We start from the raw sequence: 288,358 nt of genomic DNA, 5'->3' as shown, positions 1-288,358 counted from the left end.
AAAAGGCAAGCGATTATGGACGCATTAAAAAGATATCTTCCAGCAATTATCTGTATAGTAGAAACTCACCTAACTAGGGAAACCTTGTCCCGCCTGACAACGGGATGGCAGTCCCAATCGTATCATTCTACCTTTAGTGGCTCCTCCAGGGGTATTTCGGTTCTTATTCATAACTCCATAGACTTCACCCTTATAAAATCTCATATAGATGCCCAGGGCAGATTTATTTTCTTGCATGGCAAGCTTAATGGTGATAGTTATATCCTAGCCTTTTTCTATATACCTCCGCCATTTTCAATGTACCCACTGCTTCAGTTAATGCTCTTTTCTGAAAAGAGACCAGAATGCCGCTTAATCCTGATAGGGGATTTTAATGCGGTCATTGATCCTAATAAAGACAGATTTTCACTTGATGTGGAAAAGGGGAGGTATCCTTGTAACTCCCCGCTGCCTCAATTCTGCTCTGAGGTGGCAGTGGTGGATATATGGGAACATCTTGGTGGAGGAAAGAGAGTATACTCCTGGGTCAGTAGGGGGGGCAGAGCAATGTCTAGGATCGATCTAGCATTTACTAATGAGAGCAATCTGAGTAATATCTGTAAGATGCGATACGGAGTAAGAACAGTTTCGGACCATTCACCCCTACTGGTTGAGGTTCGCAGCGGGAAGAATAAGGATACTAGGGGGCTAGGATTTAAGCTAAATCCATATTGGCTCACTATTCTGGACAATCTGCAGACGATTAAACTACTGATATCCTCCTTTTGGGAGGTTAACCTTCCCTCTGCTAATATCAACATAGTATGGGATGCCTTGAAAGCATATTTGAGGGGGGTCTTTATAAGTGAGATTGCCGCAGTAAAGAGAACATTTAGGAAGAAAGAGGAGGAACTGGGTAAGATCGCTGCACTCACAGCTGAGCGATACGCTAGCCATCCCACTGAGCACAATAGGCAAGAGATGCAGAAGGCTAGTTGCTCCTTGGAGAAATATGTAACAGAGAAAGCAAATCACAGGGTATTCTTCAAGGGGCTCAATTATTTCATCGAGTCTGGACGTCCGGGCAAGCTTCTAGCTAGAATAATTTCGCAACAAGATAAGAAAAAACAATCTATCATCTCAATTCGTAATGTAGAGGGCGAAACCATAACAGACCCAGAGGGAATTGGGAATATTTTTCTACAATATTTTGCTCAGATATATAGATCTTCCCCTGGACTGTCGTCTGAACTGGTGATGCGGTTCCTGGAGAAAATTCCACTTTCTACGTTAAATGAAACTCAAAAAGAATATCTGGAGGAGGAGCTCTCTCTTGCTGAGTTGCAGGAGGCCCTTGGGTCCGTCTCGGGGAACTCATCGCCAGGAATAGACGGCCTTCCATATGAGGTCTATCGCAAGCATAGTGAGGTGATCCTCCCCCAGCTGCTGGAGGTTTTTTCCCAAGCAGCACAGGGAGGGAGATTACCACACTCTATGATGGAGGCCCTTATTGTTCTAATTCTAAAAAAGGATAAAGATCCTGCCGAATTGAGCTCCTATAGACCAATCTCCCTATTAAACACAGACGCTAAGTTACTATCAAAAGTCCTTGCTAGGAGGCTCTCGCGGGTTATTCCTACGATTATTCATCCGGATCAAAACGGCTTTATGCCAAACAGGGGCACCCATCACAATTTGCATAGGCTATTTATGAATATTCAATCCCCGGGGCGCGGCGCCCGCTCCATCCTGTCGTTGGATGCTACTAAAGCTTTCGACAGGGTGGAGTGGATTTTTCTTTGGGAGGTAATGAAAAAAATGGGCTTCGGCCCAAAATTTATGGCAATGGTCCAGCTACTCTATAACTCCCCAGTCGCCAGGATTAGGATCAATGATTTGATGACAGAGAGCTTTATTCTGGGAAGAGGCACCCGCCAAGGCTGTCCCCTTTCTCCCCTTTTATTTAATATTTATATCGAACCCTTAGCGGCCATGATACGACATGATCCGGAGGTGGCCGGTTTTGGCATAATGGGGAAGCATGACCGTGTGTCCCTCTACGCAGATGACATTCTGGTTTTTATTTATCAAACAAATACCACCCTCCCTCGCATAATGGATCTGGTCGGTCACTTTTCCGACATATCCGGACTTGAGATCAATTGGGAGAAGACCGTACTTCTCCCGATAGACGAGCTGCGAGGCGAATTAAATAATCAGATAACGATCTCTGATTCAATAAAGTACCTGGGGATAATAATTTCCGCCAAACCTCAGGAATATCTACAGCTTAACCTGTTCCCCTTGCTGATGAAGTTGAGAGCAAAAATTAAGATATGGCAGAAAATTCTGCAAGCAAGAGCGGATAGAATTTCATTAATAAAAATGGTAGTGCTGCCCCAGGTTCTTTATGTCCTGCGCAACTCGCCTATATGGATTACAGACAAGCATTTCAGATTGATAGAGCGGATGCTTAATGACTTACTATGGGGGAGGAAGCGTGTGAGACTGAAGGCACTTTATTTCTCCATGCCTTATAGGCGGGGAGGTCTTAATCTCCCATATTTTAGGGGTTATTTTGTGGCCTCCCAACTCTGCCTTTTTAGTGACTGGGAAAATAGTCCTTTCTGCAGTAAAGTGGTGAAGGAGGCAGGTTTTTCTGATTTCTTCACTGTACTGGAATCCGATTACCTATTAAATATACTGAGCGGGTACACACTTTTCTGCAGAATGGCTATAAAGACCTGGTCGGTTATAAGGGCTTGGTGCGCAGTTAAGGCAACGCTTATCTGCACCCCATTATGGCACAATCCGAAACTTCTTAATCTAAACGATTTAAGTTGCAGTCAGTACTGGAGGACTAAAAATGTGCAGTACTTACATCAAGTAGTCAGCGGTGGACAAATTCTGCCCCTTATGGAACTAAGGGCAAAATTAGGTGAGGTGGCCTGGTTCGCATATTTTCAATTGAGGTCAGCACTCTTTAGCACTTTGAACAGTCACCTTTTTATTATAGACACTCCTTTATTTTTACAGGATTTAATTTGTAAGAAAACTGCCACGAGAATTAAACCATCTTACTGTTATAGACACTTAATGGATAATTTTTTTCGGGATGTTCTTTCTCCAGGACAGAGAGCCTGGTCTTCTCTTCTTTCAGAGGAGGGTCCCCCAAACTGGGAGAATATAGGGGAAAGCTTAAAATTGGTTTCACACAATTCTAATCACATTGTTGTTCAATTTAATATTCTGCACAAAATTTATGCGACACCTATATGGCTATACAGAAGAGGACTCCGGACCTCCTCTAACTGCCCCCGCTGCGGCGATCCCGGGGCAGATCATCTACATCTGTTCTGGGACTGCCCAATGGTGAGGAGGTACTGGAGCCTGGTCCAAAAAAATCTGACGCGTAAACTTAAAATTGTTGTTCCTCTGTCTCCTAGGATATGGGTCCTGGGAGATTTATCTGAGGTCAATCATCAACCCATAAAAAGTCACTTGTTGATCAAGGTGATGTTCTTGGCGAGGCTTCTGATTTCTAGATCCTGGTTTTGCTCCTCTGCCCCAGATTGTAAGAACTGGCTGGGTTTGGTGGAGAAAGTGAAAAGCTATGAGAGGATCCTGTACAAACAAAGAGGATCCTACTCAAAGTGGAATAGTCTATGGAAAGATTGGGACACGGCTAATTAATTAGGATCCCCTTCTTTTTTTTTTTCTTTTTTTTTTCTCCCTGCAGAGGAGGGGGGGGGGGGGTGGCGGGTTGGTGGGAAGAGACGGGGAAAATGCTATCTGTCCGGCTTTTCAGCATTTATTCTATAGATGTAGAATGTGAAGGTTCAAATGTCGACACTATTATGTATATTCGTATGAAATTATTGTCAACCACGTTCACAGATTAGAATTGGCGGACTTATGGATCTTATAATGTTAATTATGTAATATGTATTTAAGTTTTTGTATCACAATAAATAAAATTTAATTTAAAAAAAAGATAGAAAACAAGTTCTGTGCTGTGTAAGACGTGTGTGGGGATACTAAAGGACTTTCCTGTGCAGCCAAGCTGTGTGAACTTCAGTCTAGAGACGGATGGAGTATAAAGGAACCGTGCATTTAGTGAAGCCAAGTTAAAAAGGACTGTGCAGCCACTAACCTGTGGAGCCGACATTGGGCTGAGTGGATTGCCCCAAACAGTAAAGAGACTCACAGTGCTGTCGAGGTACCGGACAGTAACTGTAATAATCCTGGATTATATTCAACTGGTTTTCCGGCCTGCTGAGGAGGACTTCTTTGTTGCGGATCCTGCGCTGGTTAAAGGAAAAGGACGACATCGGGCCCCGCCGTGCACTTCCACAAACTGTAAGAGGTCCACTTGGACCACTGGGATAAGGGGGGTGCGCACCCGCTTGAAAGTTAGGGTCAGTTAGGGATAGTTCCTGGGACTGTTATTTCTTAGTGTCCGCACTGCGAATACGGACACAGTAAAGGTGAAAATTGTTGCAGTATTTGACTTGTATTGTTTATACTGTTTTGAATATTTTGCTTGTCTTTATCTCTGTAACTTCACTGTTAACCTGCCTTTATTAATTTATAGTAAATGCAGTTTTCTTAATCTTGACTTCTGCGTAAGCACTCTTTTCTGGTTGCAGAGTCAAACCACCTGCCTTGCTCTCGGTTCACAATTTTGGACAACTGTATGCTTCCATCCAACTTTATGGGAGCAGTTTGAAGAAGGCCATTTTCTGTTTGCTCATGACTGTGCCCCAGTGTACAAAGCAAGACCTATAAAGGCATGGCTTGGGTGAGTTTGGTATGGAAGAAGTTGACTGGCCGGCAAAGAGGCTGACCTCAACTCCTTTGAATACCTTTGGGATGAACTAGAACAAAGATTGTGAGCCAGACCCATTTCATTCAACATAAGTATCTAACCCCACAAATGCTATTCTGAATGAATGAGCAAAAGTTACCTAAGACACACTCCAACATCCGTCCCAAAAATTGAAAATGTTTTAGCTGCAAAGGGAGGACCAACTCCATATCAATGCCTATGGATTCAGAATGGGATGTCATAAAAGCTTGTTGTCACGCTTCGGTGTGGGAGGGAAACACCACACCGAGGATAGGAGGGAAGGGGGGAACAGGGAATCAGGTCTGAGAACTAGGGAAGGAAAATAGACACCTCCTAGTGAAAACCTGAACCAAAATCCTGACTGACTACCAGCATGAACAGACCCCAAAGGCAAGTGAGTTCATAAACAGTAATACCTAGAGTCCTATCTAGCCCTATAGGACCCTGGTACTAATGGCAGGGACGAGACTACCTGTTCCGCCAAAAGGAAGGATGAACAGGAGTCTCCTTCAGGCCTAATAACAATAGGGAAATGCAACACACAGAACCCAAACAAAATACAAAAGGAAAGGAAAGACTTAACTTCAAAGGAGCAATGGAAGCACCAGGAACTCAGCCGAGATCCAACCACAATCTATCCAAAGGTCCAAACAGAAGCTATAAACCGCAGAGCATTGTGGGAGAAGCAACTATAAATAGAGAAGGTTTAATGACCCTAATAGCTACACCTGGGGAAAGAAGGTGTGACTAGCACTAGAAACAACACAGACATCATTTGATCCAAACGGAAAACATGTCAGATCAAACCACGTGTTGCCAGTCTCACTGATCTCCTGCCACCTATCGCAGGAACATCCATGACACTCGTGTTGTACCCTTGTGGTCATAGATAGACTTGGCATTCCAGAGGAAACAAACTTCTTCTCATATGCAAAGTGCCTCAAGGGCAGTCACAAGCCCTGCAAGCAGTGGCATAGTGGTCTCAGCAGTCACTGGCCCCTAAGCCAGATTAATGGTGAATGGACAGAGTGCTCCTGAATCACCCTGTCTGACTATAGATAGAACTACAGTTACGGCTGCACAGTCCTCTCTATCCCCTGCTTTCACTCATTTCTATGATCAGTTGTTTATGGAGGATACAGGGTGATAACACTGAAACCTGCACAGTTCAGTTGAGTAACTCTTTAACTGACCTAGACCACCAGGGATCTTTACAGTATGTTACCCAATTTAACACCTTAAGGACCAGGCCATTTTTTGCAAATCTGACCAGTGTCACTTTATGTGGTAATAACTTTAAAACGCTTTGACCTATCCAGGCCATTCTGAGATAGTTTTTTCGGCACATATTGTACACCCCTCAAGGTATTCAAAACTGATTTTACAAACTTTGTTAACCCTTTAGGTGTTCCACAAGAATTAATGGAAAATAGAGATACAATTTCAAAATTTCACTTTTTTGGCAGATTTTCCATTTTAATAATTTTTTTTCAGTTACAAAGCAAGGGTTAACAGCCAAACAAAACTCAATATTTATGGCTCTGATTCTGTAGTTTACATAAACACCCCATATGTGGTCGTAAACTGCTGTACGGGCACATGGCAGGGCGCAGAAGGAAAGGAATGCCATACGGTTTTTGGAAGGCAGATTTTGCTAGACAGTTTTTTTGGACACCATGTCCCATTTGAAGCCCCCCTGATGCACCCCTAGAGTAGAAACTCCATAAAAGTGACCCCATCTAAGAAACTACACCCCTCAAGGTACTCAAAACTGATTTTACAAACATCGTTAACCCTTTAGGTGTTCCACAATAGTTATTGGCAAATAGAGATGAAATTTCAGAATTTCAATTTTTGGGCAAATTTTCCATTTTACAATTTTTTTTCCAGTTCCAGTTACAAAGCAAGGGTTAACAGCCAAACAAAACTCATTATTTATGGCCCTGATTCTGCAGTTTACAGAAACACCCCATATGTGGTCATAAACTGCTGTATGGGCACATGGCAGGGCGCAGAAGGAAAGGAATGCCATACGGTTTTTGGAAGGCAGATTTTGCTAGACAGTTTTTTTGGACACCATGTCCCATTTGAAGCCCCCCTGATTCACCCGTAGAGTAGAAACTCCATAAAAGTGACCCTATCTAGGAAACTACACCCCTCAAGGTATTCAAAACTGATTTTACAAATGTCATTAACCCTTTAGGTGTTCCACAAGAGTTATTGGCAAATAGAGATGAAATTTCAGAATTTCAATTTTTGGGCAAATTTTCCATTTTACTATTTTTTTTCCAGTTACAAAGCAAGTATTAACAGCCAAACAAAACTCATTATTTATGGCCCTGATTCTGTAGTTTACAGAAACACCCCATATGTGGTCGTAAACTGCTGTATGGGCACATGGCAGGGCGCAGAAGGAAAGGAATGCCATACGGTTTCTGGAAGGCAGATTTTGCTAGACAGTTTTTTGGGACACCATGTCCAATTTGAAACCCCCCTGATGCACCCCTAGAGTAGAAACTCCATAAAAATGACCCCATCTAAGAAACTACACCCGTCAAGGTATTCAAAACTGATTTTACAAACGTCGTTAACCCTTTAGGTGTTCCACAAGAGTTATTGGCAAATAGAGATGAAATTTCATCTCAGATTTTGCAGATTTTGCTAGACAGTTTTTTTGGACACCATGTCCCATTTGAAGCCCCCCTGATGCACCCCTAGAGTAGAAACTCGAAAATAGTGACCCCATTTTAGAAACTACGGGATAGGGTGGAAGTTTTGTTGGTACTAGTTTAGGGTACATATGATTTTTGGTTGCTCTATATTACACTTTTTGTGAGGCAAGAAATAGCTTTTTTGGCACCGTTTTATTTTTTTGTTATTTACAACATTCATCTGACACGTTAGATCATATGGTATTTTTATAGAGCAGGTTGTCACGGACGCGGCGATACCTAATATGTATACAATTTTTTTATTTATGTAAGTTTTACACAATGATTTCATTTTTGAAACAAAAAAAAATATATTTTAGTGTTTCCATAGTCTGAGAGCCATAGTTTTTTCAGTTTTTGGGTGATTATCTTAGGTAGGGTCTCATGCTTTGTGGGATGAGATGACGGTTTTATTGGCACTATTTTGGGGTGCATAAGATTTTTTTGATCGCTTGCTATTACACTTTTTGTGACATAAGATGACAAAAAATGTCTTTGTTTACACAGTTTTTATTTTTATTTTTTTACGGTGTTCACCTGAGGGGTTAGGTCATGTGATATTTTTATAGAGCCGGTCGATACGGACGCAGCGATACCTAATATGTATACTTTTTTTTATTTATGTAAGTTTTACACAATGATTTCCTTTTTCAAACAAAAAAAATCATATTTTAATGTTTCCATAGTCTAAGAGCCATAGTTTTTTCAGATTTTGGGCGATTATCTTGGGTAGGGTATGATTTTTACGGGATGAGATGACGGTTTGATTGGCGCTATTTTGGGATGCATATGACTTTTTGATTGCTTGCTATTACACATGACGGTGACGGTTTGATTGGTACTATTTCGGCGTACATGCGGCTTTTTTGATCACTTTTATTACCTTTTTTGTGAAGTAAGGTGGGCAAAATTTCAGTTTCCTGATAGTTTTTATTTTTATGGCGCTCACCGTGTGGGGAAAGTAACATGACCGTTTTATAGATTAGGCCGTTACGGACGCGTCGATACCTAATATGTGTAGTGTATTAAAAAATAAAAAATTTTATTCAGTGATAAAATTTTTTTTTTTTTTTTTACTTTCTTTCACTTTTTTTTACTTTTTTTTTTACCCAGACCCACTTGGTTCTTGAAGATCCAGTGGGTCTGATGTCTGTATAATACAGTACAATACACTATAGAGTGTATTGTCATGTATTTTACTTTAGCATAGATCTGTTCAGCACCATGGACAGCAGGATGCCTGAGAAGGCGTCCTCTTGCCATGGGAACCTTCACTGTCTGCTACAACTGAGCAGACGGGGAAGGGGAAGGAGGTGAGCTCCCTCCCTCTGTCACCCCATCCATCTGGGGGCTGCAAAGGCACAGCAGCCCCCCGATGGCAGAGGGAGGGAGCTCCCTGACTTAACCCTTTCCATAAAGCGGTCCGTACGGTCCAACATCGCAGCGATGTCAGCCGTTTATACCAGAGTGTCAGGAATGTGCTGACACTCTGGTATAAACCACTGACCACCAATGAAAATTCAAGAGGAGGCGGGCGGGTGATCGCGATCCCGCCTGCCGCACCGCCCACCTCCCGCTACTCCCGCACCGCCCACAACCCGCCCCCCCCTGCACCCCGCTGACATAAAATCATTCAGGGGTGCAGGGGGGTTAAAAATATTTTACTTTGGCCATTTTAAAGTTTCTGATCCCCGCGGTCAGGGACCGCAGGGATCAGAAACTACAGAAGGCGCTGCAAACCGCAGGTCTGAATTGACCTGGGGTTTGCAGTTATCGCTGATACGGGGGGGTCACAGGACCCCCCTCGGCATTGACCCTGGGTGCCTGGCTGTGTGTAACAGACATGGTGACAGTTTAATGCCATGACGAGTATACTCGTTATGGAGCGCTAAGTAGCAGTGCTCCAGGACGAGTATACTCGTCATAGGTCCTGAACGCGTTAATGCACGACACCACCAGGGATACTGGAATGCATTATTTCACTGCCTTAAACAATCAGTTTTACAAACATTAAGTTTTGCACTGCCATAGACCACCAGGTATACTGACATTAACCCCTTTACAACCCTAAGCCATTTTGTATACTGGCAATAACCACTTTATTGCCTAAGACCACTATGGATACTAGAATTATTTCCATCACTAGAACATCACATATAATGACAGTAACCTCTTCACTTCCCTAGAACAGCAGGAATCCTTATAGCAACCCCTTCATTGCCCAACACCTAGGGATCCTGGAGTTCCACCCACACTGTCCTAGTTCACCAAGTATACCAATTGTGGGGATTCGCTCTGTTATTTAGGATTAACAGGTGCAGCACTGAGGCAAAGTACAAGTTCTTGGTTCAAAATATCAGTGTTTATTCACACATGAAAGCAAAAACGCAAGTTGCTTGGTGATTGTTCACACACATGAAAAGTTCATATACAAAAAAGTCACCTTTTCTCCTGGGTGTTACTTCATACCCTGTTGGAAGTTCTGCTTTGTCAAGTCCACAGGCAGGCTTTAGGTGGCCTGTTCACCCTCACAGGTGTCTGAGCCCTCCAACCCGGCTTAAGCCGTGGATCCCAGCACAGCCCTCAGATCACAGCACACAGACCTCCTGAGCTCCACTGTCAGACGGAGGTAATCCTCTCCACCTGGCAGTGCTGGCTGGTTTTTATGGCTGGCAAAACCCGGCCTGGAACATGGGGAGTAGTCACCCACCCAGCACTTTGACTACTCCCAGTCAGAGCTGTCCCAGAGCAGCTACTACAGCCATGCTAAGTATAAAGGTGTCAAACAGCAACTGCTGCTGACACATAAAAAACGGTTCTTACTCCACTGAGGCCAGGAACCTCGGTGACACGTACCTAGATCCTAATAATTCCTTGTACCTTCTTACACAATATTAACCTCTTTATTGCCCTAGACCACCAGGTATACTGACATTAACACCTTCACTGCCCTACACCACCAGGCATACAGACATTTACCCCTTTATTCCCCTGGGATGCAGGCACTAGACATGGATCCTAATTAATATTATTTGCCTGGATGCTATATGGCCCTGTTTCATAGTTAATTATCAGGGTGCTGTACATTAATATTTATTTCTTTTTGGTTCTGGATTGTTCATCCAAAATTCAGCACAGAATCTGCGCGCAGTTTTTTTTCCAGTGTTTTTTTTCCCCTCTTTTTTGTGCATTTTTCAATACAGTATTTGACTCATTTTTTTTAATAACCAATTGGTGGTTGCTTCGATAAACAATAATGCATTTTCAGCTTGTGGTTTTTGGTGTGGATCTGCATCCGTGCTATTTTTTGATGCTTCCCATTCATTTCAGTGGGAGATTCAGTGCAGATTCCGTCCAAGATAGAGCATCCAATTCTGTCCGTTACCCCTGATGAAGCCAGGCTAGCTGGCGAAACATGTTGGGGGGACAGTATTTAGTGTTTTTGTCACCGCCAGATCTCTGAGAATGTTCTGACAGACGTTCTTCAGTACCTTCTGCATGATGTTCTTTTGTTCTGGTTTCGCTTTGACATCTCTTCTCCCTCTCCCAGCTGTCATCTATTAGCAGTGATTGCCTCCCTTTATATCCCCTCCCATACTGCCTCACTTTGCGGTTTATACTACTTCCTGGATTGTGCTCACTGCTAGAAGTTTGCTACTGCTGGTTTTTTAGATAAGTCTTTCCCTTTATTTGTGTTTTCCTGTTGGCTTGATTCTAGGTGACCCTGACTCCCTCCGTATTAAGTGCAGGGAGCCGGTGGTCGTGTCCCCTCACTATTATAGGGTTTTCAGGTGTCACTCAGTCTAGGTATGTGGACATGCAACTTTCTATCACAGAGATCTTTACATGGGCTGAGCAGTCTGGGAGAGCTATAGGGCTTTAATAGGGCTCACCCTTTGTTTCTTAGTTTAGGATCAAGTCAGTCGGATCTTTATTTGTTACTTCTTGTTTTCTGCAACACCATCCGTGACAGTATTAGATTCTGATGTCCATGATAGCTCTGGCAAGCAGTGCAGCAAAATAATAGAGGACCATATCCAAGAGTAAACATTGTTTTCCACATAGAATCTTCTCTAATCATACATATAAAGGACGGTGTTGCACTGGTCTGCTAATACAGAGTTCCAGTGTGTAACGGTATGGGGAGTGCACCCCCAACCGACATTGCATTTATAGCAAGTTTGCCTTAGAACTAACAGTACATTAGATAGTTTTAACTTCTTTTCTTTTGCTCACATTCACTTATAACTAGAAGGTTTTATATTAATGATAGTAAAAGTTTTAATATCTGGGACAAGTGAGGTTATTAGCCTTAAGAGGCTTTATTTTGGTGATTTATATAAACCCTTCCCAGATACGGTCGTGGTTGTTTAGTGTGTGCAAGACAGGGCATGCTGCTGGAAAAATGAACAAGTGCTGCTTTCCTATTGAAATGAATGGGAGGCCGTTTTGAGATGTTTTGGGGGCTGATTTTGAGTCGGAAACCCTCCAAAATCAGCACCAAAAAACTCAGTTTTAACTAGCCCTTTAAAAGGAGAAGCAGCCAGGCCCCAAACTACACTGCTCACAAAGTGTGTGTAGGAGGAGGGGGATGGGTTGAAGTCTAAAGAAAGGAAGAAGTCAGTAGGTTTCTTCAGGATTGTGCCTCTAGTGTTAGCATTTAGGAATAGTATCCTTGTAATAGTCCAAGGGACTGTGAGTAGCTAGAAAGAAGATTCTATCACTATGCTCAAAGATCTAGTCAGCAGTTGTGATCTCACATGTTTTTTTGTGTCATCATTGGTTAAAACTGACCTTTCCTCATGGTTGGATGCTTTTAGCTTCACTCTAGTTGGACAGGACTATCTGCAATATCTATTGGGATGTAGTAGTCTAAAAAGACACCAAATTTCTCTTTATGTCAGGCTTGTGGGTATTGCATCAGTATGACATTATGCATCAGATATAATAATACAAGGAATTGTGACATCACAGTTTCATCTTACAACTGCACTCAGGACAGGTGACATTTTGAAATGCATTGTGAGAGAGGCAAGAAGACTTCTCAGGCTTGTCCAGTTTATCAAGAAAAATAATACTAGCATCCTAGAGTTTGATGAGGAAACCTAATAAAGATCCAGGTGAAAGAGTATAAGCATGGAGAAAGCTCCAGAGTCTGAAGCACATATATTATAATGGCAAAGAGACATCAAGCATGACCAGAAGGAAAATGTAAGGAGGAGCTTGTTTACTCCAAGAGTTCCTATGTCCATCTCCTGATGACTGTACATTCCTTATTCATATGGAAGCTCCCCTGAGGGCCCACAACTTGCACCTCTTCCACGCTTCAAATCTAATTTTATTACTTTTGAGAAACCAGCCTCCATTGCCATAGAATGGGATACTGACCCTCCAGACCCAGTGCTACATGTAGATACAACTTTGGAGGGGGCCACAGATCACTACTGAGATCTTAAAGGGAGTCTGTCACCTCCATATGGCCATATACAGTGCTTATATTGCCCTATAGCACACCTATACATGAATGCCAGAACAAATTCCACCTGCTGGAAAACCAGGCACATCACATGTAAAAATAGTTTTATAACAATATTAAGGCACTAAATTAGAAGACCTTTCAATAAATATACTGAAGGGGTACATTGCTAGACATGGGAACCCATAGCCAGGTGACAAAATGGTAGTGCCCCACTTCAGGGTACTATAAATGCCCTCTCATTTTTCATTTCAGGACTCTATTATTTCCTTCCAGTTGCTTCTATACTTTCTCTATATCCCCTCTTAGATCCTAATATCTCGAACAAGTTCTAACAAAACTCTGCAAGCAACTTGCTGAGTCCTAACAATAATAATTTGGTTGACTAACTTTCTCTTCCTTACTATGTTTACCCTACATCTTGTGCTATTTGTCATAACCTTAGTTATAAAATGATGGACTCCATGATGGGCACTTTGAATGGTGCATTCCTGGACAATCTGAAATAAAAATATTCATACATTTTCTTCCCATAAGGGCTCATGATATAACAAAACAATAGCAAAGACAGGTGCACTCTGCAGTCTCACTAAACCCTCAAACTGATTTTAAAATTGAGAGATTAGTCAACATGTCCTACGGTGTAGAACATGTCTAAGCCCGGGCACCACGCCAAGGTTTCTCAAGTGTGCCCCGGACCTAACACTCTCCTACCTGAGCCGTATGGGCAATACCAGGAGCCAGTGGGCAAATTACAGGAGCATGAGGCGGACTCACAAACAGCTCACCAGTTACCTCCAGCATGTAGTCATGCTTGCAATGGGAGGAGGGAGGAGTCTGCGAGTCCCACTAAAGACTGGCTGATATGGCCCAGGCCTCACAGGTACACCTAAATGTGGCCTGTAGATGGAAAACAGGCACATTTAAATTGGAGTTTATACACCTCCAGGAATTTATATATACAAACTAAAAAGACAGGGTGGCATTAGCAGGAGGTGCTCAAACCCACATGCAGTTGTGCATATATACAGGGGAGCAAATCCTGCACTTGTGGCCCGTTGCTAATGGCGATCCCAGCAAAATGCATACGGTGGAGGATGCCCGCGGCGAACCACAAGTACCACAATAGACATCTCACACAAGGTAACAAGTGCGGATGTCATAATCAATATAACAATATAACAAGACAATAGCAAAGACAGGTGCACTCTGCAGTCTCACTAAACCCTCAAACTGATTTTAAAATTGAGAGATTAGTCAACATGTCCTACGGTGTAGAACATGTCTAAGCCCGGGCACCACGCCAAGGTTTCTCAAGTAGCCCGGGACCTAACACTCTCCTACCTGAGCCGTATGGGCAATACCAGGAGCCAGTGGGCAAATTACAGGAGCATGAGGCCGACTCACAAACAGCTGACCAGTTACCTCCAGCATGTAGCCATGCTTGCAATGGGAGGAGGGAGGAGTCTGCGAGTACCACTAAAGACTGGCTGATATGGCCCAGGCCTCACAGGTGCACCTAAATGTGGCCTGTAGATGGAAAACAGGCACATTTAAATTGGAGTTTATACACCTCCAGGAATCTATATATACAAACTAAAAATACAGGGTGGCATTAGCAGGAGGTGCTCAAACCCACATGCAGTCGTGCATATATACAGGGGAGCAAATCCTGCACTTGTGGCCCGTTGCTAATGGCGATCCCCAGCAAAATGCATACGGTGGAGGATGCCCGCGGCGAACCACAATAGACATCTCACACAAGGTAACAAGTGCGGATGTCATAATCAATATAACAAAACAATCGCAAAGACAGGTGCACTCTGCAGTCTCACTAAACCCTCAAACTGATTTTAAAATTAAGAGATTAGTCATGAACATGTCTAAGCCCGGGCACCATTTGTACATAAGGGCTCATGCACACAAACGTATTTTCTTTCCGTGTCTGTACCGGGTTTTTTTGGGGACCATATGCGGAACCATTCATTTCAATGGGTCGGCAAAAAAACTGAAGATATTCTGTGTGCATTCCGTTTCCTTATGTCTGCTCTGCAAAAAATTAGAACATGTCCTATTATTGTCCGTATTACAGACAAGGATAGTACTGTTCTATTAGGGGCCAGCTGTTCCATTCCGTAAAATACGGAATGCACACGGACGTCATCCGTATTTTTTGCAGATCCTTTTTTTGCAGATCGCAAAATACATACAGTCGTGTGCAAGAGCCCTAAGACTGAGGCCCACACATCATTAGTATCCTATACTGTCACCATCATCTCAGATGTATGCTACTTTTAGAAGGGTCACGGCACTCAGTGAAAGACTCTACATAATGTCTGAAAGACTAGAGAAAATCCATTGCTTTGTTTGTCTGGGAAAAAATTATTTGGTGGCCACAGTGTATCACCCTTGTCAGGCTAAAGCATTCAGTGCGAGGAGCCTGCAAACAACATCACAGGTTGGAGCTTCCTGGACCCAGGGTCCATAGACCTTAAGGGAAAATTCCCAGTAGGTTGGTGCCCCGGGCGGCCACCTGAGCCCTCCTCAAAACAGCCAGCCAGGTAAGTAGTGTTTTGCCGCTCCCCTCGAATTCAACTGTATTACCATCCTGAGGCAACTGAAGTAGGAGGACAGAACATGGCAGTTGGCGCTACCCACCACATTGGGGCTGTTACTGGGAAGGTATTTTGTGCTAGTGAGGCATTACTTTGTGATGCACTGTGGTATTTGATTCTATCGGAGTAGTATTATTTGCCGCAATATGGTGGCTGGCCTGCCTACAACATGGGACCACTTTTAGCTATTTTTCCATAGTCACTTAAAGTTTCCGGTCCGCCCCTAATTTCAGTAGTTCAATGCTAGGTAAAATAGTTGACAATAACATTTTGCAACGCTAGAGGGCAAAGAGGTGGCAATTTCTTTTCTTGTATAAGAGTTTTCTGCCATCTAGTGTTTACTCACAACAATTACACCCATGACTCTCCTAATGTACTCTATGTGGTGTAATAACTGATGTATATAATCTGACACCTAGTGGTGATCTGTAGGCATTGTAACCATGCTGACCTTTGTGGTGATGAGGTGTATGGTACTACAGTTATTAGGCATGAGCGAATCGACTTCCGAAGTCGATTTGCATAAAACTTTGTTCTAATACTGTATGGAGCAGGGGATCCATACAGTATTAGAATGTATTAGCTCCGATGAGCCGAAGTTTTGCTTTGTGGAGTCTCGCAAGACTTGGACTTCGCGAAGCAATAACTTTGGCTCATCGGAGCCAATACATTCTAATACTGTACAGAGCTCCTGCTCCGTACAGTATTAGAATGAAGTTTTATGCTAATTGACTTCAGATGTTTCATCCGAAGTCAATTTGCTCATCCCTAAAATGGACCCTAGAGAGGGGGAAGCCTGAGAGGCTTGTGTGGTCACAGCCAGGAGGGCTGTTAGACTGTACAGCTGAGTGAAGCTGGATATCTCCCCTGGTGTGGGATTTAAGCCTGGTGAAGCTGAACTGCTGTGTGTCGGAGCTGGATACCCTGTCTGCGAACGGTGCTTTAAAGGTGAGATAGGAAGACCCATGTATTAGGTAGAGCCCAGACAGGCAGGTGTTTATTTTGCTTTGTTTTGGGGTGTTGGAACCTCACCTCACTCAGTGACAATATAACTGGGTGATCACCTGTATTACTGAAGTGCCAAAATAAAGCACCATTTAGACTTTAACCCTGTTGTCTGAGCAGGAATCTGTCATTGCCGCCCAGCTTGAGAGAGCGATCTCTTACAGCAGTGTGCTTGATATTTATTTGTTGGTGTTTATCATATTTTATCTATTACCAAATATTTTCTCTTCCCCACGACAGCACTACAGAGAGAGAGAGGATCTGCCCCCAGGGACAGGAAACCAGCAGAATAAAGTGGTTTCCTGTCCCAGGAGTGGGAGACCTGCAGTTTTTCTTTCAGGTTCTTACCCATAGCATGGAAGTCCCGGAGATGCTCTGGAGGGCTATGAGGTACATACCTGCTGGGGTCTATCGCCCATATGTTGGGCTGGCAGGACCCTAGGAGCCGGTGGTAGTCTGGGGCTTTCACCTGGCTCTTGCAGCAGGTGCGTGTGCGCTCCTTAATGAGAGTGAGACCATGCTGCAACATAAAGGAAATGGAAACAGTGGGGTGTTGTATTCCTCCGCATGCTACCAGGACTAAGCAGGGATTCAGGTCTTCTGCAGTGCCGGTTTCCTATGCATGCGGTCCAGAGGAGCAGATAACGCGATAAGTGGATGTCACTTCCAAAAAAGCGTAGGTTTTATAGCAAATATTTGTGTTATGTGGTTTCAGGGCCTGGTTGGCGGACTCATGGCTTCAGGGCCTGGTTGGCTGACTCGTGGCTTCAGGGCCTGGTTGTCTGCCTCTTGGCTACAGAGCCTGGTTGTGTACCTCTTGGCCGCAGGGCCTTCCTGGCTGTATGCCTTTGGTGTTATGTTGGTTTGGCTAGATTTTGATGCCTGCATGGCTGAACGCCTTTGCATCTATGCCTGCTTGGTTGCATGTCTTGCTTTTTACCTGCTTTGTTGAACAATGCCTGGCCGGCTGGCTGCCTTTGAGTCTGTGCCTAGGGGGCTGGCTGCCTTGAGTCTCTGCCTGGCTGCCTTTAGTATATGGCTGAATGGCCTCATGGTTCTCTCTATACAGGAAAGACAGAGAAGGCAAGAAGGGGTGGCCCTGTATATGTGAAAGATAGCATGAAATCTAATTTGATACAAGTTAGCGAGACCAATTTAGAGTCAGTTTGGGTTACCTTGCAGCTTGATAATCATAAGGTAACTCGTGTAGGTGTGATATATAGACCACCTAGCCAAGTGAAAGAATTAGATAATCTACTAGTTGAGGAAATAGCTAAAATGACATTGAAGGGGGAAGTTATCATTATGGGAGACTTTAATCTTCCTGATGTAAACTGGAAAACCAAAATAGCTAGTTCTGCCAGGAGTACAGATATTCTAAATTCCCTACTGGGACTATCTCTACAGCAAGTAGTTGAGGAGCCAACCCGGAAGTAGGCCATTTTAGATTTAGTATTCACAAATGGGAATTTGGTATCTGATATTACTGTAGGGGAAAGCTTGGGATCTAGTGATCACCAGTCAGTGTGGTTTACTATAAGTACAGTGACTGAGTCACACCACACAAAAACAAAAGTTTTAGATTTTAGAAAAACTGACTTTTCTAAAATTAGATTAGTGGTATACGAGTCCCTATCAGATTGGAACAGTTTCAATGGAGTCCAGGAGAAATGGGACTACTTAAAAGTGGCACTATTGAAGGCAACAGAAAATTACATTAGGCTTGTCAGTAAAAGCCAAAAAAAAAAAGAGACCACTGTGGTCAAAATCATTAAAAACAAAAAGATAGCATTTAGTAATTATAAAAATTAAAAAAACGAGGATGACAGGCAAATTTATAAGATAAGACAGAGAGAGGCCAAACAAGTTATAAGAGCTTCTAAAGCACAGGCAGAAGAGAAATTAGCTCAGTCAGTGAAAAAAGGCGATAAGACATTCTTCAGATACATAAATCAAAAAAGGAAACTAAAACAAGGAATTACCAAATTAGAAGGAAGGTATATGGAAGATAAAGAACTAGCTGACTGCCTCAATGAATACTTCTATTCAGTTTTTACAAAGGAAAATGAAGGAAAAGGACCTCAGTAAGGAAAGAAGACTAATGAATATTTTGATGCATGTGTCTTTACAGGGGAAGAGGTTCTAAGTCAGTTGTCTAAAATTTATACAAATAAGTCACAGGGGCCTGATGGGATACACCCAAAGCTATTAAAAGAGCTCAGCGGCGAACTAGCAAAACCATTAACAGATTTATTTAACCAATCACTGGCAACAGGAGTCATCCCAGAAGATTGGAAATTGGCAAATGTGCCCATTCACAAGAAAGGTAGTAGGGAGGAATCGGGCAACTATAGGCCAGTAGCCTGACATCAATAGTGGGGAAATTTATGGAAACCATACTTAAAGGGAACCTGTCATGTGGATATTTGATTATAATCTAACTAATTATATACAATCATTAACTAATAAAAAGTACCTTAGATGTATTCACTTATTGGTGTGACAGATGGTTACCTCATAATATACACACAAAAATGCCGCATGCTAATGAGCTGATTTGAGTCCAGCGTGGTGTCATTGAGTCCAGCGTATATTTAATTCAGAGCTATAGCCACTCCCCTGCCCACCTGCTGCTGATTCATATGGAAAATAACTGTCATTCAGCAGCAGGTGGGCAGGGAGAGTCAGGAGCTCATGAATATTCAGGACTCATCATTATCAGCTGGAGCTTTTCAATACAATATGTTGGCAGATTGACTGGGTCAATTAAAGAAAGTGACCCAACATTTTGCTAAGAGAATCAGTCACTTATTTATGTTGCCCTTAGTTAGGAAACCATAAAACTGGTGACAGGATCCCTTTAAGGAGAGGATTGTGGAACATCTAAAATCCCATGGATTGAAAGATGAAAAACAGCATGGGTTTACTTCAGGGAGATCATGTCAAACTAATCTTATAGATTTTTTTGATTGGGTGACTAAAATAATAGATGGCGGAGGTGCAGTAGACATAGCTTATCTGGACTTTAGTAAGGCTTTTGATACTGTCCCACATAGAAGGCTTATCAATAAATTGCAGTGGACTCCCATATTGTTGAATGGATTAGGCAGTGGCTGAGGGACAGACAACAGAGGGTTGTAGTCAATGGAGTATATTCAGACCATGGTCTTGTTAACCAGTGGGGTACCTCAGGGATCTGTTCTGGGACCCATATTGTTTAATATCTTTATCAGCGAAATTGCAGAAGGCCTCGATGGTAAGGTGTGTCTTTTTGCTGATGACACAAAGATTTGTAACAGGGTTGATGTTCCTGGAGGGATACACCAAATGGAAAAGGATTTAGGAAAACTAGAGGAATGGTCAAAAATCTGGCAACTAAAATTTAATGTTGATAAGTGCAATATAATGCACCTGGGGCGTAAAAACCCAAGAGCAGAATATAAAATCAGTGATACAGTCCTAACCTCAGTATCTGAGGAAAGGGATTTAGGGGTCATTATTTCAGAAGACTTAAAGGTATGCAGACAATGTCATAGAGCAGCAGGAAATGCTAGCAGAATGCTTGGGTGTATAGGGAGAGGAATTACCAGTAGAAAGAGGGAGGTGCTCATGCCGCTCTACAGAGCACTAGTGAGACCTCATTTGGAGTATTGTGCGCAGTACTGGAGACCATATCTCCAGAAGGAGATTGATACTTTGGAGAGAGTTCAGAGAAGAGCTACTAAACTAGTACATGGATTGCAGGATAAAGCTTACCAGGAAAGATTAAAGGACCTTAACATGTATAGCTTGGGAGAAAGACGAGACAGAGGGGATATGATAGAAACTTTTAAATACATACAAGGGAATCAACAAGGTAAAAGAGTTGAGAATATTTAAAAGAAGAAAAACTGCTACAAGAGGACATCGTTTTAAATTAGAGGGGCAAAGGTTTAAAAGTAATATCAGGAAGTATTACTTTACTGAGAGAGTAGTGGATGTATGGAATAGCCTTCCTGCAGAAGTGGTAGCTGCAAATACAGTGGAGGAGTTTAAGCATGCATGGGATAGGCATAAGGCCATCCTTCATATAACATAGGGCCAAGGGCTATTCATAGTATTCAGTATATTGGGCAGACTAGATGGGCCAAATGGTTCTTATCTGCCGACACATTCTATGTTTCTATGTGCCTATAGAGTTCATTGCTTCTGTGTTTATGATTGCTGGGATGAGTGCTCCTGCAGCCTCGCATTGTAGCTGTCTGTTTTCTGCTGCTGGGCTTATCTAGTGCAGTTGTGTTTGATCGTCTGTCAGCTTCTACCGCAGTGTCTGCATGGCTGATGGCTTCTGCGGCTGTGTCTGTGGATGGCTTCTGCGGCTCAAGGGGATGGATGCTACAGTAGAGCTCCATCATGGATTCCAGATTGCGAGGAAATTTGTACGTCTAAAGTTCTTTCGGTGATGTAACAAAGGGCCTCCAGGGGATCTTGGATCAAAGTATCTGTCTTGCAATATATTCTGCACCACAGGAATCGGTGTTCAGCAATCACCTTCAGTTTTCATTCTTGTCAAGATAAGTACGTCTCTAAAATCTTTTGTTAAATCTATTATGTTTACTTTGTTAAACACTTGATGAAAAACCCATGAGATTTATTTTATAAGATTATGCTGGGTATAGTGTCTAGTATTAAAATTTCCAAAATTTGGGGGTTCCCTATACTTCCATCTGGGTATTCTTAGCTTAAGATTAGCTTTTAAGCACTTTTGATAAGCCTGGGGGTTAGAAGGAAAGAGTTTTGCCGCTGCCTGGATGTCAGGGGATGCCGTCGTTCCGGCATGCGCAGATCGGTAAAAATATGAAAAAATTTACAAGACGGATCCGTCTGTTCGCATGACAAGCGGAGAGACAGATCATTCCTTGCAATGCATTTGTGAAACGGATCCGCATCAGATGACGGAACTGCCCGCCGGATCACACTGCCGCAAGTGTTAAAGTACCCTAATATATCTCCCTTAATAAAATTGCATGAAAGGTCCTCTTTAAGGAAGGGGTTTTCTCTGTAAATCTCTCTCTGTGGTGCTGTCATAGGGGAAGGGAAAAATGATGATTACACTCACCGGTAATCGGATTTTCCAGACCCCACCCTTCCTTATTCCGTCCCTGGTGTTCATTGTTTTTGGTAAAGTTGCACAGGGTGTGGCAGCAAAAAAATAAAAATTACATAATTTGATAAACTAACCCAGTTTGGAGTCCCTCTCATGCTCTGCGCTTTTTGTTCTCTTTCTGGCATAAATAAAGGTAAGGTGGCCTCAAAGAGTTCACTAGCCAGACAGATTAGGACAGTTATTTCCCTGGCTTACACCTCTTCTGGAAGTTCTCGTGAGAGCACATTCTACTCGCGCAGCCTCTACCTCTTGGGTATATATCTCCCTTAGGCCTCTTTCACACGAGCGTGACGGATAAGGTCCGGATGCTGTCAGGGTGCGTTCAGTGGAACCTCGCACTATTTTGCAAGCAAGTTCAGTCAATTTTGTCGCCGATTGGGTTCAGTTGTTTCCGCGCGGGTGCAATGCGCTTTGATGCGTTTTTTCTCGCGTGTGATAAAAAACTGAAGGTTTACAAACCATATCTCCTAGCAACCATCAGTTAAAAAATGCATCGCACTCGCTTGCGGATGTAATGCGTTTTTCACGCAGCCCCATTCACTTCTATAGAGCCAGGGCTGCGTGAAAAACGCAGAATATAGAACATGCTGCGATTTTCACGCAATGCAGAACTGATACGTGAAAAACAACGCCCATGTACACAGACCCATTGAAATGAATGGGTCAGGATTCAGTGCGGGTGCTATGCGTTCATGTCACGCATTGCACCCGCGCGGAAAACTAGCTCGTGTGAAAGGGGCCTTAATAAAATTGCATGAAAGGTCCTCTTTAAGGAAGAGGTTTTCTCTGTAAATTTCTCTCTGTGGTGCTGTCATAGGGGAAGGGAAAAATGATGATTACACTCACCGGTAATCGGATTTTCCAGATCCCACGACAGCACCCTTCCTTATTCCGTCCCTGGTATTCACTGTTTTTGGTAAAGTTGCACAGGGTGTAGCAGCAAAAAAAAAATATATATATATATATTATTACATAATTGGATAAACTAACCCAGGTTGGAGTCCCTCTCATGCTCTGTAAACCTCTGAAGTAGAAGAGAGGCTCCACCTTTATTCTGCAGGTTTACTGGCAATGGGGGCGGAACCTCTCTCTTTGTGGTGCTGTCATGGGGTCTGGAAAATCTGATTACCAGTGAGTGCGAGTTTTTTTTAGGGCATGTGGATTTTATTACAAGGATTTTGTTGTATTTTCCGCACTGAAATACACATAAAAAATGACTTAAAGCATACCTAACCTTTGCATTAATGGATAATGCAGTGTGTGTACATGAGGAATAACAATATTTCAGATCATTCTATTACTTGTATCTGGCATTTTTAACAGTTTTTTCAGACATGGTGGGTGGAGACTAGCTGCCATCCACTGCACACAGAAAGAAGAGGAATCTGCTTCCAAACTTTTTACTCAGAAGCAGCCCTGGCATCATGGAGGACATTACACAGAGGTACTGACCTGTAGTATTGTGAATAAAGTACTTGTGCTGAGATATAAACTTCCTATTTAGGCTATACCCACATCTGTATTACAGTATTTTAGTAGGTGAGCTTTTTTTTCTCCCTGGCTGTGGTGCTCTCCACTGCAAAACATGACCATCTAACTGTAGTTCACCTGTCACATATTTCTCCGTAAGCAAATTTGAAATAAATCTTGCAGAAAAAAAATGAATGAGCACGTTCATTCTTGAAAGTGTCTGCTTGGAGACATGATTTGCACGTGGGTTTGTTGTGGATATAAAGGGAACCTGTCATGTTGTCTATGAGCTGCATAAAGCATGTTTTACTGAATCTTTTCCCACAAAACTGTCAATCTGCTCAGCTCCTCCTGCTGTATACTTTTATTCTATTCATTTAAATTCCTGCTCATTCTAGCCTTTGAAGTCCAGGAGGTGGCCCTATCAGTGATTGACAGCCTTCCCTCTAATTGTGTATACACAGATAGCTGTCAATAACTGATAGGACAGCCTCCTGGCCTTCAGACACTGCACATTGCTATGTTAACGGTTTTATATGGTCAAAATAGGTGACAGATTCCCTTTAAGTTTTTGTTTACAGGGAACAACTTCTTTTTCTTTGCTTTTAACCTGCCGAACATTTCATCCTGAACGGAGCGAGTCTGCTCTTCCTTCTCAATATCCATAGTCTGTCTTACCCCCGACAGAAGGGGGTCTAAGTCTTCTTGTGAAAAAAGATATCTTTTTTTGATCATCCGCAAAATATGACGAGCCCTGATCTTCTTCCATCTTTGAAAGATACAATCCCTCTTCTTCAGACTCTGACTCCATTAGTACTCTGGGTCTTTTTGCGGGAGGGGAACCAGCGCACGGTTTCTGAACCATACTGGAACGCCGCCTGGATCTCCTCTTTCACAACACTCTTAAGTCCGACAGGAGAGACGATTGCTCCTCTCTGAGAATCTTCGCCAGACAGTCACTACATAAAGCTTTCTTATATGACTCTGGCAATTTTTTTGAACATAAAACACACATCTTCTGGCTTTATTTTTTGGTTCTCCCAGATTTTTAACTGTAGAGTCTCTCTCTCTCCCTACATAGTAAGAGAGAGAGCCCGTTAGCTGCAATACACTGCATAAAAGGGGATATATGAGCCACCTTACAGGCACTTACATGACCCTGGACAGCTGATATATGGACATCCATGCCTTACCCAGACACATATGACCTCTCAATTTATGTCCTACCTGGTCCATCCTGTCGCCGCGCAGCTCCGCCTCCTCTCTTCATGGGGGGACTCATTCAAACGAAGAGTCAACCCCCTCTGCATGCCACCGCCGCACCAGCTCTAGTGTTACCTGGGCGCCGTCATCTTCTTCCACCCATGTGACCACGACTTCCGGTCACATGATCTGCATGCCGCACAGGAGGAGCGCAGGAGCTGCAGCCGATCCCAGGGCTCCCAACCGGAAGAAGCGGCCTCTGCTTCCCACGATACCGCAGGACCTCTACCCCGAGAGGTGCTAGCGTTAGGCCTACTTTATCTGAAGAGGAGAGGCAGAACACCCCGACCAGATTCGGCCCAAATCCTTTCCATTCCCAGAGCAGGGAACGACTTCTCTCTGCTCCTATCCCTGTAGGGACAGGAAGAACACTGGAGAGTGGGGTGCCTTTTAATCTCCCTCGCTTCCTGTCCCTACAGAGACCAATAGGACAACCTCCATGGCTGCTGTCATGGAGGGACGTCCTGGAAATGTAATATAGATAAACCAAAATTAACATGTACCCTAAAAATAGTCCCAACAAAACTGCCACCTTATCCTGTAGTTTCCAAAATGGGGTCACTTTTATTGAGTTTCTACTCTCGGGGTGCATCAGGGGGGCTTCAAATGGGACGTTATAAATTAACCAGCGCAGCAAAATCTGCCTTCCAAAAACCATATGGCGCACCTTTCCCTCTACGCCCCACTGTGTGCCCGTACAGTAGTTTACGGCCACATATGGATGTTTCTGCAAACTACAGAATCGGGGCAATAAATAAAGCATTTCGTTTGGCCGTTAACCCTTGCTTTGCTACTAGATTAAAATGGAAAATTTGCCAAAATATTGAAATTCTCAAAATTCATTCCTTTTCGCCAATAACTCTTGTGCAACACCTAAAGGGTTAACAACGTTTGTTAAATCAGTTTAGAATACCTTGAGGGGTGTAGTTTCTAGAATGGGGTCATTTTGGGGTGGTTTCTGAAAGGAATCCATGTTTTTATATGTTAAAACTAACTCTGTTTTCTGCTGTTTCTGTAACCATGAATCTTATCTCTTTGGCCCTACTCCCGGACAATATCCGAAATATGGAAGTTCCGTTTTTGTTGCCCTTTTTGCCTGTAGAATAGAACGTGTTAATATGATAGGTTGAATAAATACCTTACATTGATATGCTAATAAAGGGGGTAAAACCCCCTCTATATAACCTGTGTGCATTAAAAATAAACTTCAGAGCGTTCATTCAGCACATCATTGTTGTGTCTGTTATTCCCTACTGAGTGAAGCGCTCTCCTGACATCAGAACAAGACTCAAACCAAGCTGATACTAGAAGTTTGGTACCAGAGGGACGTTGAGATTTCCGAACAGTTTGGGGGCCCGTGTCCGGGATCGAGGTGGTCATCCTCGGGTCCGGTAAAAAAGACATCTGTTACTGCCCTCTGGCTGAACCGAGGACCACATCTCGAAGTGGTAAGTAGAACCTACAACTTCTAGTATAATTACTGTATCAGGGATACAGGGAATAGACTCCGGGAGTCTGGGGGAGTGACCCAGGGACTTCGGTAGTCCGCCGTGAGGATCACTCAGAAAATATAGTGCGCACTAGAAAATATTGTCTCAGGGAGACAAGGATGGAGCTTGTTTGACTCAAGTTGTTTAGAGTATAAGAATACAGTTGATATAAGGATACTGATGTCTGGGTGGTAAGTGTACGAACTGAAGTTCACCATTTGCATAGACTTTTAAGGACATTGCATTGTTGTTTTACTGTGTTGCGGAGGTCTGTACCAGAGGGACGTTGAGATTTCCTAACAGTTTTATTTATGTAAGCCTCAAAGTGACTTCAGACCTGAAATGGTCGCTAAAAATTGGGTTTTTGAAAACTTCAAGATTTGCTTCTAAGCCTTGTAACATCCCCAAAAATTTCTAAAATGATCCAAACATGAAGTAGACATATGGGGAATGAAATGTAATAACTATTTTTGGAGGTATTACTATTATAGAAGTAGAGGAATTGAAACTTGCAATTTGGTAAATTTTGTATTTATACAAAATTTTTACTTCATTTTAACATTGTCATGAAGTACAATATGTGGGGGAAAAAAACTCAGAATGGCCTGGATAAGTCAGCTTTTTAAAGTTACCACCGCTTAAAGTGACACTGGTCAGATTTGTAAAAAGTGGCCTGGTCCTTAAGGTGAAATAAGGCCATGTCCTTAAGGAGGTAAAGGGAACCTGTCACCAGGATTGTGTATAGAGCTGAGGACATGGGTTGCTAGATGGCCGCTAGCACATCCGCAATCCCCAAAGCTCTGTGCCATTGTGTATAAAAAAAAAAAAATTGCTACACATGCAAATTAACCGCCTCCCGACCATGTAACGCACGGATGCGTCTGGGAGGCGGTTGATTTATTCCTCCTGGACGCATCCGTGCGTCATCTCGCGAGACGCGAGATTTCGGACTGAGCCGGCCCGCGCATGCGCATCGCGGGCCGGCAAAATTACAAGCACCATTTCGTCACCAGCCTGCCAGCCAATGATCGTGGCTGGCAATTAAAAAAAAAATCCAATCAGAAGCCATATAACAGATCATATTAGTAAATATGATCTGTTATATGGCTTTCCTGCTCCTCTGCTGGTCCTTTTTGTCGGTTGGTCTCAGCAGAGGAGCAGGCTTCACAGTGAGTACACCAAAACACTACACTTTAGCCCCAGATCACCCCCTGCACCCCAATTAACCCTTTGATCACCCCTGTCAATCACTAGTGAAAGGAAAAAAGTGATCAGTGTAAACTGTCACTTTTTTTTCTTTCACTGGTATTGACCGTTAGGTTTTAGGATAGTTTAGGCCCCTTGGTTAGGTAGTTTAGGGATCAGTTAGCGCCCAGCCCACCGCACCGCAGTCCCTTATTCGCTGATTAGCGTATCGCTAATCAGCATTTGTACTTTTATAGTATCTGTAAGTGATCAAAACTGATCACAGTCAGATCTATAATAGTATTAGTGTCACTTTAGTTCGCCCTCCACCCAAAACGCAGTGTTGGCCTGATCGGTTGCCCACACGTGCATTCACCCACACCCGCCCCACCGCAGTGACAAAATGTTTATTTTTTTTATCACTGCATTTTTTTCTTGGGTAGTCTCAGGGAATACCCCTAAATTTAGTTGCCCAAATGTCAAACGGGGTATTCTTCTGAAGAGGCCTACAGGCTTCTGACCCAGTCGGATGAGGAATGGGAACCCTCATCTGATAAATCTAGCCAGTCAGAATATGAACCTGTAGAAAGCAGTGGCAGTCTGACTCAAAGTTCGGACGAGGTCCCTGATAGCACCAGGCGTACCCGGCCCCGTGTCGCTAGACCGCAGGATCCGCTTCAAGGGCAGCAGAGTGGGGCTGGCGCTGTCTGATTATGTGGTGAGGCATACACCAGCAGCGCAGCCCATCCTGGACCTAGTACCAGCACTGCCGTACAACATGGTGAAGTGGCGAGCACCAGAAGGGCAGTTGAAGCTGGTACGGTGGCACGTGCAGTAGTTACCCCGTCGCAGCCACCGAACAGACAGGCCCGTAGAGCCCCTAGAATCCCTGAGGTGCTGGCAAACCCTGATTGGCAGTCCCCAACTTCAGCCGCACATGTAGTTCCCCCTTTCACCACCCAGTCTGGAGTTCGGGTTAAGACAGCTCACATCGGTTCAGCCCTGGGATCTTTTGAGCTGTTCTTGACTGCGGAACTCTTAGACTTAGTTGTGGCAGAAACAAATCGGTATGCCACACAATTTATAACCGCCAACCCGGGAAGCTTTTATGCCCAGCCTTTCCAGTGAAAACCAGTCCAAGTTTCCGAAATTAAAATTCTTCTGGGCCTTCTCCTCAACATGGGTCTAACTAAAAAGCATGAATTGCGCTCATATTGGTCCACGAACCCAATTAATCACATGCCAATGTTCTCTGCTGCTATGTCCAGGACACGATTTGAGACCATCCTGCGTTTCCTGCACTTTAGCAACACCACCTCCCGTCCCAGAGGCCACCCAGCTTTTGACCGGCTCCACAAAATTCAGCCCCTCATAGACCATTTCAACCAGAAATTTGCAGATTTGTATACCCCAGAGCAAAACATCTGCGTAGATGAGTCCCTAATACATTTTACCGGGCGCCTTGGCTTCAAACAATACATCCCAAGCAAGCGCGCCCGGTATGGGGTCAAATTGTATAAGCTCTGTGAAAGGGCCACAGGCTATACCTACAAATTTCGTGCCTATGAGGGAAAAGATCAGACCCTGGAGCCGGTCGGTTGCCCCGACTACCTGGGGAGCAGTGGGAAGACAGTCTGGGACTTGGTGTCACCCTTATTCGGCAAGGGGTACCATCTTTATGTGGACAATTTCTACACAAGTGTGGCCCTCTTCAGGCATTCTTTTCTAGAACAGATTGGCTGCCCCCCCCCCCCCCCCCCCCCATTGTCCCATGGGGATTGAGAGGTTTGTCCTATAAAGGTAAAAAAAAAAAAACAATCACCAGTAAGCAAAAAGGTTAATGTTCAGTTCAAAAAGTTAAAGTTTATATGTTCTGTTTGAAAGTTAAAAAAATTATTGCGTTGCGGCCTGGTTTTTTCTTTTACCTTCCAGGTGGACCAACCGATCGACTAGCTGCAGCACTGATGTGCATTCTGACAGAAGCATTACGCTGCTGTCAGATTACACACAAGTCGGTGTATGCGGCACTGCAAGACCAGATTTCTCCTCTGCAGTAAAAGATACGTTTGCCGAGGCATATAAGCTGAGGTGTTCCTATGCTTTGGCAAACACTTTGTATATAAAAAAAAAAAAATCCCGGCAATGATTTATTCATCCACATCGATTGATGTGAATGGAGAAATCTGGTTTGCCAGGGCATACGAGCTAAGTGGGTATGGATGTTGGGCGGAGCTCCTATGTCCTGGCAGACTCCTTTCCCCTCTTTTTTGGCAGAGATTTTTTCATCCACATTGATCGATGCGAAAGAAATCTGTGCCGTTCATTTTTTTCTTTCAGCCCAGAGGCTGAACGGAAAAAAAAAAAAATCTCATTACCTGTATGCTCAATATAAGGAGAATAGCAGAAACTCCTAATGCTGGCCATACATGTAATGTTTGTACTGCCCTGGCATTTGAGGGTCTCCGCAAACACCCCACAAATGACCCCATTTTAGAAAGAAGACACCCCAAGGTATTCGCTGAGGGGCATATTGAGTCCATGAAAGATTTAAATTTTTGTCTTAAGTTAGCGGAAAGTGACTGAGGAAAAAACCTAATAAAAACACCAATTTCCGCTCTTATGCCCCCCAAAAAAAAAATTCTATGAACTCGCCAGCCCCCTCATTGAATACCTTGGGGTGTCCTTTCCAAAGTGGGGTCACATGTGGGGTATTTATACTGCCCTGGCTTTTTAGGGGCCCTAAAGCATGAGAAGTCTGGGATCCAAATTTCTAAAAATGCCCTCCTAAATGGAATTTGGGCACCTTTGCGCATCTAGGTATCGCCATACTCAGAAGTTGTGGAATGTGTTTTGGGGTGTCATTTTACATATACCCATGCTGGGTGAGATAAATATCTTGGTCAAAAGCCAACTTTGTATTAAAAAAAAAGGGAAAGTTGTCTTTTGCCAAGATATTTCTCACCCAGCATGGGTATATGTAAAATGACACCCCAAAACACATTCCCCAACTTCTCCTGAGTACGGCGATACCAGATGTGACACTTTTTTCAGCCTAGGTGGGCAAAGGGGCACACATTCCAAAGTGCACCTTACGGATTTCACTGGTCATTTTTTACAGATTGATTGCAAACTACTTCACATATGGGCCCCTAAAATGCCAGGGCAGTATAACTACCCCACAAGTGACCCCATTTTGGAAAGAAGACACCCCAAGGTATTTTGTGATGGGCATAGTGAGTTCATGGAAGTTTTTATTTTTTGTCACAAGTTAGTGGAATGAGACTTTGTAAGAAAAAAAAAATTTCCACTAACTTGTAACAAAAATAAAAAAGTTCTATGAACTCACTATGCCCATCAGCGAATACCTTAGGGTGTCTACTTTCCGAAATGGGTCATTTGTGGGGGTTTTCTACTGTCTGGGCATTGTAGAACCTCAGGAAACATGACAGGTGCTCAGAACGTCAGAGCTGCTTCAAAAAGCGGAAATTCACATTTTTGTACCATAGTTTGTAAACGCTATAACTTACCCAAACCATGTTTTTTTTTGCCCATTTTTTTTTATCAAAGACATGTAGAACAAAAAAATTTAGTGAATATATGGAGGTGGTTTTTTTTTTTTGCAAAATTTTACAACTGAAAGTAGTCATTTTTTGCAAAAAAAACATTAATTTTTGATTAACAAAAGTAAAAATGTCAGCAGCAATGAAATACCACCAAATGAAAGCTCTATTAGTGAGAAGAAAAGGAGGTAAAATTCATTTGGGTGGTAAGTTGCATGACCGAGCAATAAACGGTGAAAGTAGTGTAGTGCAGAAGTGTAAAAAGTGGCCTGGTCATTAAAGGGGTTGTCCGGGTTCAGAGCTGAACCCGGACAATACCCTTTATTTTCACCCCGGCAGCCCTCCGGAGCATCTCATGCTCCGATACGCTCCGGTGCCCTGCGCTAGATCGCGCAGGGCACGGGCTCTTGTGTTTTCAATAACACACTGCCGGGCGGTAACTTCCACCCAGCAGTGTGTTCGGTGATGTCACCGGCTCTGAGGGGCGGGCTTTAGCTCTGCCCTAGCCGTTTTACTGGCTAGGGCAGAGCCAAATCTCGCCCATCAGTGCCGGTGACATCACCGGGCTGCCTGTCAGCCCCATAGAGAGCCCGGTATGTCACCGGAACTCAGAAAAATGACTTTGCACTGTGCGATTTAGCGGAGAGCATTGGAGCATGAACTGCTCCGATGCTCATGTCAGGGGTGCTGCCAGGGTGAAAATGGAGGGATGTCCAGGTTCAGCTCTGAACCTGGACAACCCCTTTAAGGGGGTTTTAGCTAGGGGGGGGGGGGGGGGTATTACAAAACTGCTGACAGACCAAGTAGGTATGAGGACAGGTGATTAATACCTGTCCCTGGTTGAGTGTTGCTCTAGACGAGCATTGGGTACAGGCATCAATGTATGGGCACAAGGTTTAATATATGCAGATGAACCTTGAGGTGCAATATTACACCTAAAGGCTCAGCCCTCCCCACTGACACAGCCAGGCAGTGTAAACATGTTCAGGGACACTACATTGCTATGACCAGTGAATGGTTACAGCCATGGAACAGTGGTTTTCTAGAGGCATGCGAGCTTCAGGATACCTCCAAGTACATGTGCTCAAGCACGGAGAAGCTGTGGTTCCATGTACATGCCCCCGCTTGCAATTTGGGTCCAAGTATTGTATTACAAGGACTTTGGCAACAACTCCTCAGTACAAACGGGGGGGGGGGGGGGGGGGGTGTCACAGAATAACTAGATCCAGACATCCACCGAGCAGCACATTATAGGGACGTGTCCCCACTGCACACCATTGATGCCTAGGTGCTGGAACAGTGCAGGTAAACCAACAGGAATAAAGAGTGTACTTAAGTCTGCAGAACACTGCACACCCTTTTGACATTGTAAGTTACTAACCATCACCAAGCAGCAGTGATTCTGGAACATTCATGTCTGTTCTGTCCCTCCATTAATGTAGGATATACATATGGGTGTTCCAGCAACATGGGCAGGAGGGGGAGGGGGGATTTTTCATGTAGAACACATCCCATCTCAGGAGTTTCTCTTAACAGATAAGACATGTTCTGAGTTGCCTTGTTAATCCAACAAAACACAAGAAGCAGAAGCCAGTTAAATAACTTTATTTCTCTGGACCAGTTTGTTACAGTACAGGTAAAGTGCAATGACGTTCCATGTCTGATGGAGTGAATTCAAGTATTAATGCCCCAAAGTAAACTTAATGGGAATTAATTGGAACAGCCATTAAAACAATTGCGTCCTAGGAGTTTAGAGGAATGCATCTCTAGACAATGTTTAGTCGACCTCCTCAATTGTGGGTCCAGATGAAGCACCACCAGATGGAGCACCACCTGCTCCTGGGAAGCCACCAGGCATTCCTCCTGGCATGCCACCAGCACTCTGGTACAGCTTAGTGATGATGGGGTTACAGACCTTCTCAAGTTCCTTCTGTTGATGTTCAAATTCATCCTTCTCTGCAGTCTGAAAGGAGAATAAAAAAGTTAAACCAGGCATTGCACACCATTCACATTAATCAGAGGCATTTGTCGCTCAGACATCCAAGGAAGGTACTCAAACCATCATGAGCCTCACAGCTCTGGTCTGGTGGAAACTACGAATGGCTTTGGAAACATTCATCACAGCGACTGCATAACCTGGGACCCAGTTTTAGGCATACCTGGTTCTTGTCCAGCCAAGCAATAATCTCATTGCATTTATCCAGGATCTTCTGCTTGTCCTCATCTGAGATCTTTCCTTGGAGTTTCTCATCCTCAACGGTTGCTTTCATGTTGAAGGCATAGGATTCCAGAGAGTTCTTGGAGGAAACCTTGTCTCTCTGCTTTTCATCTTCAGCCTTATACCTCTCAGCCTCTTGAACCATGCGCTCAATGTCTTCCTTGCTGAGACGACCTGAAGGAGGAAAAAAGCTTGATGTAATCTATACACATCTAATGCACCTGCTACTAACATGAGGAGCTTACAGATTAAACCGCTCAGACATCCAAGGAAGGTACTAGAACCATCATGAGCCTCACAGCTCTGGTCTGGTGGAAACTACGAATGGCTTTGGAAACGTTCATCACAGCGGAAAAGAGGAAAGAATAAAGACATTTACCTTTGTCGTTGGTAATGGTGATCTTGTTTTCTTTGCCAGTGCTCTTATCCACAGCAGACACGTTTAGGATACCATTGGCATCAATGTCAAATGTCACCTCAATCTGAGGAACGCCACGAGGAGCTGGAGGAATGCCAGTTAGCTCAAACTTGCCCAGTAGGTTATTGTCCTTGGTCATGGCCCTCTCACCTTCATATACCTGAACATAAGCATACAGAGCATATATAAATGTCAAGAGCCAGTGAGGTCCTTCACAGGTTCACAACCTATGAATGTTTGGATGTCACATTACCAGAACCCAGCATGGCCTGTCAGACAGCTGCCAGGGCATGCAGGAAATAGTTCTCAATGGCTGGGGTTCACAGGTTGAACACCTATGCTGCTATAAAGTCAGACAATACTCCGAGGATATACTGGATGCTCACCTGAATCAAGACACCTGGCTGGTTGTCAGAATATGTAGTGAAGGTCTGTGTCTGCTTTGTGGGAATGGTCGTGTTACGCTTGATCAGGACAGTCATGACTCCACCAGCAGTCTCAATTCCCAGAGACAGAGGAGTGACATCAAGCAGAAGGAGGTCCTGCACGTTCTCAGATTTGTCTCCAGACAAGATGGCGGCCTGAACAGCTGGAAACGAACAGTCCATTAGATATTTCATTACCAGTACACAACTTATACATTTAGGGTGGGAGACACTCAGACATCCAAGGAAGGTACTGAAGCCATCATGAGCCTCACAGCTCTGGTCTGGTGGAAACTACGAATGGCTTTGGAAACATTCATCATTGTGAATCCCCACAGTTTCATGGAGGCTAAATTAACAACACTTGTATATAGAATACCCTGCTTTAAAGACCTACCTGCACCATAGGCTACAGCTTCATCAGGGTTGATACTCTTGTTCAGTTCCTTTCCATTGAAGAAGTCCTGAAGGAGCTTCTGAATCTTGGGGATACGCGTGGACCCACCAACCAACACAATGTCATGGATTTGTGACTTGTCAAGCTTAGCGTCACGAAGAGACTTCTCTACTGGATCCAGGGTTCCTCTGAAGAGATCAGCATTCAATTCTTCAAAGCGAGCTCTGGTGATTGAAGTGTAGAAGTCGATGCCTTCATACAGAGAGTCAATTTCTATGCTAGCCTGGGTACTGGATGACAGAGTGCGCTTTGCACGCTCGCAGGCAGTGCGGAGACGGCGAACAGCTCTTTTGTTATCAATGATGTCCTTCTTGTGCTTTCTCTTGAATTCGGCTACAAAGTGATTCACCATTCTGTTATCAAAGTCTTCACCACCCAGATGGGTGTCACCAGCTGTTGACTTTACTTCAAAGATTCCATCTTCAATGGTCAGGATGGACACATCAAAAGTGCCACCACCGAGATCAAAGATCAACACATTCCTTTCTGCTCCAACCTGTGAATCAGACAGATTGTCAGAACACCAGAAATCATTGGGCAAGAGATTTTTTTTGCTGCCGTTTGTTCATAGAATGTTTAAGGGGTTCTCACTTCAGCAAGTGGCATTCATGTGGAGAAAGTCAGGCACTCACTAATGTATTATTCATGTTGCCTCCTAGTCATTTCTTATCACCTTATACAGTTTCCATGGTTACAGACCACCCAGCAATCCAGTGGTGGTTGTGCTTGCACAATATAGAAAAATAAAAAAGCATCAGCCTCTCTGGTGATATATTGTGCATGCATGACCACCACTGATGGATTGCAGGGTAACCATGGACACAAGCCGTGTATAATGTGATCAGTGAATCCAGCCAGCAAAGGGGGTAATAGATAATAAATTAGTAAGTGGCTTATATTAACGCTACATGATAAATGCCACATACTGAAGTTATACAACCCCTTTAAACTCCACTGCTTATAAGTCAGTGCTTGACTATAGTTACAGGGAACAAAATGCCACACCATACATTTGTGTTTAGCACTAGTTTATGCAAGGATAGTAAAGTACCAAGAGGATCGCTCAGACATCCAAGGAAGGTACTAGAACCATCATGAGCCTCACAGCTCTGGTCTGGTGGAAACTACGAATGGCGTTGGAAACGTTCATCACAGCGATCCACATGGTAATTCAACATAGCATGTAAGGTTACCTTTTTGTCCAATCCATAGGCAATGGCTGCAGCAGTTGGCTCATTAATGATACGCAGTACGTTGAGCCCAGAAATGGTACCAGCATCCTTGGTAGCCTGGCGCTGGGAATCATTGAAGTAGGCTGGGACAGTGATCACAGCACTTGACACAGTCTGCAAAATAAAGTAAATTACATTTCACAAAGAAGCTTTATTTACACACTGTTAGTCTAGAGCAGCTCTGAAGGAGCAACACCATTCTAATTAGTTTATGAAGAAATCTTAGGCCTTCAGTATCTGATCAGATGTCCGAAGTTTGCACCCCACATTCCTGCTATAAGCCTCCTGCACCAGAGCTACACATGCACTGGAGTGGGTAGAGCTCGTAACTGCAGCACTGCTATTCCTGTCCGAAGAGCTGCAGTTACCAGCTCCATGCATTAGATAGTTTGGTAGTTTCAGCCCCATTCTGAAACAGCCAGTTACATATGGCCTGTTCTGAGGATTGACAGAAACAGTGGTATGAATAGTCCCCCAATTATACAAGACAGTAAACTGCCAGGTTGCAATCAAGTTCAATGGGAAGGGCAGTAGCCATACTGGAATAAGGCCACCACATTTCAGATCATGGGGGCCCACCAAAATATCAGAAGGTAGTTTCATTAACCACCATAATTTACTAGCCAACTCACCTTGCCAAGATAAGCTTCTGCAATCTCCTTCATCTTTGTTAAGACCATAGAGGAAACCTCTTCAGGGAAGAAAGACTTGGTCTCTCCTTTGTATTCAACTTGGAGCTTTGGTTTTCCACCATCACTGATAACATCAAATGGCCAGTGCTTCATGTCAGACTGTACAACAGAGTCCTCAAATCTACGCCCAATCAGTCGTTTGGCATCTAAAAACAAACCCAAACACCAATCAGCAACTTTACCCAGAGACAGTGTCACTGAAGAACGACTGCTTTCATCTTCAACTTACCAAACACTGTATTGGTTGGATTCATGGCCACTTGATTTTTGGCAGCATCACCAATCAACCTCTCGGTGTCTGTGAAAGCAACATAGCTGGGCGTGGTCCTGTTGCCCTGGTCATTGGCAATAATCTCCACCTTGCCATGCTGAAACACACCCACACAGGAGTAGGTGGTGCCAAGGTCAATGCCAACTGCTGGTCCCTTAGACATTTCTGAAAGAACCACAAGTGAATATTATACACAGAGCAGCACTAATAGTCTTGTAGATTTTGCAGTATTGGATGAGGTTAGGGCTGAAGGCTTATGTAGTAATACAACGGTCATAGCTTCTAAATGATTAAAGGGGTTGTCCGGGTTAAGCTAAATTGCTCAGGGCACAGGCTCTTGTTTTCAACACACTACCAGTCACCGGGTCTGAGGGATGGGCTTTAGCTCTGCCCTAGCCGTTTTAGTGGCTAGGGCAGAGCTAAATCCCACCCATCAGTGTCGGTGACATCACCGGGGTTCCTGGCAGCCTCATGGAGAGCCCCGGTACGTCACCGGATCTCCAAAAAAGGCCTTTGACCTGCACAATTTGTCACAGAGCAAAGGAGAGCATCAGAGCTGCAGGGGTGAAAATGGAGGGATGTCCGGGTTCAGCTCTGAACCAGGACAATCCCGTTAAATGGGCTCTCATATGAAACAATGGGGCATATTGATAGGATATATGCCCCCATTGTATGAGATGTAGATCCCAGTAGTGGGAGCTGCACCTCTCAGACATGTGGTGGATGGCATACTGCACCCTCCATTTATTTCTATGGGCAGCTGAAAATAGCAAAGCACTGGCCTGGCCATTTCAATCAGGCCCATAAAACGGAATGGGAGCAGCGACTGGTCATGGGTGGTGCACTCGCATTCATAGGGGGGGGGGGGGGGGGCCCAGACCAGAGTCCTCCAGCCACCACTTTGCCTGATCTGTACTCAATATAGATGCAGGTCCCACACTTGACAACGTGCCCCCCAATTGTCTCAGATGAGAATACCCATTTAAAGATGAAGCAGGTAGAACCATGTCAGTGTAGATCAGTATAGTGGATCATTTTAGTCTGCCCCCTCATGTTGCCAGAAATGCAAAGAGCAGCTGCTCCCCACCAAGAGTTTAGCCTCCCCCACTGTCTAGTTAACATCCAGTTTGGCCAGGGTCGAGTGTTCAGCAGCAGCCTATAACATGCATCCCATGAACCATTGTGACAGGGGGACATGCCACCATTACAGCCAGGCGTTGCATGGCAGCAGCAGCCCAGGTACACACCAAGGTGCACAGGACTAGCAACAAGGTGGTGGGGGCAGTAAGCAGGGGTTTGACCCAATACTGCACCCTAAGGGTTGATAAGCCCATTAGATCATCATGACAATGCAGTGTACAGCAGGTTAGAGAACAGAAGGAGCTGAGCAGATTAAGAACACATGCTGAGCCTAGTCCTGGGCAGCCCTACGTGACTGCCACCTACACGCATACTCAGGGCAGGCTATAGCTCACACAATAGGGCAGGAGAGGACAGACAGCAAGCAACATGCGAGCCTTCAACCCAAAATGGCCGAGCAGCCGCCATTTTACCATCGACAGACCACGTGACACCACGCCAGTTAACCCATTAATAACCCACAAATTAACGACTAAACCACTACAGTTTCATTCACACTACTAGTTCTAGAATAAACAGGCAATGGACGCCAGTAATGCGAGAATGAACGGTAAAGCTCCACATTATGCAGAAAATACCGCCCCACAAGTGAAGAAACGATAAGGACATATATCCCGAGCCGAACCCCCACAATGTCTCAATGTCCTCCACATTACCTGCGCTGCTGTACACGTTCCTCTGTCTTGTCTGAGCTGCTCGCCGTCTCCGAGCTGCTTGCTGGTAAAATGAGGAGGAGTGATAGTGCCGGCGCCCTTTTATCGGGCTCGAGAAGCTTCCAGAACTCTGCGTGACGTCACCGCCCTTCCACCAATCACTGCGCTGCATTTAGTCATCTGACCCAAACCGTCGTCATCTTCTGGAACATTCTAATGTCCGCATTGAGCCGGTTTAACTCGTTGTGAGCCGTGGGTGACCGCCGCCATCTTTAAGTCATTCAGAGACTCTTAGGTTATTGTTTTATTTGGGGCCTGACCGCTGTAAACGGAGAGCTGAAATAAACAGCGGCACGGACATTTTAGTAGTTTTATAAATATCAGAAAAACTGGGCAATCCCGTGTTGTGAGGAAAGGTGTACTTCTGAAATAGGGATCGTAATAAAACCTTAGAGATAGCACCACCTGATAATGGTTCGTGGTTCGTTGTAACTGATGTTACTATGGTTAGAGATGTGTAATAAAGTTGGTTTTGCCCTAAAGAAAAATGGCGAGTTTTCCTTCTTACTGGGATGGACTTCACTTTGGCCGTTGTGTGAAAGGTTGGTAAAGTCACGTGGTATTTCTTCCTGCTTCAATCGTCAGCCAATCACAGGCGTTCGTTCAGCTAGAGGTTTAGTTGCTAGGTAAACGTTCTCCATGTGGCGGGTCTGAGGAGACGGTTGTGTAATGAGGCGATTCAAGCTCTCTGCATTTGTACAGGCACGGAGGTCGTTTTCTTGTGTTGACCTATATACCGTGCAATAGGTGACATTTAGGATGAAGCTATATTATGTTGAGGGGAAATGGGTTCTGTTTCAGAAGGCTGTACATAAGGCCAGGGAGGCGCATGGTGGCAGCAGCTGCAACCAAAACCCAAGCTGATGTGGCTGTTTACCGGATACAGCAGTAACATGTGGTATAGTGGCAGGCAGTGTCCTTCGCCATACCCTCCGACTGCTGAAAAACCCAAGGAGGGTCTACAGCAGTGTCTTACAAATGCTGCCCGCTAGTGCCCTTTGTGCCCCCCCACAGTAGTTATTCGGACATACTGTCCCCTTCTCAATGATCCCAGCTAAAAAAGGTTATGGTATCGTATGCCAGCACCTTCTACATTGCTCTCTGTGCCTTTCCAGCCCGTGTGTATAACGTCCAAAAGAAAGAGATGTCCAGTACAGGAAATAAAATCTTCATGCTTTGTTGTAGAAATAATTAAAATTCCATCTCCACGGTGCAAATGTATCTTATACCAACGCGTTTCGATCAGGAAGATCTTAGTCATGGCATGGCACGTTTCCAGGCCTGTGCACTCCCCCACTTAGCAACTGTTCTATTTTTTTGCGGAACGGACATACGGAAACGGAATGCATGCGTAGTAACTTGTGTGCTTGAGGCCTTAAAACATCTCTGTTCCTCTGCCACTGGTCTCCACGGCTCCTAGGCAAAACATTATGGCACGTAGTGTGTCCACCAATAGCAGCCAAGGACATCAGGTCATCACCTCCTGCTACTGGAGAACAGGGCGGCATAATGTGACATCACATAGAAGAAATATCTCGCCAACGACAGCTGCCTCACAAAAGGGTTACTACTAATGTAAATGGACACCAAAATTACTGGATGTGGAACAGTATAGCATAATGGTCTGTCTGGTCACACCATGCAATTTATACCCTCAACCAAGCACCATATGGGAATTTCTCAGCCCTGTCTATCTCCACAGTCCAAATGTATCTTATAGTCAACACGTTTCGATCAGGAAAATCTTAGTCATGGCATGAGCTCAGGCCTGTGCACTCCCCCGCTCAGCAGGCATGATGGCATCACTGCACTGCGCTTGCTGGGGAGCGCAAAGGCTGGATGCTGACAGCTCCCTGCTTCACCATCACGTTCCTCCTTATGGTGCAGATACAGTATCAGGACATGCACTGATATTCGGGACTGACCTGTCTGACCCCGGAGGGTTGTCAGTAGGCTTAAGTCTCGTTCTTTAATGCGTCTTGCGAACTCGCAAAAAAGTTGATAACGTCATGGGGTATATTATCCAATCAAGTTAATCCTTTCATTTTCCAAATTAGCTCTGAAAAATAAAAGATGGAATCCAATTGGTTGCAATGGGCAGCTAAGCCAGTTTTTCTTTGCATCAGTTTGATAAATCTCCCCCCTTGTTGGTGTAATTTGTGTCAGAGTTATCGACTGTCGCGCACTGGCCCAGAATTATGGATGGTGAAGAAGCGAAATTGTCAGGGTCGGGTTAGATGTCTGGCGGTAGGTAGGCGCTTCTTCACCTGCAGGGACAGCCCCTCACAGGTATAGAACTCTTGTTGAGAAAAATCGATTTGCTTCTCCTTAGACAACCCCTTTAAAGGGGTTATCCACCAGTTAATATTGATGAGCTGTCGTCAAGATAGGTCATCAATATCAGATTGGTGGTGGTACGATACCCAGCACCGCTGCTGATCAGCTGTTTGACGAGGAGGCGACACTATGCCTCTTCTCCTGTGGAGCAGCGACGTAATGTAATAACAAGTGAATGACGCAAGTACTCGTCATTAAGCTACATGCACACGAACGTTGTGTGTTTTGCGGATCCGCAAATTGCGGAACGGCACGGACAGCCATTAATATAACTGCCTATTCTTGTCCGCAAAATGGACAAGAAAAGGACAGGTTAAAAAAAAATTGCGGACCACGGACACAGAGTGCTGTCCGCAGCTTTTGCGGCACCATTGAAGTTAATGGGTCCGCATCCAAGCCGCAAAAACTGTGGCTCGGATGTGGACCAAAACAACGTTCGTGTGCATGAGGCCATACACCGTACTTCCGAGATAAAGTGCAGTGTAATGAACAGGAAGTGGTGCTCGCATGGAGAGCCGCCTCCTCTTCAAACAACTGATCTGCAGGGGTGCCAGGAGTCGGACCTTCGCCAATCAGATATTGATGACCTATCTTGACGATAGGTCATCCATATTAATGGCTAGACAACCCCTAGTTTGTGCTTGAATCCTCTAAAGAGGACAATAGTAAAAAATCTTTTGACAAGTGAAGTTGAGTTCATATCTACACGGGAGGCTCCATTCACCGTCAAAAAGACCTGGTGAAAAAGTCCTGCATGTAAAAGAACACCATCAGTAAGGTGCCTGTTCCTCCACTTCTGGTATTTCCGTTGTTCTGCTCCACTAACGGAAATATATAGCGGTGGTGTGAACTCTGCCTTTCCAGCGTCTGCTTCTCACTTAACATTCCTAAAGCTGGCAAAGGTTTATGGTTCTGAGACTTTCACCATTTTCCCCTTTGAAAAAACAGCCACTCATGGTCTATAGCTTGTAAACCCAGCCTTAGGGCTTATGCACACGACCGTTGTTTTGCGATCTGCAAGTTGCAGATCCGCAAAACACAGATACCGGCCATGTGCATTCCGTATTTTGCGGAACAGAATGGCCGGCCCCTAATAGAACAGTCCTATACTTGTCCGTAAGGGTATCGTCACAGGGGCTCTATACCGGAAAAGAACTGATCAGGCATATCCCCATGCATTCTGAATGGAGAGCAATCCGTTCAGGATGCATCAGGATGTCTTCAGTGCAGTCATTTTGACTGATCAAGCAAAAGATAAAATCGCAGCATGCTACGGTTTTATCTCCGGCGAAAAAAACTGAAGACTTGTCTGAATGCCGGATCCGGCATTTTTCCCTATAGGAATGTATTAGTGCCGGATCCAGCATTAAAAATACTGGAATGCCGGATCCGGCCTTCCGGTCTGCGCATGCGAAGACCAGTAAAAATGTTAAAAAAGATACAAGACGGATCCGTCTGTCCGCATGACAAGCGGAGAGACGGATCCGTTCCTGCAATGCATTTGTGAGACGAATCCGCATCCGGATGCGTCTCACAATTGCTTTCAGTCACATCCAGATCGGCGGATCTAGCAGGCAGTTCCGACGAAGGAACTGCTTGCCGGATAACACTGCGCGCAAGTGTGAAAGTAGCCTAATGTGGACAATAAAATAGGACATGTTGTATTTTTTTGCAGAACAGGCATACGGACACGGAATGCACACAGAGTAATTTCCTTTTTTTTTTTTTCATGGCCCCTTATAGGATAGGTACTTCTGGAAACCAGGGTAATTTGGTAGTAAAAATACACATGTAGATGCATCTTAGGTTTCCAGTACGCTCGTCAGCAATGCTTTTTTCCCCTTTTTTATTGCATATAATGATCACTGGTAAACACAGCTGACATTTGCTGTGCACTACATTTAATAATGATAAGATTTGTTTTATTTAAGGATTTTTCTATTTCCTGTAAAATCGCTTTTCTAGTATGTTCTTTGCACAGAAGGGCTGGAAGATGTTCCTGCCGAGAACATTCTCCCCCTCCCACTTAACTATCCTGTTTCCTTTGTGAATTCCCTGCCCCCCTCTTCTTTTATCTTACTGCTGCAGACACACAGCCTGCTACAGTACCTGATTACCAGATCTAATGATGATGTCAATTTGCCATCTGTAAATTAAAAAAAAATCTAAAATTATTGCTGTATATGATGAATATGGTAGAAATTATTTGCTTTGTCTTCATATTTTATTTATAGCAGTAACCAAGTGTCTCTGCTCTAATAATCAGTATCTGGTTGTTTTATTGTATTTAATTTAGGGCTGCAGTAAATGATTATTTTAGTAATTGAGTATTCTATCAATTATTTTTTACGATTAATCGAGTAATCTAATTAGAAAAAATGAATTAATAGAGTGTTTTCCTTTATAAAAACTGATCAGACCCCTGCCATTAGTCCCCAACACCCTTCGTTCCCCACTGTGCGATCAGCCCAAGTGCATCAGTTCTCCCCAGTGCCATCAAAGCTCCGTTCCCTCCAGTGCCATCAGCTCCACTATCCCCCAGTGCCATCAGCTTTAACCCGTGCCATCAGGTCCTTTCCCCAGTGCAATCAGCTCTCTCCCACCAAGTGCCATCAGCTCTCCCTCACCCTAGTGCCTTTAACTCTCCGCACCCAGTGCCTTTAGCTCTCCCCCACCCCAGAGCCATCAGCTCTCCCCCACCCCAGTGCCATCAGCTCTCCCCTACCCCAGTTCCATCAGCTCCACTCCCCCAGTGCCATCAGCTCTCCCCAACCAGTGCCATCAGCTCTCCCCCCACTGTGCCATCAGCTCTACCCCCCAGTGCCATCAGCTCTCCCCCCCTTGTACCATCATCTCTCCCCCATTGTGCCATCATCTCTCCCCCATTGTGCCATCATCTCTCCCCCTTGTGCCATTAGCTCTCCCCCCACTGTGCCATCAGCTCTCCCCCCATTGTGCCATCATCTCTACCCCTTGTGCCATCAGCTCTCCCCCTTGTGCCATCAGCTCTCCCCCCACTGTGCCATCAGCTCTCCCCCCATTGTGCCATCAGCTCTTCCCCTTGTGCCATCAGCTCTCCCCCCTTGTGCCATAGTCTCTTCTGCCCTGCTCCTCCTGACACCCGCATTGCACAGCGTCATTGGTTGCTATGACGCTTTGCAGTGCAAGCGCCCGGCCTTAGTTGTGCCCCCACCCCCTCGGTTTCACCAACTTACCTTTCCAGTAGGGGGGCCGCCGACACTCCATCGTTCCGCCTGACGTCACACAGCGCGTCAGGTCACGGCATGCATACGTCAGGAGGTCAGTGCAGCACAGGACCATGGACGTGCTGTGAAGTGTCCGGAGGACCCCTGGTGGAAAGGTGAGTATTCCAAGCGCAGCGGGAGACCACGGAGCGGGAGTAATAGCAAGCACTTCACTCCTGCTCCGTGGTCACATGACACAAACGAACCTTCGAAAATTTGCATTGAGGATTTTCTTGTGTCAAATTACTCAATTTAATCGATTAATCATTTCAGCCCCAATTTAATTCAACAGAAATTAGAAACTGGCCATACACACACATCAAAACACGCATAGCGTGTCTTTTTTTTATCTGGATTGTATCTGGATTGCATACATTTTTCATGAAGAAAACCAAGAATAAGGCCACATTGCGGAATACAAGTGGATTCCCGAGCGGAATACCCGCAGTGTAGTAACGCATCAGCAAAGGGTATGAGATTACACAAATCCCATGTACGGATTGTTTCCGTGCGGAAATTGACCCGCATTGCGGATTTCCAAATCTGCAGCGAGTTAATTATGTTTGCAGTTTTGGCCTCATGCACACGACCGTTGTTTCATTCCGTGTCCGTTGTTCCGTTTTTCGTGATTTTCTGCGGACCAATTGAAAACTCGGCTAGTGCACCGTTTGTCGTCCCCGCGTCCGTGATCCGTGGTTTCAGTCCGTCAAAAAAATATAACCTGTCCTATTTTTTTCACGGAAAGCGGTTCGCGGACCCATTCAAGCCAATGGGTCCGTGAAAAAACGCGGAGGCACACAAGATTGTCATCCGCGTCTGTTTTTTCCTATCATTTGCATGGCAAACTTGACTTAGATATTTTTTTTACTTTCCTTCATGTCTGGAGATCCTCCAAAAATAAAGGAAGAGACACAGAAACGGACACGGATCACGGAACAACGGAACCCCTTTTTGCAGACAGAAAAAAAATACTGTCGTGTGCATGAGGCCTTTAGCTGTGGATTTCAATCTTGGAAAAGTAAGATCTGCGGCAAACCATATCTAATGTGCACGAAAATCCGCAATTACAAATTGCAGATTTTGGTGCGGATATGCTGCAGAAATGCACATAAATCCACAAGGAAATTTGTGCAGAAATGATTATGTGCGTTCACCTGCACTCATGCGCAAGCGGCCTAACACACAACATCTCCAGAAACCATCAGTGAGAAACACATTGCATCCGGATGCCTTCTGTTTTTCACACAAGTCCTATTAAGGCCTCTTGCACACGAACGTATGGATTTTTCAATGTTTTGCGGTCCGTTTTAAACGGATCAGTTTTTCCGTTCTTTGTTTCAGTAGTGTTTCCGTTCCGTTTTTCTGTTTGGTTTCCCGTTTTTTTGCAGATCGGAAACAGAAGCATGGCATATACAGTATACAGTAATTACCTAGAAAAATTGGGCTGGGCATAACATTTTCAATAGATGGTTCCGCAAAAACGGAACGGATACGGAAGACATACGGATGCATTCTGTAGCCGTTAGTTTTTTTTTACAGCCCCATTGACTTGAATAGAGCCACATGATTTGCGGGCAATAATAGGACATGTTCTATCTTTGAACAGAACGGAAATAGAAGGCATACAGAGTACCTTCCGTTTTTTTTTATGAATGGTTCTGTATACAGTCCTAATACGGAACGACAATATAGAACATGCTGCGATTTTTCATGATGCATGAAAAACGTGCACAGAGCATTGAAATGAATGGGTCAGGATTCAGTCTGGGTGCTATGTGTTCGCTACACGCATCACATCCAGATGGAAAACTTGCTTGTGTGAAAGAGTCCTAAACTGTCTGACAACCAGGGGTTAGTTTTTGGGGAGAAAAAAATGAACTTCCTGGTTCTTGCGCACACTGGCAAATGATTGTTCAGATTTGGCTGGTTGACAATGGACGAAATTGTCAGTCTTCACAAACGATAATTTCCGTTAGCTTTTTGCAGCATAATGAAGGTGTAACCTCGGGATAGGCCATTAAAGGTGTTGTCTCATCACACATGATGGGGGCATATTGCTAGGATATGCCCACATTGTCTTTTAGGTGTGGGTCCCACCGCTGGGACCTGCACTTTTGTCGAGAACGGAGCCCCGAAAGTGCAGCTCTCCTCCATTAATTTTCTATGGAGCCTCAGAAAATAGCTGAGCACTTGCTCAGCTATTTCTGTCGGGCCCATAGAAGTGAATGGGAGCGGTGGCTGGTCATGTGCAGTGTGCTCCCATTCACTTCTATGGGGACAGTGATTGGTGGTGGCCGGACCGGAGTCCTCCAGCCACCACCTTGCAGGGCTCCGTTCCCGATATAGGTGCGGGTCCTAGTGTTGGGACCCGCATCTATAAGAGAACGGGGGCATATCCTAACGATATGCCCCCATTGTCTGAGATGAAACAACCCCTTTGGTTCCGACTCCCTCTACCCCTGCTGATTAAGGGTTCATTCAGACCGCCATATGTGTTTTGCAGTCCGCAAATTGCAGATCCGCAAAACAAAGACACCAGCCCGTGTATGCTCCACAATTGCGGACAAGAATAGGACATGCTCTATTTTTTTTGCGGGGCCGCGGAATGGAAGACGGATGCAGACAGCACACAGTGTGCTGTCCGAATCTTTTGTGGCCCCATTGAAATGAACGGGTGCGAAACAAAACATACGGTCCATTCAGACGGCCGTATTTATTTTTGCGGTCCGCAAAACTGCGGATCTCAAGTCTTCCGTTCCTCTGTCTTCTGTCTTCCGTATTTTTGTGAATCCGTTTTTTTTTTTTAAATATATATAAAGATTTGATAGGTGACTTTATTAAGAAAAAAGGTGACAGGTATAAATTCTGGTCACATGATCGCATTGGCGCCATTTTCTCTTGCTTTGACTACGCAGAGAGCTTTGTGGGAAACTTGTGCTTGGTCGGCATCTGTTTCTTCTTTGTGTTTATCATGGCATATGTATGAGAGGTTCTTCAGTATTGGCTAATTTCTCGGAGATTTGGACGGCAGTCAGCTATGCTGTCTGAAGAACCGAGAAGGAGGAGGCAGTGGGTTCATCCCATTGTCTCCCAGCGCCTACAGTAGTGCCACTTTCATACATTATACTTTGACTTACGGCAGCACCCTGATAAATTTCAGGGTTACTGCCGTATGTCAGTTGGTACTTTTGATATGTTGCTTACTTTCCAGGACACAAACATGAGGCGCAGCATTTCACCTGAAGAAAGACTTCTAGTCACGTTGAGGTACGTTTTTTTTGTCTATCCTTAATTTAAACTTTAATGTGATGTTTTAGCATCCATGAACTGATAATTGTATTTTTTCTCTTCACAGGTTCCTTGCCACTGGTAACTCTTTTGCCTTATTGTATCATGAGTATATGCTCGGAATCTCAACCATATTTGGGATCGTCTGTCACACATGTCAACTTATCTGTCAGCGACTCAGAGATGTGATGATGCCCCAACCCAAGGCAGAAGATTGGCTTAGATGTGCTGACGGGTTTTATCAATCTGTGCAGTTTCCTAACTGCATAGGGGCATTGGATAGCAAGCACATTCGTGTAAAGAAGCCGCCTCACTAAGGGTCACAATATTTTAATTTCAAACAATATTTTTCTGTTGTGCTGTTGGCCTTGGTGGATTACAGATTTATTATTGTTGATATTGGGGCCTATGGAAGCACAGCTGACACCCGCATCTTCTGTTCTAGAATGGGCGAACGGCTTCGCGCCAACCAACTTGCCTGCCAGAGCCGAGACCACTACCCGGTTCTTCTGCTTCAGCCACTCCATTTGTAATCATGGCAGATGAAGGGTCTGCATTATCTCCACATGTAATGCAAGCTTTTCCCCGACGTGATTTGGATGACCGGAAGCGCATATTCAATTTTATAACAAGACACGGAGGCTCCTATTGCATTAACTCTCTTTACTGTTACCATAGCAGCAAAGAATGAACAGATCAATCAAAAGAAAAAACCATAGCAACTGACTCCTCCCCACTATCCCAGTATATAATGTCTCTACACCCTGGGACCATCCTCTTTCTTTGCTGCTACCTTAGCAGATAAGTACCCTTTATCTCAGTGTTCATTTTATAGGATGTTTTTAGCTTATTGTGATTGTTTTTTCTGAATTGTGCTTATCTTATTTGCGCGCTCAATCCCTTAGTTGCCTTGACAACGTTACTCCTTTAGAGTTTGCCTTTTTCTTCCTGCGGGACAACATTTACCACTTGGTTGTCCGCGCCTTTTCTCTTGCGCTTTACCCCCAACACCTTTGTCGCCGCCCCCTCCCTTGTCCTCCTACCTCTCGGCGTCCCGGTGTGTGTCCTCCGCATCGCTCTCCGGTTCGGCCGAAGTCTCGCGTTCGGCGAGATTTCGGTCGCCATCTTGGTTTTTCCCTCTGCTGCGCTCGGCCGAAGTCTCGCGATAGCCGAGACTTCGGCCGCCATCTTTTGGGAGTTTATCTATCGGCGGCAGCTGCACCTCGCGTCCCGCCCTCGCCTGCGCCCGTCCGAGATCCCGCGATATCTCGGCATCCACAGCAGAGCTGCGCGCCTTTCCCCACGAGTCTCCCAGCTCCCCCTAACACTCGTTACTCCGGTAAGTGTCTTCTCCATAGACGCCCCTTCTACCTTATCTAGGCGCAGGCCCTCATTGGTTTTCCTTTTCCTTTTCCTTTAGGTGTGCCAGTTCCTGTGGTCTGGGGTGACTAACTCCCACCACTTGCAGAGATGTCTCGCCGTAGTTCCTCCTCTAGGCAGGATGCCCCTATTACCCCCCCTACCCCCTCCGGTGCCCCCAGCCGCAATGACGACCCTCATGGGCTGCAAAATGCTGCGCTGCAGCAGTCTATATCGGATGCGATCACGGCTGCCATGGGCTCTATGTCCTCAGCACTCTCGCAATCCATTTCTCAGGCCTTATGCGCACATCCCACTAGGTCCGTTCCGGACCCAGCGTTGGACATTGCCAGGCCATCTGCCTCCAGAACTACGAGAACCGATGGTAATCCATCACGTGACCACGCGGTTGTCCCGCGGAAAAGAGCCTGCACGCGACAGGCAGAACGACCTCGCGCATGGAAAACGGCCAGGACTATGCCTGAGCCACGGTCTGATTCCGAAAGGGAATCGAACGAGGAGGCTCAGAACGAGTCGCTGTATGACTCTCTAGAGGAGCTTGAGGACGTTGAGGTTGATCCTCTTGACCTATTCCCTGACCCCAGACCGCCCACCCCAGCGATACCCACACACGAAAACCAGGTACTACCGGGCGACCTCCTGGTCGACTCCCTGGGCGCTCCTCTTTTCAACCCGGATGAACTCCATCATCCCCGCTCTGCGGAATGGCTCCCAGCCACTCAGGTGGCACAATACTTGGAAGCAAAAATACGTACTCCTCTAAGTAAGGAGTCCCGCAACAAATTGCGCGCGGAATGCCCCCGCCCTTTAATACCCAATAAGGTGTGTGAGACGCCTACAGTGGACCCGAAGATGGTCCAATTCCTCACCAAGACCAAATTTAACCCAAAGAAAGGGTTGGATTCCGCTCTGCGGGCCGTTCAAGATAAGCTCCTGGACATCACAGGTCCCCTCGCCAGGATCTTCGACATGGCGGAGTCCGCCAAAGCGGAGGGCAGACCTGTTGACCCGGTCGAATTAGCGGGATGGGTCCAGAGGGCCATCTGCATCGCGGGCAACGTAAACACGTCCCTAGCCATAGAACGGCGTAAGGCCATCCTGATGAAGGTGGAGCCAAAGCTCTCCAATCTAGCATTGTCCGAGTCGGGCAAGAATGCCCAGGGTCTTTTGTTTGGAGACTCGTTTATCAAAGAGCTGGGCAGATACGTCGGGGCCTTTACGGCTTTGGATAAAGCCCAAACATCTATGAAACGTGTTTTTAACAACCGTTTTTCCAGTAGGGCCGGCAGCTCTAGGGGCCGTCTGTCCGGCCGATCTGATTTCCACTCCCGCGGGACGGGACGAGGCTCCTTCAGTTATCGATCCTCCCTCCAGGATCCCAGGCACCAGCCCTCCTTCTTCCCGTCCAGGGGCGCTTCAGGACGGTCCAGAAGTTACCGCGGAGCTCCCTCCTATCGCCGACCAGTTGGTGAGTGCCCAAACCATTCCACCTTTGCTTTCTTCAACAGGTTGTGTCGGGGGCAGACTCCGTTTCTTTTTCCATGCCTGGTCCGAGATCACCTCAGACCAATGGGTGCTCCAAACCGTCAGGGGTTTCACTATAGACTTAGTGGCTCCACCAAACCAGCTGCCTGCCCCCCACCCCATACACCTACCCGGCCCGTTGCTACGACTGTTGCACAGGGAGCTGGTGGAGTTGGTCCACAAAGAGGCAATAGAACCCGCCCCCCATCACTCCGCCGAGGTGATCAGCGGCATGTTCCTGGTCCAGAAAAAGGGCGGCCAGATGCGCCCAGTTATCAACTTGAAAGCCCTCAATTCACTGGTTCAATATCGGCATTTCAAGATGGAAGGCATCCATCTTTTGAGAGACATGCTACTGCCGGGCGACTGGATGGTCAAACTGGATCTCAAAGATGCGTATCTTACGGTTCCAGTGGCTCCGTCTTCCAGGGACCTGCTGTGCTTTCCTTGGGGAGACCAGCTTTGGCGTTTCACGTGCCTGCCGTTCGGTCTCTCGTCGGCTCCTTGGTGCTTCACCAAGGTGATGAAACCGGTTGTGTCTTGGCTCCGCAGCAGAGGGGTGCGCATGATAATTTACCTCGACGATATCCTTATCATGGCGCAGAACCCATCCCTTCTCAGGTCTCATCTTTCCATGACCACCGACCTCCTTTCCCGGTTGGGATTTATCATCAACCACGAGAAATCTTGCCTCATTCCGGCGACTTCTATGGAATTCCTGGGTTTCCGGGTAGATTCTTTGTCCCTGTCCCTTCACCTCCCGGTATCCAAGGTCCGCTCCATCCGCAAGGAGCTGCGCCATGCGCTTCTTCGGCCACAGTTGTCACTGCGCCACTTGGCACGCCTGATTGGTCTCCTGGCGTCCTCTATCCAGGCCATCTTCCCGGCACCCTTGCACTATCGGGCTCTCCAGAGACTCAAGATTGCCCATCTTCAGTCGGGGTCCACGTACTCAGACTTGGTCACTCTGGACTCGGAGACGAGGGACGAGTTGCACTGGTGGATCCAGAATCTGTCCGTCTGGAATGGCAAAGCTTTACTGGGCCCTTTGCCAGACCTGGTTATCGAATCCGACGCCAGCTTACACGGTTGGGGGGCACACTGCAACGGGATTTCCACCGGAGGCCCGTGGTCACCGGAGGAGTCTCGTCTCCATATCAATGGCCTGGAGCTATTGGCAGGGTCATTGGCGATTCGCAGCTTCGCCAATGGCACAGTCACGACCTGTATCAGACTGCGGATGGACAACGTGTCCGCAGTTCGATATGTCAACGGGATGGGCGGCACGCGCTCTTCGGTTCTTACGTACCTGGCACAGGACTTTTGGGAGTTCTGCCTCTCCAGGGGTATCGTGGTGATTGCGGAACATCTTCCTGGACTCCGCAATGTGGTGGCAGATTGGAATTCACGCTACTTTTCGGATTCCAGCGACTGGAAGCTAGACGAGGAGGTGTTCCTAGCTTTGTCATCCCGTTGGGGTCCCCCTTCGGTGGACTTATTCGCGAACCGCTTGAACGCCCAGACCTCCAGGTTCTTCAGTTGGCGACCGGATCCGTTGGCGGAGGCGGTAGACGCATTTCTTCAGCAATGGGGGAATACGCTGATGTATGCGTTCCCTCCTTTTGCTCTGATTCCCAGGGTTCTCCTTCAGGTCCAACGCCAGCGGGCCGAGTTGATCCTAGTCATCCCTCTCTGGCGATCTCAGCCATGGTTCCCGATAGTTCTAGACCTGTTAGTGGACCCTCCACTACTCCTCCCGGACCTCCCATGTCTCTTGAGAGACCCCTTGGGGGAACCCCACCCCCTCATTCAAGCGCGTTTACTCCGTCTTCTCGCTTGCAGGATCTCGGGTGTCCCAACGAGTTGTCTGGAGTTTCGGAAACGACTGTTTTCCTATTGGAAAACGCTTGGGCTCCGGGTACCAGACGGGCTTACCGAGCCGCCTGGGACTCTTGGGCTCGCTGGTGCGGAGAGCGGGATCTGGATCCCATTCGAGCACCTGTGATGTCGATTCTGTCCTTTTTGTCCTCCTTATACGATTCCGGTAAGGCCTATCGTACGATTAATTTGTATAGGTCGGCCATATCGTCACGCCACGGGGGTTTTGAGGGTTGTCCTGCGGGACAACATCCTCTTGTTTGTCGTTTGTTAAAGGGCTCTCGTCTGTCTCGCCCCCCCAGGCCTCGTTTTTCAGCTACTTGGGATGTTAGTTTAGTGTTAACCTTTCTGCTTTCTTGGTCTTCTAATGATCAGTTGTCTTTACGACACTTATCGGCTAAGTTGGTTACGCTCTTATGCCTCATTTCTTGTAAACGGGTGTCCGACGTTCGGGCCCTGGATTTTGATGCGCGATCCTTTACTCCGGATGGAGTTCTGTTTAACATTTCGAGACGCACTAAGACTAACATTCGCTCGGTTGCCTATCCAGCTTTCCGACAGTCGCCTCTATTATGTCCGGTTGCATGTCTTCAGGAATATGAATCTCGGACCGCTTCCTTACGTGCCTCTACATCTCCTAATTTGTTTATTTCCTTTCGGAGACCCTATGCCCCCGTTTCTAGCGTTACCCTTTCTCGCTGGGTCAAAGAGATTTTGGGTCTGGCAGGGGTTGACACCGCTATTTTTACGGCTCATTCGGTGCGCAGTGCTTCTGCTACGTCCATGTCGGTCTCGGGGGCCCGTCTGGAGGATGTTATGCGCCTAGCGGATTGGTCCAGAGTATCCACCTTCCGTGAATTTTACTTTCGTCCCGAATCGCATGCTTTTCATTCGGTCATTTCTCAGCTTTAAACTTGCAATAGGAGCCTCCGTGTCTTGTTATAAAATTTCATGATTTTCCTATTCCATGACGTAAAGTCATGATTTTATTAAAGACACGGAGGCGAGTATTGCCCTCCCTTCCCACCCTTTTGTTGGTGATTTTAGACGCTATTGAATTTTGTTTAGTTTACACATTCCTGTATGTCAAGCTAGGATTGTATTCCTGTATGTGAATGTTATTATTTCGTGCCATGATCATGTGCTTTTACCTCCTTGTTTGTGTCATCCTGCAGGTTGAGCGGTCACTCTGCTGGTGTTCCTGGTTCAGTTGGCGCTGTTGCCGCGTGCGTGTTCGGTGAAGTCCGTTGTTCCCGGATGGTTTCGGTTCCGGGATGTTGTTTTTGGTTCAGGAAGGGCCGGTTTCCGGTGAAGTCTGCGGTCGGTGTAGCCGCTTAAAGAAAGAGGATGGTCCCAGGGTGTAGAGACATTATATACTGGGATAGTGGGGAGGAGTCAGTTGCTATGGTTTTTTCTTTTGATTGATCTGTTCATTCTTTGCTGCTATGGTAACAGTAAAGAGAGTTAATGCAATACTCGCCTCCGTGTCTTTAATAAAATCATGAATTTACGTCATGGAATAGGAAAATCATGAAATTATCGTCTGTCTCGTGCATGTCGATATGTTGAATGTGCTTTCAGAATATTTTCTAATAAATGGAGAGTGTTCATGTCATCCTTGCAAATGAGTCTGCAAAATGCCACCCTGGTGATACAGGCATGTGTGATTTTACACAACTTCACCAGGATTCATGATGCACCCTCTGAACCTGAAGTGGCTCCTTTTCTGACACCCGCATCTGTTGGATTAGACCATAATCAGCATTGAAGACCTGAATTTGCTGGACTAGCAGTTCGGGAACTCTTTGTTGATTACTTCATTAGTACAGAGGGTGCATTATCATGGCAGCTGGACAAAATTCGTGGTACTCGTTTATTATTCATGGGTTTTGGTTATATAAATTTCTTTAAATTTAAAATTTTAGATAGTTAGTTCCCATATTGTTAGATTAGATTAGGGACTCGCAAGATAATAAGGACCCTTGACGTGGGCTTGTGAGCTAAGAGTTTTTTGAAAAACAGTAAATAATTTACTATTTAAAAAAAAAAAACGGACTAATACCTCATTTTAAAATAACATTGTATGTAGCTTTTTTCTTTCCAATCCTTTCCAATAGCTACTCTAAAACCCAGTGTAGTAAAGTGTACTTTTTTTTTAATAACCCAAAAAATATTTAACAGAAAGGAAAAAGCCAAATTATAAATCATACAGGTCCCTAGTAAATGAATAAGGGTCAGTAGATGAGGTAGAGGCCTGTGGGAAGAACCGTGTAGCCCTTGGACCCTGATGAATAGGAGGCTAAAAAAGGGATGATGCATAGGAGGAAATGTAGAAGGCTGATGCAATTGTTTCCTAGCATCATTTAATACATTATATATATGCATCAGCATAGTTGGGCCAGCAAATAGCTCCAGGACAGCAGTGGCTACAACTACACACATATGCTGTCTGGATCTGGGTACCCTTTGCAAAAAAGGCCCCATTCCCAGCATAATACTGTCTGCCTGACACTCAGGCTTGTTTTGGGATAAATACTTGAGAACCTGACTGTCTATCAGGTTTCGAGTAGTTGAACCCGAAACAGGCTGAGCAGGAGCACGTTTTTGCTTAGTAGCATGTCTGGTTATGACGGTAGGTGGATGCGGAACCGCAGGTGTAGGGATCTCCGTCTGTGGTGTTGCTGGCATTGGCGGAGTGGGTGCCGGAGAGGAGGGCTCCTGCGGTGACATTACTAGAGTGCTTTCTACAGACTGGCTTGCTTCAGGTTCTTCTTCAAGACTGTCGATCATTCTTTGGAAGAAAAAAACAAGACATAGAAATAAATTATTTGACGATTGCAAATTCTTATTGCATAATTAAAAAAATCTACAAAATAAAAACTTACGGTATTAGCTCGAAGATTGGCCTAAAAAATTGTAGCTGCTGGGTATACAGGTAGGGTTTTTTCTTTTTACCACCACTATCTCCGCTTCGCCCTTTACGGGCGGTTTCTTCTCTCCGGAACTCTGATCCCAGCATGAGTGCCAGCGTGTTTTAAAATTTTTTACTGTCCAAAACATAAAATTACAAAAAAATAAATCACTTTAATCAATTTACATATATATAATTATATTTAGGCTACTTTCACACTTGCGCTTGATCGGATCCGTTCTGAACGGATCCGATCATATTAATGCAGACGGAGGCTCCGTTCAGTACAGATCCGTCTGCATTAATAACTTAGAAAAATTTCTAAGTGCGAAAGTAGCCTGAGCGGATCCGTTCAGACTTTCAATGTAAAGTCAATGGGGGACGGATCCGCTTGAAGATTGAGCCATATGGTGTCATCTTCAAGCGGATCCGTTCCCATTGACTTACATTGTAAGTCTGGACGGATCCGCACGCCTCCGCACGGCCAGGCGGACAGCTGAACGCTGCAAGCAGCGTTCAGCTGTCCACCTGGCCGTGCGGAGGCGAGCGGAGCGGAGGCTGAACGCCGCCAGACTGATGCAGTCTGAGCGGATCCGCTCCATTCAGACTGCATCAGGGCTGGACGGAAGCGTTCTGCTCCGCTCGTGAGCTCCTTCAAACGGAGCTCACGAGCGGACAGCAGAACGCTAGTGTGAAAGTAGCCTAACTTTGTCCAAAAAATTTGATTAAAAAAAATGTAGATGTTGCTTGTTCACTTAGAAAATGAGATCAGGGTGCACACAAATGAGAAGTTTGCAAACTACATGCTAGGCATCCTGCACATGCAAGACAACATACACCCAATTTTATGGAAAAAAGATCACAAGGAAATATAAAATAAAATTTACTTACCAAGTACTTTATGTACTTTGGAATCCCCCTTTTCCCACTCATCAGGCATCAGTATCTGTGCCACTTCTGCCCATGACCTATCCTTACGGACACAGTTGTGATACAGTTCAGACCGGGTGTCCTATAAGGCTGGGTTCACAAGGGTGTGTCCGGATTAGGTCCGGATGCGTCCCGGTGTATTGCGGCAAACCCGTGCGATTAGGTACGCAATTGCAGTCAGTTTTGACTGCGATTGCGTTCCGATGTTCAGTTTTTATCGCGCAGGTGCAATGTGTTTTGCACGCGCGTGATAAAAAACCAACTGTGGTACCCAGACCCGAACTTCTTCACAGAAGTTCAGGTTTGGGTTCAGTGTTGTGTAGATATTATTATATTCCCTTATAACATGGTTATAAGGGAAAATAATACCATTCTGAATACAAAATGCTTAGTATGATGGACCATGTGATTGGAGCATGTGATCTGACGTCACCACAGGTCCTTTAGCCGGTAGTTCATCATTAAAGAAGTAAAGAAGAGACCGGGAACTACGCAATCAAGAGGAGAAGGTGAGTTCATTTTTTTTATTTTTTTTTAACCCTCAATTGATCACCTACTAAGCATTTTGTATTCAGAATGCTATTATTTTCCCTTATACCCATGTTATAAGGGAAAATAATACAGTGAATAGACTGTCACCTAGCAACCATGCGTGAAAATCGCACCGCATCCGGAAATCTCGCCCGTGTGAACTCAGCCTAACTACACTCTCTCCTGGATTAGGACAATCAGACAGTCCACTGAGAAAGCTATGTCTTCCAACTGATAATATGGATGTACTCTGTCTGATTTTGTCTAGACTTGATAGTCTGATAATGTATCAATAAAATTGCAGACATATATACGTAAAAAATGCGGATTATATACGGAAAGACGCCAGGACTACACAGCTCTGTTCATTGTGTAGTGGTGGAAGCTGGTAACTGCAGAGCTTCTCCTATATGTTTATAATTAAAGGTGGATTTTACTTCTTGAAATAATCGGACAGATTATTGGGAATGAACTTTCCTGGGAATGCTCGATCCTTACAATCTGCCCGTGTAAATGTGCTACTGATCACCCGATGAAGGAGCAGTATACTAGTTCTTCCGATGATCCTGTAGTTCATTCAGGCACCAAATTTTTTTTTTCTGGCCAGTATATTGTACTGTCTAAACAGCACAAAAGAAGGAATGATTCTGTATGGGGACGAGCAATCACAATAGCGATCCCTCGTCCTCCTACAGTTAAGGAGATCGCTGTATGTAAATGCAGAGCTTCATCTCCACTGAGCGAGCAGCGGACTGTCGGGAAGGAACACTGTCTTCCCGATAATATGCTGCTAATTGCAGGGTGTAAATGCCCCTAAGTGGACTAAGGCCTATTGCACACGACCGTATGGCTTTTTCAGTGTTTTGCGGTCCGTTTTTCATGGATCCGTTGTTCCGTTTTTTGTTTCCGTTGTGTTTCCGTTTCTGTTCCGTTTTTCCGTTCCGTTTTTCCGTATGGCATATACAGTATACAGTAATTACATAGATAAAATTGGGCTGGGCATAACATTTTCAATAGATGGTTCAGGGAAAAACGGAACGGAAACGGAAGACATACGGATGCATTTCCGTATGTGTTCCGTTTTTTTTGCGGATCCATTGACTTGAATGGAGCCACGGACTGTGATTTGCAGGCAATAATAGGACATGTTCTATGTTAAAACGGAACGGAAAAACGGAAATACGGAAACGGAATGCATACGGAGTACATTCCGTTTTTTTTGCGGAACCATTGAAATGAATGGTTCCGTATACGGACCGTATACGGAACGCAAAAAACGGCCAGTAAACGGGAAAAAAAAACGGCCGTGTGCAATAGGCTTAAGGGCGAGCCCAAGCCCTTTCTGCATCCTCTGCCAGCGTGCACTGTGTGGCTTGGACCCACCCTCGGCGTACATAACTGCTAATTTGCATATAGATTAAAAGTACATTTTTATTCCAGAATGAAGCAATGGATTGCTAAGTGAAAGCTATCATTACATTCAGCTGAGCTAGGCCTACGAGGCATTGTGCCTGATTTATCAGTGAATATCCTGGTGACAGATTATTTTTTTTTTTGTTCTTGTAAGTGTTCTGTTTGTTCCCCAGTTATTGTGAAATTTCTTGAACTGAAGGATCATTTTAAAGGGCATCTGTCAGCAGATTTGTACCTATGAAACTGACTGACCTGTTGCACATGCACTTGGCAGCTGAAGGCATCTGTCCCATGTTCATATGTGCCCACATTGCTGAGAAAATGATGTTGCAAATGAGCCTTTAGGAGCAATGGGGGCGTTGCCATTACACCTGGAGGCTTAACTCTCTCTGCAACTGCCACATCCTCTCCACTTTCATTGACAGGGCCAGGCAGGCGTGATGTTTACACTGCCTGGCCCTGTCAAAGTGCAGAGGGCGTGACTGTTGCTCCTAGAGGCTAATTTGCATATATTAAAAAATAATTTTTCTCAGCAATGCGGGCACATATGAACATGGGACCAACACAGATGCCTTCAACTGCGCACATGTAACAGGTCAGCCAGTGTCATAGGTACAAATCTGCTGACAGATTCCCTTTAAATATCCTGAGACATGTAACCTCTCCTTTAAACTGGTTATCCGACTTTAAAGAGGTTGTCACAAGTTATTTTTTTGTTCTTTGTATGTTTCTAACTAAGCAAATGTAAGGGGTCTTCAAATCACATACTTCATCTTCAGCGGCCCTGATCTCCTTGTTAGCTGAGGTCACAGGACCTGTGATGTCAGCATTTTTCCCTGCTCTGATGACGTCATATGCACAAGCCTGAGTGAACAGGAAGAGCAGATCTGCCTGTGGGCACAGAGCGTCACCGTGAAGGCTGTGCTGGTTGGAGAGATAAGCCATACCCCCTGCACTGCCGATCTGCTGGCTGAACTGTCTGCCCTGTCTCTTCCCTCCCACTGGATTCTTCAGCAAAGTTTAACCCCTTAGACCTGTGATGGCAAACCTCCGGCACTCCACCTGTGTTAAAACTACGACTCACAAGATGTACACTTGCTTGGCTGTTCTCAGAACTCCATAGAAATGACTGGAGCATGCTCGGAGTGGTAGTTTCACCACAGCTGAAGTGCCGGAGGTTAGCCATCACTGCCTTAGACCATAGGCAGCACAGACTCAGGGTTGGAGACTATGCCTCAGGTAATGAGCGGCTGCAGGGTTTCCTTTTCTCCAGGCTCTGAAGAGACAAATGCTGTGCACATGATATTCCCTCCCTCCTCACCCTGCAAACACAGAGCTGACAAAGACTCTTCTGCTGGCTGTCAGGAAGTGTCTGCAGAGCACTGCACAAGGACAGGTAGGGGGCGATCCTATGTGTTGTTACACGCTCCCACAGTTCTGCAAATGCATGTCAACAAAGGGCCAGAACAGAACTAGGTAATTGAGGGAATATCTTTTTTTTTTTTGCCTAAAACTTGCTTAGCTTATGTATATATTGCAGACCATCAGCTTTACAGTGTTTTCTTTTCTTTTTTTTTTTACATAAGTCGGACAATCCCTTTAAACTTTTATGGTTCAATAAGATTTTATTATTATTATCTCTTACACTCATAAAAGAACATCACACATTGCAGTATACATACCGCGCACAAGGTTACATTGCGACATGCAATCGTAAATGGCAGTACAGTATCCAGGACAAGGTATACGCATGTATCTGTATCTGTATAACAAACAATCAGCTGACAAAAGTCAGCGGAAACAGAGGCCCTGAAGGGCTCAACAAGGCCTCAAACAAATGATGTAAAGGCCAATAATTCCAAACAAACTTGACATAGAAGGGGGGGAGACAGGAATCCCTTTAAAACTTTTAAAACTTTTTTAGTCATCATCCTGCTGACAGGGCTGCACTTGACCGCTGCATCCAGTGTTTGGCTGCAGTGTTTGGTGCCATGTCACATATGTGGTATGTCACAGGGTCATGCACCACACGAGTGGCAGGTCACCGCTGCGGCCAGTGACTGGCAGCAGTGGTCACATGCAACCAGCTAAGTATGAACCCCACTATGGGTACTTACTCTGGTAGATGTCCTTACTTTGGTGATTGCACTTATTTTGTAGTGAATTTTGTTGTGTGTGTATATACGGTATGTATGTATATGTGTGTGTTGTGTATACTTGTGTAAGCCTGTCTCTGACTGTCCCTATGAGTTAGTGGCTGTCCAGGCTGTGTCCTATCCCTGCACTCAGTGAAGCCAGCCTAGTTGCAAGCCAATGATTGAAGCTGCAGACTACACTGGAGCCTGAGGAGGTGAGCAAACCTCTGGATGCTAGATACTTGACTTATTCACTTCCATAGGCCATTAATTCCTTCACAAACAATAACCACAAATTATATTATTATATGTAGCAGACATTTTCTGATGAGGACAAACCCCAAAATACAGCCAAATCCTAATGTACTATCTGCACATTTTGCTGTGGAGTTTTCCCAGAATTTGAACACAACATTAAAGGGGTTATCCCATGATTAATGTAAAAAATGAAAATCAGACATCATATAGGACATGATAATGTTGTTCTAACAAAGCTAGAACCAGCCCTGTACCTCACATGGATCCAGAGATCTCCACATTCATTACTCTGCTAGATTTATATCAAGCTGACAGCTCAAGGGGAGTGTCTATTCTGCTGCAGCTAAGGGGGCGTGTCCATGCTCTCCCTATCACAGCTCAGGAGGCGTGTCCATGCTCTCCCTATCACCGCTCAGGAGGCAGTTGGAGGATAAAACTGAGCATGTGCGGCCTTCTCAGTGATCGGCCAAAGAAATAAGAAAAAAAAAAATACATGAGGTAGCTCTATACAAATAATTTTTATTCAATAACTCGCTGGCTATGCTAAATTTTTAAATGCATACAATTACAAAATTATTCAGATGTAGGTGCTGGTTTGAAAACTGTTGAATATTTTTAGTGGGACAAACCCTTTAAGCCCTTGCATTGCAAAGTGTGAAATGTAAAGCTAGATGTATAGCAAAATTCTCTGACATATAGGGCATTTTTCTCCAGAAAATGAGTTTCTGACTCACATTGTCTCCATTGGAAATCTGGACTGTGGCTGGAGAGGGTGTTATTTTTCCGTGTCATACTACATCAAGGCTGTAGGTGCACCTTCGTATATAACTAAAAACTCATGACAGCTGCTGTTTACAGTGGAGTTGTACTCTGGAGCAAGGCTCTTCAATAAATGATGACAACTTGTTTATAGCAATTTCCCAGTACACGTACTTTAGCAGATATATTGAGAATCAATTATTTTGTCTAGTTATGTGTCTGGAAGCTGCATGAATTTACCAATTCTTTTGGACGCCCGTCCCCGCTGACTACAGCCTACTAGCTGATGAATAGCCATCCAGCCGCCATAAAATAATAAGTTGCTGGAAAATACAGGAGACCTCTCTCACTGAGTGCATAATTAGGTCTAGAAATGTAGCAGGGAATTGCTATAAAGCCAGTTTCCCAATAACCTGATAGGGTAGGCTAATTTCACATTAGCGGCAACCTTCTCCGGCAGACTGTTCCATGCTGCACGCGTGCCGTCTGAAGTCCGCTCCGGCCCCATTAACTATAATGAGTTCCTCTGACATGTTGTAGTTTTATTCCGGCCTCCTCTAGGCATGTTTCATTATAGTGAATGGGGCCGGAGCGGACTTCCAGCGGCACTTGTGCACTAGCGGCAGCACCGATCCGGCAGGCTGTTCAGCAGGCGCAAGAAGGCTGACGCTAGTGTGAAAGTAGCCTTAGCGATGATATACATCCCACATACTGTATGTTAGTCAGAATAGAGGTGTATGTCAGCTGTTAGAACCTGTCTACTGTCCATTATGAGTTATACAGTATAACATTCAGGCCCAAGTTAGAAGAATTCAGATAGGCTGCAATTTGAATCAGTTCTTTGACATAAAACTGCAGATGGTGTAGCTGAAGATGAAATGTCTTGGGTGACAGACCCTCTTTGCAGGGGTTTTATGTAAATAATATCTAAATAAAAGTTAAAGGATAACTGTTGTATATTTTTTTGGGGGGGAGTATTGGATTGTGGTGATTAATATCACCTTGGTGGCCCTATTTCAACTTTTCACTGTGTATTCAATTACCCCTTAATTCCACAGTTTTGTTCCCTGTACTGCCTGCTTTTACCTGTGCTTAAAATAGGGTTGCTAGGCATGGTCCGTCTATGTGTTGAAAGACGGAGCACGCAGCGTGCAAGGTCAGATTACAGACAGCCAGGGACTAAATGATTAAAGCCAGGTCCTCCCCAGTGTCTGGGCTGTGTGCACTTCTCCCTGTCCCTGCGCTTGGCAGACGCTCCCTCACTCAGCAGAGCTGGAGGATGCAGAGTGGAAGCAGCGCAGACCAGGGAAGGGAGATCTGCCATCTGCTCAGTGTATAAATGAAAGCAGCATGTGGTAAGAGGACCCCTTTGTGCTGCAGGAGATTAACCCTTTAGGGGGGGAGGGCTCTGGTTACTTACACATTTGGGGGCTATTGTTATTGGCTAGTGAGGGCAGGCGGGATTATCCTCAGGGTGAGGGCAGTGGCGGCCATCTTAACTGAATAGTGAAATTGCAGTTGTATGCAGACTGGTTGCTAAGGGCTGAATCTTATTAACCTCCTCAGGACCGCCGTACGCGGGATTGCGTCCTGGCGGTGGCCCTGTTATTCCGGGTGGACGTGCCGGCGCGTCATCTCGCGAGACGCAAGATTTCGGGCAAAGCCGTCCCGAGCATGCGCATCGCGGGCCAGCAAAAGTTACAGGAGTATTTCGTCACCAGCCTGCCAGCCAATGATTGTGGCTGGCAGGCTGGCGATTTTCAAAAAATCAAATCAGAAGCCAGTTAACACTTTATATTTGTAAATATAAGGTGTTAAATGGCTTCTCTGCTCCTCTGCTGGTCCTTTTGGTCGGTTGGTCTCAGCAGAGGAGCAGGCATCACAGTGAGTAGCCACCAAACACTACACTTAGCCCCAGATCACCCCCCAGCACCCCAATTAACCCCTTGATCACCCCTTGATCGCCCTTGTCAATCACCTAGTGAAAGGGAAAAAAGTGATCAGTGTAAACTGTCACTTTTTTTTTCCACTGGTATTGACTGTTAGGTTTTAGGGATAGTTTAGGCCCCTTGGTTAGGTAGTTTAGCGATCGTTTAGCGCCCTAGCGTATTGCTAATCAGCATTTGTACTTTTATAATATCTGTAAGTGATCAGAACTGATCACAGTCAGATCTATAATAGTATTAGTGTCACCTTAGCTCACCCTCCACCCAAAAAGCAGTGTTTGCCCGATCAGGCCTGATCGGTTGCCCACACGTGCGTTCACCCACGCCCGCCCCGCCGCAGTGACAAAATTATTTATATATATTTTTTTTTTTCACAATTCTTTATTGATTTTTAATAATGTTTCATCCATGTGTATGACATCATTGATGTTTCAAGAATCATATCAATTTTACATCAATATTTGACAATCGTGTCAGGTCAATCAATGAACATATAACAAGCATATTTATGCTCTAAATACAATTGTCATTTCAACAATATTGAAACATCCAGTTACATAACCTCTCCCGCCTTCCAACTCCCACCCTCTAACCCACCCTACCGAACATCTCCCCCCCTCCCGATCTTCCCCAATCCCAGCCTAAACTGAAAAATTCTGTCATGAAAAAAGAAAAAGAAAACAAACCTAAACTGCCCTATATACTCAGCCTAGATTAGTCTACCTTTAGGTGACCTAAACCCCCCTTTAAATCTTCCGTCAGATACCAGGTGGTTAATTTGAATGGAGACATGATACGAGGATATTCTGACACAGAGATGTAGGCAATCAGGAATTTCCTCCACCCCTGATAAAGTTTTCTACCTAGAAGTTCCTTATTTTTTAGCGCTTCAAGCCATTCTAGATGAAATACATGCTTTAATTGAGAGACGACCATGTCCCATGATGGGACTTTTGATTCTAACCATAGCTTCAATATGCAACGCTTTGCTACCATCAGAAGTTTATGGCCCAACAAAGTTAGATGAGAAATTCCACCCTCTCTGCCATCACCTGTTATTAGATTAGGTTGGACAATTGTGTGTGTGATGACCAACATTGGAGAAATTTTCCCTTTAAATCCGCTGATGTCACTTAAAATCTTACTCATCTGTGTCAAAAAATCAACCAGTAACGGACATGCCCAGAGCCCATGAAAGAAATCTGACCCCACTAATTTACACTTGGGGCAGGCCAACAACCTGCCCGTATCACCTTGCTTAGCTGGGATATTGAAGCCATAGGTTGCATGGTGTAGTATTTTGAACTGCGTCTCACGCCATTGCTCATTAGTAACAGCTCGGTACAAGTCAGCTAAACCCGAACATACGTGAGGATATATATCTTCCTCACCTAACCAAGCTTTCCATTTGTCAAATATCTTTTTCCTATCCTTAGCTCTCCATTTGTCCCTAAGCAAATGATATAATGAGGTGATTGTGAGCCTGCCCGAAGTTTTAAGGAATATGTCAAACTCATTCCTATTCCACTCCCTGGACAAATCCTTCACAAGACTTTCGCTATATCTCCTAATCTGCATATAAGGTAAAAAGTTTAACTTCTGTAGACCCCACTTCTCTTCTAGTTCCTGTAAGGTGGCCCAACGATTCTCCCCTTCTTTGAACAGGTCACCTGCCTTAGTTATCCCTTTCTGAATCCACATGTCTAATAACCTGCTGCTATCACTCGCTTGAAATCCTGGGTTATGAGATAGCGGGAAATGCTTGGAAAATTGATAACACAGTTGGAACTGTTTCCTCAGAATTTTCCATGTAAGGATCGTGTCCCTCAACAGTAGTGACCTCTTAATGAATACGGGAAGCTTGGGTATACTTGTGTGTACTAACGCCATGAGATCCCAAGGTGAAGCCAGTTGTATTTCCAATTTCAGATTGGAGTAATAGGATGTTTTGTTAGCCCAATCAAGCAGATGACGACTCAAGAATGTTAGGTTATAGCCCCTAACGTCAGGGAAATTCAGTCCCCCATGCTCCCTTCTCAACTTTAACTTGTCTAGGGAAATACGTGGCCTTCTTCCTCTCCACAGAAATCTTGTGAAGCCCCTTTCTAAGCATTGTATATCAGCATGCCTAAGTAAAAGAGGAATGGTCTGCAGCGGGTATAATAATCTGGACATCACCATCATTTTTATAAGATGACAGCGCCCTATCAAAGAAAGCGGGAGGTTGATCCACCTATCCAAGTCTGCTAATATCTTAGCTATCAATGTTGGAAAGTTCAGCTGATACAGAGAGTGAGGCTGTTTTCCGACCTTGATGCCCAAGTATGTAATATGTGACTTGGCCTTGATGACCGGAAGTGTTTCTACCCAGAGCCGAGTATTTTGGGAATCAGGAAATAACGTTAACAGCTCACATTTTGCCATGTTAACTCGATATCCTGAATATGTGCCAAACTCTTTGAGTTCCTCAAAAATTTTCATTACCTGCTCCTTAGGTTTATTTAAAAAAAGAATAATGTCGTCTGCAAATAAAGCTGCCTTTAGACATTTTTTCCCCACACTAATCCCCTCAAAAAGGTCAGACTGGCTCAATCTCCTGGCTAACGGCTCTAAAGCCAAATTAAAAAGGAGAGGGGATAGGGGGCACCCCTGGCGTGTGCCTTTCTGTAAAGAAAAAGGATCTGAAAGAAAACCCTGTGTGTATACTCTAGCTTTGGGATTTACATATAGTTTGGATACAAATTTTTTATCAGGAAGCTCTTTTCCCTCTAACACCTTGTTATAAAGATTTAGTATAACTGGAGACACCTGAGTGAGCAACGCTTTATAGTACTCCCCTGTATACCCATCAGGGCCTGGAGCTTTGGAATTACCCAGACTACGAATAACTGCCTGAAGTTCTTCTATGGATATTTCCGCATTCAACTGTGCTACCTGCTCTTGTGTGACTGATGGTAATGGTACCTTATCTAAAAGGGTATCAACCAAACTAGGACTGGTCTGGTCCACATATAAAGTTTTATAATATTCTCCCACTATTTTACTATTCCTTCCGGGTTAGTAATCACCTTATTGTCAGAGTTTTTAAGGGCCGAGATGAATTGTGGGCGCCTCTTACCCTTTGCCAGGTTTGCTAATAGTCGACCCGACTTGTTGCCAAACTTGTGCAAGATGGCTTCAAAAGCCAAGAATCGCAGTGATTCCCTCTCTTTAGTGATCATGTCGAAATCACGTCGCGCTTCCACCCAATTATTCTTATTTGCTTCAGTGGGGTTCCCTATAAAAGACGTATATGAGGACCTAACTCTTACGCTAGCCTTCTCCTGTTGACTCGTTACCTTCTTTTTCATCCTAAACATATAATTCATTATTCTTCCTCTCATCACTGCCTTAGAGGCGCGCCAAAATAACCCTGGATCCTCCATATGCTCCTGGTTAGCCTCCCGATACTCCTCCCACCACCCTACTAACTTATTTTGGAAGTCCTCTCGGGATAATAACTGAGAAGGGAATCTCCACAAGTAATCCAGGCCCCTAGGATAATCCTCACTTAAGATTAGTTCTACAGGCGCATGATCCGCTATCACCAGATCTCCTACCTTCGCCTGCTCTACCTTCCCTCTCAGTGTATTGTGCACTAGAATATAAGCTATTTGTGACCACGAATCTCTCGCATGTGAATAGAAGGAATAGCATCTTTCATCAGGGTGGAGTTGCCGCCTTTCATCAGGGTGAAACCCAGCCCCCCACTGACATTGCTCTTCCTGTCCTCCAGTGTATTGAGGACCGTGTTGAAATCCCCTCCTACAATCTTATTGGGGCAGTCATCTCGCAAAATTCGTTCCTCGAGCTCCCTGTAGAATCGTGTATTGCCATGATTCGGTCCATATATATTATATAAGCTATACTGGGTCTCCTGAACCTTCAACATTACATGAGCCCATCTGCCCTGGTTATCGGACTCAGAACTCAGAACTTGACAATTAAACTGCCCATTGATAAGGATCAACACCCCTGCTTTCTTGCCAATCGCTGGTGAACCCAGCACCTCCATGACCCACAGTTTTTTCATCCTGAAAAAATCCTCCTGGCCTAGATGTGACTCCTGTATTAAGACTATATCGGGTTTCATCTTCTTGAGATGCCTAAGTATTCTCCAACGTTTCTGCGGTGAACGTAAGCCATTAACGTTCCAAGAGACCACCTTCATTTTAACTAGCTGTAGTAACTAAGGTAGTAAATCTAGACTGAGCACCACTTAGGCTGTTCTATTAAACTAAAAATGCGTTCCCCCTAAACTCTGAATATCAAAATACCACAAGCATAGAATTGTGTCACAACTATATTCGATACTTCTCCCCCCCTTACAACACTAACTTATAACTCCCTTTTTTCTGTGCTGCAGGAACATAACCGCCACTTCTCAACAGCGTCTCGACCCTAGGCTATACCTCAACACCAATCTTCAGTATTCTCTGCAAGAGCTGTTAACTTTCAACTCCCATAGCAAACAACAGTCACAATGATATACTTTGAACTTTGAACTGTCAAGTCTCTCCATCTTATCATATCTCTCTGAACATCACGACGGCATGTCATATCACATTCCATAGCTTCTCATGCGTAACACTTGTAGACATGATTAGCTCTTACTCGCCGCCATTTTGCGACCTCCCAGGGGTTTCTGATCCCTTGGTAGGCTTGCCCCCTCTTGTGTTTCCCAATTGTGGTCAGGAGATGAGTCGTCTTCCTGCTTGCCCGAGGAATCTTTTGGAGATCCAGATCTAATGAACTCCATACCCCGCTGATAAGCCCGACTTTCCTTGGAACGCAATAACATCTGTTCTGCTTCCTGGGGATCCCTGAAGAAACGTACTGAGCCATCACGCATAACTACCTTCAAGCGAGCAGGATATTGCAGTTGAAAACGTATCTCCCGCTTGTATAGTTCCGAACATATTCGGCTGAAGTCTCTGCGTTGGCGGGCAACTGCCGCTGAGTAGTCAGCAAACAAGAGGATCGTCTGACCCCAAATTTTAAGTGGCCTTTTGCGGGTACGGAAAGCACGTAAAATCGCCTCTTTGTCACAGTAGTCTAAGTACCGCATTATCACTTGACGCGGCCTGCCACCCGCAACTGCCTTATTGCTTTCCCTGCGGTTATTATTATCCGGCATCGGGCCAATTTGGTGCGCTCTCTCCACTTTATGCTTGCCCACAAGACCAAGAGCTTCAGGTAACTCCCGCTCACATATTTCCATCACGTCTTGGGGTTTAACACTCTCAGGGAGGCCCAGGAGTCTCAAGTTATTTCGCCTAGACCTATTTTCAAGGTCCTCTAGGCGGTCTTTTAGAATAATGTTCTGCCTAAACAGTTCTTGGGCCTCACCATCAGTTCTCTCAAGCGCTTTCACCACCTGCACTAACCTCTTTTCTACCTCCTCTATGCGTGAATCATGCTGGGACAATGCCTCCCGGATCTCATGCAGGGATTGCGTTAAAGTCTTTGCCAGAGTCTCTCTGATATCTGGCGCCAAGTGTCTCGCCACCTCGATTGCCAGCGTCTGGTAGTTAATTGTCGAAATGTCCGGCTGAGATGATACGGGTACTTGTTCCCCCACTTGTGAGCTCAGCAGGGTCCCTGGTGCGGCTGAGCGGGAATCCTCCATCTTGTCCAGGTTAGTCGCCTCACATGCGCCTTTGCCACCGGTCATTATTCTGCTCCCACTCCTTAGAAGATAACGGTCCATGGACCACTTTGTGCCAGTGTGCAGCAGACTGGACCTCTCACGTTCCAGACTCTGTAATATGCCTTGGTGTTGGAGCAGGGGCTCGATTTCAGTGAGCGGTGTCCGGAGCTCTAGCCCTCCGATAAAAAAAAAAATCTGTTTTGATATTTTTTATCAATCGCAGTGGCCTCCGGTACTTCGCTAGCCTCCCATTTGTAAGACAGTCTTGCTTTTTTTCTTGGGTAGTCTCAGGGAATACCCCCTAAATTTAGTTGACCAAATGGCAAACAAGGGGTATTCTTCTGAAGAGGCCTACAGGCTTCTGACCCAGTCGGATGAGGAATGGGAACCCTCATCTGACGAATCTAGCGGGTCAGAAAATGAACCTGTAGAAAGCAGTGGCAATCTGACCCAAAGTTCGGACAAGGAGGTTGAGGTCCCTGATAGCACCAGGGGTACCCGGCCCTGTGTTGCTAGACCACAGGTTGCGCAGGATCCGCTTCAAGGGCAGCAGAGTGGGGCTGGCGCTGTTGGATTACGTGGTGAGGCATACACCAGCAGCGCAGCCCATCCTGGACCTAGTACCAGCACTGCCGTACAACATGGTGAAGTGGCGAGCACGTGCAATAGTTACCCCGTCGCAGCCACCGCACAGACAGGCCCGTAGACCCCCTAGAGTCCCTGAGGTGCTGGCAAACCCTGATTGGCAGTCCCCAACTTCAGCCGCACCATTAGTTCCCCCTTTCACCGCCCAGTCTGGAGTTCAGGTTGAGACAGCTCAGATCGGTTCGGCCCTGGGATTTTTTGAGCTGTTCTTGACTGTGGAGCTCTTGGACTTAATTGTGGCAGAAACAAACCAATATGCCACTGAATTTATAGCCGCCAACCCAGGAAGCTATTATGCCCAGTCTTTCCGGTGGAAACCCATCCAAGTTTCCGAATTTAAAATTTTTCTGGGCCTTCTCCTCAACATGGGTCTAACCAAATAGCATGAATTGCGGTCATATTGGTCCACGAACCCAATTCATCACATGCCCATGTTCTCTGCTGCCATGTCCAGGACACGATTTGAGACCATCCTGCGTTTCCTGCACTTTAGTGACAACAGCACCTCTCGTCCCAGAGGCCACCCAGCTTTTGACCGGCTCCACAAAATTCGGCCCCTCATAGACCACTTCAACCAGAAATTTGCAGATTTGTATACCCCTGAGCAAAACATCTGCGTAGACGAGTCCCTTATACATTTTACCGGGCGCCTTGGCTTCAAACAATACATCCCAAGCAAGTGTGCCCGGTATGGGGTCAAATTGTATAAGCTCTGTGAAAGGGCCACAGGCTATACCCACAAATTTCAGATCTATGAGGGTAAAGATCAGACCCTGGAGCCGGTCGGTTGCCCTGACTACCTGGGGAGCAGTGGGAAGACAGTCTGGGACTTGGTGTCACCCTTATTTGGCAAGGGGTACCATCTTTATGTGGACAATTTCTACACAAGTGTGCCCCTCTTGAGGCATTTGTTCCTAGAACAGATTGGCTGCTGTGGCACCGCGCGAACTAGTCGCAGGGGCTTCCCCCAACAGCTCGTTACCACCCGTATTGCAAGGGGGAGAGGGCTGCCTTGTGTAATGAAGAACTGCTCGCGGTGAAATGGAGAGACAAGCGTGACGTTTACATGCTCTCCTCCATTCACGCAGACACGACAATCCAAATTGAACGAGCAACCAGTGTCATTGAAAAGCCCCTCTGTGTCCACGACTATAATTCGCTCATGGGAGCGGTGGACTTCAATGACCAGATGTTGGCTCCTTATCTCCTTTCCCGCAGGACCAGATGCTGGTATAAGAAGGTGTCTGTATATTTAATTCAATTGGCTGTATATAATAGTTTTGTTCTCTACAGTAAGGCTGGGAGAACAGGATCCTTCCTCAAATTTCAGGAAGAGATCATAGAGAACCTCCTGTATCCAGGAGGTTCCGTGGCCCCATCCACCAGTGTAGTGAGCCGTCTACACGAGCGACATTTCCCCAGTGTCGTTGCTGGTACCTCAAACCGACCGCCACCCCGAAAAAAATGTCGTGTCTGTAGCAGGAGTGGAATAAGGTGTGACACCTGCTATTTCTGTCCTGACTGCCCTGACCACCCTGCCCTATGCTTAGGGGAGTGTTTCTGGAAGTACCACACACAGGTACACTTAGCATAGGGATTGCATCTCACAGGACAGGCACACAGGGCTATTAGGGCCCATTCACACAGAGCTGCTGCAAACCTCTCCTTTCACTTGGGACAAAGTGCATAATGCACTTCGCCACATCTTTGGGCGATTTGCGCTTTGCACATTGTCCCATGGGGAAGGAGAGGTTTGTCCTATAAAGGTAAAAAAATAAAAAATAAATCACCAGTAAGCAAAAAAGTTAACGTTCAGTTCAAAAAGTTAAATAAAGTTTATATGTTCTGTTCAAATGTTATTATAAAGTTAATCAAATTTATTGCGTTGCGGCCTGGTTTTTTCTTTTTTTCTTTTTTTTTTACCTTCCAGGTGGACCAACCGATCGACTAGCTGCAGCACTGATGTGCATTCTGACAGAAGCATTGCGCTGCTGTCAGATTACACAAAAGTCGGTGTATGCGGCGCTGCAAGACGAGATTTCTCCTCTGCAGTAAAAGATAAGTTTGCCTAGGCATATGAGCCAAGGAGGCGGCGGTGTTCATATGCTTTGGCAAACACTTTGTATATAAAAAAATTAAATAAAATTCCCGGCAATGATTTATTCATCCACATCGATTGATGTGAATGGAGAAATCGGGTTTGCCAGGGCATACGAGCTAAGTGGGTATGGATGTTGGGCGGAGCTCCTATGTCCTGGCAGACGCCTTTCCCCTCTTTTTTTTTTTTTTGGGCAGAATTTTTTTATCATCCACATTGATCGATGTGAATGAAGAAATCTGTGCCGTTCATTTTTTCTTTCAGCCCAGAGGCTGAACGGAAAAAAAATATATCATTACCTGTATGCTCAATATAAGGAGAATAGCAGAAACTCCTAATGCTGGCCATACATGTAATGATTGCGGAGACCCTCAAATGCCAGGGCAGTACAAACACCCCACAAATGACACCATTTTGGAAAGAAGACACCCCAAGGTATTCGCTGAGGGGCATATTGAGTCCATGAAAGATTGACATTTTTGTCCCAAGTTAGCAGAAAGTGAGACTTTGTGAGAAAAAAATAAATTAATCAATTTCCGCTAATTTGTGCAAAAAAAATAAAAAATTCTATGAACTCGCCATGCCCCTCATTGAATACCTTGGGGTGTCTTCTTTCCAAAATGGGGTCACATGTGGGGTATTTATACTGCCATGGCTTTTTAGGGGCCCTAAAGCGTGAGAAGAAGTCTGGGATCCAAATGTCTAAAAATGCTCTCCTAAAAGGAATTTGGGCACCTTTGCGCATCTTGGCTGCAAAAAAGTGTCACACATGTGGTATCGCCGTACTCAGGAGAAGTTGGGGAATGTGTTTTGGGGTGTCATTTTACATATACCCATGCTGGGTGAGATAAATATCTTGGTCAAATGCCAACTTTGTATAACAAAATGGGAAAAGTTGTCCTTTGCCGAGATATTTCTCTCATCAAGCATGGGTATATGTAAAATGACACCCCAAAACATATTCCCCAACTTCTCCTGAATACGGCAAAACCACATGTGTGACACTTTTTTGCAGCCTAGGTGGGCAAATAGGCCCACATTCCAAAGAGCACCTTTCGGATTTCACAGGGCATTTTTTACAGATTTTGATTTCAAACTACTTCTCACGCATCTGGGCCCCTAAAATGCCAGAGCAGTATAACTACCCCACAAGTAACCCCATTTTGGAAAGAAGACACCCCAAGGTATGCCGTGAGGGGCATGGCGAGTTCCTAGAATTTTTAATTTTTTGTCACAAGTTAGCGGAAAATGATGATTTTTTTTTCTTACAAAGTCTCATATTCCACTAACTTGTGACAAAAAATTAAAACTTCCATGAACTCACTATGCCCATTATGAAATACCTTGGGGTGTCTTCTTTCCAAAATGGGGTCACTTGTGGGGTAGTTATACTGCCCTGGCATTTTAGGGGCCCAAATGGGTGCAAAGTAGTTTGAAATCAAAATCTGTAAAAAATGGCCTGTGAAATCCAAAAGGTGCTCTTTGGAATGTGGGCCCCTTTGCCCACCTAGGCTGCAATAAAGTGTCACACATGTGGTATTGCCGTACTCAGGAGAAGTTGTGGAATGTGTTTTGGGGTGTCATTTTACATATACCCATGCTGGGTGAGATAAATATCTTGGTCAAATTCCAAAATTGGAAAAGTTGTCTTTTGCCGAGATATTTCTCTAGTAGTAGTGTAGTGCAGAATTGTAAAAAGTGGTCTGGTCATTAAGGGTGTTTAAGCTAGGGGGGCTGAGGTGGTTAAATATGGGGTAAGTCAGTCTAATAGTAACTGATTCTGGAATATCATGTTATTAGTAACTACATATATGAAAATTGAAATTAGGGTCTAAATGTGACAGTTATCCTTTAAGTTAGGTTCACATTACGTTTTAGACCCCCTCTGGGCTTTCCATCAGGGTTAAATGTTTGAACATCCGAAAGTGGTATTCAAGCGTACAATATGACAGGTACATTCACTGGAACAAGGCTTTTACAGACCAACTATTGGTCTAATTGGACAGAAATTGGTCAGATAATCTGTTGGGGTAATACAGCTTGTAGAAGAACATAAGTCCATGAGTCACATTCATTCCTCATCTGAGTGTGACCAAAGGTTCTCATCAGTGGCGTAGTTAGAAATGACTGGGCCCCACAGCAAATTTTTTAATGGGGCCCCCCTCCCCCAGTAAATTTTTCGCAACCCTTTCCTTTCATGCTGCCCCCATTCCTGTGGCTAGTAAAGATCGCTCTCTCAGACCAGGCCCCTGCAGCTGTTCCATCCGTTTTCTACACTGTCTATACTGTCACTGTACAGTACAGACCAAAATTTTGGACACACCTTCTCATTCAAAGAGTTTTCTTTATTTTCATGACTTTTAAAATTGTAGATTCACACTGAATGCATCAAAACTATGAATTAACACACGTAGAATTATATACATAACAAAAAAGTGTGAAACAACTGAAAATATGTCATATTCTAGGTTCTTCAAAGTAGCCACCTTTTGCTTTGATTACTGCTTTGCACACTCTTGGCATTCTCTTGATGAGCTTCAAGAGGTAGTCACCTGAAATGGTCTTCCAACAGTTTTTAAGGAGTTCCCAGAGATGCTTTGCACTTGTTGGCCCTTTTGCCTTCACTCTGCAGTCCAGCTCACCCCAAACCATCTCGATTGGGTTCAGGTCCGGTGACTGTGGAGGCCAGGTCATCTGGCGCAGCACCCCATCACTCTCCTTCATGGTCAAATAGCCCTTACACAGCCTGGAGGTGTGTTTGGGGTCATTGTCCTGTTGAAAAATAAATGATGGTCCAACTAAACGCAAACCGGATAGAATAGCATGCCACTGCAAGATGTTGTGGTAGCCATGCTGGTTCAGTATGCCTTCAATTTTGAATAAATCCCCAACAGTGTCACCAGCAAAGCACCCCCACACCATCACACCTCCTCCTCCATGCTTCACGGTGGGAACCAGGCATGTAGAGTCCATCCGTTCACCTTTTCTGCGTCGCACAAAGACACGGTGGTTGGAACCAAAGATCTCAAATTTGGACTCATCAGACCAAAGCACAGATTTCCACTGGTCTAATGTCCATTCCTTGTGTTCTTTAGCCCAAACAAGTCTCTTCTGCTTGTTGCCTGTCCTTAGCAGTGGTTTCCTAGCAGATATTCTACCATAAAGGCCTGATTCACACAGTCTCCTCTTAACAGTTGTTGTAGAGATGTGTCTGCTGCTAGAGCTCTGTGTGGCATTGACCTGGTCTCTAATCTGAGCTGCTGTTAACCTGCGATTTCTGAGGCTGGTGACTCGGATGAACTTATCCTCCGCAGCAGAGGTGATTTTTGGTCTTCCTTTCCTGGGGCATGTCCGCATGGGGACACTTTCAAAGTTTTTCCAATTTTTTGGACTGACTGACCTTCATTTCTTAAAGTAATGATGGCCACTCGTTTTTCTTTACTTAGCTGCTTTTTTCTTGCCATAATACAAATTCTAATAGTCTATTCAGCAGGACTATCAGCTGTGTATCCACCTGACTTCTCTACAATGCAACTGATGGTCCCAACCCCATTTATAAGGCAAGAAATCCCACTTATTAAACCTGACAGGGCACACCTGTGAAGTAAAAACCATTTCAGGTGACTACCTCTTGAAGCTCATCAAGAGAATACCAAGAGTGTGCAAAGCAGTAATCAAAGCAAAAGGTGGCTACTTTGAAGAACCTAGAATGTGACATATTTTCAGTTGGTTCACACTTTTTTGTTATGTATATAATTGCACATGTGTTAATTCATAGTTTTGATGCCTTCAGTGTGAATCTACAATTTCCATAGTCATGAAAATAAAGGAAACTCTTTGAATGAGAAGGTGTGTCCAAACTTTTGGTCTGTACTGTATATCATTTCATTGTGTAATACTGCTGAGGGGGCCCCGACAAAATCCTTTATTCCTCCTCCTCCTGGATGGGCCCCAAAGCAGCCGCTTCCTCTGCTTCCCCTATAGCTACGCCCCTGGTTCTCATGAACTTGTATTCTCAGACTGTCTGGTCTATATCAGTACTTTCATATCTGTGATGCTGTGGTAATGGCTGCAAAAGTGTTTATGTACAGGCAAATATTTTCTTTCTTGTATTGTACGGTGATAAGAGTTCATTCTTGTTTTATGTTTTTGACCAGTTTTACCGACATAGAGACCCCCCAGTAGGACATTTGATATGTACAATCAAAAATACCACATTGGACATGGTGCAGTTGAACATGTTCTGGTACAAATATATATATATTTTTTTACTTTTACAACATGATATAAAACTAGCCTTATGTATATTTCTAAAATACTTTGGGGGGAATTTATCATTCACCCCCTGCCAAAAATGTTTTTTTGCGCAAGTGGTGATTCTCCGCTGCAATTGCCATTTTTCACAAATAGGACGCATGCCGAGGGAGGATGCGGGGCCAGTAGGCCCAGCACATTTGTCTTCTTTTGCGCCAATTTTGTGATGGACATTTCAGGCTAGACACAAGGACTGCTGGACAGTGATGGCCAGTTCGCATTGTTCGCCCGCGAACACATGCGGGCTGCCATCTTAAATCACAAGTCCGGTGAGGCACAGGTAAGCCACCGGGGGTCTTCATCGGGCTGTCCTTGGAACTGCCTGCTCCCGGTGACCGCATTTGTTTCAGACCGGCTCGCGGCGCAGCCATAGGTAAGGACTTACCTGTGCCTCGCCGAACTTGTGATTTAAGACGGCAGCCCGCATGTGTTCGTGGGCGAACACTGCGAACTGGCCATCACTGCTGCTTGAGTCTGCACCTACTGTAATTTATGATGAGGCAGCGCATGGGGATATCATGGGCAGAAGTACAATGCCAGTCTATGATTAATTCTCCCCTTTGTTTATCAATTCAAATAATTTGAAGGTTCTAAAAAATTATACATCTCTAATAATTATATTTTGTGAGCCAAATACATCAGCCGCACAGCTCTCTCCCGTCCTGCTAGTTTACTACAATCTTATCAGTAAGTAAGATGCATCATAATCAAATACAAGCTCTTTAACGTCGAGATGTACAGCTTTGCCGTGCTCCTTGCTGGTTATATTTCATGAGTATCATTAAAGAGGTTGTCTGCGGTAGTGATTGGCTGCAGCTGTCACGTACGGTATACGGTCGCATCACCTCTGCAATCATGAAGACAAAGCCCGAAAAAGGAGTATTATATTAATATTTTCCCTGCATTCTACAAAAAAAAGGATAGGTGATAAGTGTCTGATGGGCAGCAGACTGACTGCAGTGACTCCCGCAGATCATGAGACCAGGGGCCCGTGCTCCCTTGTTTGAATGAAGCGGCAGTCATGCATGCGCAGTGCTTCTCCATTCTGATCTTTTGTTCTAGATAGCCGAGTTCTTGCACTCTGCTATTTTCAGCAGTCCCATGGAGTTGAATAGAGCAATGTGCACGCATGTGTGTCTGCAATTCTTTTCAAATAGACAGTACAGGCCTCTGTGCTCGTGATCGGTGGGAGCAGGGGTGCACCACCAATGAGGCCAGATGAGGCATCCCTAGGTAGGGGCAAGAGAGGGGCAGCAGAAGGGCCATGGGCAATGAGCGCTTCCATTGTGGCAAAGGGGTTATGTTAAGAAATTACCATGGGGGGGGGCACCGTTTCTGTTTTTCGCCTCAGGCAGCAGAAAGGCTAGGTACACCCCTGGGTGGGAGCCTCTGCAATTGGATCCCCGATGATCAGACACATCCCCTATCCAATCGATATGGGATAAGGCTACTTTCACACTAGCGTTAATGTTTTCCGGTATTGAGATCTGTCATAGGGTCTCAATACCGGAAAAAAATGCTTCCGTTTTGTCCCCATTCATTGTCAATGGGGACAAAACGTAACTGAACAGAACAGAATGCTCCAAAATGTATTTCGTTGCGTTCTCATACCGGAGAGCAAACCGCAGCATGACACAATAGAAAACTGATCCGTCCCCCATTGACTTTCAATGGAGTTCATGACGGATCCGTCTTGGCCATGTTAAAGATCCAGCCTGCCGCATCCACCAAAAACGCTAGTGTGAAAGTAGCCTAAGTTCTCTTAACAGGACACCTCCTTTAATTCAGTGTTCTAGGGATTACATTAAATATCTTCATTATATTCCATAATTCATTTGTTAGAACTTTAGCCAGCACACTGATAGAACTTCATTGTCATTTTTAGGCATCTGCTACACTCTTATAAGACAAATGAAGACAATGTACAAACTTATGACAGCATTTTTTTTATTAAATTATATTTAGAAATTACTTTATATTCCATAAGCAATTATTTAATTAAAGTTATATTCAGTTCTATGGGAGTAGAATGTAGCATTTATCAACGTGAAACCTGTTTTAAACTAAAGTGCAATAACATAAAAACACAACAGTATACTTTTATAGACTACAAGGACAAAAACAAAAGCATTATGTTTTCACCAGTGGTCCCCCCTCTAGGAAATGAAACTTTTATCATCTGGAAACGGGGGAGGGGTTGCTGTTTTAAGATGGCCACACACCATAAGGCTGTATTACAGACAATCGCCTACTTGCTAGTGGGGAGACTGCTGCTGTTACATGCAGCGATCTCCTCCACAGCATGGGGAGAAGTGATCGTTATGCCATCGCTTGTCCCCATACTGTGTAGTTACTTGCTGGCACCAGATCGTGATTAGACAGCATGATCTGCGCCGGCAAATCGTGATCTTTTGGCACCCTGAAAGATCACAATTGTCCGATGAACGAACGTTTGCTTGTTCATTGGGTAATCAGCGGCAGTATTACACTGCCAGATGATCACTAACATTACTATGAACACTTGTTAGTGATCAACTGGCAGAAAATCTGCCAGTGTAATGCAGGCTTCAGATGGCTGTACGCAGATTGCTGATTGGTCACATCCAAATTTCCCAACTTTCATCTAATGTATATGACCAGCTTCACACTGATCAGATATGCCTGTAAGGCCTCATGCACACGACCATTGCTTTGGTCCGCATCCAAGCCGCATTTTTGGCGGCTCGGATGCGGACCCATTAACTTCAATGGGGCCGCAAAAGATGCGGACAGCACTCCGTGTGCTGTCCGCATCCGTTGCTCTGTTCCGTGGCCCCGCAAAAAATATATAACATGTCCTATTCTTGTCCGTGCTTTGCAGACAGGACTAGGCAGTTATATTAAAGGCTGTCCATGCAGTTCCGCAAATTGCGGAACGTGCACAGACGCCATCCGTGTTTTGCGGACCACAAAACACACCATGGTCGTGTGCATGAGGCCTAACACTGATGTGACTGTGATTTAATAATCAGTAATTACAGGTCTGTATCAACCAGATCTGTGGGATGAGAATTCTTCCCCATGTACAGCAATAACTGGATTTTTTTTAGCACAATCACAGTTTTGCACATCACTCTCTTTATGTATACCTGCTTGCCTCTTTCTAGCATGTGCCCTGCTGCTCCATTCATTCCCTATGGAACTGGCGTAAATAGCCGACCCGGTGATCTCTGACAGTCCCATAGAGAATTAATGGAGTGGCAGGACGCATGCCTGACCTGCTGCTCCATTAGATTTGGGAATGGGACCCCTGTTCTTGGCATCTGTGGGGATCTCAGTGGTCAGACCCCCACTGATCAGTTACTTATCTTGTCACAACTCCTTTAACCCTAGATAAATTTCAAAAATATTAATTAACACAAGTGTAAAATTCAACAGCGTCAGCGCCTGAATAATAAAGTCACTTTTAAAGGGCATCTGTCAGCAGATTTGTACCTATGAACCTGGCTGACCTGTCACATGTGCACTTGGAAGCTGAAGGCATCTGTGTTGGTCCCATGTTCATATGTGCCCCCATTGCTGAGAAAGATTGTTTTATTATATGCAAATGAGCCTCTAGGAGCAATTGGGGCATCGCCATTACACCTAGATGCTCTGCTCTCTCTGTAACTACGACACCTTCTGCACGTTGATTGACTTTAGGAGAAGTCAGGGCTAGGCACTATCAATCAAAGTGCAGAGGACGTGGCAGTTCCAGAGAGAGCAGAGCCTCTAGGTGTAATGACAACGCCCCCGTTGCTCCTAGAGGCTAATTTGCATATATTAAAACATCATTTGTCTCAGCAATGCGGGCACATATGGACATGGCACCAACACGGATGCCTTCAGCTGCCAACCGCACATGTAACAGGTCAGCCAGTGTCATAGGTACAAATCTGCTGATAGATGCCCTTTAATTGCATTACACTAAGGATATTGAAGTATGCTGGTCATATAGACAGCTAGGGAGTGATGGTAAGTAGGGGTGTAACTCTAGCACCTTAGACCTTGAAGGAGATCCACAGAACCCTCTGCCACAGAATGCTATAAATGGCAAGTGGTGGTTGAAGGAGCCTTGCTACTTGGCACCTTCTGATGGTGAGTTTTGTTTCTCCTGAGAACTGCTTCAATCATTGGTAAATGTTGGTTAGCTTCATATTGTCGATGGTCCATGTGGCAGACAAGGATGTAAGTGGTCATGTCCCATGGGATGTATTGCTCTATAGTTGCTCTGTAATGCAGCTAAGGCTGGTGTAATAATCAAGAGAAGGAAGTCCCTCCATTGGAGATGGCTTTTCTGGAAATGTGTCACCAAAAATGTTTTCTGCCAGTTAAAACCAGATAGTGACAAAATCTTTTTTTTTCTATTCTGTTTTTCTTTTCTGATTGCAGATTTATTTATTCTTTTTTCTGAACATGATTTTGGGGGTGGCCATCTAGACTGAGCTGTTTTTAACAGCATTCACACAGCATTGAGAAAATTGCTTTACGGCAGCCACATGGGCCAAAGACACAATGGTCTGTAACTGCCGTAAAGTGATCTGTACAGATAAAGAAGTGGCCACTGCAAAAACTGCAGGACTTTATGGTTTTATGGTTTTTGTTTAAATATAGATAGTGACATGGAAAATTAGAAATAACATCATCAAAAATCCTTAAAAAATATGTTAAACATAAAAATGCGATTTAAACAATAGGTCATTTTCAGACAAATTCCCTTTAATTAAAAGCCGCTTTACTGAGTTAACTTTGAATGTTAATGTTATATCCAAAGTAAAGAGAATACATATTACCATAGAGGGGGCGCCATCTGCTGTGCAATCACTGAAATGGCAACAGGGAATTGGGACCCCATTAACCCCTTAGTGACAACCCATAGGTGTTTTTACGTGGGTCACAAAGGGGCCTTAGGCTGGGCTGCGGCTTTTTTAATGCAGCCCAGTCTAAGCGCTGCACGGGTCCCCTGTGCAGCGGGGAGTGCGGACCCGGCTATCACATGCTCCAACAGCCTGGATCGGCAGGAGTGCCGATCCAGGCTGTTTAACACTTTACATGCCGCGAGCAATGGCGCCCGCCGCATGTAAACTGCTGACAGAGGGAGCGGACTCCCATTGGCACCCCACAAATGCAATCGTGGGGTGCCGATGTGTTTGAAGGCTACCTGGCATGTGTTGTAGACCCTGCTAGGTAGCCTTCTGTATTACTGTATTATCTGTGGTGTTACATAGGACTGCTACATAATCTGTAAAAAGGGGCATGTCAACAGGTTGGGGGGGTCGCAATACATGGCTTGCCCCGGGTGCTGGCAACCCACGCTACACCACTGAACACTTGTCCCGGCTTTAGTCATTTCCAGCAAGCTGCGCCTCTCTGGCGCAGCCTGCTGGTCAATGTTAGAATATCATTGCCATTAAAATGCAATGCACTGTAGGGATAATGCACTGCATTTTAAAAGCATTCAAAATACTGTCCGTTATAGTCCCTTTATAGGACTATTAAGTGGTAAAAAAGAAACATTTATTAAATAAAAAAATCCATTAAAAAAACTTTTTTTTTCCATTGAAAATACACTTTTCAATGAAAAAATTTGCAAAAAAAAAATCTCCCCAATATGTTTGGTATTGCCGCGTCCATAAAGACCCGGACTACATAAATATCACATAAATTATCCCCTACGGTGAACACCGAAAAAAAAAAAAAAGACAGCATTGCTAATTTGTTCTTAGTTGCCACTGAAAAAACGTATTAACAAGTGATCAAAAAGCACCATTAATTAAAAAATTATACAAATGAAAAATACAAGTCGTCCCGCAAAAATCAAGCCCTCACACAACCCCATCGAATTTTTTTTTTTTAAAGTTATGGGTCTTGGGAAGCAGCAATGCAAAAACATTTTTTTTTCAAGAAAAAAGGGGTTTTATTGCAAAAAAAAAGTAGTAAAACTTAAAAAAAAAAAATTATATGCATTTGGTATCACTGTAATTATACTGACCCAGAGAATAAAGATATTATGTTATTTATATGAAAAATGAATGCCATTTAAATTTATAACCTAAAAACGCAGTGGCAGTATTGCTTTTTCCCCCATCTCCCTCCCAGAAAGAGTTAATAAAAGTTAATCAGTTAATTCCTCAGTAGTAGGGATGAGCGAACTCGAACTGTATAGTTCGGGTTCGTACCGAATTTTGGGGTGTCCGTGACACGGACCCGAACCCGGACATTTTCGTAAAAGTCCGGGTTCGGGTTCGGTGTTCGTCGCTTTCTTGGCGCTTTTGTGACGCTTTCTTGGCGCTTTTTGAAAGGCTGCAAAGCAGCCAATCAACAAGCGTCATACTACTTGCCCCAAGAGGCCATCACAGCCATGCCTACTATTGGCATGGCTGTGATTGGCCAGAGCACCATGTGACCCAGCCTCTATTTAAGCTGGAGTCACATAGCGCCGCCCGTCACTCTGCTCTGATTAGCGTAGGGAGAGGTTGCGGCTGCGACAGTAGGGCGAGATTAGGCAGATTAACTCCTCCAAAGGACTTGATTAACTGATCGATCTGCAGCTGTGGATCATTGAGCTGCTGATCCTCAATTGCTCACTGTTTTTAGGCTGCCCAGACCGTTTGTCAGTCACATTTTTCTGGGGTGATCGGCGGCCATTTTGTGTCTTGTGGTGCGCCAGCACAAGCTGCGACCAAGTGCATTTAACCCTCAATGGTGTGGTTGTTTTTTGGCTAAAGCCTACATCAGGGTGAAGCTGTCACACCAAGTGCATTTAACCAGCAATAGTCTGTTCATTTTTTGGCCATATACAAAATCAGGGGCAAGCTGCGCCTGTCACCAAGTGCATTTAACCCTCAATGGTGTGGTTGTTTTTTGGCTAAAGCCTACATCAGGGTGAAGCTGTCACACCAAGTGCATTTAACCAGCAATAGTCTGTTCATTTTTTGGCCATATACAAAATCAGGGGCAAGCTGCGCCTGTCACCAAGTGCATTTAACCCTCAATGGTGTGGTTGTTTTCTGGCTAAAGCCTACATCAGGGTGAAGCTGTCACACCAAGTGCATTTAACCAGCAATAGTCTGTTTATTTTTTGGCCATATACTACATCAGGGGCAAGCTGCGCCCGTCACCAAGTGCATTTAACCCTCAGTAGTGTGGTTGGTCAAGCTGTGACACCAAGTGCATTTAACCAGCAATAGTCTGTTCATTTTTTGGCCATATACTACATCAGGGGCAAGCTGCGCCCGTCACCAAGTGCATTTAACCAGCAATAGTGTGGTTATTTTTTGGCCATATCCCAGTCTAATTCTGTCACTAAATCCATACCGGTCACCCAGCGCCTAAATACTAGGCCTCAAATTTATATCCCGCTAAATCTCTCGTTACCGCTGTCCTGTTGTAGCTGGGAAAGTTATTTAGTGTCCGTCAAAGCACATTTTTTGTTCTGGGTTGAAGTACAATTCCCAATTTAGCAATTTCATAATTTAGTGGTTTCTGCTATATCAGAGCTATTTGAAATCTATCCCTAAAAGGGTATATAATATTCAAGGTGCACATTGGGTCATTCAGAATAACTTCACACACACCCGCTACTGTGTATTTCCAAGTCTAATTCTGTCACTAAACCCATACCTGTCACCCAGCGCCTAAATACTAGGCCTCAAATTTATATCCTGCTAAATCTCTCGTTACCGCTGTCCTGTTGTAGCTGGGAAAGTTATTTAGTGTCCGTCAAAGCACATTTTTTGTTCTGGGTTGAAGTACAATTCCCAATTTAGCAATTTCATAATTTAGTGGTTTCTGCTATATCAGAGCTATTTGAAATCTATCCCTAAAAGGGTATATAATATTCAAGGTGCACATTGGGTCATTCAGAATAACTTCACACACACCCGCTACTGTGTATTTCCAAGTCTAATTCTGTCACTAAACCCATACCTGTCACCCAGCGCCTAAATACTAGGCCTCAAATTTATATCCTGCTAAATCTCTCGTTACCGCTGTCCTGTTGTAGCTGGGAAAGTTATTTAGTGTCCGTCAAAGCACATTTTTTGTTCTGGGTTGAAATACAATTCCCAATTTAGCAATTTCATAATTTAGTGGTTTCTGCTATATCAGAGCTATTTGAAATCTATCCCTAAAAGGGTAGATCATATTGAAGGTGCACATAGGGTCATTCAGAATAACTTCACACACACCCGCTACTGTGTATTTCCAAGTCTAATTCTGTCACTAAACCCATACCTGTCACCCAGCGCCTAAATACTAGGCCTCAAATTTATATCCCGCTAAATCTCTCGTTACCGCTGTCCTGTTGTAGCTGGGAAAGTTATTTAGTGTCCGTCAAAGCACATTTTTTGTTCTGGGTTGAAGTACAATTCCCAATTTAGCAATTTCATAATTTAGTGGTTTCTGCTATATCAGAGCTATTTGAAATCTATCCCTAAAAGGGTATATAATATTCAAGGTGCACATTGGGTCATTCAGAATAACTTCACACACACCCGCTACTGTGTATTTCCAAGTCTAATTCTGTCACTAAACCCATACCTGTCACCCAGCGCCTAAATACTAGGCCTCAAATTTATATCCTGCTAAATCTCTCGTTACCGCTGTCCTGTTGTAGCTGGGAAAGTTATTTAGTGTCCGTCAAAGCACATTTTTTGTTCTGGGTTGAAATACAATTCCCAATTTAGCAATTTCATAATTTAGTGGTTTCTGCTATATCAGAGCTATTTGAAATCTATCCCTAAAAGGGTATATAATATTCAAGGTGCACATTGGGTCATTCAGAATAACTTCACACACACCCGCTACTGTGTATTTCCAAGTCTAATTCTGTCACTAAACCCATACCTGTCACCCAGCGCCTAAATACTAGGCCTCAAATTTATATCCTGCTAAATCTCTCGTTACCGCTGTACTGTTGTTGCTTGGAAAGATATTTAGTGTCCGTCAAAGCACATTTTTTGTTCTGGGTTGAAATACAATTCCCAATTTAGCAATTTCATAATTTAGTGGTTCCTGCTATATCAGAGCTATTTGAAATCTATCCCAAAAAGGGTATATAATATTCAAGGTGCACATAGGGTCATTCAGAATAACTTCACACACACCCTCTACTGTGTATTTCCAAGTCTAATTCTGTCACTAAACCCATACCTGTCACCCAGCGCCTAAATACTAGGCCTCAAATTTATATCCTGCTAAATCTCTCGTTACCGCTGTACTGTTGTTGCTGGGCAAGATATTTAGTGTCCGTCAAAGCACATTTTTTGTTCTGGGTTGAAATACAATTCCCAATTTAGCAATTTCATAATTTAGTGGTTCCTGCTATATCAGAGCTATTTGAAATCTATCCCAAAAAGGGTATATAATATTCAAGGTGCACATAGGGTCATTCAGAATAACTTCACACACACGCTTCTGTGCATTTCCAAGTCTAATTCTGTCACTAAATCCATACCGGTCACCCAGCGCCTAAATACTAGGCCTCAAATTTATATCCCGCTGAATTTGAATACAATACATTGGGCCAAATAATATATTTGTTGTTGTGGTGAACCATAACAATGAGAAAAACATCTAGTAAGGGACGCGGACGTGGACATGGTCGTGGTGGTGTTAGTGGACCCTCTGGTGCTGGGAGAGGACGTGGCCGTTCTGCCACATCCACACGTCCTAGTGTACCAACTACCTCAGGTCCCAGTAGCCGCCAGAATTTACAGCGATATATGGTGGGGCCCAATGCCGTTCTAAGGATGGTAAGGCCTGAGCAGGTACAGGCATTAGTCAATTGGGTGGCCGACAGTGGATCCAGCACGTTCACATTATCTCCCACCCAGTCTTCTGCAGAAAGCGCACAGATGGCGCCTGAAAACCAACCCCATCAGTCTGTCACATCACCCCCATGCATACCAGGGAAACTGTCTCAGCCTCAAGTTATGCAGCAGTCTCTTATGCTGTTTGAAGACTCCGCTGGCAGGGTTTCCCAAGGGCATCCACCTAGCCCTTCCCCAGCGGTGAAAGACATAGAATGCACTGACGCACAACCACTTATGTTTCCTGATGATGAGGACATGGGAATACCACCTCAGCATGTCTCTGATGATGACGAAACACAGGTGCCAACTGCTGCGTCTTTCTGCAGTGTGCAGACTGAACAGGAGGTCAGGGATCAAGACTGGGTGGAAGACGATGCAGGGGACGATGAGGTCCTAGACCCCACATGGAATGAAGGTCGTGCCACTGACTTTCACAGTTCGGAGGAAGAGGCAGTGGTGAGACCGAGCCAACAGCGTAGCAAAAGAGGGAGCAGTGGGCAAAAGCAGAACACCCGCCGCCAAGAGACTCCGCCTGCTACTGACCGCCGCCATCTGGGACCGAGCACCCCAAAGGCAGCTTCAAGGAGTTCCCTGGCATGGCACTTCTTCAAACAATGTGCTGACGACAAGACCCGAGTGGTTTGCACGCTGTGCCATCAGAGCCTGAAGCGAGGCATTAACGTTCTGAACCTGAGCACAACCTGCATGACCAGGCACCTGCATGCAAAGCATGAACTGCAGTGGAGTAAACACCTTAAAACCAAGGAAGTCACTCAGGCTCCCCCTGCTACCTCTTCTGCTGCTGCCGCCTCGGCCTATTCTGCTGCTGCCGCCTCGGCCTCTTCCTCCGCCTCTGGAGGAACGTTGGCACCTGCCGCCCAGCAAACAGGGGATGTACCACCAACACCACCACCACCACCTCCGTCACCAAGCGTCTCAACCATGTCACACGCCAGCGTTCAGCTCTCCATCTCACAAACATTTGATAGAAAGCGTAAATTCCCACCTAGCCACCCTCGATCCCTGGCCCTGAATGCCAGCATTTCTAAACTACTGGCCTATGAAATGCTGTCATTTAGGCAGGTGGACACAGACAGCTTCAAACAGCTCATGTCGCTTGCTGTCCCACAGTATGTTGTTCCCAGCCGGCACTACTTCTCCAAGAGAGCCGTGCCTTCCCTGCACAACCAAGTATCCGATAAAATCAAGTGTGCACTGCGCAACGCCATCTGTAGCAAGGTCCACCTAACCACAGATACGTGGACCAGTAAGCACGGCCAGGGACGCTATATCTCCCTAACTGCACACTGGGTAAATGTAGTGGCAGCTGGGCCCCAGGCGGAGAGCTGTTTGGCGCACGTCCTTCCGCCGCCAAGGATCGCAGGGCAACATTCTTTGCCTCCTGTTGCCACCTCCTCCTTCTCGGCTTCCTCCTCCTCTTCTTCCACCTGCTCATCCAGTCAGCCACACACCTTCACCACCAACTTCAGCACAGCCCGGGGTAAACGTCAGCAGGCCATTCTGAAACTCATATGTTTGGGGGACAGGCCCCACACCGCACAGGAGTTGTGGCGGGGTATTGAACAACAGACCGACGAGTGGTTGCTGCCGGTGAGCCTCAAGCCCGGCCTGGTGGTGTGTGATAATGGGCGAAATCTCGTTGCAGCTCTGGGACTAGCCAATTTGACGCACATCCCTTGCTTGGCGCATGTGCTGAATTTGGTGGTGCAGAAGTTCATTCACAACTACCCCGACATGTCAGAGCTGCTGCATAAAGTGCGGGCCGTCTGTTCGCGCTTCCGGCGTTCACATCCTGCCGCTGCTCGCCTGTCTGCGCTACAGCGTAACTTCGGCCTTCCCGCTCACCGCCTCATATGCGACGTGCCCACCAGGTGGAACTCCACCTTGCACATGCTGGACAGACTGTGCGAGCAGCAGCAGGCCATAGTGGAGTTTCAGCTGCAGCACGCACGGGTCAGTCGCACTACAGAACAGCACCACTTCACCACCAATGACTGGGCCTCCATGCGAGACCTGTGTGCCCTGTTGCGCTGTTTCGAGTACTCCACCAACATGGCCAGTGGCGATGACACCGTTATCAGCGTTACAATACCACTTCTATGTCTCCTTGAGAAAACACTTAGGGCGATGATGGAAGAGGAGGTGGCCCAGGAGGAGGAGGAGGAGGAGGAGGAAGAGGGGTCATTTTTAGCACTTTCAGGCCAGTCTCTTCGAAGTGACTCAGAGGGAGGTTTTTGGCAACAGCAGAGGCCAGGTACAAATGTGGCCAGCCAGGGCCCACTACTGGAGGACGAGGAGGACGAGGATGAGGAGGAGGTGGAGGAGGATGAGGATGAAGCATGGTCACAGCGGGGTGGCACCCAACGCAGCTCGGGTCCATCACTGGTGCGTGGCTGGGGGGAAAGGCAGGACGATGACGATACGCCTCCCACAGAGGACAGCTTGTCCTTACCCCTGGGCAGCCTGGCACACATGAGCGACTACATGCTGCAGTGCCTGCGCAACGACAGCAGAGTTGCCCACATTTTAACCTGTGCGGACTACTGGGTTGCCACCCTGCTGGATCCACGCTACAAAGACAATGTGCCCACCTTACTTCCTGCACTGGAGCGTGATAGGAAGATGCGCGAGTACAAGCGCACGTTGGTAGACGCGCTACTGAGAGCATTCCCAAATGTCACAGGGGAACAAGTGGAAGCCCAAGGCCAAGGCAGAGGAGGAGCAAGAGGTCGCCAAGGCAGCTGTGTCACGGCCAGCTCCTCTGAGGGCAGGGTTAGCATGGCAGAGATGTGGAAAACTTTTGTCAACACGCCACAGCTAACTGCACCACCACCTGATACGCAACGTGTTAGCAGGAGGCAACATTTCACTAACATGGTGGAACAGTACGTGTGCACACCCCTCCACGTACTGACTGATGGTTCGGCCCCATTCAACTTCTGGGTCTCTAAATTGTCCACGTGGCCAGAGCTAGCCTTTTATGCCTTGGAGGTGCTGGCCTGCCCGGCAGCCAGCGTTTTGTCTGAACGTGTATTCAGCACGGCAGGGGGCGTCATTACAGACAAACGCAGCCGCCTGTCTACAGCCAATGTGGACAAGCTGACGTTCATAAAAATGAACCAGGCATGGATCCCACAGGACCTGTCCGTCCCTTGTCCAGATTAGACATTAACTACCTCCCCATAACCATATATTATTGGACTCCAGGGCACTTCCTCATTCAATCCTATTTTTATTTTCATTTTACCATTATATTGCAAGGCTACCCAAAGTTGAATGAACCTCTCCTCTGCCTGTGTGCTAGGCCTAAATATATGCCAATGGATTGTTGCAGTGGTGGCTGACGTGAAGCCTCATTCTCTGCTATGACATGCAGACTGATTCTCTGGTGACATGAAGCCAGATTGTCTGTTACGGGACCTCTCTCCTCTGCCTGGGTGCTGGGCCTGAATTTATGACAATGGACTGTTGCAGTGGTGGCTGACGTGAAGCCTGATTCTCTGCTATGACATGCAGACTGATTCTCTGCTGACATGAAGCCAGATCCTCTGTTACGGGACCTCTCTCCTCTGCCTGGGTGCTGGGCCTAAATTTATGAAAATGGACTGTTGCAGTGGTGGGTGACGTGAAGCCTCATTCTCTGCTATGACATGCAGACTGATTCTCTGCTGACATGAAGCCAGATTGTCTGTTACGGGACCTCTCTCCTCTGCCTGGGTGCTGGGCCTAAATATCTGACAATGGACTGTTGCATTGGTGGCTGACGTGAAGCCTGATTCTCTGCTATGATATGAAGACTGATTCTCTGCTGACATGAAGCCAGATTGTCTGTTACGGGACCTCTCTCCTCTGCCTGTGTGCTAGGCCTAAATATATGCCAATGGATTGTTGCAGTGGTGGCTGACGTGAAGCCTGATTCTCTGCTATGACATGCAGACTGATTCTCTGGTGACATGAAGCCAGATCCTCTGTTACGGGACCTCTCTCCTCTGCCTGGGTGCTGGGCCTAAATTTATGAAAATGGACTGTTGCAGTGGTGGGTGACGTGAAGCCTGATTCTCTGCTATGACATGCAGACTGATTCTCTGGTGACATGAAGCCAGATCCTCTGTTACGGGACCTCTCTCCTCTGCCTGGGTGCTGGGCCTAAATTTATGAAAATGGACTGTTGCAGTGGTGGGTGACGTGAAGCCTCATTCTCTGCTATGACATGCAGACTGATTCTCTGCTGACATGAAGCCAGATCGTCTGTTACGGGACCTCTCTCCTCTGCCTGGGTGCTGGGCCTAAATTTATGAAAATGGACTCTTACAGTGGTGGGTGACGTGAAGCCTGATTCTCTGCTATGACATGAAGACTGATTCTCTGCTGACATGAAGCCAGATCCTCTGTTACGGGACCTCTCTCCTCTGCCTGGGTGCTGGGCCTAAATATCTGACAATGGACTGTTGCATTGGTGGCTGACGTGAAGCCTGATTCTCTGCTATGATATGAAGACTGATTCTCTGCTGACATGAAGCCAGATTGTCTGTTACGGGACCTCTCTCCTCTGCCTGTGTGCTAGGCCTAAATATATGCCAATGGATTGTTGCAGTGGTGGCTGACGTGAAGCCTGATTCTCTGCTATGACATGCAGACTGATTCTCTGGTGACATGAAGCCAGATCCTCTGTTACGGGACCTCTCTCCTCTGCCTGGGTGCTGGGCCTAAATTTATGAAAATGGACTGTTGCAGTGGTGGGTGACGTGAAGCCTGATTCTCTGCTATGACATGCAGACTGATTCTCTGGTGACATGAAGCCAGATCCTCTGTTACGGGACCTCTCTCCTCTGCCTGGGTGCTGGGCCTAAATTTATGAAAATGGACTGTTGCAGTGGTGGGTGACGTGAAGCCTCATTCTCTGCTATGACATGCAGACTGATTCTCTGCTGACATGAAGCCAGATTGTCTGTTACGGGACCTCTCTCCTCTGCCTGGGTGCTGGGCCTGAATTTATGACAATGGACTGTTGCAGTGGTGGCTGACGTGAAGCCTGATTCTCTGCTATGATATGAAGACTGATTCTCTGCTGACATGAAGCCAGATTGTCTGTTACGGGACCTCTCTCCTCTGCCTGGGTGCCGGGGCCTAAATATCTGAGAATGGACTGTTCCAGTGGTGGGTGACGGGAAGCCAGATTCTCTGCTATGGAACCTCTCTCCAATTGATTTTGGTTAATTTTTATTTATTTAATTTTTATTTTAATTAATTTCCCTATCCACATTTGTTTGCAGGGGATTTACCTACATGTTGCTGCCTTTTGCAGCCCTCTAGCCCTTTCCTGGGCTGTTTTACAGCCGTTTTAGTGCCGAAAAGTTCGGGTCCCCATTGACTTCAATGGGGTTCGGGTTCGGGACGAAGTTCGGATCGGGTTCGGATCCCGAACCCGAACATTTCCGGGATGTTCGGCCGAACTTCTCGAACCCGAACATCCAGGTGTTCGCTCAACTCTACTCAGTAGCGGTGAGAGGAGACAACCCCTATTATGTGTTATCGGTTACCAATGCCAGTGTTTTACATAGTGTTCCACTCAGGCCTCATGCACACAACAGTATTTTTTCACGGTCCGCAAAACGGGGTTCCGTTGTTCCGTGATCCGTGTCCGTTTTTTCTTCTGTGTGTCTTCCTTGATTTTTGGAGGATCACCAGACCAGAAAAGTGAAAAAAAAAATCTAAGTCAAGTTTGCCTTGAAAATGATAGGAAAAAAACGGACACGGATCACGGATGCTGATGACAATCTTGTGTGCCTCCGTGTTTTTTCACAGACCCATTTACTTGAATGGGTCCGCGAACCGTTGTCCGTCAAAAAAATAGGACAGGGCCTATTTTTTTGACGAACAGGAAACACGGATCACGGACGCGGATGACAAACGGTGCATTTTCCGAGTTTTCAACTGACCCATTGAAAGTCAACGAGTCCGCAGAAAATCACGGAAAACGGAACAACTGACACGGATGCACACAACGGTCGTGTGCATGAGGCCTTACACATTTTATAAAAATGCCAAATGCAATCCCTTCACATGTAAACAGAGTCACTGATGCCTTATTCGATTTTGATATTGTCTGTGGAACATTTGGAAGGAAAAGAAGTTTCATATAACAGAGGCAGGGTCTACCTGCTCCATTGCAAAGGTAGAGTTGACTCCACTTCTGCTTTAGATCGCACTGCAAATGAAGGGGGAGATTTAATAGAAATAGACTTTTCTGTTTTGCCAACATGATAACTAGGGATGAGGGAATTTCATATTTTGAAGCTCGTGTGCGGGTTCGTATTGTGGTATTTACTGAATTGCGTTATGGATTTTGTTACCACGGACCATAACGCAATTCCATGACGGAATGCATAACGGAATGCCTTTAGAGGCATTCTGTTATTCATTCCGTCATAATAGAAGTCTATGGCCTGCATAACGGATCTGTCCGGTTTACGTTGTGCTGGAGTCCTTACGCTGGAGTCCTCTGTCTTGGAGAATTTCGTTATGGTCTGTGGTAATGAAATCCATAACGCAATTCAGTAAATACCACAACACAAACCCGCACACGAACTTCAAAATATGAAATTCGCTCATCCCTAATGATAACACCCACCACATATATCTATCTTGTACCATTGTAATCTTCATGACACATGAGGTTTCCTTTTACACTTCACCATTTATACCAGCATTGCTGCATTACATAACACCTATCAGCAGTGTGGCTGTATCATATAGAAGTCATGATGGGTACATCAGAGGATCCTGGGAAACTATGTAAAGTATGCTCTGTAATTAACCCAACTTCCTTATCGTTATTCTGTCTTATTTCTTCTTTATTAAGAAGTTTAATTAGGTTTTGAGAAGAAAAATGTTCCATCAAAATTAGTTATTTTAATCTGTTGATTTTCCCTGAGGTCACTCCGATAAAGGCAGCTGTGTCTTTCTGCTGACATGCATCATTGACTAGTGCTCAGCTCGTTTGGCTCGCACTTTTCTTGTCTTTCTGTAAATGCATAAAACCCTAGATATCGAAAGGTGCCACATACAGTTTTCTTGGTGGTTTTGTATCATCACACAAATCATACACATTTTAGCAAACAGTAATGAAGTAGATTATTGGGCAGCAATGAAAATAAGGTGACACCAAACAAGCCTTTAATTTGACTTTATCCACTGATAGTGGTAACAATACCAGTGGATTGGCCAAAGTAAGCTTGGAGACAAACTGTAGCTGGTCACTTTGGATACACTAATGAACACGGCCTGCAGATTATCATTTGCTTTTTGCATAGTTACATAAATTCTGTCCAGCAACTAGAACCTCTGGAGACCAACCGGTATGGATGTCTACTGCTGTGGCATTCAATATAGGAAAACGTATTACACAGTGGCCGTTTGTTTTATGGAACAGTGGGAGGAAGCAGCCGCAGTTGGGACAGTGGGAGGAGACGGCTGTAGGGGGGGGGGGGGGGGCGGCCGCAGTTAGAGTAGTGGGAGAAGGCAGCTGCAATTGGAGCAGTAGGAGAAGGCTGCCACAGTTGGAGCAGTGGAAGGAAGCAGCTGCAGTTGGAGCAGTGGGAGAAGGCGGCCGCAGTTGGAGCAGTGGGAGAAGGCGGCCGCAGTTGGAGCAGTGGAAGGAAGCGGCCGCAGTTGGAACAGTGGGAGAAGGCGGCTGCAGTTGGAGCAGTGGAAGGAAGTGGCCCCAGTTGGAGCAGTGGGAGGAAGCGGCCGCAGTTGGAACAGTGGGAGGAGGTGGCCGCAGTTGGAGCAGTGGAAGGAAGCGGCCCCAGTTGGAGCAGTGGGAGGAAGCGGCCGCAGTTGGAACAGTGGGAGAAGGCGGCTGCAGTTGGAGCAGTGGAAGGAAGCGGCTGCAGCTGGAGCAGTGGGAGGAGGCGGCCGCAGTTGGAGCAGTGGAAGGAAGCGGCCGCAGTTGGAACAGTGGGAGAAGGCGGCTGCAGTTGGAGCAGTGGAAGGAAGTGGCCCCAGTTGGAGCAGTGGGAGGAAGCGGCCGCAGTTGGAACAGTGGGAGGAGGTGGCCGTAGTTGGAGCAGTGGAAGGAAGCGGCCCCAGTTGGAGCAGTGGGAGGAAGCGGCCGCAGTTGGAACAGTGGGAGAAGGCGGCCGCAGTTAGAGCAGTGGAAGGAAGAGGCCCCAGTTGGAGCAGGGGAAGGAAGCGGCCGCAGTTGGAGCAGTGGGAGGAGGCGGCCACAGTTGGAGCAGTGGAAGGAAGCGGCTGCAGCTGGAGCAGTGGGAGGAGGCGGCCGCAGTTGGAACAGTGGGAGGAGGCGGCCGCAGTTGGAGCAGTGGAAGGAAGCGGCCCCAGTTGGAGCAGTGGGAGGAAGCGGCCGCAGTTGGAGCAGTGGAAGGAAGCGGCTGCAGTTGGAGCAGTGGGTGGAAGCGGCCGCAGTTGGAGCAGTGGAAGGAAGCGGCTGCAGTTGGAGCAGTGGGAGGAAGTGGCCGCAGTTGGAGCAGTGGAAGGAAGCGGCCCCGGTTGGAGCAGTGGGAGGAAGCGGCCGCAGTTGGAGCAGTGGAAGGAAGCGGCTGCAGTTGGAGTAGTGGGTGGAAGCGGCCGCAGTTGGAGCAGTGGGAGGAAGCAGCCACAGTTGGAGCAGTGGAAGGAAGCGGCTGCAGCTGGATCAGTGGGAGAAGGCGGCCGCAGTTGGAGCAGTGGGAGGAAGTGGCTGCAGTTGGAGCAGTGGGAGGAAGCGGCCGCAGTTGGAGCAGTGGGAGAAAGCGGCCACAGTTGGAGCAGTGGAAGGAAGCGGCCGCAGTTGGAGCAGTGGGAGGAAGCGGCCGCAGTTGGAGAAGTGGAAGGAAGCGGCTGCAGTTGGAGCAGTGGGAGGAAGCGGCCGCAGTTGGAGCAGTGGGAGGAAGCGGCCACAGTTGGAGCAGTGGGAGAAAGCGGCCACAGTTGGAGCAGTGGAAGGAAGTGGCTGCAGCTGGATCAGTGGGAGGAAGTGGCCGCAGTTGGAGCAGTGGGAGGAAGTGGCTACCGTTGTAGAATTATGTAGGCCAGAAACATTTCTTGGTCCTGACTTTTACTACAAGTAAGCTAATGTTCATTAGTGTTAGATATGAGAACTTGTACAGATCTCCTTTGATTCTTATTTGGGTAAAACGAAAAGATTTAAATCTATAGTAAAATAAAATTCTAAGCTATTTCTGATAGGCTTTACATGGAAAAGGTTAGTTTATTGTTCACTGTGGGTTGTGAAGTTTTTTTATTTATTTAGTAGCAAAAATGTTAAAAACCATCCACAATATCTATTCATTGTAATGACCTAAAAGGTTCATCTCTGACTGATACTTATGGCTTATTTTACAGCAGCGGAGCAGCCTGTTCTTTTGATTGAGCTACTGGATAGAAAACCTTGTCTAAAATAATGGTAGTTCTATATAAAAGAGCATCAAATCGGCATAAATATACTGTAAATGTAAACATTTCCACAAAGTACCTGTTCAGAATCCCTATCTGCAACATACTGTAAATGAGGCCCATTGAAATGTAACAGTTATTGATACAAAAAAAAGAATGGTAATACTTTACATTAGGGTTTTTGATGGGATTTTCAGAGCTTGTGGCAAAGATCCTAGTAAGGCCTCATGCACACGGCCGTTGTTTGGGTCCGCATCCGAGCCGAGCACTCCGTGTGCTGTCTGCATCCGTTGCTCCGCTCCGTGGCCCGCCAAAAAAATAGAACATGTCCTAGTCTCGTCCGTTTCGCGGATAAGAATAGGCATTTCTACAATGGGCCGCCAGTTCTGCAAATTGCGGAAGGCACGCAGGTGGCTTCCGTTTTTTTTGCGGATTGCAAAAAACGGCACGGTCGTGTGCATGAGGCCTAAGACTGCAATGTGTGAATTAAACCCCAAATAAACAGAACAGTCTGTAAATGACAATATGATTGTATCTAGTTTGGGAAATTACTCATTAGTGTACAAAGGCTACATTCACACAAACGTATTTTGTTTCCGTGTCCGTTCCGTTTTTTTGGGGGGGACGAGGACCTATTAATTTCAATTGGTCCGCAAAAAATGTGAACAGCACACCATGTGTGTCTGCATCCATATGTCTGTTCCGTAGCCCTGCAAAAAATATAGAGCGTGTCCTATTCTTGTCCGTTTTGCGGACTAGCATAGGCATTGTTACAATGGATCCTCAAAAAAAAGGATGCAACACGGATGTCACATGGACATCATCCGTCATACGGTCATGTGAATGCAGCTTAAGGGCTCATGCAAACGACCGTATGTATTTTGTAGTCTGCAAAAAACGGATCTGCAAAAAATACTGATGACGTCCGTGTGCACTGCGTAGTTTGCTAAATAGAACAGCAGTCCCCTAATAGAAAAGTTCTATCCTTGTCCGTGATGTGGACAATAATAGAACATGTTCTATATTTTTGTGGAATGGACATATGGAATGCACATGAAGTGACTTCCGTTTTTTTTTTGCGGACACGTTGAAATGAATGGTTCTGCAAATGGTCTGCAAAAAAGATCGGAACGGACACGGAAACAAAATACGTTCGTGGGCATGAGCCTTAAAACTGATCAGCGTTGTTTCTGAGATATAATTTAGTTCTCCGTGTAAATGGCAGTCATGCGATGATAAGATATATACTCATCTGTAACAAGTATAAATATTGCTACATGTAAATGGGCCTTTTATGGATTTGCTCCACGTACAAAACTTGAGGCCTTTTGGCGGGGAATACTTAAGTAGTACCTGTTTCAGACCTGATGAGAGAATAAGCCCTTTAGCTTATGCAGAAGAATACACTGTTATACTGTAATAATTATTGCAGTGCCTTGGCTAAAAATGTTTTTCACCCCCCCCCCCCCCCTGCAGCCTCTTGGATCGTGTCTGGTATAGTAGGTTTCCATGATCAGAAGATTTTTTTTCTGCCATCATAACTGTATTTAGAATGAGAGCTCCAGCAAAGTTAATATCTGCACATGGCAGAGCCAGCCCCTTTGTAAACTGAATTCATTACTACCTTGGGAACAGGCCACATTTTCCATGGCATGAGAATGCTTATTAATTCCCAGGGATCCAGTGACATTGCTGAGGCACAAGGAAAATAATGTCACTGGCACGTAGCAAGTTGAGTAGTGATGCTGTAATGAATATTTGTTTGGCTACTGCTAATGATTGCGAGTGAGAGAAGCACTATGCACTAGAACACATAATGGACCAATACTGAGACTATAGGAAATGTCCGCTCTGCTGCCTATAAGCACCCCCCAGGATTTCTTTAATCCCCCCCCCCCCCCCATTCAGTGGTAGCTGTGAAGAAATCTATACTTTCCTCCTCCTTGCACAGACAGAGTCAGGAGGTGCACCACTGAAGCCAATGACAGGCCATCACTGCTGAGGCCAGTTATTGGCTGCAGTAGCGCACGTGACCCCATCTTTGTGGAAGTTGAAAGACGGGGACCAGAAGTCCATTAAAGACTTGAGCTATGGAGTAGGTGTATAGTTTTTTTTTTTTCACTCGTACTGGATGGGGGGAGCAAAATGAAAATCCTGGCTAATCCATTCAAAGATTATGTCCACCTTCACAACCACATATTTTTATAAAAAATTGTCCCAGTGCATCTAAAGTGAAAAGGAAGTAACTGTACGTTAATTCTTGATTAATTATCCCCTATTGCCTTTAGCCTCAGCAAACAATTATGTATATTGATTTATTTATTTTTGTATGCTTTGGGTTTATATTTTTTATGCAATCGTGTGTATCTCCCTGCATTTATACTTTCTCCCACCTGTTCCCAGCTTTATGCTAACATACATTCAATAGGTTACCAAGGAGAAGGAATCAGAGCAGGCATGTCCAAACTGCGGCCCTCCAGCCGTTGCAAAACTAGCATGCCCTAATAGCTGTAAGCTATTCAGGCATGCTGGGAGTTGTAGTTTTGCAACAGCTGGAGGGCCGCAGTTTGGACATGCCTGAATCAGAGGGAAGAACTTATGACTGCAGGATCAGACTATACGGGAATTGTATGGGATTTGCCTAGGAGCCATATGAAGACAACGATTGGACATTTTAAATCAAGACCTATTGCAAAGCTGTTTCTTTTTGCATTTCACATGCATTTGCACAATTAAAAAGAAGGTTGCGAAGGTGTACATAAATCCGTATTACACGAGTTTATGCTTTACAGAACATTGAATTTCACACTGTCAAAACAATAACGATATCAAAAAATATCTCCCTCATAGAACAACTGTTTTGTCAAACATTATTTCGTACCTTCAACGTATTTGGAAGTGTTCCCTTACAAAAACAATTCACATTGCTACATAGTCCATAGTAATAAATGTAACATCTTCATTCCTGGAAGTGTCTATGTCATGAAGCCTTTACACTTTGTAGAACCGGTATACACATTCTCTTTTCATATATGTAGTTCAGTTTCTTCATATAATTTATTTTACCTCTTTGATTAAAAATCTTAAGTGTCTTCAGATCACTTTCCTGTTTTGATGGCGTTTAGGTGCAAATCCTCTACTGGTGAATAAACCAAATACGTCTGTCAAGATTTTTACGTGAACGTCACCACTTGGCAAAGCTTGTCCTGGAATGGGGCCAGTGTTTTTAACCTGGTGGCACAAAGGACTCATACATTCTTTAAGATCTTAAATAACTTGGCTCTGCTTCTATTTCCCTTATATCTGCTCCAGGCAGTGATGCCTTGAGTTCCCATGAGAAGCTTCCTGTGTTGAGAGTGTTCGTTGGCTACGAGAGGCACTGTTGGTTGTAGATCGAGTAGAGGAAGAACCTGAGCGAGAGCTTCTGGAGCCTGAGGAAGATGATCCAGGTTTCATTAGACGAGCTTTAGGTGCTTCCGCATCCTCCCTGTAATATGCCCAAAAAAAGCCAGTTACTGGATAGCATGGTCTGGAACAGAGTTTTGGCTCAATCTGCTTCAAACAAACTGATGTACCCGACTTGCACCGCATTTATTATGTGCTGTCCACACTTTTATGTCTTGCTTGACATAGGGGCATGGTTTAAAACTAATAAGATGCCTTGAGGGATTGTGTCAAAATTTGGCACAAAGTAAGCCAATCAATAAGTGACGTACTGTAAGGGTGCCTGCACACAATATGGAATATGTGCGTTTTTTCAGTGCAGAAAAACCACAGCGTAAGGCCTCATGCACACGACAGTTTTTTTTCACGGCCCGCAAAAACGGGGTCCGTGGGTCCGTGATCCGTGACCGTTTTTCCGTCCGTGGGTCTTCCTTGATTTTTGGAGGATCCACGGACATGAAAAAAAAGTCATTTTGGTGTCCGCCTGGCCGTGCGGAGCCAAACGGATCCGTCCTGAATTACAATGCAAGTCAATGGGGACGGATCCGTTTGATGTTGACACAATATGGTGCCATTTCAAACGGATCCGTCCCCATTGACTTTCAATGTAAAGTCTGGAGTTCTGTTATACCATCGGATTGGAGTTTTCTCCAATCCGATGGTATATTTTAACTTGTAGCGTCCCCATCACCATGGGAACGCCTCTATGTTAGAATATACTGTCGGATATGAGCTACATCGTGAAACTCATTTCCGACAGTATATTCTAACACAGAGGCGTTCCCATGGTGATGGAGACGCTTCAGGTTAGAATATACAAAAAAACTGTGTACATGACTGTCCCCTGCTGCCTGGCAGGTGCTGCCAGGCAGCAGGGGGCAGACCCCCCCCCCCCTGTTTTTAACTCATTGGTGGCCAGTGGGCCCCCCCTCCCCTGTTGTTAACTCGTTGGTGGCCAGTGTGCGCACCCCCCTCCCTCCCTCCCTCTATTGTAATAATAGCATTGGGGCCAGTGTGCGCGCCCCCCCAACCCCCCCCCTCCCTCCCTCTATTGTAATAATAGCATTGGGGCCAGTGTGCGCGCCCCCCCAACCCCCCCCTCCCTCCCTCTATTGTAATAATAGCATTGGGGCCAGTGTGCCCCCCCCCCCCCGATCATCGGTGCCAGCGGAGTAGAAGATTCATACTTACCTGGCTGCTGGCTGCTGCGATCTCTGTGTCCGGCCGGGAGCTCCTCCTACTGGTAAGTGACAGGTCTGTGCGGCGCATTGCTGTCACTTACCAGTAGGAGGAGCTCCCGGCCGGACGCAGACATCGCAGCAGCCAGGTAAGTATGAAAATCTTGCCGCACCTGATGGGGTTAATTGTACTATCATATCCCCCTGTAAGAGATCGGGTGCTGCCAGGCAGCAGGGGGCAGTCTTGTACACAGTTTGTAGTGTATTCTAACTAGAAGCGTCCCATCACCATGGGAACGCCTCTGTGTTAGAATATACTGTCGGATCTGAGTTTTCACGAAGTGAAAACTCAGCTCTGAAAAAGCTTTTATGCAGACGGATCTTCGGATCCGTCTGTATGAAACTAAAACCTACGGCCACGGATCACGGACATGGATGCCAATCTTGTGTGCATCCGTGTTCTTTCACGGACCCATTGACTTGAATGGGCCCGTGAACCGTTGGCCGTGAAAAAAATAGGACAGGTCATATTTTTTTCACGGCCAGGAAACACGGCTCACGGATGCGGCTGCCAAACGGTGCATTTTCCGATTTTTCCACGGACCCATTGAAAGTCAATGGGTCCGTGAAAAAAAACGGCACAACGGCCACGGGTGCACACAACGGTCGTGTGCAGGAGGCCTAATACAGTAGCAAAAAAGTGTATGAGATTAGACAATTCTCATGTATACTTTGTATTTTTAATTTTAAAAAAAATAATTCAATATCTTTTTATTGAAAAAAAGAGGACATGTTACAAACATATATGCTGGAACATGATAACATGTTGACATAAGAGTATAAGATAGTACATCTACATGTCTCCATTTTCATTTTAAACTAATAAAGTGTGAACCGTAACCCCCCCTTCGCCAACAAAAGAGAGATTTTTTTCTTTTTTTTCCCATTTGTCCAATTTAGGCTACTTTCACACTAGCGTTCGGGGCTCCGCTTGTGAGTTCCGTTTAAAGGCTCTCACAAGCGGCCCCGAACGGATCCGTCCAGCCCTAATGCATTCTGAGTGGATGCGGATCCGCTCAGAATGCATCAGTCTGGCAGCGTTTGGCCTCCGCTCCGCTCAGCAGGCGGACACCCGAACGCTGCTTGCAGCGTTCGGGTGTCCGCCTGGCCGTGCGGAGGCAAACGGATCCGTCCAGACTTACAATGTAAGTCAATGGGGACGGATCCGTTTGAATTTGACACTATGTGGCTCAATTTTCAAACGGATCCGTCCCCCATTGACTTTCAATGTAAAGTCTGGACGGATCCGTCTGAAGCTACTTTCACACTTAGAATTTTTTCTACAATATAATGCAGACGGATCCGTTCTGAACAGATCCACCGTCTGCATTATATGAGCGGATCCGTCTGTGCAGACCCCAGACGGATCCGCTCTGAACGCAAGTGTGAAAGTAGCCTTAGTACTTCACCTTTGTTCCTTAGTTTTTAGAATTCAAAATGAGACCACAGAATCATAATTTCGCCAGGTGCTCCCCAAGTATTTAAACCTCCAATTTGCCCAATTTTACCAGCCTGTTGCGCTCCCAAATACCATGCGGTTTGAGTGAAGGGAGAAATTAATTCCTTAATTTCTCCCGGTACTTTGCTTTTTTCTTAGGTGCGGAAATTGACCTGCCGTAGGGATTTTAAAATCTGCAGCATGTCAATTGTTCCATTTTTCTTGTGCAGATTTCACCCTTTTCAATGGAAGGGTGAGAGGTGTAGAAAATTTGCATCAAAACCACTCCAAAAACCGCAATTATGTGTAGCAGTTTTGGTGCGGAAACGCCCAGAAATCCGCCCAGAAATTTCGGCATGTTGTTTACATTGTCTGTAAGACAGGATTAGCAAACCTGCCGGCATGTGTCAGAACTCAGGTACGGTGATATCCTTCCTTTATTTAAACCTGTTCTAAATGTGCTGAAAATACTTTTTCTAATACGCTTGAGTTATTTTTCCTGATGAAAAAGGAAACCTGAAGTTCAGGTGCCGATTAGGCTTCAGAATCTGTACTCCCCTTAGGGTACGTTCACACTTGCGTCGTCGGATTCCGGCAGGCAGTTCTGTATGCAAACGGATACTATTTGTATGCGGCTCCTTCTCACAAATGCATTGCAATACCGGATCCGTCTCTCCGGTTGTCATCCGGGAAAACGGATCCGGTATTTATCTTTTTCACATTTTAACCACTTCAGCCCCGCTAGGTGAAACCCCCTTCATGACCAGGCCACTTTTTACACTTCGGCACTACACTACTTTCACCGTTTATCGCTCGGTCATGCAACTTACCACCCAAATGAATTTTACCTCCTTTTCTTCTCACTAATGGAGCTTTCATTTGGTGGTATTTTATTGCTGCTGACATTTTTACTTTTTTTGTTATTAAACAAAATGTAACGATTTTTTTGCAAAAAAATGACATTTTTCACTTTCAGCTGTGAAATTTTGCAAAAAAAACGACATCCATATATAAATTTTTCGCTAAATTTATAGTTCTACATGTCTTTGATAAAAAAAAAATGTTTGGGCAAAAAAAAAAATGGTTTGGGTAAAAGTTATAGCATTTACAAACTATGGTACAAAAATGTGAATTTCCGCTTTTTGAAACGGCTCTGATTTTCTGAGCACCTGTCATGTTTCCTGAGGTTCTACAATGCCCAAACAGTAGAAAAACCCCACAAATGACCCCATTTCGGAAAGTAGACACCCTAAGGTATTCGCTGATGGGCATAGTGAGTTCATAGAACTTTTTATTTTTTGTCACAAGTTAGCGGAAAATGATGATGATTTTATTTTTTTTATTTTTTTCTTACAAAGTCTCATATTCCACTAACTTGCGACAAAAAATAAAAAATTCTAGGAACTCACCATGCCCCTCACAGAATACCTTGGGGTGTCTTCTTTCCAAAATGGGGTCACTTGTGGGGTAGTTATACTGCCCTGGCAATTTAGGGGCCCAAATGTGTGAGAAGAACTTTGCAATCAAAATGACCGGTGACCGGTGTAAGAAATGACCGGTGAAATCCGAAAGGTGCACTTTGGAATATGCGCCCCTTTGCCCACCTTGGCAGCAAAAAAGTGTCACACATGTGGTATCGCCGTACTCAGGAGAAGTTGGGGAATGTGTTTTGGGGTGTCATTTTACATATACCCATGCTGGGTGAGAGAAATATCTTGGCAAAAGACAACTTTTCCCATTTTTTTATACAAAGTTGGCATTTGACCAAGATATTTTTCTCACCCAGCATGGGTATATGTAAAATGACACCCCAAAACACATTGCCCAACTTCTCCTGAGTACGGCGATACCAGATGTGTCACACTTTTTTGCTGCCAAGGTGGGCAAAGGGGCACATATTCCAAAGTGCACCTTTCGGATTTTGCAGGGCATTTTTTACACATTTTGATTGCAAAGTTCTTCTCACACATTTGGGCCCCTAAATTGCCAGGGCAGTATAACTACACCACAAGTGACCCCATTTTGGAAAGAAGACACCCTAAGGTATTCCGTGAGGGGCATGGCGAGTTCCTAGAATTTTTTATTTTTTGTCACAAGTTAGCGGAAAATGATGATTTTTTTTTTTTCTCTTTTTTCCTTACAAAGTCTCATATTCCACTAACTTGCGACAAAAAATAAAAAATTCTAGGAACTCGCCGTGCCCCTCACGGAATACCATGGGGTGTCTTCTTTCCAAAATGGGGTCACTTGTGGCGTAGTTATACTGCCCTGGCAATTTAGGGGCCCAAATGTGTGAGAAGTACCTTGCAATCAAAATCTGTAAAAAATGACCGGTGAAATCCGAAAGGTGCACTTTGGAATATGTGCCCCTTTGCCCACCTTGGCATCAAAAAAGTGTCACACATCTGGTATCGCCGTACTCAGAAGAAGTTGGGGAATGTGTTTTGGGCTATCATTTTACATATACCCATGCTGGGTGAGAGAAATATCTTGGCAAAAGACAACTTTTCCAATTTTTTTATACAAAGTTGGCATTTGACCAAGATATTTTTCTCACCCAGCATGGGTATATGTAAAATGACACCCCAAAACACATTGCCCAACTTCTCCTAAGTACGGCGATACCAGATGTGTCACACTTTTTTGCTGCCAAGGTGGGCAAAGGGGCACATATTCCAAAGTGCACCTTTCGGATTTTGCAGGGCATTTTTTACACATTTTGATTGCAAAGTTCTTCTCACACATTTGGGCCCCTAAATTGCCAGGGCAGTATAACTACGCCACAAGTGACCCCATTTTGGAAAGAAGACACCCCAAGGTATTCCGTGAGGGGCACGGCGAGTTCCTAGAATTTTTTATTTTTTGTCGCAAGTTAGTGGAATATGAGACTTTGTAAGGAAAAAAGAAAAAAAAAAGAAAAATCATCATTTTCCGCTAAATTGTGACAAAAAATAAAAAATTCTAGGAACTCGCCGTGCCCCCCACGGAATACCTTGGGGTGTCTTCTTTCCAAAATGGGGTCACTTGTGGCGTAGTTATACTGCCCTGGCAATTTAGGGGCCCAAATGTGTAAGAAGTACCTTGAAATCAAAATGTGTAAAAAATGGCCTGCGAAATCTGAAAGGTGCCCCTTTGCCCACCTTGGCTGCAAAAAAGTGTCACACATCTGGTATCGCCGTACTCAGGAGAAGTTGGGGAATGTGTTTTGGGGTGTCATTTTACATATACCCATGCTGGGTGAGAGAAATATCTTGGCAAAAGACAACTTTTCCCATTTTTTTTATACAAAGTTGGCATTTGACCAAGATATTTCTCTCACCCAGCATGGGTATATGTAAAATGACACCCCAAAACACATTGCCCAACTTCTCCTGAGTACGGCGATACCAGATGTGTCACACTTTTTTGCAGCCTAGATGCGCAAAGGGGCCCAAATTCCTTTTAGGAGGGCATTTTTAGACATTTGGATCCCAGACTTCTTCTCACACTTTCGGGCCCCTAAAAAGCCAGGGCAGTATAAATACCCCACATGTGACCCCACTTTGGAAAGAAGACACCCCAAGGTATCCAATGAGGGGCCTGGCGAGTTCCTAGAATTTTTTTTTTTTTTGCATAAGTTAGCGGATATTGATTTTTTTTGTTTTTTTTCTCACAAAGTCTCACTTTCCGCTAACTTAGGACAAAAATTTCAATCTTTCATGGACTCAATATGCCCCTCACGGAATACCTTGGGGTGTCTTCTTTCCGAAATGGGGTCACATGTGGGGTATTTATACTGCCCTGGCTTTTTAGGGGCCCTAAAGCGTGAGAAGTCTGGAATATAAATGTCTAAAAATGTTTACGCATTTGGATTCCGTGAGGGGTATGGCGAGTTCATGGGAGATTTTATTTTTTGACACAAGTTAGTGGAATATGAGACTTTGTAAGAAAAAACAAAAACAAAAACAAACAAAAAATTTCCGCTAACTTGTGCCAAAAAAAATGGCTGAATGGAGCCTTACCAGGGGGGGAGTGATCAATGACAGGGGGGTGATCACCCATATAGACTCCCTGATCACCCCCCTGTCATTGATCACCCCCCCTGTAAGGCTCCATTCAGACGTCCGCATGATTTTTTACGGATCCATGGATACATGGATCGGATCCACAGAACGCATGCGGACGTCTGAATGGAGCCTTACAGGGGGGTAATCAATGACAGGGGGTGATCAGGGTAATCACCCCCTGTCACTGATCACCCCCCCTGTAAGGCTCCATTCAGACGTCCGCATGATTTTTACGGATCCATGGATACATGGATCTGATCCACAGAACGCATGCAGACGTCTGAATGGAGCCTTACAGGGGGGTTATCAATGACAGGGGGTGATCAGGGTAATCAGGGTGATCACCCCCCTGTCACTGATCACCCCCCCTGTAAGGCTCCATTCAGACATCCGCATGATTTTTTACGGATCCATGGATACATGGATCGGATCCACAAAACGCATGCGGACGTCTGAATGGAGCCTTACAGGGGGGTTATCAATGACAGGGGGTGATCAGGGTAATCAGGGTGATCACCCCCCTGTCACTGATCACCCCCCCTGTAAGGCTCCATTCAGACGTCCGCATGATTTTTACGGATCCATGGATACATGGATCGGATCCACAGAACGCATGCGGACGTCTGAATGGAGCCTTACAGGGGGGTTATCAATGACAGGGGGTGATCAGGGTAATCAGGGTGATCACCCCCCTGTCACTGATCACCCCCCCTGTAAGGCTCCATTCAGACGTCCGCATGATTTTTACGGATCCATGGATACATGGATCGGATCCACAGAACGCATGCGGACGTCTGAATGGAGCCTTACAGGGGGGTTATCAATGACAGGGGGTGATCAGGGTAATCAGGGTGATCACCCCCCTGTCACTGATCACCCCCCCTGTAAGGCTCCATTCAGACGTCCGCATGATTTTTACGGATCCATGGATACATGGATCGGATCCACAGAACGCATGCGGACGTCTGAATGGAGCCTTACAGGGGGGTTATCAATGACAGGGGGTGATCAGGGTAATCAGGGTGATCACCCCCCTGTCACTGATCACCCCCCCTGTAAGGCTCCATTCAGACATCCGCATGATTTTTTACGGATCCATGGATACATGGATCGGATCCACAAAACGCATGCGGACGTCTGAATGGAGCCTTACAGGGGGGTTATCAATGACAGGGGGTGATCAGGGTAATCAGGGTGATCACCCCCCTGTCACTGATCACCCCCCCTGTAAGGCTCCATTCAGACGTCCGCATGATTTTTACGGATCCATGGATACATGGATCGGATCCACAGAACGCATGCGGACGTCTGAATGGAGCCTTACAGGGGGGTTATCAATGACAGGGGGTGATCAGGGTAATCAGGGTGATCACCCCCCTGTCACTGATCACCCCCCCTGTAAGGCTCCATTCAGACGTCCGCATGATTTTTACGGATCCATGGATACATGGATCGGATCCACAGAACGCATGCGGACGTCTGAATGGAGCCTTACAGGGGGGTTATCAATGACAGGGGGTGATCAGGGTAATCAGGGTGATCACCCCCCTGTCACTGATCACCCCCCCTGTAAGGCTCCATTCAGACGTCCGCATGATTTTTACGGATCCATGGATACATGGATCGGATCCGTAAAAATCATGCGGACGTCTGAATGGAGCCTGACAGGGCGGTGATCAATGACAGGGGGTGATCAGGGAGTGTATATGGGTAATCACCCGCCTGTCATTGATCACCCCCCTGTAAGGCTCCATTCAGACGTCCGCATGATTTTTACGGATCCATGGATACATGGATCGGATCCGTAAAAATCATGCGGACGTCTGAACGGAGCCTGACAGGGGGGTGATCAATGACAGGGCGGTGATCAATGACAGGGGGGTGATCAGGGAGTTTATATGGGGTGATCAGGGGTTTATAAGGGGTTAATAAGTGACCGGGGGGGGGGGTGTAGTGTAGTGTAGTGTGGTGTGGTGTTTGGTGGGACTGTACTGACCTACCTGAGTCCTCTGGTGGTCGATCCTAACAAAAGGGACCACCAGAGGACCAGGTAGGAGGTATATTAGACGCTGTTATGAAAACAGCGTCTAATATACCTGTTAGGGGTTAAAAAATTCGGATCTCCAGCCTGCCAGCGAGCGATCGCCGCTGGCAGGCTGGAGATCCACTCGCTTACCTTCCGTTCCTGTGAGCGCGCGCGCCTGTGTGCGCGCGTTCACAGGAAATCTCGCGTCTCGCGAGATGACGCGCCGATGCGTCCAGGAGGAGAAAAGCAACCACCTTCCGGACGCGTTAGGCGGTCCGGAGGTGGTTAAAAGGTCTGCGCATGTGCAGACCACAAAACCGGATCCGTTTTTCTGGAACACTTGGGGCCGGATCCGGCATTAATGCATTTCAATGGAAAATGCCGGATCCAGCATTCCGGCAAGTGATCCGGAATTTTGGACGGAGAAAATACCGCAGCATCTACAGTGACTAAACTGAAGATTAATACTGAACAGATTGCTCTCCATTCAGAATGCATTAGGATAAAACTGATTAATTTTTATCCGGAATTGAGCCCCTAGGACGGAACTCAATACCGGAAAAGTTTAACGCAAGTGTAAAAGTACCCTTACACTGCTGTGTATTGAATATGGATTCACATGCGGTCGCACTGAGTGCTGTACAGGCAGGAGCTCCACAGCACATTGCTCTCCTGCTTATATCAGCGCTGTTCCGCTGAAGCCTGGCTTAGATGTTCTATGTCAGGCACAAGCAGGAGAGCAATGTCTTATGTGCCCTGCACTCGCTCCTCTCTGCTAATAGTGTAGTGTCCCACTAGGTAGGAGTGGGCACTACACAAGGGTCAATTGGGTAACGTGTTACTTCTGCTCACAAGGGACAGTGATATTATATTTATCCATGCATTGTAATGTATTTACTGTGTGTATTACATATGTTGGTTCCCCCTGTTAATGCTTATCAGGCCTAGTTGGGTGTAATTAAACATTCCAGACACTAGAGGGAGATAGGGAGCCCCTAGTATAAATGTCCAGGCCCAGACAGGGAGGGGTTAGGTCATAGTCAGGAGTCTGTGGAGACAGAAGTGAGAAGGCACCAGCCCAGGATATGCTGAGGGCCTCCTCCTGACATGCAGCTGGATAGTCCTGGTTTCTAGCTGCACCAAGAGGCTAGATGAAGTACAGCCTGCTTGGAGACTGAGTTCATTCCAGGGGACTAGAGGAGTTACCTCGTCAGCCTGAAGCTCCTGAGGCTAAGCATAGCTCAGTTGAGACACCCCAGTAGTAGGAGAGGATCTCCTGGGAGCAACCTGCAGTTTCCCTACCAAGCGAGGATAATACAACCAAGTACAGATAAGTAACCTGATGGGCAGAAGTACTGTTAAGTGAAGACCAAGGGTTTATACTGGAGGAAGGATTTATATACCAAGGATTAAAGCCAACAATTAGGCATCCGGGCCTTGGGATCCAGCCAGCTAGAATAGCTGAGGGGATAGAGCAGCATTGTACTGCCAAGCATTAACTGTTTGCCCTCCAAGTATCTTGCATGATTAATACCTGCCATTATTGAAAGGAAACCTGCTTGTGAAGTATTGTTCAAGGGACTGCATCATCATTAACAACTGTAATTGATTGTACAAAGTTGGACTGTTTTCCAAGTAAAGCAACGTTTGGTTCACCATACAATCTGTGTACCTCAATTACTATTCCTAGAAACCGGTGTGCCACCGTTACAGGCACTGGCGTCACGATCCTTAAAGGGACCTTACCTAAGGCACTCAAAACACCTACAACATCCAGGGCACCTCACATACCATCAGGTCTGGTCCCTATCTACAGAGTGTGCCCCAGAGGAACTAGTGTCTGCCTCTCCTTCACTGTCGCATGCCTGCCCAGGGTCCTCCAAAAAGTGAGTAACCCTCGATTGCCCATACCGTGACCTCACTGTCGCTCATACCCTGCAGGTCTGGCGTGCTGCATAAATTGGCGTCACGAACAGGATACGATCATTCCTGCGCCATTGCGGATATAAAAACTGTGTGCTGTTAATTGCCTTAAAGTGACAAGCCCTAATTGCTTTATTGAAAATTGCTGGGCCAAAGTGAACTGTGATAATTTGCGGTGTGAAGATAGTATTGTATGGACTGTTTGCTGCTTATTTAAGCCACCGCTTGCTGTCAGTGAATAGACAGCGATTTAGCTTAAAGATGGCCGCTTAAACTGACTGGATTTAATTGCTGCGTCATCTTCATACTAAATTGGCGGTAAAAATTGGCGCCTTCTGCTGAAAAGTGCGGGAAAGGCTATATGTCCGCGCCACCGCCCTGTCTGGACATTTGCATGTCTGCAGAAATGTACTCCGCCTCCCCCATACTGGAGTACCTGGGGGGCGGCCTCCCAGTGCAATGGGAGGATCTGTCTGAAATTGTTGGCGCCACCCTGTCGCTCTCCAGAGAAGGATCGAGCATGTTGAAGAGTGAAGACTGCTCTGCTGGGATGTCCGCGCCTGATCTGTTACAAATGGATGTTATTGGTGTAGAGCAAAAGGACGCTCCACCGGCCTACTCTCCGGGACTGGAGAGACCCACCTGCCCGCCACCGAGGACGCAACCAGAGACCTATTATGGCTCCTGGAGAGACTTTTTCCAGCCCTCATTCAAGTGGTCAGCATTGATGGCAGAGATCCGGGAGGCCGCAATAAAGAAAACGACTAAGACTAAGATCTACTATGAAGAACTGGCAAAGACCGTTCATGAGCGCCACACTGACACCCAACCCCGCCTGGAGAGGAGAATGGGGTTGGTTGTGGCATTTGACAAGGACCGAGGCTTCGGTTTCATAAAAGACTATACTACCGGCAGAGACTTATATGTGAATCGGAGGTCCGTCAAGCGGAGTTACCTCCCAGAGCATCTGCATAACCTCCGTGAGGGGGAGGAAGTCGAGTTCACCCCTGCCGAGGGCCTGCGAGGCCCCTACGCCACTGCCGTGTCCCGTCCTAAAAAGAAATCGGAGGACTGGGAAATCGATGAGGACCATACTGGCTGCGAGCGCGAACCTGTGCGCTCTCCAGAACCGGCCCATCATGCCTTCCAAGAACGGGGCTCCTTCATTGGCCCGAACGTCTTTTGGCAACCTACAGTGGTGGAGAAGAGGGTAAGCCCATGGCCCTCACCTGAGCTGCCTCGCAGGGAGAAGACCATCCGCGAACTAGAAGATGCGGAGAGATTCGATGCTACCCTGGAAAACATCCGAAGAGGGAAGAAAGCGGACGCCTCATCTGAACCTGCAGCGGCTGCGCAGGACGCGCCATCTACTTCACAAGTGCCGGCGGCGACAGCGGAGGACAGCGATCCCGACTCCGAAAGCCTGGACGACCAGATTGTGCGGCTGGAGAAGAAATTGCGTGAGCTGCGCCAGATTGCCTCCACCAGGATCCGGACTCCACCTGACCAGAAAGAAAGTGGACTTAAGGACTCGGACGTTGTCATGGTCTTACCTTCTTGCTGTTCTCCTTCGTTTGACATGTGCTGGCGGCCATCTTGGTTTCTGGGTTTCTTGTAGCCTCCCACCCTGCGGCTTCTCCTTCCCACTGGGAGGAGCTGGATGCCTAGCTCATATATATAAGAGGTCTGTGGCTTCAGTTCCTTGCTTGGTCCTCCTGTGTTCACATGCTTCTAAGACTGCTGCTGCTTCTGGTTCCTGATCCTGGCCTCGTCTGACTACCCCGCTGGTTCCTGATCCTGGCTTCGTCTGACTACCCTTCTGGTTCCTGACCTCTGGCTACGCAAGACCCTGCTTCGGTTTAGCCATCCGTTTGGACTTTTGCTTACAGCTTGATTTTCAATAAAGCCTTCTTATTTCCACTTATCTCTTGTTGTACGTCTGGTTCATGGTTCCATGACATTAGGACCAAGCCATGAATTCTGACGGTACAGGGCCATCCTCGCTACCTACGCTGATTGCCAGACTTGATCAGCAGGATCACCTGTTGGGTCGGTTCGCTGTGGCGTTGCAAACCCTGCTTGAACGCACGGCTCATTTCGCTTCCGTTGCCGATGGGTCGGTTGTCGCTCCTGGGCCCGCTCCTACTGCCGCTCCGGTTGTTGCGCCAGAGTCTACCCCGACACCTGTTGCTGCGCCTGCGGTGTCTCGGGGTATGACCGGTTCTGCCCCCCTTCCACAGCGCTTTGGGGGAGAGCCAACTCAGTGCCGAGGTTTCCTTAACCAGGTGGGCATTTATTTCGAGTTGCTGCCACATGCCTTTCCTACTGAGAGATCAAAGGTGGGCTTCTTGATCTCGCTGCTCTCGGACAAGGCCTTGGCCTGGGCCAGCCCTTTATGGGAGAACAACAATCCGGTGGTTGCCGAGTTTTCCGGTTTTGTTGCTTCTCTTCGGAAGGTATTCGATGTGCCGGCTCGTGCTGCCTCTGCTGCGAAGCTCCTTATGTCCATCAGACAGGATTCACGATCCGTAGCTGAATACGCCATTGAGTTTCGTACCCTGGCAGCAGAGGTGGGCTGGAATAATGAGGCTCTGGTCGCTGCTTTCTCTCATGGTCTCTCGGATGCCTTGAAGGATGAGGTTGCAGCTAAGGACCTACCAGTGGAGCTCGAGTCTCTTATTTCTTTCCTGATTTTGATTGACACCAGACTCAGGGAGAGACCTTCCTTTAAGGAGAGCCTGCGGAGGCCTTCTAACAGATTGGCGCCTACGTTTGCTGTCCCACCCGTGCCTCCCTCTCCTCCCACGCCTCCTGGGGATGACTTGTCTGGGGGTGAACCCATGCAGCTGGGGTTTGCTCGCCTGTCCGAGGGGGAGAGGGTACTCCGGAGACGCGAGGGCCGATGCATGTACTGTGGTCTCGGTGGGCATTTTCGGTTGGCATGTCCGAACCATCCGGGAAACGCTCGCACCTGAGATCCTGTCGGGGGCAGATCTTGGGTGGAGTCTCCTCGTCCCCGGTTTCCCGTGTTGACAAACCACTGATCACTGTTGTTCTCTCCTGGGTCGGGGGCTCGGTGACGACCCAGGCGTTGGTGGACTCTGGTGCTGGTGGTTTGTTCATTGATAGTGTGTTCGCTGCCGCCAATTCCATTCCTCTGCAGCCTCGAGGTTCCCCACTGGCTCTTGAGGTGATAGACGGCAGACCCCTTCTGCCGCCACACGTGACTCATGAGACCCTTCCAGTGGGGATAGCCATTGGTGCCGTTCACAGAGAGTCGGTCTGTCTCCAGGTGATTTCGTCTCCACACTACTCGGTGGTCTTGGGGTACCCCTGGCTCCAGAAGCATAATCCGACTTTCGATTGGAGATCGGCCGAGATCCTCTCGTGGTCACCGCAGTGTGGGGCTAGTTGCATCCATGGGCCTGTCAAGTTGCTGTGTACTTCCTCGGACTCTCTGTTGCCTCCTGAATACGAAGAGTACCGGGATGTATTCGATAAGGTGCGCGCGGTTGCCCTACCTCCGCACCGCCCATACGATTGTGCCATAGAGTTACAATCTGGTGCCGTTCCTCCTCGTGGCAAAGTCTATCCACTGTCGGTAGCGGAGAATGAGGCCATGGAGGAGTACGTGAGGGAGGCGCTTTCACGCGGACACATTCGCAAATCCTCGTCCCCGGCAGGGGCTGGATTTTTCTTTGTGAAAAAGAAGGGAGGTGAGTTGAGGCCTTGCATCGATTACAGGGGTCTCAATCGCATCACGATCAAGAACACTTACCCGATACCCTTGATTTCCGAGCTGTTCGATCGCCTCAAAGGGGCCACGGTCTTTACCAAACTCGACCTGAGGGCGGCATATAACCTGGTAAGGATCAAGGCGGGCGATGAGTGGAAGACCGCGTTTAACACCAGGACCGGTCATTATGAATCCTTGGTTATGCCCTTTGGGTTGTGCAATGCGCCTGCAGTCTTCCAGGAATTCATCAACGATGTTTTCCGTGACCTGTTGCAGCAGTGTGTGGTGGTCTATTTGGATGACATCTTGGTATATTCTGAATCCATGGAGGCCCACATTATGGATGTCAGACGAGTGTTGCAACGGTTACGAGAGAACAGGCTGTTCGGTAAGCTTGAGAAATGCGAATTTCACCGATCCCAGGTAACCTTCTTAGGTTACATCATTTCCGCTGAGGGGTTCTCCATGGATCCTGAGAAGGTTTCGGCTGTCTTACAGTGGCCCCAGCCCAGTGGTCTCCGTGCCCTGCAGCGCTTTTTGGGCTTCGCCAATTTTTATCGGAAGTTCATCAGGGACTTTTCTATGCTAGCCAAGCCTCTCACGGATCTGACCAGGAAGGGCAGTAATTTCCAGGTCTGGCCGCTCGAGGCCATCCGAGCTTTTGAGGCTCTAAAGTCCGCCTTTGTGTCGGCTCCGATTCTGTCGCATCCCAACCCTGGGTTGCCCTTTGTCCTCGAGGTGGACGCGTCTGAGACGGGAGTAGGCGCCCTTCTGTCTCAGCGTAGAACACCAGAGGGTCCTCTGCTTCCTTGTGGGTTTTACTCCCGGAAACTGTCTTCCGCGGAGTGCAACTATCAGATTGGTGACAGGGAGTTATTGGCCATCGTGCAGGCCCTTAAAGAATGGAGGCACTTGCCCGAGGGTTCGGTGGTTCCGGTTCTCATCCTGACGGACCACAAGAATCTGACCTACCTTTCTGAGGCCAAGAGATTGACACCACGTCAGGCCAGATGGGCTCTGTTCTTGTCACGTTTTAATTACGTGGTCTCCTACCTACCCGGTTCCAAGAACATCAGAGCGGATGCCTTATCACGGCAGTACTCCGAGCTGTCCGGGGAGGAGTCGATTCCGACTTCGGTCATACCTCCGAATCAGATCCTGGCCGCCATTCGCACCAGCCTGACCTCTCCCCTGGGTGAGCAGATTTTGGCGGCTCAATCTGGTGCTCCCTCTGGGAGACCCAACGGCAGATGTTTTGTGCCTGAGGAGTTGCGCACTCGGTTGTTGCGAACCTACCATAACTCCAAGGCCGCGGGGCATCCTGGAAAGAATCAGCTGTCCTGGGCTGTTTCAAGTCTGTTCTGGTGGCCTTCTCTACGTTCCGACATCGCCGCATATGTAGCGGCATGCTCCGTTTGTGCCCAGAGTAAATCCCCTCGGCACCTTCCGTTGGGCCTTTTGCAACCCATAGCCACCGGGGAGCGCCCATGGTCACACCTGGGGATGGATTTCATTGTGGACCTCCCTGCATCCCGAGGCCATACGGTCATTCTCATGATTGTTGATCGGTTTTCCAAAATGTGCCACTGTGTTCCTCTCAAGAAGTTACCCTCTGCACAAGAGTTGGCCACGATTTTCGCCAGGGAGGTCTTCCGGTTGCACGGTTTGCCCAAGGAGATTGTGTCGGATCGGGGGAGTCAGTTTGTGTCCAGGTTCTGGCGCGCCTTTTGCTCCCAGTTGGGGATTCATCTCTCTTTCTCCTCGGCCTACCACCCTCAGTCCAATGGGGCCGCAGAACGATCCAATCAGGCCTTGGAGCAATTCCTTCGTTGCTATGTCTCCGATCACCAAGACAATTGGGTTGACCTCCTGCCTTGGGCTGAGTTTGCCAGGAACACGGCGGTGAACTCTTCCTCTGGGACGTCTCCCTTAATGGCCAATTATGGGTTCCAACCTGCCGTGTTACCGGAGGTATTCTCTCCCCAGGATATTCCGGCTGTGGAGGATCACCTTTCCGTCCTACGTGCTTCTTGGGTACAGATCCAGAGGTCCCTTGAGGTCTCTGCGCAGCGCCAGAGACTCCAGGCTGATCGCAGACGAGCGCCCGCTCCTTCCTACCAGGTCGGAGACCGTGTATGGTTGTCCACCCGCAACCTCAACCTTCGAGTGCCCACTCCCAAGCTGGCGCCTCGCTTTGTTGGTCCCTTCCGAGTGCTTCGCAGGGTAAACCCGGTAGCCTATGCCCTTGCGCTTCCTCCTGGCATGCGGATCTCCAACGTGTTTCATGTCTCCCTGTTGAAGCCATTGGTGTGTAATCGTTTCACTTCCTCGGTTCCTCGGCCCCGTCCGGTCCAAGTGGGCAATCGTGAGGAATATGAGGTGAGCAATATCCTGGACTCACGCCTGGTCCGCGGTCGGTTGCAGTTTTTGGTCCATTGGCGTGGTTTGGAGCGTTCCTGGGTTCCCTCCGCAGATGTCCATGCTCCTGCTTTGCTCCGAGCCTTCCACGCACGCTTCCCTCAGAAACCGTTCCTTACTCCGCGGAGGAGGGGCCCTTGAGGGGGAGGTACTGTCATGGTCTTACCTTCTTGCTGTTCTCCTTCGTTTGACATGTGCTGGCGGCCATCTTGGTTTCTGGGTTTCTTGTAGCCTCCCACCCTGCGGCTTCTCCTTCCCACTGGGAGGAGCTGGATGCCTAGCTCATATATATAAGAGGTCTGTGGCTTCAGTTCCTTGCTTGGTCCTCCTGTGTTCACATGCTTCTAAGACTGCTGCTGCTTCTGGTTCCTGATCCTGGCCTCGTCTGACTACCCCGCTGGTTCCTGATCCTGGCTTCGTCTGACTACCCTTCTGGTTCCTGACCTCTGGCTACGCAAGACCCTGCTTCGGTTTAGCCATCCGTTTGGACTTTTGCTTACAGCTTGATTTTCAATAAAGCCTTCTTATTTCCACTTATCTCTTGTTGTACGTCTGGTTCATGGTTCCATGACAGACGTCTCCGGGTCTGAGGTGAGAGTACCTGCCCCTGTCAGCCGGCCGTCTTTAGTGTCAGCACCTGCGGTGAGGTCCTCCTATGCTGTGCACCGACGCGCAGAGAAAGTTGTCCAGGAACCCACCGGACCACTTGCGGCAGCGGTACCCAGGCCAGTGCAGCAACCTCCAATTGTCATGCCTGCACCGGTGCGGTCAGCAACCATGATCACCCCTAGGCCTATGGGGCCAATACCTATTAGGGGTCCTTTCATGCTGCAGTTGCCCCCCAATACTGTGTTGTGGGCACATCCGCCTGTTGACTCTCCTTACAGGCCCAATCTACAAATGGAGCCAGGGAGCACCACTGTGATGCCAAGTGGGTATGACATGCCCCTGTGAATTGGCCTGCTAGGCCATTATTCGATTTCTTTTGCCAAGGGACCCTAATAAAGTGGATTAACCCTTTCCAGGACAGGAGTCCTTTGTTGTTTTGGCCCTCTGATGCTGCTGCCAGTTACCCACGGCTCAGTGGAGGCGGTAAACCACTGAAATACCAAATGTAGCAAGGCCATCTTGTTTACAGGACCTCCTGCCTGCTTTCTCAGAGTGAAAAACCCAGTTGTGCCTATTTGTGTGTGTTGCACCTTTAACCCTTCAACCCCCTTTTCAAGTTGATTAAGGGTATTGCAGCACCTATTTCTATATGTCATTTGAATAATGTGGACTATTTTTATGTGCTGTCACTTTTATTATGCAACGTAAATATTAAAAGGAATGCACCCAGGGATAGACTCTAATGCACATGAGCCTCTGAGATTTTGCTACTATTTTTAAAGGAATGCGCCCAGGGATAGACTCTAATGCACATGAGCCTCTGAGATCTTGCAACTATTTTAAGGAAATGTGCCCAGAGATGGACTCCACCGTATGTGAGCCTCTGTGATCTTATACCTCCGGCCTTGCTTTATACGAAATTATACTTGTCATTTTCACTGAATGTGTTACAAGATGAAACCTGGGTACGGACTCATTTATCTGCTTTGAGCCTCCAAGAATTGTTATTTAATGTTTTACATTTTCTATGGACAATTTGCTTATTATGGACTAATCCTGGTATCCCTGGTACGCTGCACCAGGTCAGCGCCCCTGTTCCCTTACATTATCCTGAGAGAAGAGAACGACGCCCCTTTTCACCAAACTTGCTCCTTAGCCTGTGGAACTGCCTGATGTATACATATTATGTATTTCGCAAATGTAGAGGTATTTTCCTGCTTTGCATTATTTTTCTATTTCAGGTGCAGTATCCAGCTGGGCAGGGCCCCTTTCAGGTTGCGCCGAGGACGGGCAACGTCATAGCGTGGGGGTATGTAGTGTCCCACTAGGTAGGAGTGGGCACTACACAAGGGTCAATTGGGTAACGTGTTACTTCTGCTCACAAGGGACAGTGATATCATATTTATCCATGCATTGTAATGTATTTACTGTGTGTATTACATATGTTGGTTCCCCCTGTTAATGCTTATCAGGCCTAGTTGGGTGTAATTAAACATTCCAGACACTAGAGGGAGATAGGTAGCCCCTAGTATAAATGTCCAGGCCCAGACAGGGAGGGGTTAGGTCATAGTCAGGAGTCTGTGGAGACAGAAGTGAGAAGGCACCAGCCAGGATATGCTGAGGGCCTCCTCCTGACATGCAGCTGGATAGTCCTGGTTTCTAGCTGCACCAAGAGGCTAGAAGGAGTACAGCCTGCTTGGAGACCGAGTGTATTCCAGGGGACTAGAGGAGTCAACTCGTCAGCCTGAAGCTCCTGAGGCTAAGCATAGCTCAGTTGAGACACCCCAGTAGTAGGAGAGGACCTCCTGGGAGCAACCTGCAGTTTCCCTACCAAGCGAGGATAATACACTACGTGCAGAATTATTAGGCAAATGAGTATTTTGACCACATCATCCTCTTTATGCATGTTGTCTTACTCCAAGCTGTATAGGCTCGAAAGTCTACTACCAATTAAGCATATTAGGTGATGTGCATCTCTGTAATGAGAAGGGGTGTGGTCTAATGACATCAACACCCTATATCAGGTGTGCATAATTATTAGGCAACTTCCTTTCCTTTGGCAAAATGGGTCAAAAGAAGGACTTGACAGGCTCAGAAAAGTCAAAAATAGTGAGATATCTTGCAGAGGGATGCAGCAATCTTACAATTGCAAAGCTTCTGAAGCGTGATCATCGAACAATCAAGCGTTTCATTCAAAATAGTCAACAGGGTCGCAAGAAGCGTGTGGAAAAACCAAGGCGCAAAATAACTGCCCATGAACTGAGAAAAGTCAAGCGTGCAGCTGCCAAGATGCCACTTGCCACCAGTTTGGCCATATTTCAGAGCTGCAACATCACTGGAGTGCCCAAAAGCACAAGGTGTGCAATACTCAGAGACATGGCCAAGGTAAGAAAGGCTGAAAGACGACCACCACTGAACAAGACACACAAGCTGAAACTTCAAGACTGGGCCAAGAAATATCTCAAGAGGTTTTTCTAAGGTTTTATGGACTGATGAAATGAGAGTGAGTCTTGATGGGCCAGATGGCTGGATTGGTAAAGGGCAGAGAGCTCCAGTCTGACTCAGACGCCAGCAAGGTGGAGGTGGAGTACTGGTTTGGGCTGGTATCATCAAAGATGAGCATGTGGGGCCTTTTTGGGTTGAGGATGGAGTCAAGCTCAACTCCCAGTCCTACTGCCAGTTTCTGGAAGACACCTTCTTCAAGCAGTGGTACAGGAAGAAGTCTGCAAGGTAAGAAAAACATGATTTTCATGCAGGACAATGCTCCATCACACGCGTCCAAGTACTCCACAACGTGGCTGGCAAGAAAGGGTATAAAAGAAGAAAATCTAATGACATGGCCTCCTTGTTCACCTGATCTGAACCCCATTTAGAACCTGTGTTCCATCATCAAATGTGAGATTTACAAGGAATGAAAACAGTACACCTCTCTGAACAGTGTCTGGGAGGCTGTGGTTGCTGCTGCACGCAATGTCGATGGTGAACAGATCAAAACACTGACAGAATCCATGGATGGCAGGCTTTTGAGTGTCCTTGCAAAGAAAGGTGGCTATATTGGTCACTGATTTGTTTTTGTTTTGTTTTTGAATGTCAGAAATGTATATTTGTGAATGTTGAGATGTTATATTGGTTTCACTGGTAAAAATAAATAATTGAAATGGGTATATATTAGTTTTTTGTTAAGTTGCCTAATAATTATGTATAGTAATAGTCACCTGCACACACAGATATCCCCCTAAAATAGCTAAAACTAAAAACAAACTAAAAACTACTTCCAAAAATATTCAGCTTTGATATTAATGAGTTTTTTGGGTTCATTGAGAACATGGTTGTTGTTCAATAATAAAATTAATCCTCAAAAATACAACTTGCCTAATAATTCTGCACTCCCTGTACAACCAAGTACAGATAAGTAACCCAATGGGCAGAAGTACTGTAAAGTGAAGAGCAAGGGTTTATACTGGAGGAAGGATTTATATACCAAGGATTAAAGCCAACAATTAGGCATCCGGGCCTTGGGATCCAGCCAGCTAGAATAGCTGAGGGGATAGAGCAGCATTGTACTGCCAAGCATTAACTGTTTGCCCTCCAAGTATCTTGCATGATTAATACCTGCCATTATTGAAAGGAAACCTGCTTGTGAAGTATTGTTCAAGGGACTGCTTCATCATTAACAACTGTAATTGATTGTACAAAGTTGGACTGTTTTCCAAGTAAAGCAACGTTTGGTTCACCATACAATCTGTGTACCTCAATTACTATTCCTACAAACCGGTGTGCCACCATTACAGGCACTGGCGTCACGATCCTTTAAGGGACCTTACCTAAGGCACTCAAAACACCTACAACATCCAGGGCACCTCACATACCATCAGGTCTGGTCCCTATCTACAGAGTGTGCCCCAGAGGAACTAGTGTCTGCCTCTCCTTCACTTCCGCATGCCTGCCCAGGGTCCTCCAAAAAGTGAGTAACCCTCGATTGCCCATACCGTGACCTCACTGTCGCTCATACCCTGCAGGTCTGGCGTGCTGCAATAACCTGTACCGATGAACACATTTATGCCATGCTTTTAGAGGAGCAGCGCTGGTACAAGCAGGAGAGCAATGTGCTATGGAGCCCTTGCCTGTACAACGCACAGTGCGGATTCAGTGAATCTGTACCCCCATACACAGTAGTGAACCTCAGGCACCTATTTAGCTAGGAAAACCAAAATAATTAAAGCATATTGGAAAAATAATTTTCAGCAGATTTAGAACAGGTTTCATTAAAGTTATCATGAACATTCAGGTACACTTTAACAGTATTTGTAGTAGAGCAACTTTCAACCCTATGCAGTCAGAATATAGGAGATTGCATTTCTCTCTCCCCCATTATTACTTAATTTCGTTTAGGAACTCATCTTCTTCCCGTTTCTTGAGCTCTCTCTTTCGAAACAAGTACCAGCAGATAAGAAGTAGAAGTAACACCCCACCTACAGAGCCACAAGTGACCCCTGCCAGGAATGCCACATTGCTTGGAGCTGCAAAACAAAATTTTTAGAGTGATCAGAAATATAGTTTTATTATAATTTAATATTGTTCCTCATTTATAAAATGTGTCTGATGATAATCTTGCTGTTTCTAATTGAACTGTGGTTGGAATTTAACACAGTCTGTATATAACCCATGATGAGAACAATGGGTAATATCAGGCCTCTGAACTGTCCTGGATCCAGCAGGAAAGTCTGGGATTTTTTTTCGCTGTCCTGATTGTGTACTGAGGATGCACATACAGTTGAATACAAAGATAAAGCAGGTAGCCGTCCTGCTCCACCATTTGCAGGCTTGTGCTCTCCCCTGCAGGCAGCCATGATGCAGTGACTTCATTGCACCAGTTGTGTTGAGCAGGAGAGAGCACACGCCAGGGACTAATGTGCTCCGTTTACCAGAGAAATAGAGTTAGATGAATATTACTTTTTTGTTTTATTAAAACTAAAGTGGATTCATTATTGTGAGATGCCACTAAGACGTGTTAAAGTCTATAGATGCTTGGTGAGCCAATAAAAATACTCCGGAGGTTCTTGTGTACTTTCCAGTTTTTTATTATTTATATATCCAGATAGCATAGGCTTGAAGGCCACATTTCTTATGAGAACGCTATGTACACCTTTGGGAGCAATTTTGTTATTAGTGCATTATACTCATTTTGAGCTAAAAATCAGTTTTCAATTGGTCTTTATTAGTGTTGAGCGAACGTGTGTTTCAAGTTCGGTGTACAAGGTCCAGGTTATCTAAGAATTCAGTTATGGATTCCTCTACCACCATTTTTAGATAACCCGAACCTTGTACGTCAAACTTGAAACACAAGTTTGCTCCATCCAATAAAAATATGGAGTCCTTTATTCTGTACAGAGCTGAGATGCTCTAGAAGCAGCCTCTGGATTTTCTCTCTTTTCCGTCAGTTGGGGAGCTGACGGGCTCCTTATCTCTGCTCTCTGACATTATGAACACTCATTATAGCTCAGTTCTTATCTTACTGATAAGAATATGGCTTATGTAAGTGTTTATGACATCTTAGTAATTTAGAGATAAGGTTTATAAGATGACCGGCACAAAGTGAAAGTACCAGTCACACAGTTAGAAAAACTGTTAACCCTTTGTGACATAATGGCTCAATATTTTTAATAATGGCCAATTGAAAATATGATTCTTAGCTAAAAAGTAGTAAAATGCAAACATAAAAATTGCCACCAAAGGTATACATAGCCTTTAAATGTGCATAGATCATTGTGTCATTTCACTAAAAACAAGAAACAGACAGGCAGACTTTTTTAGCCACGGGAATAAGAGAGACATACCCTTGTCTTTCTTGTATGCATTGTAGTTCTATCAGGGATTTGAAATCCCTATGCACTATTTTGCTACCTTTGTCATTTGATTAGGTGCCCATGTACTTATGGTACATTGGACAAACAAATTGAGAAGTCAGGATTCGACTAAATAAACACAAATCTAATATTAAATGATGTTGTGACGTACAATCCAACGGAAACGAAAAAGAAAACCAACAGAATGAAGTAACATTATTGCAACACTGTTTTGAAATGGGACATAAGAGGAATGAATTGAGGTGAACCATTTTAGAATATGTCACGCCACATAAAATAGAAGAATATAATAAACGAAAATTGTTGCAACATGAGACTAGGTGGATTCCAAAAATGGAAACATTAAAGCCAAAGGGGTTAAATGAGATGTAATTTTAGAGTATTTTTATAGGTCTGCTTCTATGTTTTGTTGTTTCTATGCTGTTATATTACATTTTGTATATCGTAACATGTGAAGGTTAATGAGATGATACAGTGAGCTCTGCCTATTTAAGAAACATGTTTAAATCCCACTGGTCCGCATGAGTAAGGGGATGTGACCCCCGAAACGTCATGCAGTACTGGGTGGAAACTAGCACTGCATTCTCCTAAGAAATGTGGCCTGAGAGTCTATGCTATATGGATATATATATATATATATATATATATATATATAATAAAAAAATTGGAAAGTACACAGGTACCTGTGGAATTGTGAGTATTTTGATTGGCTCATCAAGCATCTTTAACACGTCTTGCAGTTTGTACTGTGATTGTGAATTGGAGCCGAGTGAGGCTCTGAAAGCAGATTGTGATTACCACTCCACGTGGGAGATATATACAGTACAGACCAAAAGTTTGGACACACCTTCTCATTCAAAGAGTTTTCTTTATTTTCATGACTATGAAAATTGAAGATTCACACTGAAGGCATTAAAACTATGAATTAACACATGTGGAAATATATACATAACAAAAAAGTGTGAAACAACTGAAAATATGTCATATTCTAGGTTCTTCAAAGTAGCCACCTTTTGCTTTGATTGCTGCTTTGCACACTCTTGGCATTCTCTTGATGAGCTTCAAGAGGTAGTCACCTGAAATGGTTTTCACTTCACAGGTGTGCCCTGTCAGGTTTAATAAGTGGGATTTCTTGCCTTATAAATGTGGTTGGGACCATCAGTTACATTGTGGAGAAGTCAGGTGGATACACAGCTGATAGTCCTACTGAGAAGACTGTTAGAATTTATATTATGGCAAGAAAAAAGCAGCTAAGTAAAGAAAAACGAGTGGCCATCATTACTTTAAGAAATGAAGGTCAGTCAGTCTGAAAAATTGGGAAAACTTTGAAAGTGTCCCCAAGTGCAGTCACAAAAACCATCAAGCGCTACAAAGAAACTGGCTCACATGCGGACCGCCCCAAGAAAGGAAGACCAAGAGTCACCTCTGCTGCGGAGGATAAGTTCATCCGAGTCACCAGCCTCAGAAATCGCAGGTTAACAGCAGCTCAGATTAGAGACCAGGTCAATGCCACACAGAGTTCTAGCAGCAGACACATCTCTAGAACAACTGTTAAGAGGAGACTGTGTGAATCAGGCCTTCATGGTAGAATATCTGCTAGGAAACCACTGCTAAGGACAGGCAACAAGCAGAAGAGACTTGTTTGGGCTAAAGAACACAAGGAATGGACATTAGACCAGTGGAAATCTGTGCTTTGGTCTGATGAGTCCAAATTTGAGATCTTTGGTTCCAACCACCGTGTCTTTGTGCGACGCAGAAAAGGTGAACGGATGGACTCTACATGCCTGGTTCCCACCGTGAAGCATGGAGAAGGAGGTGTGATGGTATGGGGGTGCTTTGCTGGTGACACTGTTGGGGGTTTATTTATTTATTTATCCGGTTTGCATTTAGTTGGACCATCATTTATTTTTCAACAGGACAATGACCCCAAACACACCTCCAGGCTGTGTAAGGGCTATTTGACCATGAAGGAGAGTAATGGGGTGCTGCGCCAGATGACCTGGCCTCCACAGTCACCGGACCTGAACCCAATCGAGATGGTTTGGGGTGAGCTGGACCGCAGAGTGAAGGCAAAAGGGCCAACAAGTGCGAAGCATCTCTGGGAACTCCTTCAAGACTGTTGGAAGACCATTTCAGGTGACTACCTCTTGAAGCTCATCAAGAGAATGCCAAGAGTGTGCAAAGCAGTAATCAAAGCAAAAGGTGGCTACTTTGAAGAACCTAGAATATGACATATTTCACATATGACATTTTTTCAGTTGTTTCACACTTTTTAGTTATGTATATAATTCCACATGTGTTAATTCATAGTTTTGATGCCTTCAGTGTGAAGCTACAATTTTCATAGTCATGAAAATAAAGAAAACTCTTTGAATGAGAAGGTGTGTTCAAACTTTTGGTCTGTACTGTATATATATTGCAATGGCACTAAGAGGGCAACACTATTGTAAGGGGAGCACTAAGGGGTCATTCTTACTGTGCTGGCATAACTAATGTGAGGAAGCACTAAGGTGAATAACTACTGTATGTGGGCACGAGTGAGTATTCTACTGTGTGGGGACATTAAGGTGGCATAACTACTGTGTGGGAGAATTAAAGGGGCTAACTGTGGAGGCACTAACAGGTCATTCCTACTATGAGGGGGCACTATGGGGAAATTATATGGTGAAAGGGGAACTACTGCCTGGGACCACTAAGGGGGCGTAATTACTTTGAGGGGACACTACTGGAAAATAACTACTGTACGGGGGCACTAAGGGGAGGATAACTACTGTGTAGGAGGACTAAGGGGGAATAACTGTATGTGGGCACTAAAGGGAATTATATTCTGAAGGGGGTACTACTTGGACATAACTACTGTGTTAGGGTACTAATGGATAACTCTATTGTGAAGGGGAACTAAGGGGGATAACTACTTTGTGGGGGCACTAAGGGGAGGATAACTACTGTGTGGGGGCACTAAGGGGATAATAACTACTGTGTGGGGGCACTAAGGGGATGATAACTACTGTGTGGGGGCAATTACTGGATGTGGGCACTAAGGCTCATTCTATTCTGAAGGGGGTACTACTGGGACATAACTACGGTGTTGGGGGTGCTAAGGGGGATAACAACTATGTGGGGGCACAAAACAGACAGGGCAATATTGGGCATGTATAGATATTTGGTGGAGCTAGAAACGTGGCTTAGTATAAAAATCTGCCGCGGTTATATTGTCCCTCCTTGGGCTTTTCAAAAGTTGGGGTGTATGAGTAATATAATGGGTTTAAGAAGTTGTACAACTCTAAGTAAGGAAGGGCTGGGGGTGGCCAGAGTTATGGAAACATGTGAGCCAGCTGTGCTCTGCTCTGGTTTCTGGTACCTCTGAAGTTGTAGTAACAGCTTAGTTCGCTGTGCTGTCCTGATTGTGTGACTTCCATTAACTCCTATGGGAATTACAGAAACAGCAGAGAGAAGCCTGCTTGGCCGCTCCCATAACTCCTCCTTCTTGGCAATTGTAACTACGCCTACGCCGGGTTACTTCCATCTCAGCCATCTGGGATGGGGATGATCTTTTAAGGAATAAAACTAAAACAAGTACAATCTGCTTAATATTAACCGGTGGTTACTAACATAGCTGACAATGTAAACATTGTTCCTGTGAGCTACTGCACTTTTCTGAAACTTTTACTTACTCTCTACTGCCAGGTGTAAGTCACATATCCGTTTCCCAGCGTCATTTGATACAGTACAGCGGTACGAGCCATTGTCTGCTTTACTGACGTTTTGCATTAACAGTTTCTGAGCGTATACTAAGGCATAAGGAAAGAAAAATGTATATGAGACTTGATGCTGTAATTATACTTGGAAATGTATTTATAGTATTTGTGACAGACATTATCTATTAAAAGGGATGTGCAGTGCCAGTATATTAATGTGCCGTATACTGCTGAGGCCAGTGAATGGCTGCACGTGACCTGTGTGCAGAAAACATCACCATGAAGATGGCAATGCTAGAAACGGCAGGGGAGAAAAGTGGTAAGTATTGCTGCATTTGTTGTGTTAGACCAGGGGTCAGCAACCTCCGGCACTCCAGCTGTTGTAAAACTACAACTCTCAGCATGCTCCATTCACTTCTGTGGGAGTTCTTAGAAGAGCCAAGCAAGTGTGCATGCTGGGAGTCGTAGTTTCACCACACCTGGAGTGCCGAAGGTTGCTGATCCCTGTTTTAGAACATTAACAGCTGCTGCCTGAGTTTTTATTTAACTTTAACTTGGACAACCCATTTAAAGAAGAACTCCTGCAAAAATGTTTTTCTCTGACCTGCTAGAAAGGTACATGATGTAAATGTAATCTTCTTACCAGTGTCTGAATTTGTGAGTTATAACAACCCTTCTGATCCTCAGCTGTGTCATGTGACCAACAATCAGACTTTCCAAATAACACAGCATCTTATGTTTGGACAGGAAGTCAGTTTCTCTCTGTTGGGAGCCTTAAAGGGGTTATCCCATGACTAATGTAAAAAAGGAAAATCAGACATCATACAGTACATGACGACCTCTTTCTAACAAAGATAGAACCAGTCCTGTACCTCACATGGATCCAGAGATCTCCACATTCATTGCTCCAACTGCTCTGCTAGATTTATAACAAACTGGCAGCTCAGGGGGCGTGTCTCAGCTCTCCCTATCACAGCTCAGGAGGCGTGTCCATGCTCTCCCTATCACAGCTCAGGAGGCAGTTGAAGGATGAAACTGAGCATGTGGGGCCTTCTCAGTGAGCAGGTCAAAGAAATAAGAAAAATAACAAACAGCAGGTGGCGCTATACAGATAAATTTCAGTGAATAACTCAGTGGCTATACAATTTTTTTTATGACATGCAATTACAAAAGTATTCAGATGCAGGTTGCTGGTTTGAAAACTGTAGAATATTTTTCATGAGACAACGCTCTTAATGTCAGTCTCCAAGGAATGAATAGAGACGTAACTGACTTCCGGTCCTGTATTAGTTGGAGATCAGAGAGTTTTGGTCACATGACACAACAGAGGATCAGAAGGGAGGGGATAGCTCACAAATACAGTCACTGGTAAGAAGATTACATTCACTACAGATTACATCATGCATCGGGTCAGAGAATAAACATTTTTAATGGGAGTTCTACTTTAACAAATTCAGGATTCAGGCTAGGGCTACACTGCGCCAGCTCTCGCTACCAGGATCACAGGATTTTAGCCCCTTTATTACTGAGCCTGTTTTGTTGGAATTATTCAGCATGAGAACTTGGGGAGAGAAGTTGCAGATTGCGGAGCAAAGGACCTTTGCACCACAATCTGTGCCATAAATACGCCTAATTTAGCCACATTTCTGTTTAACCGCTTGCGTCATCGCGGCGGCTCTCCCAGGTCACACTAACGCCAATAGGCGTCATCTCGCGTGAGCCGAGATTTCCTGTGAACGCGCCCACGCAGGCGCGCGCGTTCACAGGAACGGAAGGTAAGCGAGTGGATCTCCAGCCTGCCAGCGGCGATCGCTCGCTGGCAGGCTGGAGATGTGATTTTTTTAACCCCTAACAGGTATATTAGACGCTGTTTTGATAACAGCGTCTAATATACCTGCTACCTGGTCCTCTGGTGGTCCCTTTTGTTAGGATCGACCACCAGAGGACTCAGGTAGCTCACTAAAGTAGCACCAAACACCACTACACTACACTACACCCCCCCCCCTGTCACTTATTAACCCTTTATAAACCACTGATCAGCCCATATAGACTCCCTGATCACCCCCCTGTCATTGATCACCCCCCTGTCATTGATCACCCCCCTGTAAGGCTCCATTCAGAGGTCCGTATGATTTTTACGAATCCACGGATACATGGATCGGATCCGCAAAACGCATACGGACGTCTGAATGGAGCCTTACAGGGGGGTGATCAATGACAAGGGGGTGATCACGCATATAGACTTCCTGATCACTTCCCTGTCATTGATCACCCCCCTGTCATTGATCACTCCCCTGTAAGGCTCCATTCAGACGTCCGTATGATTTTTACGGATCCACTGATACATGGATCGGATCCGCAAAACACATGCGGATGTCTGAATGGAGCCTTACAGGGGGGTGATGAATGACAGAGGAGTGATCACCCATATAGACTCCCTGATCACCTCCGTCATTGATCACCCCCCTGTAAGGCTCCATTCAGACGTCCGTATGATTTTTACGGATCCACGGATACATGGATCGGATCCGCAAAACGCATACGGACGTCTGAATGGAGCCTTACAGGGGGGTGATCAATGACAAGGGGGTGATCACGCATATAGACTTCCTGATCACTTCCCTGTCATTGATCACCCCCCTGTCATTGATCACCCCCCTGTAATGCTCCATTCAGACGTCCGTATGATTTTTACGGATCCACTGATACATGGATCGGATCCGCAAAACACATGCGGACGTCTGAATGGAGCCTTACAGGGGGGTGATGAATGACAGAGGGGTGATCACCCATATAGACTCCCTGATCACCCCCTGTCATTGATCACCCCCCTGTCATTGATCACCCCCCTGTAAGGCTCCATTCAGACGTCCGTATGATTTTTACGGATCCACGGATACATGGATCGGATCCGCAAAACACATGCGGACGTCTGAATAGAGCCTTACAGGGGGGTGATCAATGACAGAGGGGTGATCACCCATATAGACTTCCTGATCACCCCCTGTCATTGATCACCCCCCTGTCATTGATCACCCCCCTGTAAGGCTCCATTCAGACGTCCGTATGATTTTTACGGATCCACGGATACATGGATCGGATCCGCAAAACACATACGGACGTCTGAATGGAGCCTTACAGGGGGGTGATCAGTGACAGGGGGGGTGATCACCCCATATACACTCCCTGATCACCCCCTGTCATTGATCACCCCCCTGTCATTGATCACCCCCCTGTAAGGCTCCATTCAGACGTCCGGATGATTTTTTACGGATCCACGGATCGGATCCGCAAAACACATGCGGACGTCTGAATGGAGCCTCACAGGGGGGTGATCAATGACAGGGGGTGATCAGGAAGTCTATATGGGTGATCACCCCTCTGTCATTGATCACCCCCCTGGAAGGCTCCATTCAGACGTCCGCATGTGTTTTGCGGATCCGATCCATGTATCCGTGGATCCGTAAAAAATCATACGGACGTCTGAATGGAGCCTGACAGGGGGGTGATCAATGACAGGGGGTGATCACCCCATATAGATTCCCTGATCACCCCCCTGTCATTGATCACCCCCTGTAAGGCTCCATTTAGACATTTTTTTGGGCACAAGTTAGCGGAAATTTTTTGTTTGTTTTGTTTTTTTCTTACAAAGTCTCATATTTCCACTAACTTGTGTCAAAAAATAAAATCTCACATGAACTCACCATACCCCTCACGGAATCCAAATGCGTAAATATTTTTAGACATTTATATTCCAGACTTCTTCTGACGCTGTAGGGCCCCTAAAATGCCAGGGCAGTATAAGTACCCCACATGTGACCCCATTCCGGAACGAAGACACCCCAAGGTATTCCATGAGGGGCATATTGAGTCCATGAAAGATTGAAATTTTTGTCCAAAGTTAGCGGAAAGGGAGACTTTGTGACAAAATACAAAAAAAATCAATTTCCGCTAACTTGTGCCAAAAAAAAAAAAATTCTAGGAACTCGCCATGCCCCTCACGGAATACCTTAGGGTGTCTTCTTTCCAAAATGGGGTCACATGTGGGGTATTTATACTGCCCTGGCATGTTAGGGGCCCGAAAGCGTGAGAAGAAGTCTGGGATCCAAATGTCTAAAAATGCCCTCCTAAAAGGAATTTGGGCCGCTTTGCGCATCTAGGCTGCAAAAAAGTGTCACACATGTGGTATCGCCGTACTCAGGAGAAGTTGGGGAATGTGTTTTGGGGTGTCATTTTACATATACCCATGCTGGGTGAGAAAAATATCTTGGTCAGATGCCAACTTTGTATAAAAAAATGGGAAAAGTTGTCTTTTGCCGAGATATTTCTCTCACCCAGCATGGGTATATGTAAAATGACACCCCAAAACACATTCCCCAACTTCTCCTGAGTACGGCGATACCAGATGTGTGTCACTTTTTTGCCGCCTAGGTGGGCAAAGGGGCACACATTCCAAAGAGCACCTTTCAGATTTCACAGGTCCTTTTTTACACATTTTGATTTCAAACTACTTACCACACATTAGGGCCCCTAGAATGCCAGGGCAGTATAACTACCCCACAAGTGACCCCATTTTGGAAAGAAGACACCCCAAGGTATTCCGTGAGGGGCATGGCGAGTTCCTAGAATTTTTTATTTTTTGTCACAAGCTAGCGGAAAATGATGATTTTTTATTTATTTATTTTCCTTACAAAGTCTCATATTCCACTAACTTGTGACAAAAAATAAAAAATTCCAGGAACTCGCCATGCCCCTCACGGAATACCTTGGGGTGTCTTCTTTCCAAAATGGGGTCACTTGTGGGGTAGTTATACTGCCCTGGCATTCTAGGGGCCCTAATGTGTGCGAAGTAGTTTGAAATCAAAATCTGTAAAAAATGGCCGGTGAAATCCTAAAGGTGCTCTTTGGAATGTGGGCCCCTTTGCCCACCTAGGCTGCAAAAAAGTGTCACACATCTGGTATCGCCGTACTCAGGAGAAGTTGGGCAATGTGTTTTGGGGTGTCATTTTACATATACCCATGCTGGGTGATATAAATATCTTGGTCAAATGCCAACTGTGTATAAAAAAATGGGAAAAGTTGTCTTTTGCCAAGATATTTCTCTCACCCAGCATGGGTATATGTAAAATGACACCCCAAAACACATTCCCCAACTTCTCCTAAGTACGGCGATACCAGATGTGTGTCACTTTTTTGCCGCCTAGGTGGGCAAAGGGGCACATATTCCAAAGTGCACCTTTCGAATTTCACAGGCCATTTTTTACACATTTTGATTTCAAACTACTAACCACACATTAGGGCCCCTAGAATGCCAGGGCAATATAACTACCCCACAAGTGACCCCATTTTGGAAAGAAGACACCCCAAGGTATTTCGTGATGGGCATAATGAGTTCATGGAAGTTTTTATTTTTTGTCACAAGTTAGTGGAATATGAGACTTTGTAAGAAAAAAAAAAATAATAATAATAAATCATAATTTTCCGCTAACTTGTGACAAAAAATTTAAAGTTCTATGAACTCACTATGCCCATCAGCGAATACCTTAGGGTGTCTACTTTCCGAAATGGGGTCATTTGTGGGGTGTTTGTACTGTCTGGGCATTGTAGAACCTCAGGAAACATGACAGGTGCTCAGAAAGTCAGAGCTGCTTCAAAAAGCGGAAATTCACATTTTTGTACCATAGTTTGTAAACGCTATAACTTTTACCCAAACCATTTTTTTTTACCCAAACATTTTTTTTAATCAAAGACATGTAGAACAATACATTTAGCGAAAAATTTATATATGGATGTCGTTTTTTTTGCAAAATTTTACAACTGAAAGTGAAAAATGTCATTTTTTTGCAAAAAAATTGTTAAATTTCGATTAATAACAAAAAAAGTAAAAATGTCAGCAGCAATGAAATACCACCAAATGAAAGCTCTATTAGTGAGAAGAAAAGGAGGTAAAATTAATTTGGGTGGTAAGTTGCATGACCGAGCAATAAACCGCTAAAGTTGTGGAGTGCCGATTTGTAAAAAAGGGCCTGGTCACTAGGGGGGTATAAACCTGTGGTCCTTAAGTGGTTAATAAATGACCCCCCCTTATTTATTTTTGTTAAATTTGGCAAACTTTCATTTTCTTAAGTCCCACCAGTAAACTCCACAATGTGATCCACTGTTCACTGATGTAATGCTTTGACATACTCAAATCATTATTGCCTTTGACACAGGCTAATAGGTATATTTGCTAGACCCCTGGCTGCCATGACAACTGTTGGCTCCCCGTGATTGGGTTGTGGGGTGCAGATGGCTGTCAGAGGTTGCCCTCCCCCGTCTAAGCTTCTAGATTCCTCGGTTGCTATTGACTGCAGCATCCAAAGGGTTAATCCAGCAGAGCAGTGCAGTGCAGTCCTGCTATGTCTTCCAAGTTAGTACAGCAACATTCACAGGGCTCAGCAGCACCACCTGGTGCTGGCATGCTAAAACTGCAGAGATAAGAGACCACTCTGATGTTAAAAGACGTTCCGTCATCCAGAAGTGGTTAAACAGCTCAATGTTGCCAGATGTGCCGTAGTTGCTGTTGTTTGGTAACGGTACAGCTTTATATAAATATGGAAACCATTCCAGCCACTAGGTGGTGCTGTTATGTGTAGGTTACTAAGCTTTATTATTTGGAACAGCTGTAACAGCAGAAACAAAGTTTTTAATGTTACTAGTCAGCACCGTAATGGCCACTAGAAGATGAATCAGCCGATCGTTTCCATCCTTGCAGAGAAGACCACTAGTCTAAGGCTGGGTACATATTACGTTTTTGTCTTATGTATAATGTATTCAAAAAACATGTATGTTAAAGGAATGCCTAAGACGGATGCCATAAAGTGGCATCTGTCACCATAAAGTTCCATTGTAATAAAAAAATAGTAATAATGTATACGTTAACAAATACTTTTTTTTTTTTTTTACTGGACTCTGCGGGATGGAAAAGCATAGTGCGTACTGCGCTTTTGCATCCTGTATTTCCCAATGTATATGTTAAACATAGGGCAAAACAAGATGTGAGCCCAGCCTAAACTCTCCATGAGCAAAGACCTCTTTACCCGTGTTTCTAAAAGAAAACATGTATCCAAATTAGGCATATAACATGAAGCTAATGGTTAGATTCTTGTCAATGAGCATATTCATTCATACATTTTGTGCTGATAAAATAATTCTTCAAACAAGATTCAAATATTAGTAATGTTACCGCGGTGACACACAAAGATGTGATATTCTCACCGTGCAATGTAGGTGAGTATTCCTGGCGCTTTAGACGCTGCCAATGGTATTTCATGGGCTCTGAACCAGCTGTTGACCTGCAGTGCAGCGTGACATTCCTGCCCACTATTTTTTCTCCTTCTATCCAACAACTAGGCTCCGATGGCTTCACTGTAAAGAAAGTAAATGTAATATATCTATGTACAGACGAATCCTGTATCATATATAATATGATAAGAGCAGCACTAACAGAGAGAAAAGTGTCTGCTGTAAAAAGGGGAGGGGGGTGTCACACACCTATCAGTATCTGCACAAATGAGATGAGATTATAAGGGGCTGTATCAGTATCTACAGAAGGAGAAAACCACTAGTACATGAGAGCTAGTAAAGGCAGCATAATTCTGGATTAACATTGCCCACATCCAGCATGTATTACTGGGAAGGAATCTCCCACAGATGCCAAGTTTGAGGTTGTATATGTAAGAATATTTTGATATTCTTAGATGTGTTAGATGTGTCCATGGCCTTCAGGAATAAATATGCCATTTTCTACAATTAATGGGTGGTGGTGGTGGGGGGTATTTCTCATTCAAAACTGTTACCAATCAGTGTGGAGAGCAGCTACAAAGAGGACCTAGTCCACTAATGCATTACACAATGGACCGCCTATTGATGTTTTTTTGTACAGCTAAAAAAGTCAGCCTAAGGCCTCATGTACACGACCGTTGTGTGCATCCGTGGCCGTTGTGCCTTTTTCTGTTTTTTTTCGCGGACCCATTGACTTTCAATGGGTCCGTGGAAAAATCGGAAAATGCACCATTTGGCAGCCGCATCCGTGATCCGTGTTTCCTGGCCGTGAAAAAAATAGGACCTGTCCTATTTTTTTCACGCCCAACAGTTCACGGACCCATTCAAGTCAATGGGTCCGTGAAAAAACACGGATGCACACAAGATTGTCATCCGTGTCCGTGAATCATGTCCGTGATCCGTGTCCGTTTTTCCTATCATTTCAATGGCAAACTTGACTTTGATTTTTTTTTCATTTTTCATGTCCGTGGATCCTCCAAAAATCAAGGAAGACTCACGGACGAAAAAACGGCCACGGATCACGGACCTACGGACCCCGTTTTTGCGGACCTTAAAAAAAAACGGTCGTGTGCATGAGGCCTAACTTCGATGATAACTGTAAAACTTCATTTCCCTGCGGTGGTGCTGCAGGAAAACCGAGCACTTGCTCCCAGATTCTCTTAGTTTACATGGGTTTTACAGGTACAGAAAGTTATCAATGAAGGAGTTGGGAATTTCATCTCTTAAATGGAGGCTGAAAATCACCAAAATTAAACACCTGGAACCCCCACCGTTCAGCTGTTTGAAAAGGCAGCGGTGCTGCTGTGAGCCCCTCGGCCTTTTCTCTGCTTTTCCTACGCCGAGTGACTACATTTTCATGTGTCACGTAGCCTAGGAGCAGCTCAGCCTCACTGAAGTGAATGGGGCTGAGCTGCGATACCATACACAGCCACTGTACAATAGATGGCACTGTGCTTGGTGAGCTGCGAGAAGGCCCTCACAGGAGAGAAGGTTCTCACATGAGAGCGATGTCTTCTCAAACAGCTGATTGCGAGAGGATAGGTCATCAGTAAAAAAAAGCTCGGGAAACCCTTTTAATAACACGTCTATATTGACATTATAAGGGATGTCTGGGTTCTAGATATTTATGACCTACCTTCAGGATAGGTCATCAATATCAGATCGATGGGGGTCCAACAACTGGCAACCCTACCGATTAGCTGTACTCAGCAGCTGCTGTTGCCGGAAATAACACAGTGAACAAAGCCAGAAGTCGACAACTCCATACACTGTGATCGGTGGTGGTTACCGGATGTTGGATCCCCTATGATCCGATGACTTCAATATCTAGACGCCAGACAGGCCCTGTAGTGCCCACAGGAATTTAATTGGTTATTTATCATTATATTCAGACAGCCATAACTTTTTATTTTTGATGGTATTATGGTTTTTCATGGTTATTAATAGTACACACTCAGATTGGGTCACTGTCACTAGTGGAGTACCTCAGGGGTCAGTATTGGGCCCTACTCTCTTCATTTTATTTATTAATGATCTTGTAGAAGGCTTGCACAGTAAAATATCATTTTTTTGCAGATGACACTAAACTGTGTAAAGTAATTAACATGGAAGAGGACAGTATACAGCTACAGAGGGATCTGGATAGATTGGAGGCTTGGGTAGAGAAGTGGCAGATGAGGTTTAACACTGATAAATGTAAGGTTATTCAAATGGGAAGAAATAACGCAAGTCATCAGTACATACTAAATAATAAATACAAAATGGGTAATACTGACATGGAAAAGGACTTAGGAATTTTAGTTGACTGGAAATTGGGCAACTATAGGCCAGTAAGCCTGACATCAATAGTGGGGAAATTAATGGAAACCATACTTAAGGAGAGGATTGTGGAACATCTAAAATCCCATGGATTGAAAGATAAAAAACAGCATGGGTTTACTTCAGGGAGATCATGTCAAACTAATCTTATTGAATTTTTTTGATTGGGTGACTAAAATAATAGATGGAGGAGCTGCAGTAGACATCGCTTATCTAGACTATAGTAAGGCTTTTGATACTGTCCCACATAGAAGGCTTATCAATAAATTGCAGTCTTTGGGCTTGGACTCCCATATTGTTGAATGGATTAGGCAGTGGCTGAGGGACAGACAACAGAGGGTTGTAGTCAATGGAGTATATTCAGACCAGGGTCTTGTTACCAGTGGGGTACCTCAGGGATCTGTTCTGGGACCCATATTGTTTAATATCTTTATCAGCGAAATTGCAAAAGGCCTCAATGGTAAGGTATGTCTTTTTGCTGATGACACAAAGATTTGTAACAGGGTTGATGTTCCTGGAGGGATACACCAAATGGAAAAGGACTTAGGAAAACTAGAGGAATGGTCAAAAATCTGGCAACTAAAATTTAATGTTGATAAGTACAACATAATGCACCTGGGGCGTAAAAACCCAAGAGCAGAATAAAAAATCAGTGATACAGTCCTAACCTCAGTATCTGAGGAAAGGGATTTAGGGGTCATTATTTCAGAAGACTTAAAGGTAGGCAGACAATGTCATAGAGCAGCAGGAAATGCTAGCAGAATGCTTGGGTGTATAGGGAGAGGCATTACTAGTAGAAAGAGGGAGGTGCTCATGCCGCTCTACAGAGCACTAGTGAGACCTCATTTGGAGTATTGTGCTCAGTACTGGAGACCATATCTCCAGAAGGATATTGATACTTTGGAGAGAGTTTAGAGAAGAGCTACTAAACTGGTACATGGATTGCAGGATCAAACTTACCAGGAAGGATTAAAGGACCTTAACATGTATAGCTTGGAAGAAAGACGAGACAGGGGGGATATGATAGAAACTTTTAAATACATAAAGGGAATCAACAAGGTAAAAGAGGAGAGAATATTTAAAAGAAGAAAAACTGCTACAAGAGGACATAGTTTTAAATTAGAGGGGCAAAGGTTTAAAAGTAATATCAGGAAGTATTACTTTACTGAGAGAGTAGTGGATGCATGGAATAGCCTCCCTGCAGAAGTGGCAGCTGCAAATACAGTGAAGGAGTTTAAGCATGCATGGGATAGGCATAAGGCCATCCTTCATATAAGATAGGGCCAAGGGCTATTCATAGTATTCAGTATATTGGGCAGACTAGATGGGCCAAATGGTTCTTATCTGCCAACACATTCTATGTTTCTGTGTAAACTTAACTGTAGAAACCAGTGTCAGGCAGCTGCTGCCAAGGCCAATAAGATAATGGGGTGGATTAAAAGGGGCATAGATGCCTGTGATGAGAACATAGTCCTACCACTTTACAAATCATTAGTCAGACCACACAAGGAGAACTGTGTACAGTTCTGGGCTCCTGTGAACAAGACAGACATAGCAGAGCTGGAGAGGGTTCAGAGGAGGGCAACTAAAAAAATAACAGGAATGGATGGACAACCATTCTGCGTCCTGAGGAAAGAAGGTTTGTACACAGGAGGATTCTTTACGGTAAGAGCAGTGAGACTATGGAACTCTCTGCCTGAGGAGGTGGTGATGGTGAATTTACTAAAAGAGTTCAAGAGGGGTCTGTGTAATAGTATTACAAGTCATAGCTACTAGAATTCTGGATCCAGGGAGCTATTCCGATTTTCTTATTTGAGAGTTGTCTTTCTGCTTTAATTTTGATGTTTTTCATTATGTGGCATAAATAACATGTTTCTTTTATTTTATGGATCTGTATGATTAAAGTGATACCAAATATTAGATTTTTGTGTTTTGCTACTTTTTCATAATAGCATGGCCTCATTTAAAAAAATGTTTTTTTATGTTGCTGAATTTCAAGAACCATTTAAGATCTTCAATTTTCTGTCAATGTAACTGTATGTGGACTTTTCTTTTTGTGGGGCAAGATGTAGTTTTTGTTGGTATGATCTTGGGATATAGGGGGTACAGGTGGTGGGGAAAAAAATAAATTATTTTTAATATATTGTTCACTGTGTGGCTTAATAAATGTGTTAACTTTAGATAAGAAACAGCTTGTTTTTTTCCACATGTGTATATATATATATATATATATATATATATATATATACAGTACAGACCAAAAGTTTGGACACACCTTCTCATTCAAAGAGTTTTCTTTGTTTTCATGACTATTAAAACTGTAGATTCACACTGAAGGCATCAAAACTATGAATTAACACATGTGGAATTATATACATAGCATCAAAACTATGAATTAACATATGTGGAATTATATACATAACAAAAAAGTGTGACACAACGGAAAATATGTCATATTCTAGGTTCTTCAAAGTAGCCACCTTTTGCTTTGATTACTGCTTTGCACACTCTTGGCATTCTCTTGATGAGCTTCACCTGAAATGGTCTTCCAACAGTCTTGTAGGATTTCCCAGAGATGCTTCTCGATTGGGTTCAGGTCCGGTGACTGTGGAGGCCAGGTCACCTGGCGCAGCACCCCATCACTCTCCTTCATGGTCAAATAGCCCTTACACAGCCTGGAGGTGTGTTTGGGGTCATTGTCCTGTTGAAAAATAAATGATGGTCCAACTAAATGCAAACCGGATGGAATAGCATGCTGCTGCAAGATGCTGTGGTAGCCATGCTGGTTCAGTATGCCTTCAATTTTGAATAAATCCCCAACAGTGTCACCAGCAAAGCACCCCCACACCATCACACCTCCTCCTCCATGCTTCACGGTGAGAACCAGGCATGTAGAGTCCATCCGTTCACCTTTTCTGCGTCGCACAAAGACACGGTGGTTGGAACCAAAGATCTTAAATTTAGACTCATCAGACCAAAGCACAGATTTTCACTGGTCTAATGTCTATTCCTTGTGTTCTTTAGCCCAAACATGTCTCTTCTGCTTGTTGCCTGTCCTTAGCAGTGGTTTCCTAGCAGATATTCTACCATGAAGGCCTGATTCACACAGTCTCCTCTTAACAGTTGTTCTAGAGATGTGTCTGCTGCTAGAACTCTGTGTGGCATTGACCTGGTCTCTAATCTGAGCTGCTGTTAACCTGCGATTTCTGAGGCTGGTGACTCGGATGAACTTATCCTCCGCAGCAGAGGTGACTCTTGGTCTTCCTTTCCTGGGGCGGTCCGCATGTGAGACAGTTTCTTTGTAGCGCTTGATGTTTTTTGTGACTGCACTTGGGAACACTTTCTAAGTTTTCCCAATTTTTCAGACTGACTGACCTTCATTTCTTAAAGTAATGATGGCCACTCGTTTTTCTTAGCTGCTTTTTTCTTGCCATAATACAAATTCTAACAGTTTATTCAGTAGGACTATCAGCTGTGTATCCACCTGACTTCTCCACGACGCAACTGATGGTCCCAACCCCATTTATAAGGCAAGAAATCCCACTTATTAAACCTGACAGGGCACACCTGTGAAGTGAAAACCATTTCAGGTGACTACCTTTTGAAGCTCATCAAGAGAATGCCAAGAGTGTGCAAAGCAGTATTCAAAGCAAAAGGTGGCTACTTTGAAGAACCTAGAATATAACATTTTCAGTTGTTTCACACTTTTTTGTTATGTATATAATTCCACATGTGTTAATTCATAGTTTTGATGCCTTCAGTGTGAATCTACAATTTTCATAGTCATGAAAATAATGAAAAGTCTTTGAATGAGAAGGTGTGTCCAAACTTTTGGTCTGTACTGTATATATATATATATATATATATATTTTTTTTTTTTTATTTTTTTTTATTTTTTTTATAAACTGTAACAATGTATTGAATTATATTTTTAGTTCTACCAGGGACCCTCACAGTGTGATTGCTGATGTAATGCTTTGGTATACTTACCAAAGCTTAGCTGACAGGCTGCTAGGCTTAGCCCACCTTGTCTAACCATCTAGATGCTGCAGTGACAATTGACAACAACATCTAGGGCTTTAAATGGCTGGGATTGGAGTTATCTGTGATTTGTGGCTGTTACAACTAATGGGCTCATGCACACAACCGTGTGCCCTCCGTGGCCATATTGCGGCCCGAATACAGCGGGTCCGCAATACACTGGCACATTCCACATCACGGATTGCCGACCCATTCACTTGAATGGGTCTGCAATCACGGAGATGTGGAACGGAGGCACGGATTGGAACTTCCGTGGTGTTTCTGGACGTGCCTCCGCACTGCAAAAAAGTAGAGCATGCACTACTTTTTTGCGGTGTGGATCGCGGACCCCATTCAAGTAAATGGGTCCACGATCTGTATGTGGCTGCCCCACGGTCTGCGCCCGTGCTTTGCGGACCGCAATTTGCGGTCCGCAGCACGGACACGGAGCCGTTACGTTCGTGGGCATGAGCCCTTAGTTCCACAGTGATCCTGTAGGCACAGCTGTACCTGTCTGATACCTTAACATCATGGAGCCCTAAAGGGGTATTCCCATCTCAGACATTGATGGTATATCACTGGCATATGACAAGGATATGCTATCAATGTCAGATGTCAGTCCCACCTCTGGTACACACTCCTATCTCCAGAATGAGAGCCCCTTCCCTGAAGTGAAGGAGAGTGCACCACGGACATCCTCCGTTCACCTCTATGGGAGTTCCAGAAATAGCCCAGTGCTGTCTTGCCTGTTTCTGGCAGTCTCATGGAGCTAAATGGAGGGGTGGTCACACATGCTCAGTGCGCTCTCAATTCCTTGCTTTGGGACTTCCGAAAATAACAAAACCCTGAATGGGGATGGGGCCTCTGCACTGAGCTCAGAAGGTCACTGAGCTCCAGGACCAGCCAGTGAAGAAAGACACACCCACATCCTTCAGTCAGCCTATGCTGCTAAGGCCTCATGCACACGCCCGTTGTTTGGGTCTGCATCCGAGCCGCAGTTTTTGCGGCTTGGGTGCGGACCCATTCACTTCAATGGGGCTGCAAAAGATGCGGACAAGAATAGGCATGTCTACAATGGGCCGCCCGTTCCATTCTGCAAATTGCGGAAGGCACACGGGTGGCTTCCGTTTTTTGCAGATCCGCGGTTTGCGGACCAAAAAAACGGAACGGTTGTGTGCATGAGGCCTAAAGGCGAGATTCACTTAGTAATAGTGAGTGGACAACAGAATTGCTAAAAGGACCTATAGTGGCAGAGATTTCAGAAGTGTTTTTACGATGTATAAAATATTGAGTGATTTACAGATTTGTTAAAGAGATTTATTTTAATCGTCAGGATAGGTCATTAGTATCTGATCGGTGGGGGTCCCCCACCGATCATCTGTTTGAGAAGGCAGCGGCGCTCCTGTGAGCTCCAAGCTACATCTCTTTTCATGCCTCATTGTTGCTGATCACACTGTTCAAGGAAAGCTTTTTATGCTGATAATTTGGTATTTTTGGTGGGGATGACTGAACTGTATGTAAGAGCATGATGAGGATGAGATGGCTGTCATGTCCTGCATTCTACTACTTATGTCTAAGGTCAGCATTTAGGTTACCTTTCTGTTTACGAGTCAGAATTTTGTATTCTAGGTACTTACCTAATACTTTTAAGGTGATGTAACTCCATTCATACTGGCCAGCATTTTTCACTTTGCATGTATACAGTCCAGCATCACTAGGCATCAATGACCTGATAAATATGTCAGCGTCTCCAGATAAGAAGTCTAAATAAAAGCTATACCGGCCTTTGAGTTCTTCATGTTCATAGACTTGACCTCCACTGTAGCTGAGGATCTGCAAAGTAAAATATAAAATGAAGCTAGGCAATAAAAATCTTCACAAATTCCTGTTCCCAAGAACTATATAGTATTGTGAGACACATTAATAGACATTTCACTATCTTGGATGGTATTTTGTTGGGTATCATGGCTCATCTTGCTATTATTTTCTTACAATCCTGTAATGTTAAATCACTGGAAAAGGTGCACCACAATGATATGCAGCTGACAACACTGGCTAATCCCTCAGGCTGATGTTAAAAACTGAGACTTTAGCCCAGGGTTCCCCAACTCCAGTCCTCAGGGCCCACTTGCCGGTCGGGATTTAGGAGTATCCCACAGAATGAATACCTATGGTAAATCCTAATGGATGGACACTAATTATATCAGCTGCCCAATACTAAGGAAATTCTAAAAACCTGACTGGTAGGTGGGCCCTGAGGACTGGAGTTGAGGACCACTGCTTTAGCCAATATATTCCAGTCAGGAACACAACGGAGCCCTTTTGCACCACCGACAAGGTATCTCAGCGTGGTATGGGTCCTACCACTAGACTACCTACAGTGTGTGAACACGGTCTGAGAGGTGCTAAGATCCAACTCACAGCCAAGCTCCCACATACCTCCATAGTGAGATCACTCATGTAGTGGGATCGATGATAAGGCTGCGAGCCCCACCTATAACAGGCCTGTGACACAGGCTACCAGATGCCCTAGAATGTTACCAGTGGGGCATGTGGTCCGCTGCTGGCATCCTCCACTGTATGCATTTTTGCTGGGGATTGCCGGTAGCAACGGATCACTTGGGGAGGAATTTCTCCCCCGGTTATAAACACGCTACAGTGTTTGGGGGTTTTGAGCATTTTCTTCCATTTAGGCCACTTTATTTCAGTTGTTTTTCTTTATATGTCTGGAATGTGCCATTGCGTACTGCTGGTAACATTCTAGGGCACCCGGTAGCCTGTGTCACAGGCCTGTTATAGGTGGGGCTCGCAGCTTTCTCCCTTCTCCCACTACATGAGTGATCTCACTATGGAGATATGTGGGAGCTTGGCTGTAAGTTAGCACCTCTCAGACCGTGTTCACACACCGTAGGTAGTCTAGTGGTAGGACCCATGCCACGCTGAGATACCTTGACGGTGGTGCAAAAGGGCTCCGTTGTGTTCCTGACTGGAATACATTGGCTAAAGTCTCAGTTCTTAACATCAGCCTGAGGGATTAGTCAGTGTTGTCAGTTGCATATCATTGTTTGCACCTTTTCCTGTGATTTCTGTATTTGTATATTCTCATCCACACACTACTCCATCTTGTGTAGGATGCCTTTGTGGTGCATGTGGTCCGCTGCCGACATCCTCCATTGTATGCATGTTTTGCTGGGGGTTGCCGTTAGCAACGGATCACATGCGGAGGAATTGCTCCCCCGGTTATAAACACGCTACAGTGTTTGGGGTTTTTGAGCATTTCCTCTCATTTAGGCCACTTTATTTTAGCAGTCCTGTAGTTACCCTAATATGCTACACATGTGTAGGGCTACTTTCACACTAGCGTTTTCTTTTTCCGCTATTGAGATCCATCATAGGATCTCAATAGCGGGGGGAAAACGCTTCCGTTTTGTCCCCAATCATTGTCAATGGGGACAAAACTGAAAGAAACGGCATACTCCAAAATGAATTCTGTTCCGTTTGGTTGCGCTCCCATCGCAGACAGAATAACGATGCAAGCAGTGTTTTTCTGTCCGTGATGTGGTACGGAGCAAGATGGATCCGTCCTGACACACAATGTAAGTCTGACACAATAGAAAACAGATCCGTCCCCCATTGACTTTCAATGGTGTTCATGACGGATCCATCTTGGCTATATAAGACATAATACAACCGGATCCGTTCATGATGGATGCATGCGGTTGTATTATTGTAACGGAAGCGCTTTTGCAGATCCATGTCGGATCCGCAAAAAACGCTAGTGTGAAAGTAGCCTAAATTGTATATACAAGTGAAATGTGAGGCTATGAATGTAACGCCTTACCACTTTTTGCCCATGATTTGAATCATTTGACAGCCACTCAATGTCCAGATTTCTTCCCAACGGCCCCAGCCTGTGCTTGCAAGGCAGCGTCACATTATCCTCGGATGTGCCACTGATCACCGATTGAGCAAATGTTCCAACAATACAGCAGAGACCTGAGCAGAAAGAAATCAAAAGATGGAGTTATATCTGGAAACCATGAACAACAATTAGCCACAAATCTCCATTAGAGCTCATGCACATGACCGTTGCCTGTTTTGAGGTCCGCAGATTACGGCTACACAAGAAACGGATAAGGGCCGCTTGCGTTCCGCAGTTTGCAGAACGGAACGTCCGGCCCATCATAGAACAGTGCTTGGGGAATATGTTCTATATTTTTGCAGATGCTGACATACGGATGAGGACAGCACATGATGTGCATCTTTAGCGGCAACATTGAAGTAAATGGGCACGCATCTGACCCGCCAAAAATGTGGATCAGATGTGGACAAAAAATACGTTCATGTGCATGAGCCCTTAAATGTTAAACTAGGCACAATAGGACATTTATCAAGCCCTATATGCAACAATTGTGGCGTTAAAAAAGTTGCGCATTATGGCTTTTTGAGCTTCTTTGCACTTTTCAGATGCTCAGCGAAAAGGGCGTGGCTTATCAAAAGGGGATGTGTCTTTGTACCGCCGATGCATTTACTATAACTTTCGTCAGAAAGTGGCAGAAGTTATAGCGGAAGTCTACGGAAGTGTAGACTTCACATTCTGACACACGGCAGGGCAGAGGTGTGCCTGATTTGTTAAGAGGCTTCTGCCTCTTAACAAATGAGCCGCATCTCACACCAGTGCAGGAAGATCAAGACTGGCGGCTGGATCCGCCAGTCTTGATATATCTCCCTCAATGTCTTGTAGGGCTAGCTAACTTAAAACGAATCGCATACGGAAACCATACGGAAATGTTTTGTGGAATAACAGAACGGAAGAGGATTTAAATCAGAGAGAAAAAAAACCCTCAGATACGGGACAACGGATCCGTGAAAAATGGACCGCAAAACAACAACGGTCGTGTGCATGAGCCCTTATTGAGAGGGCCAGGTTACCGCATAGTGATCTCACCTGGCCCTGTCAATCAAGTAGGAGGGACAGTGGATGTTAGAATAAACAAGAGGAGCAAGAGAGTGGCTTGGCCTGCAAAAAGTCGCATTGTGGCCCCAGGCTAAAAGCAGTATATGACTTGACATAATTCAAACAAATAAGAAGCCAGAATACAATACTCTGAAACAAATCTAGAAAGACACTCTTCACCTACAGTATATGTTGTAATCTAGGTAATTAGTGGTCCTCAGCAACCACTGCACACAGCTGCTCACAGCAATGTTACAATGTCAATAGAAAACTAATATTCTACAGTTTTCAAACCAGCACCTAGATCTGAATACTTTTATAATTGCATGTAATTAAAAATTTTGCATGGCCACTGAGTTATTCAATATAAAGTATCTGTATAGGGCCACCTGCTGTTTGTTTTTTCTTATTTCTTTGACCTGCTCACTGAGATGGCCGAACATGCTCAGTTTCATCCTTCCACTGCCTCCTGAGCTGTGATAGGAAGAGCTGAAACACGCCTCCTGAGCTGTGATAGGTAGAGCTGAGACACGCCCCCTTATCTGCAGCAGAAAAGACACACCCCTTGAGCTGCCAGCTTGATATAAATCTAGCAGAGCAATGAATGGGGAGATCTCTGGATCCATGTGAGGTACAGGGCTGGTTTTAGCTTTGTTAGGGCTCATGCACACAAATATATTTTCTTTCCGTGCCCGTTTTTTTTTTTTTTGCAAACCATTCATTTCAGTGGGTCAGCAAAAAAAAACCGGAAGGTACTCTGTGTGCATTCCGTTTCCGTATGTCCGTATTTCCGTTCCACCAAAAAATAGAACATGTCCTATTATTGTCTGCATTACTGACAAGGATAGTACTGTTTTATTAGGGGCCAGCTGTTCCGTTCCGCAAAATACGTAATGCACACGGACGTCATCCAGACCGCAAAATCTATACGGTCCTGTGCATGAGGCCTTAGAAAGAGATTGTTATGTGCTACAAGATGTCTGATTTTGATTTTTTACATTAGTCATGGGATAACTACTTTAAGGTAGCTCAAAACGTCAGTGTGGTAGACACAAAACATAGCTGATAACATGAGAAATAGACATTTCTCACTGATAAGATGTATTACAAACTTTCTTATAGTCGCTTGTACTATTGATTTATACAACATTTGTGAAAAGTTAGTGACCATTTAAAGGTAGAATCCTTGCAAATGACAATGTTCTGAAAAATGCTAAAAACTTAGAGGCAGAGTTATTAATAAAAAAAGCTTCAGAATTCGGGCTCAAATAGTAGTACAACTTTGCTTTCCACTAAATGTATTCCTATGCAATGAATAGGGCACGTCAAAAGAAACCTTATTGCAATATACATGTATAGTACGTTACATTTTTCTTTCTGGTAGCGCCTCCTACTGTTTATCCTTCTGGTCCACCTTTTCCTGCATTCAGTTGTGGATTGAAATGCTCAGTAGCTTTCCTGATTCCCCACTCCCCCCAGTGCCAGTGTAGTACAGTCATACAGAAGCAGGTGAAGCTTCCCAGACGCGTTTCATTCAATCATCTCTACTTCTAAATTCATAGAAATATATAGCTATATATCTACAGCATATAATCAGTAGAGAAGGAAATACTGTATGTGAGGGACTATTTTCTGCAGGAGAGGAAAGGGTTAACAAGAACTGAGTGCACTGCACTCCTTGGAAATGCAGGTGCTTGATTGTCTCATATGATGAGTGTTGCCCACCCACAGAAAGGGAAGATAAAAATCATACAAATAATGTGAGTAAAAAAGAAGAAAGCTGAAATATGTACTGGAGAGCATCAGGTTTTGTATTAATATAGTTAAAATGATGGTGTGCATTAGGCCTCATGCACACGACCGTTTTTTTTTAAGGTCCGCAAAAACGGGGTCCGTAGGTCCGTGATCCGTGACCGTTTTTTCGTCCGTGGGTCTTCCTTGATTTTTGGAGGATCCATGGACATGAAAAATGAAAAAAAAATCTAAGTTTCCCATTGAAATGATAGGAAAAAACGGACACGGATCACGTACACGGATCACGGACGCGGGTGACAATCTTGTGTGCATCCGTGATTTTTCACGGACCCATTGACTTGAATGGATCCGTGAACCGTTGGCCGTGAAAAAAATAAGACAGGTCCTATTTTTTTCACGGCCAGGAAACACGGATCACGGATGCGGCTGCCAAACGGTGCATTTTCCGATTTTTCCACAGACCCATTGAAAGTCAATGGGTCCGCGAAAAAAAACGGAAAACGGCACAACGGCCACGGATGCACACAACGGTCGTGTGCATGAGGCCTAAATCCAGATATTTTTGTTACTCTCCAAAATTTCACCTGGCATCCTAACCCGAAACGTTTCATGGTTTGTTTTAGACAAATCCAGTAAAAATGCGAGGATGGTTCTATGCATTGTCTGAGAGAAAACGATCTTAGGGACAGAGTACAGTCACAATCAAACTTCTATTCTACTGTCAGGGACATTGAAGGGAAAGGCTAGAAAGAAGAAGAGTTGTGCAGAATAGGGAAAGGCAGGGAAAGCTGTCAGTCAGGGAGTGAGAAGTCGGGAGCTGAGGTTGGGTGTGCCGGGCAGTATGTTCCAGCTGCAATTACTTCCTTATAACACAGCAGCAGCTGCTACAGAACCTCAAAAGCAGCTACCTGGAAGGACATTTCTGTTATTTGCCATTTTAAGGCCTCATGCACACGACAGTGTTTTTTCACTGTCAGTGATTTGGCTTCAGTGGTCCGTGTCCAATTTTGCTTCAGTTGTGTTTCCTCGTGTCTTCCTTTTTTTTGTCTGACAGGGGAAAAAAAATGAAGGATAATGAAAAGTGTAATTTTATTGCACCAAGGTCTTGTAGAGAAAAACGGACGCGGACACGGATGACATACCAGTTGTGCACACATTTTTTTTGACGGACCCATTAACTTGAATGGGTCCGTCCTCCGTTTTCCACTAACAAGAATAGGACAGGTTATATTTTTTTGACGGACTGGAATCACGGATCACGGACGCGGAGAAAAAACTGAGGACTATCAGTTTTTTTTCACAGCTCCATAGAAATGAATGGGACCTCCGCTAAACTGTGAAAAATGATGGAACGGACGCGGATGCACACAACGGTCGTGTGCATGAGGCCGTACAGAAATAAAAAAATTTGGGGGTTGAAGTTTGGGGAAACAGCATACGTGTTTCTTACAATACACAGGATAGCGGACAGTTTACATCTTTGAGTGATAACATGATATACTAGAGGAGACTAAATTCATGGCTGTGCATCTCCAGGGAGTTAAAATCTATTTTTTTCTGATTAAGTTTGGGAAAATAGCATACATGTTTCTTACAATACAAAGGGTAGTGGACAGTTTTCTTGTCGGAGCAGCTCCGGACAGTTCAAGTGTTTGTGTGGTGATTTGGGGGGAGGGGAAGGGGGATAATCACATATTATTTTGACAACTTGTGTTTTGCACTAATGAAAGCTTTTTTCTGAATCTGCAAATTTTAACGCACAAAAGATATAAGGCTCAAATCTGTTAGAGGCGCTGAAACTGCATTATTTCTAAAGTCTACTGTCAGGAGCAGTGTCTTCAGTGTGTTTGTGGAAAGGGGAGGACATCTTATTGCGTCTCCATGTCTTTAAGTTCCAGAAAACAGATTTGCAGAACGTTCTATACATTTTGTGATTGCGTACATTTAGGCCCCAAAAGGTCAGGAATACAGAATGGGTTTCAAACGAAATACCCAGAGGCAGAATGTGGGTAGAAGCAGCGCCAGCTATCCAGCCAGAAGTAGTAGTAGTAGGCCGCAGTTGTCCTTGCTGGCTTTGGAAAGGCGCAATATTATCATTGAAGAGAAAGAGGATGAGGTGTAGATTGGATGGCTCACTCCTCCTCTCTGTCTCAGCAGGATGGCGTGGAGGTGACATCTGAGTGTGACATCGTGCTGTGGAGCCAGAGGTCACAGCGTTCCTCCTGCTCCTCCTCCTTGCAGCCCCAGAGAAGGCTTTCAGTGGAGTCCTCTCAGCCTTCACTGCCTCTTCCTAGTGGGGCGCCCTACTTTTTCCTAAGAATTGGCAAGAAAACCCCACCACATCTTACAGCAGATAGTCAAGAAAGTCTCCTGTTGGTGACTTGTGTGAGAGCAGTCACCGTTTGGGCTGCCCTGAGGAGGAGTTTCAGGAGGAGGCTGAGGACCCTGTGCATAGCTGTGTTGGTAGTGGTAATAGTGGGGCCGCTACCCATAGTATTGGCATTAGGGGCAGCGTCAGTGGCAGTTGGAGCAGGGGAAAGGACCAAGGAGCCCACCATGATATCTCACAGTCTCATAAAAATAGCAGGAAAGATGAGGACTCCGATGACGGTTGTTTGCTGGACAGGGCCTGGGAGCCAACTAGGGGTGCTGAGGAGGAGCCATCAGTAGAAAAGAGTGGTGGCGGCAGCAATAAAGAGCAGAGCTGACGTACCTCCCAAAGAACCGCCAGAGCCATGTCAGGATGTGGTGATGCCGCTGACACTGTTGGAAGGGTTAGGTCCAAAACGTGCCAGAGCGAAGCGGCGTTGGAAAGAACTGGGTCCTTGGGCACGCTGGCAAGAATAGCAAGCTGTATAGTCACTTGCATGCTACCATGAAAGAAGTATTATTGAAATCAAGCAGTCTAATGATTACTGGGTAGCCATGATTATAGACCCTCGCTATCAATGGAAAATGGGGAAATGTTTTCCTTCCGCCAAAAGGGAGGCCAAATAACATTATAACCAGGAAGCACTGTGTATGCAGCTCACCGCAGCGTTCGGCAAACAGATGCCTGCTGCAAACATGTCTGAAAGGGAGGCCCCTCTCTGTCTACCCGCAGAGTCAATCGGCCTCAGCGACCAGAATCAGTCCTGCCTACACTTTGGCTTGTCTCTGGTGCATACCCTGTTTCCTGACCCCTTGGATTTCTAGGAAGGCAAACTGCAATAGTGTCTCGAACTGGCACAATACGCTATCTTTCTTCTTTCTTGCCCAGCCTCCAGTGTCATCTCGGAGATGGTTTTCAGTGCTGGAGGGGGCGTGGTGACATTCAAACGGACCTAGGTGTCCTCTGCCAGTGTCTCAGAATGAACCTAGCCTGGATTCAGGAGGATTTTCACACTTCTCTGGCTGAGGGCCATGAATATATCTGGTTTTGCTGACAGTGCCCCATCTTGCCACTGTTGCTATCTACCTAACGGCTGTCCTGACTACCATCATGTTGCCTGCCTACCCTCTTGTTCTGTACTGCTGCTGCTTCCTCCATCACGGCACTCCTGTGTCCTTCCTACCAACATGTTCCGTACGGATGCTACTGCCTCCTTCATGCCACTGCCTGCCTGCCTACCAACATGTACCATATGGCTGCCGCCGCTGCTTATCCCCTACTGCTACTGCTATTAACGCTATGCATCCGCCAGTACTATCGCTGCCACCACTAATACCACTACTAGTACTACCCATGGGCAGTGACCTACTGCCTTGTATGTTCCATGCTATGCAGCTTCTGCTGATGTTACTATTGTGGCCGCATGACACTATGGCTACATGCACACGACCGTATTTTGTTTCAGTGTCCGATCCGTTTTTTTTGCGGATAGGATGCGGACCCATTCATTTCAATGGGTCCGCAAAAAACAAGGACAACACACAGTGTGCTGTCCGCATCAAAAAAATAGCGCATGTCCTATTTTTTTCTAGTTTGCGGACAAGGATAGGCATTATTACAATGGATCCGCAAAAAAAACGGATCCGCAAAAAAACGGATGCCATACGTAACATCATCTGTCTTTTTTGCGGATCCGCAATTTGCGGACCGTAAAACACATACGGTCGTGTGCATGTAGCCTATATCTGTACCGTAACCTTTCCATATTCACACTGCACTACTGCTGCTCCCAGTTAATATGGAGAATTTTTCTAGGCTTGTTCACAACAAGCCAATTTTTCTACTGACAATTAACACTTGTGTGTGTCAGAAGGGCAGGCATTCTGACCCTGTCAAGGCATAATTTTTGGATGCTTGGTCCCCCAAAAAAATCCATTTAACCTATATAACACCGTGTATGTTTAAATACCATCTGACCCTGATAATACACCCTGAATGTTAACACAGTCAAATGTGCTTTTCCCCATAGCTATGTATGTCAGTGTCACTCAGACATCATTTACTATTGCTGTCATTGCATTCCACAGCTCGGGGAGGAGAGAGGGAATAAGCAAAAATTCATAAAAAATTAACAAAAAGAGCTAACACGTTTTTCCAAAAATTCTGATTCTTAGGAGACTAGAGGGTGTAATATGCCTCTTTTCAGGGCAATTGGAGGCAATTTGGTTTAGCCCGAAACGATTCGGCTCTGAACCGAACTTTTTTTTAAATTTGGCGAACCTGAACTGAATGTCGAATGGTTTGCTCATCTCTACTTTAAACCACAGTGCTTACATAATTTACATTAACAATGTGCTTTTATCATCCATTTCCTCTTGCAAATCTGGCAAATACTAATCATAGTTGCTTGTAAAAATCCCCCACAAACATGTATATTTACTTTAATTGGGCAAGTGCAGCAAAGAAAGCACGTAAATGCACAGCTCTGTTCTGTATTGTGTAGACAGATTTTTCCCCGAATCTACTACTATTAGGGCTTGTTCACATGAACGTGTACTGCTGTTTCCGTATTGCAGACCGCATTTGCGGATCCGCAATACACGGGCACCGTTCCGTGGCAATTCCGCATCACGGATGTGGACCCTTTAATTTCAATGGGTCCGCAAATCCGGAGATGCGGAGTGGAAAAACGGAACGGAACACTACGGAAGCACTACGGAGTGCTTTCTGGGGTTCCGTGCTTCCGCACCGCAAAAAGATAGAACATGCTCTATCTTTTTGCGGAACGGAAGGATCCCCATGCACCTGCGATCCCCATGCACCTGCCCCACGGACGGTGCCCGTGCATTGCGGACTGCAATTTGCGGTCCACGGGCGGTCCACAGCATGGGCACAGGCTTCACACGTTAATGTGAACGAGCCCTTGCTTTAATATCCGACTGCCGTGGACCAAGAAAAAAGCAATCTTGTGGATGTATGAGAATTCAGTCACTGATATCAATATTCAACCACAAGAGAGCGCTAATGAGCTGCTCAGCTTGCTAAGCTGTCAACATATGTAGCTGCATTTCTCAAATATTTTCTTTTTTCCATTACCGATCATGGGTGAGGCTATTGAGCAGGGATTCTCAACCTGCGGCCCTCCAGCTGTTGTAAGACTACAACTCCCACCATGCCCAGTTGTAGGCTGATAGCTGTATGCTGTTCGGGCATGCTGGGAGTTGTAGTTTTGCAACAGCTGGAGGACCATAGGTTGAGCATGCCTGCTATAGAGTAAAACACATTGTTTTTATAGTATTTTTACACTCCTTATTTTTTGTAGAGTTGGTTATAAAAATGAGGACTAAAAAGGGTGGGTTCACACTAGCGTTAGGGATTCCGTTATGGCTTTCCGTTATAACGGAATCCATAAGACTGAAGGGCGGATCCGTTTTGCTGCCCATAGACTTGCATTATGACGGAATGCAAAACGGACGGCCTTTAAAAGGAATTCCGTTTTGCTCCGTCCTAATAGAAGTCTATGGGAAAACATAACAGACTTTGTTTTCCGTCTTGCATAATGGGACCCAGACGGATCCGTTATGTTTTCCCATAGACTTCTATTAGGACGGAGCAAAACGGAATTCCTTTTAAAGGTGTCCGTTTGGCATTCCATCCTATGGATTCCGTTATGTTCCGTTATAACCCTGTTTTAACGGAAAGCCATAACGGAATCCCTAACGCTAGTGTGAACCCACCCTAAAGTAATTGTCAACAAAAACCCTTATGTCTCTATTATTGGATACCCATTACATTATTTTTATTATTATTCACATATAAGTAACTATATTTGGGAATTTTATTTGAATTATTTACTGATTTACATATGTTCAGGAATACATTACAAAGTATAAAACACGAGGAGTTAAAGAGATTCCTAACTCCCAGGAATGCTTTTGCTGAGGAATAGAGTTAGGGCTCTTGCACACGAACATATTTTCTTTCCGCTTCTGTTCCATTTTTTTGGCATATGTCTGATAGTAAATGACCCCCAAAATTTGTATCCAAAAAACGGTGATACATAGTAATTTTTTTTAATGCAGTTGTGATGTGGATTTTCTGCATACAAATCAGCACTTTGTGCAGTTAGCCTAAGGGCCCATGCAGACCAAAAAAATTGTCTGTTCTTTTTTTTTTTTTGTGGCCTGTATGAGGAACCAATTACTTCAATGGGTCTGCAAAAAACCAAAAAAACAGGAATAACTCTAAGCATTCCGTTTCCATATGTCCGCTTGGCTGTTCTGCAAAAAAGATAGAACATATCCTATTGTCCACTTGCGGACAAGGATGGGTATTGTTACAATGGATCCGCAAAAAATACTGATGCAATACGATATGTCACATGGACATAATCCGTATATTTTTGCAGATCGGTGTTTTGCAGACCGGAAAATATATACTGTCGTGTGCATGAGCCCTGAGAGTATGTGCACACGGGTACGTATAAATATGCAGAAGACCCGCACACAGCAAAAGAGGCATTTGTTACTTGCCATCTTGGTCGCGGATTTGATGCGGTTAAGGCCTCATGCACACGATGTTCCGTTTTTTGCGGTCCGCAAACCGCGGATCCGCAAAAAACGGAAGCCGCCCGTGTGCCTTCCGCAATTTGCAGAACCGAACGGGCGGCCCATTGTAGAAATGCCTATTCTTGTCCGCAAAACGGACAAGAATAGGACATGTTATATTTTTTTGCGGGGCCACGGAACGGAGCAACAGAGTGCTGTCCGCATCTTTTGCGGCCCCATTGAAGTGAATGGGTCCGCATCCGAGCCGCCAAAACGGTGGCTTGGATGCGGACCCAAACAACGGCCATGTGCATGAGGCCTTTGAGGCATATCTCAACCTTCTGTTGAAAAGGGCGAAATCTGCACCAAAGTTCACAAACAGAATTGCCCTGCTGTGGATTTCTATGGCACGGACCATAAAAGAAAAGTGTACATGAGATATGTCTAATTTTCACTCGGCTGCAGCGCAAGCGCCACACAACCGCACTCTGTGTTCGTACCTTTTTTGTGCGTACCACTGTTTCAGTATGGAGCAGGATTCCTGTGCAGTTTTCTCTATGGCTAGAGGCTAAGCAGTTGTCTCCTTGCAAAAAACTGTTAAATAACCAGTAATGGAATTGTCCCCAGTGAAATATATTTTTCGAAGGCCTCATGCACACGACCGTTGTTTCATTTCGTGTCCGTTGTTCCGTTTTTCGTGATTTTCTGCGGACCCATCGACTTTCAAAACTCGGCTAATGCACCGTTTGTCATCCGCGTCCGTGATCCGTGGTTCCAGTTCGTCCCAAAAATATAACCTGTCCTATTTTTTTCACGGAAAACGGTTTGCGGACCCATTCAAGTCAATGGGTCCGTGAAAAAATGCGGAGGCACACAAGATTGTCACCCGCGTCCGCGTCCTTCTTTTCCTATCATTTGCATGGCAAACTTGACTTAGACTTTCCTTCATGTCTGGTGATCCTCCAAAAATAAAGGAAGACACACGGAAACAAAAACGGATCACGGAACAACGGAACCCCATTTTGCGGAACGGAACACAACAACGGTCGTGTGCATGAGGCCTTTTTCACTGATCCATTGTTCCATATCTGAGTTTTTTTTTTTCTCTGATTTAAGTCCTCTTCCGTTTCGTTATTCCACAAAACATATCCGTATGGTTTCCGTATTTGATCCGTTTTTTGCAGATCGTATACAGAAACAGTAACTTATTAATCACCAAACACATGAGCAATATGGGCTGGGCATAGCAATTCTACATTATGGATCCGCAAAATACGGATGTATTCCGTGTGCGTTCCGTATTTTTTGCGGACCCATTTACTTGAATGAGGCCTTGGACCGTGATTTGCGGACAATAATAGGAAATGCACTACTTTTTTACGGAATGGCCATACGGACAAAGGGAAACGGAATGCACATGGAGTAACTTCTGTATTTTCTACAGCCTCATTGAAGTGAATGGTTCCGCATACGGTCCGCAAAAAAACCCGGAACGGAAACAGAAAGAAAATACATTTGTGTGCATGAGCCCTAACCTTGTCATTGTGTCAGCTTGTAACAAACTACATGAAGTCTGTGTCTACGTATTGGTCTGGTGCTTCATATAAACCTCTTATCTTTATTATGTTCCATTGATCTATAAACTCCAAATGAACATAAATAATTAGTAAATAATCAGTGAAGGAGGTGATGATAATGTGCATGTACAGAGCTTTAAAAAAAAAAATACAAAAAAATGTATGAAAACATCAAGGGCAAAAGCCATCAGTAGGAGAAGGGGTTGCTTAGTTACTGAACTCTGATGACCCCCCTACTGAAGCCTGCTGCTTTGTGCAATCATCATTGACATATTGGCGGCATGTTACTGTACCGTTAAAGGGAACGTGTCACCAAAATATTTTTTCTGACCGTTAAAACCAGATAGTAGTAAATATCCTTTTTTTTTTCTAATCTGTTTTTATTTTCTGATTGCAGAATATTTATTCTATTTCTTAAACATAATTATGGGGGCGGCCATCTTGCCCGAGCTGTTGTTAATAGCATTTAGAAAGCATTAGGAAAATTGCTTTACGGCAGCCCCATGGGCCATGGTCAGGAGGGGACCTCATTGACTTTTATGGGAGAGATTTCTAGACATGCTCTGCGACCTGTGCAGAGGTCATTGTACAGATAAGCTTTGACAACCAGATATTATGGTGGATCCTGTCTTATCTGTCATTCTAATCCTGCCTGCATTGATATCATCTCTGTATATAGATAAGCAGATAACTGCCGTTAAGTGATCTGTACAGAGAAAAAGGGGAACCTATTAGTAGGCTTAACCCTTAGGATACCAGCGCCGTACATGTAAAACACCGATGCCGGCGCATTAACCCTTGCACGGCCGCGGTCAGCGCTGACCGCGGCACGTGCGGTATCCTCACGGGTGTCGGTGTCCATGGGGTCCCCGCGCTGCTGTGACAGGGACCCCATGGCAGGGAAGGCAGCCCGATGCCTTCCTTAGGCATTGTGGCTGCCTTCCGGGAGAACCTGTGAGATCAAGCCCCCTGGATCTCACGGGCTAGCAGGCTGTAAGCGTATTACACTGGTAATACACTTACAGCCAATGCATGACAATACAGAAGTATTGTAATGCATTGTAAAGGGGATCAGACCCCCAGAAGTTAAAGTCTGAGAGTGGGACAAAAAATAAACTGTAAAAAGAAGTTAAAAAAAAGAAGTAAAAAAAAAAAGAATTAAAGAGGACCTTTCACCAGAATAAAACTTCTAAAGTAACTATACAGGCATGTAGCGCGGCGCCCAGGGACCCCCCTGCACTTACTGTTATACCTGGGCGCCGCTCCGTTCTCCCGTTATTGCCTCCAGTATCTTCACAGTTAGGCTCCACCCAGGGGAACCTGCCGGCACCTCCTTCTCCCATGCTGTAGCGCTGGCCAATCACAGCGCTCAGCTCATAGCCTGAGAGAGAAAAAAGCCTCTCAGGCTATGAGCTGAGCGCTGTGATTGGCCAGCGCTACAGCATGGGAGAAGGAGGCGCCGGCAGGTTCCCCTGGGTGGAGCCTAACTGTGAAGATACCGGAGGCAATAACGGGAGAACGGAGCGGCGTCCAGGTATACCAGTAAGTGCAGGGGGGTCCCTGGGCGCCGCTCTCCATGTCTGTATAGTTAATTTAGACGTTTTATTCTGGTGAAAGGTCCTCTTTAAGTTTCAAGTAAAAAAAAAAAACCTCCTTTTCCCAAAATTAAGTAAAAAAAAAAATTGTAAATAGGGAAAAAAAGAAAAATTGACATATTAGGTATCGCCGCGGCTCTATGAAAATATCACATGAGCTAACCACTCAGGTAAACACTGGCAAAAAAATAAAATAAAAACTTTGCTAAATAAACATTTTTTTGTCACCTTACAATCACTAAAAGTGCAACACCAAGCGATCAAAAAGGCATATGTCCCCCAAAATAGTACCAATCTAACCTCCACCTGATCCCACAAAAAATGAGCCCCTACCTAAGACAATCGCAAAAAAATAAAAAAAATATGACTCTCTGACTATGGAGACACTAAAGCATGATTTTTTGGGGTTTCAAAAATGCTTTTATTGTAGAGAAAAAAAGTAGACATATTAGGTATCGCTGTGTCCGTAACAGCATGCTCTATAAAAAATACCACATGACCTAACCCCTCAGGTAAAACGGTGTAAAAAAAGCCATTTTTTGTCACCTTACATGGCAAAAAGTGCACTAGCAAGTGATCAAAAAGTCATATGCACCCTAAAATAGTACCAATCAAACCATCAACTCATCCCGCAAAAAATGAGCCCCTACATAAGACAGGGGGGTTTTTGCACCTGCATTTTTTGCTGCTTTTTTTTTGCAGTAAAAACCCCAGCGCCAAATGTTAGCTGAAGATCTATGGGAAATATGAAACACAGGACTAAACGGTTTTTGCTACTGGTATTTTTGTTTATTAGGTTGTTTGTTTTGTCTTTTTGGTTTCTTTTCAAACATCATGCTGCATACCTTTTCACATCACCTTCTCTATAGGGGAAAAACAGCATGAAGAAAGCTGAAAGCGGGACATAACACCACAAAAACTGCAGGTAGCCAAAAAATGCCTCAGGTTAGTCTCACATTTCTTTTTACTTAAATAAAAAATAGCAGACAGAATTCACGTGTAAGAACTTTACATTAGTGACATGGTCTCCTACTGCTGCCGAGCTAACGTCAATGCCTCTCAGTGTTTTCCATTTTCTGGAACACTTGCCCTGGTAAAAGAAGGTAAGGGGCCTTTTGACTGTAAAGGAGTATGTGATTTAGGCTCCATTCACACGTCCGCAAAATGGGTCCGCATCCTTTCCGCAATTTTGCGGAAAGGGTGCGGACCCATTCATTCTCTATGGGGATGGAATGTGCTGTCCGCATCCACATTTGCGGATCCGCACTTCCTCATCCGTGCTTCCGTTTCCGCAATAAAATAGAACATGTCCTATTCTTGTCCGCAATTGCGGACAAGAACAGGCATATTCTATTATGTCGGCAATGTGCGGTCCGCAAAATACGGAAAGCACATTGCCGCTTTCCGTGTTTTGCGGATCCGTGTCTCCGTGTATCCGCAAAACACATTGCGGACGTGTGAATACAGCCTTAGTAAGTTGACAGCCTCATTGTAGAGAGCACCAGACAAGCTGCTCCATGTGTATATTTAGTGACATATGTGTGTGTGTCACAAGAGGAACCTGCTGCACAGGCGCTCCACATTCCAAAAAGGCAAGAAAAAAAAAATACCCCAACAACAGCAGAAATTAATGTAGGAAAATACAGCGTCTGTTAAATAATAGATTCCGCTAAAATAGCATTTCACAACCAGTGTTGTAGCCTGATAAATTTTAGATTAACAACTAGATTTCAGATCTTTTAACACCCTACAATGGGCAGGTGGCAGTTTTTTTTTTGTTTTTAATACATAAAAAAACTTTATTAGCTAGGATCATGTGCCTAATGTACGGCATGTAATCCCGGAAGTGCCCGCAACCTAGTTAGACCACGGAGTGCAGCGCTGACCCGATAAGGAAAATCTCATCATCATCTATGCTAACGTCATAATCCACATCAGTTCTTTAAGGGGAGTGCGAGGGTCCTGGGTTTGGTTTTATCATCCAGAAATCGCGGCCACATGATTCTGGTTGTATTATTCTATTGCACAAATGAAAATCATTTTTAAGAAGGATTTAGGCTACTTTCACACTTGCACTAGGAGGGTCCGGCAGGCTCTTCCGACAGGGAACCAGCCTGCTGAATCTGTACTAACGCTAGCCCAAGTGTGCCGCCGGAAGTCCGCTCCGGCCCCATTCACTATAATGGGGACGGACTGGAGGTCCGGCCGCAGCACGGCAAACATGCTGAGAGGCGGCCGGAATAAAACTGCAGCATTAGGGCTAGTTCACACGACAGTATGTATTTTTCAGTGTTTTGAAGGCTGTTTTTCCCGGTTCCTTTTTCCTTTTTTTTTTTCAGTAGTGTTTCCGGTTCCATTCCGTTTTTCCGTATGGCATATACAATATACAGTAATTACATAGAAAAAATTGGACTGGGCATAAAATCTTCAATAGATGGTTCCGCAAAAACGGAACGGATGTGGAAGACATATGGAGTACATCCCTGTGAGGGATACCACACCTCGTGCCCGCTTGACGCCAACTACGTTGAGCTCACGAGGCGCGGTCTGGTCACTAGTTACCAAGACGTGACGTTATGCCCTCCTGGAGGAGCATGTTAGGTCAGCTTGGTACAGTTTACACAGACACCTCCTGTCCCCGCGGGCACAGAGAGGCAACAAGCTAAGAGAGCCTTTTCACTGCCACAATGAAACAGCGCTTTCTCAGCCTGGGTATACTTCCACCAGCTTCTCGTTCGGTCCGCTAACGGGATTATATAGGGTGAGAAACCAACCCGCGGTAGCTTATAACTAGGCCGAAACACGGACGTGGGGATTCGTGATCGAGATACAAGACTACACAAGATTAAATTATATATTTAATCGCCTAAAGGGCACACTAGGTAACACAATATACACAAAGAATATATACAGTGGTCAGAGGTTACAAATACAGGTAATATGGTACAAACAGGATTACACCGAGTACAAGTCAGTTACCGGGTAGATGAAAGTTCCTTTGGGTTATGATTAGTCCTTTGCTGTATTCACATGGAGGGTAGTGATGTCAGCTGGTTGCAGGTCCCTCTAAACACATGGCACGATGTGACCCTCCTTCAGAGAAAAGACATGCCCGCTTGCTGGCACAAGCCTTTTAAACTGTAGCCGTCCCCTCCTCTGTGAAGGGTCCACTCCCCCTCTTCTGGGCTGGCATTAAATGACCCACAAAACCCTTTAGGATTCATAGCTCCAGACCAGAACGAAGCAAGGGGATGGTTCTGGGACCAACAGATCCACCTGGGTTCCGGCTACAAGTAGAGTCCAAACATGGTACCGTTTTTGGTTTCTGTGGGGAGATATGTATATCTCCCTTCCCTGGCATCCCACCACCAAACTAAACCCATCGTGGCCACCGGGACACAAATATATATCCGGTTTGCGGCTGTGATGGCCGGGCGATTCATAATTCCTTATAAATCGCCGATTTCATGCTGTCTACTAGATTTGATTGAACTGGGGAATGGCTTAGACCCCCTGCGGGGAGGTTTTCCTGCAGGATCCATGCTGTCTGAATGGGGTGTGAAATTGTAAACAAAGGTGGCCTGCAAGAATTTCCCTGCCGTATGGCTGGGGCTTTGAAGCAGGGCCCTCCTCTGGAGTTCACTACCTCTGCTATCTTTCAGCAAATGGTGGTTGTGGGGACATGGCTAACAGTAAATATTAATCCATATTCCTCACAATTCCGTATGTGTTCCATTTTTTTTGCGGACCCATTGCCTTGAATGGAGCCACGGAACGTGATTTGCGGGCAATAATAGGAAATGTTCTATCTTTAAATCCAACGGAAAAATGGAAATACGGAAACGGAATGCATACGGAGTATATTCCGTACTTTTTGCGGAACCATTGAAATGAATGGTTCCGTATACGGACCGTATGCAGAATACAAAAACGGCCCTTATACGGAATGCAAAACACATGCGTGTGAATTAGCCCTTATAGTGAATGAAGCAAATTACCTGCAGCACACTTTGGCTAGCGTTAGTATGGATCCGGCAGGCTGGTTCGATGCCCGAACAGCCTGCCGGACCCATCTAGTTCAAGTGTGAAAGTATCCTGAGGCTACATGCACATGACTGTTGTATGTTTTGCGGTCCGCAAATTGCGGATCCGCAAAACACGGATGGCGTCCGTGTGCGTGCCGCAATTTGCGGAACGGCGCAGACAGCCATTAATATAACTGCCTATTCTTGTCCGCAAAACATACAACAGAGTGCTGTCTGCATCTTTTGCGGCCCCATTGAAGCGAATGGGTCCGCATCCATGCCGCAAATACTGCGGCTCGGATGCGGACCAAAACAACGGTGGTGTGCATGAGGCCTTAGAGACAGAAAATGAACCTGCAAGATGCAGTAGTTGCAAAACAGCTTATTGCGGCTATCTGCAATGGAGTGCATTTCATATTCTCATGAACTCTTGCACAGCTTCAGCCTAAGCTAGGAATGTCATAGTTCTCTACCTCCTCCAACACAGTGCCCTAGTGTCAATATAGATTTCTGGACAAATGTTACAATCACGTAACACTTCTCTGCATTTATCAGGTAAATCTTAATTTGCTTCAGTTGCCACTATTGGTTTTCGAGAAGAAAATAATAATTACAAGCTGTAAATGTCATGAACGTAATAAACATTTCACACACTACATGGAAACAAAGGATTTGACTGTGGCAGAATAATGAAAGGTGAGAAATAAGGTTATGATTTTTATGTCAAAAGGTAGGTAGCAGAAGGGTGATAGCTCAAGGCTAGGGCTATTGATGGCAGCTAGCGAAATGTACAGATGATGATGTGAGAACAGTACAATAGACCCACGGTCAGATAGGAACACGGTCGTGTGCATGAGCCCTTATAGTTGTGAAACCTCTGTTATTCTCTGTATATTCACATCTACTGATTTAGGTGGCAAAAGGAAAAATATGACTTCATATGAGTTCTGTCATAACTGTTTTTCCAGTTACTCACATCCTATTCAGTATCACTTCCTTCCTGTATGTGTAGCGCAGCATAATATGCATATTACAGGTCCTGAGTAGTCTTCTGATGTGGTAAAGACATGTATTTCGTTCATTTCAACACAGGCCTCTCACCCAGTTAAGCCAGTACTATCTGCTCTGCACTGATGAGGGGCAATCACCCCGAAACAGCTGTCTGCAGATGAGGTGCGGGCTTATTTAATATCCAAGTCATGTCTCAAGGCTTATTTTAAGAGCTGAATTTTGACTTATAGGATCGCTGCCTTACATCTGGTGGCATCAGAGGCAAAGCTTGTTAAGAGCTCATTTGCATTTCTTCCCTCCCTTTCGTTTATTTGACATGGATTTTTAATTTGACAGAACTTCAGTAGTATATTGTGCTATTTTATTCAGCTAAGGCCTCCTTCACATTTCCGTGTCAGTGTCACGTCCGTGAAAAAAAGCGTACGTGTTTCATCCGTGAAGTTGTCCGTGAAGCATCCGTGGTTGGTCTGTGTGTCTGTTTTTACCATCCGTGTGTCATCCGTAATTCACTGATGTTGCTCAGCTGAAAATAAATTTCCAAAGAATCTCCTATTAGTCTTCAGTGAAAAACGGAAGCAACACGGACAGAACACTTATGTGTGTCAGTGATTTTCACTGACCTATAGACTTCAATGGGGGTGTTTGGTCTGCATCATGGATCAAAGTAGTGCATGTCCCCGTGATTTTTTACCGACCCACAGTCAGTAAAAAAATACTGAAATGTGAACAGACACATTTAAATCAATGGGTACGTGTGCTGTTCGCAGAAAATGAGGACAGCACACTTCAGTTAAAAAACGGAAATGTGGACAAGGCCTAAAGATAACTGAATATCCCAATATTAAGTTAATATACTGTATATTGTAAGCAGGGGTGCACCTAGCCTTTCTGCTGCCTGAGGTGAAAACTGAAACAGTGCCCCCCCCCAATTTCTTACCCTAACCCCTTTGCCACAATGAAAGCGCTCATTGCCCTTCTGCTGCCCCTCTCTTGCTCCTACCTGGTGCTGCCTGAGGCGATCGCCTCACCTGGCCTCATTGGTGGTGCAGTCCTGATTGTAAGACAGGGACTGGAAAGGTGGTAGCTGGTGTGCATGTTCCACCCAGGTTTTTCACCTATACATGTTGAGGTGCTCCATGAGGAAGAACAACACATTTTTAATTTGTCTCTATGTTTACCCCTTTCAGGAAATTTTCTGTCTTTGTTTTTTACTCCCTGTCTTCCCAGTAAAAGTAAATATGATGTGTCTTTCATCTGCAGCACTAAGTTTTAAGCAAATGGAGTTGTGGATTTGGTCAGGATAAAGACGTCCTCATTGCTGAGAAATGCAGGCAGATACTTATCCATCAAAGAGGCATCTGACTGGCTCTAAATTTATTCAGCAACATCCCAAACATATAGCCAATGTCCTTAAGAACTGTCTCCAGCGTAAAGAACAAAGAGTCCTGGAATTTATGATTTGGCCCCCATAGAGCCCTGATCTCAACATCATCGAGTCTCTGTGGGATTACATGAAGAGACAGAAGGATACGAGCAAGCCTACCTCCACAGAAGATCTATGGTTAGTTGTCCAAAATTTGGAACAGCCTCCATGCCGAGTTCCATCAAAAACTGATTGGATTTCGATTTCTCTTCATTGACTTAGCATTTTGTTAAAGGATAAGAATAAACTATTAACACTTCTATTTTTTTTAAGCATTCTTACTTGGCAGCATTTTGTCTATACCTGCCTAAAGCTTTTTCACAGGACTCTATTCATACACAGCACTGTGCTCCATAGTAGAGAAGCAGTTAATATATTCGCTATTCCTACAATATGCCAGCATTGTTGTTGCTGTTCCTTCGTCAGCTCGATCACTTGTGTAAAATCTCGCTGCCAAGTTTATAAATGGAAAACCACATCCTTCCAGGCGGGTGGCAGTGAGCTGTTTTCTTCTTGTTTACCTATGTGGGCTAATAGATCTGTCCCAGCTGCAGAATAAGACAGGATTAGATGGAAACAATCTAATTATTCACATCTGTTCATTTTCCACAGAGGATTTTTTATTCTTTCTGAAATGTTTTATTATTCCATCTACTTTCATTTCTTTTCTAGAATTACAGAAGGTCATTTTATTTGGTCACACGTCTTCATATGCTCATTGGTCAAGGTGACATCAGTATATTTTTAGGCAAAAAAGGAGAGAGGATGCCATCAAAGGTTGCTAAGTGAACATTAAGAAAAGGGAAATGTACAGTCAGGTCCATAAATATTGGGACATCAACACAATTCTAACATTTTTGGCTCTATACATCACCACAATGGATTTGAAATGAAACGAACAAGATGTGCTGTAACTGCAGACTGTCAGCTTTAATTTGAGGGTATTTACATCCAAATCAGGTGAACGGTGCAGGAATTACAACAGTTTGCATATGTGCCTCCCACTTGTTAAGGGACCAAAAGTAATGGGACAATTGGCTTCTCAGCTGTTCCATGGCCAGGTGTGTGTTATTCCCTCATTATCCCAATTACAATGAGCAGATAAAAGGTCCAGAGTTCCCTTCAAGTGTGCTATTTGCATTTGGAATCTGTTGCTGTCAACTCTCAAGATGAGATCCAAAGAGCTGTCACGATCAGTGAAGCAAGCCATCATTAGGCTGAAAAAACACAACAAACCCATCAGAGAGATAGCAAAAACATTAGACGTGGCCAAAACAACAGTTTGGAAAATTCTTAAAAAGAAGGAACGCACCGGTGAGCTCAGCAACACCAAAAGACCCGGAAGACCATGGAAAACAATTGTGGTGGATGACCGAAGAATTATTTCCCTGGTGCAAACTGTTGTAATTCCTACACCGTTCACCTGATTTGGATGTAAATACCCTCAAATTAAAAATGACAGTCTGCAGTTAAAGCACACCTTTTGGATTACAGTAGGCACGAATAAAACATAACTTTTAATATTAATAATTCCAAAAACTTCAAAGTGTATAAAAAAAAGAAGATATGAAAAAATAAAATAAAAAAATTATTTTGACATCATATTCTCTTTATAACCATTAGCACCTTGCTCAAAACAGAGGGGAGAAGCTGACAGTGGGGGTACGCGGGGACTACGCTATCCCTACGAGAACCCTTAGTAGTACCTCAACCTACAGGAACACCCTGATGGTGGGTGGCCTGTGGTCTAATACCTGCCCTGACTCACCCTCATATTGCCCTAAACATCCAAACACGTTTCCCCTAGTACAGGTTCAACAGGGGAGAGATAATGGATAAAAAAAAGGAAAACGATACACTGATTATAATAAACCCTAGATATAAAAGATGAAAGCCAATATATACTACAAAAACTATGATATAATACTCTGTGCACCAACTAATGAACGGAAGAGAATATTAATGAACCAGATAGAGATGATTTCATACGCCATTAGTCACAACAGCCATATCCTTCAAAAGTGGCCTTAATTCAACAGCCAAATCGTTCAACAATAACCAAGTCCTTGCTTAAGTGTAGATATCATTTGTATGGTATATCAAGATATTGCTGACATATGGTGATATATTTTGATGTCGTAAGATGCTGATTTAAGCAAATATCAATCAATATCCACACATATAGGGTTACCAATGCACAGGATCACTAAGACTAATAGCTCAAAGGTGGTCCATCGATAGTGTGCAATGAACCCCTTAGATAAAGATGTCACAATGGCATTTTAAACACAGGATTTGATTGTGGTCAAAAGACCTCTTACATATCCATTTGCTACATTGGTGGCAAGGCAGGCTGGTACAAGAGTGGATGTCCTAATACAGACATGCTCAACCTGCGGCCCTCCAGCTGTTGTAAAACTACAATGCCCTGCTGTAGGCTGATAGCTGTAGGCTGTTAGGGCATGCTGGGAGTTGTAGTTTTGCAACAGCTGGAGGGCCGCAGGTTGAGCATGCCTGTCCTAATAGATGCGTTGTGGATGACGAATAACTTAGCCCTCTTTATTCGTTCTTCATTTATTCGTGCCTACTATGATCCAGTTGTTTATATTGCAGGAATTGACATTTATCTTACTTATATACATTCCGTGAGGTTTAAAAAGTTTTTACATGTGAACCTAGCCTAAAAAGGGGCCGTGTGTGGTCAAAAAGTAAGAGTGGGGCTTCTGTAAAAAATTTAAATAAAATATTCATATTACACTAACTGCACTTTTAACTTGCTTAGCCTATAATAAAATACCATCCTGCACTCTAAAAACAGATAATATGCTAAACTGAAGATAATATTTCTGAAGAGCTGGCACTGCCAAATACTGGAGTTCAGTATTTCAAAAGTTACAAATACTTTTCTATCCAGCGGAGTCTCTTTAGATGTTAAGTCTGCGGTTACTTACTGATAAGGACCTCTCTTTTGTGTATGAATATTTCACATCAGTTTTCCTAACACCACATCAGTGAATTCCAATGTAGTCTCCACCAGATATGAATGAAAGAAACAGTATGAATAAATAACAGGAACGAGACGTATTGGGTTCACAGCGACTGAACTGTATAAATCTCTGCTCCGCATTTCACATCCCACTGTCTTAAAGCTTGGGCTCCCAGGTGGCGCTCAGCCGTTATTGCACCTCCATAAATTGCAGGTTACTGTAATGCTCTATTTCCAGCCTGTACAAATGGAAGGTTTGTGAGCATCCACCGCCAGTGACTGGCAGAGCTCCAGCTCGGCATATTGGGAGGAGTGTGTCTTCTGAAAATGGGAAATTATTTTTCCTTAATACAGCAGCGCACCGTGAGTGGCCATAAAATATATTGCTGAGTGGCAGCTTACCTAGTTTATTTTGTATCACTTTTTCATGTCATCAGTATATTGGCATGTTGCGTTATACCAATCTGTTTTACAAAGAGTTTTTTTTAAATAATCTCTAAATGTATAGAATAATAGAAAGTAATCTGTACAAGTGAAAGTCTGATCTATAGGTTGTCCTTTTTTACAGCAGACCTACCTAGCGTGGACTGACAGTCTGGTTTTCTGACTCTCTGTCCTCTGTCCGGCGCAGGGCCTGGACGGACGCAGGGATGTCCTCCTTTTCAGTAGCTCACACTCAGACAGTAGCACTGCGTTGTCTGAACGTGAGCTGCCAGCACAAACTGACTGACAGGCTTCTCTCAGCCCTAGTCAGTAGAGCCAGCCGACCAGTCACTCTAGGGTTGAATGAGGGGGAGAGAAGCACAAGCACTAACCCCCCTCCACGCCGCCCTGACTGCAGCGGGGCCGTGGCTTAGCTGAATAAGGGGCATGGCTTAGTTGCTTTAGGGCATGGTTTTACAGAGTCAGGGGGCATGGGCATGGCTAAGGTGTGAGGTGAACCAAGTGGCCACCCTAGACTTCCTCATTGCACATTGAACCTGGGTTTGCCACTTACATACCCATAAAAAATAGTTTCCAAGGAGAAATAATAGCTCAGCTATGTTGTTGAGGCTTCATGTACACGGCTGTGTCCTTCATTCAAAACTTCGGAATAATACAGTACGGAGATCCGTCTCCATACAGGGCTCCGTACAGTATTATTCAGAATTTTTTACCAAGCGACTTTGGATGAAGCATCCGAAGCTCGCTTCGCTCAACACTCCCATCAATAGAAAGGACTACTCTTGTCCGCAACATGTTCTATAATATGCAGAACAGCCACATGCACTCCTAAAAATGAGAGGGTCAGTGTGCTATCCGTGGGTAGCTCATGGCTGAAAAAATATGGTCATGTGCGCGAAGCCTAATTGGTGATCTATTTTTTTATGTAGACACAGTAGAGGCAGTTTAATGATGTGTGTGAAGAAAACCCGTGTAATTTCAGGGAAGACCTACAAACAGATGGTAGAATAATTGAAACTATTGGCTTGGCACTGGAAGGCATAATGCCGTCTGTGCCTTCTCGCCTACCTAGGTGGTTTCCAGCCAGTGCTCGAGTGTTGTTCTTTCTTTTGAGACTGAGGAAAGTTGCTTGTGTGTTATTATGATGCGTTCTCTAGTAGTGTTGATTGCAAATATTCTTATCGCAAACATTTAGCGCAAATTTTCCGATTGTCGATTTTCGCAATCAAGAAAATAATGACTGGAGATCACAAATTCTCGAAATCGCGATCATATGATGAATATTTGAGAAATATCGCAAATTTGAATATTGCCCCTGCCGCTCATCACTGTTCTCTACATTTGGAAAGATGCACAGCTACTATCTAGTGGTTATTCACAAAACTGTATTATGCTTTAGTGTGCTATCCATTGTTTAATCGGATTACACACTTATATGTGCAAGTTAATTGGACTATTCAAACATCCATTTGTATTTTTACAGATCTTTCTGAAACTCACTGCAGGTCCTATTCTGGTGTGTTTTTGTGGAACAGACTTGTCCATTCAATGGAGCAAAAATGGATAGCACATGGAAGCCATCTGTGTTTATTTTAAAGCAAGTCTGTCTGCAGTTTTGGCCATTCTAAACTGCTGACAGCACTAGGCAGTACCTTTTCTTATCAGGAGTAGTGAGAATATGGAATTTAATTCTGCCCCTGCAAATGCCTAGAGCCCCTGCATTGAGTTGCTTCACAGACCCTCCCCTCTGCTCTGATTGAGAACTGTAGTGTTCTCCTGGTTGGATGCTATATTTGTCACTCAGAGAAGGGCTGGGAAGCAGCTCAATGCAAAGAACGCTTCCTTTATTGAAGCTTTGCCCTGGGCACTTCAGAGAGAAGAGTGTGGTAGCATAAAAGTTAATATTCTTACTACTCCTGATGAGAAAAGCTCCATAAAAGGTATGTTTGTACTTCTCTCCCCTGCCTGTACAATTAGCATTCTCCAAAGTGCTGACAGTTTCCCTTTAACCTTTTCCCGACATGTACGGCACTGCAGGATGTGACTTCCCGACACATGCCATACATTTATGGTGTACTGATCACGCAGGCACATAAGCTATTCTTGCCCGACCAATGGCAGGGGCTCTGCTGTTACTGACAGATGGGCCCCTGCTGTAACCAGCGGCATCTGTGATAACAGTGGATTACCTCCTTAGATGCCGCAGTCAATGCTGACACATTTAAGGGGTTTGCAGTGAGAGGGAGCTTTCTATCTCAATACATTGGTTCTCCACAATGTAAAGACCTCGTCACCTGCCAGTTATGGAGGCCTAGGCAAAGTGTCATATGGGGTGTTGCTGTATTCAGGAGAAAACAGGCAACAAATTGTGGAGTCCTTTATCTGCTGTTACCCCTTGTGAAAATGACAAATCAGGGGCTAAATAAGTGTTTCTAAATTCTATGAAACGCATGTGGAGTCAAAGCAATCACTACAAACCTCAATAAATTCCTTAAAGGGGTTGTCCGGGTTCAGAGCTGAACCCGGACATACCCTTATTTTCACCCCGGCAGCCCTCCTGAGCCTGGCATCGGAGCATCTCATGCTCCGATGCGCTCCAGTGCCCTGCGCTAGATCGCGCAGGGCACAGGCTCTTCTGTTTTCAATAACACACTGCCGGGCGGTAACTTCCGCCCAGCAGTGTGTTCGGTGACGTCACCGGCTCTGAGGGGCGGGCTTTAGCTCTGCCCTAGCCGTTTTACTGGCTAGGGCAGAGCCAAATCCCGCCCATCAGTGCCGGTGACGTCACCGGGCTGCCTGTCAGCCCCATAGAGAGCCCGGTATGTCACCGGAACTCAGAAAAATGCCTTTGCCCTGCGCAATTTAGCGCAGGGCAAAGGAGAGCATCGGAGCATGAACTGCTCCGATGCTCATGTCAGGGGGGCTGCCGGGGTGAAAATGGAGGGATGTCCAGGTTCAGCTCTGAACCTGGACAACCCCTTTAAGGGTGTAGTTTCCAAAATTGGGTCACTTTTTGGGTGTCTTTAAAAGCAATATAACATCTGAAACCTATTCCAGCAAAATCTGCCCTCCAAAAGCCATATGGCATTCCTTCCCTTCTGAGGCCTGCGGTGTGCCCATATTTACTGCATAAAGTGACAGATTTGCAAAAATAGGCTGTCAGGAAGGGGTTAAAGTGGTGAAACGACATAAATATATGAGACAAATAGTCTGTAACATGTGTGAGACTGGGCTTAGCATGGTGACTTAGTGATTAGCACTGTTGGCTTGTAGTGCGGGGGTCCTGGGTTCAGATCCAACCAGGGATAACATCTGCACAGAGTTAGGCTACATGCACACGACCGTATGTGTTTTGCGGTTCGCAAATTGCAGATCCGCCCAAAAAACGGATGACGTTCCGTATAACATCCTTATTTTGCGGATCCGTTTTTTTTGCGGATCTATTGTAATAATTGCTATCCTTGTCCGCAAACTAGAAAAAAATAGGACATGCACATTTTTTTTGCGGAGCAACGGAACGGACATACTGATGCGGACACGGAAACAAAATACGGTCGTGTGCATGAGGCCTTAACATGTTTTCTTTATATTTATGCTCTGGCTTTCCCCAACAATCTGATAAACTGACAGATTAAAGGCGTTATCCAATGTTTCCAACAGCCCCCCCCCCCATGTGCTGGGCCCCTCACAGGTAATATACTTACGCCGCTCCCCATGACGCTCCTGGTCCATGGCACCGCCGCTGCTGGTTCTCCCTGTCCACGGATCAAAATATCCTGTGTCGGGGGGGGGGGGGGAACAGCCAATGGCAGGCGGGGACAGGGAGGAGATGCTAGGGAGGCTTGTCCCCATCCCCGCCTGCCATTGGCTGCTCCCCCCGACACTGGATGTTTTCATCCGTGTACAGGGAGAAGCAGCGGTGCAGGGACCAGGAGCAGCGCAGGGAGCGGGGTAAGTATATTACCTGTGAGGGGCCCAGCACATGGGGGGGGGGGGGCTGTTGGAGACTTCAGATAACCCCTTTAATAAGGAATTTAGATTGTGAGCCCCATGGTGACAGAGACTGATGCGAGTGATGTCAGTACAGCACTGTTGAATATGTAAGTGCTATATAAATAAGATAAATAGACCATTATGTGACCTTGTGGGTAACCTGAATAGCTATCCTGCTATATTAGGCTGCTCACATGGCATTTGGGCTGTATGTTGATAGTATACCTCCAACACAATCCACTGTAAAACCATATAGTGGCATAGCGTGGAGCAGGTAAATATTAATATTCTGTTTCAGCAAGCAAACTGTGTGCACTTGCTCAAAAATCTGGAAAACCCCTTTAAGTGTCTAATCGGTGGCGGTCCAACTGCCAGGGGTCCGCCGATCATGAGAACATGGGCCCTTGAGTTCCTCTGTTTAAGTGAAGTAGTGGTAATATATGGCTCTGCCACTCCACCTTTTTGGGATGCTGGAGATAAGTGAGCACTTGTACTCTGCTATCTCCGTCAGGCCATTGGTGGGGGCCCCAGCAGTTGGGACCTCATCGATCAGACACTTATCTTCTGTTTTGAGGATGGTGGATAAGAGTTTGTCATGGGACAACCCCTTTGATAAGCCTGTATTAGTAGATTTCAAATCGTCATTCGTCTAGTCTGTTAGAACGGATTCATCAATGCTGACAGAACAGTAGTAATCTAGGTCCTTGGTCGTAAATGACCGCTTCTACAATGTATTTAGATTTTTTTTAAATGAATATTAATTAGAATATCTGTTAAGCGGAGAAGATAGCACAGTGTTTCTGTGGATAATTAGTTTTTCTCCCTGAGGAATGCTGGCTTTCTGCGATTTAAACAAATCTACATTTCCAGGACATCTGCTTCTCATCAGTGTTCTTTGAAATTTGGGGTCAAAGGATGAAAGGTCACCGGCTCCCATGAGCCACGCCAGTCCTTAGTGCATGCTGCCTGGCTCGTGTGCTGGCCTCTCAAGAGATGACTAACTTTCTAATAAAAACAGTGATCACTCAACTGAAACCGTCTGTCCGCTGCACACATCCAAAGAGATGGGGAGTTTCCTGATATGTGTATACTAGCATGTTCTTCCCCAGCACCACTAGACAGGACTGTTTACCTCCCTCCAGTAGTCCCTACACCTCCTTAGTGGATCGGACCTGGAGTTGCTGCCAAATGTTAAGAATTTGGTTTAAATCTCCAGGGAATTGCAACACAGACTGTTTTACTTCCAGGGAGGCGGTTGTTATTTTTAGGAAGAGTACGGAAATTGTTTTTCTGTCACAATTTTGAGACGCATACTAAACACCACACTGAATATTCCACGGGTATAAATAGGGGCATATTAGGAACTTAGAGGGAACGTCAGCTCCGAAACATCCCCAAACTAGAGTAAGCGGTGTAGAATGTAAGTAATGCAGAATCTAGTTATGTAATTTTTATCTTCATACTCACTTGTAGTCTGACACTGCGCTCCCACAAACTAGAAGTAAAATGCATTGACAGGACTCCTGGGCTCATATACATAATAGAGAGGACTCAAAGAGGAGTCCTCTCTGTGCATTTTACTGCTGGTTTGTGGGAGCACAGTGTCAGACTACAAGTGAGTATGAAGATAAAAATTACATAACTAGATTCTGCATCACTTACATTCTACACCGCTTACTCTAGTATCGGGGGTGTTTTGGAGCGGACAGATTCCCTAGTGGACCTAGAAAAAGTGGCCTCATATTGTAGGTGGGTCTAAATTGACATAAGGCATGGCCAGCACACGTATGCGGTGTCATCAAACAGTCAGCCATAACTTTAGTAGTGGTAGATTTGGCCAATGAAAAATGGATTTCCCCTTTAAGACAATAGGGTACAGCTCCATAACTCTTATATGCAGCTCTATAGTGAAATATGGAGCACCATCATTTTATGCACAGCCAAATAATTATATATGGAGTTCGGAAGTTACATATATACCGGTAGTCCGCTAGTGAGACAAGGAACACCAGATTTATATATAGTGCCCTATAGTGAGATATGGTGTGCTATTATTGCACATACAGCCCTGTAGTAGTGCATGGCATACTATATGAAATGCTTTTAACGAATACGAGGATTGATATTATATTATGTGACCAAGCAGAGGTGGCGGCTCATGTAGACTGTTCCTGTTCTTATTGTGGTTGTATATAATGGATGTCTGTACAGATGAAGAGAAGTACTGGTGATGCCACAGTTGCCATGGTCTGCAGTGGTCACATGCCATATACCAGCACATCACTGCTGCAGCTTGTAAACAAAATGCCAGAGAAAGAGAGGAATATCACATAATTTTAGCCAAATGGGGTGGGCTTGTCCAAGATTTTTATTTATCTTGGACAACCCCTTTAAGGCACCAGCAATTTTTTAAAACATTTTTCACCTCTGTATATCAAACGGTGTAACTTTATTTGTCTGTCAATATGAGGGCTTGTTTTATGTGGGACGAGTTATATTTTTTTCATAGCACGATTTTAGGATACCCCAACTGTACTGTATAGCTTTTTAAATTTATTGGGGTTGGATAAAAAATACAATTCCACCATTACTTTAGGGTTTCATTTTTACAGAGTTCACTGCGTCATAAAAATGACATGTTAACTTTATTCTGCAAGTCAGATACCATATGTTGCCATATTCTGACACCCAACTGTGTATTTTTTTGGGGGGGGGGGGGATAGCAGGATCACCAAAAAGCAACAATTCTGGCATTGTTTTTTTTTCTTTCTTTTTTTATGGTGTTTGATGGTGTTCATCATGGGTGTTAAATAAAGAGATAATCTAATTGATCAGGTTGATGTAGCAATACCAATTACATTTATCTTTTTATATAAACTGAGAGTTCTTTTTTAATATTTAAGTAATTTTTTTTACGTATTTTGAAAAACATTTTTCAAGTATTCACAGGGTGCTGATCAGAAGACAGAGAGTTGTGGCATCTGAGGGGTTGAACTGCTAGGATCAGAGTAATCTTTGATCCCAGCCGAGAGTAGCTAGCAAGTTATGGAATGGGCACAACTCCTGAGCCAGCACCATCAATGTAACATAATAGTAGCATCGTTGTCAGTGGTTAGCACTAATGCTTCCAGTGCTGGGGTCCTAGGTTCAAATCCAACCAAGGACAACATCTGCATGAAGTGTGTATGTTCTCCTTGTGTTTGGGTGAGTTTCTTCAGGGTACTTCAGTTTCCTCCCACACTGCAAAGACATACTGATTGTAAGCCCCATTGAGGACAGTGAGATATTATAATGTCTGCAAATTGCAGTAGAATATGTCAGCGCTATATAAGTAACATAAATAAAGTGCAAAGGGATTAATAGTCAGCAAACCATAAAAACGTACTAATGTACATTGTGTTCAGGATCGGCAGTGTTAATCAGCAGCTTTGGGAGATGTAAATCATCGATGTTGTTTGGTATTCTGCTTTATGTCTTCATCTCCTATGCCCACCTATGTGTCTCCATAGTTACAGATTGCAAACACTGTTTGTAGTCCGATCTTCGTGGTACTCCACTCCCTCCTCTACTGTCCACAATTGGAATCTTCCCTTTTTAGGGCTCATGCATACGGCCATAGACGTTTTTCTGGTCCGTGTCCGCAAAACACGGATACCGGGTGAGAGCCTGCCGTCTTTTTTTTTTTACTCCTTCAAAAATGTCTTATTCTTGTCTGCAAAACGGACAAGAATAGGACATGTTCTATTTTTTTGTGGGGCTGTGAAACTGACTTACGGATACGAACAGCACACAGGTGTGCTGTCCGCGACCTTTGTGGCAAGGCACAATGTTTTTGAAGGGGTACCATAAAATATATTCCCCATTAAGTGTTTTAATGGTGTAGCGGAATTGTGTGGGCAACTGCATAATCCTGTGATAAGCTCCTAAGTGAGAAACTTCTTCAGTAAAGTTGGGTTATCCTCTCCTAGTATGTGACGTTATCATATAGTTACATAAGACGACTTTACTGTGATTCCAAAATTCCCAGCACTGTACCATTTGATTAGTTATTTGGTATGACAGTTTCTCATATATATATATATATATGGCTAAAGTCATAGGTTTTGCATCAAAAACCGATGTTTTCACATTTCCTAACATTAAGGGGGTGATGTATCAAATGTACTGCGCCAGAAAACTTTTGGCCTGTTTTGTCAGTGGAGTAGGATACGTGAAAAATGTATGACTTGTTTCCACCATTTTTAGTGTGATTTGCACCAGGCAGCTTACATTTACTTAAGGGGTGGACAGAAGTATTGTGGGTGGGGATACACTTTTAGCCAAATTTATCATTTCGACTTTTTGTAAGAAAGTAAGTCACAATCTAATCTAATACTTAGGATTAGACTTTAGACTAAAAATCCATGGTTATTTTGTGCAACAAACTTAACAAATGGCAGGTCACATTTTGCAAATGTGTCACAAAAAATGGCTTTAGGACTTTTTGGGGGAGCAGACACTGCCCCTAAAACTGCAAAAAGTTGTATCTTTATACATTACCCCCTGAAATATGCTACATATTCCCTCTCTTAGGTCAGTTATATCTCTGCTATATTACAAGAATGTGAAATGTCAGAAAAATACTAGAGACCATGATTTATTTCAGCTTGTATTTCTTCCATCACATTCTCAGTGGAATAAGTTGCTGTGCCTTTAAATTGCTTGGAAAATTCCTGAAAATATTGTTATGGCATGGCAGTATTTCAAGGCCTACTCGCCTCTTTGGTTGACATCAAGGGAAAATCTAAAATAAATCAGCCTAGACATCAGAAAAAGAACTGTGGACCTCCACAAGTGTGGTACATCCTTGGGAGTAATTTCCAAGCATCTTAAGGCACCATGTTCATTTGTTTAAATGATGATATGCATTTTTAAACAATGGGACCACAAAGCCATCGCATTCAGGAAGGAGAACAATTCTGTCTCCTAGAGATGAACATACTTCAGTGTGAAAAATACAAATCAAACCAAGAACAACAGCAAATGACCTTGAAAAGATGGCGGAGGGAACAGGTACAAAAGTATCTATGTAAACAGTAAAACGTGTTAGAACCTGATATAACCTAAAAGTCTGCTTAGCAAGGAAGAAGCCACTGATCCAAAACTGCCATAAAAAAAAATAATGATTACAGTTCGGACAAAAATCTTACTTTTTGGAGAAGTGTCCAATGGCCTCATGAAATAAAAATGGGACTGTTTGGTCATAATGACCATCATTATGTATAGAGGAAAAAGCGGGAGGTTTGCAAGCCAAAGAACACCAGTGCAAAACCGTAAAGCACAGGGATGGCAGCATCATGGTACAGGGGTACTTTGCTGTAGAAAGTACTGGTGCACTTCACAAAATAGTCCAGACGTTCATCCAGAAAGTTAAATCTTGGATGAAAATGGGTCTTCCCAATGGAGAGTGACCCGAAGTGTACTTCCAGTGTTGCAGCTTAAATGGCTTAAGGACAACAAAGTGAAAGTAAGTGGCCATCACAAAAGCCTGACCTCAGTCCCATATAAATTTTATATAATGAAAGAAGGAACGAGGGAGTTACCCTGTGTGAAACCCAACTAGGTACTGGTATCCACACAACGAATACAGAGGTTGTGCATCCCTGGACACAACTCCATACAATGCGTGTAGGTAGACTCAAACTGCTGACAGCTCCAGCTCCACTCTCTGGAATTCGATCGAATCCCACCAGAAAATGCAGAAATGATGAGGATAAATAAATAAAAATGTAGGTAAAAGAGTGCTACTGCTATAAAAACTACTTTATTTGGTAAACCATAAAACAATAAAAGCTAGGAGCACGAGGACGTGAAAAACAGATAAAAAAGTGAAACGCATTTCAAGAGTGTACTGCTGTTTCTCAAACACTTAGCTTTTATTGTTTTATGGTTTCCCAAATAAACCAGTTTTTATAACAGCGGTGCTTTTTTATCTCCATTTTTTTTATCCTCATTGTTTCTGCATAGAAATGTATGGGCAGAATTGAAAGTGTTCTGTCAGAAGTAATGGACCAAAATTCCAGCAGCTTATTGTGAGAAGCTTGTACCCAAAACGTAAACGTATGACTTCAACTTGTATATCTGTCAGGTTTTATATCTACTCTACTTCTTATCTTACCATCTTATTGTTATATAGTACCATTAAATTCTTCCTAGAGTTAAATACCAAGAACCTCTTGGTTCCTCTATGAATTTGCTTCTTTACTTCTTCAATATATTGTTACAGGGTCAAATCAGGACAGAACACCAGCGTTCTTTAAGTTCTCCTAGTTGAGGATTTTTATGTTCAACAGCAATTACCTCCCTGTGGATTGAAGTGCTCACAAAATATGATTCGGCTTCATTCGCTTTATCATTGATTGACAGTCAGTTGCTTGGCAACTTCTAACCTCAATAAAGTATAGTGACTGAATTCCTAATTCTGCCAAAGTTGAAGAACAAATAAATTAGAAAAGCACAATTTCCGTTTATGAAGGAGTTTAACCCTGTTAAATTGTAGCTCGGCTTGTCATTTTAATCATTTCACTTGCACAGTATGAATAATGATAGCTGTCCATGGAGGACTTGCTGAAATTTTCTTCGGTCAAATTTAAGGTCTGAGTCAAGTCATTACAAAATTGAAACAAACCAACTTCTGTGAGACTTGAAGCCAAGATCTGAAATGTGTAGAAAATATAAATACATTGTGGAGGAATACTTTACTAGTTTTTGTATCTGATATACTACAACCAGAGAGTCTACCCCAAGTTCTGACCACCGTTTTTTGTCTCTTGCAGATGGAACTAAAAGCATCGGGGAGAGGCATCTATAAATATCCCAATCCTTCATTTCCATATGAGCGAGAATGTTTGTTCTGCACAAGATCATCCAGATCTGGGGATTTGTGGGAGAAGATTCACATTACTGAATTTTCTCGCACAAAACGATATATCTGCTCAGCTCCTCCTGCTCTATACACACTGCTTGCATTGCATTCCGTGGTGACATGTTCTCTTTAATAGGGGCTTGGATACACTTATTGGAATAATATTACTAGTTATGGTTATTAGACTACTGGAGAAGGGTCGTTGATCCAAGGATTGATACCGATTGCCAAATTTGCAGTTGGAAACAAATTGTTTCCTCTAAGATAAGGAAAATAGATTTCTTCCCCATGAAAGTGGTAAGAGAGTTTGCCTTCCTTCGGATCAACTTTGCAAGATAATAGCCGGACTTGATGGATTTATGTCTATTTTCAGCCTTAAAAACTGTGCTACTAGGTTATGTAGACGTGTACACTGACGTGTTACTTATCTTGTATAGATCCTGTATTATAGTCCAGAGCTGCATTCACAATTCTGTTGGGAACACTTAACTTCTTTAAATGCAGGCGGCACAATTTTTCACCAAGATGATACTTCAGACTGCAGATCACTAAGTTCTGTGTGGACACTGATCAAGCAGAGAATGCTGGGAGATTTCAGCTCTGCAACCTGCAGAATTTTGAATTCGGCTCTGGATTTTAACACACGCTATAACTCTGTATCAATACAAGATATCATTAAAGGAGTTTTCCAGGATTTTTTTTTAACTGATGACCTATCCTCTAGATAGGTCATCAGTATCTGATCGATTGTGTTCCAACATACGTGACCCCTGTCGATCAGCTGTGTGCCATCTCTCTGCATACTAAGCACTGCGCCATACATTGTATAGCGGCTGTGCTTGGTATTGCAGCTTAGCCCCATTCACTTTACTCCAGAGGATAGGTCATCAGATAAAAAAAAAAAATCCAGAAAACCCTTTTAATTTATTTTCTAAATCGTTTGGTAGTGGTAGTGTTTTTTTTTGTTTAGTTTTTTAGATAGTTACAAATGTTTCTTAAGTGAAGTGTTAAATAAGAATTTTGCCACAGTGAAAATGGTTGACAATTCTACGTAAAAATGAGCTTGCTGTCGATTTGAAAATCCACCGTGTGTGTATGAGGTTTTGAAAACCTCCATCCAGAGGTGTCGCTAGGTCAAAACATTCGGAACTGGAACCCCTGATGTTTTCTCCAGTGCCCCGAAATGTTTATGCTGGTGGGATTTTTTATTTTATTTTTTAGGCTATTCCTAGCTGCCTGGGCAATCCCACAGATCATCCCCCAATCCCCCTTGTACTTCTTCCGCTACTTGCAGGCTGCGCGGGCATGAGTTCAGAACTTCAGTCACTTCGGTCTGCAATTCTGTTCTGCGGCGTGTGATCCTGCGAGACCCGCCGCGGAAAGGTCACGGGTCTCACGGGATCACGCGCTGCAGAACGGAATTGCGGACCGAAGTTCTGAACTCATGCCCGCGCAGCCTGCAAGTAGCGGAACAAGTGCAAGGGGGGGTTGATGGGTTCCATCTTCTGTGATTAGTTTATAGTTGGGGGGTTTGCTTAATTTTAAATTAGGCTGACCATAGGTTAGGATGATCTGTGGTGTTGCCCAGACGGCTAGGCCCTTCACTGTAGTTATTAACCCCTTTCAACAGTCCCCCTTTCACTGAAGGGGGACTGCTGAAAGGGGTTAATAACTACAGTGAAGGCCCCCCCAGTGAAGGGTTGGGGGCGTGGCTTCACGTGGGCTCGTGCCCCGGATGTCTTCAGACCCTAGCAACCCCCCTGCCCCCATCCACATGTTCTATACTGTAAATTGCAGCAGGTTTACGGTGCAGACTACTTACCACAAATCCGTGACAATTCCACAACATCTTACATACCAGATTTTCTTTGTCGCTGCTTGTTGCCTGCCTTACAATGCAATATACCTTATAAAAGAGCTTTGCTTCCAACTGAGCCGAGGTTTCATCCAGCCCTTGTACAACATAAACCCAGAAAAACAGCTGCTTTCTATAAGAATGAGTTTTAATTGGCGAATTTCCAACTAGAATGAAACTTACGGCAACAAACAAATACATATGGACAGCCCTTGCATAATTCAATGGAGCCTGGCTAAGATAAAACAGCACTTATGCATTTCATCTGTAGAAATAGCGTACAGCAGAAATGAATGGTCTAGAGACCGGTGATTTGTCAAAGTGAACGTGCGTTTCAGACATGGGTACCCCGTTCCATAGACTGGATGCAGCTTACCACATGCAAGTTGCGCTTGAGCACTCTGGCTGCAAAAATAATGTATAGTACACGAATTTGATGTCCCAGTTTTTACTGCTCAAAATAATCTTTCTCCAGCAGACGGAGATTAAGTTAGTTAAATTAGCATGCGCCTAAAAATAGCATCTGTGGTGACATGATTAGATATTTTACTGGATGACAAAATAGCTTTCTGCCATGTTTGTGAATAATGCAGTAATGAGAGTTTAGGGAAAATCCAAGTGAAGATTGGAATTTATGTAGGCTTCTCCTTCTTCTAGTGATTGATGGAAGGATGACATTTTAACTGTACCCCGCCCGAAATGTCCACTGGCAACATTCTTAGATGGAAAAGGCACGTTAGACAATCGTCTGTACATACTTGGTATTCTGGGGTTATCCTATGACTAATATCTAGAACCAGCCCAGTGCCTCACATGGATCCAGATATCTCCCCATTCACCGCTCAAATTGCTCTGCTAGATTTATATCACGCTGACGTATCATGCTCAGAGGGCATGTAACCTCTATAATTCGTACCTCTCACTCCCGTCTTCAAGACTTTTCTCGAGCTGCACCTACTCTCTGGAATACTCTGCCTCGGAATACTAGGTCAATCCACAACTTCTCCACTTTCAAACGTGCCTTAAGAACACATCTTTTCAGGCAGGCTTATCAAGCTTCCTAAACTGACTTTTCCCCGACTAAACCTCTCCCCTACCAACTCCTCTGTCCTGAACTCGATCCTCTAGCAGCCCCAAACCCGAAGCAGATCGGCCGGCACCACTCCTGTCAGTTGAATAATGGCTCAATTCTTACTTATCACAACCAACTACCTTATGTGTCACCCCAAATTCCTCATAGATTGTAAGCTCTTGTGAGCAGGGCCCCAACTCCTATGTTTCAGTTGTATATTAGCCAGTTACCTTTGTTTTGTGCATGAACCCTATGAATTTGTAAAGCGCTGCGGAATATGGGGGGAGGGGGCCGGGGTTGGGGCCCAGTATTGCTTGTCTGTTCTTTTCAGCTCTTTCCCCCTATCATAGCCCAGGAGGCAGTTGAAGGATGGAACTGAGCATTTGTGTCCGGCTTAGCAGAGATACAAGACAAAGAACAAACAGGTAGATACAGATACATTTTATTGCATGGCTATACTACATTTTTACTACATTTTTAATTACATGCAATTACAAAAGGGGTTATCCGAGACTAAAAATTGTCCCCCATATGCCTGGGCCCCTCACACTGAATCTACTTACCTGGCTCCCCGATCCCTGCGCCGCTCCTGGTCCCCGCACGGCTGCAGCTGCTTCTCCCCGTGTGTGGGTGAAAACATCCGTTGTGGTGGGGAAGGGGGGTGACGCTAGGGAGGCTCGTCCCCATCACCACCTGCCATTGGCTATACACCCCCCCCCCCTTCCCGGATGTTTTCATCTGCGCACGGGGAGAAGCAGCTCAGGCGGTGCGGGTAGCCAGGTCAGTAGATTGAATGTAAGGGGCCTGGGCATATGGAGGACATTTTTAAGTCTCGGATAACCCATTTAAATTTCAACTGCCCTTTAGCTCTGTCTTTTGGGCACAGCTATTTTATATAATGGAGTTCGAAGTGGTGTGAATTCCACCTACTGTGCTCTTTTTTTGCATTTTTTTTTATTCCCATCTCCCAAGAGCCATAACTTTTTTAATTTTCTGTTGTGATGTATGAGGGCTTATATTTTAGCAAGACAAGTAATATTTTATGACACCATTTAATTTTTCTTTGTATTGAAATATGGTAAAGAGATTCTTGAGAGGTGGGGCTTTATTTTGGGTACAAGACTTTTTTAAATCACTTTTATTCAAAATTCTTATTTTTTGGTAGGCCAATATATATATTTTTTCCCGTTACAACAGTCACCATTTATGCCATATGTTTAGTGTGTACACTGGGAAAGCTTTTGACGCTACACTCTAAACGTGTCCTTAGGGGTCTACTAGTCAGATGCAGTCTAAAGGGTGTCCTACCTTGAATACATTACATTTTGTGCAAAAAAATATAAAAAATAAGAATTGCGTAGTAAACTATGCTGCTCTATACAAAGGCACCCATTTTCACAGTTGGATCCTATGAGTGACAGATGCCACTACATGACATGTCCCCAAGGAAGCTCCAGAAGCAAGTACCCCAGGTGGTGGCCAATGGTAGGTAGGGTGAAGAACAGAAACTGCTGTGTATATATATATATGTATATATGAAGTATGCACACCGTGCTTATAGCCCCCGTATCGTGTATGGACCACGTGCAGCACTACATGACTTATGAAGGGAGCTGTTAATTTTTGTTTATATTTTATACAATCTGGTCATATCATAAAGGGGGTTATCCCGTGAAGAATATTTTCAATCCATTACATCATGGATTATATGCTGCATGGATTTATTCAGTTCTTCTTCTTTGGTGCTTTATGATAAGGTTTAGCAGTCACATTATCATATAGTCTGTCAGTAGCGGGGCATTCATTTTGATGTAGTAGAAGGTATAAATTAAATAATGTCACATCTCCGGGTACCTCTCATAAAAATGGCCAGTACCATGGCCAGAGGATGAAAAATGATTTCTCGTCTTATCATTGATTACAAGCCCCTGAGGTGTTTCCGGTGTCTATAATGCTTTCAGCCTTGACCTCTGAATATGTGTGCATAGGACACTTTTTATATGTGTGTGATAATTCTTTCTGTCAATTCTGAGAGTAAGGCCTCATGCAAACGACCATTGTTGTGATCCGTTCCGCAAAATAGGGTTCCCTTGTTCCGTCATCCATTTCCGTTTTTGTTTCCGTGTGTCTTCCTTTATTTTTGGAGGATCACCAGACATAAAGGAATGTAAAAAAAAGTCTAAGACAGGTTTGCCATGCAAATGATAGGAAAAAAATGGACGCGGACGTGGATGAAAATCTAGTGTGCCTCCGCGTTTTTTAGCGGTCCCATTGACTTGAATGGGTCTGCAAACCGTTTTCCGCGAAAATAATAGGAAAGGTTATATTTTTTTGACGGACTGGAACCACGGATCACGGACGCGGATGCCAAACGGTGTATTAACCGGGTTTTCAACGGACCCATTGAAAATCAATGGGTCTGCAGAAAATCACGAAAAACGGCGCAACGGACACGGAATAAAACAACGGTCGTGTGCATGAGACCTAAAAGGAACGGTTTAAAAGTAAAAATGGAGTTCAGGTCCTTCATTTATAATTATTTAGGAATAATCCCTTAAAGTGTTTGTGCACCTTTGAGGGGTGGCACATTGCTATACCCCTCCTCTTGGGCAGACCTGTGAAGGAAGGCATACTTACCTGCTTCCCAGAGCTGGCACCCATCTCCTTCTCTGCCTGGCCTCAGCTGCTCCTCTGCGCTCCCAGGATCGAAACTTCCATTTTGACGCAGCTGAAGCCATTCGCTGTGACCTGCTTCACTTGTGTCATGTCAAATGACCACGGGATGCAAAGGGAGAAGGTCACCGCTGCAGCAACATCAACACGGAAGTCCCCAAGCCGTGGGCAGCTGAGCAGCCAAGCTTAGCTGAACATTTGCTAAGCAGGCCTTCTGGCTGTGTCAAGCCTGGACAAGGAGAGCAGTGGAGACCAAGGCAGTGGTAAAACGGAAGCAGCGGTGAATCAGTGGAGGCGGGTACTGATTCTTTGTTTTTGTTTTTTTACAACTTCTAGTCTTGTTCATTCAAAAAAATAAAAAAATAATTAATTAATTAAAAATAAATTAAAAATAAAAATGTATAACAAAATCTGGTCAATTCTTACACACACATTTCTGTTAGGTGTGACTGTTTAGTGTGCAAATAATGCACACATTGATACACTAAGCAAAGTAACTGTGTGCAGAGTCTGCCCTGCCAGGATCTTTGTAGCCATGCTCCCCCTTCATGCTGTGAATGGGGCATATCCATGCCAGTAATTCCAGACTTCTACTACTGCTTCTGACAGGGTGAGCTTAGGCAGCAAGGGTGTCCCTAAAAATCATAGCAATCTGTGGCTGGCATAATCTGGGGGCACTCTGATGAAACACTGTGGCTGACAATGTGATGAGGCACTGTGCCTGGCATAACCAGGGGGCACTGAGACTGGCATAGTCAGGGAGTATTAAGGCTACTAATGTGATAGGGCACTGTGGTTGGCAATGTGATAAGGCACTGTTGCTGGCCTAATCAGGGGGTGTGTACCATATCAATTGTAAATCACCATAGGGTATATACAGTGGAAATTGAGTTTTCTATTTTTGTGCTTCTAATCATGGGTGCATCTTATGCTTCGGTGTGTCTTATAGTCGGAAAAATATGGTATTTGAAACCTCCCTGGAAAACCCCTTTTAAATGAAGATGGGAAGACTGTTCTAAGTAGAGTGTAGAAATGTAATGTAAAGGGGTTGTGCCAAGTTTTTAAGTTATCTTCTATTCACAGGATAGGGGATACATTTCTGATCGCTGTACTTGGCTATCCCCGTGCTCCCATAGTGAATGAATGGCACTGCGCATGTACGACCTGCCGCTCGGGGAAACAGGACCCCATTCTCATGATCAGTGGGGATCCCAGCGGTCAGACACCCAGCAATCAGCAAGTTATCCCCTATCCTGTGCACAGAGAATAACTTGGCACAACCCCTTTAGGTTACTGTAAATATGGAAATGCAATGAATGTGATGAAGTGTGAAATTATAGGGATGGTAGATGGCTATTGTCAAGATAAATGGAGACAATCATAGGAATCATAAAAGATCCAGACGGAAGACAGTACTGGAAGACTACTGAAGCTTGTTTCACGATAAAACGGTATGTTAAGTGTCAGTAGCTATGGATCTGCAATACATAGGAATATCTTATTTAAACTGCTTTTCATGGACTTGAAGGAGGGAGATAAACATAAAATGCCGTGCACATGTCATGTACATGGAGCCTCTGGGACAGCATCCTCTACAACTCCATCTTATGGACCTGTCGGCACTCTGCATGTCAATGTTTACTACCTCCTTAATTCGAATGAAGCATGTAAAGCATGCAATGGATCTATACAATGCGGATTCATCATAAGGGCATGTTGCCACCGTAATACCTACTGACTGATGTTTCTACTGATACTGATGAGATAAATTATGGGGTAATTTGTATTGATGTGAACAGGGATGTAGCTAAAGGCTCTTGGGCCCTGATGCAAGAGTTCAGCTTGGGCCCCCCTTGCCCCGGTGCTTTGTGGCCAGGGGCAGGGAAGCACATAGCCTTCGTGCTGCCTGGGGCAAAGATTGAAATGCCACCAATGCCAAATTCTTGACCTAACCTCTTCCCTCCAGCCCGAGGTGTAGCTTGACCAGCATGCACTTTCTATAATACTGGTGTCTTATGCTTCACAAGGGTCTTTGGACCTCCTCAGGCTCTGCACCCTCTATAGCTACACCCCTGGATGTGAAACCTCTCCTCTGGTTGATTTAGGGGTCTAATTTTTTAAAGGGGCTGGTGGGGTCGGGAGAATGGGGGATCAGTATTTTGGTATCTATGTGTAATTTTGTAATTTCTGAAAATAAATAAAGATTAAAAAAAAGTTTCTACTGATAGATGTAAAAGTTCTGCTCAGATATTGATGACCTAACCTCAGGATAGGTCATCAACATTAGATCGATTTGTTAAATTATTCCACCAATTGCCTTCTGACCCAGATCATTCCTATCCTACGTAACATAATTGCCACTATCTGGTCGTTGTTTTCTATCACTGTAGCAAGGCCACAAATTGCTTTTGCCTAAAGGCCTGAACATTTTTTTTAAGTGCTTTCCCCGAAGGATATGAGATGAAACCAGAGCAAGTTTCTCTGGAGCTTAGTTGTGTCATTGCACACAGGGCTCTCGTACATACACACAATTACCTGCCTGGCCTTTGACTTCTTTTGGGACAATAGAGGTTGTTTCTTGCAGCTGAGACCAGTAAAAGGCTTTTACATCAGAAGGAAATGTCAAGTTCGAAAAAGGGAGATGATAATAGTAATGACAATGCAATCTATCTTTTCCTGTTATCAGTCTTTTCTTATTTTATTTCTTGGCAGTGTTTATCTGTCGCCTGCCTTAGGAACCATGCTGATGTATTAGTTACATGCTTCTTTTTTTATATGCAGCCGGGTATTTTATAACAGAACTGAAGGGCCATGGTCTCATTGACTTCAGCGTAGGTTATTGGAGCAGGTGAAGTCATTGCCCATTAAACCTTGGGAGCTACAGCCCCTGAATGACAGGTATGCAGCAGGTATGTAGATAATTGTAATTTACATCTGCCCCTTGGGTGCCGGGTAACCGAAAAACCATTTCCATGAATAAAATTCTACAGGTCACTGCTTCTCAAGCATAATTGGGAATTTCAGACAACAGCTGCTCACAGGAGCTGCTAAAGCTCAAAAACACTCATTTAAGTAACAATCTAGCTGTTTAGACTATGAGCCACTAGGAAAGTAAATGTGAAGGGCTACAGATTGAACCTTCAGAATAGCTCTCCGATGGATTCCCTGAGAGGCAGAATAAACAGTCGGTGAAAAATGTTCTGAGATTTTAAATATAGACCAATTGAAGAAACTACTTTTAGTCCAAAATATCGTAGAGGGGGGTGGCAGTGCGTCTTAAAAAGAAAATACTAATGAGCGCCTTCATTATGGAAGTGCTCGTTAGTATGCAGGAGGTGCTGAGATTGGTGATGGTAGCGCTGCTAGGGCTGGCTGTACTCACCACTCCCTGGCCCTCTAACAGGCCCCACTCTGCACTGTGTCTGGACTACATATAGCGTCAGGATGGAGTGCACTTAGGCGTGCACTGTGACCGGACACTGCGCGTCACTGGGTCACAGTGCAGCGCGGGGCCCAGAAGCAGGCCAGAGAGTGGCGAGTACAGGAAGAGTGCACTGTCTGGGGCAGGAGAGGTAAGTTTGTTTGTTTTATGTCTGATCCGAGGACTGATGAGAATTGTGGGTCTGATCTGAGCTCTGATACAGACTGGGTGTTTGATTGGGGGTCTGATACAGGTTGGGGGGATCTGATCTGAGGTCTGATACAGACTGGGTGTTTGATTGGGGGGTCTGATTCGAGGTCTGATACAGGTTGGGGGGAATCTGATCTGAGGTCTGATAAAGTTTGGGTTTCTGATTGGGGGTCTGATACAGATTGGGGTCTGATCTGAGGTCTAATAAAGATTGGGGGTCTGATGAAAAATATATATTTTTTCTGATTTTCCTCCTCTGAAATGTCTTATAATCAGGTGTTCATAGCCTTTAATGAGATCTCCAAAGTTCTCAATAGATGGGAAATTTTCCGCTGTTGCATACTTAACTCTCCCTTTCAATACATACATGTACACAATGGCAAGGACCATAATATATTAGATTTCAGCACACCCATCATTTCTATTTTATGTACTGTAGTCATTTAGACAGAGCCAAATGGACCGCTGTCCTTCTGTCCAGGTAGATAACCCCAGTACATAGAAAGCACATCTTCTGCTGATACCTGTTTTACCTGATCAGGTTCACATCAACCCATTTCACACCTGCATACAGCTATTCATGTTTTCACCATAAAGTGTAATATTCCTCCATTATAGTGATCTACATATTACTGCAATTCAGTCAGTTACACATTTGGGAGGCTTACATGAGCCCTCGAGATCACATAAATCTTCTTACTTCTCGTAGGGCTCATAAGCCGACCGTTACAATCATGTCTGTTTATTTTGGGGTCATCCTCACCCCACTGATGCTCATCCAGCTTGTTACATTTCCAGAGCCATGGAATTCAGCAGCAATCCCCAGTGACCCCTAACAAGGCCACCCGTCATGTTAAGAAATCTATAAAACCTGCATCACTAGGACTCCTGGAAGAGCAAGTCAACTACACACACGCCTCATTTTCACTTCATTTTTTATTGCGTTTCTTCTTTATCCATACGTTTCATCTTGTTATACTCTTTTGTCTCTCTTTATTCCCCCTGCAAAAGGAAATGTTATATAAGAATGAAAACTAGCAGAAATAAATGTCGAGGATGGCTGAGATTTGCAGCCTGGAGTCGGCCTTCTGGTTCCTAACTGCATAATCCATCACATTCAAAGTCATTTTAATGTCACAACATTTTAATGTCACTGCTTTGCTAATGTCAGTGCCTCTGATTCACTTTTTAGTGCACAGATTCTCAATGTTCATTTCCCAAAGGACATTTTAGGGACTTCAAAAAGATATTGATGCAAAAAGTAGGAAATTTCTCTCCAGAATATCAGAGACTCCTCGGGGATAGGAGACTGTTCCCAGGACTGGCATTCTATAATTCATTCAAGTTTTTTTTCTTTGCCAAAGTTCAGAAAGTGATTTTAAGTCTATATGACAAAAACCCAGGGAGACCCTGTACATACGGTACATTCACGGGTTCTGACTGCTGCAGGAATTAATTGCTAGCAGTTTGCAATGAAGGGCCAGATGGGTGTTACCAGTTGGGAGGGGTGTCCCTGCATAGTCCAACATTATTCAATCAGTGCTGCCAGTGTCAGACTGTGCAGGGACAAACCCCTCGACTAGTAACACCCAGCTGGACCTTCACTGCAGGCTGCTGCTAGAAGGAATAATAAAGGAATAGTACAACATGGTCAAGTCATAAGAATAGATGTTCCAGAATTATTATTACACCTGGAATGCAAATAATTACTAAAACTGAAATGTATTCAAGTACGGTATATATAGATTAACCCAATACTGACATGGGCTCATCATATAGAACAGGGGGCTCAAACATGCGGTCCACTGGCTGCACGCAGCCCCCGAGGCAATTATCTGCAGCCTGTGATACCTCAAGGAAGGGTACCTCCATTGTGAAAGAGCTCTTTAGTACAGGGCAGGAGGCCCAGGGAGCAGTCAGTATCCCTGGTCCTCTTCAGTGGGCGCCGGTGCTGCCCTATGTCCTGGCAGGGTACACCTTCAGGATGCAGTACGCGTAGGTATGCACTATGATTTGACACTGTGCCATCAGGATGCAGTGCTGGAGCCAGACCAGTGCTGCTCTGCAGAAGAGCATGAATGGTGGCGGCATGCAGAGGAGCAGAGGTGAGTATTTTTAAGCAGAGGTAAGTATTTTTAAATTTTTATTTAAAAAATATATACAATTTCTGCATTTAGAGGATGAAGGGGTTCAGAGAGGGTTGTAGGGGGCAGCAGCAATTGGGTCTGATTTGAGGTTTGTATACATTTGGGGTCTGATTAAGGGGTCTTTATAAATTGGGGGGCAGATCTGGGGTCTGTATGAATTTAGGGGCTGGTTTGGCCTCTAATCTGGGATCTGTATGAATTTGGGTGTTGATCTGCAGTCTGCATTCATTTGGGGTCCTGGAAGTCTATATAGTAATTTTTGGATCTGTTTTGGAGACATATATGAATTTTAGGGTCTGTATTAATTTTAGGGTCTAGTCTCAGGGTCTGTATTAGTTCTGGAGTCTGTATTTAGGAGACTGATTAGAAAACCACCAAAAAGTAGTGATACCTCACTGTTCTCAGCATTAGGCCTCTTGCACACGACCGTATGGATTTTTCCGTATTTTGCGGTCCGCAAAAAACTGATCCGCAAAAAGTACGGATGACGTCTGTGTGCATTCAGTTTTTTTGCGGAACGGAACAGCTGGCCCCTGATAGAACAGTACTATCCTTGTCCGTTATGCGGACAAAAATAGGACATGTTCTATCTTTGAATAGAACGGACAAAACGGAAATACGGAAACGGAAGGCATACGGAGTACCTTCCGTTTTTTTGCGGATCCATTGAAATGAACTAAAAAAATGGAACGGAAACGGAAAAAAAAACGTTCGTGTGCAAGAGGCCTTAGAGGCGCTCTTGACGTCATTCCCAGGGAGTGGGCGTCTGAGGTGAAGTTCAGGGCCGTGAATGTGACACGCTTATGTGTTGAACATATGATATATGTGAATATTGCGGCCCACATATATTTGGCAGAGTTTGAGACCCCTGATATAGAACGAGAGAATAATGTCAAAATCTATTCTGAAATACATAACAGTATGAAGAAAATACCAACCCATACTCTGTGGCCTGACTTACTGACATGTTTGGATACTTGCTGACATGTTTTATACTTTGAGGTTGGTAAAGTACTATAATTCTCTTGTTGTACATTGTATGATGGGTCCATGTCGCCATTGGGTTAGTCTATACATACTTGGATGTTGGTGACCAAATGATTACTGTTGATTCTCCTTTTGCTTATATTGTATTTTAGTCGTTTAATATCTGTGTTAATAGAGATGTATTTTATTCAACTATTGGTAGTTGTTTGCTCAGTGCAAAATAATATAGCTGGTACATTCCTTATGGACATCTTCCCCCATTATCTGTATTTTTAGGCCTCCATTGACTTATGGAACTGAATGTTTATGGCTCACAACATACAATGAGGCATCACAGGCTTCGAGTCATGCGAGATATTGTATTTCCTTCACTGCGCTGTTTATACGTCTGAGGTTAATGAAGCAGTATTTCTAGATGTCCGTCATTTTGTGAAGCTACACAGGCTCCTGTCATCTTCTAAAGGAATATCTGCTATTACGTTATTCTGCTAAATGGAGCTGGGACTGTCGGGATGTGCTTTAGTTATGGAAATGTTATAGGGTCATTTAAAACTTTTTCTAAATAAAGTTATGGGGGGATTTTTATCAAGCTCTGCACTCCAGAATTCTGGCTTCAAAAAGTCGCAAAAAAGTGCTTTTGAGGATTTTTGGGGTTTAATTGTGCAAACATATAGCATTTTGTACCTCACTCAATCCAGTTTTGAAAAGTGGGTAGGAGAGTGGGGGTCATTTAGGCCAAATTTTTCAACTGAAACGTAACCCCTTTTTATATTGTAAATTTTGAGATGTTCATTTAGCAGCATAAATAACATGATAACTTTATTTTCTGGGTCAGTATGATTACAGTGATAAACAAATACATATCATTTTTTACTTCTTTTGCATCTCTGAATCCAGTAACTTTTTTATTTTTCTTTCTACGGGTCTCTGTGAGGACTTGACTTTGAAAGAAAACTTTTCATTGGTATCATTTTGGAGTATATAACACATTTTGGTTGCTTTGTATTCCATTTTTTTGTGGCAAACAAGTAAAAAAAAGTCGCTGTGCAGCATAAATGACGTGAGAATTGTATAGTGCAAGTTGTTATGGAAGCAGCGATACCAAATCTGTGAAGGTTATTTTAGTTTTGTATTTTAATATTTTATTTTATTTTTACTAAAACTTTATTTTACTTTACTCTAACAATTTAGTCCCACAAAGAGACTTGGATAGATGATGTTCTGATCACTCACATGGGATAGTGTCCTACTTATGTAGTACAGTGTGCTATATACAGTCAGTACGATACTGATAGGCACGATCATCTAAACCACTTAGATGCTGCCGTCGCTATTGACAGCGACATCTAAGGTTTTAAATGGCACAGATTAATGCTTCTGCCAAAATGGGTTGTTAGAGGAGCTCCTGCTCTCCACTGCACTCCTCTCCCGTGATGATTAGGCCTCCGTATAAAGGCTGCAGCCTAACCTAAGGCCTTTTAGCGACCACCGTAAAAAAATGTATTGACGGTCACTAAGGGGTTCAAAAAAGGCACAAAAATTGTCTCAATCTTTCTCTTGTAAAGTGGTGATGTAGAAAGTGGAGGAACATTTCAAGAAGAAAGTTTTAGACTTAAAGGTGCACCAAATATATGGTATATGGGCAATAAGACATCTGATAAATGCCTCTAAGGCAGGGGTGAGCAACACGTGGCCCTTGATACCATTTTAGTCATATAGATAAATGTACATGCGTTTCTCTGTCTGATTATTGATAAATTTGATCAATTTGCCACAAATTACGGCAACGCAGACTTTACCTCATAATAATTCTCACTCATTGAATAACAACATATCCAGTTTCCAGTTCTCTGGATGCATTGAACAGAGCAAGCAATAGAGGTTTCCCTTCTGGATTGCATAGCTACATGCAGCGTCATGTATGTATTTATACATATAAGTACACGTTTTTGGCTTGTCTGTACTACATATACAAAAAACTATATTATCAGTGAGCAGCAGAGATATACATCTTGGAAAAGTAAACGCAATAGAGACCTTGATGTGGCCATGGCAGCCAAAAAAAAAAAAAAAACATTCTTTAAACTGCTGGCTGATACAATAGAAATAAAGTTTGGATTACAAAGTCAATTGAGTTCATCTCACGAAAAAACTGTTATACAATGGTTGAAAGTCCAGTTTATAAAGTTAGTTGATAGAACAACATAAACTTATGGCTGTATCATAATTGGGACTTTGACATAAGAAATTACCGTTACAAAATTGACGGCCAGCTGACCCCTATCTCCTTTGACCTTCTCTAGTGAGCGTGCATGACTATTTCTCTGCTGGATGGAGACGTGCTCCGGACAGACACATCTGACAACAGCTCATCTTCAACACACGAGGAAAGGTCTGGCGTCCCCTATACACATGAGGTTGTCATGGACTCTTCCGGTGTATAGGCAGTCCTATTCATTGGCTGGTAATCACCATCTACAGGTGAAACTCGAAAAATTAGAATATCGTGCAAAGTTCATTTATTTCAGTAATGCAACTTAAAAGGTGAAACTAATATATGATATAGACTCATTACATGCAAAGCCTTTATTTGTTATAATTTGGATGATTATGGCTTATAGCTTATGAAACCCCAAAGTCACAATCTCAGGTCCTCTTTACTCAGGGGATATGGATTAATTAGCTGACTAGAGTGTGACACTTTGAGCCTAGAATATTGAACCTTTTCACAATATTCTAATTTTAAGCTGCATTAATGCAATTCTTTTTAAGTTGCATTACTGAAATAAATAGACTTTTGCACGATATTCTAATTTTTCGAGTTTCATCTGTACATCAGCACCCGCTGCTCAGGCCTGGCACCCCACATAGGTCCATTTTAGCTTGTTACATTTATTATTCCTGAGCAGACCGTTCCTGCTGCCACTAACGGTTTTAGCACTTTTTATTCAAACATTTTTTTTCCTTTCTTTTTTTTTTGTGCTGTGTTTTTGGCCAGAAACTAAAACTGGGTATATTGACTATGTGATCTGATGCTTCTAGGGCAGGGGTTCTCAACCTGTGGCCCTCCATACCATTTTGGTCACATACATATACACTCACCTAAAGAATTATTAGGAACACCTGTTCTATTTCTCATTAATGCGATTATCTAGACAACCAATCACATGGCAGTTGCTTCAATGCATGTAGGGTTGTGGTCCTGGTCAAGACAATCTCCTGAACTCCAAACTGAATGTCAGAATGGGAAAGAAAGGTGATTTAAGCAATTTTGAGCGTGGCATGGTTGTTGGTGCCAGACGGGCCGGTCTGAGTATTTCACAATCTGCTCAGTTACTGGGATTTTCACACACAACCATTTCTAGGGTTTACAAAGAATGGTGTGAAAAGGGAAAAACATCCAGTATGCGGCAGTCCTGTGGGCGAAAATGCCTTGTTGATGCTAGAGGTCAGAGGAGAATGGGCCGACTGATTCAAGCTGATAGAAGAGCAACGTTGACTGAAATGACCACTAGTTACAACCGAGGTATGCAGCAAAGCATTTGTGAAGCCACAACATGCACAACCTTGAGGCGGATGGGCTACAACAGCAGAAGACCCCACCGGGTACCACTCATCTCCACTACAAATAGGAAAAAGTGGCTACAATTTGTACGAGCTCACCAAAATTGGACTGTTGAAGACTGGAAAAATGTTGCCTGGTCTGATGAGTCTCGATTTCTGTTGAGATATTCAAATGGTAGAGTCCGAATTTGGCGTAAACAGAATGAGAACATGTATCCATCATGCCTTGCACACTTTAGGCCCCTTAGTGCCAATTGGCCATCGTTTAAATGCCACGGGCTACCTGAGCAGTTCTGAAGGCAAAAGGGGGTCCAACACTGTATTAGTATGGTGTTCCTAATAATTCTTTAGGTGAGTGTATGTACATGCTTTTCTGTGTCTGATAGCTACTCACTTCATCACTACATCAGAGAAGAGCATGTAGTCTAGTCTGTGTAGCACAAGAGCATGGGCAGATAAGTACTATTAACAGACATTTGTACATTTGATATGTCATAATTGTCACATGGCAATGCCCCTTTGAGATTGGTTCAATTTAACAGTGTGACCCTTGGATCAGAAAAGGTTGTGCATCCCTGTTCTTGGGGAAATTGACTAGCCCCCATCTTCATAGGAACAATACACTGCCCATTTTATACTCAGAGAATGCTATTCCAACTTTCCCTACTGTGTTCATTAAGAGAACATTAAATTTAATAGTTTGCTTGGTGATCATTCTGATGGTGTGGCCTACCCTCTTTATTAATTTTCTCTTTATGGCCCTATCTATGTGAAAACATAGGGGGGAATTTATCATAGACCACTGTTTTTGCTGGTCTATCATATCCCCTGCGCTGCCAGAAGATGGGACTAGGCGCACGCCTCATCATAAATTAGGTGCATCCTCCAGCAGTGAAGAAACAAGGGAAAAACATGCCAGCTGGTGTACATTTTAGTCTTCTTTTAGGCTACTTTCACGTTAACGTTTTTTGCGGATCCATCATGGATCTGCAAAAATACTTCCGTTACAATAATACAACCGCATGCATCCGTCATGAATGGATCCGGTTGTATTATGTCTTCTCTAGCCATGACGGATCCGTCTTGAACACCATTGAAAGACAATGGGGGGCAGATCCATTTTCTATTGTGCCAGATTGTGTCATAGAAAACGGATCCGTCCCCATTGACTTACAGTACATTGTGTGCCAGGACGGATCCGTTTGGCTCTGCTTCGTCAGGCGGACAGCAAAACGCTGCAGGCAGTGTTTTGGTGTCGACCTCCAGAGCGCAAAGGTGACGGAACGGAGGCAAACTGACGCATTCTGAGCGGATCCTTTTCCATTCAGAATGCATTAGGGCAAAACTGATCCGTTTTGGACTGGTTTTGAGAGCCCTGAACGGATCTCACAAACAGAAAGCCAAAACGCCAGTGTGAAAGTAGCCTTACACCAGAAAACTGGCTTAAACTGAAACTTCACCTGTAAGGGTGCTGACATTGATTTCAGGTATATTCTACATCCGTTTCTTGGTACTAGCAAAGTCCACCTTCTCCTCGCTTGCTGCACCCATTTTTTGGAAAAGTTGTGAGTGGGGCAAAACTCCTCAATGTCACAGATTTTGCACAAGCAGGGGTGTACCAAAATTTGCACTTTTTTAAGACCAGTTTTGTGATGTGCATGGTTAATAAATGTGAGCCTTAAAGGGGTTCTCTGACAATTCGTTTTTAGCAAGTGCCCTCAGCCTGCCTCTCTAAACAGAAGATTCATATTTGCGTGCTCTCCACTGCTCCTGTCCTTTGCACTGTCTGTGCTGTGTTCATGTTCCAGTCCCCACAGTATTTACATCTGGACTTGGTCATAAGCAGTCAATGGCTGGCTTCAGCGATGACATGACCAAGAGCAGCCCATTGACGTCAGAAGCCAGTCATTGGCTGCAGCGGAGCACGTGGCCATGCTGCATCAGAACTCAGCACTGTGGGGAACAGAACGCAGACACAGCGGAGGCAGCGCAGTGGACTGGTGTGGTGGGCACTTCCTAAAAAAAAATCAATATTCCCAGAGAACCTGTTTAATATTTTCATGGAAAATGCTTAACAAATGCTTCTGTTACTACCTCTCTATAGACAGAATATAGCATAGTTACCACTCTTATCTTTCACCACGCACAGATCACCCCAGGAGAAAACGTCTTCCATGTTGCTTAATGGTCTGTAGCGGCTGCCAGTATTATACTTGGCTGAACTCAGACATGAGGATGTGGAATGCTGCTGGATTCTATCTGGTGTCTTCCACATGTCTACACTGTTCAATTTCACAACACTTTATGCCTTTTTTGAGATTTCATCACAGTTTCTATCATATTACATTGCAGGATGTAGTATGTCAATGCTCTGATATTTCCAAATCGGCTCTTGGACCCTCTGCATGTGGCTTTTTAGCTGCATCACCCAGGATGTAATAGCATTAAAGAGCAAGACACCAAGGTCAAATTGATTTTCACACCAAATCCACAGTGTATTACTGGCACATAGTGCCGAGGGAAGGTTCATACAACAGACACTTGGTACTGCAGTCACTTCTGATGGTAAAGCGCTGCGGAATATGTTGGCGCTACAGTGACTTGAAAAAGTATTCATACCCCTTGACCTTTTCTACATATTTGCTACTTTGTGTTGGTCTATCACATAAAATCCCAATAAAATACATTTAAAGGGAACCTGTCACCAGTTTTTGGTGTCCTAACTAAGGGCAACATAAATAAGTGACTGATTCGCTTAGCAAAATGCTGGGTCACTTTCTTTAATTGACCCAGTCAATCTGCCAACATCTTGTATTGAAAAGCTCCAGCTGATAATGATGAGTCATGAATATTCATGAGCTCCTGACTCTCCCTGTCCACCTGCTGCTGATTGACAGTGTCTTCCATATGAATCAGCAGCAGGGGAGTGGCTGTAGCTCTGAATAAAATATACGCTGGACTCAATGACATCACGCGGGACTCAAATCAGCTCATTAGCATGCGGCATTTTTTTGTGTATATTATGAGGTAACCATCGGTCACACCAGTAAGTGAATACATCTAAGGTACTTTTTAGTAGTTAATGATTGTATATAATTAGTTAGATTATAATCAAATATCTACATGACAGGTTCCCTTTAAGTTTGTGGGTGTAAGGTGAAAAACTGTGAAAAAGGTCAAAGGGTATGTATGAATACTTTTTCAAGGCACTGTATATAAGTAAAGATTATTATTTATACTTGTGTAGAATTGGCACTGCAATATCACAACATTTTTGCACACTAAATTTGTATGTTTGGTTACTGTTTTGTGGTGGATGTGAACAAAGCACAGTACAATGCATGTTAATGGGGTTTCAAAACCTCATTCATCTATACTAGAAAAAATCTTTGCTGAACTTCATCTGTGAATTTTCTGATCTGCTACTCGCTGTTATCTTGCTGAACTGCTACAGATTGTAATACAGTAGATGGGCACTTTGCTGCAGATTTTATCTACCACATGTGACTATGGCACTGGGGGGGGGGGGGGGGGGGGGGTAAATGTTGTTCTTAAAGGGGTTGTCCTGCCATAGATATTGATGACCTGTCGTCAGGATAGGTTCATCAATATCTGATCATCGAGAGTCCGACACCTGGCACCACTGCCAGTATGCTCTTTGAAGAAGAGGTGGCGCTCCATGTGAGCATAGTGTAATTACAAGTACTTGCTTCATTCAAGTAGATGGAGAGAGTACTTGTAATAACACTACGCCACCACTCCAGAGGAGACGACACGTAGTAGTGAAAGGCCCCTCGTTCGGACTCGCAGTGTGAGTATGCGCCAGCTCCCGTCCTGACCTCCCAGCACTGATGGAGTTCCATAACGTTATATTGATTTATGATGCTATGTAACCCTTACAGTGCTGGAATGCATTGTATAACAATTCGGTAACATGGCATCATAAACCAATATAATGCTATGCGACCCCGTCAGTGCTGGGAGGTCGGGAGTTGCCCCATACTCACGCTGCGAGGCTTATGCGTGGAACTTGCTCGTCTGAAAGGCGATTAATGATCAGGAAGCAGCGCTCGCATGAAGAGACGCCTCCTCCTCAAAGAGCTGAGGGTGCAGGGTGCTGGGTGTTGGACCGTCGCCGATCTGATATTGATGATCCAGACGATAGGTCATCTATATATATGGCAGAACAACCCCGTTAACCTAGGTCATGTTCACATTTTGATGTAGCAAAGCCTTACCTCTACTGCTTTGTAAAAAAACATGGAAAAACACTATAAACGCAAATGCACTGTATTAACTTGCTGGTGCTATGATGGAAGAATCAGTGTTTAAAAGGGTTTTCTGGGAGTTACAATATCAATGAGCTATCTTTAAAGGACTTGTCAAGGATTTGGTATTGTTCACCTATCCTCAGGATAGGCCATCAGTTTCAGATTGGTGGAGATCCAAAACCCCATACCTCTATGGATCAGCTGTTACCTTGTAGCTCCGGCACTGGAAGCTGGCACCAAAACTGCACAGCTCCATCCATTATGTAGTATTGGGAGCTTGTAACTACAGCGCTGCTCCCATTCACTTCAGTGGACGCAGCACTGCAGTTACCAGCTCCGTCCACTACACAATGAACTGAGCTACAAGATAACAGCTCATCGGCTGGGTGTTGGACCCCTGCCCATCTGATATTGATGGCCTATATACTTGAGGATAGGCCATTAGTATCAAAATCCTGAATAACCCCTTTAGGATAGGTCATCAATATCAAATTGGTGGGGATCCAACTCCCAGCACCTTTGCCAGTTACCTTTTTGAAGGCCGAAGCGCTGCAGCCTCTTCATAGTGTATTAAGCACAGCACATATTATGTAGTGGCTGTGCTTGGTATTACAGTCTAGGTTATGTGATTGATAGATATACTGTAACGTCACTGGCTGAGAAAGGGGGCACAGCTCTAGCCAGAGTGCTGTGGCCACTTCCAACAGCTGATCGGCAGGGGTGCCAGGAGTCAGACCTCCACAGATCTAATAAGGATGACCTATCCTAAAGAAGGTCATCAATATTTTAAGGATATATACACTATAAGGGGCATTTTTATTTTTGCATTGTACTCATTTTGGGCCAAAAATTATTTTTTCAGTCGTTTCTGAGATACAAGAGTTAAAAATATGTCTTTTTGCAAGCTGTGACTTTTTTTTTTTTTATCCCATCAGCTGACAGTTCATGTAGAGCTCTTATCTCTGATCTCCTGACCTCATAAACACTCTTCATAATCTTATCAAACCGATAAGAATATGGCTTAAACAAGTGTTTTTGAGGTCAGAAGATCAGAGAGCTCTTCATGAGCCATCAGCTGATGGGATTCAAAGAAAACACAAAGTCACAGCTTGCAAACAGACAGATTTGTAACTGTTGTATCTCAGAAATGGCTGAACAATTTAATCAAGACCAATTGAAAAAATAATGAGTAAAATGCAATCATAAAAAAAATGCCCCCCGATAGTGTACAAAGCTTTTAACTCCCAGAAAACCCCTTTAAACAAACCATTATAGGAAAAGGTTTCTAGAACGGCTGGAAAATGATGGCAGTGGTTGATGTTAAAAATATCGGTAATAAACTCGCCTATTTTCACAGGAACTTTTGGTTGTCATGGCTGCTTGTAAAATCTTGGCTTACTTCAGCCATCACAAACATCCTGGCTTCTCAGTGGGGAAAGAGGACACCAGGCGACATGTTACATTTAAAAGGAACCTACAGATTTATTGTGACCGTGGGTCGCAGTTGAGCAAAAATGAAGTTTCGATGCTCGGTTCTAAATGTTGTATGAATTAGTAAAATAGTCACATGTATCGAGAATAATTCACTGACCTTACAAACGGAAACAAGTGCTTAGCTAATTGAGTTACTATCAAGAATTCCTAGTTGCTCACATTTCGAATCTGCGTTAGAGTGTGATGTAGATAGCGGGATAGAGGGCGATTTCTGAAGAGTAGACACTTCTATGATTTTTACAGTCTAGTTCCCTGATAATATGAAACGCGTGACTTGCAGAATTCCATTTGTCGAACATGCAGAGCAAACAGTTAAGATTTTGTAGGCAGTGCTAAAGAGGACAGCGCCGAGGACCGTTCCTATAAATGGTATTTAAGAAAGATCTAAACAAGAGGAGAGAGGCACCGTCCAGCTTATTCTCTAAATAATGACGTGGGCCGGCACATTCCTCCCTGCGCAGGCTGCTGTGTATACACCGCTCTAACATGAATTCATCTTCAGAATCCGATTCACAGAGCGGTAAGCTCCCCAGACATGATGGAGCATCATGCATTAAATTATGGAAAATCACCATGTACGGCTAAGGAGGTAGTCACCATCATACAGTATATGAGCCACAAGACCTATGCTCTTTAGTCATGTCATTAGCCTGTACCAGGAATAGGGCTTCTCACAACTGCTCCCCGGGAAGAAGTAACAGCAGTGATTTGGACTGTAGCCTCAGAAGTCAAGTGTCAAGTCATTCCAGCGGGAGCGTGTTTAATTTATAGCTATCGCCTACACATAAAGCCACATTCAAGGTCGCAGGCAGGTGTGCACAGGGAGCTGAACCACTGTAATTACTGTCCTTAAACTTCTGCCTCATTTGCATAAAGTGACACAGGCAAAAAAAAAAATCGAAAGTAAAAAAAAAAGTTAAAGCATATGATTTTTAAATGTTTTTATATACTTTAAACCTTATTGAGTGTTTTTTTTTTTATGTATCCAGTGCATCGGCATATAAAATGATGCAGTTTTAATAATTTTGATTAAAAATAATAATATAAAGCTCCTATGCAGGCAGTCTACAAGCAAACCCTGTGTGTAGGCTGATACTGCAGCAGTGTTACTCCGCTCCGTCTGCCGTACAGACAGCCCGCTGATTTACAATAAAAAGCTCCAACACATTAGTCTTTTCTCGGCTTCCAGCAGCCGTTACATAAAATGTAGGAAACTTTTAATGCAGATACTAAGTGACATTGTATATTGGCTAGAACAGGGGTAGGCAACCTCCTGCACTCCAGCTGTTGTGAAACTACAACTCCCAGCATGCATACTTACTCTGCTCTTCTCAGAACTCTCATAGAAATGAATGGAGCATGCTGGGAATTGTAGTTTCACAACAGCTGGAGTGCCGAAGGTTGCTGACCCCTGGGCTAGAACCGCAACCCAAAACCCACTTATTTATCTCAAAGTGCCAACACAGCAATTTAACACAGCAATTTAACTTAAATACCAATGTAGTATATATTCCATGTACTTTATCATTCAGCTATAATAACCTGCCTAGATTCAATGCGCTGTCTGTGCCGTTCATAGTGCGCCCCACGCTGATGAATGGCAGGAAAATTCTAAGGCATATTGATGCACCATAAACATTTTCCAGGGTGCAGGTGCCCACAGAGAGGGCTCTGAGTGCCACCTCTGGCACCCGTGCCATAGGTTCGCCACCACTGCCCTAAGGCGACCTGCACATGTTGCGGATTAATACTGTGGATTATTACAGAATGCTTACTAAAATGTGGATTGAGGGGTTAAAAAATTAAAAAAATTAACCTTATCGAATTGATCGCGCAGCCGGCATCGTCTTCTTCTTTCAGGACCTGCAAAAGGACCTTTTTACGACGTAATTTTCAGTAAAACTGACTGAAATTGCGTACGCACTCACGCGATTTTCCCTGATCGCGGACGCAACGCACCCGGACCTAATCTGGACACGCTCGTCTGAAAGGGGCCTAAAAGTGTAAACAAAATGTTAAACAAAGCGCTGTCATTTAAAATCAGTTTCTATGTGTTCCGATGTCTGCGAGGAGATCTATTAATGCCGAGCACAAATGTTCATAGCCACCAATTCTGTCCATCTTTACCATGCAGATGAAAACATGGCAGCACACATTTCACCTCACCTGCCTGTCCCGCTCTCTGTACGTCCTCCACCATTTTATATAATGACACAATGTAAATACCACAACGCATGTATTTCTAACTGTACGCTGTAATCATGTTATCCAATACATCTAAAATAATAACCATTATGTTCCATGCATAATTATATTCTTAATGATAGTCATCTGTAGAATCTGTAAACACAGCAATTTGTTCCTCGTACTAATAGGACAATAACTGAGGCATAGAAGCTCTTCTATATCTTATATTCATTAAGCACTGCCTTTTACTAATGGATTATTTAACATGCTTGATGTGATTATGTTCTGTGCACGACTACCACCAGCTGAAATGGACAGCAAACATTATGAGCTGCTGTCAGCCAGTGTGGAATGGCGGGGCTGTTATCACAATTCTCCTCCCAAATATCCTAGCTACGTACCAAAACGTGGCATGAAACCCATCAAACCCTGATATAGTATAGTGAGGCCTCCAAACCCAACAACTTTGCAGAGGGCTGATTTTTATTAAGGAATATTTCTAAAAATTACAATAGTCCAGGGAAGAGACATCCATCCAGAAATATAAAAACGCAAGGTGTGTAGTGGTAAGATATAGAGACATACCGACCCAGAGGTCCTGCTAATAGAAGGACTGAGGGCAGGGGCGGACTGGGAACTTAAAGTGGCTCTGGGGGAAAAAAAATCTAAAAGTAGCCCCGGGTCCAAACTGAAGGCAGGGCAACACAGGTAGGCAGGTTGGCAATACCATAACTCAAAACACCATCCCAACAAAACCATATACCACAGTGCAGCACAATATACTGCCCCAAAAGCTGTCCTACTGTGGTGGCCATCAATAGCTGCCATTTTCTGTCTTCCTCCTCCAGTTGACTCAGATTATGATATGGAGCAGGGGGCTCAGGAGGTGAGATGTGGGCCATGGCAGTTGAATTCAGGAGGGCATGTGTGGTCGCTGGCCGGATACATGAGTGCCTGATTCTCACAGCGTTAACCTCACCACTGAGAGCTGATTATGTACCTGACAAGTGGCAGTGAGGAGGGCTAAGGCGGCCCCCTGGAGCATCGGCCCATCTGGAAATTTCTCTGTAAGGTCTATGGCCAATCTGCCTCTGGCTGAGGGTGATATCGTAATCTCCAGACAGTTTAACAGTTTACATAGAAACATAGAATGTGTCGGCAGATAAGAACCATTTGGCCCATCTAGTCTGCCCAATATACTGAATACTATGGATAGCCCCTGGCCCTATCTTATATGAAGGATGGCCTTATGCCTATCCCATGCATGCTTAAACTCCTTCACTGTATTTGCAGCTACCACTTCTGCAGGAAGGCTATTCCATGCATCCACTACTCTCTCAGTAAAGTAATACTTCCTGATATTACTTTTAAACCTTTGCCCCTCTAATTTAAAACTATGTCCTCTTGTAGCAGTTTTTCTTCTTTTAAATATTCTCTCCTCTTTTACCTCGTTGATTCCATTTATGTATTTAAAAGTTTCTATCATATCCCCTCTGTCTCGTCTTTCTTCCAAGCTATACATGTTAAGGTCCTTTAATCTTTCCTGGTAAGTTTTATCCTGCAATCCGTGTACCAGTTTAGTAGCTCTTCTCTGAACTCTCTCCAAAGTATCAATATCCTTCTGGAGATATGGTCTCCAGTACTGCGCACAATACTCCAAATGAGGTCTCACTAGTGCTCTGTAGAGCGGCATGAGCACCTCCCTCTTTCTACTGGTAATGCCTCTCCCTATACACCCAAGCATTCTGCTAGCATTTCCTGCTGCTGTATGACATTGTCTGCCTACCTTTAAGTCTTCTGAAATAATGACCCCTAAATCCCTTTCCTCAGATACTGAGGTTAGGACTGTATCACTGATTTTATATTCTGCTCTTGGGTTTTTACGTCCCAGGTGCATTATCTTGCACTTATCAACATTACATTTTAGTTGCCAGATTTTTGACCATTCCTCTAGTTTTGCTAAGTCCTTTTCCATTTGGTGTATCCCTCCAGGAACATCAACCCTGTTACAAATCTTTGTGTCATCAGCCAAAAGACACACCTTACCATCGAGGCCTTCTGCAATTTCGCTGATAAAGATATTAAACAATATGGATCCCAGAACAGATCCCTGAGGTACCCCACTGGTACCAAGACCTTGGTCTGAATATACTCCATTGACTACAACCCTCTGTTGTCTGTCCCTCAGCCACTGCCTAATCCATTCAACAATATGGGAGTCCAAGCCCCAAAGACTGCACTTTATTGATAAGCCTTCTATGTGGGACAGTATCAAAAGCCTTACTAAAGTCTAGATAAGCGATGTCTACTGCACCTCCTCCATCTATTATTTTAGTCACCCAATCAAAAAAATCTATAAGATTAGTTTGACATGATCTCCCTGAAGTAAACCCATGCTGTTTTTCATCTTTCAATCCATGGGATTTTAGATGTTCCACAATCCTCTCCTTAAGTATTGTTTCCATTAATTTCCCCACTATTGATGTCAGGCTCACTGGCCTATAGTTGCCCGATTCCGCCCTACTACCTTTCTTGTGAATCGGCACAACATTTGCTAATTTCCAATCTTCTGGGACGACTCCTGTTACCAGTGATTGGTTAAATAAATCTGTTAATGGTTTTGCTAGTTCACCGCTGAGCTCTTTTAATAGCTTTGGGTGTATCCCATCAGGCCCCTGTGACTTAGGACTGTTTCTTAGGACTGTAAAGTGCACTAGATGACAAGAGCTCAAGTTTATATGGAAGCAATGATATAAGAAAATGTCCCTTTCAGGGTACTTTCACACTTGCGTTGTTTGATTCTGGCAGGCAGTTCCGTTGCCTGAACTGCCTGCCTGATCAGGCAAACTGTATGCAAACGCATGTCATTTTTCTGACTGATCAGGATCCTGATCAGTCTGAAAAATGCCTGATCAGTCGGAAAAATGCATTGCAATACCGGATCAGTTTTTCCGGTGTCATCAGGCAAAACGGATCCGGTATTTATTTTTTTCTAATTTTTAAAGGTCTGCGCATGCGCAGACCGGAAGGACGGATCCGGCATTCCGGTATTTTGAATGCCGGATCTGGCACTAATACATTCCTATGGAAAAAAATGCCAGAGTTAGGCTACTTTCACACTTGCGGCAGAGAGATCTGGCAAGCAGTTCCGTCGCCGGAACTGCCTGCCGGATCAGGCAAAATGTATGCTAGCTGATGGCATTAGTAAGACGAAAAAAAGTCGAAAAAATGCATTGAAATGCCGGATCCGTCGTTCCGGTGTCATCCGGCAAAACGGTTCCGGCATTTATTTTTTTCACCTTTTTTTCAGTCTGCGCATGTGTATAACGGAAAGACGGATCCGGCATTCCGGTATTCTGAACGCCGGATCCAGCACTAATACATCCCTATGGGAAAAAATGCCGGATCCGGCGTTCAGGCAAGTCTTCAGTTTTTTTCGCCGGAGATAAAACTGTAGCATGCTGCGGTTTTCTCTTTTGCCTGATCAGTCAAAACGACTGAACTGAAGACATCCTGATGCAAACTGAACGGATTACTCTCCATTCAGAATGCATCAGTTCTTTTCCGGTATTGAGCCCCTAGGATGGAACTCTATGCCGGAAAAGAAAAATGCAAGTGTGAAAGTAGCCTTACTCAAACTAGATATTGGAACGTCTTTGTACAGTCATTGTACTAAAAACGGATTCATTATGATGCAGACATATGATATGACTTAGGCCTAAAAACCTTCAGTCATGGCACATTTCCTTTGCAGGGCATACAGTACATTAACCTGCTGTACCGAAAAGTGTTACAAACTGCACCATAGTGGACACCTGTTTTTTTTTTTAAGGGGGGGGGGAGGTTATCTTATTTTTTCTGACACTTTTTTTTCTCTCAACCTAATTTGCGTCTTGCCCTAGTCTAATATTGAGTTGCGTCTGGTTGTCTTAAAGTTTACCAGCTTCAAAGTGGTATTAAAAAATGGAGTACAATTTTGTTAGTAGAAAGACCTGTGATGCCTCGTGTCACAAATAGTCATCCCTGTGGGGCATTGTGTTACATGATCGCCACTTACACCTTCACATGGCGCAGTATGTCGCATCTTCCCTACTGACCACCTTACACATCACACAAATAATATGACAGGTCTTCACAATCATGGGCACGTTTAACAACACAAACACCTTTTATGCTCCTTCCCCCTTACGTTAGTGGGTTTGTTCTCTGTATGTAATGCTTTCATGTTCATACATCACAAAAAGTATGTACCTTATTTGCTGTCATGTTTGAAAAATATGTGGCCAACAACGTTACATGATAATATCTGGACTTTTTCTTGTGTTATCTTCAATAAAGGTAATTGAACAACAAACACCTTTTATGATCATTCACAATCACAACGTACAACACATTTAACAAAGAACATTCTATTCATAAATATGGCACAAAATGCAAAGCTTTCTGGTGCAAAATACAACACTAATAAATCTCCCCCAGTGTTTTCACTGTTGAACGCCTGCTGTCATAAATATACAGTAACCCCAGTTACAGTAGAAAATGTATATGATATGATGATCTTTTTTATATTATATATTATCTAAAAAAATATCAATACACAAGAACACCACCAATCAAGTTCACAATGATTGCCCAAACCCAATTACTCTAAAACAGACATATCAAAATTAATTAAATATAATCAACACAAATAAAACGTCTGTTTTAAGCCTCATGCACACGACAGTATTTTTTTGCGGTCCGCAAAAAGGGGTTGCGTTGTTCCGTGATCCGTGTCTGTTTTTGTTTCCGTGTGTCTTCCTTTATTTTTGGAGGATCTCCAGACATGAAGGAAAGTAAAAAAATATCTAAGTTTAGTTTGCCATGCAAATGATAGGGAAAAAAACGGACGCGGATGACAATCTTGTGTGCATCCGTGTTTTTTCAGTCCGCGAACCATTGTCTGTGAAAAAAATAGGACAGGTCCTATTTTTTTCACGGACTGGAAACATGGATCACGGACGCGGATGACAAACGGTGCATTAGCCGAGTTTTCCACGGACCCATTGAAAGTCAATGGGTCCGCAGAAAATCATGGAAAACGAAACAACGGACACGGGACACAACAACGGTCGTGTGCATGAGGCCTTAGGATAACACTATATAATCATCAGAAAGTAAAAAAAAAAGGTATTTATGCATTTTTTTTCAAACTATAAACCTAAATATTCTTAAAAAGAATTGGTCACCTGGATTTTCCACCATTATCTACAGTAATATATGAATAGTGAAAGAAAGCTGCGTTAGTAAAACAAAAACAAAAAATCACATAAAGTTATCACTGTTAGGGATCATGTCCACGACCGCTGTTGTAATGCGGTCCGTTTTTCACAAATCCGTTTGTCTACTCCTAAAGATCCAAAATACCCCAGTCTGGAACCAGCTAATGGAGGAATATCTAATATAAGGGCAGAAATAGTAATACAGGTGTTATCTGTAATCTTCTCTACCAATGGTCAAGCCCTTTATTAACCTTAAAGGGAACCTGTCATCACCTTTATGCTACCCATACTAACGGCAGCATAGAGTAGAGACAGGTAAGGTGATTTCAGTGGTCTGTCATTTAAAAGTTAAAAGTAAGTGGTTGCCGAGAACCAACATCACAATCATTGCAGACTGAGCCTGGAAAAGAGTCACGGCCACCTGAGAAGAGTCCTGGTTATTCAAAAAGTCCTGATCTCCCTGTCCACCTGCTGATGACTGTCAGGCTTCTACCTAGTGTTCTCCCTTTCTCTCTAGGAGAGAACTGTCAATCATCAGCAGACGGGTGAGAGCAGGAGATTAGGAATAACCAGGACTCTTCTCAGGTAGATGTGATTCTTTTCAAGGCCTGGGCTGCAATGATTATGATGCTGGTTCTCAGCAACCTCTTACTTTTAGCTCATGAGGGACACATTGCTGACATCAGCATTTCTGTCACTGCTGTGTTCTGAAGGCAGCATGTTCTAGAGCAGGAGTTGAGCAGCTTAATATATAGTGTTGTGGAAAAACATTCAGCAGAACTTGTATTTTATTCATTTGCATTCCTGCTCATTCTGAAGGCTGTCAGTCACTGATCGGACCGCCTCTTTTACGCCAAAGCCCACAATAAGTAGGAATTTAAAGGAACGAATGACAAGTTATACTGTCTGATTTTCCACAGAACTCTATATCAGTCTGCTCAGCTCCTCCTGCTCTAGAACATGCTGCCTCCAGATTGCACTGCATTTTTACAGGTTTGCTTTAAATAGTTATAACATTAAAAAGATGTGCCAATACTAGACCACACGAAGAAGGTTTTCGGAACGGACCTGCCTGGTGCCACGGCACGTATGTACAGATAATGACATGTCAGAGTTCCGTAATCCGCAGAGGGAATCCGGCTGCTTCAAGGCGCACGTCATATGATGCTCCACCTAGTCAAACACTTTCTCTGCATCTAATCACATCACATTTAATCTGCAGTTTATATTTAGCATATCGTACATAGAACATTTCCTGTGATGCTTGTCTAAAAGGCCATAACATTTCAGTTTGGGAATGGAGCAGAGTATTGATTTGCCTCTGAGCTTTTCGTTATTCCTCGGATCTTTTATACTTGTCACATTATATAAAGCCTTTCAGTTTGTTTAACCTGGAAAGCTGACAACAGAGGATATGTTTTGTCAGCAGTGTGTACATCGTTATCGATGGATTCACAATTTGTCTTATTATTTTCAGGACTTTCCTCTTTATCCCGCACACAAGAAAGGGGCAAATTTTTTAGCAATATGAAACGTGAACGGATATAGGCCAAGCGCAGTTTTAGTGGTTATTTTGAGAAGCAAATATGGCTTGAAATCTTCCCTCTGATATTACATAAGAATTTGCACCTCGTGCCTGGTTTTTGAGGTTTTGTGCTGTGGATCCACCGACTCCCCTCGCCTTTCATCTAAGATGGCCGTCAGCTCCTCAGACTACCCTAAGTACAGTGGGGCACATTATTAAGACCAGCGTTTTAGACTCCGGTCTTAATAAAGCCCTAAGCTGGCGATGGATCCACTGAAGTTTTGAAGAGGCGCAGGCCTCTCCATAACTTCGGCGTATCTAGCACCAGTTCTAAATGTAAGACGGCTTCTGAGCTGTCTTACATTTAGACCTTTTTCTACACCTAAAACAGGTGTCCCCTTCCCCGTCCATGTCACATTTTTGCTGGATTGCAGGGTGGTCGTAACCATGGAAATGAGCGGTGTATAATACAATGGAAAAATGAATCGAGCCAGCAAAGGCGGCAATATGGACGATCATAATACATTAGTAAGTGCCTTGTGTTAACTTTGCCTACATGATAAATGCCACTTGCTGAAGTGAGACAACCCCTTTAAATGTTTATGGGGCCTTTACATCATGTATTATAAAATCACACATTATCACAACTTATTTAACCTTAGGCTACTCTCACACTGGCGTTTTGGTTTTCATTTCTGAGATCCGTTCAGGGCTCTCACAAGCGGTCCAAAACGGATCAGTTTTGCCCTAATGCATTCTGAATTGAAAAGGATCCGCTCAGAATGCATCAGTTCAGTCTCCATGTTGCTTTGGAGGCGGACACCAAAATACTGCCTGCAGCGTTTTGGTGTCCGTCTGATGAAACTGAGCCAAACAGATCCGTCCTGGCACACAGTGTAAGTCAATAGGGACGGATCCGTTTCTCTGACACAATCTTCCACAATAGAAAACGTATCTGTCCTTCATTGACTTTCAATGGTGTTCAAGACGTATCCGTTTTGGCTATGCTAAAGATAATACAAACGGATCCGTTCTGAACGGATGCAGATGGTTGTATTATCTGGACGGATCCGTCTGTGCAGATCCATGACGGATCCGCACCAAACGCGAGTGTGAAAGTAGCCTAAGGTGAGTGAGGTGACTTTCAATGGAGTTCATGAGGGATCCGTCTTGGCTATGTTACAGATAATACAAACGGATCCGTTCATGACGGATGCAGACGGTTGTATTATTGTAACGGATCAATTTTTGCAGATCCATGATGGATCGGCCCAAAACGTGAGGGTGAAAGTAGCCTTGTAGACGCACACAAAAAAACTATGCTCTACAGTACATGACCCTTATACTACTCTTCTGCACTATTTCCACCAGCTCCTCATCCTTGCTAACGTCGTTCCCATCTCCAGTCATCTTGCTCTTCAATCCCTGGAGGCCAAATAGTCTGACTGTGATCACAACATGTAACCCGCACTTCAACTGTTTAGAAATAATCCATTTATAGGGTGCAATTAGCCCTTGACCTTTCTTCACTCAAGCGGTTATCTGCATAGGTTGTTTCTGTCTACAAGTGACAAACAGTTGAAAGACAATTTTAGACATAAAAATTTTTCATGTTTACATATGATCCAGGCTCTTTCCGGCAAATATGCCGGCTTTCGGCTGGACAAAAAATTTTGCGTATAGTATTTTTTGTTTGCCCGAAAGCCGGATACAGGGACCAGCTCAGAGTACCAGAGTTCACAATGCAGATGTGAACCCGGCCTAATACTGGCAATTGTTGAGTATAAAGGTTAGTAGGAACGCTCGATCCCAGTGATTGGCCCATGTAAAGGTGCTGCAGATCACTGGATGAACGCTCGATCCCAGTGATTGGCCCATGTAAAGGTGCTGCAGATCACTGGATGAACGCTCGATCCCAGTGATTGGCCCATGTAAAGGTGCTGCAGATCACTGGATGAACGCTCGATCCCAGTGATTGGCCCATGTAAAGGTGCTGCAGATCACTGGATGAACGCTCGATCCCAGTGATTGGCCCATGTAAAGGTGCTGCAGATCACTGGATGAACGCTCCATCCCAGTGATTGGCCCATGTAAAGGTGCTGCAGATCACTGGATGAACGCTCCATCCCAGTGATTGGCCCATGTAAAGGTGCTGCAGATCACTGGATGAACGCTCGATCCCAGTGATTGGCCCATGTAAAGGTGCTGCAGATCACTGGATGAACGCTCAATCCCAGTGATTGGCCCATGTAAAGGTGCTGCAGATCACTGGATGAACGCTCGATCCCAGTGATTGGCCCATGTAAAGGTGCTGCAGATCACTGGATGAACGTTCGATCCCAGTGATTGGCCCATGTAAAGGTGCTGCAGATCACTGGATGAACGCTCGATCCCAGTGATTGGCCCATGTAAAGGTGCTGCAGATCACTGGATGAACGTTCGATCCCAGTGATTGGCCCATGTAAAGGTGCTGCAGATCACTGGATGAACGCTCGTTTGAAACAGGTCAGTTTGAACATTTTCCCTTTAGGGCAATGCAAACTTTGAAGCTGGCCATACATATTAGATGTATGTCGGCCGAAGCCTCTGATTTTGGTGGGACTGGTCCATAGACTAATGTGAGAGAGGACCTAGGACCTGCAGACTCTCCCCTGATGGTAGATGTCGGGAGAGATAAGGATTGGGCAAGTTGGATTTGAACCGCTCAGTTCTTTTCTTCTTGGGGAGATAAGCCAAAATATCTGCCGGGCTGCTTTTTATTCTTCATCTTTTTGGCTTTTTAGACTTTAGCTATTACTTGGTGTACAATCACCATAGAATAAACCTCTCACTATTGATATACTTACTTTTGACCACTTGATAATTTAAGGGATTGTCTGGGACTAAACTTCTCCTATTCATTATGGCTCCACTGGTAGACCCTCTAACTTACTAATATACCTGCTCTGCTCATAGTTGCAATTCCATAGATGAAGCTTCTGGTCACATAAGTGCTTCTTCCCTGCACTCTCCATTTCCGCTGATATCACGACCAGGACTCCCAGCCTACCATGCAACAGAATCTCTGGCCTAATGGTCGTGACGTCCGCCCATGTCACAGTAATGTGGCATGAGGATTGGCTTCACAGCCAGTGCTTGCACCGCTACTCTGACCTCCAGGAAGCCATCACACTGGGGTGGCTAAGGGTTGTGGCTACAGCTCAGGAAAGCCTACAACCTAGAAGTCTGGGTGGTAAACAGCAGGGTGCAGCGGTAAAACTGGGCTTGAAGAGAAGGTTTAACAGAGGTAAGGGTACTTTCACACTTGCGACAGAGTGATCCAGCAAGCAGTTCCGTCGCTGGAACCGGCAAAACGTATGCGAACTGATGGCACTTGTAAGACTGATCAGGATCCTGATCCATCTTACAAATGCATTGAAATACCGGATCCGTCTTTCCGGTGTCATCCAGAAAAACGGATCCGGAATGTATTATTTTAACGGATCCGGCATTCTGGTATTTTGAATGCCGGATCCAGCACTATTACATTCCCATGGAAAAAAATGCCGGATCCGGCATTCAGGCAAGTGTTCCGTTTTTTTGGCCGGAGATAAAACTGTAGCATGCTGCGGTATTATCTCCGTCCTGAAAAGTCAAAAAGACTGAACTGAAGACATCCTGATGCATCCTGAACGGATTACTCTCCATTCAGAATGCATGGGGATATACTTGATCAGTTCTTTTCCGGTATAGAGCCCCTGTGATGGAACTCAGTGCCGGAAAAGAAAAACACTAGTGTGAAAGTAGCCTAAGAGATACACCTGTATGTTCTGTAGGCGACTGAATGATGTTTAAAAAACATAACAGGATTTTTTATGGTGCCGGACAATATCTTTAAAGGGGTTGTCCATTTTTTACTATTGACCTATCCTCAGTATAGGTCCTCAATATCAGATCGGTGGGGTTCCTTTTCTTGACACCAATTCCAGTGGTTAGCAGGTGTAATTACAAGTATCGCATCCCCAATTACTTCTATGGGACAGCTCTGTAGTATTCACTTGAACAGACAGATCTGTCCCATAGAAGTGAATGGGAATGCCATACTTGTAATTACACCTGCTCACTACTGCAATTGCCGTGGCGAGCAGAAAAGACAGTGCTCATACCAGCGCTGTCTTCTCTTCAAACAGCAGATTGGCAGGGGGTGGCAGGAATTGGGCCCCCGCCAATCTAATATTGATGACCTATCCTGAGAAAAGGCCATCAATAGTAAAAAAAAATGGATATTTTTTAAAAGAAAATTCCAATTTTAGACATTTATGACCTATCCATAGGCTACGCCATAAATGTCTGATAGATGCAAGTTCCACCCTTGTGCTACATTGTTTCCATAGCTCTCATACAAATGAATAGGAGTCTGGGAAACAACGTAGCACTGCTGCCCAGCCATTATGGGAATGCTGGAGAGCATCGTACCCTACTATCCCAGGCAATCCCATAGAGGATGAATGGAGCACCTCCATTCATTCAGCAAGCGTTCCTGTTACAGTAGCTGCTCTTTTGGGTTTTCTTTCACACCCTCATCCTGCTGCTTGTCTGAGGAAAAGGTATAGGTGCTCTTACACATTAGATGAACGTCAGCCAAACTAGCCAACTTAGGTAGGACCTGCCGACCATCTAATCTATATTGTGTTGTCCAACTCTCTCCCAACGGCAGATATTAGGAGACAGAACAGACGAGGTTGGATTTCTATATGGCCAATCGTTTGCTTTCATATGGGGATAAGCCACTGTCAAAAGTATCTGTCAGTGTCTTATCTACAAGTACATTTCCCAGCTAAAAACTAATTTATGCTGACCATACACGTGAATGGGGGGGGGGGGGTCCTGCATCTAACTCTGGGGCTGGCCCCCACTGACCCCATCCCGATGTGGTGGCCATCGGTGATTGAAACAGCTACGTAGGCTGCTCATAGCTGTTTCCATAGCTCCCATACAAGTGAATGAGAGTTCCAGAAATCACGTAGCTCACTGTTATATACCGTTTCCAAAACTCCCATTTCCCTGTAGATAGGGGATAAGTTAATATCGTGGCAAACCCCATCGAACCATTCATGTTACCCAAAAATTCTTCTCATGCTTAGTTCTTACAAATGGGGAAATTTACTAAAAGTCCCTTTAAACCGGCCACTAATTGATGCAGCTGTATCAGGATGGAGTGTGCTCCTATGAATGCTCATTTACAAAAACTGCCCATTGTGAAGGTAACACCCACTGAAAACATCAATCAAAGTAAAGAAGGGACGGCAGTTGCAGAGAGAGCGGAGCCTCTAGGTGTAATGACAATGCCCCCGTTATTCCATGAGGCTCATTTGCATATAATAAAACATAATTTTTCTCCTCAGTGTGGGCACATATGAACATGGGACCAACATAGAGGCCTTCAGCTGCCAAGCTCCCATGCAAAAGGTCAACTAGATTCATAGATACAAATCTGCCGGCCATTAAAGGGGTTATCCCATCTTAGACAATGGGGGCATATCGCTAGGATATGCCCCCATTGTCTGATAGGTGCGGGGCCCATCTCTGGGACCTGCACCTACAAGGAGAACAGAGTGGAGAAAGTTGAGGAGGGCGCACTGTGCATGCGCAGCCACCCTCCATTTATTTCTATGGAGCGCTGGCTTGGCTATTTCCTTCGGCCCCATAGAAACGAATGGGAGAGGTGTCTCCGCACATGCACGGTGTGCTCCCATTCACTTCAATGGGAGAGGTGGTGAGCTGCACCTGGTGGTAAACGGACCCCAGGAAACCAGGGGTCTTCAAGCCACAACTCTTCTCGGCTCCGTTCTCCTTGTAGGTGCAGATCCCAGAGGTGGGACCCGCACCTATTAGACAATGGGGGCATATCCTAGCGATATGCCCCCATTGTCTAAGATGGGATAACCCCTTTAAGGTGCACAGACCTGTTAAAGGGGTTATTTTGTTTCAGGATGAAACTGGACAATCCTCTGGATCGAGCTGCATTGAAGAACAGGTAAATACTTACTTACCTGCCAGATCCTGCTCCAGTTCTCCTGACCAGGCTCTGTTTACCCGACTGCAGCCGTCATGTCGACGACACATGACCACTGCAGCCAATCACTGGCCTCTTCAGGTGCGCCAGGTATTGACTGCAACAGTGATCATCGCTGCAGCTGGGTAAATAGAACCCAGCTGGGAGAACTGGAGTGGAAGTGCAGGATCTGGCAGGTTTATATTTAACTATACTTAACTGCATTTTTATTTGGAGAGTTCAATAAATTGGATTGATTAATTCCCCCGATGTGTAAAAACACCTTTCATAGTCATGACCTCTAGGTGTTCTCCAGGTCTGTTCCTGGCCTGTTCTTGATCATGAACCTCTTACCATGTTATCGTTCCCAGGTGATGATAGGTTGATATCATTCATGGATTTAAAATCCTTATTGACGGTGAAAAGATGCAGTCTGAAGATAAGAAATCTCAAACAAGAACAACAAATCAACAAGTCTAAGGTTCTCCTGAGATCTAATACATATAATATAGATACTATCAAGCGTGGCACACTGACTATTTCTTGCTGTGTTTTTTTTGGTTCATCTGGTGATTTATGTCACCAGTTAAAATGCTAATGGGGTCCTCATTATGATCTATTGATTACAATCTTGAGGTCAGTATGTGCACAGTTTTCATTTGTTCTAATGTCACCTAGTTAACAGCTCCCAAAATTCATCCTTTGTCACCTTCCTTGGGAAGCTGTTCATATAAAGATAAGACAAATACACATGATGTGCATCTACAAAAAGTGTTAGAGGACATATACAAGCTAATAATAAATGTGACCGTGGATGGAAAGTCCTATAAACTCAATGAGCATGTGAAGGTCCGAATCCAACATACAGTCTACAAAGAAACAATGAACTAATCACAAGTGGCACGAGAGGTTGTCCAACTAGAACATATACTGTATACCAAGTGCAAAGTGCTGACACAGAGGAGTCCATTTTTTATATACTGGTCTCTTAGGCCTCATGCACACGACCGTTCCATTTTTTGCGACAAGAATAGGACATGTTATTTTTTTGGGCGGGGCCACGGAACGGAGCAACGGATGTGGACAGCACACGGAGTGCTGTCCGAATCTTTTGCGGCCTCATTGAAGTGAAAAAGAACGCATCTGAGCCGCAAAAACGGCGACTCGGATGCGGACCCAAACAACGGCCGTGCGCATGAGACCTTAGTGTAATGTTTTTCCCCTTTAATGAGCAGAAGACGGGGGTGTATGTTCTGTTCTTCTAGGCCAGCAAGCAGTGATGCAAAACTTTACTTTTTATATCATGATACAATATCAAAACATCTAATTTAGTTACTTTAGGGTCAAGACCGATGGTTTTGTATGAAGTTCCTACCACAGACACTGAGTTTGTCTCCTTCAGACTGAAGTCTTCAGTTTTTTTGGCTTTGCTAAGAAGTGTTAGGAACAAAAGTACGTGGGCCAAAACCACAGCCCAAAAAGAGCATTAGACTTCACAGCTGAAAATAACATCTGTACGGCATACATATTAGGACATCGTCAGACATCATCCACAACTCCATCCTCCGTCAGGCAAAACTCCATCAGCCCTCAGACATCAGACAAAACTCCGTCCTCCGTCAGGCAAAACTCCATCAGACATCAGACAAAACTCCGTCTTCCGTCAGACAAAACTCCATCAGACCTCAGACATCAGACAAAACTCCGTCCTCCATCAGGCAAAACTCCATCAGACCTCAGACATCAGACACAACTCCGTCCTCCGTCACCCAAAACTCCATCAGACCTCAGACATCAGACAAAACTCCGTCCTCCGTCACCCAAAACTCCATCAGACCTCAGACATCAGACAAAACTCCGTCCTCCGTCAGGCAAAACTCCATCAGACCTCAGACATCAGACAAAACTCCGTCCTCCGTCACCCAAAACTCCATCAGACCTCAGACATCAGACAAAACTCCGTCCTCCATCAGGCATCAGCCAAAACTCCGTCCTCCCTAACTCAAAATACGCCCTACTACACACACTATTCACCTGACGGAGCTGCTAGCTGCTGGAGAGGCAAAGGACCTGTGATGACGTCATGACCATGTGACGAGTCACGTGTGTGGGAGGGGTCAGACGTACACAGCAGCTGGTAGAGTGTACAGAACAGTAGCCATCAAATAGAGCTCTGTACTAGAGATGTGTGTGTAACCTGCATGTAGCAGAGCTGTGTACTGTGTTACAGAGATGTATGTGTAACCTGCAGGTAGCAGATCTGTATGTGTAACCTGCAGGTAGCAGAGCTGTGTACTGTGTAGCAGATCTGTATGTGTAACCTGCAGGTAGCAGAGCTGTGTACTGTGTAGTAGATCTGTATGTGTAACCTGCATGTAGCAGAGCTGTGTACTGTGTTACAGAGATGTATGTGTAACCTGCAGGTAGCAGAGCTGTGTACTGTGTTACAGAGATGTATGTGTAACCTGCATGTAGCAGAGTGGTGTACTGTGTTATAGAGATGTATGTGTAACCTGCAGGTAGCAGATCTGTATGTATAACCTGCAGGTAGCAGAGCTGTGTACTGTGTAGCAGATCTGTATGTGTAACCTGCAGGTAGCAGAGCTGTGTACTGTGTAGTAGATCTGTATGTGTAACCTGCATGTAGCAGAGCTGTGTACTGTGTTACAGAGATGTATGTGTAACCTGCAGGTAGCAGAGCTGTGTACTGTGTACCAGATCTGTATGTGTAACCTGCAGGTAGCAGAGCTGTGTACTGTGTAGCAGATCTGTATGTGTAACCTGCATGTAGCAGAGCTGTGTACTGTGTAGCAGAGCTGTATGTGTAACCTGCATGTAGCAGAGCTGTGTACTGTGTAGCAGTGCTGTATGTGTAACCTGCATGTAGCAGTGCTGTGTACTGTGTAGCAGAGCTGTATGTGTAACCTGCATGTAGCAGTGCTGTGTACTGTGTAGCAGAGCTGTATGTGTAACCTGCATGTAGCAGAGCTGTGTACTGTGTTACAGAGATGTATGTGTAACCTGCAGGTAGCAGAGCTGTGTACTGTGTAGCAGATCTGTATGTGTAACCTGCATGTAGCAGAGCTGTGTACTGTGAAGCAGAGCTGTATGTGTAACCTGCATGTAGCAGAGCTGTGTACTGTGTAGCAGTGCTGTATGTGTAATCTGCATGTAGCAGAGCTGTGTACTGTGTAGCAGAGCTGTATGTGTAACCTGCATGTAGCAGAGCTGTGTACTGTGTAGCAGAGCTGTATGTGTAACCTGCATGTAGCAGTGCTGTGTACTGTGTAGCAGAGCTGTATTTGTAACCTGAATGTAGCAGAGCTGTGTACTGTGTAGCAGAGCTGTATGTGTAATCTGCATGTATCAGAGCTGTGTCCTGTGTAGCGGAGCTGTATGTGTAACCTGCATGTAGCAGGCTGTGTACTGTGTTACAGGGATGTATGTGCAACCTGCATGTAGCAGTGCTGTGTACTGTGTTACAGAGATGTGTGTGTAACCGCATGTAGCAGAGCTTTTTACTGTGTAACAGAGATGTGTGTGTAACCTGGGAACTATAAAAAAGTGTAAAATAAAACAAAAAAATTAAGATCACCCCCCTTTTCCCAAAATGAAAATAAAAAATAATAAAAAAATACACATCATGGGTGTCGCAATGTGTAAAAACACCCATTGTATAAAAATATATTCCCCATACGGCAAACGGCAAAACAGAAGAAAAAAAAGAGTCCAAATGTCCGATTCGCCGTTTTTGGTCGCTTCATTTGCTACAAAAATGTAAATAAAAAGCGATCAAAAAGTCTTAAACACCCCAGAATGGTATCAGTGAAAAGTTCAGATTGCCCCGCAAAAAATGAGCCCCCACCCAGCGCCGTACACATAATTACAAAAAAGTTATAGAGCTCAAAATATGACGACAAAAAAAAAAAAATCCGATTCTGTAAATCTCCTGTCACTCCAAGTTACTCAGAATTGGTAACCCTAATTAATAAATACATGCAACATGAATGCATATATGCCGCTTCACACAGATCACAAGTGTTAGGCCTCTTGCACATGAACGTTGTTGGTCCATTCCGTGCATTGGGGACAGCAATTTGCAGTCCCCAATGCACGGGCAACGTGCGTGCAGCAGCCGGGACAGATCCAGACCCATTCAACTTGAATAGGTCCGTGAATATGTTCTACTTTTTTGCTGTGCGGAGGCACGGCCAGAAACACCACGGAAGCACTCTGTAGTGCTTCTGTGGGGATCCGATCCGTGTTTCTGTTCCGTTCAAGTGAATGGGTCGACATCACGGATGCGGGATGCACACGGCTGGTGCCCTGTGTATTGCGGAACCGCCGTATGTGGTCCACAATACAACTACAGGCACACAGCAACCATGTGCAAGAGGCCTTACAAAGATGGGATTTAAGGTGCACATCCTCTTGTGCTTCCCATATTCCACAGATTTATATCACACAGCTACTTACAGTTGTGCTGATAAGTTTACATACACTTGCAGAATTTATGATTTCTTAAAGGGGTATTCTCATCTTCCCTTTTTCATACTTACCTTCCTTGAGCGTGACGTTCACTTCCTGTATTCTTCTCCCGGCCGGGCCGCGCTTGCGCAGAAGACTGAAGATTCTCTCCCGGCCGGGCCGCGCAATGTCCTGAACGCGCACAGCGCCGCGCATGTGCCATGGTGACTTATTCCTGGCCTGTATAGTACAGAGTCGGCGTGCGCATTCGCGGCTCTGTACTATACTGGCCAGGAAGAAGTCATCATGGCGCATGCGCAGCGGCATGCGCGTTCAGGACATTGCGCGGCCCAGCCGGGAGAGAATTTTCCGTCTTCTGCGCAAGCGTGGCCCGGCTGGATTCGACAGGAGAGGTGGCCGTAACCAGGGGAGACCAAAGACAACGATCAGGTAAGAGGGGACTTATTTTCTAAAAAAGGATGGGAATTGGGTAATAAAATGTATTTAGAAAAATTATCACTGTCAAATCATTAACAGATTTAAGAGTGATCATTAAGATGAGAATACCCCTTTAACCATTGTTCAGAGAATATGATTGATACCACAGACACTTCTCTCTCGCTCGTGGTTAGTGGTCGGCTGAAGCCATTTATGTCAAACAACGGTGTTTACTCTTTATAAATCATAATCACAACACAAACTCCCCAAATGACCCTGATCAGAAGCTTACACACCCCAGTTATTAATACCATGTATTGCCCCCTTTAGCATCAATGACAGCTTGAAGTCTTTTGTGGTAGTTATGGATGAGGGTCTTTATTTTCTCAGATGGTAAAACTGCCCATTCTTCCTGTTGAAAAAAAAAAGCAATTCCACCACAGTTTTACGTGATTTCTATTTACGACATTCGATGTGCGATAAAACTGACTGGTTACTTTTATTCTACAGGTCAGATCGAATCCGGCAATACCTTATATGTATAGTTTTTCTTGCGTTTTAATAGTGTTAAAAAAATAAAAATATCCGATTTTTTTTGTCGCCATATTTTGAGCCCCATAACTTTTTTGTAATTATGTGTACAGAGCTGGATGGGGGCTCATTTTTTGAGGGGCAATCTAAACTTTTTACTGATACCATTCTGGGGTGTTTAAGACTTTTTGATCACTTTTTATTTACATTTTTGTAGCAAATGAAGTGACGAAAAACGGCGAATCGGACATTTGGACTCTTTTTTTTTCTGTTTTGCTGGTTGCCGTATGGGGAATATATTTTTATACAATGGGCGTTTTTACACATTGCGAAACCCATGATGTGTCTTTTATTTTAATTTTGGGAAAAGGGGGGTGATCTGAATATTTATGTTTTTTTTTTACACTTTTTTATAGTTCCCAGGTTACACACACATCTCTGTAACACAGTACACAGCTCTGCTACATGCGGTTAGACAAACTGCTCTATATACACAGTACACAGCTCTGCTACCTGCAGGTTGCACATACATCCCTGTAACACAGTACACAGCTCTGCTACATGCAGGTTACACATACAGCTCTGCTACACAGTACACAGCACTTCTACATGCAGGTTACACACACATCTCTGTAACACAGTACACAGCTCTGCTACATGCTGTTACACACACTGCTCTATATACACAGTACACAGCTCTGCTACATGCAGGTTACACATACAGCTCTGTAACACAGTACGCAGCCTGCTACATGCAGGTTACACATACAGCTCTTTAACACAGTACACAGCTCTGCTACGTGCAGGTTACACATACATCTCTGTAACACAGTACACAGCTCTGCTACATGCAGGTTACACATACAGCTCTGCTACACAGTACACAGCACTTCTACATGCAGGTTACACACACATCTCTGTAACACAGTACACAGCTCTGCTACATGCTGTTACACACACTGCTCTATATACACAGTACACAGCTCTGCTACATGCAGGCTACACACACATCTCTGTAACACAGTACACATCTCTGCTACACAGTACACAACACTGCTACCTGCAGGTTGCACATACATCCCTGTAACACAGTACACAGCTCTGCTACATGCAGGTTACACATACAGATCTGCTACACAGTACACAGCTCTGCTACCTGCAGGTTGCAGATACATCTCTGTAACACAGTACACAGCTCTGCTACATGCAGGTTACACATACAGCTCTGATACACAGTACACAGCACTGCTACATGCAGGTTACACATACAGCTCTGCTACACAGTTCACAGCTCTGCTACATGCAGGTTACACATACAGCTCTGCTACACAGTACACAGCTCTGCTACCTGCAGGTTACACGTACATCTCTGTAACACAGTACACAGCTCTGCTACATGCAGGTTACACATACATCTCTGTAACACAGTACACAGCTCTGCTACATGCAGGTTACACATACATCTCTGTAACACAGTACACAGATCTGCTACCTGCAGGTTACACATACATCTCTGTAACACAGTACACAGCTCTGCTACATTCAGGTTACACATACATCTCTGTAACACAGTACACAGCTCTGCTACATGCAGGTTACACATACATCTCTATAACACAGTACACAGCTCTGCTACATTCAGGTTACACATACATCTCTGTAACACAGTACACAGCTCTGCTACATGCAGGTTACACATACATCTCTATAACACAGTACACAGCTCTGCTACATGCAGGTTACACACACATCTCTGTAACACAGTACACAGCTCTGCTACATGCAGGTTACACACACATCTCTAGTACAGAGCTCTATTTGATGGCTACTGTTCTGTACACTCTACCAGCTGCTGTGCACATCTGACCCCTCCCACACATGTGACTCGTCACATGGTCATGATGTCATCACAGGTCCTTTGCCTCTCCAGCAGCTAGCAGCTCCGTCAGGTGAATAGTGTGTGTAGTAGGGCGTATTTTGAGTTAGGGAGGACGGAGTTTTGTCTGATGTCTGAGGGAGGACAGAGTTTTAGCTGAAGTCTGAGGTCTGATGGAGTTTTGCCTGACGGAGGACGGAGTTTTGTCTGATGTCTGAGGGCTGATGGAGTTTTGTCTGACGGAGGACGGAGTTTTGTCTGAGGTCTGATGGAGTTTTGCCTGATGGAGGACGGAGTTTTGTCTGATGTCTGAGGTCTGATGGAGTTTTGTCTGACGGAGGACGGAGTTTTGTCTGATGTCTGATGTCTGATGGAGTTTTGCCTGATGGAGGACGGAGTTTTGTCTGATGTCTGAGGTCTGATGGAGTTTTGTCTGACGGAGGACGGAGTTTTGTCTGATGTCTGAGGTCTGATGGAGTTTTGTCTGACGGAGGACGGAGTTTTGTCTGATGTCTGAGGGCTGATGGAGTTTTGTCTGACGGAGGACGGAGTTTTGTCTGATGTCTGAGGTCTGATGGAGTTTTGGGTGACGGAGGACGGAGTTTTGTCTGATGTCTGAGGTCTGATGGAGTTTTGTCTGACGGAGGACGGAGTTTTGTCTGATGTCTGATGGAGTTTTGCCTGACGGAGGACGGAGTTTTGTCTGATGTCTGAGGGCTGATGGAGTTTTGCCTGACGGAGGATGGAGTTGTGGATGATGTCTGACGATGTCCTAATATGTATGCCGTACATCTGAGCTATTCAGTGAGGTCAAAAGGAAGAACGTAACTTTCTGCAAGCTATAACAAGGCATACCTTTCTCTTGAATCAGAGCAAATTACCAGCATCTTGAGGATTTACAGTGTTTCCAGAATGAAACTGCAAAATCCTGCATTAACCCTTACCCATCAAGAGTGACTTTAAGACCTACAGAAGATTGTGAAACCTTTAACAAGAAAAAATGAACCGCTTTGAGTAGGAGAAACAAAATTGATTCAAGATAGTTATCTGGCAGCTCAAGACCGCCATTCTTATTGTGTTTTTACTCTGGCTTTGCTGAGGAAATTAAAAAGGGATTTCAGAATCCCATGAAAATACATTGATTTCTGCATCTTAAGAATAGAGGAAGATAGGAATTTTTCATCTTTTATTTCTTCCTAAAAAGCTAGTTTAACGTTAATAATCTAATGGCCAATGCCTCATAAAATAACTGTAGTCAGCCACTCCGCTCGTCCACACTTGTGCTTGTGATAATGTTGGGGGAGGACTGGTGGATGGTTCAAGCCTGGTACTATTTTTGTGTGTCCGATTCTATAAGGGTTGGGTGGTCATAGTTTGGAAAAGGCCAATAACGATAAAGCCCAACATTACACCTTTAGGTACTTTCACACTAGCGTTTTTCTTTTCCGGCACTGAGTTCCGTCCTAGGGCCTCTATACCGGAAAAGAACTGATCAGTTTCATCCCAATGCATTCTGAAGGGAGAGTAATCCGTTCAGGATGCCTCAGAAGGTCTTCAGTTCAGTCTTTTTGACTTTTCAGGACGGAGATAATACCGCAGCATGCTACAGTTTTATCTCCGGCCAAAACAACTGAAGACTTACCTGAATACCGGCATTTTTTTTCCATAGGAATGTATTTGTGCTGGCTCCGGCATTCAAAATACTGCATGCGCAGACCGGTAAAAATGTGACAATATATAACAGATCCATATGTCCGGATGACAAACGAAGAGACGGATCCGTTGTTGCAATGCATTTGTAAGACGGATCCGTCTACAAATGCTTTCCGTTTGCATGCAAATTGCCGGATCTGCCAGGTAGTTCCGGCGACGGAACTGCTTGCCGGATCACTCTGCTGGTAGTGTGAAAGTAGCCTTTTATTTAAGGTTGAATAATCCAATCCATGCAAGCTTGATACTTGATTCTCTGAAATAGGTAAGACAAGGTTCACATCTGCGGTCTGCAAAAAAGGCCAGTATTCATGCTGGAGAACCAACGGACCCTACTGTAGTGAATAGGATCTGGTGGTGTCCGGCATATGGTAGATCTGGCGATTTTGGATGTTCCGTTCCTATGCCAGAACAGAAATACTGGAATTTGGCTGCAGATATTAACCTAGCCTTAGACTCCTTTATTTTTTTCTCCCTTTGTTGGAGGTATATGGCTGGAGTCTTCCCTGATATAAACCTCCAGCAGCCTGTGACGTAGTCCACACTGTAGTCATACAGTAGCATACACTAACCTTTGACTTCCATTGTTCAAAAAAAATATGCTTTCCTTTACCAAGTGTTAAAGGATACCTTTTACACATGCTGGGTGCATGGGATCATATGTATATATTGGTAGTGTGTGCCAGGAGCCAGACGTAAAGTATAAACAAAGTATGAACAGACGCTTACTGATTCTTACTAGACTGCTGTTAGGGAAGAACGGTTTAGTGCATTGAACATAATATTATTGTGCCCCTATCCAAGTCTATTATTACCTAGTTAATCGTGACTAGGGGAGCTGGTGTTTATCACAGGGTGGATTGTTGGCAGTAAATAAAGCATATAAATATGTATAGTTACATTGTATACACAGGCGTTCTTTATGCGCAAGAGCAGCACTCCTGGGGAGCACACACACTGCTCTAGCTGCACAGAACTGAATGTAAAATGATAAAGGGAAGGCATTATGAGGAGCTCGAAGGGTTACAGCCGAGCAGCCCCGAGACGCAGTCACTCCCTATAACAGTGATTACAAGTTATTGGCGCTGTTATTACAAGTAACTGGAGTGACAGCCACACTAAGCTATTGCTTTGACATCTTGTTTGATAAGCAGTGAATACAAAGTTTCTCTGAACGCCCAGGATTATGGGGTTTTTTTTCTGCCCAGAAAGCTAATTCTTGGACCCCTCTGCGAACCGCCAGACTTTCTGCCGTTTCATCCCTTTCTGACCTCAAACTTCATTACTGTTCTAAAAGCACACGGTAGACTTTAAATTTTTATTAGAACCCCCGTCCATTAAACTGAGCTTAGATTTTTCTCAAGCCCATCTCATAAATATTGTGAATGATGTCTGAACCATATCCCCTCCACACCGCTGACTGGCACATGCATAGAAATGTGGGTACACAAAGAATTCCTTCAAGACATATAAACGGGCTCCACGGTGACAGGAGACAATGTGACATGTGCATTTCCATTCATGGTATATAGAAACGCTTAGATATACGGATTTATTCAATGAAATGCTATGCGTGGCAGGAATGACATAATTTGTGACAGCTCTTTGTGAATGGAAGCGACAACCTCATACGCCCTGTATGGCACATCTTACATTCTGAGGCTTTGTTCTAGTAAAGGTCTAAAGAAGCAATGAAACCCCACAGTGACTCTGTCCTGGGGCTGCTGTCTGATCGTGTAGTGTAAGCCATGTCTTCTTCTGGAGAAAGCCATGTATGGGGGGGTAATAGCCAACCAGTGACCCCACGGCTGTAATAAAATTAAAATCCTCTGTCTTAATGTCACAAGCCATACACTGATCCCACCGAATGGTTATCTAAAATCTGAATGTCAATGAGCAGGAGAGCCCTGTTCTCCGTGTCCATTGTGCTTGCTGGTTCCTTGGTTAGCTCACTTTCATTGTCCTTCCTTGTGTAGACTTTTATTCTCTCCATCCCTCCCTCCATCCTTCTCCAGCCTCCCCTCCAGCACATCTGTTTCCAATATGTGCCCTTGCAGGCGCCTGTTCCAGGCAAACAATAGCCTTTTCTATTAACCTGAAGAATACTTATGCTGAGACACCTCCTGCAAAACTGCTGCAACCTCAATCTTTCCTAGAAGACCCTCGCACAAATATACCATGTCTCTCCAATTCTGTGTAACGCTACATTTTATTATTATTTTTTCACCGTATTAATCCATTGGCAATCATTAGTTTCTGCTAAGAAAATAACAGACATCATTAAATCCCAGCACATGCTACAGTAGACCAAGTAAGGTTCTCCAAGCAAATCCAACAGGTAATTGTCCCCTCGTTTGCAGAATTACATTTTTGATGTTCTAACATTTTTAATACAACATCGCTAGCCAGGTAAAATGGAGAAAAGTAACTCACCCAGGAAGGAGCAAAGCAGTATTTTCATCTTTGTTCATAAGTCCAAAGGAATTTGTGGGCTGCTGAGTTGGGGCAGAGTTGGAGGCACGGTGCAGTGGTGCATTGGTTCTTTACAGGAATGGTAGACAGCCCTCCATGGGGGAAGCATCACAGCGAGTGGAATGCAAGCAACATAATTACCTCCATGTGTCAGCTCAAGAACCAAGTTTCCTCTGCCTTTTGTGTCTCTACTTGTCACTTTACTGGTCCTTGTCGTGAAATAATGGCAGAGCAGGGGTCCTGCTTTAGTGCTTTCTACATGAAAAGAAAGTCCCGAATTGGAGAAAGGAGCATGAATGTAATAACAGCCACTTATCTGTGTGCAGAAAGAAAGGATTGCAAAAGAAAATATACTGTGCAGAACATTCACCACATGGCAGCATCCCAGACCTGCTCCTCCCAGCTATCTGCTGGGATTAGCCAAGGAGAGCAATTACTGGCTAGCCTGAACTCCTGCAGAGTAGGAGGGATGGAGGTTCACAGTATGTCCAAACCTCACACACTGACTCAATCAACTCCCTTTTTAATAAAAAAAATCTTAGCTTAAAATATACTTTATATCAGTGCACTGAGCTGTGAGAAGCTCAGAGCCCCTGCATTTGCACCATATTCACCTTTATGCACTCCGCATAAATCTCTATGGAATATGTTGTTGTCATCTAAATATAGCTTAGAAATTTAAAATACTCCCAACCTAGTAACACACTGAATATTCTATTTCAGTACGTGATAGTCATTCCTGATGCTTCTCTATTGTTAGTATTGTTGGTTGCCATAGACACAAATATATAGTCCTGATCAGAAGAGCTTTACAATATTTTCGCAATATTCAGAATTTGTTTTGATCAGGGTGTTTTTGCACAAATAATTTGAGTAGGGTTTCCTCATGAGAAGTCATTTTATATGTGGGTCACTATATTTGAACATTGAATTTCCAAGCAGGTAGCAGTTCAGCACCCAAAGTCAGTTTTTGTGCGTGATAATCAGCATGTATTTGGATGGTGATATAGTATGTTTTCTCCTCTTTTTTACGGTTTGAAAAACTTTGAAAATGGCCAGGTTGCTGGGGTGGGAATAGAAGGTTCTAGTCCATCCATTAAGGTCATCCAGTGTTTGAGCTAACGATAGCCTCGTCAGCAGACAGGTATGATTTTCTCACACAGCTTGGGGAAGAACAGGTGGTGTTAGCCTGTGGGAGTTACGGTGGCATGCAAAAGTTTGGGCACCTCTGCTTAAAATTACTGTTACGGTGAACAGTTAAAGAGGACCTTTCACCAGAATAAAACTTCTAACGTAACTATACAGGCATGTAGCGCGGCGCCCAGGGACCCCCCTGCACTTACTGTTATACCTGGGCGCCGCTCCGTTCACCCGTTATTGCCTCCGGTATCTTTACAGTTAGGCTCCACCCAGGGGAACCTGCTGTCGGATCATTCTCCCATGCTGTAGCGCTCATTCTCCCATGCAATCACAGCGCTCAGCTCATAGCCTGAGAGAGAAAAAAGCCTCTCAGGCTATGAGCTGTGCGCTGTGATTGGCCAGCGCTGCAGCATGGGAGAAGGAGGCGCCGGCAGGTTCCCCTGGGTGGAGCCTAACTGTAAAGATACCGGAGGCAATAACAGGAGAACGGAGCGGCGCCCAGGTATAACAGTAAGTGCAGGGGGGTCCCTGGGCGCCACTCTACATGCCTGTATAGTTACTTTAGAAGTTTTATTCTGGTGAAAGGTCCTCTTTAAGCAAGTTGAAGATGAAATGTTCTCCAAAAGGCATAAAGTTAAAGATGACACATTCCCTTTGTACCGTATTTTAAGCAAAAACTATTTATTTTCATCTTTTACATTTTCAAAATGCCCCCCCTTTGACAAGTATCACAGCTTGTAAACACTTTCAATTCTTGTTTTGGGGATTTTCCTCCAGTCTTCTGTGCAAAAGTCCCCCAGTTCTGTGAGAGACCGAGCGGTTTTGCATGCACTGCTCTTTTGAGGTCTATCTACAAATTTTCAATGATGTTTAGATTAGGGGACTGTGAGGGCCATGGTAAAACCTTCAGCTTGTGCCTTTTCAGGTAGTCTACAGTGGATTTTGAGGTGTGTTTAAGCCATCTTCTTTTTAACTTTAGCTTTTTTACAGTTGGTGTTATGTTTGCTTCTAGAAATTGCTGCAGTTTAATTGAATCTATTTTTCTCTCTACCCATTAAATGTTTCTCATGCCATTGGCTGCAACACAACTCCTAAGCATAATTGAGCCACCCCATGCTTAATGGTTGGCCACCCCATGCTTAATGGTTGGAGAGGTGTTCTATTCATAAAATTCTGTGCCTTTTTTCCCAAACATACCTTTGCTTATTGTGGCCAAAGAGTTATATTTTAACCTCATGGGTCCAAAGGACTTGTTTCCAAAATGCATCAGGATTGTTTAGATGTTCATTTGCAAACTTATAACGATAAATTTTGTGGTGAGGATGCAGGAGACTTTTTTTCTCATTACTTGAAGGCCGTATTTGTGCAGGTGTCGCCGAACAGTAGAACAATGTACCACAAATACAGGGTTTACTAAATCTTCCTGAAGGTCTTTTGCAGTCAGTCGGAGGTTGCATTTTTAGCAATCCCATGTTTAGCAATCCCAATTTGCATCACCTGGCCTTTTCTAACAATGACTGTGAACAAGCCTTAACCCTAACAGATTACTTAAAGGGGTTAACTACCTACAAAGCAATACCAGACCAAATCAATATAAATTTTAATGCATGATTTAATACATAATTAAAAAACATTAGTGCAGGGAAAGGCGACATCAACTGGAGGAAGACACAGGGGATACAGAGTTCAAAACTGTCCACATACTTAGATAAAGAAACAATACAATAAAGTGCAAGTGCAACAATTGTATCAAACACATACAAAGGACCAAGAACAATTACCCATGCTGTGTCTCCACCAGGATGGCGCCAGGGGTTATCCAATACTATAAAAATGTCCCCCATACGCTGGGCCCCTCACAATGAATATACTTACCTTTCTCCCTGCTCCGCTCCTGGTCCCTGCACCGCTGCTGCTTCTCCCCGTGCACGGAGGAAAATATCCGTGTCAGGGAAGGGGGGGGGGGGGGCTAGCAGCCAATGGCAGGCGGTGACAGGGCTGAGCCTCCCTAGTATCGCAGGTGACGCTAGGGAGACTCGTCCCCATCCCCGCCTGCCATTGGTTGCTCCCCCCCTCACTGGATGTTTTCATCTGCGCATGTGGAGAAGCAGCAGCGGCGGTGCGGGGATTAGGAGCTGCGCAGGATGCTGGGACCCTGGTAAGTATATTCACTGTGAGGGGCCCTGCATATGGGGGACATTTTTATAGTATTAGATAAACCCTTTAAGGCAGGGGTGCACAACATTTCCTGGTTGGGGACCACATTGCCAGACTGAACCAATGACGAGGGCCGAAATTAAAATTAAACGTGTATTAACAACTAAAATATTGTACTTATGGCTTATTGAACACACATTATATACCATTAATGTCTAGTTACACTTCCAGGACTCCCATCTAATGGGAGAAATACATGAAAAATACATGTGAGCAGCCACAAGACATAGGCATACATGTCTGTTACCAGATGGTTGGGGGCCGCACAGAATGGTATCAAGGGCCACATGTGGCCCCTGGGCCCCAGGTTGTGCACCTCTGCTTTAAGGTCTGAGACCTTGGTCAAAGTTATCCGAGCGCTTAAATCTCCTTGAGTTCCCATACTTTTGCAAGGTGTTTCTTTCTTTTTCTCACTCTAAAATTGTACATTGTACACAAAATAATACACTGATATTGCATAATATTGTGAAAAGTATGTTTTATCTTTAACTTTATACCTTTTGGAGATCATTTAATCTTCAACTTGCTTAACTGTTCACAGTAACAGTAATTTCGACCAGGCCAAAACATTTGCATGTCACTGTATGAGACTGGGATGAACCAAATTGTGTTTCTTTAGAGGTGCTCAACAGGAGGCCATTCACCTTGATAGGTATAGAAGCCATAATGTGTAGTTAAAGGGAACCTGTCACCTCAGAAATGCATCTACACCCGCCAGCAGTACCTCGTAGTAGCCCGCAGCCTGTTAATAATCATATATATTTTATCCTGTTGTCCGATACTGTGTAAGTTAAAAAAAAAAACGCAGTTTTATTCTCCATCAGCGCTATAGTGCAGGCCAGCTTGAAGTCAAGGGCGCAGCGGCCTCCTTGCTTCGAGTCAAGGTAACCATGCTCCTAACCGTCCCATCTTGCCTGAGAGTGACAGCCTGCAGTGCGGCCGCGATTCCCCAAGTCTCGCGCATGTGCGGTGCGCGCTCTATAGTAATGCACTATCCCATCTCCTGCTGCCGCTGTTAGCCGGGTTTCAGCGGCGCAATACGCATGCGTGAGACTTGGGGAATCGCGGCCGCACTGCAGGCTGTCACTCTCAGGCAAGATGGGACGGTTAGGGGCATGGTTACCTTGACTTGAAGCAAGGAGGCCGCTGCCCCTTGACTTCAAGCTGGCCTGCACTATAGCGCTGATGGAGAATAAAACAGCGTTTTTTGAACATCGGACAGCATCGGACAACAGGATGAAATGTATGATTATTAACAGGCTGCGGGCTACTACGAGGTACTGCTGGCGGGTGTAGATGCATTTTTGAGGTGACAGGTTCCCTTTAATGGCCAGATGACAACATTCTTTTCTTTGTTAATGTGAATTGCTTTGCCTGTATGAGAATCGTGTAAAGCTTATTTTGGCCTCTGTGTTGGTCTGAACTTCTTCGTGCCATAAGCCCATCAAACCCAGGAGATAATTTTCCATTAAATTTTTACAATGTAAACTTAGTTGATATAAAATATTAGGCCATGAAACTTTGACTATTGGAGGTCTGCCTCATAGTGTCCTCCACCAATCCTGAGAATGAATGACTTTTTTTTAGTACAGGAGTGGATGTGCCTGCATGTCAGTGGATTTATGGTAGCGCTTGCAAATCTACCATTCCCAGCAATTAGACTTAGATCTGTCTCACAAATGCATTGCAAGAACGGATCCGTCTCTCCGCTTGTCATGCGGACAGACGGATCCGGCATTCTGGTATTTTGAATGCCGGATCCGGCACTAATACATTCCTATGGGGAAAATGCCTGATCCGACAAGTCTTCAGTTTTTTTAGCTGGAGATAAAACCGTAGCATGCTACGGTTTTATCTTTTGCCTGATCAGTCAAAATGACTGAACTGAAGACATCCTGATGCATCCTGAATGGATTACTCTCCATTCAGAATGCATAGGGATATGCCTGATCAGTTCTTTTCTGGTATAGAGCCCCTGTGACGGAACTCTATGCCGGAGAAGAAAAACGCTAGTGTGAAAGTAGCCTAAGGGTCCATTCACATGTCCGTTGTTTCTTTCCTGATCTGTTCCGTTTTTTGCGGAACAGATCAGGACCAGTTCTGGACCCATTCATTTTCAATGGGTCCTGGAAAAAATCGGACAACACAACGTGTGCTGTCCGTTTCCGTTGTTCTGTTCCGCATGTCCGATTAAATGTAAAACTTGTCCTATTCTTTTCCGCAAAAATCGGATCCTGGTACAATACAAAGTCAATGGTTCCGCAAAAAACGGATGACATTCGTATGTCATTACGTATGTCATTCGTTTTATGCGGAATCTGTTCCTGGAAATTAAATCCTGCCCACAGAAATCACTTATTCACTTTTTTTTTATTTTTATTTTTTAAAGAAATCCAAACAACTTTATTTGCTTTGTGAAATTTATACATGTTTCCGTTTTTTGCGGATCCGCAAAAAACGGATGACATACGGAAACATTTTCAGGAGCAACGGATCCGCAAAAAACGGACCGAAATTCGGGATATAGAAAAATACTGAAGTGTGAATGTAGCCTAATTCAGAGAATCAGACTGAATTTTTCAAAATGTTGATTTGTAGTTATTCTGTCTGTTTCCACCTTTCTGTTTTTGTGGTTTGTAGCTAAATTATATATTGCTAATTGAGGCTTTTTTTTTTTTTTTTTTTTACTAAAACATATAACACTGAAGTGAAATTAAATTTATAAAGGAAACTTAAATTGTTTCTCAGAATGACTAGAGGCATTAGTCGAAGCATCTAAAAGCACAGATAATTGAGTTGCATGTTAAGTGTGGAAATGTTTTCTTAACAAGAAACTCAAAGGTTGAATTGAGCAGCACTAATTGCTTGAAAGTGATTGTGGGCAGAAGCTTGTAAAACAGGAGAATACTTAGGATATAAAATCAGAGAAAAAATACTGAAAATAACATAAAATTTACAAAAGCCTCCAAACTAAGGGAATACTTTAAATAAAACTGATGTCCCAGCTTATCTACTCCCTCCTGACCTCTGGACAGGTCACGGAGCATGTCTAAAAAAACTCTCCTTTAGAAGTTAGTGAGCTCCCCTGGCTGCTGTAAAGCATATCTCTAACGCTGGGTTCACACCTAGGCGTTTCGCAAACGCGCGTTTTTATGCGCGATTTTGTCGTGCGTTTTTATGCGCGTTTTTTGTAATAGTAAACGTGCGTTTGACGCGCGTTTGGGTGATTGACAGCAGTGTTGTCCAAAGAGTCTATGGCCCAAACGCGCGTCAAACGCGCCAAAAAAAGCTCCTGTACTTGTTTGAGCGTCGGGCGTTTTACAGCGCGATCGTACGCGCTGTAAAACGCCCAGGTGTGAACCATTCCCATAGGGAATCATTGGTTCTTGCCTGTTGTGCGTTTTACAGCGCGTAGGAACGCGCTGTAAAACGCTCAGGTGTGAACCCAGCGTAAATGATGTTAGGAACAACTCAGGCAAGATGGAAGCCCATATAAACATGTTCAGGAAATAATATAAAAAATATACAATCACAAAAATCAAAACAAGGATTTGTGTCACTATGTAGTTTTAACTGGCAGAAAAAAATAATAATAAATAAATAAATAAATATATATATATATATATATATATATATACACCCCTATTAAAATGTCAGGTTTCTGTGCTGTAAAAAAATGAAACAAAGATAATTAATTTCAGAACTTTTTCAACCTTTAATGTGACCTATAAACTGTACAACTCAATTGAAAAACAAACTGAAATCTTTTAGGTAGAGGGAAGAAAAAATATAAAAATAAAATAATATGGTTGCATAAGTGTGCACACCCTTAAACTAATGTGAGATTGTGAATAAACTCTGCCTGTATAAGGTTTATGTTTAAAGGAAACCTGTCACCATGATTTTGCGCATAGAGCTGAGGACATGGGCTGCTAGATGGCCACTAGCACATCTGCAGTACCCAGGTCCCATAGCTCTCTGCGCTTTTATTGTGTTAAAAAAACGTTTTGATTGATATGCAAATTACCTGATATGAGTCCTGTAGCCAGAGATGAGTCAAGCGTAAAGGAGCCCAGCACCGCCCCGCGTCCTCCGAATCTCCTCCTTGCTGGCTGACGTCACAGAGCTGGAGCGCCGAAATCTCGCGATGCGCGAGCTAGCGCATGCCCAGTGTCGGCATCATGTTCATTCCCTGTACTGGCATCAGCACAGGGAACGAACTACGCATGCGCTAGCTCGCGCATCGTGAGATTTAGGCGCTCCAGCTCTGTGACGTCAGCCAGCAAGGAGGAGATTCGGAGGACGCGGGGTGGTGCTGGGCTCCTTTCCGCTTGACTCATCTCTGGCTACAGGACTCATATCAGGTCATTTGCATATCAATCAAAACATTTTTTAACACAATAAAAGCGCAGAGAGCTATGGGACCTGGGTACTGCAGATGTGCTAGTGGCCATCTAGCAGCCCATGTCCCCAGCTCTATGCGCAAAATCATGGTGACAGGTTTCCTTTAAAGTGTACTTAAACTGTCATTTGGCATTCCAGGCACTAGAGGCCACTGTTTTGCAGCTACAACCAGCATACTCTGGGATTTGCATATGTAAAGTAGGTGATGACTCATGCTGCTGCTTGTGAGTGAACCAGGAAGTGTTGATCTGACATGGTGGAAGGATTGTGCTGTGAGGGACTGAAGCCGATTCCATCCTGGCTTGCAGATGTCCGGCAATGAAGGGACACTCAAAGGAAGGAGAGTAGCTGTCGTCTCCTTACTGAATCCAGCTTTTTGAAAGAGAGGTTATCCCAGGAAGACCAGTTTCAGTGTGTGGACAGAAAGCCTCATCATCAAGCAAGGCCGCACGGTTGCTGAGGGCTTCGTGGCCATCCCGGGTAAGCGGCATCCTAGGGCCCAGAACGGACAAAGGCCAGTACACCTGTTTACTCCATGCTTTACACTAGTGGCGCCTGAAAAACAGAGACTAAGCCTAGGCCTGAAACTAGATAGCTAGTAAGGGTTGTGTTATTGCCAGGTTGTTCGGGACTGTTCTGCGGCGCAGTATTGATGTTGAAGGCTCTGCTGTGTCCGCCATCGGCTAGGTCAGTCCTCTGTAGTGACACAGCACGACTTGCAGGCTCTGCTGTGTCCGCCATCGGCTAGGCCTGTCCAGTGGGCAGGAACATTGACTGTGGGTCCGGGATATAGCGTTTTCTATGTGTATTTATATTGTTTTGGTTATGCCTGTGTTATTATGTTTTGCCTAAGTAAAGTTTCTGTTCTTGCATATTAAGCTGGTGTCAGTGTCGCTTTCCTTGTCTGTGACTTTGCTGTATCCTGGGGAGCCCACCCTGGTACACGGCTTACACTAATACTTTGTTGAAGCCCCTTTTCATTTTTATTACAGCTTTCTAGCAGAAGCCTGAAGGTTTTGTGCCAATATTGACTGGTATTTGGAACTGTTCATAATTCCCTCTAGCTTAACTAAGGCCCCAGTTCCAGCTGAAGAAAAACAGTACCTTGGCATGATGCTGCCACCACCATGCTTCACTGTGGGTATGGTGTTTTTTTGGTGATGTACAGTGTTGTTTTTGCGCCAAGCATATCTTTTGGAATTATGGCCCAAAAATTCAACCTTGGTTTCATCAGACCATAACACCTTTTCCCACATGCTTTTGGGAGATGTCAGATGTGTTTTTGCAAAATGTAGCCTAGCTTGGATGTTTTTCTTCGTAAGAAAAGGCTTTCGTCTTGCCACTCTACCCCATAGCCCAGACATATGAAGAATACGGGAGATTGTTGTCACATGTACCACACAGCCAGTACTTGCCAGATTTTCCTGCAGCTCCTGTAATGTTGCTGTAGGCCTCTTGGTAGCCTCCCAGACCAATTTTCTTCTAGTCTTTTCATCAATTTTGGAGGGACGTCCAGTTCTTGGTAATGTCACTGTTGTGCCATATTTTCTCCACTTGATGATGACTGTCTTCACTGTGTTCTATGGTATATCTAATGCCTTGGAAATTCTTTTGTACCCTTCTCCTGACTGATACCTTTTAACAATGAGATCCCTCTGATGCTTTGGATGCTCTCTTTGGACCATGGCTTTTGCTGTGGGATGCTTAACTTTATTTGGGGTTAATTAGAGGCACTTTAAATGAGGGCAGGTGTATGCTGACTCCTATTTAACATGATTTTGAATGTGATTGCTTAATTATGAACACAGCTACATCCCCAGTTATAAGGTTATATGCAACCACATTTAGTTTTTTTTTTTGTTTTCTTCCCTCCACCTAAAAGATTTCATTTTGTTTTTCAATTGAGTTGTACAGTTTATAGGTCACATTAAAGGTGGAAAAAGTTCTGAAATGATTTATCTTTGTCTCGTTTTATTACATCACAGAAACCTGACATTTTAACAGGGTTGTGTAGACTTTTTATATCCACTGTATAGAAAGAAAAAACATGGATCGCAAATCCATGAATATACAGGAGGCTGTATAGTATTTACTACGCTGAGAAGCAATGTTAATTGTGCTGAAAAGCAGTTATAGATCAATGCATAGCATGTGGATGTACGATCCGTGTTTTTCTCGGGACACATACTGTTGAACCTATGCCAACGACCACCTCTTTGAGACCATTCCTATATCTACACCTAATTCCCTGTTCTATTATATACTATGCATACTGGCACCCCTCTTGAAAACAGTGTTTGATAAATCTTTGGGTGGTTGTTTCCGAGAGGTTTTACTGGGGGGTAAATGTAGATGAGCGCTAATCTCATGTTTTAATTTATTAAATAGGGGGTTACACTGTAATTGTGATAGATAAAAGGGTTGTTTCTTGAGGACAATCCTTTCCTTGAAGGCAGTTTTTGTTGAGGGATCTTCCATTCGGCCATATATGTAGGCCATATGTAGACCAAACATAGACATGTTGATTATTCCAATAAATATGGGCAGCACAGTGGCTCAGTGGATTTTCTCACACACTCCAAATACATATTGATAGAGAACTTAGATTGTGAGCCCCATTGGGGACAGCTTGATGCTAATGTCTTTAAAGCGCTGTGTAATATAGCAGCGCTATATAAGAGCTTAAAATAAATAAATAAATGGCCAATTTTGTACTATATGGATAATAGAAATAATGTCGGCTCACCTGGGAAATCAATATGGGGAGGTGCTCTACTCAAGGATAACCCAGACCAGAAGAAACAATATGTAATGAAAGGGGGGCACTCAAATATCAGGGAGCCTCGGACCGCAATTGCATATATAATGGGTGGTTTATTAAACACTAAAAACAGGGTATCATGAAATATAACATCACGTAAATAAAAACTGGCAGATAGCTGGCATGTACAATCAAAAAATATAAATAGATGGATAGGATGACGTTGGATATCGTCATGCGAGTCCGCATAAACACTAGACCTCATGTCCCATATGGAGGTGGATCGACCATAGACAGAAACCTGTCGTTGAAGGGCATGTCTCTTAGTTGATAGATAGTTGGTAAAGTATAGCCCTATGGGAATGTGTCCGTGTCTAATAGATCCAATGTGTATGCGGAGTGGCTTATATGCTTAGCCACCGGATAACAAGCCTGTAACAGAATTCCTTATTGCACTGTCGATGCAGAGTCTTACCAGAAAGCCGTGTTGCCAGATGTCTCCTCTTTTTCCTCCACCGTCGAACCTGCTACCGGACAGGTTCGGCGGTGGAGGAAAGAGAGGAGACATCTGACCCCTCATTTCATTACAATTTTGTACTATGTGAAAGAGCAGGATCTGCCAAAGTGGGAGTTGCTTTTTTTCATAAAGAAATGTTTGTTTTTGTTGTTTATTTTTTAACCTTTCATTTTAACACACATAGGGTGAGAGGGGTGATGGGCAGGTGACCAGGGATGTATTCATTTATTTCAACAGTATGTGAGCCGCAGAGAGACTCTGTTTAAGAGTGGGGTTTTGCCAAGCCAGTTGGCTTGGGCATTTCTACTAGTCCTTTGCATGGAGACATTATCTAAGACAGTGGCATCATCTATGTAGCTGTAGCCATTATGGATTATAACTAATGTTAAGTGAATTGAAGAATCCAAAGTGGACTTCAATCTGAATTTCAGGAAAAATTGGATTCGCCATGTAGCCAAATTTCCTTGAGCTTCGTGGTAATGAATTACTTTTTCTTAAAATGGTGGCTGAAAAAAAAAAGATAATACTCACCTAATCCCCTTGTTCACGGCGAGCCTGATGAAGTCACCACGTGATCACACTGGGAAAGCGCGGTGACGTCATCAGTGATGATTAACACCTGAAAGGCTGAATGTGAGTCACGGATGCCAATATCAGTGTTGAACTTGGCATCTGAGGGCTTCATTGTGCCCGCTTCATACAATGGAAACTGATTTACGACAGAGCAATTTGTGACTAGTGGAACTTCTTGTTGAATTTCAGTAAAGCAGCCGAATCGAATTTTTCAAAACTTCGCTCAACTCTAATAACCAACCCTGGAGGCTGGTGTCCAGTAGGAGCTACAGCTGAACATGCAGGAAAAAATAGAAGAGGTGATAGGACAGGCAGATTAGGCTCATCACAGATCAAGAGGATGGTGCAGAACAGTAAATTAGTGCCAAACAATGACATACAAGTCTAGTGGTGGTCATTTACAGTATCTTTCTCATGACCTGATGCAAAGTGAAAGGGGGGTGAACGTTCATTATTACAATGTTTCGTCCACCATTCACTTTAAATATTGCCTTCAGCACATCTCCTATTTACACAGGGTGATGTGCTGCCAAGAAACGCTGACATTGGGTGGCGATGTAATTGGCTGACAAGCAAGCATTTTGCTCTTTGCCGGGTGATTGGCTTTTCACGGGCCAGTTACTGGGATTGAGTATTTGTCTCAATTGGCCCCATCTTTGGGCCTTAAGATCCTGAGAAAAGGATGGGGGAAAGATTTAAGGGTGGGAACTGCTCCTTCATAGGTTCATAATTCTGTTTATGTAAAAGTCAATGACATACCATACAATCTGAGAGAATTTTAATAAATCATATAAATAATGCTTTCAGATATATGTGGCTGTAATATAAAGAGTGAGAACAACATACAAAAAAATCTGTACAATACAGGTATCATGAAGAAATTAGTACAGACAATTTCTATTATTTGGCATAGGTGTCAGCGTAAATCTGCGAAAATGATGAGCACTAACGTGTGATGTGACATTGTAGTGAGATGACCCTTGCTATTGGTTACTGGTATCTAATCCCATCAACACCTAATTTTATCTAAGTAAATTTGTCTAATTGGTTTGTCACCTACCCTCTGAATTCACTATAAGTGGGTGTGTGTCTATTAGTACAGAGTTTAAGACACTTGGTAGAAGAAAAATTTCACAACGCAGTTAATGTTTCTCTTTGCTTGCTTCAAGCCCCATAATCCAGAGATTTGACAGACACATTTACTGTTATTTTCCTGCACCATTGGTAACAGAAATATCAACTAGCTGATAATGAAGTCAAACATCGTGTGATGCCGGAGGACCGGGTCACATGGTAAAGTGTAGCCCTGCGCTCCTCAAGGGCATCAGCACATCAGACAGTGTGTACACGATTGTCACTTCCATACACAGCATTCTCACACTTGACATCTGCAATAATGTGAGGCTGCAGGAAATGGCTCTCAAATGTTTCCCTTTAATAAGTCGATCGGCAACTTAAACCTCAAGCATTTAGTAATGCAGCATATACGCTTCTGCAATATATATTGATGATCGCAAGAATACATATTTCTTCCAGATGGAGATCCCGCTCCCTATCTATCTCAGTAGTTATACGGAGGATCATTAGACTCCTACTTTATGAGAAACTCTTAATGACTCTAGAGAACAGTTATCTTAGTTATGGAACCTGTGGACAAACTGTGCTAATTCCCCTAATCTGAAATACTTTATGTCTCTATGAGCTTTTGGTTTCCTTTCCTTTACCTGCTCTTTTCCCACTCTTTTGTCCATTTGGCTGGGGAGTCATGGAGGCTGTATTCTCATGCATGCTTTGTAATCTCTTGCAATTTCATCAATACATTATTTTTAAACATAAAGTCAATCGGCAGATCTGCCTGCAGATCACTGTTATTGATTGGAGCTAATCCACAGCTTTTCAGTGCAGGATACACTGCAATAATGATCCTTGTGGATTTTAAAAACTGAAGCGCATTTAATTCCACACTGTGGTGGTATAGATATCAAAATGATTTTTAGCAGAGTAGTAGAAATTAGGGATGAGCGAACTTGTGCTTCAAGTTCGGCGTACAAGGTTCAGATTATCTAAGAATTCCGTTATGGATTCTGCTACCACGGACCATAAGTTATGGTCTGTGGTAATAAAATCCATAACGGAATTTTTAGATAACCCAAACCTGAACCTTTTACGCCGAACTTGAAACACGGGTTCGCTCAACACTAGTAGAAACCCGACCTGACATTCCTGTGGCTGACCATAAAATCGTCAATGTCTTATTCCCAAAACTAGAACACAAGATCTGTCTAAAAGAAACCAGGGAAGCAGAACAACTTCACACAGACAGTACATTACCTATTATAAACCCTATCCTGACATTCGAGATTAGAGGCCCCCTTAGACTGGGTGGAGCTGTTCAAAAGGTCAGGTGAATATACAGATAATTACAGATGAATATTCATCAAAGAAATACTGGATCTAAGCCATAACTTTGAAGTGTGTTGATCATGATTGGAAACAGGCTATCTACCAGCATCACCAGTGTTAACTTCACCGCAATCTGGGGTCTGTAAGATGTAGTAATTAAGGAACTCATCAAGTACTTGTCACGGAGGGTGTAACAGAAAACAAGAAGTTGCAAATAAGGATACGACTGGCTTGATCCGAAACTAAGGAACAAAAGGTGTGACCCCTATTAAAGCTCTGAAGCTCTCCCTGTCTTCTCAGCCCATGCAAAGATCTCTATGATAGATAATTGCATGCCCTCGTGCCTCGACTGTATGACACCTGAACACCCTATAATAGTGAGGGGACACGACCGCCGGCTCCCTACACTTGATACGGAGGGAGTCAGGGTCACCTAGGATCAAGGCAACAGGAAAACACAAATAAATGAACATACTTATCTGTAGAAGCATCAGTTGCAACTTGAGCATGAGCACACTCCAGGAAGTTGTATAAACCGCAAAGTGATGCAGTATGGGAGGGGATTTAAAGGGATGCAATCAGTGCAACTAGATTACAGCTGAGAGAGGGAAACGAGATGACAAAACGAAAGCAAAACAAAAGAACCTCAAGCAGGAGGTTCTAAGGAACGTCTGTTAGAGCTTCTCAGATGTCTGGCGGTGACAGTACTGCCCCTTGTTGTGCCTTTTCATAGGTAAATGCATTGATATCCAATTCATTCTAGTCAAGATGGATGTTCATTGCCTTTAAGAACCATGCTCGACTATAGTTACAATTTTGTATGTCTTGAGTAGGCCAAAGTAAGGTCGTACAAAGGTTTCTATTTTTTAGTGCTATTCTTCTCATGAATGTACCAGTCTGAGAAGAATCCTCCTTGTCCACTTATAAATTTATAATGGGAGATAACAATAAGCTCTATGCAGCTGGTGATAATTACCTATACAATTAGGTATTTATTAATAAAGCAAAATATATAATATTCATGTATTCATTTAATGAGCCTTAGTCCTTAGCATAAGACAATCAGTAGGACATATAATAAATATATATATATATATATATATATATATATATATTATATTATATTGTTATATGTTATGAAGACAACATGTATCCAGTATATTATATATATTTCTCATTAGGAGAATATTCGTCTCTAAAAGAGTGTCTGTGAAGATGTGTGTTTTGTAACAATTATTCACATCTTTGGTATGACAGGAGGTACTGATATCTCTGTGAGAAAACAAGGCCATTCATACTATTATGATCAATAAATCAACAGTGTGAGAAACATTCAGAGAGACGCCTAGAGGTCTGTCTCTAATTGCTACAAGTGTCAGGATTAATCCCTATAGCTTTGAATTAAAGCTTCTAAGGTCAAATGTATAAAATACATTTTATTCAGACTTACAAAAGTTAACCCTTTATACTATGATGCAAAAAGCTTATACAGCAGTGCCACCTAGGTATGAGTAGGTAACATTACAACAGTAGCAAAAGTGCATTTTGGGTAAGGTTATGATGTCACATTTTTTTTTATCAATGGTCACGCCCATCTGACAATGATTGGAAAGTTCCAAACTAGGAAGGTGTGTCTAACTGATAAGTTTCTGATCATAAAACATACACATAAAAAAGGAGGAGAAAGAGAGGAAAGAGTAGTTAAGCTCTTTAGAGGGGTCTATCAGGATGAAAGCCATGGTGAGATGCGCTATGATGGACCACCCAGCTTTCCTAGGAGCAGAAGTGAAATTTCTACTAGGACTTGGTAAGAGACACAGAAAATTATGTTTCATTTTATTAAGACTAATTTGATAGTGTGGGTGAAATTATACCATCTAGATTGGCGAATAAATAAATAAATTAATTGATCATCTCCATATTGAGATGTAGTCTTAGGATATTGTGAGGCTTCATTCTACCTGCAAAAGAATCAAGACTCATAATCTAGCAAAGCATTAAATGATTGCTTATATATTTATATATTTATAGAACATTCTTCGCCAAGCTAAGTGATGGATTCCCACAGGAAAGATTTGTTTCAAGTCCTTCCCATTTAAGATATGGTCTAGCAAGATCCTAGATCCCTGTTATTTGTCTTAATATTCTTACCAAAGTTATATGTGTGAAAATAGTCCAGGATGGGGTGGAAATACACAGTTATCTCTTCTAAGTTATATCCTTGAATGGATGTGCCAATCTTGAAGTCATGTGATGTGTAGTTGGTTAGAATGGGGCAGAATGTATTTAGCATTCCATATTGATGTCTAGGATTAGACATGTCCATCTTGATATCATGAGGTTTTCTCTGAACAGAAGTAATGTACGGTATATAACTTATGTTCCTATTTTGACATCCTAACCTAATAATAGCTTGGTTATAATGTGACAAGTTGTTTTCACTCACATGTATTGTTAAGCTTGTAATGCCTTATATTTAGGCCGAATGCACACGGCCATTGTTCACACAACCCATGACGCCGTGCGCTCCTGCACTCAGCAGGAAACCAGGCCGCGGTTCCACGGACCGCTCACGGCCGTGAACAACGGCCGTGTGCATTCGGCCTAATGCTATATATATTAATTTGCATGTATCATTGTGTTTATTTACTTATATATGTTTATAATCTTGTGTATTATTGTATAATGCAGAACTACATGTTTATCATTAACGTCATCTCATGTCAAAAATAACTTATTTATCTGAGGAAATAGTCGGCCTCAGATGTGAATTGTATCAATTAGTTTGTCCACAATTCACCAGGTCATGATTTTAAGAATTTATGACAAATTTTATAAATTTTATTTTTTATGGTTAATTATTTTTATGACCGTAATTAATAATTCTTGATTGAATTATTACTTCCCGACACCCTAACCCTCCATGTTTGATATGCCTGTGGGTGGAACATTATGACGGGTTGAATGAATGGTATGAAGTCAATATGATGCCACAGGAAAATACATCTTAGTGGACAGATTCTGAGCCAAGAACGTGGGTAAACTGACCTAATAAAACTTTGTCGTAAAAGCCCATTAGCATACACAATAGTCTCTCCGTGACATCAGAGGAAAGGGGGCTAGTGGTTAAATCTGCAGACCATGTGTGTCTCCATTTAGCAAATTGTCAGATTTTTGGGGGACAGCTCGTTTGATGATCTGGCCAACTTTCATGCTACTCTTCCCCCCCTAGGCAACTAGACTTCTACCATCTCATACCAGATTAAGTTCTATTTCTTTTATCCTCTTTATTTTCAAGCTGTTATTTTTTCCATTGTATTTATATGTCATTGTATTTTTACCTTTTGATCTGTATTTAAATTGTATGCAAGTATGCACTGTCCTTTTGATTTTAAAACTTCACTTTAATGAAAGCCTTCTTGCGTTATAAATGATTTCACAACCTTAGAAGAAGCGTTACATATATTTGTGTATTAACCCTGTGAATGCTAGAGAGCATAGTGGGTTTGAGTGGGTAATTGTGAGTTACCTAGTTTAAGGCATCTTTTCCACCTAATATGACAAGTGGTGGCAGCTAATGTCCCTTAGATCAACCACAAAAAAGAGTGCAAAACACGCCAATAATAAACAATTAAAATGTAATATTTATTGATATCCAATGTTAAAAAGTGATGTTCACAGTACAACAATAATAAAATGAGTCGGGAAAAGAACACAGTTGCATAACCCCTCAAATAGCCGCTCTCCATAATGTAAAGGAATGCAACAATAGGACGACCTATGTAGATGGTAGTAACGAGCAACAAAAGTAACAAAAATAACAACGGGGTCTATATAAAGTGCATATAAGTGTGCCATAAAGTGACCTAGGCATAGAAGGAACCGTAAAGTGACATACATATATGCTCACTAACTACAGATACAACATGAATGGCAACATACCGATAGGAAGAGAGACAATGAAAGGGGTGAGGGCGCTCCTCCCTTAGATGTGGATAGCTAAAGAGGGAAGATTTAGAATAACCCTGTAGCTCAAAGTAGCAGCGTGGGAGGTTGATGTTAAAATATGAGTGACCCTTTAAGCTCACCTCTTGAGACTAAGTCGTGACCGTGACACACACAGATATTTTCTTGAATGTGAGGATGAGATATAAAATACTTTACTCAAATGCAGCAGCTTCATAGCAGATTCTCTAAGGATTTGGATCTCCTAGAATCTCCTAAATCCTAAAAGAATCCTCAGCATGTGAATGTGGCCGTATAAGAAAACCTTTGAAATGGGGCTCAGAATTTTGCATTATCACAGCTTGTTCTGTTTTGTACGGCATGCTTAAAAAGTCATTGTCATGTCAAAAACCTGCCATGTCATAGTGACCAGCTTCTCACCACTGATATATTAGCACTTTCAATTTACTCCAATAATCAAAGAAGCGACACAACTGATATTTTTTATATAGTTTATTCAATGGTCAGATAGGGATTACAACGATTGTTATTAAAAGTTAAGTTTTACAAGTATCATCTAAAGACATATATAAAAACAAGGCAAATAGTAGTCTATATATGACTAATTGTAAATACTTACCTTAAAGTGCCTTAACATACAGTATGCCGGGGTCTATGCCATGTAGTACAAGTTACATAAGGAGGAGGTGACTTGACAGTCACACTTCTGAGAAGTCAACCCATCTGGAGGACATCTGCACGGGCATTCAGTTTGAAGACCACTGTAAATTATTTTGTAAAGAAATAATGTGCAAGCAACTCATACAGAACAAAACACAAACTCAACTCACAAATAGCTCATTTCCTTCAGAATAACCTAGTGATATTATTGACCTAATCAGGTGGAAGCACAGTTGGTATATTTATAGATAGTATGTTTTCCATAAGAATACACTTAGAAATACTTGCTTCAAGATTTCCACATCGATACATTACTTTTAAGTACTTATCTCAATTAGCCAAGGCTTCCGCCTACACACACGTTATATGAATCAGTATTATGCATGTGTTATATAAAGTGGATAAAACATATTTCAGTGTTTTCTATTTTTGCACGCAGTGAAGGAGTAATTTTTTACTTTTGAGCTTTGAGTGAGGAAAAACATGCCTGCTGCCAAGAAATTCATTTGTTGCTTGCAAAACTCATTCTTGGGTAAAAGCTCAGGTATCCTAAGGGTACTTTCACACTAGCGTTTTTCTTTTCCGCCATAGAGTTCCGTCACAGGGGCTCTATACCGGAAAAGAACTGATCAGGTATATCCCCATGCATTCTGAATGGAGAGTAATCCGTTCAGTTTGCATCAGGATGTCTTCAGTTCAGTCGTTTTGACTGATCAGGCAAAAGAGAAAACCGCAGCATGCTACGGTTTTATCTCCGGCGATAAAAACTGAAGACTTGCCTGAACGCCGGATCCGGCATTTTTTCCCATAGGAATGTATTAGCGCCGGATCCGCCATTCAGAATACCGGAATGCCGGATCCGTCGTTCCGGCATGCGCATGCGCAGATCGGTAAAAATGAGAAAAAATGTACAAGACGGATCCGTCGGTCCGCATGACAAGCGGAGAGACGGATCCGTCCTTGCAATGCATTTGTGAGATGGATCCGCATCCGGATCCGTCTCACAAATGCTTTCAGTCAGCGGCAGATCGGCGGATCCGGCGGCCAGTTCCGACTACGGAACTGCCCGCCGGATCACACTGCCGCAAGTGTGAAAGTAGCCTAAGAAATTCATGCATTTTAAGGCCAAGGACACCAGAAATTGACAATTCTGGATAATCTTTTCTTGGAACACTGCCATGTGCTGTTCCTCTGTTATTCTTCCTATAAATCTATGAACAATGTTATGTTCTTGCTTGGTTAGGTATATCTACCAAGACAATTAGGCTACTTTCACACTCGTGTTTTGGCTTTCCGTTTGCGAGATCCGTTCAGGGCTCTCACCAGCGGTCCAAAACGGATCAGTTTTGCCCTAATGCATTCTGAAGGGAAAATGATCAGTTCAGAATGCATCAGTTTGCCTCCGATCAGTCTCCATTCCGCTTTGGAGGCGGACACCAAAACGCTGCTTGCAGCGTTTTGGTGTCCGCCTGACGAAACTGAGCCAAACGGATCCGTTCTGACACACAATGTAAGTCAATGGGGACGGATCCGTTTTCTATGATACAATAGAAAACGGATCCGTCCTCTATTGTCTTTCAATGGTGTTCAAGACAGATCCGTCTTGGCTATGTTAAAGATAATGCAAACGGATCCGTTCTGAACGGATGCAGACGTTTGTATTATCCATGATGGATCCGCACCAAACGCGAGTGTAAAAGTAGCCTTATTCAGTAAAACTGTAGCTCTTGCAGTGGCACATATAGATGCTGGTGGCAGAGTAATGCTGAGTGGCTAATCATCACTGCTATACAAAAACTAAAGGCAGTGCTGGAGTGATCAAACTCAGATGTAGCAGAGCCAGGTGACCTTTACAGCAGAACAGGATGCCTATTGTAGCAGAGCTGAAGGTCCAATGTAGCAGAGCTGAAGGATGTGTGGGGACACAGGATACAACCTGCATAATCAGGTAGTGTTGAATAACCTGGCTGGATGATGTCATCATTACTGCGGCAACCCGACACGCAGGAAGAGAGACAGAAAAAGCTGGAGGAGGGGAGCAAGGCAGCACACAATGCTGGATCCTTCACAACTGAGAAATAGTATCCCTTTTAGAGCCTCTCCCAGAAGATTATGACAAAGAAGAGCGAGGATATTTTGCATAATATATCTCTCTTCTGGGCCATATTTCTTTCAGACAATCGAGTAGAACGGTTTCTTATGAATCTTCTTACAATCCATAATTCGGTTGATTTAAAGGGGTTCTCTCACTTCCGCAGTTGGCATTTATTATGTATAGAACGTTAATACCAGGCACTTACTAATGTATTGTGATTGTCCATATTGTTTATTTTGCTGGCCGGAGTCATTTTTCCATCACATTATACACTGCTCATTTCCATGGTTGCGACCACCCAGCAATCCATCAGTGGTGGTCATGCTTGCACACTATAATAAAGTGCTGTAGTGTGCAAGCATGGCCACCGCTGCTGGATTGCAGGATGGTCGTAACTATGGATATGAGCAGTGTATAATGAGATTTTAAAATGCCTCAATCCAGCAAAGGAAGGAATATGGATAATAACAATACATTAGTAAGTGCCTTGTATTAACTTTTTCTACATAGTAAATGCTATTTCCTTAAGAGAGACAACACCTTTAATAATCAGATCTGGAGTCCTGGATGGAGACAAGAGACCTCTCAACCTATGTGGAGAATTTGCTGAGGACCAGAGGGCAGAGGACAGAGACATGAAAACTGTTAGGAATCTTGAAAGTAGAAGATAACTTAAAATGGAAGGTGGCTGAATTCGTTTGACAAGCTCTTGGAAGAGAAGCAGTGAATCATAGAGAAAGTTTCTTTCAGGCAGCTTTGAGGTGATTGGATCTTCTAGATATGTGGAATAGGATGCATATGTTTATTAGCACTCTTCTCAGCCTTGGCTGCTGTTATGGACAGCTTTAGCTTGAACTTCAGTTGAGATGTCTCAGATGAGACCTTCTGCACAAGCTCAGAGCTGGCACTGGGTAGATGCAGACATGGATCTTTTCCAAAGATTGGATCACATTTTTCAGTGGTGGGCACTAGAAAAAATATTAAGATATTGTTCCATAGATTGATTCATTCTCTCAGTCTGATCATTCTGATAAGCAAAAGAATCCAGGGAAATCTTCAGCACTTTGCACAGCGCCCACTAGAATGTAGAGACAAATTGAACCTCTCAATCAGAAACAATGTGGGAAGGTAGGTCGTGAAAATGAAAAATCTCTTTGAAAGAGAGTGAATTATGGTGCAGATAGCAGGCCAGACAAAGGAACAAAGCACACCATCTTGGAGAAACAATGCACCACAACCTTGAAGTGAATGGGCCTAGCACTATACCAAGCAGAGCCACTATACAATGTACGGCGCTGTGCTAGGTAAGCTGCGAGAAGGCCACCGCACCCCCACCGTGCAGATACTGATGACCTATCCTGAGAATAAGTCATCAGTATCAAAATCCTCAAAAAACCCTTTAACTAACCCTTCTGGATAAGGTCATCATCAGAGTGATCGAAGTTGCTGCAACAGCCTAGGAGAAAAGACAGAGCAGGCCAAGGTAGCGCACCATGCTGGATTCGGTACTGGTTTTTAACAAATAAATAAACAACAATTTCATTACCCTTGGCAATAGGGTGTGCCCTCAAAATCTGTGTGAGAACATATCTCATAGACAAGGGGAACCATAATGCCCAGTACAAAGCAGAGTTCTTACAAACAATTCTCCAGAATTATTATTTTATAGGGAATAAAAGTATTTGATAAAACAGATTCTGAGGTAATTTTTAAGCACCCCTTAATATTTCCAGTATGCTGTCTGTAACCATGGCAACACTTGAAAAAAGAAATACTAAAACCTTGAAATTCTGTACACTAGTCATGTAAAGCCATTTACTATTATTCATTTTACAATCCTGTTGATTTCAATGGGAAACCTGTGAACAGAACTGGGAAGATACCCTGCTATGGCATAGGAGAATGAAGCTCAGTAAGGCTCTGAAGCTACTGCTTACATCCTTTGGGGGGTTCCATTTTAGAGACCGCCATCAGCTTCTGTGTCATATGTAAATATGCCATTTTGCTGCTCGCATAGCATTGTGTGATGGGGGTGGAATGGTGAATAGGTTTTTTCCATTGTGTATCACTCAGCTGTGGACGGACACATGAAGGTTATTTTCCTTGCTTCTGCAGGATCTGCTATCAGCTGCACCAGTCTTTTTCAGTTTATATTCTGTATTTTCTGTTCTATCCTTTGTCTGAGTGAAGCTTGTTCCTGCCATGGTTAGAAAGATGAATGACAGGACATCAGTTCTGTGACAAGTCAACAAAGCGAAACCTTACTCTGAATATAGGCAGTCTGGACTGAAATGTCACTGCCAGTTTCTCACTCTCATTTGCATTAAATGGGTTGTCTGATATAATTAAAAACTTGGACAAGCCTTACAGGTGCTTAAAATAAAAGTCATGTTATAGTCACCCCTTTTTTCAGCACAGTTCTCTGCAGCTTCGGTCCAGTCCTTCTGCTGCTGCTTATTTACAAACTGCATTGGGGATATACCAATATATGGCACATAACAGCTGCCACCAATCACTGTCCTCAGTGGTCTACTGCTGAGGACAGTGATTTGCTGCAGCGGTTACATGATGTACAGCTGTGTATTACTGTGCGTCTCACTGACACTGCGACATGCATAGTGATGCATAGGTATACAACATTTGACCGCTGCAGCCAATCACTGTCCTCAGCATTAAACTATTGAGGACAGTGATTGGCTGCAGAGGTCACATGCTATATACCGGTTATAACATAATGTGAATTCAAAAGATTTGAGAATTAATAAAATTTCACAGGCTAAGCGAATACATATATTTAGCAAGTGTGATTAAATATGCAAAAGCACAAACAAATCACATACTGAGTAATAAAAAGTAAATAAACATCACTAGCCTAAATATACAGCAGGCAATATGGGGTGAGACTCCTTCTGTCATGCTATAACACATGGCTATCTACCATGTTATAACACATGACTGATAGGGCAAATTAATATTTACATCCTACCTAGGATGAAGTCTTCAATGGAGTCTCTTGAATGAATGTGAATGTGTGCTACAGATTTAAAACTTTTAGCCCCTCCTCCAGTGTGCAGCACGCATGTCTCTGAGATCACTCAGGAATGGGGTCTTATCAGCACAATGGGGGGTGGATACTAGATTACAAAGCACATCTTCAAGCAGAATGGTAATAATAAAAGGGAACAGAATAAAATGGACAGAACCAATCTGGCATTGATTATAAATTGACTAATCAAAGAAAAAAAAAAATCTTCTTTAAGTAGAAGCAAGCATATGTTTAGCCTTTTTTAACCCTTGCTATATTCTGTAGACAGTTTCTCAGATCCAGTGCTCCCTGATGTATGCTTTCTCTGTAGGGTGCTTCAAATGGCAGATTTTAATGCATTCCCTAGAAATTGCTCATCCCTTCTGAAAAGTACATCATCATGACATATCACTGCGACACATAACTTCCGAAATCCAACTGACACTGAATAATAAAGTAAAACCATTCCAAAAAATACCAGGAAATGTAAATTGTGAGGAAAGGCATAAATCCCCCCGGTATACAAATCTTTTCATGTGATGAACATTTTATGTCCCTGACGTCACTTCCATGTGAGCACTGCGACACCATAAAACCGTAGCTATCACATTGAACAGCATTTATTACAAAATCTTTCCTTTTTGCAGTTTCTAATATAATTTGTAAATCTCACAGCAATTATGGATTGGATCAGGCTAATTGAAGTTATTTTCATAGTCTCCCCTTAATGAATTAGATTATTCCGCTTAGTTCCATGTCAATTAAGGGCTGTTTCTGTATTGAGTGACACATTTGCATTTACAGTGCTATTTTAATAGGGGAAGTGATTATATTAAAATTATTTATATATACTTTGGTTTAAACTTGCCAGTGTTCATACTGAGCCTTCTGGTTCATAAACAGAATGACAAAGATTCTCTGAAGACTAGCACAGGAACAGAAAAGGAAGTTAACTGACTAACTATGCGGATTAAGATAACTTTTTGGCAAGACTTCTCATTTGTAGAAAGTGAGCATCTTCTCCACCCATAACTTGGGGGACATGGGTAATCTAGAAAATATACAAGGCAACTGGACAATGTTAAAAAAAAATAAAAAATTTCAAAATGTCGAAGTTCCAGTGCTGCAGCCCTGTCCCCACCATTTCTGGTCCCCACCGAACCGGAAGTGATGATGTGGTACAAACACATAAATGCTACTGGCCAATCAGTGGTGACGTGTACATAAATGTCACATGACTGCTGAGCATCAGGTGACAACCAAAGGGGCATGAGAGCTGGTCTTAAGTTCAGCGGTGCCCCGTGCATCACATTATGTTGGTTTACAGTCATACAGTGTAAAAATAACCATAACACACAGTGCCAAATTCTACAGTATGGTGGTCACATCAGAGTGCCATACATTGGCAAAATAACACTTCATAGAGTTGGCTAGAAAACAGCCCTGTACAGTGCTACAACCATCATACACTGCACAAATATTAGAAGTAGCAGTGCCACGCAATGTAAATATCTACATTTTTTAAATTTATTTTATACACTTTTATATACTCCATACAGTGCACAAATATTACTACCTGTGGCACTGTCGAGATCACACTCCCTGACAGGCTGGCCCTGACAGACATTTTAATGGCTGCCTACTGGTTTTCTTATGGTCGCCTGCTAATATCCAGAATCACTGCCGTGTACAGCACGGACAGCAGCTAGACAGGCTGGAAGTGACTCAGTAAGGTCCTGGTAGGTATCACAGGTATCTGGAGTCATGCTGACTGCAGTGCATCCCACAGCTTCTGGAGGGTGTGTAGAGGGACCATTAGGCGAACACGACGATCGAGGTGGTCGCACAGATGCTCAATTGGGTCTGGGGAATTAGTGGGCCAAGGACTTTGGTTATGCTCTTTTAACCAATGTCGGAGATTTCTAGCTGTGTGACATGTTGCATTGTCTTGCTGGAGGATCACATCCACCCTAGGGAAGACAATCAGCATGTATTAGTGTGATCTGCAAGGATGGAGTCATATCCAAATCAGTTGAGAGTGCCTTCCACACGGATGAGTGAGTCCTTAGAATGCCATGAAAACATTCCCCAGACCATAAAGCTGCCATCACCAGCTTGTGTCCTTCCAGCAATAGTTGGAGGGTGTTTGTTCTCTGATGCTTTTCACCTGAAACATCAACGTCTATCCATTTGATGAAGCAGAAAACGTGCCCCATCTGAGAAGGTAACCCTTTGCCAATCAACCATGGTCTAATTCCGATACTGCTGTTGAAATTTAACTTTTTCCTGCCAGTGCAACATTAACAGAGGTGCAGCCCCCATCCGTCTACTTTGGAGCCCCATACTGTTGTTTTAGACTCCTCAGTAATAAGCTGGACTGGGCAGATAACGTGGACGCACTATACAGGAAGGGCCACAGCAGGCTTTACCTGCTTAGGAGGCTGAGAGCTTTTGGAGTGCAAAGGACAGTTCTTAGGGCTTTTTTCAACTCTGTGGTTGCATCAGTCATCTTCCTCGGAGTAGCCTGCTGGGGTAGCAGCATCTTAACCAGGGAGAGGAAGGGACTTGACAAACTGATTAGAAGGGCCAGCTCCGTCCTGGGGAGCCGCCTAGAACCAGTGCAGATGGGAGGTGATAGAAGGATACTATCCATGTTGATCTCCATGCTGGAGAACTCTCATCCCATGCATGAGACGGTGACAGCATTGAGCAGTACCGTCAGTGACCGACAACTTCATCCCAAGTGTAAGAAGGAGCGCTATAGGAAGGCTGTACAACCAACACCAACCCAAGCAGAAATAGACTGCACTCATCATCTATAGGTTCCTGAGGATATAATTCCATCTAGAGACTGAATTCTTTGAGCTATGATATCTATATCCCTTATTTTTTTACATTTTTTATCTGTACCCTGTCCTGTAAAGCCTTTATTTTGGAGTTTTTGTTTTCTCTCTGGTGATGTAACACTTTGAATTAGCCCAGTGGGACTATTAAAGGATTATCTTATCTTAGCCCCCTGGTTCAGTGAGCTGCTCCACTGTAGAGCGTCGGTCTGCCTTCACACACCTTTGTAGCTGACGTTCACTTCTCACATTATTGGCAGTGGTGCACCGCAGTTTCCACGTTGCTTATTCACAATGATACTATTTGTCCACTCACGTTACACTTTCACTACAGCAGCGCATGAACAGTTCCCAAACTACACAGTGTTGGCCTGAAAGCCAATAATCATCTCTTTTCGCAACACTGATAAATCATTCCTTTCACCCATGAAAACAACAAGGGATATGTGTACAGAAAGCTTACCACGCACCTTATATACCCACCAAGTCAGCTCACGGGACTCCCTTCATGTGACTAGACTGTGTAGGGTCTCTACCTAAGGAATAATCCAAGGTGACCTGGCTATGGCTGAACCAAATATTAAAGGAAACGACATCTGGAGACATTTCCAGCCAAGTATTTTTTATGTTCTGGAAAATGATCTTAAAAAGTAATCTGTTGTAACAGTGATTACATATGAATTCCCAGTAAGCAAGATCCATGAGGCATGAATCCCATTCCACATGTGGGAGCCTTACTGTCTATGGGCAGGTTTATTCAGGATCACAGCGGATGTTTTACTATTCCGCAGCTTATGTAAATTGATAGTAATGGTGAGGCAGAGGATCAGCCATCTTATTGTATACCTCTAAACAAGTGCTTTCAGCTATGAATAGTAAGCACTGCTGTCCGCCGGCAGACATGTTAATAATCATGCATCAATATATAAAGGTCTTTACATCTACATATACTGTAGGAGATCCATAAGCACAAGAATTTTAGCTAAAATGGCTTTGTGATATCTGTAGTCGTTTTAAATGGGAATCATAATGTAAATACATATTATTTTTAATGTCTTGACAAGTTTTGCATATAAGGTGTTGTACACTTAAAGGGAGTCTTTCACCTAAACTGACCATTATAGAACACCAACACCATGATCTGCATTATAGTCCCCATATTGGAATGCTACTTACCGTATAGCTGTCCGTCGCTTATTTTCGCTAAAAAACACTTTTATTCAATATGTTAATGAGGTTCTAAAGGTGCCCAGGGGCGGCTTTCATGCGGCCGGTCGCAAAGCCCCTCGTCACTTTTCATATGAAACCCCTCCCCTTTCACCTCTCTTGCCCTCCCTAGGTTCTTCAGAAATCTAGCGCCAGCACACTTCATTCCCTATTATGGGCCAAAGCACAAGGCCAGCTAGATGTACAGGCGGGCACATGCGCATTAAACGATGCTGTGTTTTGGACCACGACTGATCTGATATTAGTGACGTATCCTGAGAAGAGGTCATCAATAGGTACTGGAAATCCCTTTAAACAGCTTCCTAAAATATCTGGTTAATATCTGAGGCTGAGATGAGGGGTAGCATGGCTGAGCTTTTCTCCACACTGTGCTGTTCTTTATTATCTGACAGTATTATTGCTATTACCAGAGGGGTTGCAGGACAACCAGTCTCTAGCAGTCAGTTTATCTCAGACGGCACCGGCATTAAACTCATACAGATTTGTTAAGTGGATCCCTATGCACAAATTCTAATTTTCAGGTCTGCATTACTTACATATGACAGCTGATATACATACTGTTATTGTCTTATGTCTACTGTAGAAACACAACTGTGATATACAGCAGTGGGAAGAAATTTGTAGACTAACATTATCTGTATATTCTGGGTCATTTCCATTTTGAACAAACACGGATCACACATATGCTCATGTGCATGACTCCGTTTTATTACCAATGATTATAAGCCTGGGTGTCCATAATCAGGTATTTTGATGCCATTTTTGTAGTCAAAGCTAGGAATAGATCATAAATGGAGGACAAGTATAAAGATAGGCTGAGTCCTAGCTGTGGCTTGAAAAACTGCATAAAAAAAACCTGAATATGGAAGCCTAGCCTTGGGGTGAGTTCAGCTGTTGTAGATTTGTTGTGGATTTAAAGAGCGGGTTCTGCACCCACCAAAAAAGTAACAATGTACAGTGTGATACATGTGGTTAGAGTTTGGAAAACCCTATGTTGTGTAGCAGAACTAAAAATGACTGTGGGACATTGCTTTTTAACTGGGCAGTATGTCACTTCGTTGGTGGAAATGCTATGGATTTCATACTTTGCACTGCAAAGAGTTATCTCTTTGAAAATGGATCACCGTAAGTCAATGTCCAGCTGTTTATCAAGCCTTGGAACATGAGTAGGGAAAATAGCCAAGTCGTACGTCTATCCATAGACAGCTTTTTGGGGTACTTGACCCTCAAATGTACAAAGTAGGATATTGGCTGGATGACTGAGATGATAGTAAATATCCTACTCCATACTGCTGAGGGGCAAATACCCTTCTACCGATAAATGTACGACTTGGCTATTTTCAGCAATTAAATAGTAGCTTAGCGGCTCAACCAAGACACCAAAAATGGACAGGTGCACAGCCCTCAGCACCCCCAATACCGTGGCAAAAGTTAATAAATAAAGACATGAGTGGAGGGCACTCTATATCTAGCAATACATGGACTACCACAATTGCTTGAATAGCAAATTTTCTTTATTTATTACACATGATTAGAAAGAATAAAAAGGTCATAAAAGATAATAATAAAAAAAAAAAGTAGGATAAAACAAGTGATCTTGGGCAGTATATCGATATATATCGGTGGTATTATATTCTAATATGGCATTGCATACTGATGGTGTTGTATAATACAGTAGATATTCCCTTATTTTGGGTATACTTCTCCAATATATCCAAATATATATGACCAATGCCCTTTATTGTCCCTCTTAAAATCAGAAATCACTATGGATGGGGTATAGTCCTCCAGTACATCCGTTCGGCTGGATATTGAGAAAAATCACTACTTTTAGTGGTATATCAAGCAAACACTTATAGTGCTCTACCACAAGCCTGTGAACTGAAACAGAGTAGGACATTGAATTCAGTACATTACCAACCCCCACGCTGTGGAAGTCATGCCATTCTGTGTCTGGGCTTCTTGCTCAGAATCGTCCAAAAGAACGTACTCACTTGTAGAGCTGCAAGGACCTTTGCGGCGTCCCACATGGCGTAGACAGTGAACGTTGATTGGATCCCAGAGTCCAGGAATAAGCAATAGAACGGCTATACAAGTTGGTGTAAGCCAGCATTCATTTAGAAAGTCCGCAAGAAGTTGGAGCCTCGTCGGCTCAATGATATCTCTAACTGTTCTGTACCAGACGCGTTTCGGGGCTGTAACTGCCCCTTCCTCAGTGGTTGAACAGTGAGTGCCACAGGGCTTCCTTTTATATAGTGCATGGGAGCAATGTTTACTGGGACAGTGAGAGATCTTCAATATGTGGATCTGAATTCCTGGTTGGAACAGGATTCCAAAACAGCTATATTTTTGATTATAACAAGAGATTTCGACATAATATAGTAGGGATTCCCGTTACTTGTGTCCATTAATAATTGATCTTGATTCAAAGTAGATGGTTACCATCTCATATATTACAAATAGCATGATTCTATTTTTGTCCAATGGTTAAAGTTACATCATCTTATAAACACGTCATGATATGGGGAGGCACATTATAATATACATCAACACATCATAGTGTAAGAGGACGCATCATAATATAGAGAAACGCATCCTTCATATAAAAAAACGCAAGTGCGGTTTCCATGCGTTTTTTTTTTTACATTTTTGGTCTTCTAATTGTAAACAGTGATGGCCAGTTTGCAGTGTTCGCCGACGAACACATGAGATCTGCCATCTTCACTCCTTCATCGGGCTGTTCTCGGAACTGCCTGCACCCGATGACCGCATGTGTTTCAGAGCGGCTCGCGGCGCAGGCACAGGTAAGGACTTACCTCTGCATCGCCGGACTTGGGAATAAAGATGGCAGATCGCATGTGTTCGTCGGTGAACACTGCAAACTGGCCATCACTGATTGTAAACAACAAACAAAGGCTAAAAAGCCTAAATTTGGTTTTGTCTCATCTTCTGCAACATCAAAAAAAAATCACATGGGTAATTTTCTTACATCCAGTATAATTCATGATATAAAATAAAGTAAAATAGAAAATGTCAGTCCTGTGTCCCAGAACACGGACAGTTACTTGCGCTGCTGGTTCCGGTGTAGTGTGGTGGGTAATTCACACTCGAGAGTCATATAGTAAAAGATTTGAAACCGCGCTGCTTGTGATTCAGTCAAACGCTGCACAAGTGAAAGAATCAGGGTATTAGCCTTCGTCCTCCTCTCTCAAAGGGTTCGATCCTCCTCAGACCGCCTCCTCTGTAGGATTAAATGACCGGCATATAGTGAAGTACCCTCTTAGTTGTTGGTAAAGACGGTTTTATTCTACTCACAGACAATGGTAGATAACAGGCATGTCACAATAATAAAATCGATTCAAACTCCTGCCCGACCCGGGTTTCGCTCTCTGGCTTCCTCAGGGGCGACAACTGCGCATGTCCACAGCTGGGCCCTTTAAATAGCCCAATCTCCCATTCTCAAGCTATGGGAGCCATAGCCCAATCAGAACATATTAAAATACATCAGTAAAATACAATACATTTAACATATCCTTAATAGGAAAATTCATCTCACCATAAAACAGTATCAACCGTACCCCAAATATATCCAAAAATAAAATAATTGGTTAGAAATTTTTCAATTATACAGTGTACTTTTTACTATAAGGGAGGGAAGTTCACATGGTGTGGGTTCTGTATCGGGTGTAGAAATCGGAACACAAAAGGAAGAATGAGAACACTTAACTGCATTGTATCCAATAAAAATGGAGGAGAGTTTCGAATAAAAGGAAATTGTTCTTGTGAAAATGAGGGTATTATTTACGTATTGGAGTGCCCTTGCGGACTCCAATACGTAGGTAGGACAGTGAGGAAGCTGAAAGTGAGGATCCAGGAACATATATGGAACATTAAGAGAGGACTGATGAGCCACAGTGTGTCAGCTCACTTCAAGCTCATGCATGGTAAGAACCCGCGGGGCTTGAAGTTTGCTGGGGTGGAAGTGGTTAAACCCCACTGGCGAGGAGGCGACTCGCTGTTGCAAATTAACCGAAAAGAAGTACAATGGATCTACCAATTAGGGACCTTGCAACCGAGTGGTCTGAATATAGAGTTCGATCTGAAGCCGTGTCTAGTGTAAAGTATAAAATAAGAAGTCTTGTTCACGGGGAATCAACTAGTAAAGGTCTTTACCTTGTGTTGAGGACCTTTCAGGAAACGTCATGAGGAGTGACTATTGATTGGGCAGTTGGATCATGTGATATGAATTTCATGAATGGGAAGGGGCGGGGTTGAGTCCTTTTGGAGTAACGTGACTAATAGTGGGTGGAGAGGAAATTAGGTGAGTGCGTGATGAATTGTATAAGAGAAGTATGAAAGGTTTAAATGTGGAGGCTTTCTGAGAAATGCGGAATAAAAGCTGTGGAAAAAGAAGGTATATGTAATATACAAATGCGGTCTCGATAAAAGGGACAACAAAATGTATTGATGAGGTTGTATATATTACAAGGTTGCGGTAACATGATAGTGAAAAGTACACCGTATAATTGAAAAATTTCTAACCAATTTTTTTCTTTTTGGATATATTTGGGGTACGGTTGATACTGTTTTATGGTGAGATGAATTTTCCTATTAAGGATATGTTAAATGTATTGTATTTTACTGATGTATTTTAATATGTTCTGATTGGGCTATGGCTCCCATAGCTTGAGAATGGGAGATTGGGCTATTTAAAGGGCCCAGCTGTGGACATGCGCAGTTGTCGCCCCTGAGGAAGCCAGAGAGCGAAACCCGGGTCGGGCAGGAGTTTGAATCGATTTTATTATTGTGACATGCCTGTTATCTACCATTGTCTGTGAGTAGAATAAAACCGTCTTTACCAACAACTAAGAGGGTACTTCACTATATGCCGGTCATTTAATCCTACAGAGGAGGCGGTCTGAGGAGGATCAAACCCTTTGAGAGAGGAGGACGAAGGCTAATACCCTGATTCTTTCACTTGTGCAGCGTTTGACTGAATCACAAGCAGCGCGGGTTCAAATCTTTTACAGTATAATTCATGAGTATGTGTGTATTACAAAAACATGACGTTTTGTGTGGAATACACTTTAAATGTTCTTTTTGGGAAAGAGGTGATCCTACAATTTGAGCACCGTCCACATGTGTGGAATCCTTCCTTTGAGTGTCAACCAATTCTGTCTAGTGGTAGTTCTCTCATTCCTAACCGACGGAGCTACTTTCAGACCCAGATTAGGAACCTTGGTATATGTAATTTGAGGGGTATTTGTCAATTCAGGTCCAATGATTTTATCATTAAGTAGGTGGTGCCAATTCTTCTTAATAATCCTCTCTACTATTCTATATTGTGTGTGAAATGGCAGAATTATCCTAAGGGTCTCATCCGATTTATTTTCTTGCTTAGGGATAAAAAAAAATCCCTCCTATTCATGGCGCTAACCTTATTTAGTGAGTCGTCGAGTAGATGTATAGGATAATCCTTATCTAGGAATTGTTATTTAAGGTCCTTTGCTTCCTTCTCAAATTGTTGTTCGTCTGTGCAGCTGCGCTTAAGTCTTCTAAATTGACTTGTAGGGATATTTATCAACCATCTAGGAAGATGGCAGCTAGAGAAATGGATAAAACTGTTCTTCATTACTGGCTTAAGATGAGTACTACACATAAGTCTCTGGTTATCTACCCTGATATTTAAATCCAGAAACTGTACATTTGTTTTACTTATATCAGAAGTAAAATTTAAGGTTCCTATCGTTAGTATTTATGTCCTCTAAGAAGATGTTCAAGGATTCTATCGTGTCTTGCCAGCCGTGGGGAGTGGTGGGGGAGGGGGGGGGGCGATCCCCGGGTGTCAGCTCTCAGCGTTCATTGCAGGAGCACAGGGAGCTGTGGTCCTGTCACTCAGCTCCCTGCGCTCTGTCCCTCCCGCACTGAATGGTGAAGCAGGAAGAATTCTCCCCGCTCCACCATTCAGACTGCAGGCACAGATCGCGCTGCCGGCATGTGTGGGCAAAGCCTGAAGCATGGAAATCTGCTTAAGCTCCACCCACACAGTGCTGCAGAGCGATCTGTGTCTGTAGGGGAGAGAGGACTGTGATCTTCAGGAACGGGTGAGTAGGTACTGTGTTTTTTATTTATTTAACAGAGGGCATTTCTACCATGGTGGCGGCACAGAGGGTATTTCTACCATGGAGGGGGCACAGAGGGCAAAATTACTACAAAGGGGGCACAGAAGGCATTACTACTACAAAGGGGGCACAGAGGGCATTATTACTACTACAAAGGGGGCACAGAGGGCATTATTACTACAACAAAGGGGGCACAGAGGGCATTACTACTACAAAGGGGGCACAGAGGGCAATACTACTACAAAGCGGGCACAGAGAGCAATACTTCTACAAAGGGCATTACTAGTATTAGGGGGGCACAATGGGCATTACTACTATGGACGGGGCACAATGGGCAATATTACTATAAATGGGATACAATGGGCATTATAACTATGAAGTGGGCACAACGGGCATTACTACTGTGAAGGTGGCACAGTGGGCATTATTACTATGAAGGGGCACAATGGTCATTACTATTAAGGGGCACAATGTACATTACTACTATGAGGGTGCACAATGGGCATTACTACTATGAAGGGAGCACAGATGGCATTACTACTGTGAAGGGGCACAGAGAGCATTACTCTTGTAAGTGGGTGGGCAAAACTGTTATGGGGCACTGATTGGGCATTATTACTATGAAGGGGCACAGAGGGCATTATTGCTGTTATGGAGGGCACAGTGAGGGCATAACTACTCTGAAGGGGCACAGAGAGGGCATTAAAACAGTGAAGGGGGCACAGATAGGGCATTACTACTTTGAAATGGGCACAGAGAGGGCATAACTATTGTGAGGGAGGCACAAAGAGGGCATTACAACTGTGAAGAAGGCACAATGAAGGGATAAGTACTTTAAATGGGCACAATGTGGGCATAATTACTGTGAAAGTTGTACAGTGAATGCATAACTACCTTGAAAGGGCACAATATGGGCATAACTACCATGAGAGGGCACATATCTGGACAAAACTACAGTGAAGGTTGTACAATGAGGGAAATACTACTGTAAGGGGGTCCAATTTTTTTTAAAGTATTGGTGAGGGTGCCAGAGAAAGGACCCACCTCGGGTGCCAAACACCCTAGGCCCGCCACTGCTTGACAGATAAATATGATGTAATCTATGTAATGACGCCATAGCACCAGACCTTCCCCCAGCCTAGACTGAATGGTATCTGCCTCCCATTGTGTCATTAAAAAATGGCATGGCTTGGGGCAAATCTGGTGCCCCTTTTTGTTGAACATAATACTACCTGTCAAAAACAAAATAGTTATGGTTCAGTATGTATCTCACTCCATCAATCAAGAAGGAGATCTGATCCTCTTTTAATTAGCTGTTTGTAGTAAGTTATTTATAGAGGGCTTTCAGACCTAATGAGTGGTCTATTGATGTGTATAGTGAGCTTACATGCAATTTGATTCAAATTATGATTGATAGACATATGAAAATATTAAATGAGGTTTCGGAACGAATAGTGGCACTGAGGAAAGCAATAGATCAATTTCCAGATACTGAACAAGTTTATAAATGGCAGGGGAAAATCTGTAAAAATTTAGATATATTGGCGCAAGAGATTATTAATAAAAAATCCAAGAAAATTAACAATTTCAGTCAAAATAAAATAAATAAGACTAATATACAGGAGGAAAACATTCCAATGGTAGAAGCATCATGGGATACATGCTATTCACTAAAAAGGGACATTTCAATCAGTATAATGCAATACCTTTTTCAAACCAGTGGCCAAAAATAGCTTCATCAGATTTGCTAGTTGCCATCTTCCTCGATGGCTCATCAACATACCAACCAGCCAGTTTCGCAGACTAAAGCGAAATTGTACGGTTGATAGCAAGTTTGATGAAGAGGCCGCTGGTTTGAAACAACAATTTGTAGAAAGGGATTATCCAGTCCAGATTATAGACAAATCACTGGTGAAAGTAAAAAAGATGGAAAGGAAAAGCTTCTTCGAGGTAGGTTCACCACAACTACAAGATGAAAAAATAAGAATCATTCTTCCATTCAGTTCCCAACACAGAGTGATAGAAAGAAGTATCCGAAAGCATTGGGAACACCTGCTAAATGACAAACTAATTGGCCCATTGTTAAGTGATGTACCAAAAATAACATATACAAGGGCAAATAATTTAGCAGGCAAAATAGCCCCAACTGTAAAAATCAGAATCGATAATCAACGACAACAACAGCAAAAAAATAATTGGTTGTTAACCAACGGATTCTTCAAATGTGGGAGATGTACCAACTGCAAAATTACCAGCTTCCCCAAAAAAACAACTAGGGTAACATCTACAGTAAATTCGTTTAGTATAGAAATACAAGAATGTTTGACCTGTGATTCCACGGACGTGATATACCTGCTGGAATGTGGATGTAGGAAACAATACATAGGTAGAACAAAAAGGACACTCAAAAAGAGGGTAGCTGAACATGTGGCAAATATAAAGAAAGGTTTAGAAACACATTCCCTATCGAAATATTTTAAGATTCAACACAATTGTGACCCAACTAGCCTCAAATTTACCGCTATAGGAAGGGTCAAAAAAATGTGGAGAGGAGGAAACCACATTGCACACATGTCGAGACAGGAATCCCGCAGAATTTTTGAGTATGATACCATCATCCCAAGGGGGCTAAATGCGGAGATGGAAGTATTCGGATTCCTATGAATGGGGGGGGGGGGGGGGGCTGTCTGGTGGGGATGGGACACCGCAGTTTGGTCAATTATGGACACTGTGGTTTCCCCTCCCCACTAGACAGCTCCCCCTAAACACTACCCCTAACAATTGAGTGTCCAGATGAAATATGAATAATGGAATACAAAATCGCACCAAATAATAATACAGATTGATGCGTTTTTGTGTCCATTGGTCTTGGAAGGGACTATTTGATCCTGCTGGATATAAAGATATGAAAACCGCATGTGAGACGCAGTTCACATGGATGCGGTTTTAATGCAGTTTTCTTGAAAATAAAGTCCTAACTATGCAGATTACCCAGAGAGCTGTTTTTTTATTATGTTTTATTATATATGGGAGTAATATTTATATTTTTATTATTATTGTCATTGATATTTAATTGTAAAATTTTGCATTATAATGAAAGAATAGCAACAACCAAATCCACCCCATGTATTTGAATAACCACAGGAGAGTTAATTGATGGGTGGGATAATACCATATTTAAGGAGTGAGAATCCACTCACTCGGTGGCCACTGAGGAAGGGGCATAAGACCCTGAAACGCGTCTGGCATATCAGAGTGAGCGTGGATTCTAAAGTAACGAATAAAGAAGTTGGACATCAGCAAAACTCAAAATTCCAGCGATTCACCTCCGCTACCAAAGTTACAGCCGCATAGCAGTGACGTCATACACAAGCGCCTACCCGGAACCCCAGAGACCAGGTCATGTGGGACGCCACAGCCGGCCGTGTACGGCCACCTGGGAGACTAGCGCTGCAGTTCCGCAGCAAGAAAGGGTAAGACCGGGAAGCTACAGCGGCAAGAATCAGTAAGTAACTTGGAGGTTTTATACGCATCTCTGCGCAATTCTAATACCGGACATTGACATTTGACCTGAGCTGCCATTATCACCCCAGGTGGTTGCAGTGCCATACGTACCTAAAGGTACGGGAGATTAACAATCAAAGATCGAGACGTCTATACCTTATTTCCAATTGGAATATTGTCTAGAAGAGCCTCAACACCATATCTGCAGCACTGTGCGGGCCATTTAACATCACCCCAAGGGGCTACAGTGCCGTAGTTACAGTGTGGGACATTGATCACCATCAGTTCAGACGTTTATACCACACTTCTAATTGGAACATTGTTTGTATTTTAGACCTCAACATCGCACTTACAGTGTTGTGTAGGCTGTCAAACTACTATACCACAATCAACTATTGTGTGTCAGAAATTTAATTGTACGGCAGTGACCGCTATTTATCTACAACCACAAGTGGGACATTGTTGCTATTTAGTGTTGCATATCGCATATTCAGATTTTTTGATGTATGTTCTATGTGTATTTTAGGGGTTTGTTTTTAGAATATTAAATTTATTTTGAATCATCTAACAGTGTTTTCCTCTTGAGAGTGCCCCCTCGTTTCTATACACGTTATATCAATCTTTTTTGGTCCTGAGGGTAGGACCAGAGGGTGAGCACCTATCCATACGAAGTAGAAGTGAGCCGCTGTATCTTATTTACTCAATCAGTATAATGTACCTCTTTTTTTAGATTATACTCCACCACATCACAGGACAAGACTGAGACAGACACGCTCACCAACTCCATCACGGAGGAACACGAGGAATTATGTACAGAAACACGAGTACAATTTGAGACAGCATCAATCAAACTACCCGATCAGGGTCACTTCACAAAGGTGCAGTCACAACCACCACTATCAATCCAACAGTCACAATACAAGGACACCAACCAGAACACAACAACACAAACATCGTCAAGCATAGTTAATTTGAGTAAGACACAACTCACTGCCACGCACACAGCACTTTTAAATAAGGGTCTTAAATATGCCCCTACAACCACTTTAGATAAATTCTCCACTTATATAGGAATAGAGAAATTTATTTGGAAAATATGCCTGAAGAAACCCAGTAACTAAAGAAAGTAGTACGAATCCTGATAATTATCAACATACGGATTTGAGGGCGAGATCAAAGAAATATCCAAAACATGAGATAAGCCACGAGATAGCAACTTTCAAAATGAACGTAGAAAATGACTTAAGGAAAGTAAAGGGTCATTGGATAAAAAAATATCTCTCTAGGAAAGAGATAGAGGCCATACAACAATTACAAATAATTAAGAAATTACAATCCGCCCCGCAGATAAAGGAAGGGCCATAGTGATTTTAAATACGAAAGATTATGTGCAGGAGTATAGGAGACAACTTAATGACGAAACTACATATAGAAAACTTAGACGGAATCCTGCTGAGGACTATTTTAAACAGCTTGTAGAATACTGCAAAAAGGGTACAGATGCGGGTTTCATCTTGAACAAGAAGCTAGGATTATCATCGATACACGAAAACAAGTTCCGGTATTTTATTGCATCCCTAAAATATATAAAGACTTAAAAATGCCACCGGGGAAACTGATTGTATCGGAAATAGAGTCTATATCCTCTAATTTGTCCCAATATATTGACAAATTGCTACAATCCGTAGTTAGGATTACACCGTCATACATTAAGGGCACTACGGATATAGTTAAGACATAGGAACTATTAAATTAGAAGGAAGAATGGATTTTGGGTAGATGTAAGCTCACTATACACAATAAAAGACCACTCATTAGGTCTGGAAGCCCTCTATAAGCAACTTACCACAAACAGTTCATTAAAAGAGGATCAGATCTCCTTCTTGATTGATAGAGTGAGATACATACTGACCCATAACTATTTTGTTTTTGACAGGGAGTATTATGTTTAACAAAAAGGGACGGCCATGGGCACCATGTTTATTTTTATTATAATAACAGAAATAGGTGGACAAGTTGACATCACTTATCCCATTTTACAGAATGGCAAGTAATCACAAAAGACCATTTGTCCTCAATGTTCGATATGCCAATTTTTTTATGGCACAATGGGAGACGGATACCATTCAGTCTAGGCTGGGGGCGGGTCTGGTGCTATGCCGTCCTTACATAGATGACATCATATTTATCTGGCAAGACACGATAGAATCCTTGAACATCTTCTTACAGGACATAAATACTGGGAGTATTATGTTTAACAAAAAGGGATGGCCATGGGCACCAGCTTCGCCCCCAGATATGCCAATTTTTTTATGGCACAATGGGAGGCGGATACCATTCAGTCTAGGATGGGGGCGGGTCTGGTGCTATGCCGTCCTTACATAGATGACATCATATTTATCTGGCAAGACACGATAGAATCCTTGAACATCTTCTTACAGGACATAAATACTGGGAGTATTATGTTTAACAAAAAGGGACTGCCATGGGCACCAGCTTCGCCCCCAGATATGCCAATTTTTTTATGGCACAATGGGAGGCGGATACCATTCAGTCTAGGCTGGGGGCGGGTCTGGTGCTATGCCGTCGTTACATAGATGACATCATATTTATCTGGCAAGACACGATAGAATCCTTGAACATCTTCTTACAGGACATAAATACTAACAATAGGAACCTTATATTCACTTCTGATATAAGTAAAACAAATGTTCAGTTTCTGGATTTAAATATCAGTGTAGATAACCAGAGACTTATGTGTAGGACTCATCTCAAGCCAGTAATGAAGAACAGTTTTATCCATTTCTCTAGCTGCCATCTTCCTAGATGGTTGATAAATATCCCTACAAGTTAATTTAGAAGACTTAAGCGCAACTGCACAGACGAACAACAATTTGAGAAGGAAGCAAAGGACCTTAAATAACAATTCCTAGATAAGGATTATCCTATACATCTACTCGACGACTCACTAAATAAGGTTAGCGCCATAAAATAGGAGGGATTTTTTTTATCCCTAAGCGGGAAAATAAATCGGATGAGACCCTTAGGATAATTCTGCCATTTCACTCACAATATAGAATAGTAGAGAGGATTATTAAAAAGTATTGGCACCACCTACTTAATGATAAAATCATTGGACCTGAACTGACAAATACCCCTCAAATTACATATACCAAGGTCCCTAATCTGGGTCTGAAATTAGCTCCGTCGGTTAGGAATGAGAGAACTACCACTAGACAGAATTGGTTGACACTCAAAGGAAGGATTCCACACATGTGGACGGTGCTCAAATTGTAGGATCACCTCTTTCCTAAAAAGAATATTAAAAGTATATTCCACACAAAACACTTTCAGTTTGATAATTAAGGAAGGTCTAACCTGTGACTCTACAGATATCATATACCTCTTACAATGTCCGTGACAGAAACAATATGTAGGGAGAATTAAAAGGACCCTGAAAAAGAGAGTAGCGGAACATGTGGCTAATATAAAAAAAGGATTTGAACTACACTCTCTGTCTAGACATTATAAAGAGTATCATAATTGTGATCCCTCCACTCTTATAGATATATAGCGCTTGAAAGGTCAAGAGGCATTGGAGGGGAGGGAATCACATTGCTCATATGTCTAGAGTAGAGTCTAAAAGAATATTCGATTTTGATACTTTAATTCCAAGGGGTTTAAACGCTGAAATGGAATTGTTTGGCTTTCTATAAATATTGGTATGGAGGTCTATCGGGGACGAGACATCGGTGTCTAGCTGTTTATCAGCACTCCAATCTCCCCTCGTCCCTATTTCAACAGCTGATTTTAGTATATTCACGAATTATACTGGATGTAAGAAAATTACCCATGAGATTGTTTTTGATGCTACAGAAGAGGCTTTTTAACCTAGATCTGTTACCTACAATGAGAAGACCGCTAAATGTAACAAAAACATATGGAAACCACACTTGCGTTTTTTATATGAAGGATGCATTTCTCTATATTATGATGTGTCCTCTTAGACTATGATGTTTTTATGTATATTATAATGTGCCTTCCCATATTATGACGTATTTATGAGATGATGTATCCTTAATTATTGGACAAAAATAGAATCATGCTATTTGCAATATTATGAGATGGTAACCATCTACTTTGAATCAAGATCGATTATTAATGGACACAAGTAACGGGAATCCCTACAATATTATGTCGAAAATCTCTTGTTATAATCAAAAATATAGCTGTTCTGGAATCCTGTTCCAACCAGGAATTAAGATCCACATATTGAAGATCTCTCACTGTTCCAGTAAACATTGCTCCCGTGCACTATATAAAAGGAAGCCCTGTGGCACTCGCAAATGCATCTGGTACAGAACAGGTAGAGATATTATTGAGCTGACGAGGCTCCAACATCTTGTGGACTTTCTAAATGAATGCCGGCTAACGCCAACTGGTATAGCCGTTCTATTGCTTATTCCTGGACTCTAGGATCCAATCAACGTTTACTGTCTCCGTCACGTGGCATGCCACGTGGAGGCTTGCGGACCACGTGGGATGCAGCGAAGGTCCTTGCAGCTCAACGAGCAAGTACGTTCTTCCTGAAGATTCTGAGCAAAAAAACCAGACACAGAATGGCATGACTTCCACAGCGTAGGGATTGGTAATGTACTGAATTCAATGTCCTACTCTGTTTCAGTTCACAGGCTTGTGGTAGAGCAATTGGCTCTGATATAGAACACTCATACACTATAAGTATTTGCTGGATATACCGCTAAAAGTAGCGATTCTTCTCGATATCCAGGCTACGGATGTACTGGAGGACTATACCCCATCTATAGTGATTTCTGATTTTAAGAGGGACGATACAGGGCATTGGTCATATAAAATATATGTGGATATTTTAAGAGAAGTATACCTTAAATAGGGGACTATCTACTATATTATACAACACCATCAGTATACAATGCCGTATTAGGATATAATACCACTGATATATATCGATATAGCGTCCAAGATTATTTGTTTTATCCTACTTTTATTTTATTTTATGATCTTTTTATTCTTTCTAATTATGAGTAATAAATAAAGAGAATTTGTTATTCAGCGCAATTGCGGTAGTCCATGTATTGCTAGATATAAAGTGTCCCCCGCTCTTATATCTTTATTTATTTTCAGCAATTACTTTACAAGGTTTTTTAACCCCTTAACGCATAATCACATACATGTACATTATTATGCTTAAGAGGTTGCATGGAGCGGGCTGCCATGCTGAGCCCACTCTATAGGCTGGCTGTATAATACAGCGGGCACCCTGCTGCAATGCCTGAGATCATCTATGACACCGATCCTGGTCGTTTAACCCCTCAAATGCCGCAGTCAATACCTAAATCAGCATCTGTGGGGCTAGGAGAGGGAGAGGCACAGATCGGCCTGAGGCACAGCACAGCAGACAGTGTCTCAGAATCACATAGGCTAAAATAGTATTTTATTGAAGTGTATGGGTGTCACGTAGTGATGTGAGAAAGAACACCACACCGACAACAGGAGGGAAGGAAAAAGGAACTAGGCCTCAAAGCTAGGGAAAGGGAACCGGACACCACCTATGGAAACCTTAATACTAGCCCTGACTCCTATCTGTATGAACAGATCTTGAGGGTAGGAATGTTCATACACTGGAACCTAAGACCCTGAAAACCCTGAATTGCCCTGGAGTAGTGTCTGGGCTTGAGACGGCCTGTCCCTTCCAATCTGAAAGAACCAGCGTCTCCCTGAGGCCTAGTATCAAAAGACAGAGGAGAAACAACAAAATATAAAAGGGAAGTAACACTTAACTTCTGAAGTAAATAGACAAGCAGGAACTCAAAAGAGGACCACACACCAGCACTTCCAATACCAAACTGAAGCTATCAACCGCATAGCATGATGGGTGAAGCCAGACTAAATATAGGAGTTGGAATGACCACTAAGCTACACCTGAGACAGGAGGTGTGGTCATTACTAGCAACAACACTGAAAACAAGTGAAACTAAAGAGGCTGTCAGATCTCATCACGTGCAGCCAGTGTCTTAGATCTTCTGACACCTGTCATGTTAGAGACCGTGACAGTTGGACGAATGATTAGAACATTGCAGGTTCCAGTCTCCTAAGCAACTAAAACATAAAAATATAAAAAATTTAAATCATCCCCTTTCCCAATTTAATATATAAAAATAAATAAACAATAAAGCATTTTTTGTTCACCTTGTCCCCCTCAACAAAACTGAATAAGAGTGATGAAAAAGTTTTATGTACCTCAAAAATGGTACTAAGAAAAACTATGGTTTGCCCCGCAAAAAACAAGATCTCATACAGCTCTGTACAAAGAAATATGAAAAAGTTATGATTGTCAGGAAATACAACATGTACTTCAAATAATAAACCCTCATAGGGCTATGTGAATGGAAAATTTAAAAAGTTATGGCTCCTGGAATTAAAGTGGGGATGAAAAATGAAAATGGCCCATTCTTTAAGTAGTTAAATGGCACAAGTGAGAGATACCTATTTTCATACTTTTTCCCATGGTACAATGCCAATAAGTATTCATATGCCATCACCTTAACTCTGTAAAGACCAAGTGATTTACCATATTTGCATTTTCGTTTTTTAATCCTGGCCTTCCTGGAGCCATAACTTTTTAATTTTTCTATTCACATAACCATATGAGGGCTTGTTTTAGTGGGACAAGTTGTAGTTTCTAATGGCATCATCTTATTTTGCATATGATGTGGTGGGAAAAGCTGGAAACAAATTCCAAATGGGTGGAATTGAAAACAACCGCCATAGTTTTATGGGTTTTGTTTTTAATGCAGTAAAACTTACCTGTTACCTTTATTCTATGGGTCATCATGATTACAGTGTTACCACATTTATACAATGTTTCTTGTGTTTTAATACCTAAAGGGGTTTTCCAAGATTTTCTTTACTGATGACCTATCATCTGGATAGACAAATACGACGTTTCGGCTACGCAGTAGCCTTTCTCAAGTATACTGGTACAAAATTATTCAAACATATAAATACCCTACTAAGCCCCCCATGTGACATGATATAGCCAATAAGCAAAAGCTACTCTTTAATACCACCTGTGTGTTAATTAAAATGATCACTGCTGCCAAAAGAAATGTTACTCCAAAATCAAATGTACCTGGTACTCATTAGACAAACTCCAACTGCATCATCGTATTGGCCATACATGTCGGCGTCTCCATGGGCCCATTGCGCATGTCCGTGATGTCATCGCGTCGATGCATGGGCGGGGCGCCGTCACCACTACCAGCAAGAAAGCCGCATCCATCTACACACAAGCACCATATGTGAAAAAATAGACACCCCTATTATCGGTCACATGTCCGGCGCATCATCAGTCACGTGACCATCACCTGACCCGCAGAAGGTCCTGGAGCGCCGTAAAAAGATAATGATAGATCTACTATGTAAACCACAATTATATATTATGTTTAATGCACAAAAAAAGAGCAATCATATATCCCATATGTGTCTTTGTGTGGTTTGTACATTTTGTACATAAAGTAGATTGTTAAGCAAAGTGCTGATATAATCGGCCACTCAATCATACATGGAAAAAAAGCACTACCATTATCCACAAGTGTTACCATAATTCGGATGCCAGAAAAAGTATATATAAAACAATGAGTAACCATGTACACTAGGGAGCAGATGATCATACAAGTGATATATTTGAAAAAAAAAATTATGTGAATAAAGGGGTGTATAACAAATATGTATATATATACCTTAAAATACCCAGTAAAAACATGATATACTGAATTGGACATCAACCTATAAAAAAAATGCTCTACCTGTCTACATTGTTTGCATTAAACTCAATATTCAATTCCTGGGGTTGTAGAGCTTGTAAGGTAAAAATCCATTTTAGCTTTTTTTTCTTTAGCATACATTCCCTGTCTCCTCCTCTTTTGGGAATCTGCACCGAGTCGATGACCCGGAATCTCAATTGGCTGACAGAGTGTCCTCAGTCAGCGAAATGTTTGGCCACTGGCTTGTCTAGCATTTTTTTCCTTATAGTACTTTTGTGTTTGTTGATACGCTCCCTGACCTCCATGGTCGTCTCACCCACATAGATTAAACTACAGGGACAGACGATCATGTAGATGACAAACTTAGATCGACATGTGTAGTACTCTCTGATATTAAATTTCTTATCACTGTATGGGTGAACAAAGGTATTCCCTTTCAACATGTTTCCACAGTTGCAGCAACCCAAACAAGGGAAATTACCTGTCTTTCTAGGTTTTAAATATGTTTGACCTCCTTTGTTAACTTCACCTATGTCGGTCTTAATCAGCTTGTTATGTAAGTTAACACTACGTTTGTATGCCATCAATGGCGGTTTATCAAATTCACTTACTGAAGGAAGACCACTGTGTAAAATATGCCAATCCTTTCTCAGGATCTGTGCAATATCTACACTGTGGTGGCCATAGGTAGATACAAACAGGTTTCGTCCCATATTCTTATTCCTAGAGGAAGCCTGAACGGTGGACACCCTGTCAGCCAAGGAGATCCGGGCTCTCGATCTGTGTAACAGCCTGCATGGATATTTTCTCTTGGCAAATTTATTGCACATCTCATTAATATGGTTTGTGAATACATCATCATCTGACACCACTCGTCTCACACGCAGCATCTGGCTCCAAGGTAAGCAGTCAAGCATTCGGCGTGGATGATTACTGTCATATCTTAAAAGATTATTCCTATCTGTAGGCTTTTTGTATAAATCGGTTTTTAATTGGCCTCCCTCTAGGTATACCCTGACATCAACAAACTGTAACTCCTCGGAGGAGGAAGTCACAGAAAATTGCAGCTCGGGTATCCCATTGTTGAGATGTTGATGAAATTCATTCAAATCGTCCATTGAACGACTCCAAATCATAAAAATGTCGTCGATGTAGCGCCACCAGCACATGGACCCACTGGTGATACTCAGAAGCGTATACCAGTTTGTCCTCGACCTCCGCCATGAACATGTTGGCATAAGTGGGTGCCACGTTGGACCCCATGGCCACACCACGTGACTGTTGGTAAAAGGTGTTGCCAAAGAGAAAATATTGGCTATATCATGTCACATGGGGAGCTTAGTAGGGTATTTATATGTTTGATTCATTTTGTACCAGTATACTTGAGAAATGCTACTGCGTAGCCGAAACGTCGTATTTGTGTGTGCACTCTTGGTCCCCAATAAAAGTCACACTGGATATGCTGCTGTGAAATCTTCTGTTATCTACTCATATACATGGGACGGCGTTGGATTGGCGGTTCCATCACGGCTGATGCATTCCGGACAGGTCAGAAGGTCCATTTTGTGCTGCTTTACAACTATTTCTTATTACTGCTTTGGATCCGAGGAGCGTGCACTGGGGACACGGTCATTGTACACTGATGGAAGTACCCCCTGGATCGGGTAAGACCTCTGAGAGGACCAACATGAGTGCATACTTATATACTGAAGAGGACATTCACAGGTTAATTAATGAGGATGCCAGTGATGTGACATTCCTCAGTACACCATTCATCGACCTGTTAAAAAGGAAATTTGAAAATGAGTCGAAAAGACTACTATTGAATAGCATCTCAGTACGCTGAGGGAATACTACAAAGCACAACGTTTACCCAGAGGTTTAAGATCACACCTCTGTCCTAATCTCTTTCCCAACAACGATGAATTTTGTAAAAAGTTTGAATCTGTGAACAACAAGTATTCTTTTGAGTTAATGCTTCTCAATATAGAGTATCTGCAAAAAGAAGCTGAGAGTATTAAAAAAGTCCTTGTGCCTTTGGAAACGCAGATTCAGGGTCTGATGTCTGCGGACGATTTTGCTGTTCACAAGGAGAAACTTACTCTACATGTACAACGACATAAAGTTGAGGTTGAAAAAACCAAAAGGGATAAGTGGCACCGTGATCTGGAGGACTATCAGTCTGGGCGGATATATAATTGGCAAAACCAACAAACCCGCACTAGACCCCCTAGGAGAAGGGGCAGAGGGAGGAGGTTTGACCAGGGTCATTTTGGATTCACAACAGGCGAGTCAGAATCTACCGACGAATCTACTAAACCGGCTTTTTTAGAGAGAGCAGGACATGTAGGAGGAGGAAACTCCGACGTGGTGGCAGAAAACACCACAGAGTCCAGAAAAGACCAGCCTCCACCAATGTACCCGGGATACAACCAGGGAGCACGAGAGAGGGTGACGAGACGCATGCACAAGAAATAAATAATCTGGTGGTGAACATATCATCTATAGAATTGAATGATGATCAGATCAATGTTTTAGCACATGGACTTTCATTTTGTCTTGTGGCAGACACCGATTGGTTTGAGTTGGAACTTCATTTACAGCGTTTTTTCAGGCGTCTTAGATTGAAAGCATTTTTTGACAATAGGGTCCATGGTGCGGTTATACCTAGCAAGGAAACTGCTGAAAGAGCAGCTTCATGCCTCCACACAATAACCACATTTTGGAATCTTATATCCAAATTGTTACTAAACATATTAGAAGTTTGCAGGAATGTAGTCAGCAGCGACATCATAGTCCCAATTTATCATATAAAGAGAGACAGGCCCTTAAGGCATTGACTTCCAACAGAGACATCACCATCAAACCAGCCGACAAGGGGGGAGCTGTGGTGATCATGGACACGGATGGTTATGTTCGGGAGATACATAGACAGCTGAGTAATGGTGAGGTTTATGTGAAATTACAACATGATCCTAAATGGGAGATCGCCAGAGAGGTGACGAACATTGTTGACACAGCATTTGCACGGGGTATCATTGATTCAGATCTGTGTCAGTTCCTCAAGATACCTTTTCCAATCACTCCGCTGATCTATGTTCTCCCTAAAATACATAAACGGCTGGTAGATCCCCCGGGCAGACCTATAGTGTCGGGCAGGGGATCTATTTTTAGCAATATTGCCATATTTTTAGATAGACTACTCCGTGTCCATGCGACCTCAGCTCCCTCCTATGTCAGGGATAAAGGAAATTTTTTAACCAAACTTAGTGGGATTATTTTACCCACCCATTTCTACCTGGTAAGCTTTGACGTGGTGTCTCTGTATACGTCTATTATGCATGATTATGGATTAAATGTCTTCGATGTGGCCCTGGCCGGCACGGGACTCACTTGTGATGCGCGCCGCTTTGTCCTCGATCTCCTAGAGTTGGTCCTCAAGAGGAATTATTTTCTCTTTGGCAACACCTTTTACCAACAGTCACGCGGTGTGGCCATGGGGTACAACGTGGCAACCACTTATGCCAACATTTTCATGGCGGAGGTCGAGGACAAACTGGTATACACTTCTGAGTATCACCAGTGGGTCCATGTGCTGGTGGCGCTACATCAACAACATTTTTATGATTTGGAGTGGTTCAATGGACGATTTGAATGAATTTAATCAACATGTCAACAATGGCATAGCCGGGCTGCAATTTACTGTGACTTCCTCCTCTGAGGAGTTACAGTTTCTTGATGTCAGGGTATACCTAGAGGGAGGCCAATTAAAAACCGATTTATACAAGAAGCCTACAGATAGGAATAATCTTTTAAGATATGACAGTAATCATCCACGTCGTATGCTTGACTCCTTACCTTGGAGCCAGATGATGCGTGTGAGACGAGTGGCGTCAGATGATGATGTATTCACAAACCGTATTGATGAGATGTGCAATAAATTTGCCAAAAGAAAATATCCATGCAGGCTGTTACACAGATCGAGAGCCCGGATCTCCTTGGCTGACCGGGTGTCCACCATTCAGGCTTCCTCTAGGAATAAGAATATGTAACGAATCCCGTTTGTATCTACCTATGGCCACCATAGTGTAGATATTGCACAGATCCTGAGAAAGGATTGGCATATTTTACACAGTGGTCTTCCTTCAGTTAACTTACATGACAAGCTGATTAAGACCAAGTTAACAAAGGAGGTCAGACATATTTAAAACCTAGAAAGACAGGTAATTTCCCTTGTTTGGGTTGCTGCAACTGTGGAAACATGTTGAAAGGGAATACCTTTGTTTCACCCATACAGTGGTAAGAAATTTAATATCAGAGAGTACTACACATGTCGATCTAAGTTTGTCATCTACATGATCGTCTGTCCCTGTAGTTTAATCTATGTGGGTGAGACGACCATGGAGGTCAGGGAGCGTATCAACAAACACAAAAGTACTATAAGGAAAAAAATGCTAGACAAGCCAGTGGCCAAACATTTCGCTGACTGAGGACACTCTGTCAGCCAATTGAGATTCCGGGTCATCGACTCGGTGCAGATTCCCAAGAGAGGAGGAGACAGGGAACGTATGCTAAAGAAAAAAGAGCTAAAATGGATTTTTACCTTACAAGCTCTACAACCCCAGGGATTGAATATTGAGTTTAATGCAAACAATGTAGACAGGTAGAGCATTTTTTTTTTATAGGTTGATGTCCAATTCAGTATATCATGTTTTTACTGGGTATTTTAAGGTATATATATACATATTTGTTATACAACCCTTTATTCACAAACATTTTTTTTTTTAAGTACATCACTTGTATGATCATCTGCTCCCTAATGTACATGGTTACTCATTGTTTTATATATACTTTTTCTGGCATCCGAATTATGGTAACACTTGTGGATAATGGTATTAGTTTTTTTCCATATATGATTCAGTGGCCGATTATATCGGCACTTTGCTTAACAATCTTACAAACCACACAAAGACACATATGGGATATATGATTGCTCTTTTTTTGTGCATTAAACATAATATATAATTATGGTTTACATAGTAGATCTATCATTATCTTTTTACGGCGCTCCAGGACCTTCTGCGGGTCAGGTGACGGTCACGTGACTGATGATGCGCCTGACATGTGACCGATAATAGCGGTGTCTATTGGTTCACATACGGTGCTTGTGTGTAGATGGGTGCAGCTTTCTTGCTGGTAGTGGTGACGGCGCCCCGCCCATGCATCGACGCAATGACATCACGGATATGCACAATGGGCCCATGGAGACGCCCACATGTATGGCCAATACGATGATGCAGTTGGAGTTTGTCTAATGAGTACCAGGTACATTTGATTCTGGAGTAACATGATGAGGGTATTGGTTATTGCTCATTCGCCACCTCCATTCACCTTAATAGCCTCCTTCTAAAACCCCTTTTCCACCATTACACCTCCCCGCCACAGAGCCCCATTCCCAATAAAACTCCGACCACCAGCTGGAAATGTAATGGCCACAGCAGCCGTTTATTAAATAACAATTACAAAATAACATACATAATACTGTAAACCCCCAATGGGGGAGGTCCTTGAAGCCCCAAACATCGAGCTGCCGAACCAGGGTGAGCCATTCTTACCTCCAGCCGTAACGTCCAGCTCAAAGGCACCACCGAATGACCCCCCCCCCTTGATTCACCACAACCTCTTGGTCCACCTGGGAGTCTAGCCCCAACCGTGGGGCCCCCCAATTGTCCTCAGATTCCACCATGACCAACTCCAATGACCCCCCCCCACCGCCACAAGCCGCCGTGACATGACCCTCCCCACAAACCCCTCCCCATAACCGAACCCAGATCCCTGAAAGACTCCGAACTAAAAGGGAAGGGTGGGCGGGAGCTTCTCCTCTCTACCTAAAATGGCGTCCTACCTTCCTCTTCCCTGCCTATTTAACCCCTTAACTCCACCCCCTGCTTAAACTAACCTATCCTACCCTTTGTCCCTACCTATAGCCCCTCCCTCCCACCGCCCTATTCCGACACCCCCCTAGCTCACTAAACCAAACCCCCGTCATGGGGGCCTCCCCTAAAGGGGGCTCCGCCCCCCTCAGTCCTGCCATTGCTTGATGAGGGTATTGGTTATTCCTCGTTAGCCACCTCCATTCACCTTAATAGCCTCCTTCTAAAACCCCTTTCCCACCATTACACCTCCCCGCAACAGAGCCCCATTCCCAATAAAACTCCGACCACCAGCTGGAAATGTAATGGCCACAGCAGCCGTTTATTAAATAACAATTACAAAATAACATACATAACAAAACCGCCAACACAATAGGGAACAAGTCTAACAGAGCCAATTTCCGTACCCAGCCCCGTTCAACCTACACCGCCGGCCAAACTCCCGCACACCACTGACCGCCACAAAAAGCCCAAAAACCCGAACCCCCCGCCGCATCAGTGCATATTTCAAAATCAAAAGCCTCAACAACACTACCCATAAACAGCGAGCGACCGTTGTACTGGTCCAGAAAAGAACTCCAAACCCGTAAGTCCGCCCGCAGCTCCCTCCCTAACCGGATAAAATGATGCGGAACTACCACCCCCGCGGTCGCCTGCGCCAACCGCCTGCAGAACACTCGACCCATGGGCATTATTCGACAAGCGAAATTAAGCTTCCCCAAAAGCGATTGAATCTCCTTCAACTGCAGCTTCTTCACCCGAATCGCCCTTGCCACTAGACCTTTAAGATCCTCCAGCTTATCACACGGCAACCGACACTCCATCCTCACCGAATCAATCACTATGCCAAGGAAACTCAATTCCGTCACAGGCCCCACCGTCTTGCCCTCCGCCAGCGGAACCCCAAACTTCCCAAAAACAGAGCCCAACGTCTCCAACAACAAATCGCAAACCCGCGACCCTGGGGGGCCAATACACAAAAAATCGTCCAGGTAATGAATCAGCGAGTCACAACCTGACGAGTCTACAACCGCCCACTCCAGAAACGAGCTGAACGTTTCGAAATAAGCGCACGACACCAGCGAACACCCCATGGGTTGACAACGATCCACAAAAAAAAAAACATCCCAAAAACACCCCAACAAATGCTGACACTCTGGATGAACCGGCAACAACCGAAACGCCGCCTCAATGTCAGTCTTCGCCATCAATGCCCCTGCCCCAAAACGCCTCACCCAACCCACTGCCGCGTCGAACGATGTATAAACTACAGAACAAACTGCCGGGTCAATCCCATCGTTGACCGTGGAGCCCCTCGGAAACGACAAATGATGTATAAGGCGAAACCTATTCGCCTCCTTCTTAGGGACAACACCCAACGGCGACCCCCTCAAATTGCTAACAGGCGGAACTAAAAACTGACCCGCCATCCGCCCAAGCAGCACATCCTTCCCCAACTTCTCCCCCACCACCTCCGGATACTCCCTAGCCAACCGCAAATTCTTCTTGAGCAACACCGCCTCCCCCGGCACGAACGGAATCCTAAAACCCTCCGCAAAACCCAAACCCAACAATCGTGCGGCTTCTCTATTGGGGTACCTATCTAAGTACGGTTGCATCCTTACCAGCTGCACCGGCGTCACCCCCTTTTCCAAAACTATCCCCCCCTCTAACTCCGGCTCCTCCCTGCCTGCCCCCCCAAAACATCGTGCCACCCCATGAGTCCCTCCGCAACCTGAACATTCGTGCTTAAACTTACATTTAACCCCGAACCCTACAGTTGCCCTCATTGAAGGCAAAACACAGTCCCCTCGCTGAGGCGACCGCCGTACTGCCCGTCCCCCCACTGCCACCATCCCCCCGAAAGGGCTGCCCCGAATGCACTGGGGCCGTAACCTTCAACCACAAGGCGATATCCTTATGGTCCCACCGCATTTCAGGGCGCACCGCCTTCGTCATAGCGCAACCATGCAACCCCCTCATACACCCGATACGCCTCACCAATTGCGTCCAGATAACAAAACAACCCCGAACACGCCTCCGGCGCCTTCTCCCCAATCACTATCGCCAATATCGCGAACGCCGGCAACCAGTTTGCGAACGTCCGCGGTATCAGCCTATAACGGCGCTTCTCCTCCTCCTCCCTCTTACCATCCTCCCTCCGTACCCTATCCAAATTGAAGTGCTCCAAAGGAAGCAGGGAAAATATCTCCACATATTCCCCCTCCAAATCCTCTCCCTCACCTCAGACTTCAAATGCGCCCCCAACGGGCCCTCAAAACAAACATAAACCTCCCCTTTTGCTTTATCGTCCACCCAAACAACCTCCTCCTCCCCTTCCGTTCCCGCCTGCTTCTGCACTGACACCCCCACGCCCGGCAACCCCCGCTGCTGCTGCTCCCCCGACGACCCCACACTGGCCACCACACCATGCACACCCCAGGCCTGTAAAGGAGTCCCCCCACTCAACCCCCAACTCGCAACCAATCCCGCCAAACCCCCCAACAATTGGCCCAGACCCTTACTCAACTCTAACTGGGAGACACCCCCCACCCCAGCTCCCACACCCTGCACTATCTGCGCAAGTGGTCCCCAAGAAATCTCACCTGGCTGTCTGGGTGCTGTGTTCCCATCAGCCGCAAGTCCGGACTCCTGACGATCACTCCTCAGCATGGCGCCGTCTAAGTGCGAAAAACCGTCGCCGTCCCGCTGTCCCCTGGGCCCACTAGGACCAGGGATGTCCCCTCCAGGATAGACCACGACGCCGGACCTCTCCTCTTCACCTTGCCTCCTGGCAAGGCAGGAATGCGAAGCGCAGCAGGACCCCTCCTGACAGCTCCCGGGACTGGCCGCCACCTGTCCCCTTGCCCCACACAGACCAGGGACGCCGGGGTTAACAGGCAAGTCTGAAACGCTCCTGGGGGCAGAGCCTCCTGCATCGCCGGCATCCTGAGGCCTGCTGCCACCATCGGACCTCGCTGCAGCAGCCCCGCGCTGAATGCCTGACCTCCCACGCCGAGGGGCCGCCTCTGTGCCTGGGGTTACAGAGGCGCCCGCAGTACCCGGTCCCGCTCCCACGCCGTCACCATTCACAGGAGTAGATGGCCGGGCCCGGCCACCCACAAGGCTCCGCCTACAGTGAGGATTCTTCCCACGTCGGGGCCTGGAGGAAGCTGGAGTCGTCGGCGCCCGACGTGGAGGGTCCCGCGAGGGGCTCCTAATGCGGCGCTGAGCCCGAGGGGGGGAAGCCGATGGCGACAGGCGCGCCGGCGGCCTGGCCCGCCGCGGCCGTAAAGCCGGTGGGTGAGGCAGAACGGGCACCTCCCCCGCCCCCCTCAGCAGCGTCCGGATCTGCTCCTGCGCCCACGCCGGGCCTCTCACCTCCGCTGCCGCCCGCAACTCCCCCAGCATGGCTTCCAGCTGCTCCATCGCGGTAAGCTGCCAGCTTCTCCTCTCTATCTAAAATGGCATCCTACCTTCCTCTTCCCTGCGTATTTACCCCTTAACTCCACCCCCCTGCTTAAACTAACCTAACCTACCCTTTGTCCCTACCTATAGCCCCCCCCCTCCCACCGCCCTATTCCGACACCCCCCTAGCTCACTAAACCAAACCCCCGTCATGGGGGCCTCCCCTAAAGGGGGCTCCGCCCCCCCTCAGTCCGGCCATTGCTTTTCTATTGGCAGCAGTGATCATTTTAATTAACACACAGGTGGTATTAAAGAGTAGCTTTTGCTTATTGGCTATATCATGTCACATGGGGGGCTTAGTAGGGTATTTATATGTTTGATTAATTTTGTACCAGTATACTTGAGAAAGGCTGGTTCATGCTAGCATCAGCGATCATGGTTTCTGGGCAGCAAATAAACAGCGATCTGCTGCTCAAAAGCCATGATCCTGTATGAGGATGTAAATGCAGTGGTCTCCTCCACCAAACGAGCAGCAGATTGTCGGGGTGTAGCACTTCCTTCCCGACAAACGGCCGCACAGTTGTCCCATGTAAATCCAGCTTTAGTCTAAGCTATGTTTGCATTTACCTTTATAGTTTGGCTCTAAACGATTATCGATTCATTCTTTAGGCCTTTCTCAGCTGCGCTTCAGTGTCCTACACGATATATGTGATTACAGGAGTGATTTGTCTTTGGGAACATCCAGGCTTCATTGTTGTGACAGTTCACATAACCTGGGATACTTCTGTGTACTGTGAAGATTAAATCTCCAGGATTGTCAATGTGCTGAAACCATGATGACTAACGAGCACTACGGTGACCCAGATGGAAGCCCGAGTAGCCAGCTCTTGTATTACGTTGTTGAATGCAGGGTATAAGCCCCTCTAGCCAACTTGTGACATGTCATTAAGTCATTTTAGAAGATAGCATCAGGGAGGAAGGGGGTCTGGGAACTGCATTACAACTCCATTGATTTTAATAGGAGCGCCATCAGCATAACTCAAATCTGTGTGGCTCCAGGGATATACGTATTAAAACACTGAGATCCCTTCATCCTTTTGATCTGTGAGCATCTATGAGATGTCAAAAGACAAGCTAAAAGTTCACATTGCCTTTAACCCCTTAGTGACTACCAATACGCCTTTTTTACTGATGTAAACAAAGGGGGTTTAAGACAGAGAGCTGGTGTTAATCAATGAATATATGTACCCAAAATGGTGCATTAAAAACTATAACTTGTCCTGCAAAAAATAAGGCCTCATAAAGGCATATTGATTAGGGATGAGCGAACTCGAACTGTATAGTTCGGGTTCGTACCGAATTTTGGGGTGTCCGTGACACGGACCCGAACCCGGACATTTTCGTAAAAGTCCGGGTTCGGGTTCGGTGTTCGTCGCTTTCTTCGCGCTTTTGTGACGCTTTCTTGGCGCTTTTTGAAAGGCTGCAAAGCAGCCAATCAACAAGCGTCATACTACTTGCCCCAAGAGGCCATCACAGCCATGCCTACTATTGGCATGGCTGTGATTGGCCAGAGCACCATGTGACCCAGCCTCTATTTAAGCTGGAGTCACATAGCGCCGCCCGTCACTCTGCTCTGATTAGCGTAGGGAGAGGTTGCGGCTGCGACAGTAGGGCGAGATTAGGCAGATTAACTCCTCCAAAGGACTTGATTAACTGATCGATCTGCAGCTGTGGATCATTGAGCTGCTGATCCTCAATTGCTCACTGTTTTTAGGCTGCCCAGACCGTTTGTCAGTCACATTTTTCTGGGGTGATCGGCGGCCATTTTGTGTCTTGTGGTGCGCCAGCACAAGCTGCGACCAAGTGCATTTAACCCTCAATGGTGTGGTTGTTTTTTGGCTAAAGCCTACATCAGGGTGAAGCTGTCACACCAAGTGCATTTAACCAGCAATAGTCTGTTTATTTTTTGGCCATATACTACATCAGGGGCAAGCTGCGCCTGTCACCAAGTGCATTTAACCCTCAATGGTGCGTTTGTTTTTTGGCTAAAGCCTACATCAGGGTGAAGCTGTCACACCAAGTGCATTTAACCAGCAATAGTCTGTTTATTTTTTGGCCATATACTACATCAGGGGCAAGCTGCGCCCGTCACCAAGTGCATTTAACCCTCAGTAGTGTGGTTGGTCAAGCTATCACACCAAGTGCATTTAACCAGCAATAGTCTGTTCATTTTTTGGCCATATACTAAATCAGGGGCAAGCTGCGCCCGTCACCAAGTGCATTTAACCAGCAATAGTCTGTTCATTTTTTGGCCATATACTACATCAGGGGCAAGCTGCGCCCGTCACCAAGTGCATTTAACCCTCAGTAGTGTGGTTGGTCAAGCTGTGACACCAAGTGCATTTAACCAGCAATAGTCTGTTCATTTTTTGGCCATATACTACATCAGGGGCAAGCTGCGCCCATCACCAAGTGCATTTAACCAGCAATAGTGTGGTTATTTTTTGGCCATATCCCAGTCTAATTCTGTCACTAAATCCATACCGGTCACCCAGCGCCTAAATACTAGGCCTCAAATTTATATCCCGCTAAATCTCTCGTTACCGCTGTCCTGTTGTGGCTGGGAAAGTTATTTAGTGTCCGTCAAAGCACATTTTTTGTTCTGGGTTGAAATACAATTCCCAATTTAGCAATTTAAAAATGTAGTGGTTTCTGCTGTATCAGAGCTATTTGAAATCTATCCCTAAAAGGGTATATAATATTCAAGGTGCACATAGGGTCATTCAGAATAACTTCACACACCCGCTACTGTGCATTTCCAAGTCTAATTCTGTCACTAAACCCATACCTGTCACCCAGCGCCTAAATACTAGGCCTCAAATTCATATCCAGCTAAATCTGTCGTTAGTGCTGTAGCTGGGCGAGTTATTTAGTGTCCGTTCAAGCACATTTCTTGTTCTGGGTTGAAATACAATTCCCAATTTAGCAATTTCATAATTTAGTGGTTTCTGCTATATCAGAGCTATTTGAAATCTATCCCTAAAAGGGTAGATCATATTGAAGGTGCACATAGGGACATTCAGAATAACTTCACACACCCGCTACTGTGCATTTCCAAGTCTAATTCTGTCACTAAACCCATACCTGTCACCCAGCGCCTAAATACTAGGCCTCAAATTTATATCCAGCTAAATCTGTCCTTAGTGCTGTAGCTGGGCGAGTTATTTAGTGTCCGTTCAAGCACATTTCTTGTTCTGGGTTGAAATACAATTCCCAATTTAGCAATTTCATAATTTAGTGGTTTCTGCTATATCAGAGCTATTTGAAATCTATCCCTAAAAGGGTAGATCATATTGAAGGTGCACATAGGGACATTCAGAATAACTTCACACACCCGCTACTGTGCATTTCCAAGTCTAATTCTGTCACTAAACCCATACCTGTCACCCAGCGCCTAAATACTAGGCCTCAAATTTATATCCAGCTAAATCTGTCGTTAGTGCTGTAGCTGGGCGAGTTATTTAGTGTCCGTTCAAGCACATTTCTTGTTCTGGGTTGAAATACAATTCCCAATTTAGCAATTTCATAATTTAGTGGTTTCTGCTATATCAGAGCTATTTGAAATCTATCCCTAAAAGGGTATATAATATTCAAGGTGCACATTGGGTCATTCAGAATAACTTCACACACACCCGCTACTGTGTATTTCCAAGTCTAATTCTGTCACTAAACCCATACCTGTCACCCAGCGCCTAAATACTAGGCCTCAAATTCATATCCAGCTAAATCTGTCGTTAGTGCTGTAGCTGGGCGAGTTATTTAGTGTCCGTTCAAGCACATTTCTTGTTCTGGGTTGAAATACAATTCCCAATTTAGCAATTTCATAATTTAGTGGTTTCTGCTATATCAGAGCTATTTGAAATCTATCCCTAAAAGGGTATATAATATTCAAGGTGCACATTGGGTCATTCAGAATAACTTCACACACACCCGCTACTGTGTATTTCCAAGTCTAATTCTGTCACTAAACCCATACCTGTCACCCAGCGCCTAAATACTAGGCCTCAAATTCATATCCAGCTAAATCTGTCGTTAGTGCTGTAGCTGGGCGAGTTATTTAGTGTCCGTTCAAGCACATTTCTTGTTCTGGGTTGAAATACAATTCCCAATTTAGCAATTTCATAATTTAGTGGTTTCTGCTATATCAGAGCTATTTGAAATCTATCCCTAAAAGGGTAGATCATATTGAAGGTGCACATAGGGACATTCAGAATAACTTCACACACCCGCTACTGTGCATTTCCAAGTCTAATTCTGTCACTAAACCCATACCTGTCACCCAGCGCCTAAATACTAGGCCTCAAATTTATATCCAGCTAAATCTGTCCTTAGTGCTGTAGCTGGGCGAGTTATTTAGTGTCCGTTCAAGCACATTTCTTGTTCTGGGTTGAAATACAATTCCCAATTTAGCAATTTCATAATTTAGTGGTTTCTGCTATATCAGAGCTATTTGAAATCTATCCCTAAAAGGGTATATAATATTCAAGGTGCACATTGGGTCATTCAGAATAACTTCACACACACCCGCTACTGTGTATTTCCAAGTCTAATTCTGTCACTAAACCCATACCTGTCACCCAGCGCCTAAATACTAGGCCTCAAATTTATATCCAGCTAAATCTGTCCTTAGTGCTGTAGCTGGGCGAGTTATTTAGTGTCCGTTCAAGCACATTTCTTGTTCTGGGTTGAAATACAATTCCCAATTTAGCAATTTCATAATTTAGTGGTTTCTGCTATATCAGAGCTATTTGAAATCTATCCCTAAAAGGGTAGATCATATTGAAGGTGCACATAGGGACATTCAGAATAACTTCACACACCCGCTACTGTGCATTTCCAAGTCTAATTCTGTCACTAAACCCATACCTGTCACCCAGCGCCTAAATACTAGGCCTCAAATTTATATCCAGCTAAATCTGTCCTTAGTGCTGTAGCTGGGCGAGTTATTTAGTGTCCGTTCAAGCACATTTCTTGTTCTGGGTTGAAATACAATTCCCAATTTAGCAATTTCATAATTTAGTGGTTTCTGCTATATCAGAGCTATTTGAAATCTATCCCTAAAAGGGTATATAATATTCAAGGTGCACATTGGGTCATTCAGAATAACTTCACACACACCCGCTACTGTGTATTTCTAAGTCTAATTCTGTCACTAAACCCATACCTGTCACCCAGCGCCTAAATACTAGGCCTCAAATTTATATCCTGCTAAATCTCTCGTTAACGCTGTCCTGTTGTGGCTGGGAAAGTTATTTAGTGTCCGTCAAAGCACATTTTTTGTTCTGGGTTGAAATACAATTCCCAATTTAGCAATTTCATAATTTAGTGGTTTCTGCTATATCAGAGCTATTTGAAATCTATCCCTAAAAGGGTATATAATATTCAAGGTGCACATTGGGTCATTCAGAATAACTTCACACACACACGCTTCTGTGCATTTCCAAGTCTAATTCTGTCACTAAATCCATACCGGTCACCCAGCGCCTAAATACTAGGCCTCAAATTTATATCCCGCTGAATTTGAATACAATACATTGGGCCAAATAATATATTTGTTGTTGTGGTGAACCATAACAATGAGAAAAACATCTAGTAAGGGACGCGGACGTGGACATGGTCGTGGTGGTGTTAGTGGACCCTCTGGTGCTGGGAGAGGACGTGGCCGTTCTGCCACATCCACACGTCCTAGTGTACCAACTACCTCAGGTCCCAGTAGCCGCCAGAATTTACAGCGATATATGGTGGGGCCCAATGCCGTTCTAAGGATGGTAAGGCCTGAGCAGGTACAGGCATTAGTCAATTGGGTGGCCGACAGTGGATCCAGCACGTTCACATTATCTCCCACCCAGTCTTCTGCAGAAAGCGCACAGATGGCGCCTGAAAACCAACCCCATCAGTCTGTCACATCACCCCCATGCATACCAGGGAAACTGTCTCAGCCTCAAGTTATGCAGCAGTCTCTTATGCTGTTTGAAGACTCCGCTGGCAGGGTTTCCCAAGGGCATCCACCTAGCCCTTCCCCAGCGGTGAAAGACATAGAATGCACTGACGCACAACCACTTATGTTTCCTGATGATGAGGACATGGGAATACCACCTCAGCATGTCTCTGATGATGATGAAACACAGGTGCCAACTGCTGCGTCTTTCTGCAGTGTGCAGACTGAACAGGAGGTCAGGGATCAAGACTGGGTGGAAGACGATGCAGGGGACGATGAGGTCCTAGACCCCACATGGAATGAAGGTCGTGCCACTGACTTTCACAGTTCGGAGGAAGAGGCAGTGGTGAGACCGAGCCAACAGCGTAGCAAAAGAGGGAGCAGTGGGCAAAAGCAGAACACCCGCCGCCAAGAGACTCCGCCTGCTACTGACCGCCGCCATCTGGGACCGAGCACCCCAAAGGCAGCTTCAAGGAGTTCCCTGGCATGGCACTTCTTCAAACAATGTGCTGACGACAAGACCCGAGTGGTTTGCACGCTGTGCCATCAGAGCCTGAAGCGAGGCATTAACGTTCTGAACCTGAGCACAACCTGCATGACCAGGCACCTGCATGCAAAGCATGAACTGCAGTGGAGTAAACACCTTAAAACCAAGGAAGTCACTCAGGCTCCCCCTGCTACCTCTTCTGCTGCTGCCGCCTCGGCCTATTCTGCTGCTGCCGCCTCGGCCTCTTCCTCCGCCTCTGGAGGAACGTTGGCACCTGCCGCCCAGCAAACAGGGGATGTACCACCAACACCACCACCACCACCTCCGTCACCAAGCGTCTCAACCATGTCACACGCCAGCGTTCAGCTCTCCATCTCACAAACATTTGATAGAAAGCGTAAATTCCCACCTAGCCACCCTCGATCCCTGGCCCTGAATGCCAGCATTTCTAAACTACTGGCCTATGAAATGCTGTCATTTAGGCTGGTGGACACAGACAGCTTCAAACAGCTCATGTCGCTTGCTGTCCCACAGTATGTTGTTCCCAGCCGGCACTACTTCTCCAAGAGAGCCGTGCCTTCCCTGCACAACCAAGTATCCGATAAAATCAAGTGTGCACTGCGCAACGCCATCTGTAGCAAGGTCCACCTAACCACAGATACGTGGACCAGTAAGCACGGCCAGGGACGCTATATCTCCCTAACTGCACACTGGGTAAATGTAGTGGCAGCTGGGCCCCAGGCGGAGAGCTGTTTGGCGCACGTCCTTCCGCCGCCAAGGATCGCAGGGCAACATTCTTTGCCTCCTGTTGCCACCTCCTCCTTCTCGGCTTCCTCCTCCTCTTCTTCCACCTGCTCATCCAGTCAGCCACACACCTTCACCACCAACTTCAGCACAGCCCGGGGTAAACGTCAGCAGGCCATTCTGAAACTCATATGTTTGGGGGACAGGCCCCACACCGCACAGGAGTTGTGGCGGGGTATTGAACAACAGACCGACGAGTGGTTGCTGCCGGTGAGCCTCAAGCCCGGCCTGGTGGTGTGTGATAATGGGCGAAATCTCGTTGCAGCTCTGGGACTAGCCAATTTGACGCACATCCCTTGCTTGGCGCATGTGCTGAATTTGGTGGTGCAGAAGTTCATTCACAACTACCCCGACATGTCAGAGCTGCTGCATAAAGTGCGGGCCGTCTGTTCGCGCTTCCGGCGTTCACATCCTGCTGCTGCTCGCCTGTCTGCGCTACAGCGTAACTTCGGCCTTCCCGCTCACCGCCTCATATGCGACGTGCCCACCAGGTGGAACTCCACCTTGCACATGCTGGACAGACTGTGCGAGCAGCAGCAGGCCATAGTGGAGTTTCAGCTGCAGCACGCACGGGTCAGTCGCACTACAGAACAGCACCACTTCACCACCAATGACTGGGCCTCCATGCGAGACCTGTGTGCCCTGTTGCGCTGTTTCGAGTACTCCACCAACATGGCCAGTGGCGATGACACCGTTATCAGCGTTACAATACCACTTCTATGTCTCCTTGAGAAAACACTTAGGGCGATGATGGAAGAGGAGGTGGCCCAGGAGGAGGAGGAGGAGGAGGAAGAGGGGTCATTTTTAGCACTTTCAGGCCAGTCTCTTCGAAGTGACTCAGAGGGAGGTTTTTGGCAACAGCAGAGGCCAGGTACAAATGTGGCCAGCCAGGGCCCACTACTGGAGGACGAGGAGGACGAGGATGAGGAGGAGGTGGAGGAGGATGAGGATGAAGCATGGTCACAGCGGGGTGGCACCCAACGCAGCTCGGGTCCATCACTGGTGCGTGGCTGGGGGGAAAGGCAGGACGATGACGATACGCCTCCCACAGAGGACAGCTTGTCCTTACCCCTGGGCAGCCTGGCACACATGAGCGACTACATGCTGCAGTGCCTGCGCAACGACAGCAGAGTTGCCCACATTTTAACCTGTGCGGACTACTGGGTTGCCACCCTGCTGGATCCACGCTACAAAGACAATGTGCCCACCTTACTTCCTGCACTGGAGCGTGATAGGAAGATGCGCGAGTACAAGCGCACGTTGGTAGACGCGCTACTGAGAGCATTCCCAAATGTCACAGGGGAACAAGTGGAAGCCCAAGGCCAAGGCAGAGGAGGAGCAAGAGGTCGCCAAGGCAGCTGTGTCACGGCCAGCTCCTCTGAGGGCAGGGTTAGCATGGCAGAGATGTGGAAAACTTTTGTCAACACGCCACAGCTAACTGCACCACCACCTGATACGCAACGTGTTAGCAGGAGGCAACATTTCACTAACATGGTGGAACAGTACGTGTGCACACCAATCCACGTACTGACTGATGGTTCGGCCCCATTCAACTTCTGGGTCTCTAAATTGTCCACGTGGCCAGAGCTAGCCTTTTATGCCTTGGAGGTGCTGGCCTGCCCGGCAGCCAGCGTTTTGTCTGAACGTGTATTCAGCACGGCAGGGGGCGTCATTACAGACAAACGCAGCCGCCTGTCTACAGCCAATGTGGACAAGCTGACGTTCATAAAAA

General features: G+C 44.2%; 2 protein-coding genes and 4 non-coding genes across 6 annotated transcripts; all 6 read right to left on the bottom strand.

Annotated features, from left to right (window-relative positions):
* Window positions 1-32,338: 32,338 nt before the first annotated feature.
* On the bottom strand, window positions 32,339-38,410 carry HSPA8 (heat shock protein family A (Hsp70) member 8). The gene is made up of 9 exons (XM_044282027.1): window positions 38,259-38,410; window positions 36,421-36,627; window positions 36,132-36,337; window positions 35,461-35,613; window positions 34,208-34,763; window positions 33,772-33,974; window positions 33,347-33,545; window positions 32,909-33,141; window positions 32,339-32,712 (listed from the first exon to the last, which is right to left on the bottom strand). Exons 2-9 carry the CDS (start codon window positions 36,623-36,625, stop codon window positions 32,527-32,529), a joined length of 1,941 nt encoding a protein of 646 aa, XP_044137962.1. The 5' UTR covers window positions 36,626-36,627; window positions 38,259-38,410; the 3' UTR covers window positions 32,339-32,526.
* Window positions 32,778-32,876, bottom strand: LOC122929798. Its single transcript, XR_006388018.1, has one exon. It is a non-coding gene; the product is annotated as a small nucleolar RNA SNORD14 (small nucleolar RNA).
* LOC122929797 lies at window positions 33,221-33,319 on the bottom strand. Its single transcript, XR_006388017.1, has one exon. It is a non-coding gene; the product is annotated as a small nucleolar RNA SNORD14 (small nucleolar RNA).
* LOC122929800 lies at window positions 34,040-34,138 on the bottom strand. The gene has a single exon (XR_006388020.1). It is a non-coding gene; the product is annotated as a small nucleolar RNA SNORD14 (small nucleolar RNA).
* LOC122929799 lies at window positions 35,327-35,425 on the bottom strand. The gene has a single exon (XR_006388019.1). It is a non-coding gene; the product is annotated as a small nucleolar RNA SNORD14 (small nucleolar RNA).
* A 58,486-nt stretch (window positions 38,411-96,896) lies between the features above and the next one.
* On the bottom strand, window positions 96,897-225,069 carry LOC122928797 (CXADR like membrane protein). The gene is made up of 7 exons (XM_044282025.1): window positions 224,696-225,069; window positions 142,793-142,947; window positions 140,589-140,784; window positions 132,547-132,696; window positions 125,266-125,382; window positions 120,103-120,244; window positions 96,897-98,333 (listed from the first exon to the last, which is right to left on the bottom strand). Exons 1-7 carry the CDS (start codon window positions 224,721-224,723, stop codon window positions 98,144-98,146), a joined length of 978 nt encoding a protein of 325 aa, XP_044137960.1. The 5' UTR covers window positions 224,724-225,069; the 3' UTR covers window positions 96,897-98,143.
* Between the last annotated feature and the right edge of the window lie 63,289 nt (window positions 225,070-288,358).

The sequence above is a fragment of the Bufo gargarizans genome, chromosome 2 (assembly GCF_014858855.1).
Source record: "Bufo gargarizans isolate SCDJY-AF-19 chromosome 2, ASM1485885v1, whole genome shotgun sequence".
Classification (NCBI taxonomy): domain Eukaryota; kingdom Metazoa; phylum Chordata; class Amphibia; order Anura; family Bufonidae; genus Bufo; species Bufo gargarizans.
Note: the sequence above shows the minus strand (reverse complement) of the source record. Positions and strands in the feature narration are given on the sequence as shown.

Excerpts from the sequence above, each read along its gene's own strand:
- LOC122928797 (XM_044282025.1), bottom strand. The coding sequence starts at position 224,723 with ATGAAAATACTGCTTTGCTCCTTCCTGG. Across the intron at positions 142,948-224,695 it reads ACTGCTTTGCTCCTTCCTGG|GTCTCTGCTGTATTGTTGGA; the intron begins GTGAGTTACTTT and ends CTTTCTGCTCAG. Across the intron at positions 120,245-125,265 it reads CTTACACCTGGCAGTAGAGA|CTCCAAGCAATGTGGCATTC; the intron begins GTAAGTAAAAGT and ends TTTGTTTTGCAG.
- HSPA8 (XM_044282027.1), bottom strand. The coding sequence starts at position 36,625 with ATGTCTAAGGGACCAGCAGTTGGCATTGACCTTGGCACCACCTACTCC. Across the intron at positions 34,764-35,460 it reads CCTATGGATTGGACAAAAAG|GTTGGAGCAGAAAGGAATGT; the intron begins GTAACCTTACAT and ends TCTGATTCACAG. Across the intron at positions 33,975-34,207 it reads AGCTGTAGCCTATGGTGCAG|CTGTTCAGGCCGCCATCTTG; the intron begins GTAGGTCTTTAA and ends GTTCGTTTCCAG.